The sequence below is a fragment of the Columba livia genome, chromosome 1 (assembly GCF_036013475.1).
Source record: "Columba livia isolate bColLiv1 breed racing homer chromosome 1, bColLiv1.pat.W.v2, whole genome shotgun sequence".
NCBI classification, from domain to species: Eukaryota; Metazoa; Chordata; class Aves; order Columbiformes; family Columbidae; genus Columba; species Columba livia.
Genome location: NC_088602.1, coordinates 153,442,889 through 153,678,378, shown reverse-complemented (window position 1 = coordinate 153,678,378; position 235,490 = coordinate 153,442,889). Strand labels below are relative to the sequence as shown.

Below are 235,490 nucleotides of genomic sequence, written 5' to 3'. Positions count from 1 at the left end.
GATCCAGATAACATCTTGTGTGAACATCTACTATGCAGGAAAAAAAAAGTCTAATTGACTGACCTGCTGTGTTTCTCCAACATTAGTGGCAGTTTAGACATTTTTCTAATTTGTTGCAGAAACTGTAGAGGCTTTAAAAGACCAAGCACACAGAAGGATTTACACCTCAGAGTCATAAAACAGCTTCCTACTGTGTTGATAACTAAAGCCAAAACTGTGCTCCCAGAGCATGCCAAAAGCTATCAACATGGAAGAGCACCTGACGTAGATATTTCAACAAAAGAACAAAAGGTTAACATGCACTGTCAAAATAAAAACTGCTGAAGTCTATGAACTGGGCACAGTTTCTGAACGGCATGCTAGAAAAGAAATACATTAATGTCACTTTGCCATGGAGAAGGCAACATCTTTGCCTACTTCTTCCTATGGTTTTCAGAGACAGAGCATCAGGAATGTTGTGGCACAGAATAGATTTGTCTTGCTGACAATATGCTGCAAAATAAAAGAAGCTTTGACATTAAATCACACCCCCCATCCCACCCCACCCAAACCCTGCATTGTAGATAACCTATACATTCTCAGGATACAGTGAGAAATCATTCTATAGTACATATTTAATTATAATTTTTAAAAGTCTAACTCAGACACAACCTCTGGCCAGTAGCAAAGTATCGACACATTACTGAAGATCTGTTATCGTCCCTTCACTGTAACAAACAGAAATCAGCATCTCAAGAAGGGTCTCTAGGGGTATCATATCACAACCAATCATACCAAATGAAAAAATATGTTAATTTCACAAATGAAGTTTTGACAAGAAGTAACATTGCATTTGTCTTGGCGAAACAGCACGAACGTAACATTTCACAGGTACGGTTACCATGCAAATGCATGTTGAGTTTGTCATTGCTTTTAACCCCAAATTACAAGTAGCATGCAGTTCTCCTGCCCCCCAACTACTGTATTAGAGATAGTCTGGGTAATGTACCTCTTTGGTGTAACCACAGCCGGTTAGGCAAGATTATACCACCCTAGGAAAGAATACAAGCAAAACTTGATCATATGTATGTTTACACAATGTACATTTTACCATTTAAAAAAACATGTTACATAGATTCTCAAACACAGCTCTGTCGAAAATGAAATTTTAAGCTTAAGAAATAGTTTGTAAACTACAAGGCCACCCCATTGATTTTTATGAACAATTTATAAAGTCCCCACCCCTAAAAATCTGCCAGTATATTTCCTCAGTTTTAACAGTCTTACCCACTCTCTAATACAGTCGATCTTTGCTTGACAGTAATAACAGTTCTTACATTTCTTGAATGCATGAGATAATGGACTCTGGGATAGATATAGTTCTTAAACGTGTAACATTGGAACAAATCCGCCTTAAATGATTAATTGGCCAATTCAGGTGTTCCCTGGTACCACCGCTCAGGCAGGAGTTTCTGCTGTTCACTGATGTGAGTCCTGGCTTTTGTTAGCATCAAGCTCCACGACCACACGTGTGTGTTCAGGATTTGAGTACAACAGCGATTCACTGGATGCTCTTGTACCTCGTTTGCTTATAAACATGGAGGAGCTTTTGTTTTTCTGTATTCCGTCATCCAAATGAGGCCACAGCCCCAGCACAGCACCTTTAGCCAACACAGAACTATTGGGATGTAAAGGAGAATTTTTGAATTATGTTTTTTGAATCGTTTAAGCAACTGCAATGGGTGTAAGCAACTGCAACAGCAGACTTAACTTGCAGGGTCTTTATTCAACGGTTACCATCTTCCTCAGATTTACACAATGGAGCCCTTTGAAGAAGACAAATGGATTGACTGAATCCTTGTGGCCAACGTCCTCTGTAAGTCCTCTAGTACATTTTGACCAGACGTTTCTCCGTTCTTGTCATACAACAGCTGTTTGAAAGCTTCATTTTCAATGAGGACCATCATATTTTTTAGAAAGTAGCCTTCACAATAGGAAGATAGTTCTGTGACTCCGAGAAACTACAAGAAGTGAAATTAGAGAAAGATATAACCATTCTGATAAAACCCACTCGGCATATACAGTGCATCAGAGCTGCACACAAACAAATACACAAGCTAAGCCTTTCAGACAGGCACAGTAAAGCTTACAGATATATGTGTGTGGAGGGGAAGGAGTTAAACAAACAGTGTTTTATGCTGGTGATTCTGGTAACAATTACATGTTACAAAGCTTTGGTTGTTAAGGAAGCAAACTTCCAGGGGCTGAAGCTTTGCTCCCTTGGCAACTGGTGGGAGTTTTACCACAGAGTTCACCAGACCCATGACTTCATGCCAGAAGTTACACCCTAAAACTGCCCATTTGGGAAAACATACTACAGACCACATTTCATTAATGCCATCCTTAGCACGGGTGGGACATATGACTGCAGAATCCTCTTATGCAAAGTTTCGTGCTTTGAGGAATCTTTGGAGGAGAAATGGAGGTTTGTAGAACACGTGGGCCAGAACTGCTAAGGCATTGCATAGGTTTGGGTCCAGACTGGAGCAACTACACAGCAGTGTTGCCCACTACCACCTTGTCACAGTCAGAACTAAGAATGGAAATTGCTAAAAATTTTTTAAAAAAACAGAAAAGAAAAAATTAATACAGATTAGGACTAGGTAGAACCAGAGGAAAATGAATTAATTTATCTTGATTTCAAACCATGCAAGTTTCCACCAAATTATTAGTGCATTATTTTGTACCTGGATGTGACAGCATGTACATGAATCTGTATTCTCTGAAACACGATTCATCCCTATTCATTACTTCAACATATTCACAAGATTGAGGGAATAATGTACTTTTCTTTTTCAGATTTGTTCTGAGGCCCAGATTGCTATCTATGCAAGTGCTGAGTGTTTTAGGCATGTATTTGAAACTCCAGATGATTTTTTGGGGTGTTTGGGGGCATATTCATGTAAAACACAACTGCTATCTACGGCTAACTAATCAATCACCATTACAAATCAAATTTGCCCAGTTACTTTATTTTATTTCTGGAAGTAAAGAACAGTGACAAAGACTTTGAAAAATGAAAACCATAAAGTGATGCTAATCAAATGACTGCCTTTGGGCTCAATGCTGTTTAATATCTTCATAAGTCATCTGGATGATGGGATCAAGTGTACCCTGATGAAATTTGCCAATGATACCAAACTGAGTGGGGAACTGGACATTTCAGAAGGGAGTCACTCTGCAAGATGACCTGGGTAGGCTGGAAGAGTGAGCTAACAAGAACCTTATGAACTTCAACAAGGCCAAGCATAAGGTCTTTCACCTGGGAAAACATAATCCAGGTGTGCAGCACAGGCTGGAGAGCAGCTCTGTGGAAAGGGACCTGGGAGTTCTGGTGGACAACAAGCTCAATCTGAGTGAGCAGTGTGCTACTGCTGTGGCAAAGAAAGGCAACAGGATGCTGGGCTGCATGAGCAAGGGCATCACCAGCAGAGACAAAGAAGTCATTATCCCACTCTACTCGGTGTTTGTCAGGCCACACCTGGAATATTGTGCTCAGTTTTGGTTGCCACTATACAAAAAAAGATGTGGACAGGCTAGAGAGGGTCCAGAGAAGGCTGGAATCAAAAGAGTGGGAAGCCACCATACGAGGAAAGGCTGAGAGAACTCGGCTCACTAAGCCTTGAGAAGGGTTAGGGAAGACCCCATCACCATGTTCCAGTATTTAAAGGGTGGCTACAAAGACAGAGACTCCCTTTTTACAAGGGGTAATGGGTACAAGTTAGTCCTGGGGAGATTCTGATTGGACACAAGAGGGAAATTTTTCACAGTGAGAACAATCAGCGATTGGAATAATGTCAAGTGGTAGATTCCCCAACACTAGACACTTTTAAGACTCAGCTGGAGAGGGTGCTGGGCCATCTTGTCTAGACTGTGCTTTTACCAAGAAAGGTTAATCCAGATGATCCTTGAGGTCACTTCCAACCTGATATTCTATGATTCTGTGTTGCACTTTTAAGAATGAAAAGCCCATAGGGATGCCATAGATTATTTTAATACTCTCAAATCAGCTTTTAAGTTGTAAATTTGACCAAATCCACACTGTCTCACCTCCCTAGCAGTACTTCACCTCTTTAACACAGGGACTCAATCTTTTGTTCCTACAGCTCCATTTGCACAGCTCATCACCCTGCTAAACACTCTTCTACAACCTAGGCCCTCAGCACAGACAGCCTTCCAAATCTGTGCTCAGTTTGTACTATGATTCCACCAAATCATATCTTTCTCTCGATCATGATGACAAAGACAGTGCTCCGTATGTCTCTGGGCCAACCTGCTCACACATCCCCAACTGGAAAGACAAGTCTCAGCACCATCTGAGTTCCTGAAGGTGCAGCTGAGCTTGCAAAGCAGCAAGGACTACAAATGGTACCTACAACAGGAGCAAGTTACTCATAACATGCTCCCGGCTGATGCGGTGGTTCCTGGCTTCAGTGCCTGCTCACCTTATTCCCGTTCTCACTGTGGTCTAACACTATTTTCTTTCACACTTCAAAGAGCAACACAGAAAGGCAGACGGTTGGCTGGCCAGCTGCGCTTGAACTGCTTGTGAGCTCCCTCGGCTCATCAGGACCATCTGGCCTCTTCCACCATTTTCTCATATTTATACAACAAACAAATGAAGCTGCTGTGCGACAGGAGCACTCTGGGGAGCACAGTCTGTGGTCAGGTTAATCACCTGCATATCACACAGACCACGAGCAAAAAGATGGAGTGTGTCCTCTGCTCTGCAGACATCATAATAGAGGGGTATCAGAACTAGTTTTAAATGTGTGAGTTCAGGTTCCAGAAGCCTTCCAGGTATAGCAATGTGAAGCTTAGCCCTGGTAAGTTAGCCCATGCAGAGTTCCAGGGTGATGTGGCTTAACTAATTCCAAAAGTCAAGTTTTCATTCACAGCTAGCTTGCCTGTCTCTGCAATGCACTACTCGTGTCAGCGCAAACATGACCATGGCTGGAAAAGCCTCTCAAGTACCATTCCCACTGCCTCCACTGGGAGATGCAGGCACAGAAAACTTGCAGGTCGGGGCCCTTGCAGGCAAACAAGGAGGTGGATTTAGCCAGTGGGTTTGTTCAGTCCCAGCACTTGTCATGTACAAGTTCCTCAGAGAGGTCTAAAGCTCCATGGAAGAACTTTCTTCAGTCAGGATGTAAATAACAGCCACATTTCACAATTCAAAGAAAACATGTGATGTCAAAACAAAATTATTCCTTTTACTTTTAGAAATAGTAATACAAATTAAGAAGCTCCCAAATGAGGTAGAAGATAAATCAAATATTTTTCAAAAGATTCCTGCACTGGTGACACTTTTTTGCCCTGTTACAATAAATGGATCTGCAGATACACCTCATTTCTTATTCCTTTTATACGTGGAACTTTATGCTCTTTTAAAACACTGATTGTGCGTTATCTGTACATCAAGACCTAGCATTATGACTCTGTAGGAAATACCTGATGATGGGAAGGGAGGTCAGATCGGCAGGGGCTTGGAGGAATCCGAGGATTACTCTGTTCAATCAAATCTCCAAATCATGCTTCACCACTTTATCTTTTGTATAGCCCATGTAAGTTATAGAAAAAATCATCTATGGAATGCTTTAAAAGTATTACATTGCAACTATCCGTGTATCATTTCCATCTTCCAAGTGAAAGTCTAGCTACTAAGCCAGGGAAAAACTAAAACTAATCAATGTGGCAACCACTTGACTGAAAATAGGTTTTCTGGGTCAAAAAATGCCATGCCTAATGACTTAGCCCCCCCACCTCCAGAAGCTAAGTAACTAATTTTATTCCAATAAGAGGCTACAAATATCTCCTCTCCGAGACACAAAATTGTCACTGCTGTCCTTGCACAGCTCTAAGATGTTGCACTTTGACAACCTGGCATTTTTATATATTGACAAGCTGTTACCAGCATTGAGTGTATCACCCCAGTGGGCTTCAGGCAGGAGGGAACAGGAGGCTGTGAGGGGAAACTGCAGCTTGGAAAGTGAAAGAGAGGTGTCATTCAGTTAGGTGATTCTTGGTGAATAACTCAGCATTTGGGGTTGCCTTGGTAAGGGATGGGTCTGCCACATGGTGGTACCCTCAAATTGAGTTTGAAGGACTCAGAGAAGGGAGTGAGCAGTTGTCACAGGTGTTTTCACACTACATCATTTAGGACTGTCACTATAGTAGGTACCTATTAGCCACTCAGTCCCAGTAAATAACAAATCTTAAACAAATAACAAGCTATCACTGCTTATCATAAAACTGACCTACACGTATGACGACAGACACATAACACACAAGCATATGTGGTTATTTTTACCTTGGCATGATTATAAATATCCACGCAGTTTTCTGTATTAATGCTTTTTGCGCAAATGATCTCACAGTGTCGTTGTAAAGCTTCAAGCTGGAAAAATTTAGCAGCAGAGAGAAGCTAAAAAGGAAAAGCAAGGAAAAAATAGTCAAAACCGCTGAGCGATACAGAATTGAGGCTTGCTTCTTTACTGTTTCATTATATTCTTTTTCTCTGTTTCAGTTTTCATGAAAGTACTGACAGAATAAGAAGGCTGCTTGGTTGCCTCAACCCTTTGCAGTCCCCTTAGATCGCACTGTGGGAAGCTGTACCTGGAGAGATCACCACAGGCTGTTCAGGTCCACATGCTGACTTTGGGATGGGGTGGGGGTGTGTGTGTGTGTACGAGAGAGAAAAGAAAAAGGAAACGGCAGCTTGGAGAGCCTTTGGTCACTCTGCGAACATGACTCTGCAAGGAGGGACCTACAATTACAATCATGGAAAAAAATGGTGTCTGGCTTAACTGTTCCCCAAGCTCTGGCTGAAACAGAGCACCTGGGCTGGATGTGGGGATGTCAGCAGAAGGGCCAGGACCAGGAGTATAGAAGAATTCAAACCAGATAACAATAACCACCCCGAGGCAGTCTTAAAAATCTAGAGAGGCAATAAACCTCATATTTGTCACCTAAGCAGGCTCAAGGAAATGGAGTCAGGTCTCCATATGCTCTGTGCTCTAGCTTGTGAGCAGCAGTAAGGCCACGTCTAGGCCACGGGCACTGAAACGCAGTCTGGCTCCACGTCACTCCAAGGAATGGGTGCACAGCAAGATCTAAAGCAAAGTGGGATCAAGCCTGGCATGGGGCACTGCCCAGAAACACTTGTGTTAGTGGCACATGTCTGGATCGCTGCACTACCATGGCTCTCATACCACCAGGACTCCAGCTGACCTCTCTCTTAGGCCCTGCATCCATCCTATGGATACACTACCTGGGCTGGCACCGCCTTGGGATCTCTGCGTGCCTCTTTACTCTGTGGGCATAACCTGAAGACTGTAGGGTCAAAACGGCTTAAATATTGAGTTCTCCAGCTGATTTCAGTAGCAGTAGGATTTCTTATAGCCCCCTTTCTCTCCTTTTACAGCAGGGAAAAGGAATTTCATTTTCTGTCTTTCCATGGTAGGTCATCTCCTCCGGTTCTCTGTTCTGGTTTAGGAAGCAGTTTGGGGTTCTTCACTGCTTGACACCTTGCTCTAACCCAGCCAGGTCTCTTAGGCCAAGCTGTTTAGGTGTTCATGCATTTATACGGCCCTTGCCATCTAGGACTGTGTGACAAAAAGCTATCCTGTGAATTCCAAAAGAGCTCTCGTGCCGCTGGTTAGGAGCACCAGGGAACAAAACCCTGCAACTGCCATGACATTATTCTGACTTCTTCTATGTAGCCCGCTCAAGTTCTGTTTTAATCCCATAAATAAATCCAAGTGCTGGAAATCTGCAGTGCTGATGTGATAGAAGCCAGCTGGCCCCAATTATGAATTGCAGCAAAGATTTCTGTGGAGTATTTCTGGTGCTTCTTGTTATCATATTTGTAATAAGGCAAGTTGCTAAATGCAGTTTTGAAAGATAAAGCCAAATCCTATTCCAGCTGCTTCTGTGGCTCAAGCAGTCACATGCTGGTTCATAATTACTTTAAACTGTGAGGAACCGTGGCCAGATCCGTTATCAACAGATCAATCAATCAGTCATACATTCTTGAGTCACAGAAGTTTTGAGATGTCACAAAAGTAGAGCAAGCTGCCAGCTGAACTGCGGCACAAGCTTTTTAACAGCCTAGGTGATAACATATGGATGTCTGTAAAGCTGCTTCACTGCCTAGTCTGAGACTCCTTATTTCAGATAGGGTTAGAAATTCAGGAGGTTCTTTCAAAACTACAAATGAAATATGGAATTGGTGACCTTTTCCTATAAAGCTCACAAAGTCAAAGTGGGTATACTTTGTATAATCTGTAGACTGGTGTTTACCAGCTGTTTAAGTAGCTCTGATTTTAGTATTTACTGTCCTGTATTCTTTTTTTGGCTGCCGTAATTTAGTGATTGTCAACAGGCAAAATCCCTGAATGACTAGTAAGAATTTGTTCATATATCTCTAAGTTCTACATAGTTGGGAGTCATTAGGCTGATCACAGCTGGTAATGACAGCACACAGTATTTGGAAGAGGATGACTTGACATCCATACAGGCTGTGGATGTGTGGCTACACTGAAGGCTCAGTCAGTTCCAGCTGGCTTGGTTTGGCTTTTACAAATAGGCACAACAGCACCGAATGTCTTACATCCAGTGAGAAAGGGGCAAAGAAGTCTCTATCAGGGAGCAGCTTAAGGTTTTATTCAGAAAATTTGACAGTCCCATGCTTGAAATGGAACTGAACTGTGACTCCAGTGGGATTTCTCCCATGGTTAAAGTCAGGTACGTGCTCAAGAATTTTCCTGAGTGCAGAACCAAATTAGACTGGGGACAGCCTGGGCACTCCAGGAGAGGCACTGCTGGCTCTTACAGGAGTGCTCACATCTTGCCCAGTGGCCACATGCCCTGGGGTGAATGGTACACAGATCACTCAGCATTGCTCCCACTGCAATGAAGATAAATGTTTCTTACCTCCATAATTTCATTATTTTTAATCAGGAGTGACTCTGCACCTCCACAATAAAGATACTGCATAACCAGCTGTAATAAAACAAAGGGAGCGTTTATAAAAAGAAATCCAAGAGATCAGGGAACAGGGAGTGATGTAAAGATTCCAGGCAATACCTGAAGCTCTTGAGCACCACCAAGGATTTCGAGATAAAACTGGCCCATACCTCCTATTTCAAGGTATATTTGGTTATCCTCTCTTTCTCCACAGTTCAGTGTTTCCTTCTCACAGGTAGTCTAATGTCTCAGCCCTCCCCAGCCACATTGTCTGGACTTGCTGGTGAGCTCCAAACAGTTTGCAGGAAGCTGATTCATTCATTCTGAATTTTATTTCCCCGAATGTTCAGTACATTTGTAATTCAGGAAAATATAGCATATGTAATGGGTGTTCCCTTATTCCTTCCCTGGCAATGGCACCCCCACCTTCACCCAGCTGTGTGTGGGCATGCATGAATGATGAGAAAGAATGAGGGAGGCTTTGCGCTGTAATATGAGCCAGCTAAGATCTCTCTGCAGTGAGCTTCCAGCAAGCCTGAAGTTACTGTAGGCAGCTGGGAATTACCTGCAGCGATAACAGTCAATACACAGAACTGTCTGAGCTCTGACTCTATAAATATAAGGGAAGCACATACATGTGTATGCTACATATACAGAAAGCAAGCTCTGTATTTTCATGGCCTGTCCCCATGAAGCCAACTACTCTGAGCTACGTGTTTATCAAATATGTATGTAATAACTTGGACAGGGCATGTACGATGTTCCTATTAAATGTTCCATTCAAATTCAATGTGAGAACTGACTTTACCTGAAAGATGGGGTACTTCACATAGTTGATCTCAATACAAGTACTATCAGATGAGGGCTTGCTAGACAGCAATGCTTTAAACCTAAATAAAAAGGAGCAAGAGTGAAATAGCAGCCCAATTATCTCTGTGAAAAAGTACGGCTAAGTGGAAGGACAGCATCAGCTCTTGCAAAAACGGTACACTGAAATGAAAGGATTTGTCACCAAAAGCATCAAGATTTAGACACTGACATAAAATAAAGTTCAAACCAAAAGGAATAAGCCTCTCTTTTAGGATATTTCAATTTGAAATTTTGGAAAAATACATCTAATATGAAAATAGAATAAAATGTACATAGGAAATGCAGACACTGTAATGATGCATATTACAACCCCCTTTTTTTTTTCTTCAAAACAACACGATCTTTTAGGAAGGCTTGCAACATTTAAAAAACGCACATCTTCATTTTTGAAGGAGATAAATTTTGGCCTATGTCCATTATGCTGCTCTAAAAATATTTTTTAGAACAAAACATTAAAACAACTACACTAAGACTTTTACTGCTTCTATGCAGGCTCAATACAAGTGTGTAAGAAGAGGCAGGGGAGAAAACTGCATACATTGCTGTTCTCTGATTATCAAAACCTGAAATTCAGACACAAGTCTCAGGAAAAAAACCACCACTTTTTAAGTTAATAATTGCAGATTTATGTGAGACATATACATACGTAGCAATTTACTTCTTAAAACTAGATATTCCCAATTGATCAGAAGGGAAAAATGGGAAATGTGCTGTCAGAAGCATCTGCCCTTGTACTTCCTCTTTTGGGTAATTCATCTGACCTTCCAGTGGTAGAGCAAAGCTTGGCTTATCTATAAAGACCAGCATTTGCTGTACGGTAACCTTTTCCATATCATGACTGCATCTTGTTAATTAAAATATGGATAACGATTGATTTGCTTTCACTAGTGTCAAACTCTACTATGAACACAATTTAGTAGCTTTGAAGCTGGAGTTTGGAATGTGTCTGTACCTCTACCAATATGCCCTAAACCAACCTACCCATTCTTTAATTGAAAGCAGGGTTGGATACTGCAGTTGCTTTATGCAAATCTTTTTACCCTGTGCTGTGGGTTGGCAGCAAGTCGAGCAGCAATTCCCACATTGCTCAAACTACCCAAACTCAGTGGCTTGTCCTTGCCGCATCTTGAAATAAACCCTTGTGGAGGGGCAGCTAAATTTGTTTAAAAGCACACCTTTAATTATAAAGCTGCAAAGAAATAAGGTTTGTTAGCAACTTTAATGCTGGGTTGAGCTGAGTAATCCACATCCAGCCTTCTGAGCAGAGGGAAGAGACTATAAATGCTGCCTTTGGATGCATTTTATAGTTATATAATTTTATTTTTTACAGTGTGATAGTAGCTTGTTTTTCCTGGAGACTGCCTACACTGATGCAAGGCAGGATTTAGCCACTCACAGGATAAATGACTTTTAAGAATCAAAATATTAAGACTCCTATGTGAGTAAGAGGTGGATGCAATGACGAGCTCCATGCAAATATGCCTCAGTGGAATGAAGTCAGACGCATGGCCAGAAGCATGGATCATTTACTTGGTGGGAATCTAGTGATGGAAACACTTGTTAAACATCCTGCAGATCGACCAGAAACAAGCTGTTGAGATGATCTGCGTAGGAAAAACTAAGACTGGGCCATTAGCCCTCAATGAATCCTAACATCAGGAAAAAAAAAAAAGGCAAAACGACAAAATCAAATTCTATTTTTGTTAAAAGCCAGAGATGTCTTTATATTTTACCTTGGTGATGCAGTAAATAGCAACACTCTATGTGCGTAAAATGGTCTTCCTTCCACCAGAAATGTAACATCTGACATCTCTTTGTTGTTAAGAAAATGGGGATCTAGAATCACAAGAAGAAGGGAAAAAAAAAAAAAAAGAAGCCAGTAAGTTTAGTTTGGAAGGGGTCATGAACGTACAAAATATTTTCCTGTTTTGACAAGAGAACAGTGTAAAAGGATATTGTTTTTAATGAGTAAAGCTCACAAAGCTATTTTGGACAGCCTACAACAGAAGCCCCCCAGCCAGACACGTGGAGTTCAGACAGAAGCTTTGTAGTCTGTGAGGACCTTTGCTGAGATGACAGCCAGCAGTCCCCGCCACGTGAAGCCAGCACAGCCTCCCAGGTCTGCTACCGAAAGCAAAATGCAGCTGAGCAGACGCTGGAGGGCCCTGCGCTCATGTATACCCTATCGCACTCCTCTCCCTGTGAGGGGAAGCCTTTGTGCCAGGGGCGAAAGGACCCTGGAAAACCACTGGGGTCTGTCTCGTCTCAGTGACATTCAAACAGTCCAGTTCTGGGCCCCTCAGTTCAAGAAGGACAGGGAACTGCTTGGGAGAGTCCAGCGCAGAGCAACAAAGATGATGAAGGGAGTGGAGCATCTCCCTTATGAGGGGTGACCTCATTATTGCTTATAAATGTGTAAAGGGTGAGTGTCACAAGGATGGAGCCAGGCTCTTCTCAGTGACAACCAATGATAAGACAAGGGACAATGGGTGCAAACTGGAACACAGGAGGTTGCGCTTAAATATGAGAAGAAACTTTTTTACAGTGAGGGTGACAGAGCACTGGAACAGGCTGCCCAGGGAGGTTGTGGAGTCTCCTTCTCTGGAGACATTCAAAACCCACCTGGACACGTTCCTGTGTAACCTCATCTAGGTGTTTCTGCTCTGACAGGGGGATTGGACTAGATGGTCTTTGGAGGTCCCTTCCAATTCCTAACATTCTGTGATTCTGTGAGCATGGGGTCTGTCAGCAGGGCAGGGAGGGCTGTGCCACCACAGACACAGCAGGCTGGGGTGTGGACAGACGTTTGGCTCCCGGCCCAGGGCTCGGATCCCAGCCTTATTAGCAACACAGACAAATCTCTGAGGATTTATGGTCCCACTCTAGAGCACCTGATGGACCTCCTGATTTCAGCAGTGGTTGCAGGTCAGGCTAGGATTTGGGCCCTTTTTGTATTTCTGCCTTTCAAATCCAGGTTTGTCTCTGACCTGTGTCCCTCTATGCACCCAGGTGGTGATACAGACTTCCCACTCCATAAACGAGCATCTTCAAATCACACTTACCTAGGCGAGAGGTCTGCTTGCGCTTAATTTCAACGAGCTTTGGAATAGGGTAGGGCCCATAGCAATGCGTGAAAATGACAGACAGTTGCTGGCTGATCACTTCATTCTAAGCAAAAGAAAACAAATACATGCAATATAAGATTAGTATGCAATGGAACATCAGTATGCAAAGGGAGACATTATGTTGCTCTCAAGAGTTGCTTGTTTTGAAGCTGAAAAATGTGATTGCTGAAGCTTTATTAAAATCAGAGCTGAGGATTATCAGTATTGGTTAGAAACTGCCATTCTGATTTACTCCATTGCTATGTCTCCTGTAGGAATCAGATAAAATGAGAAGTCCTCTCCTTGGATGAGAGGTTGACTTTCCCCAACAAACTCCATAACCTCTGTTCCCTCCCCAGAAACAAAGCTCCTGTACAGTACAATTTAATTTCATTTGCAAACTTACTGTACTGAAAAATGACTTTTTGTTGGTCATTGGTCATGTTTTAGAAACGCAGAGCTACAAAGAGCTGCAGCTGCACAGCCTGTCATACATTCCTAAGCACAAGAGTCTCACAAACAAACAGACCCTCCCTTGAAGTGTGACTGAAACATCACAAGCTGTCCCACAATCTCCTCATTCAATACCAAATGTTTCAATTATGTGCTATTACACTGCCGACACTGGCCTGGGCTCCATTGTCCTGAGGAAGCCACCAGACCTTCACAGAACCAGGTCTGGTCCCAGGCCTTATCCATTTCTGCCCTGACTTCTGGGGCAAGGCACTTGCAGGATGCTTTCCCAAGCGCCTAAGCAACTTGAGATTTTGTACAGCTAAGCTGCAAGGACAGTAAAATGGATTTAGTGCTTAAGTACCTACATCGCATTGAAAAACAGGATTTAAAAGCTTTGGCAAATTTTATCCCACTCTTTGCTGGTAACCGGAGCAGGTCTAGCCAAATTCAATGGTGCCAAGCAGCTAATTCATGATTACATCTTTTAACTAGCATGTTGGTTGAGGATTCCCTTCCACACCAGGAAAGAGCAAAGAGATGAGACACTTAGATATGAGAGGGTCCAAGATCAAGGAAATAAGCAGGTAAGGGAGAAAAATAACATTAATACAAAAATCTGAGTAGTGTAGATGTTATACTAAAAATATTTCCAGGCTTACAGAGCCGAAATAGAAGCTTTCCTTTCTCTGAGCACAGTGGTGCTCGATAAATCCATGAGGAATGAGGAGGAGTGGCAGAGATCCTGTAATGTCTCCCTTACTGCATCTAATCAAACCGGGTGGGAAAAGGGTAGAGCTGAACCCTCACAGGCACACACTGATGTCAAAGGAAATCACATGCGCTCGCCCGCAGGCAGGAGTTGGCTCCTATTTCTACGTCAGATGTAGCATTAAACGAAATGCTAAGATAAGATAAATACTGATACTAAGAGACACCATTTAGCATGGCCCCTCCACGAGGGGCTCACCGCTGTGCCTCTGAGATGAGGAGTATGTCCTGCACTGGGAGCATCTCTCTGCTCAGTGTCTTCCAGCCAGAGCTCTGCAAAGTGCTTCACAAAGGGAGTGAATCACAGGGCGAAGAGAAAAGGAAGATTTAAGGCCAGATTTAAAGAAGGAAGTGACTCAGCCACCGGGAGGACTGTGGGGGGAGAGCTCTAGACAGACAGGGCAGAAAGAGCAATTGCTTCTCTGCTCGGAAGGGCTGTGCCGAAGCGCCGTGGCCGGCTGAGTCAGCCAGGGAGGAACGCGTCCGGGGGGATGCTGATTACCAGCAGGGCAGCTCCCAGTTGGATCTGGCAAATGCTAAGGAGTCGGTAAATACAATGGAGGATGCGGATAATTCTGCCGTTCAGACTGGAGGGAAGCTTCTGCAGAGGAGAGGCATAATTGGAAGAGCAACACTCACCTTTACCCATAGTGAATAAAAGCAGAGTAACTGCACTAAAGAGGATAGCTACTGGCAGCTCCCTCTCGAATCCGCCGAGGTGCGCAGGTCCTGTCTATGCCACTGCAGTTTTAGTGGGTCTATGAACTCAACAGTCCGAACCACAGCTGTGTCTAGGCAACAGCTTTTTAAAAACACATATATACATCAATAAAGACAATGCATCTCCTTCTTCTAGGGCTCCTGTGGGAATATGGCGATGGAAAATCTGGGTATATACCAGCCACTGCCTCGTTAGGATCCGGAGATCTCACTGACCTGTCCAAGGCATGGCACCGCACACCGGGACGTCCAGGGGCACAGAGACTGGGGAAGAATGGGCCAACCTCAGTCACACAGGTGTGAGAAGAGGATCTCTGCTTGTAACTCCAATCAGCATGATGAAGGGGTCATGGACAACCCATGGGAGCCTGCCTACACAGGTGAGGCACTGCCAGCTCCCTGGGTCACCAACGGGGCACAAACCCTGCGGCGTGCAGATACAAGCCCATTAGAAAACCACCCTGCCACTGACCGCCCACAAGCCTGTGAATAAACCTGGTGTAAACTAAGCTCTAATCAGCTCAAGATATGATGAGAGACGCTAAAAAGCCTAAGACACAGAAGAGAGACGGGACAAAGTGAAAAGAGACAAAAAAGGAAAGACCTTGGGACTGGCGTGTCAAAGAAAGCAACACCATCAAACAGGCAGCGCCTGAATGCACTGCAGAGCTTCAGAGCTCCAACGCAGGACACTGCTCTCATTTGGCAGAGGAGGTTGGAGACCTTCGCCTTCTGTTGATAATGTTAAATACTTACAATGCATGCCACCAAAAGACCAAAAAAAAAATCTGCTTGGCTAGAAAGCTGAAACGGGTGCTCATTTAGAGCCGTCGCTAACGAACAGCAGCAAGTTTTCTTCCCGAGACACAGGGCAGGGTGTGAGGAGCAATCGCGGCAGAGCGAGCCTGCTGTCCACACCGCCCTGCAGGCAGCTGAACTCGCAGGGCTGCAGCCCCCGGTCTGCTCCCCACAGCGCTTCTGCTGACTTTTTCTGAGAAACCAGGCAGAAAGAGGCAACAGAGAGGAGAGAGAAAAGGGATGTTTTGTCAAAGGTACAGTCTTGCGACTGGATGGCTGGGGAAAATATAGGCTTTTTGAAGCCAAATCCTGTGAAGCAGGCCAGCAGGTCGAGGGAGGCGATTCTGCCCCTCTGCTCTGCTCTGGTGAGACCCCACCTGCAGTCCTGTGTCCAGCTCTGGAGCCCTCAGCACAGGAGAGACATGGACCTGTTGGAGAGGGGCCAGAGGAGCCACAGAAATGATCAGAGGGCTGGAACACCTCACCTATGAGGACAGGCTGAGAGTTGGGGTTGTTCAGCTTGGAGAAGAGAAGGCTCTGGGGAGACCTTATTGCAGCCTTTCAGTACTTAAAAGGGGCCTATAAGAAAGATGGGGACAGAAGAAATGTTTTACAGTGAGGGTGGTGAAACACTGGCCCAGGTTGCCCAGAGAGGTGGTAGATGCCCCATCCCTGGAGACATTCAAGGCCAGGCTGGACGGGGCTCTGAGCAACCTGATCTAGTTGAAGATGTCCCTGCTCATGGCGGGGGGTTGGACTGGATGACCTTTGAAGGTCCCTTCCAACCCAAACTGTTCTATGATTCTTTGATTCTTTGATTCTAACTAAGTGGAAGCAACTTCAAGAGTCCACAGCCTGGAGCATCAGCATTGCTTTGGCAGAGAGGAGGACATGTCCAGCATGTTCAGCCTTCCCACTTGCAAAGTGCCCGCAGCAGGAAGCTCAGAAGCTGCCGTGGTTACCACATCCATCCCACCTAAGCACCAACCTGGGTAATTCTTCTCTGTTTATCCTACCACCTGAAAGAACAGCTGTAAGAGCTCACTGCAGCAGCTGTGGGTGGCAATATTAACACTGGAGGAGCAAACCAAAGTTTGTTTTCTTGTTGCAGTTTGATGTTGGAAAACATTGTGCCAGGATGTGTGAGGCTGAGATGGGCACTCATTTGCAGTCAAAAGAGCTGACGTGCATCTTCTATTGTGGGAGGGGGAAGAAAGCTTGGCACAGGATATAATAAAAATATTTACTTAGCCATGGGGTAGTTTACAGATAGGCAAGAGGGAACAGAGAACAACAGCGAATCTTCTGAGGGAGACGGTGCTTCCAGCAGAGAGTTGCTCGGTGAGCAAGCAGCTTTGCTTTGTAGATACAAGCAGTCTCCAGACTTAAAAGCATTCTTCAGCAAAAGATCTAAAGGAATTCCCCACGCCTGGTGAATGCACTTGAACTGTGAGGGGAATTCATAAATTCTTTTGAAGCAAAGCTGAAGGTTTTCAAGTTGCTGGAGCAGAGATGACTAGTGGATTGATCTGAAAAGAAGTGAAGACCATGGTGGGGAGTGAAGGGGTATATTTTCCTGAATGTCCCTCTGGTGAAGGTCTGTGGCAGGACAGAGCAAAAGCTCCTCCAGACTTTGGCACATACCCTGGGAGAGCTTGCTCCATTTTCAGCTTACCCAGTTCAACCCAGCCCAGCCATTCGGGGATGTGGTTCTCCAAGGTACTGGACACAGCTGGGAAATACAGAGCCAGTTTTTTTCAGTACCTGTGTAAGATGTGTGTCATTCTGGTGGCTATGCTCCAATCTCTCAAGGGGAAAACTTGGTTCATCTCCAGCGGTTGGGCTAAGGTTTTCTTCTTCTCTTACCACACTTTGCTTCAGCTGCCTCTTCTTCGTGGGCTCCCCCAATCCCACACCACATCTCTCTGGACTGCTCAGTTCTCCTTACTGGCCTATAGATATCCCACCACCTCCACGTGGTAAAAAGTTAAGCTGGTTTTCTTTACCTTCTATTGATGTCACCCTCACCAGCTCAGCCTCATTAATGCCTTTTTAACCTAAGTGTGCCAGGCCCTCAAATTCCTCCACCACAAAGCCCCAAAATCAAAACCTCACCACGTTAGACAGAGAAGTAACACACTTAATCTTCTGGGCTCCGTGCCTGCCTGTTAATAACACACCTCCCCAGCAAGCAGAGAAACCACACTACTCAAGGAAGAAGGGTGCTGGTAAATGTATCTTTTCTCTCTCCAGTCCTGAGGATGCGGGGAGACCCAGCTCTCTGCTAAATGCAGGGTGGCAGAAGCGCTGCTTCCAGTCACCCATTTCACAGGTGGTCCCTGGCAGCTGTTCCAGCAGCAGAATCTCAGGATAACCCAAGTCCGTTGAGGACTCATCCATGAACTTCCTTCCATGACACACTGGGATACCCTTGAATTATTCTTGTTTATGCTCCCTTCTTCGCAGAAAGCGCAGATGAGGTTCTCAGGGACATGTTTTAGTGACAGTGTTGGGTTAACGGTTGGACTTGATGATCTCTTCCAACCAAAATGATTCTATGATTCTATGATAAAGAGTGAGGCAACAAAGAGGGCTTTTTGCAGCCCCTGAGCACTCAAACTCTGTGAGACTTTCTTTGCTGGCTCTCTGAACCTTTTCCATCCTTGCCTAGGTGTTTCCGCTATGGTCCTCTCACATAATTCACTTTTGCCCGCTGCCTCAAAACTGATTAAATGCCACTTCAGAGGGTCACTCCTAGATGACTAAGCAGCATACACATAATTAATATTAGTGAACAGTTGCAAAGGTAGGGAAGCCCCGGAGGTTGGAGAAACAGTTAGAGGCAGTGAACTGAGTAACAAAATGGGTTTTGTTAGTGCCGGGCTCAAGTCCTTCCACTGCAAACACAAGCGGAAAAGAATTAATCACAGGTAAGGCACAAATGGACCCTTCAGTTAGCTTCTGGGAAAGCTGCCAAGCCTCCCTTTCAAAAGACTCTTTATATCACAGCTGTGCATTGTATGTAAAAAGCTCAGATCCCCGGGCACAGTCTAATCCCTGGGTGAGAGCCCAGAAAAGGGCAGGTGTCACATCCATGGCATTTATTTATTGTAAATGAAGAAACGGCTCCTGCCTCTGGCAAGGAAACATTTTAGAAGGCAGACAGAGGGTAGGGAAAAAAAAAAAATCAAACCTGTGTTAGTACAAAGCTGAATCTGCATTACAAAACACGAGATGGGGTTAACAGTCTGTTAGGAACATGCCACTCGGTACCTGGCGTTTGCATCTCACATGGAGAATGCACGACGTACATGTGTAGATAACTCGCGTCCTGGTTACTCTGAACTGTTCAGACACAGAAGTACTCCAAATGACAACAGGCAACACTACAGATCACTGCAAGTACTTGAAAACAGAGAAACCTGCCTGAAGAAAGGACTCAAAGCCCCAGCCAAAAGATCAGTCACCTTGTGCGGGCTGGGCACTAGCTGACACACAGGAGGACATTAGCCATGCCATGAGACCCTTAAGCAGGCACTTCAGCATCCTGAAACTTCTTCAAGGATATTTTTAGTGCAAGTTTTGGTATTCACATTTTTCTTCAGTTCAAAGTATTTCAGTCGTCAGCCAAAATATTCCATTTTCAGGTGTTAATTTTTCCAAGAAGGACAAAATATTATGTGGAGAACAAACACTCTAATGAAACCTGTAATTATGGTAAAACATCAATTTTCTGTTGAAAACGAGTTTAACGAGGAAGTAAAATTTCACCCAGCAGAGAGGTTTTTCCTGATCCATCTCCAGGCAGGGGAAACAAGCACAGCACTCTCCCAATGGAGAGCTTTTCCCTAGGAGCTGAACATGACCCAGTGCCTGCCTGTGCGCCGTACAGGGTTCGCCGCTCCCCTCCAACCCAAGCCCTTCATGCAGAACAGGGTAGTCTGGCTTCACACAGCAAAACAGAACTTCACTCGAGCCCATCTGAACTATTCATTTCAGCCCATAGTGAAGCAAGGGATGAAAAGGGGAATATTTTAGTTCCTTCATCTTCCAGTGTCACCTTCTAGGTCACACGCAGACCCAGGGGGAAAGCTGATGTTTGCTGACCACCGTGCCTGGACTTCGCAGAACAGATGCATGAGGTGAGTCTCTTGACGTTCTCTGAGGAACCTTTCCCAACACTTGTTTTAGAGGAATTAAATCCAGAAAGACCATAGCAATAAAGGAACTGGACACTCATCTCAAGCTTCAGCTTCTGCACACTTTTCTGCAACAGAGCAGGCAAGTATTTCAGACCTTCCTGCTGCTTTCTGTTTGTTGGAGATACACATATTTTTTTTCAGTAGTTACTGCATCTGTGACAAAGGCTACATGCTGCTATTTTTGAAAAGATGTATTAGAAAAAACCCTCGAACTTTACTTTCTAGGAGATTTTGGATTTCAAGTGGCTAAGTCACTGCTAAAAAGGTATTTTAACTTTTGAATTATATAGGCTAGGTTTCTCAAGATACTCATGTGACTGAATCCTTTCAGAATTTTAAAAGCTGGTTATTGTTTTGAATTGTTATTTGTTCTCAACAACTGTCAACACCAGACTGATGGCTGTAATTCAAAGAGCTCAGCCTTCCAAAAGAGACTGTGCACTCCTGCAGGTTTCTTCAGATGCCTATAGGTGCATTTGCAGAGGATGGAAAACTCTGCAGGAATTTTAAATTCTGAGGAAACATCTTTGCAAAGTAGCTTCCTGCATCTTTCAACAAGCCTGGCTGCACAGTGTAATCAACACCTCGCTAATGGACTAAGTTTTAAAATAAATGACCTTGTCACCGACAGAAACTGATGGGAAGGATGAAGAGAAAGCTGCAGGACATAACCGAGGAATGGCGATGAAGGACCTCTCCCATGACTTTTCAAGCTGATTTTTTCTTGGACAATACACTAGCAGGAATACTTGTAGTCCTAAGCCAAATTTTCCTGGTGTAAAGCACCTCCAGTGCCACATGGAGCTTCAGACAACGCTTCACCATGTGAGCTCAACATACATCAGGATTAACACATGCACTTCAAAGATGCGTGTCCACAAAGAATCCAAAGTAATGGCAAATAGCTTCTCTTGCCTATACTACGGGAGGGAGAAAGTTGCAAGAGAGACTACTTGGAATTAAAAGATCGTAATTTTTCCTCAAAAAACTAGGCCAAGGACAATCTGATCTAAACTGTTGTACACAGAAAAAACAGTGGATGAAACTGGCTCATAACCTCATGCTACCAGCAACAGTGCTGGCTTGTCTGCGTGGATGGAGCTGAGTGATTTTAATGACAATTCAAGCTCATGCTGAGCTCCAGAGTGGAAATCTAAACCCAGCTTCCTCCAAAGGCCAGATGTGTTTAACTTCCAAGGTTGTGGTTTTGAGTCTCTCTCTTTTCAGGTTGTGGAAAGGTCAGGATCGAACTGAAACAGCTCCAGGATTTTTGTAGTCAGACGAAAAAGAAGCATCCTGCACATTCAGCATGCTGTCCTCAAGATAACCTCCCTGCAAAAACAGAAGAGCTGACCTGCGAGCCCCATTTCGGGTACTACAGGCCTGCAGATCTGGGTGCAGTCTCCAGGCAGCTCTTAAAACTCTCTGTTTGCGGGGAGGGGGAACAATCGGAGCCACAGCCAGCCCTCAAGCACATCCACTCAGGCAACTATGGCCCTCCGACACAGGGCAGGAAGACAAGCCAGCTCAGAGCTAAACTCAGACAAAGCAAATGTCAACCCTGGCAGGAGGCAAAGGAAAACTTCCAGTGAGGTTCAGGGGTTTCCCCAGGCCACAAAGAGCACAACACAGATAACGACAGGCAGGAATTTGGTTGCATCTTCCTATCCTTCTTCTATAACAAGATCTCCAGTGTCATCTTAGCTTCGAGGGACTCAAATCTGCTCTATGCAGCAGCTAAAGTTTAGCTCAGGGCTACCAACTCCCAGAAGTGTCTCTCCAGCTTTCATCTCATGCAACCCTGTCCAAACCACTTCTAGCAGGCTATGTTCGTGTGCTTGTCTGCCAAGAGATGCAATCCATCCCAAAATGGCAGCACTTTTGCTCCTTATCTGGCAGCCCAAATCCACCACCACCAAGTCACTAACGGTTTTAGTGTCAGAGCTTTCCCAGTTTGAGTTTTGCTTGCTCTTGGGAAAGTACTTTAAACCAAGCTCTCGGTGTCCTTTCCACTGATGCTGCTTTCTGCAGAATACATCGTCTCTGGTCTTTGGTTTGGTAATGACCCGAGCTCACTGCACGACAGCAGGAACCGTGCGGGGAGCGAGCACAGAGCGATTCTCTGCCTGTTCTAGCAGCTCAGCCTCACCAGCGTGGAAATACTGCCACTTCTTTGCTCTCCATCCAACTCTCAACGGTGCAGCTGATAAAGGCATTTAAAGGCATGAAAGGAAATGAAAGCGCTTCGTCCCACTGGAAGCCACCAGGAGCTGGGTATTGAACCTTCATTTGTGCTTTTGGAAGTCTTCCTCCAGGGCTTTAGTGCAGCAGCAAAAAAACGATGTGCAATCTATTCACTGTTCTTCCCCGCTTATTTCACAGCTGGAAGAGAGGCAATAAAACTAGGGACTTCAGCTCAGCCACTTTTGCCTGATTTGCCAATTTTTGTTGCCGTTCTGTGTTCCAGCATCAGGACTTCTGCAAACTTTATTTTTTATTTCTATTGTCAGCGTCCCAGCACATAAATGGGAGTGGAGTGCCAGCCTGCAGGACACCAGCATCAGTGCTGGCCAGTGGCAGAGGTCCCACATAAATCCTCACATCTGGACCCTTGAGGAACAGGCATTTTAAAAACATCTAAAAGAGAAAGGGGATTCCATATACCTGATAGTGTTCTTGTTGGTATTGGTTATTTTTAATTTAATCTTTTTATTTTTGTAGTATCTGGCCTTTTTGCATGGCCTGGGAACCTGCAAGAACATTTTGTCTGAGAGTGCAAAGTAGGAGGTGGGGGCAAAAGGTGTGCTTTCTACTCTGAGATCTGCCCTATGTTTCTACATGATTTTTGCAGAGTCTCTTCAGTCAAATCACTCAAATTACAAATTGCTGTCTGGTTTATCCAGGTTGTCACAGCTTCTGAGGCCAAGACTGTGACTGTATGAGGCACTGAAAATCTGCCTCAGATTTATTTAATTACCTCAGTTTCCCCTGTTTGTAAAGGGAGGATAAGATCTTCCATGTGTCAACTCATTAATATTTGTAAATTGTTCTGAGATTAAGGGATAGTTGCAACTATTTATAGGAATGCAAAACACAGTTTCTATTATGTGCAAGTTGCCATGCAATTAAAATATACTGAGCATCACAATATGTAGCAAATGGGACATCTTGTTTTACATCAGCCAAGAAATGCTAAGTGGCTCTGTGCTTCCTAAATGCTTATTTTATTCTTTTTGCCCTGAAAAACTCATTAAGGATATGTACTGGGCCAGACTGTGATGTTTAGCAGGAGTCGTAATCTCTCTCAAAGTTCCCAGCCCACAGGGAGAAGGATGTGCATGTGAGCAAATCAAACTCCTCTCTCCACAGCTACACAAAATGCAAAGCTTTACAATCTGCTGTTGAAAGAGAAGGATGTGAACCAAAGTTATGGCCCTTCTGCATCTCTTAAAGGAGATTTCCATTCTGTGGGTATATATAGAGAACAGTCTTTGCTCTCAGCCCTTCCAGAGAAGGAGAACAGAAGATCCTTTGAATCTCAGCTTTCTTCGGCTGCCTTTGACGAAGTGACCAGGGAGAACTTTTATTGGCTTGTTCTCCTACAAATGAATTTATTTTGATTCCTTCCAAAGGGTTGTGAAGATCTGTTCTCATTTCTGTCTGGGAGAGCTTTTTGAGAGGCTATTTGGACAAGACCGCTGCAATAATTCATGCCATTTGCAGACAATTTGTAAACCCTTACAATGTCCCAGAATGATTCATTATTTTTCTAAGACTATGAAGCAGTGTATGTGTGTGTGTTTGTGAATATGCATGCTCATGAAGATTCAAGACAGACAGCTCCCCTAGGCCCAAAGGCAGGAATAAAGATCAGCAGAGGTTTCTTCTTTGTTGTGCAGGGTTTTTTGTGGTATTTATTTCAGTTGTTTCACCCCTCCACATTTTGGGTTTTAAGTAAGGCCAAAGCTGAAGGTAGCAGTCTTATTTGTTTCCATGTCTCCTACAAGAGACCCCGGAAGACCCAACCTACCATGTCCCAAACGTATAATCCTTCGTAAATAAGTGATTCTAATGATGATCACTGACTTTAGCTTCAGGAGAAGAGCAATTAAAGCCATCCCTCATCCTAGATTACAAGGCCTAAACTTAACCTCCGTTAAATTTTCAATATGATTAGTTTTATATCAGCTTTCAAACCAAACAGCACCTTGCTGGTAGTTTCTGGCTGAACATAGCCTAGCCCAAGTGAGTTCAGAACAAGTAATCTACAAATCCTAGGATTTGGAATGATTTCCTAAAAGCTATCTGAAATATTCTCCATAAATACCCATCCAAGACAAACTAATCCCAGAGGGAAGGCTTGTGGGCACAAAAATCAGAACAATTGCTGGAACATATGTTCAGAACTTGCTTGGGACTTCAGTCCAAGCCCTCTTTTGCAGGAGGATACAAGAAATAAATCCATGTAGTCTTTCCCTAGCTGTACTAAGCCCTTTTAGTACTGAGCACCAGAACCTCCTCCCTTTTCACATTATTTAGGTTATTTATGCAGGTGCTAAAAATTATTTGCTCCTTTTCGTTACATGTAGAGTTGGGTGAGAAATGTTACTTACTTGCCAGTTAAATAATTAGAAGACCATACCAACATGCATCGTGGTGCATGAGAAAAACAACAGTAATCAAATCCTTTCGATGCTTTTCATCACTAAAATGGTTTTCTGATAACAGTAAAGCTAACTGGGCATTCCCTGGGAGTGAGTGACTGGCAGGGGGACCAGTAGAGAAGGGACTGTTGGTTATAACGAGTTTTAAAAGAAGTATCCAGCCTTCACTAAGTAAGACATTTTCCTCTCCTTGCCTGCCTCATGATCATCACCTTTGCTGTTATACTTGCATACCCAATGGTTCCTCCCTCGACAGGTCTGATTTGTCTAGCTGAAAGAAAAAATCTGGGGAGGCTACAAGTACAAACACTCACACAGAAGATTTTTTAAAAAATTATCCTATTGTGTGCTCGTAGAAACCAGTCTCCCCACAAGTTTAAGAGTCCAAATCCCACATGAAGGGGAGAGAAAGTCATGTGAGAGGTTAAAGAAATCCAAAGCAAACATGAATAACAGCTTTGTTGTACAGTCCTGTAAAACAGGCTAGGTAAAGCTACTCTTTGGGTTGGTTTAGTTATCAACATCTCTTGCATTACTGTAGTGACCCTTTTGACTTTAATTTCAGCACTATGCATCAGCTTTTGTTGTCTCTCCAACTTACAGCTAACATCAGTATTAAGCGGTTCTAGCAGGAGATGCGATTAGCTTCTGTGTTTTTAACCCATGCTTCCACAGTGAAAGAAATCTGAGATATGCAATACAAATAATAATAAGCCTATAGAGCCTAAACAAGCTTTGGGATAGCTGTGCAAAACCAACATCGCAAGCTTTGTGTCTTACGGGATGGGAATGAGGCTGATTCCATTAAAACACACAATTTATCCTACCTTGCTGGCTTTCAGTATCTCAAACATCAGGGGCAACCCTTGTGTGATGAGCTCCTCTGTGTACTCTTCTTCCTGAATGGACTTGAACTCCTTCAGCAAGCACTGGATGAGCGGTCGTCTGTGCTGCTGGAAGGACGTGCGCAAGGACTCCAGCCATGTGTGCAGCGTCCAGGGAACTCCTACGGACAGAGATCATTCCCAGCTTCAGAGAAGGTTTTTTGCTTTTTTACCTTTAGTTATGCTGATCTTAAGATTTTAAGTGAAGAGCCCTAGAAATTGGATTTCTATTTATCCCTGACTGAGAAGGCTGGTGGTTATGGGGACATCCCAGACCTAATGCACAGAGGCTCTCCTCCAAGTCCTAAGAGAAGACTGTGGTCTCTTTGCTCATCTAGCCTTCAGCTTCTCTGCTGAGACTGCCAATTTGTGGTAATTGCTGTGGTGCTCTGTGATGCAAAAGCCTTTTGGAAACTAGATTTACACTAGCTCATTTGTTTGAATGCAGCCCTGGGGAGCCATTAAGTGGTAAAATAAAACGATTTTGGTCACTACCCACCTGGATTCAAACTGGTGGTCTTCAGATTAGAACTTTCTTTAAGCGCTACTCCATGTCCTCTCCTGATCATTACTATTTTCCCTAAACAGCGCTGGGCAAGTTAAGCAGATCAGCCTTTTCCAGTCGTTTGCCGTGGCAGAACCACTCTCCAAGAACTTAAAGGGAACTGCTCCCATGCACTAAGTGAGAAAACACAGGGAGCTAATATATCTCTGCAGGCACAAGGCTGGAGGTGACCTAGTTCCTGCTGTTGCAGAACGGAGTGGGAGGAAACGCAAGCCTGGTGTTTGGCTAACAAAAGGTTTTTCCTTCCGCTTCAGCAAATGTCCAGCTCCTGGAGAGCAGCTCCATCACTCTCTTCTCCCTCACCGCCTGGTGCTTTGCCTGCTCAGCCCTCCTGCTGAGCCACCACATGCCCAGACCCACACCGGGATGTCCCCAGGGCTGAAGCCGGGCGCCAGGCAGAAGCATGCCAGCCATCCAGGTCTCCCTCTGAACACAGAATAGTGGGGACAGCAAATACACAGTCCAGATTAATTCCCCTCTGTGCTACCCAGCCACTCTCCCCATGGGTAGAAGCAACTCCCCAACAAGCTGGTGTGATGTTCAAGCCCTGAGTTGGCACAGTTAGCCCAACAAGAAGCCAGTTGCCCCTTCTTACTTTCTGAGGCTCAGAAACCTCAGAAAACAAATGTACTTCAACAGTGGAGTGCTTTATGGCAGAGTGCAAAAGAGGAGTTGTTGGAGATGGCGGGGGCTGAATGCTGGCCCAGAGCCTTAGCCAACGCTCTGCCAAGCAGCAGTGAAGATGGCTGGTGCTGGAAACCACTCCATCCTGCAGAAAAGTGCCACTGGCCACCGAGTGCGGTGTGCTGTGGAGCCAAAATAGGCGGGGAACCTGCCAGATCCCCTCATCACCTTCTGCTTCCACAGGAGTTGAAGAAGGTGCAAACTGTGGTCGGTTTAAGCAACAGCCTGTCAAGAGAGTTTCTTCCAGTGGTCCCTCCCTGGAGAGAGAGGAGAGGGGAGGATAGGAGAGGGCAGGACATCGGGACTGACCTATGCTGCGTATGTCAATGGTCACATCCACGTAGCCGTGCTCAGCGCTGTGGTACATGGCCTCCTTCAGGGCTTTCAGCTTGGCCTTGCTGTTGCGGCTGGCACAGAGCGGAGCTGCTGCTGCATCGGGCAAGTCCGTTCCCTCCGCCAGGATCTCCTCCAGTGACAGAATGTCGCTCTTCTCCTTCTCTGGCTGAGCAAGCAGCTTACGAAAGACATTCCTGTCAATCACAGCATGACAGAGAGAGAGAGAGAGAGGGAAAGAGAAGGTGGGAGGGCAGAATCAGCGGCTGAGCTTTCATTGTGCTGGGGGTACTTGCTGCAACACCTATCCAGGGAATTACTCCAACTAATGACAGGACTAGCAGAGAGCAGACCTGAGGCAGTCACCGCTCCTGCTAGTCCACCTGCACTGCCTGGGCCACATCTGCAAGACACTGTTGTCATGACAGACACCGAACAGACGTTGCATGAGTGGTGGGATTTCATGGGAACAGAGACCCATGAGCTAAACATGACTGGAGACTTCTTCCCGCCGTCAGGGAAGGCCAGTGTGCCTCTGGATAAGCTCTCAAGACTTTACCATGGAGGCCACCTGAGAAGGGAGCTGCCTGGAGCTACCAAAAGCACCAGCACTTGATTAACACTCAAAGCAGTCTGGGAAAGCTGGAGCAGCTAGACATTCAACGAGGCCAGTCAGGGCAGGTTAAAGCACATCTGGGACTATTCTGCAAAGCTACTGATCTGGCTGGGCCATCAAATAGTAAAGTTCATACTCAGAGACTTGGTTCCCTCAGGTTTGTACCAGCATAACCTCATCTTTCGCAACAGAGTTGCTCCTGGTTTCTGCAGCTGTGAGAAGAGAAACCAGGCTGGCTCCCATCCCACCTCCTCGTACTCTGACATCCTTCCTGCACCTGCTCAGACCCTGGCACGGGATGGCAGCAGGGTATGGCATGTTCCAAACAAATTTTGGACAGAGGGAGAAGGAGGGAGGATTGTGCATGAATGGTGTACAGGTAGGAACGTAAGAACCAGGGCCTGTGACATGCACAGCCAGCAGCCAAGCTGAGGAGAGCCCCAGGTCCTCTTTGGGCACATGGGTCCCACTCACACCAGTTGAATGTGAGACCTGAATAACCAAATTGTCCTCTCTGCCCCAGGGATCCCTCACAGGCTCCAGATAGGCAGCGGTGTGCAAACCCGCCCTGACATGCCATTAGCATGTTGTTAGACTGGCAGCTTGTCTCTAAGCAAACAGAGGGTAGGTACTGTCTCTAACCTGTATCTATGTTCCTCTGGATGGCTACAATCAGAAAAGTAGGAATGTGAAGATCATGATACCAATTCATTACACTGCAGTCAACTCCTGAGCGTTGCAAGACCATGCATGCCAGGTGCCTTTTTCTTTTTTTTTTTTTTTTTTAATTTGCAGCATACATACAACATTAAGGCACACGGGACTTTACAGTAAACACAGATGCAGAAACACTATTCAATGACAATTAAGGCTACAGCAGTACAGACACAACCTGTCCCAAACCTGAGAAATACGTCAACAAGAAATTCAGAAGGAATGTCTTTGGCATTCATTCCTTTCTGCTGTCACATCAGCTACAATTTAACAAACATCACATTGCAACACACCAAGGAGTCCCCTTCCCTTTTTTTTCTTTTTTTTAAATCAGCTATCAAAAAGCAGCTTGTACCACCAGCTGGTTAGAATCACATGCTAGCAAAAAGCCTTACATCTCTGCTCAGTTGGTGGCATGTTCGATTGTTCATGCAGAACCTTCACCCGTCTGCTCAAACCAGATGCCCAGGCAAAAAAATAAGCACTTGAAGGATGCCGCTAGACTCGTTCCCACTCTACCTGTGTCCATGTGCAGCAGCCTGACTGAAAGAGTTCATGTCACCTTGTGGAGTCATGGAAATGCCGTTCCTGTACATTGTTCCTATCATGGGGTCCGCTCCTCGCTCCAACAGCAAACTGACCAGTTCAAAATTTCCTGCAAGTCAAGATATGGCATTTTTACTTCTTTTAAAATCCACTTTTTACTAAGCTAAGCCACAGATCCCAACTGAAGCATTTATTACAGTGGGAGGAGAAAGTCCTTACCAGCAGCCGCTGCCAACTGTAAAGGAGTTTCAGAGTAATTTTCCTCTCCATGCTCCAAGGAACCTTCTACCTTTGCTCCAGCATCCAGCAACAGCTAGAAAGAAAATTCACTATTTAGAGCAACTGGGGGTATCACAGTCTTCAGAGTTCATGAACAGTGACAAATGAGAGTCTAATGCTTCTTGTTATCTGCAAACCAGATACGATGGAAACACGTGACATGCAAATTCAGCCCATTGTTTCACAGAGGAAAACTGATTCCTTTTTTCGCTCATTTTACACTGCCAGACACCAAGAGCACTAGTGTCCAACTTCAGAGCCAAAAAAGTGTAACCCAGTGTTTCTGAATGGGAAATGGGGTAGGTTCAGTGTTTGGAAGTAATGCGCTGAAGATGGAAGTACTGAAAATTAGCCCGACAAGCGTCCTTTCTTCACGAAGTCTTCTAGAAGCCCAGCGCCACCTTAAAATGGACCAGATTTCAATTGCCTCCATCTTTTATATAAAAGACATGGCCAAAAGAAAGGCAATTCTTAAGAACCAATCACACTCCAAAAGCTGTGATCTCCATCGGGGACACTTCCACGTAAGTAACAACAACACTGAAAACAAAAGTGGCCAAGGATAGCAGCATGGAGCCTGCGCTCCAGCGTCCTCTTGGCCATTTCTGTCTTGAGGCCTTCACAGTTTTGGCGCTTCATTAAGCGTGCCACAGACACAGCTGTTTTGAAGAATAAAACCTTTGAGATGCCAAAGCACAGAACCAGCATATCCCACGTGATGCCCCGCTAGGGGAAGGAGAGCAAGTGCCTCTCCCCCTCTGGAGCAGCACAGGGGCTGTTGTCCACCTCTCCCCCACCAAGGCAGAGGTTTTGTGTTTGCTAGAATATTATAGCGTAAGAAAGTGTAATGAATGAATTAACAAACACACAAAACAAGTGGTCAGGAAGGAGCACAAGGAGTTGTCAGACTTTCTTTGGTGCAACTTTGCTTTAAAATTGTCCTTTTTAAGCCTCATATTGGTTAAGGTTTGAACACCGTATTTATTATATAATAGGTCTATTATATATCAGTACACTCTAGAAGAAGCAGAAGTAACCAATATGAGTATGACAAGTGGATACTGGTTTGAGATGGATGTAATTAGAACTGAAGAGGAGAAACAAAAGAATGAGATGCAGGTAGGGAAATACAATAATACCTGAACTACAGGAATATGTCCATGCAACACAGCAAATGTCAGAGCTGTCCAATGGCGGGTCTCAGGGTGGACGGATGGGTATTTATGAGCAGTACTGACAACCTACAAACAAATTAAAGTTATTTTTTTTAAAGAGCTATACGTAATAAAATTCAACCTGCCTGAAAGCCAGGCATGTGAGGGAGGAAGTGAAATAGAAAACCTGGGAAAGGTGCTTTATAAAATTATTTGATTCATTTTTTTCCTGCAAAAATTTTCTCAATATTAAAACTGTTCGTGTTGATTTGACAGCTTGATTAGAGTTCATACCAAATGAAGTCTTTTTACCAACTACTGTAGCTCCACCTAAACCACTGGCCACCAGATACTTTTGCACAAGGTCAAAACATCCACAGCTGGTTACAGCAGCACACACTGGGGAAGCAGGGATGGATCAGGACGTTCACAGCTAAGGACCTCTCCCACTGGCTTCTCCAGACCGTGTGTCAACAGCCTTGGGTCTTGGGATTGCTCCAGGCCCAAAGAAGCTCTGTCCACATAAATAAGTATGACTTTTGTCACTGCCATCATGAAAGACACATCACAAGCCCTATGCTAGAGTTCATAGATGTGCTTCCAGGCTCCTCCTCTCCCACAGGAGGAAAAAATGACAGCTGAGAAGTGATGGGGCAGAGCGGCATTTCAGAGAGGTTTTAAGAAAACTCCTTATTACCGCTGTCTCCTGTCTGAGTTAAAAGAGCAGGGTGGTGACAGTTAAAAGAGATGCAAACTATATCCTTAGAAAACAAAATGGTATTTTTCACAATGCTCCTTCCATTTTCTAAGCCTAAGTGCCCAGTGCTTCTAATGTAGACATCAGGAAAGATGAATAACCACTCTTTCCTTCAGTTTCCCTGTCTTAAAGATGGGGGTATTAATATTGATAAGGTTCACAGAGATGGTAAAATCTAATGAACGTTTGCAATCCAAGACTGCACACTCAGATGGAGTGTGACACTAAAATTCAGAATCTTATTATCGATCTCCAGAGGACTAAAATCAGAGTAAAAGATGCATGATCTCTCTGTCTCATCAGTCAGCTATGCTTTCCATACCTTGTCTGAGGTACTTTTATCCAAGGGGGAGAGCAGGGCCAGTTACTAGATGCTCGGCTGCATTAGCAGCTCGCATTTCCAAGCACCACATGCAGTGTTTTGCTAGAAGCAGATGACCAGACCCTCAGTCCCAAGGACAGGGATGAGGGCAAGATCTGAAGAGCCCATGCAGATCCCACAGCTTGCCAGAGGAGCGGTTCTGCACCAGCACCAGGCTGTTATCACCCACATTTGCCAAATAAAAAGCTCAAAGTGACAAAAGGGGAAGCGTGCCGGTGTCTTGAGCACAGGCACGGGGCTTCTTTGGGTCTGGGATTGCTCAGAAGGAAGAGGATTGAGCAGTTTGAGCCTTGGGGGTCTAGGTTGGGGAGTAAGAACAGCAAAGGGTGAGGATGGGCAGGGTCACGGTTCAGGGAATACATCCAGCTTCTCCTCCAGCACTGATTCCCCCGCTGTTTGGGGCAGCCCACGGCAAGTGGCAAAAAAAGATTAAGTCATTTTAACTCCTTTGCTCCTTTTCTTTTAGTTAGAGTTCTCTCCAGTCACCACAGTGGTTGCAGAAGACCTGCCGCAGACCAGGCTTTTAAGGCCTCAATTGAGATTTGCTGAGCAGCTACAGGTCCCACTGACTCCATAGCGAATTGTAGCTTCTCAGCACATCTGGAAATTGGTCCATTTTTGCTAAAGATGGGCAATCAAAAAGGGAGGCACCCAGCATTTGAGGCTACTTTTGGAAACATATATATATAACTGATTTGCAAAGAGAAAGGGGGAAAATGATGCAGGCACCTGACAAGAGTACTTATTTTTGTTCATGGTTGATTTGCCTTTTTTTTGCTGTAATTGCCCAATTTGCACAGTTGGTTGTGGTGTGCACAAATCATCTTATAATTGCACACCATAATTATTCACAGTTCTTGTCCCAAAGTGTTTTCATTTGATTTTAGAGCAAACATTCTACTGAAATGAATCAGGGAGGTTCACATTCCTCACTGGAGCTGTTCTCCCAGATGTCAGCAATTTCAGGAAGACAAAACTGTTTAAATTTGCATCTGGTTCAAGTCTGGAAGATTACTGGAGCAACTGTGGGGACGGCTCCTAATGAAAACTTGTCCTAGGAACCAAATAATGGCATCTCACCTCTGAACCACAGGCAGGAATAGAATAAAGGGGAGATCAGTCTCCCTGCTCATGCAGTCTTTGGTCTGTCTATCAAGAGTGTTAACAAGGTTTCGAGTATTCAATTCTTGCCACTCTCGAGGGTTGTTTGCTTGAATTTGGGGAGGAAAGAGGTGAGAGTGGAACTGAAATCATCAGCTGATTTCACATAAGCCACCAAACAGCAATCAGATAGCAATGACTATCAGTCTCTTACAGGTGACATCCATTTCTACTTTTAAATTAGATTTTTTAAAAGTGCAAAATGTCTGGTTGAAAGCAGTGACTACAATTTATCAGCTTGCTCAAGTCCAAACAGAACAGATGGAACACAGATAAGTGAAGGAGACAGCTTAATTTACTCATGACCTCAACAAATTGAAGCTGGAATCATTAACAAATAATTCTGTTGCGGATTTTCAAACAGCTCTTTAAAAATGTACATACCTGCACTGCGCAGAGTCAGACCACAATCTGTTAGCTGGACAGATTGTATAAGTTTGTGATGTGCATTATCAAAGAGACATTTATATTCTGGAAGCTTCAACCTCCTTATCCAACAGTTTTTAGCCCACGGCACTTTGCAAAAGAAAACAGTGGAACCTACATTGCATTTGTGTGTTGGGGATGCGTAGCTGGAACATCCCAATGTACAGAAGTGCTCGAGCTTTGACAGGTTATCAGATGGGTATTTCTTTTACCTTCTTCATTTTAACTCAGCTGAGATTCAGGGAGTCCTTCCAATACCTTTAGAACTGTGCTCCATGATAGTGTTAATGCCTGTATGCATTTGCAGTGTGCAAGCACAACTAAATCAGTATTACCTGTGAGGTAAGTCCGATGACTTGACCCCTTCCTGTGCAGTGAATCCCAGTGTTAACCTAATGCAGTTTGATTTTACTACTTCATTTCAAGTGGTGCTGTCCAGGATAAGGCAAATTTATTTTCTCTTTAATTCTTGGCATTTTCCTCTCTGGTACAGTTTCAGGGGTTAATTTAAGATGTAAACAAATAACAGAACAAAGATACAACCAACAAAAAGTCCTCACCTCAGCATTCAGATCTGCTCCAGCATCTAGCAGCATCTGCACCATAGCCTCATCACCCCTGACACAAGCATACATCAGTGGAGTCATGCCCTAGTCATTTTTTGGAGTTAAAAAACAAAGGAATTGACAAATTTAACACAGAACTCTGATTTTTTTTTTTAACAATTATTTAAGTATATATCATCAAGACTAACAGTATGTATTTAATGAAATCCATTACCTCTGTTACAGCCATGCCCTTCAGACTAGCAAAAGTCAACCATTTTGTAAAATCTCAATTTTTATTGTCAGTTGGGTTGTTTATTTTGTTTTCACGTTACCCTCAGCATCCTCAGCCTGATGAGTCAAACTGGATTTGTCAGCCTCACCTCCATCTTCATACACTAAAACAAGCACCTTTGTCTTTGGGGCCCCAGCAGAGAAATGTTTTTATCAAAGCAACTGTATTTCCATGGTGCTTAAAAAGATAATAATTCTATTTTTCTAAGATCACAGTTCTATAAAATCTAACTTTTTAATTAACAAAAAATCCTGCAAAAACATCCCACACTCCTTTTAAGACAGGTTAGATTCAGGCACAGCTTTTTCAATGTGGATACCATAAGGGGCTGGAAAGGTAAAGGCTTTGTATAGCACTCCCTAGCAAACAAGGACTTAATTCTAAATGAAAAGCCAGACAGCATTGTTGCAAGTCTAGGAAAACATGGCCCTGTTTGGAGAAAAACTAGATTAAGTGACCCTTCACTACAGAACCACCACAATGCAACTTGTATTAATCTGAAATACCTGCTGTGGCTCATCACCATTCCCTTAAGATAAGTATTACTGTGGCTGTGGTAATAACCCCAGATGAAAACATGAAAAAAATCATTACATCTACCGTAAATGATAAGAGAAAAAGCTGCTTATTAAATACAGTAGGGGGTGTTGATCAACAGCCACCAGTGGTTTTGCAGTAAATCTGCCACAGCAAGCAGCTACCTCTGATGCATGTTTATAGGCCACCTTGAGGTCCCCTGGTAAATCTGCTATCAGATGATACCCATTTGCTGTTTAATCTGAGTGCTGCCACAAAGTGAAATGATTTTCAGAGAAACCAGAGGTGCCCAGCATGGCCAGACATAGAGCCACGACACCGCCCTTCCCAGCAAGAGCCCAGAACTACTGTTTTTGCTGAACTAGCCCATTTTTCACTATTGCACGCCTGGCTAGAGGTGGTGGGTGCTTACGTATGGAAGGGCTGCTCTTGTAGAGAAAATACAAGTTAAGGTTTGCCTCTGCAAGGTGCTTAGATTCCCCCTGAAACGCACCAAGCATTTCACAGGATAAAATCTGCAGTGTACTAATGGAGATACAGAGTAAGAGAACAGGCATTTGGGATCTCATGCCAGTATTAAGAAAAAACTAGTTCACCCCAGGCAAGGAGAGTTCTTGGGTGACTTGAAGTTACTTGCAAAGAGAATTTGAAACTACTTCAGCTACAGTCAGTGGCAAAACATTTCCTTTGGCAGTCAATAAACACTACACGAACAAACGGGACCATGAGAACTCAAAAAAAATTGCATTTGGGCCTTGAAACACGGGGACGGGGTGGCAGCTTAAAATTAAATACACATTCCTTCAACTATTACTTCAATTTCTGTAAGTGGCGTCACTCGGTAATTAAATCAAGTGTTTAGCACAAGGAGTCTAATCAGATCTGAAGAAAAGAATTTGCAAACCCCATGCTGGGGCTTTCCCCCTGCAAGACGGAGGACTTGGGCTGCAACAGTGAAGAACCCCACAGCAGCACAGGGTCTGCCTGGGGACCACACGGGATATTTTAGCACTGACTGAAAGGAGGCCAGAATATCATGCTGCAGTATCAGGGTTTTTAAGGAGTTAATGAGGTTGCTAACGTCCCCTTTCCTTGCACTGCTATCCCTCCTGCTTTTGCTGGTCCCTCAATCTTGTGCTGCAGCATCACTCAGCCCCCTCTCTTTGCATGTGGGAGGAATGGATTTTTAATGAGCTCATCATTAGTGTTTCAAACATACGCAGGAACGTGGTAAAAACATTGTACAATCAATGCAAAGGGCATTTGGATTCTGGCAAAATAAAAAAAAAAATTACTCTCTTTCAGCTTTGTATCACTTAGGGCTCTGTCCTGCAAGATGTGGGATCTTACAAGATGTGGGATGTTTGATCCAGCGAAGCATTTAAGCACAGGCTTAACTTTCACTCAAATAGGATGTAAGCATGTGTTCAGAGTTAAGCATATGATTAGGTACTTTGATGAATCAAGCCAGAGTGTTCCCAGGTTTCAGCCTGGAGGACAGAGGAAATATGCTGTGAAAAGTTTCCAGGGTCAAACTAACTTAGAATAATAATTTTTAAAAGTATAACATACGAACATTGGAATAATCAGACTGATGCTATTTTTTTTTCAGGGAGTACTGCCCTCTTCTAAAGCTTTTCTCAAACAAACCCACAATATTGACTCAGGCTGAAACTACTGAACTGCTGTACTGTGCTATACATAACTCGCATTCCTGGAGTAGCTTTCATTTCAAAAGACCTAAACCTACCAACAGTCCAGCTCCTGTCCCAGACGACCACCTCAGGGGTAGCAGCCACCTGCCTCCTGCCAAAGAGGATGCCACAGCTCTGGGAACATGCAGTGACAGTTTCATCAGGGGCACCAGAAAATTCAGGGGATTCTATTTCAAAAGGAAATGCTAGTACCCTTGGCCATTGTCTTCCTCTGGGAAAGGGAAACCACTTTGGTGAGCATCACAGTCCAAGAGACTGCTGCCAGTCAGTAGGTGCAGAGAAAAGGTTTATCCCCAGACACAACCACCAGCTTCATGGAGGTGTAACTCCAGGGAAATTTAGGCTCCTCAACTGGTGGATGTCGGCCACAATGACCAATGGAGGGGTAACACTGCACTTTCACATCTGGAAGGTCAGTTCAAACTGGGCTGAACTCAATTAAAGAGTGTCATTAACTAATTGTTCCCTGCTGGGGGTTTGGTGGTACAGGTGAAATGCATTGCAAATTCCAGGCAGCGTTCAGTGGGAGGATGTTCACCTCACAAAGCCCTGCTCCACGCCACTGTTCATGGCAGCAAAGCAGTTTTAAGTATTCAGATCAACGCTAAGCTCTCTTGGGATCTCCTTCTGGCTTAACTCACCTCACTGTTAAGATTTCAGGGGATGTATTTGCCCTCATGCTGAGCTACCTTAGTACTAATAAATCAATACAACTCAAAAAGACCAAGCTTAACACAAATATTCACCTACCAGTGCTTTAACTCAATGCAAAGTAAGGTAGGGAAAGCATTAAGGTCCTGTCTATGTTTATCTAAAAGCTGGGGCTCGTTTTCTGCGATAAGCAGACAAAACTCTCATGTTTCACAGTTGCTTCTTTACATTTCTATCTCGTTACCTGTTCACTCATGCTGTTAATCCCATCCGGCCCCAGCAAGGATATGGCTTGTTTAACCAGATCCGTTCGGCCACAGTTGAGCATTCGGAAGCCCAGATCCTGCTTGAACTTCGCTTCAGTGGCAACTGCATCCAGCTTCCGAGACGCACAAAAACAGTCGTCGATTCTGTGGACATGAGAAATAAACTCCCTCAGAGGGCAATCAGAGGACAGAGCTCACTGTCCCTAGGAAAATAACACTTTGTCCTGTCTTTGAAGGACGTAGATAATGCACACATTCATTCTCCTTTGACCTGTATGTTCAAGGGAAGCGCTGAGTGGAAAATGCTAATGCAAGCTAATGGAGATTGCCCTTGGTCTATCTTTCATGGGACACGGTATACATTTTATAAAGAGTTGGGCAAAAAAAGCACAGCTTTCACTTGATTTTGTTTCCCTGCTTAAGCAACACACATTCTCACCACACGTTGTCTCTCTGCATGGCGAGGTTATCCAGCAACCCTGATCTCTGAGAAGTTTCAGTAGCTTCAGTAAGCTTTGAACTTACATCAAGCAGATGTATTATCATTGACAACGCAACAAAGAGAAAATAATGTCACTCTGAATGCTTTCAAGGACCTTACCAGCTCAGGCCCAGTAATAGGGAAGCCTTTTTGGAGCAGAAAGTGCAAGACACAGAATTGCAGACTGGCTGAGGTTGGAAAGGACCTCTGGAGGTCATCTGGTCCAACCCCCTTGCTCAAGCAAGGCCACCTGCAGACATGCAGGGCACCACACGATCAGGGAGGAGAAGGCAATCTTGCCAGGTAATCGTGGCAAAGCACCACAAATCCTTGCTGGCTCTGTATAACAGATGGGATATCATTCTTTTAAGGTCTTATTCAAAAGATCCCCAAATTGTAAACTGCTCAAGATACCCATTTCAAACGGAAGAAGGGCTAGGAGTTATGTAGCCAAGATGTGAATCTACAGCTCCAGAGAGAGCCAGGCAATTCCAATCTGATGTTTATCCAACTCTGTTTCATCTTATTAAAAGACAGATTTGCTTTTCTTTCGTGCTGAGGAGTGTCTGGGGCAGAGGGTGGAGTCCAAATCCACAGTGCTTTTGGTGTGAACTTGGATAAAGGACTGTTTGGAAAAACATCACTTTCATTCTCCAAAAAAGCTAGGTCAGAAAACGAGGGGCTACTTACGAAAGAAAAACAAAGATCAAAAGTGAAAAAGTCAAACATACATCAAATATTTGTTTTCTATTTCATATGTAAAAAAATGCAGCAAACCGAAAGAAAAATACAAACAACACATCATTATCATTTAAATTTCTTCTTCAAAGTGCTTTATCAGAGCTTTATAAAATATATAACACTACTTAATATTTAACAGCAATGTGCAGTGAATATGCTGTTTACATAGAGGCAGTGGTATGTAGTAATAGCTACTGCTCTTCCTACTTCCACAGAGGAAGGAAAGTGAGACAGAAAATACAAAGTATTTTGATCAAAGCTTCTGCAGGACTTCGTACTGAAAATAGCATCTGAACTCAGGCTTGCTTTCTGTCATGCTGGGCCACAATCAGTCTGGAAGACAATAGATATTTTGGTGATGTTCATTCTACATACTCAGTTTGAGTTTTGACTGCTAAAAAGTTGATGACCTATAAATGCAAACAAAGTAAGCTTCACGTGTCATTACTTGGGGGAACAAGGATCATGCTTCATCACAGCACTTAGCTGCAAGATTAACGCATGACACCTGACCACAATAAATATACCGTAACAGCAATAACAGATTCCGCACCAGTAATATGCCTACAACAAAGACGAAGAAAACCAACGCATACCAGAGCTGGGTTTTCTGCATTAGTTTCTGAAAGAGTTTGAGGAGAAAGCAAAACGAACACAGATATGCAGGGCTGAGCTCAATGACACCCAGATCCGCGGGAGCAATTGCAGCTTTAACACGTTCACGCTGCATGGCACAGTTCTGACACAAGAGCTACAGCAACATTTGGTACTTGTTACCCCCACAGCATGAGATGCTTGGGATCATCTGTGCCCTCCTTTAATGTATGGCAAAGATAAAGCCTGCTCACAAGTTAGGTGATGGGAGTTTTGGTGCATGGAAAGAGAGTCTGGACCTCCCAGCTTCAGCTGGCCATTTCCAGATTACTCTGGGCTGATAACGGGGTGGTTTCTTGGCCAAGTACAGCCATGGAAAGATCTAGACATCCTCTGAGGACTGCAGAGATGTCTGCCACTATGAATCACTGCCTGCGTTAAGCCACTGCTTCATCATTTGTACTGAGGTATATAACATACAGTCTGAATAAAATGGGTCAAATTCAGTGCTGTCAGAAAACAGGCAGAACTTCACTGACGTCAGCCTGGCTTGGTGCATGTAAAATGCTAGTTGATGATCTCTCCTGTTCTTTAAAAAAAGCCAGATTTTGACCTGGGTTGCACACCCACACAAGGAAGGAGGGAGGAACAAGGACCTATCTTACCTATCCTGTACAGACTGCCTAGATCTCTACTCTGGCATGGGTTCAGAACTCACTTACTTCTCCATAAGTAACTCCTCCATGAGTTGGCTCTGGTCCCCTAAAAGCACATCAGTTCACCTGCTTATGGCCAAGGAAAGGGACGCATTAATTCCTGCTGACATTGGGTATGAACAAATTAGTACTCCTCAGTCAGCTGGGGGGATAGGGGTCTTGGTCCAACAGCTCTGGGATGCTACAGCCATATAAACTCTGCAACAATAAAAGGGATGCAGAGGAGTGCCCAAGCCACACAGCTGCTGGGCAGCATGGGTGAAATGCCATCTAGACCAAGTAGCACAAAGGAAAAAACCACAACATAGTACCATTATCAGTGGCCCACTGCCTTTTTATACCTCAAAAAGTATCCATTGCGAGTGAGTCACAGCACTGATTTATGGGACATTGCAAAGGAAACTATATGGCAAAATTTGACATACATCATTGCTGGTGCTACCATTGTCATATGTTGACTAATAAAATGGATAATGATCAGACTGGGGAGTTTAATAAAACAAGAGCATGACGCAAGGGAAAGGAACAAAGGAACAAAAGAAAGCATAGCAACATCTTGAAAAGCCAGAGAGATGAATGAGTTAAGGAGAAGGAGATTTAACACGTACAGATAAAAAGCAGTGAAGGGACAGATCAAAAATGATCAGGAACTGCAAGTACAGAATAGGAGAACACAGCACCACTTTTAACACTGGAGAAAGCCAACTGGGAAGACGGTACAGCAGACAGATCGAGTAGTCTCATTTCAAAATGAAATCTGAAAAATAATCTTAAAAAAAACCCAAATCCACCAGAAATCAACCCTGCACCACACCACTGCATATACTCCCAAGTCCTCTCTCATGCTATTAACTGCATAATGTTGATTTCAACAGGAGCAGTGGGTCTCTGCTCCATATTACAGTGTATGAGGGGCTGCTGCTCTATCACAGACACTATTCGGAATCACAAACATTAAACGATGCAACATAAAAAAATGAGGAAAGGAATAGACATCCAGGCTTGACTCACTTGAGACTTCTTAACTTTGTACTGCAAGAAATGCACAGAGAAGCTATAAAGAAGTAGGAAAGGGATGGGAAGAAGCTTGAAAAATAAGGTTGGCAAGGAACAGTTAAGTCAGCGCTAAATATATAGGGTCACTTTTTGGAGTTGTGAAACTGTGCCTGAAAGCAAGGGAAGCCAGCATAAGTGCTAAAAGAGCTGGAAGCCTCCCCAGCTGCACAGTCAGTTCATGGCCCTTTTGCCAAAAAGTCTTTGGGACCTTTCTGGTCACGCAGGAGGCTGACACTGGCCTGATGGTGGGATGTCCCCTCCAAGGCCACCTTGGTTTGTTGCCAGATTCTGATGGCTGCCAGTGCTCACATGGGTCATCCTTTCCTCAAGACCTCAACCTTCAGAAAAGGCACTTTTTCATCGAAGGGCAGGGAAGGCTGACAAGGAGAAGCAGAAGACCATGGCGGCCCAATCCTCCTCTCCCTCTCTTCTACCTATGGACAGTCTCAGGATGGCAGGACACTAGCTGGGTAAAGTGAACATCCAGGTTCCCAAGAGGTGATACAGTGACAAAGGTAGGACTGGCCATTATCCTTCAAGGGTGATATCCTCCCCTGAAAAGATGAAGCTCACTCTGGCTTCCCCTATGTATCAGTCTGTGGAGCTGGGCAGGTTCTTTGGCACCACCAACACATGCTCCTGCTCCCAGAACTGAGAAGTAATATGCTTGAATTAATAATGTGAACTGATCACAGTCCTCGTGCTCAACAGCAAATCCACCCCTCTAATTCAGGGGTTCAGTCACACAGCCTGTAAACTCCCTAACTGGTCACTCCCTACATTGAATCAAGAAAACAACTGCCTTTATAAGTAAAAGGAAAACTAGAAATGGGTGAAATCTCCTTGATTTTATATTTATAGCAAAGCTGTAATCACATTTTTTTAACTTACAATGCAATACAATATTCTCAGAGTCCTCTTTCAATTCCTCACAGATATTGCTTCTACAGCAGTTATCTTCAAGATCATTCCAGTGTGGCCACCGCACATAATTAACTTTACTGTGGCTTTATATGGGGAATGCCATGGTAACGTTAATTATTTGCAAATGGCCACTGTCAAATGCAGCATGGTGACCATGACAGTCTATCATGCTCCACAATACTCTAACCTCTCAAAGAAGCCAAAGATAATCTTCTTCATTTATAATGGGTCATAGCAGTACAGAAAATTATTTTTATCTTTTCCCAAACTCACATTATGAAAACATAATGCAGCATTTCTACAGCAATGGTTTAAATACAAGAGTGGGTTTTTTTCATTTTCACTTGGACTGGCTAAGATAGGGTCTGTACGGATATTTAATAAGTTACTCATGGATTGGTTACATTTGGGAAAATGGATGATTCAAAGGCAAAGTGTTTCCATCATAACTGGTAGACCCAGCAGCTCTCTTATTACATAGCTTTGTGATTAATTTGTTCTTTGGGAGGGCATTATTGCTACAGTCAGCAGTGGACAATTTTTTAAAAAATGCAATGCTCTGTAATTGTTATTAAAAATAAAGTAACAATATTCTTATCATGGTTTAAGCTCTATGTGCTGCCACAGCATGCTAGCAGTTAATTTAAAAGAAATGGAGTACCGACAAACTCCCCCTCTGCTGAAATGAACAGATCATTGTCCTGATAGCAAACCAGCAAAGGCTTGTTTGTCCACCTGGGACTCAGTTGCCAGCCCTTTCAATTAAAAGAATTATAATCTATTAATGAAGCCCATCTCCTTAGCTCTGTGGAGTTTATTCAGTCTGTCCCTGTCCTAAGTATGAATAAAGAGTCAGAAATTACAGTTCAGCTGGCTGGGAGTCTGGAAGGAGGCATATTTTAGCTAGCAATACACATGCATTTGCAATGCTGAATTTCTTGGGGTCAAGGATCACAGTTTTGATCTGGGTCTTCACAGCCTGTATCACAATAGGGTCCTGTTCCTTGCCTGGGGCTCTTCAGTGAGACAACAGACACAAACAGCAATAGCAGGAGCAGCAGACAATTCAATTTAAATTTGCAAGCACTCTGTTTTCCAAAGTGGTGCTTTAAAAGGGGCTATAATTCTGATATTAATAAAACTACAACATAAATACTATATTGAGACAATTATTTGCATTTTCAGTTTTGGAAAGAAGGAAACTTAAGTACAAACATGTTGATCAAAGTGACAAAGAGCACTGCTTTTTAACGCAGACATAAAATATCTCCATCTACTTTAATCAGGAGCCAAATTAAGACAAGAAAATAAAAATACTCCAGATATTTATTAGCCAACCTCTTGAGAATAAGGCTCTCAAAGGCCTGAGAATAAATTAGTTACAGATACTGGAAAATGCATTTAAAAAGTTATGTGACTGTCAAATCAAGACCCAAATCTATATTTCAAAACACTCTCAGTATTACAGTCCCATATATATATGCCAGGAAGCATGTTCAAAACTGAATCTGACTTCAGATTCTGAACAAGGTCAATATATCACAGGAAAATTTGGGTACAGATTCATCTTTTATATAAATAGATAGTACAAGTCTTTGCTAATGAATGGAAGCCCATACGTTATCTGTATCTTGATTATTGTATTCAGGAATGTATATAGAGACAGAATATATGAAACACTGATGAACGTGCTCACAATGGAAAAAACCCAAGAAGGCTGGATCCTAAAGCCTGTAAAAATACAAGTGTGTTCTGTCCTAAAGCAAAAGAGAACATAAGGGCAGGGTCCTCTCCTTCAGTATTTTTTTTTTATTAGGGTTGTCTTCAAGTAGCTGGTTGGCAGGAGAGGTTGAGATTCACCTCAGGAAACCTGTGCTCTACCTTTTAAGTAATAAAATCTCCTTCATCCACTGGCACCATCTGCCCCAAGGGACCGCTGGATTCTGTCAAGTAGCTTGTTTGTTACTGCTTGCTGGTTTGGCATTTTTGTGTCTAATTACAGCAAAAGCCACGGCTGGTGTTAAAGGATTAATGAAAATTTGTGGGAAGAACATGGACATTTGTGGAGCTAGGCAAACACCAACTGTCCCTACTTAAAAGTGGCTGTATCTAATTAAATAGCAGAATTTCTTAACAATTTTCTACTCTCCCACTCCAGAAACTCAGCCCCTTAACCAGCACATTTTAAGGGAGAGCAAAGAGCAGTGGAAATATTTTTCTGCCTTCATATCTCTTTTTATTAAGCCTATTTTTATTTTCATGCTCTAGTACAAAAACAATTTTCCATAAATAAAACATTAAATGCAACTCTTCCTCTTTCACTTTCAAGTTAGAACTGCTTATGTGTGGTATAGCATTAAGATGACACAGCAAATGGTATAGACTGCTTAGAAGGAACAAAATAGCACATCCTCCCTTTAAATTGCTTGTATTTTCCCCTTTCCACAGTCTTAAGAGTTTTCTTAACTCTCTAGAATGAGCCAGGGATGCTCCCATGTTAAATAAGCTCCACTCTTGAGGTCAATAATCCCATTTTCCTAGAGAGCCTTCATTAAGAGGGATGGTCCCAGACAGAAAAGCAGACTTAGGTATTCTCAGGCCAAGACTAATTGGCAATTAGGACTGATTTTCAATTAAAGACAGGTTTTCAAAGGCACTCAGGCACTGCATTTGCCCAGAGAACTTTCTGAATCGGAGCTGTGAATGCAACTCAGAGCCCCAGGTGAGGCTGCGATGGGTCAGAAGTGGCAGGAACGTATGGGACTGGAGGGTTAATAAAGCCAGACCTATGCTGCAGCAAGGCTTGGATCCATCTACGTTTTAAGTTTGGACTTACTCATGACCTACTAACATCCACATATTCCTGTGTCTGTGCTGCTCTTTAAATAAGAGTGTATTTTTCCTTCCATGGTGTTTACTCCTGATATTTCTGGAGAAGAGTCACATGTTCCCTCAGCACCCGCTTCACTCAGCTGAATGAGCCCCTTTCTTCTAGTTTTCCTCCATGAGAACATTTTGTCAAAACTCAGATCACACCAGCCCGTTTCTCTCTACCCGGTCCAATGTGAATATTTTCTTGACCCGGACACGGGATTTGCAATTCTACATCACTTCCTACCACTTCTATGTACAGAGGCACCAATATTTTCCTACTTCTACTGGAAATACCTCTTCTGATGCGTCTTCAAAATGCATTTACTCTTTTCACAGCTAAGGAAAAAGCCACTTCTGTGGTTCACAGTCATTCTGTGATGAAATACTGCACTACAGTCTTTACCACCACCTTTCCAATACTCAGCTCCCCACACAGTATATATTATACTGTATATATAGTGTATATGTTACATATGCACTGTAGTATGCATTTTTGTAATTAATCTCCACATGTTTGTAGAAAACTGCTTTTCATCCCTTTTCTTTTGTCCCAGCCCTCAAGGTCATCCACTTTTTCCCTGGATGATTTCCCAAGCTTCCTCTGTCAGGACAATGCCTCTCAGCATCGTGGCATCAGCAAATTTTAGCTTCATGAGCACACTGCTCAGATTTGTGCCAAAGCCCTTTCTGAAAATTAAAAGACCAGTTTTTAAGATGGAGAGCTGAAGATCTCTGCTTCTAACCCCACCGCAGCCAACCCAGCCCTTGCCACCTCTCTTGAAGCCAGACTCTACTCACTTTTCAACTCCTTTACTAATCCCCATCTTAACTAATAACTCACTGCATGGACTGCATCAAATTGTTCACTCAAGTCCAAATAGATGAAATCTACTGCATTTCCTTAGGGTAGAAAATCAGTTATCTTATCAAAAAGTTATTACATTAGTCTGGCAAGATCTATCTTTAGAAAATCTGTGTCACATTTTATCCCATTTTTCCCTCGACAACATGTCTTTAATCAGTCTTTGGCTGAGAAAAAACAGTTGAAGGCCTTGCACCAACAGCCTGGAATTTTCCTCGGATGATTTTTCATCCTTTTCAAATGTTGGGCATTACTATTATTAATCCTTAGAATTATGGCACCACTCCGGGCTTTGTTAAAAATATTTCCCTCTGACCCTCTGATTTCGGGAGGCAGCTCTTTCTCATCCCTGGGATAGAGGTTATCTGGTCACCCCAGTTTGAGTGCATTAAGCTGCATAATTTGATCTCCTTTTGATTAATGTTTTTCTATTTTCATAACCTTGTTGATTTTATTTATTTTTGCTTTTCACCTAATGATTTTTTTCCCCAAAACAGAGGCAAAGTATTCACTTAAGTTCTTGGGTAATGGCCTATGTTGACACTGATGCACAGCTCTCACAGGTGCCTCCTCAAGACCAGGACTTACAGACCCCAATTTCACCTTTGTACTGCTGGAAGACAGGAGAAAAATGTCTTATGTCCATGGTCAGGATCAGAGACAGGATGCAGATTCACAGCCAGTCAGAGAAGAAAACGGATATTTGCTGCCCAAAGGGTGAGCCCAGCACTGTCAGGGAACCCAGCCGTAACTCCAAAATGCTGACAAAGTGCCTGAGCAAGCAATTAAAGGGGATCAAGTTCTGGCTCTCCATCTGTGCACAGGCACAAACCCTGTCACGCTGGCTGCTGCTCTCACCAGCAGCGATGCTGCCACCTCTAGCTAAATTTGACTGAAACATAAGGGGGCTCTGACCACACCAGCAGGGTCAGCATGCGAACCCCACTGCCTAGCTCCATCCTTTGGAGTCCAAGCCCAACAACCAGGGACTGCAAACAAGGGGCCATAATGCACCCTGGTGCTACCAGAGCCTGAAGGGTCTCCACATGCTGCACATCAACATGGGATGGGCAAGACTAAAACAGAATCCTGTGGGACTCCACTCCTGAGGAGTCTGATGGCAAAAATGCCATTTACCATCGCTGCTCTTTGGGTACAACTGCCAAAAAGGACTTCAGATCTCTTCACAGAATTGTCCCGGGCTCCCCGTGCCTTTCACTGCCTTCAGTGAAACAGCTGTGGCCCATGGTGGACAGTAATGAAAGCCTCAGGGAGCAATCTCACTTCTCCAGTCTGTGAGAGAAAGGCACAAGCCTTTTCATCTATGGGTAAGAAGAAACCACTCCTCAACATGACCAAACTCTGGTTCTCAAAATCTCAGCCAGGAGCTTTGCAGCCTGCTGGGCAAGGGGACGGGGGTCTAATGAGCACGAGAGGGCTTGCAGACACTCCTGTGGCTGCAGAGAAATGACCAGCCTAATGAGCAGTGCTTCTTGGAGAATTTCAGTGCCATGAGGCCACCTTAGGTGTTCCTCTTCATTCAGATACCAGGAAGGTCCCTTGGATGTGATGTGCATGAGGTCAGCCAGCCTGCAGGCCATTCCTTTCCCGGGCAAGCTGGGGTTCAGATGTCCAGATGGGACCTTTGGGGTTGAGAAGCCAGAACCCCATTCTCAGACAGTGTAAGCTGGGATCTCCTGAAATGCCTCCTCCCACACCAGTAGAAGTACCAGAAGTGAAGACACTGCCCACCTGATTCCCTTCAGCAGAGGGCAGAGCCCTTCTGAGGGATGAGGGGGCTGCTTGCCAGGCCCAGAAACACCAAGGGAAAGCAGCTTTCCCCAGAGAGGAGAGACAGGAGATGACTTGGCATCTAAGAGGTCTGAGACAATGCTGAGGATAGAAAAGAATATTTCAAATAACCCACGAATTACATTCAGGTCTCCAAGACTGCACTGAATTAGATTTGTCTCCAATTTTTGCTGCTTCTCGATATCAGAATGAGCACGGGCACCTGCATGCACACCTGCAAGCACACTTCTTTTAACCTCTGACTGGCCAGAAAATAGCCCTTTACCCAGTCAGATACAGAACTGGCCATGTAACAGTCCCTAGTGTGACATTACCACGTCTCTCAGTTCAGTTTGTTCCAGCATTTTTACATCGTCCAGGATTGCCATGATATATTGCAACCAGAAAGGAAGCCACTGACCCTGACAAAATGTGTGGCAGCCTTTGTGCTGAGCAGCACACGATGCTCCTCCCTTGCTCTGTTTCTCTGCCACCAGTCTTTTCGGTCCCCAGATATAGTCATCCATTAGCAATCCTCCCCATCATGTCTAACACATTCGGTTTGGGTTTTTTTTGTTGTTTGTTTTAAACAAACATCCCACAGAATGGAGGAAGGGAAGACAAGCAAAGAACTTATTGCGGAGCAAGTGGAAAGGTACCACATGCAGACACAATGATGAGAAGCAGCCAAAACAAGGCATCTCTTTGCAGCCAGCCAGACCAAGTACAGACCGATGCTGCCTTATTGCAGCAGAAAGGCAGCTCAATACATTTCTTTTTACCACCATGCCCCTTTTTGGGCAATAAATTACTGTCATCCCTGATGCCTTCATTAATAAAAGTTCTAGAGCAGGAAGCAGAGTACCCACCTTAATCAGCTTTATGCCAGCGGAGAGCTACTTTGCACAGTTTTCTACCGACCACATCTAGCTCCTCTGGTGGCCCCACAGGGGTACAGGCAAGGCTTTATTTAAGTCTGGTCTCCCGCTATGAAAAAGACTATTCTGGACACAACTTGGGCTTCTGTCTCAGCTAGCTGTCGTGCATCCAGCAGTCAATCCATCTGTGAAACCTACCTCTTTGCAAAAGGTGGAGACAACCCATCTATTTAAAGCTTCCATTCCCAGGGAAAGGGGAACATTTATATCCCTGCACATCTCCCAGGGCTGGGGAAAGGGAAGAAACTTTTCTGAAATGTCTGCTGCTGTATAATGAAAAGAGATCAGGGGGGACACAGGCAGCTCCTGCCTGATTCCAGCTTCCCTCACTTCTCTATCCAGAGCAAGAGCAGCTCCTCTTTCAGGAGATGGAAACATCACAAGAAATTAAGGTGAAGAATTTTTAAAGAATGGATAAGGAGAGGGGAGAGAGAGAGGAAGCATTGGAATGAAAGGCAGGAAGAAAGCAGAGATGATTTACAAAGCCGCATATTGGGAACCTCACTGCTGGAGTATGTGATTGTGCTGAGAAGCATCACACAAATCTGCTGGGAGACCTCCACGCTGTAGTTCAGATAAGAAACCGAACATTTGGTTTTTATCTGAACTGATTCTGAACTTCACAGTCTTTGAGATCCTGCCAATCTCTCTCTCTCTCCCCGTATGCGTGTTTTTCCAGCGTGGAAGCTGACTTTGCTTTACGCATTTGCAATGACAGGTCGTGAATCAACACCGTGGAATGATGCAATATCACATGAGACCATAGGAAGTTTTGGGTTCAGGTTTTTATATTTTAGTGACTAAAGGAAACTGTTAAGAAAAGCCTAGAAATTGAACCAGTTTCAAGGTTCTACTTATTAAGCCATTTCTGTAAAAGTCACAAAATAGATCAAGCTAACTGCATTTAAAATCCTGCAGCTGTCATCCGTCACAGAGCTTATTTGAAAAGCCATCCCCTCCAAAGTTGTTGTGTTTTTTTCCTCTCTCCCAGTGTCTGCATTTATGGAATTGATGCTTTCCGAGGAGTTGATAGTTGCAAACCCTCCCTCTCTAATGGGGAGGCATGTAAGGTTAGTGCTTGGCTTAGTGGAAATGAGAGGTGCTCAGAGTCTGCACTGAATAAAAATAAAAAATCACTAGCTGCAAGGTTTCAAATTAATATCCTGATGCCTCGCATTATTCTTCAGAAAATCTTGATCCTTCCTTTGATTTTAGGATTACAGGCAGCCGGGGCTTGATTCTCAGCTACACAAAGAACCTGCGGCACTACGCTGACCATACGCACAGGCCTCAAAATAAACCCAAGGTACAAGGACACTCGTTTGCAGACCTCTGCCAGCACAGGGGAGTGAGACTGTCCTTTGGGGATATCAATGGGCAAATCAGGCCCCTGCAGGCACATATGGGCACACCACAAAGTCTGGTCTCTCTAAAAATCCAGAATTTGTCTCAGGAATTATTTTTCCTTTCATTCCCACCTAACCCTTCAGCTCTTCCACTGCTCTTCAGACTCACTCCCACTTGCAAGACAAACGGGACAACAGCTATCACTTCTGTTCTTTATGAAATTAATTCTTGAAGGCAACTAAGTGCTGATTTGTTCCTCATAATTAATAAATTATTCTGCAGCATAACACAACCCTCCCAACTTCAAATTATTTTGAAACTCCTGGAATATTGTCTAACAGGTGACAGCATCTTATATATTTACAGAGAGAGAGATACACACTGACAAAATACAACTTTAAGAAAGGTATATTGTGCTTTTTTAATCCACACATATTTAACTGTATCTACCTTAACTTTTAAGACAGAGGATGGAGAGTAGAAAAATTAATGCCTTACTTGCAATCCTACCTAAATACTGGAGGAAGTATTAAATGAATTGTGCCTTTTCAAAAACCAAGTCTTCATAAAGTGCGTAGCACCTCTAAGTCCTGACATTTCAGTAGGGAAACCAAACGCTGCACTGCTGAAAATTAGGGCCAAGACGATCACACCAAAGGAAAGCAATTACAGCCAAGATTTGAAATCTGAAATGCTCAAGACATTGCTTTCAAAATCCAACATATATCTGCAATTAAATATTGAACAGCTGTGACTATAAAAAGCCTGTGCAGATCTTGAAGTAAAGTATTATACCCTCTGGTGAAGGAGCATGTCAAGGCCAGAGTCAACAGAAGGCAGCTGCTCCGATGCAGGTTGTCCCACCTAATAATGTAGATCATCCCTCTGCTTTCTGTTTTGCAGGAAAGAATGCACTTACTGCTGTATGAAGACGCAAACTGCTGAAAATTGGGTTTTATGTACAAATTTGTGAAGCAATAGCAGTGAGTAATTTCTACTTGGGCAGACTTTTCATATGAAAATCAAAACCAAATATGTTACTGACTCTCAAACAGCCCTGGATCGTGCTTTTATATATGTACATAACTGTAAGGCAAAAGAGACACTAAAAACATATCCTGGCAATAAATACTTTTAGACTTCATTAGCAAACCAAAAGGTCACATCTCATACACGAAAAAGTCAAATTAGCTAGGCTGGCATTTACAACCGATTTGAACAGACATTAGTATGAAAAATACAACTTTACTGCAAGAGGCAGTCTTACCTATAAGTTTAAACGTGCCCTTTAAGCATTAACGCTGAAAACAAAGCACTGAAAAATATCTACAGCCCTGCCAATTACATCCCAGTATTTTACAGCAAAGCAACGCTACGCAGACAATTAGCAGAAGATTTCAGCCCCTCATTAGCAAGCAGAACCTAATAGTAAGAGAAAAAAACAAAACAAAACAGCCACCATATGAGCTCTGACAAGCAGATTACGGGCTCGATCCAGCTGTGAGATATTCAGGCGCCCATTACCATGCAACCGCCTTACCCACGGATGTGAGCAAATACCAGGAGCCGATTTCGCAACGCACAGAGCGACGAGCTCGAGCATCCATGCACCTCTCAAGGCGATAACAGAGCCCTCTGCCTGCCTGCTCGCTCGCCTGCTGTCACTAGGAAAGAAGAGACACGTTTTGCACAAAGCAGGCGATTTTTTAAATTCTTTTTTTACGTGGACTTACTTTAACTGTCGAGGTTCGCAGTCAACTCCCGGCAGCAGGAGCCTCGCCGCCTGCCGTACGTCATCGCTGTCCACCGAGAAACTGCGACGGTGCCCCGCGTGAGCCACGGCAACCCGTATCCACTCCATCAGGGGAGGCAGCACAATGAATGGCCTGGGAAAGCACACAGACATGAGGGCTACAGTACACTAGCAGCAAAATAACAGGTATATATAGAGAGAGAGGGTGGAGGGGGTGTGTGTGCATGTGCATATGTGTGTGACAATATATTATATATACAGAGAGAGAGAAGGGAACAGGCAAAACGAAAGCATGGGAGAGCAAACTGGCTCAGCTAATTTAAAGCACATCTAAATCAAGATGTCTCACCCTGTCTCAGGAGTAGGATTATTTGAAGAGTCAGATTTAAGAGCCATGCTCATTTATGGGGCTCCTGTGAGGTCAGTACACCCTCGCTGCCCCACTGTCCTTAACACGGTGTATCCCGAAAAGAGGGCAGAAGCCCGGCACCAGACCGCGTCCTGCTTCAGCTGATACACCAGAGTGGGCGCGCTACCCAGGCACTTTGCAACAGGGACAGGAGAATGAACCAGGGCAGAGAAAGGGGATGCCCCCGCCCCGAGATGCCAGGGGTGGAGAGGTGATGCACGAGGTAGTCTCCAGCATCTCCTCCTACTAACACCATGTGCACCTCGTGCTCAGTGCTGAAACTGGGGACCGTTGCAGCTGATCCCGCTGCATTATTGAGGTTACCTGTGAGCAGCATCAGAAATCAGACTGTTTCATTTCACTTTGAGCGGTATCAAACCGTGACAACTTTGGGCACCAGCTCTTCTGCCACTTGAGCAAAAATACACAAAACCGGCTCACAAAGTGGACGGTGGGACTCTAGGCCACAGCCCCCACTTGAACAAAGCAAGGACACGATCAGAGACATGGTCTTTCACTCCACAAGACCTGGACAGCCCCACATCCTAGCGAGAGCTGCGTAAGCCTCAGGTGAAGCACACAGCATGCAGTTTGCCTCATCTATGTTAAAAACTATTTGGGGACCAAGAGAAAAATACCAGACCTTAAATGAGAAACATAGCTTCAAGTCCCAGTTTGGAGATAAAAATAATAAAATATCTGCAGCTGATCATCTTGGAAGGTCATTGCCTCTTAGGTCAAGGTGGACAAAATCCCCAGAGCAATTCAGGCTGCAGCAACTGCCATCCCATCCCTAGTAAGTTTTGGTGCCCACTTGATCTCCTAGCTGGGATGTCCAAAATGGGTGCCTCCTCCACAGCTGTATGCAGGAGACAAAGTCTGTGCGGGGAAGGGATGAGGAAGGTAAGTAAATCCGTCTTTATAAAGAAATATATACTATAAAATTCTAAAAATTGCAAAATCACTACAATCACTCCCAAGAGCTACTTAAAAACTATACTGGAAGTTCTGTGTTTAGACAGAACTGCTGCAAACTGTTTAGACACAGTGAAACTATTTCATCCACACTGTGATGTAGATACTATGGCTAAGGGATGTTAACAGAGATTGCTGTAATATTAATAATAAAAAAAAAAAAAAAAAAAAAAAGGAGAGAGAGAGATGAAACTTGTAAATGACCACTGTCCTCAAAGAATGTCTGTAATTAATCTGCACATATCTTCTTCTTTGGAACCTTTTTCTTTTGTCTCATTTCCTATGGGGCTCCCTTTCCTCAGCTCTTTAACTGTATATTCCCATATTCCCTATGTTTATTAGCGCAGTATATCATCCTAATACTGGAAATGTTCCTTTTAGTGCAGTATCATCCCCTACTTTTTCTCCCTTCACTTCTCCTGCTCCTTTTCATTTGTTATTGCTTTGCCTTACTTGCCTTCCCTTACATGGTTCCTTTTAATAGATGGGGGAAAAAAAAATTAAAAGTGAAGTCTGGATTAGGCGCCCAGTAGGCAAATGCTTTACACTTTAAACACATAACTTTACCCCAAAAGGATCTACCCTGAGAAAAACTACTTAAGAGGATGTTGATTCTGGAATATCCTTTTCCTATTTATAGCTCTTATGCCATTTATTTCTCTTTTGAAGACTTAACTTTACATAGCTCTGATATTAATATCCTTAAGGAAGGATGATGCATTTCAAAAGTGCCGAAGGACAGAGAAACCCTGAGGCCACTAACTTTCCCTGGGATGCCGGGTTCCCAAATCTCAGGAGCGCTTCAATGAACCACCTCCTTTTGAAACACCACATCTTTGGCTGACTTGCCGCTTTCATCATGATTCTATTCAAACACATCGCTATCCCTCAACACCAGGCTACGTTTTTTTCCAAGGCTCTTTGCTTTCCCCAGCCCTGCCCATGGCCATGTAAGGAGGCAGATAAGGGCAGAACTTTTTGTCCCACAGCTCCCATGAATACGATTTCCATAACCCAGCCCATGTGTTCTGACAGTGGTGGGCAGAGGAGGGAGAGGGGAGAACCAGGGGTGTATCTGCTCCTGGAAGGTGACCTGATTCTCAGGTCACCCGCAACATGTGTCCTTGGAGCAGAAGGGACCCTCTCTCGTGGTGTTAAGTAGCTGGGGACAAGTGATCAGCGGGAGTTGCTTCCATCACTTGCTGAGCAAAGAGCAGAAAGGGAGCTGCAAATCACACTGGAAGCGTAAAAATGCATAGAGTTACCCACAAAACTTGATGCTAGGAAAACAATTAAAGGGAAAGTCAATTATAAGCTATGGTTTGCATGAGTGAATGTGGTCTGGATGAGAGAAACGAAGACATATTTGTACGGAGCCTTCGTGGAACATCTGCTGGGCGAATAGAAAAGCAGAGGGCCATGGCTGAACAGGGGACTAAGGGGTTCACGCTTTTGCCTCCTCTAGAGTAGGTCAGAAACACGCCCAGCAGAAAATCTGCCCCACCACAGTACATGGCAGAGCAAATAACATTATATTACAGGAACTGTGATAATTGCACAATAAAATTGCACTTTTTTTCCTTCTTGGCTTTGCAAACTTCAACATGGAAATAGAAATTAATGTAGCTATTTGGTGCAATAAATCCTGAAAGGGAAGAGAATCAATGTTATGTGGAAACGGGAGGATTTTCTCTAAAGGCCAATTTCAGTCCCTACATGAGGACGTGGAGTTTGCCCACAATATTTACATTTATTTTTCCAAGGAAAAAGAAATAAAAATCACTGCATATCTGAGCATTTCAGGGAATTTGCATTTTGAGAAGAGAACCAAATATGGCTGAGTGCAATAGGCTAAAAATACCCTTCAAGAATCTATGCACCACGTGAAGGGAAGTATTTTTTTTAAAATACTGTTTGTGTGCCAAAGAAGAAAGAGGAACACAAAGTTATAGGGGTGTGACAGCCCACAAGACAATGTGGCATCAGCAAGAAATATTTCACTTTTCAAATGACACCGTGCGCAAACACGTCAGGCAAATGCATCATCGTTGATGCATATATATGGATTTGTCTCTGGTACAGAGGCAGGTAACAACCCAGAGAGTACAGTACTTCTGTGTTCCAGAGTAGACACGTAACAGATAAGTCACCTAGTCATACGCTTTGGAAGCATACATCTTAATTAAATTAATCTGACCATGGTAGCAATGTGCTGGGCTTCACTCTGCCTGAGGATATGGAAGGTCAGGAGCAGCTCGACTGCTGCAGAAGCACCTTGGCAGGGTGCAGGTCAGTGAGTGCTCTGACCTCCTCCTCCAGCTCATCTCTGTACCTGTGCTTCACTTTAAACACGTGCTCCCATACTCTTCAATTCACTGTGGTTCAAAGTTAAGCATGAGCTTAAGTAATGTCCCCCCCAAAAAAAGATGTTGGTTTGGCACAGGCTCGTATTTTTCTGAACTGTCATCTTAACGGAAAAAGATGCCAGATCAGGATGCAGGGAGAGGTCTTTGCATAGAGCAAACCCCATCCCACGCAAAAGAACTGGGAGGTGTGGGAGGCCAATAAAAAGCAGATTCCAAAGGGCTGGACCCTCCCAGGCACTGTTCCTGCAGTTCTTGGCAAGGGGACAGCTGGCTCCTCTTGGAGCATGCCCTCCCTGGGTCCCTGTTTGAACAGAAAAGGGAATTATGAGCACCCCACAAACCCTCATGTCACCAATTCCTCCCTCCATGCAGCATTCCTCCCTGTTCCCTCTTGCATCCCAGTGCTCCTCTTCTATCTATTTTGGGATGGCTCAGGGACCCGTGAGCTCCTGTGCCTTGTAGACATCTGCAGGCAATACCCAACTGGCACCCCCTGACAAGGGATGACCGTTCTCCTTACTCTCCCATCCCAGATAGCACACGTCCTTCTCCACATCACCCTCAGATGTGGCAGCTCCCCCTCAGCACCTGACCTTCAGAGCACAGCCAACAACTCCTCTGCGTCAAATCAGTCACCAAACTTATCTTGGTTTTTGTAGGGCTGATGTCTCTGGGGCACTTTGAACTACAAAATCATCAGGAAGGAAAGCAGATGTTATGGGAGGGGAACCTAAGTATATGGTATAACCCACTCCAGTTGCCCCAACTTAACTGCATGGCAGATTGCCTGAAACCCATACTTCTCCCAAGCCACGTACAGCACACCTGGGCTGCCCACCATTTCCCTCCTTGGCTTGCTGGCACACAGAGATACTAAAAGTCCTGTCATGCATATGCAATAGCTCAGGCTTTTTCATTATTATTGTTGTTGTTGTTATCAGTGGCAGCATACCTGTACATAAAGAGGACAAATCATCAGATGGAAGAGCATGAGACATGGACACTGTAAAATGCAATAGGACGCTTCATTATTTTTGCGTAGGTCTGTGAGGAGACCAATAGGTCTGTGAGGAGACCAATAAAGCTCTTTTTGGATACCGCCTGCTGCCACACCAGAGTTGCAAAGCACTACAAAATCATAGAATGGTTGGGGATGGAAGCGACCTCTGAAGATCATCTAGTCTAACCCACCTGCTAAAGCAGGTTCACCCAGAGCAATCACACAGGAATCTGTCCAGGGGAGTTTTGAATGTTTCCAGAGAAGGAAACTCCACAGCCTCTCTGGGCAGCCTGATCCAGTGCTCTGACACCCTTAAAGTAAAGAAGTTTCTCCTCATGTTTAGATGGAACCTCCTGTGCTTCAGTCTGTACCCATTGCCCCTCATCCTGTCATTGGGCCCCACTGAAAGGAGTCTGGTCCCGTCCTCTTGACACCCACCCCCAAGATATTTATAAACACTGATGAGACCCCCTTTCAGCCTTCTCTTCTTCACAACCAGCTCCCCTACAAATCCCAGCCCCAAATAACCCCTGGCTCTGTTTTTTCTCAGTCCCTACCACCTCTGCAGGGTGCAGATTCTCCTGCTGTCCACTGACTCTGACTTCATGATCCACCTTGCTGCCCCATCCTCCAAGAGCAAGGCACCCCTTGCCCTCTTCTCCTTCATTTCCCAGCTGCTTAAGCGGTTCTTCCTCTTCCCAGTCGCTCCCTCTTCCTTGCAGAGAGTAATCCTCCTTTTTGGCAGTGTCCTGTCTCATTCCTGCCAGTTCCCACTATGGGGGTGACTCCTCCTGAGCTTCCCTCTTCTGCAGATGTGGAGCTCTTGACCCACCGCACACACACACTCACTGCTATGGAGAGGACTGGCTTGATGGTCTTCATCACAATGGGAATGGAGGAATTCCTGAGGGCTAATCGTATTTGGATGTGAATTCCAACAGCTGCCTTGTGCTGTCCCTTCCTCAGTTTCACCAGCTGTGAAGTGGACACAGCCGTATAGACCTGGCCTTGCTATAACTCAAACATCTTCTGTATGTTTCAATTATTACAATTGCTTTGGATGATTTCTGTTTGCAGGATCCTTTAGCTATTGAGGAGCACGCTGTTGTGGTAGCCGTTAAGTTTCCTCATTCACTCCAGCCAAGGATGGTGACTGCAAACTTTTGTGGCAGTTGCAGCCAAAGTGCTACACACAGGTCACAGCTGATTAAAATTGCAAAAGCAATCAAGTAAGAGTTAACAGTGCTTCCCAGAACCGTACTTCTACAAGAAAAAGCCTATCTAGACAAAGGTAGGGAGATGTTTCTGCTTGCAGATATGAGTCAGCAACTTCAACACTATGAAAAGATGTTTAAACCAATGTTTAGTTTGTTGTTTATGTTTTCATGGGTGTTTTTTAAAGAAAATCTCAATATACAAATTGAAAGGCATCCTCAGTTCTGAGAGTTTTCATTTAGAACATATGATGAAACCATATATGCAATACTAGTCCATTTTTAGTATTACTGGAAGACAGAAAAGCATGTTTTCCCAACATTTACCATATATTTCAGATGGGTTTCTGGGCTGCAAAACTCAGATTTTGTATTCACACCATAAGCTACTTGTCTTCAGAGAGATCGAATACCTTCTGATGCCTTCAGAAAGCTGCCAGTCCCAATCCTGCCCAGGGACTCAGCAGCACGGACTGATGCAACAGGTGAGTCCATGCAGTTATTCCCATGCTAGGCAGCTCCTCCACCACCCCAGAAGCCCAGCTAAGGGTGACCCAAGTAACCAGCCTCTGAAAAAGTGAATTCTGTATTTTGTTCAGGCTGAAGGATCAAATCTCCTTGCCCTCACAGAAGCTTCAGTGAGACCTACCTAAGTGTAGGGAGGGTTTAACCTTATGATTTTGTGTATCAAGACATTGCTGCTCCTGAGTCCTCACAAGGCTATCTGCAAGTCACAGTTTTTGAACTCACATACAGCATTCAAATGCACTGTCCCTGTTGCCTCTCCCTGCATTAAAAACAATGGCCGAGACTTGAAATGCAATCAAGTCGAAGTGATGACCTGGCCAGCAACCACAATGGGGAAATATTTCACAGGCAGCTTTGACATGAGATTTGACACAACTGGCTGTGGCATAAATCCCTGAAGATTTGCCAGTGTCGAGAGCACAGCGCAGAACGGCGCAGGTAACGTGCTGTTCTTGCAGTCCTGCATGTGATTTCCTCTACTTAAAAACAAAAAAATTCCTATAGCTATTGCATGGACAGCATAAGTCTAGCTTGATAAATGAGATGTAGATACCATCTGACAGCTGAGCTATGAATACTGCATGAACTATGTCTCGTAACATGTGCCATCTCACATGCTGCAGCCAGCTGCCAACCCCACTCCTGAAGGGATTTTTTAAAAGTGGGAAGTTTGTTACTAGGATACAAATCTAGAGGACTAAGGATGGATTTGGGTTTTACTTTCAGTGGTTCCCCATCAAATCAACCCTGGTGTTAACTTTGAGTTCAGCAACTCCATGGTTTTATCATGTGAAATTTTCAATTAAATAGTGGATATAAATATATAGGGTTACAGGGCGCTATGCCAAACTGGCACATAAAGCATGTGTAATCCCTTCTTCAAATACACATCGCAAGGTTCATTCAGGTTTCCTAGCAGGACTTCCACACTCCCTGTGCTAGTGCTTTACCTGTTCTTCATCAGCATTGCCCATCATTCCCTGCACTCCCTGCTGGCCTTTCCTGGAGACTGCTCTACCCCTGGAATTGGTAACACACAATAATTTAAATCAGGGACACATATCCCTAGTTATCTTCTTACTGAAATTGTTCTATGGGTATAATACGTACCACAGACAGAGCTGTACCAGTTATGAAGGTGCTTTGAAAGAGTTTGAGTTATTTTACAGCAGTGGAACACTCCTCTCATTAAAAGGGCTGCATCGCATTAATTCGCCAGGTATACTAATAACTATCTGAAGCACGAAATAAATTCAGATGATAACCCAAACCTTTCTCATTAATCACAAACTACTACAGGCTACAATTTGCACATGTGTGCATGTGCAGGGGGCACATATATTTTTGTGTGTGCACATGCACGCAAGGCAGGCAGAAAAACAAAAAGCAAGCAACAGCCCACGGGAGTTTCCTAAGGGATTGCTCCACATACAGAGAAAAGTAGTAAAGGGAAAGTGAAAAAAGGTTAAAACACAGACATGTATCCATCAACTCAATTAAGACCCAAGGGGAAAAGCTGAAGGCTGCCGGGCAGTACAGGGAGTTAAAGCTGCTCCAAGACAGAGCAGCAGAGGAAGCACTCGAGAAGGAACTTTGCTGCCATGTGAGCAGAATTAATGGGTGGTTCTGGACCAGCTGAGCTGCCACTTCTCAATGGGTTGTTAATGGGGAACATGGAGAGTTAGGAAGTAATGAGGACTTTGTCAATACAGCTGTGGGTAACAGTGGGTAAGGAACCACTTCAGGAAAAAAACATCGCACAAATCTGCAACTACAGATTCTGAGCTTTCCGGTGCTTAAGAGATTACTTGCTATAATTTTGTAAGTGTTATAGAGGCTGAGAAGCAAAACAGAACCACGGGACAGATCCTTTAATTAAACCAGAAGCAGCAAGCAAGCAAGAAATCTTGGTAACAGTGGCCCCTCATCTACAATTTATTTTCTTTTTTTTTTTTTCTTTTTTTTTTTTTTTTTTAAATTCCCAGGAAAGTAAAAGCATGAACAAACCTAAATAATCCACAGCCACTTGCAGGTGGAGGCACTGGAGGAGCACAGCTTTCACACGCAAGCACAAGACAAACATCTTCATCGCATCCTGGCTAGGTGCTTTAGGGAGATTCCATGAACAGGTCCACCCTGGACCTCCATGCCTGCAAAAACAGCCATCTACATGGTACCCAGGGCCATTAGATAACCTACCCTAGCAGCACTGGTTTGCGCTGGTGCCAACAACACATCCAAAAAATCAGAGGGTCTCTTCCAAAGTGAACAGATTGAAAAAAGAATATGGATTTGGGGTAGAAGGGTGTCACACATCCATCTTATGGCTGGATTTTCTGGCATTTAGGAAGTGGGGAATCTTTTCCAGGTTTTCTGAGCAATTCTGGCCACTTCCCACCTCTACACCCTCCCACGAAAGCCGTCCCACCAGCAAGAGCCTTCCTGCATAATCATTTTCCCCTTCTGTTTTATGCAAAGAAAAACACTATTAAAAACACACCGCATTCTCATTTCTTTACCTCCATGAAGAACAAACATCAAGAAACACTCCCTAGAAATGAAGCACCGGATTTACTCAAAAGTAAACATCCCATTTATGTGTCCCCCAAGACTCTGAGGGAGGTACCGCTTTCTGTGCTGGGAAGTGCTAAGCCAGGCAGGACCGCCACTGTATGGGCTTCCCTCCCATCTCCAGCCTCTGCAGAAGGACAAACAGAGCCTTTGCAGCTCTTTAATACTGTTCAGAGCTGAAATCCAGGTGGGAAGGACAGGAGCAGCTCTTATGGGGCCACCAAGCCCTGCAAGCACCAAGGGTGATCTCTGGCTGCATCCTGCAATCCCCTCAGCCCTGGGCATACATGGTCAGGGAAAAGGGGGCCAAAACAGTAGTCAAATTGGCTTAACATGAGCCAAGGACAACCCCTGTTTCACGGAAATACTGCCTATAGCCAGATCCATGCAGTCCTGGCTTCTCTGCACCAACAGGGATACAGAAAGGCCAAGGATAGGGAAAGATTCCTGGAGCTCCTTGCTTCCTTCTGGGCTTCTTCCAGCATAAAAGCAATTGCCGCAGCTGGAGAAGACGACAGGGAATACGTCACACAGATATGGCCCAAAGTTTCTGCATATAAAAATGCTGTGTTTAACAAACCAGCACCTCCACAGTGCACGAAAACCCACCACGGAAACCGAAACCACTAGAAGTAAGTCATGGACCACAAAGCATGCTTGCACGTAAACAAAAAGATGGATAATAGGTAAGGAAGGCTCCTCAGAGCACTAAGGACAAAGAAGTCAGCTTCACTGATCCTTTCTCCAGGCAGCACAGGATGGCTGCATCCAGCTGATGAAGCTCCAGAGCACAACCCATGGAAATATCTGGGCTCATGCTTAACCCTGCATCTCTCCCACTCCAGTGTTAAGTACTAACGCATGTTTGATTAGGCAACAGAAGGAGTATCTGTGCCTTCCAAAAATGACCACAAGCTCTTGGCAATAACACCGAGTACTTGCTCTGGCCCTAACCGCACACCGCAGTTGTTAAACTGCCCTGCCAAGGGAAGACGTCTTGCCAGATGGAGTGTTCAAAATAAAGCAAAGAAGAACTATCACTTTAAATAATCAGCGTTTCAAGTGCTCTATGAAGATAACGTGTATTAAGGCAACCTCAGAGAAAGTAAAACCTATTGAAGAAAATGCTTTAAGTGATTTTTTAAATATTCCTGCACTTTTCACTTTCCACAGGGAAGTCTGCAGAAATCTTACAAAATCAGAGTCTCAGCATTATTCACCTTTATATTCCCACCGGTTCCAGTGGCACTACTCCCACAGATGTGGACTACAGATCAGGTGAGGGTATTTTCTAATTTTTAATATTTTTTGTGCACACTAAACAGCTTTGGACATGAGTTAGACTTCTGTAATAAAAAGGCTGGATGACAAATCATGAAATTAAAACCAATTTAGAAAAAAGAGAAAATTCCAGATTCTTGTCATTTCCCTACTGTTTTTTTTTTTTTCACACTTTGGAAACAATAGAGTAAAAAGCGACAAGCATGCTCATGGAGCGACCCCAACTTGAAAAGAAACAAAATGCCATCCAAAGGCAAATGGCAAAATTCCCAGTAACATCATTAATGCCAGAGTTTCATCTTGTATGCTATTCTGTGAATCAATATAATATCATTTCCACAGAGATATCATATTATATACCATTTACAACTATGCATACAATGAGATTCTCAAATGCTGCTTTTGAGATGCAGACCTCACACTGAAACAAAAACCGAGACCCATATGCACAGCTCTTGGGGCACACGTGCAGACCAGAGCTGAGCTCACATGTACAGCTTGATATATACATTGCAATGCAAATGTGAAGCCCAGCTTAAAAAAGCAGTTTGTGTGTGCATCACCACAATACCATTCTAGAGATGAATTCCCAGCACTTTTCAAACACCAGTCACCTCTCTCGCCTGGTTTAGGGCTGGCGAGAAGCAAGGCAGGGAAATAGTACCACGTGCCTCAGCACACAAACGGAGGCTTGTGTTACTGGACAGTTTGATGGGCTTTTGACAGGAAATGGCTTTATTTTCTTGGTCAGCAAGCTGTCCTGGTTGCTTTCTGGGGTGCCCAGGTGCAGACCCGTCCAGTGCTAGGCATCCTGCCTGCCTGCTTGCTAGTATTTGGTGACCCCATCGCTGGCTTCAGTGGCATCTTGTTCTCACCTTACAACAGATCCTGAGTCGGGACAGGGCCTCAGGCGTGTCCCACCCTGCACCAGCCATCCCTGGGGCAGGGCCAACAGCAGCACAGCCTGAGCCTGCCACATCCCTGGCCAGGGCAGCCCCAAGGTTATTCCTGCACCCAGCTCCTCGTCACAGCATCTTTAACGACTTCTCCTTTCTACACACTACTCTATTCATTTTCCACTTCCCCAATCGCAGCTGTCAAGCCCTATTAAAGTGTAGAAAAAACACATTTAAACCCGAACCTGCTAGGCCAGAAATAGTAGTTCTCATTTTCTTTTCCAAAACACAGAATAGCTGAGCAACAACGAAAGGAAAAGGAAATCTCTCTTGAGTGCACATCTGGAACCAATTTGCTGTATGTAGCCACTGGGTGTCACTTTTGATATATATTGGGTCAGCCACGCAGCGTTTCGGCAAGAGAAACGGATTTCAAAGAGGTGATGCTAAACCAAACCAGACTGCTCCGCAGCCTCTCACGCACAAGCTATAATTAGCAATTAGCCATCCAGGCTGATTTATTAATGAAACGTCTTCACCACGACACTAACCGCCATACGGCAGCTCTTACCTCTCGGTCTGCAGTGTGACTTTTGACGGCTCCACGTTGGGGTTTTCCCACTCCATCTGCGGACAGTGCATGAAGTAGCAGAGGGTGTACAGAGCCTCCGGCTCCCAGTAGAGTGATCCCTGCTTCTGGTGCATCGGTGTCCCGTTCCCATGCTGCTTGGCATTGAGGGGCTGGAGGTGGTGCATCGCTCGAGACACCAGGTCACCTGGAAAAAAGCAAAAGCAGGGTGAATGCCAGGCTTTTTGGCTGCCTCTCCATGAAGTTTTCAACCCAAAAGGCATACCAGGGTTGTTTTTTCCTTCCATTTAAACTCACATATGCAAACAGTAAATGGTAGGATTGGATCCTGTGCACTGCTCATCACCATGTTGGACTTTGCCTAGTGGTTTATGTGGCATGGCACAACATACCTGGGCTACAGACAAGCCTCAGAGTCCTGGGGGAGATGGGTTTCTGCAAATATGGCATGTCAGCAGCACCAGCCTGGTCTCCCTCAGCAGTACCCGAGAGCCAGTACACCAGGGCTGGGGTCTCAGCTACCTACAGGCAGACCTTAGAGGCTGCCAAAACCCCACCATTCCAAAAAGGACCAGTGGGGACGATACAGAGTGGCACCAAAAGCTGCATGCTCCTGGGTAGGGGGTCGAATGGAAATGCAGCCCCTTGACACAAGGAAGGAGGCAGCTGGATGAGGCAGAGAGCACTGCAGGAGTGCACACAGGGACACGTGGGTGAGGAAAAGAAGGGGAAAAGAAACTGCTAAAAGACACTATCAGAAACGTGCAACTGAAATTACAGTTTTTAAGCCCAGGCTGGGCCTAGAAATCTTCACGTTAGCAGAAGAGCAAAACCTGTCAAGCAGGCTCACCCAGCCTCTCAGGTTTCCAGAGCACAGAAAATGGCCCAAGAGAAAGATGCTCGTCGTCTTCCATGCACCGACGTGGTTCTGGGCGCATCCTGGCAGGGTGGGTGTGGGAAACCAGCCGCAATATATGGACCAGGATCAGCAAAGCCAGCGAGATTAGCAGTCAAATATACAGGCAAGCACCAGTGAGTCTCTGAGCGCCGTACTGATTGTAACTAATTAACTACAGCATGTCCCTCCAAAGCAGTGAATTTTACGTTTATTGACTGGTGACCACTCTATCAAAAGCAGGGAAACAATTGTGGTTATAAAGTGCCTGTTTTCACATTTTCAAATCACTTTGAGAGTGCTTTGGGGGTAAATAATGATCTTGGATCAAATCAGATGGTTTGTTTTAAATGAAAATCTGAGCAAGAGCCCTTTGGGTCATTCTTAAGCTGTACAAAAACGAGTGATTGGAAAAGAGGACATAATTTCCCAGCATTAAGAAGAAGTCGCACACTTTCTGTTATCTACCTTTCCCAAGTGACCACTGAGCACTGAAACTTGGAAGGAAGAGTTGAAAATGTGCACCGAGGTAGGAATATAAAACCAAATCGGGGGGAAAAGAAAAGGTGAATAATGAACTCCTGGGCAAACTTAAAGGAGAACCATTTTAACTGTGTGCAAAGCAGAGCTACAGGTTTTTTTGCTAAGTCCCACCCCTGTGAACACATCACAGCACATCACCTCTCTCCAGGCTGACTTGCACAGAAAATGATGCTGCTGCTGTGATAATGTGCACCACGGAGAATAGAAACGTCTCGCTGAAAAATGCTCAGCCCAATCCTCCAAAATCACAGCCTTAAAACCATGAGAAGAAAACCGCTGGCATGAGAAAACTGCCGAGTACATGACTTCAGGGTTTTGACACGATTTTTTGCTGCACTCTGCAATATTCCTCTGATTCAAAGCTTTCATTTAAAAATAGTTTGTCTTTTCCCTCTGCCAGGAAATTGTCGTGACAGGACCAATCTTGCAGCCCTGCATGCTCAACGTTTCAGAGAGCAGCTGTGCATGTCGAAAGCCTGCAGGATCAGGTCCATGGCAGAAACAGATGTGCCCCTGAGATGATTCCCTAATCCTGCAGAAAATTATCTGCAGGCAACCCCAGCAGCAGGAAAGTTTGGGACCCCTTTCGCTTGGCCCACTCTGCCACAGCAGATGTGTACTGCCAAGCTTAGCACAGGCAAATTTAACTGCTAGCAACATTGCTGACAGCATGAGTAAATTCCTTTTTTGATTATTTTTTTTTTCTCCAAAAGGAAAACAAAAAAGTGTGGAAGTGCTGGCTGCAACGTTTGGATTTAACAATAATAGCAAAAGCAGACAAAAAGGAGTTATACTAAATTCAGCCTTTTCAGACCCAAGCCACTACAGCACTAAAGCATGTGGTTAAACTTGGACTGAGACAGAAAGCACCAGAGAACTCCTCTGACTTCTGCACCAAATGATGGATAAAAATCAGGACGCAATTTAGGCCCAGATTCAGGCAGCAGCATTACTTCATCCCCATCCCTCCCCGAGCACTGGGGCGATGTGACTTCGATGACACATCCTGCACGCGAGGAAGCTGCACGGTGAGTAAGGAGGGAAGGCGGCAGCAAGAATGACGTGGGCAGGACGGGCAGCTCAGCATCGCTGCTGATGCAAGGCTGGAGAAACTCCAACCTCGCCAAAATCAATGGCAGAGCTCCCATCTGTTTCAATATGACCAGGAGTTCACTCATTTATTCTGTTTCCTCAACTGCTTCTTAAGAAATCCAAACCGATCCATGCTATTAAAGCTGAATTAATGCTTTTTATGTTTAAGCCTCATTTAATTACGTTATACCAAAAATTGATTGGCTCAGATCTTGCTTTTGCCTTTGCTATATTATCTCTGGTTACATGTCAAGTAATTTCTATATGAACAATTATTATAACATTCCTCTATCAGAGACAACTCAAGGCTTAAATAATCAATACCTATAAAGCACTGAGCTTTACAGAGGGCAGTAAGTAAGCATAAAAATTGCATTAGGATCCTGGTACCCAACAGGCAGAGCACTGGAAGCACGACAGGAATCACCGCTCTCTTATTCTATTCCAAAGCGTAACTTTGGACAAACCACTGCATGCCCTGGTGCCCTTTTCCTCCTCCAGCAGCATCCAGTTACGGTGCAAATTCTTCAGGGCAGAGACCGCCAGAGCATATGTATGCACCAGGATCAGTGCCAAGAAGGGACATGGGAGCTGACAGGCGCACGCACACGGTGTATGGTAGTACTTACGCATACTCCGTAAAATGTAGCATAGTACAACATCTGGTTCAAGATGCACGTGTGGTGTTTCAATCCCTAGCATGTTTTGCTGCTTCTGTTCTTCCTTGCTAAACGGAGTTTTGCTTCTCTCATTTCTTCCAAAGAATATACTAAGAGTTGAAACTCTCTTTGATTCTGGCCAGGGCATGCCAAAGACCACGGACATGAAAACAGTTCCATGATGGTACTCACTGGTCTGGTCTCCAGCAGCTGACCAGCTGAAGTCTCATCTGGGAAACGCAACCTATATTTGGTCTCCTTGCCAGCTGTAAAAGCCACAGTATATCTGAACGCTGAGGGCAACCTTGAATTTGTGGCCAAGTATAGAGACATAAAGCCCCTTTATCACTTCATGTCAGCTGTCTCTGCCCTTCAGACTGCATTCGGATACAGCAATACTCTGCAAGGGGAGGTTACCTGCTCACACCACTGGTGGCGCTTCTGCATCTTTTTTGGCCCTGAAAACCTGTCTCAGATGTATCAGCTGAGAGTATCTGGAAGGCCAAGAAATTCCTAAGTGCATCATTTCCAAAAAAACCCCATAAAAAAAACAAAAATCCCAGCAGTTGAGTCAATCTTGTAACTCCAGGGATGCGTCTCCTGAAGACTGTGGCCTCACGGCACAAGGGGCAGGTGGGGATCCCCTGCGCTCACTCCCTTTCCTGTTCCACCACCTGCAACCCATCCGAGGAACAGACTGGGGAGCCACTCTGCCTGACAAAAGACCTTGCCAGTTTTATTTTGGTTTTAATTTAAAACAAATAAACACTTCCACAATGTACGCAATGTAAGCCAAGTGAGCCAACGCACAAATTTCTCTGCTAGCAGAGCCAGGGTGAGGACGACATCATCTTGCATGGGGTGGGGATATTTGAGGATATTTTTGTTGTCAAAGCTAGGAAGCCAGAACAGGAGGGCAGCAAAGGTGACGGGAAGCCCCAGGCCGGTACTGCCTTGCAGCCCCAGGTTAGGACGGAGAAGAGCTCCAGCAACGTAGCTCCACGCTGGATGGAGCTTGTCAGCCCGGAGGAGAAGCACTGTGCCTTGCATGGCAGCTAGCAAAGGACCCACAAAACCACCAAATGTACCGCAGCATGCGGAGAGCTGCTGCTGTAGCTGCCAGCATTTCACCCTCTACACAACGAAAGCAGGACTTGCCCATTGCTGCTGCTGTCAGTTCAGCACGGTTTATGAATGCAAGATCCACATACATTTGACTTAAAGATTGAAAATATTATGTAATGCGCATGTTGTGACATGGGCCTGGTTTAAGGCAATACTTCATATTTAAGGAACAGCTTCACTGACTTCAAGCCAAAGATGTGATGTGACAGGGAAAGTTAAGCTGCTCCAGCCTGTATGGGGGTAGTATACTCAACAACATACAGCACACAATTGGACTGCTCGAGCCCTCTCTACAGCAACGAGCTAAGCAGGTTTTTTTTTTACTATGTTTGGCTTCAGTAAAAGCTATTATCACTGCTCATACTATTTTAGAGCCCAAACTTAAAAAAAAAAAATAATACTTCTGTTTCCAATTTTGTAACATCGTTGGGGGTGTGGGGAGGAAGAAGGAAAGCAAAAAGAGAAGGAAGAAAGAGGAAATTATAGATGCCCAATGCCTATTTCTGAGGGATTTTATGGTCTGTCATGATGGACCCAACCTCACAAACATGCCTGCCCAGGAGCAGGCTCGCTGCTTTCAGAGGGAAAGACTTCCACAGCCTAAAACATTCAGCTGGGTGTGTGTTTGCACAACCATGACCCAGAGGTCAATGACGCTGGACCAATCCTTAAATGGCCGCTCCCTATGACACCTACCTCGAGATATTCTTTGTTCCAACAACATGTCCTAAAACCGCAAGAACAACTTAGCAACGATATTTTTGCACACGGAAAACAAGCCACACAGTTCTTTGGCTTGTGTTTTTCCTTCAAAGCCCAGGGGAAGGAGTAGGATCTGTTGTCTCCACAAACCTCTTGCCATGCAATGCCCCGTCAGGGCACCGTGAGAAGTAGGGCCAGGCCGTGCTTCTTGCACAACAGCATCCTGCAGGCAGCACCTATCAGTTCGACAATGCTGGTCTGATCATCCTTCTGGCCATCCGTGACTGCAATGCATGCAGCCTGGTCTCAGGAATCATGCCCTGCAGTGGGGCATGTTGACAGCAGCAGTGTTAACACTTTGCTGTGCTACCTGGGTGAACATTTTCTCCTGCAAAGAGGGGACCAGAGCCATAGAATGGAGTTGTATCTGTCCTTCAGAGCCTGTAACACCCTCCTGTGTCCCATCCAGAACATGAAAAGGAGGCATATCTACTAGGGACCTGCACTCCAACTGCCAGCTTCATGTCATGGCCAGTAGTTTCTGAAGTTCGTCCCCTTACAAGAGTGTGAGCCAGGTCCAAAACTAACTTTATTGACCTGGATCCGTTTCACACCTCAGTACAGAAGTCTTGGATCTATGGTTTTGCTCAGAACCAGCTCTGTATTGAAAACATGAATTATAACCCTGATAATAAACTATGGTCTATTCATCTGACTGCTGCCTAGTAGTCACGGCCACCCTGAATCCTTCCCACACTGTAGCTAAGTCTCTCTCCCATTCTACCTCCTTCTTGCCTCCAATTTCTGCACCAAAGTGATGCATTGCTAGAGCTCACCCCGGCATATGCCTGTAAGTGCATGAATGCAGGTGAACACAAGTAGTTGAACTGTGTCTCCTCTACCGTAGCAGACTGCCTCCAGCCATCCAGTCAGTCAGCTGCCCGAGCATAGCTACACTCTCAGTTTCAGCTGTGCTGTTCCTCCATGTTTGCTCTGCCTCTGGTCTTGCATCAATCTCTATGTTTCAAAAGTCAGCTGAGCAAAAGCAGCTCGAGCGAAACCTTTCCTCAAATGATTTATTGGAGGTCTTTCTACCGTTAACTCAAGACAACCCAGCTATACCAGGAAAGGAGTGTGCAGAGAGCTAGGATGAGTGCACGCTAGAAAGCATTTAGTATGCATTTCACTTAGTACAAAGTATCTTCAAACATAAAGCTATGCTATTCTTGGCACACAGTATACTCCAGATTGAAGAGCCAGCTGCCTCAGGGTGTGGGTGCGCTTGGGGTGCCACAACCCACCATCAGTGGAGCATCCCACATGCAAGAGATTCACCATTGAGCTCACCTTGCAGAAATCTCCCCATGTCTTCCATCTCGGCTTGCCCACGTTGTGCCCCTATGGAAATTTCCTACCCAGGCAATTTTTTCTTCTCCTAACACCCATTCATCATTCCCACAGAAGAGCCAATGAAGGAGCTGTGGACCCAAACTTGGAATTCAACGTCAATAGACACGACGGTGATATGAGCATCCCATTTACTGACACTGGCTTCCCTGCGGCCTCCCACAGATCGTTTAACCTTTTATCTCCACTTATCCTACCATCACAAAAAGATTCTATTTATATTACGGAGTAAGTGTTTGTGTCAGATTTGTTGTTTCCAAATCCTTTGAAGACTGAGAAATTAGGGATTGGATATATCCCATAAAAAAGCCACAGTAATAATTAAACCTTCTCAAGTTCACATACCTACTATAACAACACTATTACCTTCAAAATCTCCAATCCAACCTGGCAAGCATGATGTTTGTGTTTGATTCCCCTTAAACCACATCAACTCCAAACAAAACAAGCTTTGACTCGGATAGCTATTCATCTGCCAACCTAATACAGAGCCTTCCTTCTTCAGACTGCCACTGCCTTATGGACTTCATTTGGATTTTCTTTGGCCTGATGTAGACCCATGTCCTCAAACTGTGAATTTAAGAGCCCCCCCGTGGCTGAACAGGCCAGCTGAAGTGTGCTCATCCTGGCAACACTTTCCATGAAGAAAGTTTTCAAAAAATACAATCTAAACCTCCCCTGGCACAACTTGAGGCCACTTCCTCTCATCCTGTCACTTGCTACCTGGGAGAAAAGACCAACCCCCACCATGCTACAACCTCCTTTCAGGCCATTGTAGACAGTGATAAGGTTTCCCCTCAGCCTCCTCTTCTCCAGGCTAAACAACCCCAGCTCCTTCAGCCGCTCCTCATCAGACTTGTGCTCCAGACCCTTCATCAGCTTCATCACCCTCCTCTGCACTCTCTCCAGCACCTCAATGTCCTTCTTATGATGAGGGCCCAAAACTGAACACAGGATTCCAGGTGGGGCCTCACCAGTGCTGAATACAGTGGCACAATCACTTCTCTAGTCCTGCTGGCCACACTATTCCTGATACAAGCCATCAAAGCTTAGTGGGCTTCAATGCATGAGGTAGAAGCCCCAAGAGAACAAAATTATCTGCATGGGGACAGACCTAGGCTTGGCCCCCAGAAAGGTGAAGGAGGTTGAGCCTTACCCACGGGGGGAACTGGGGAGCCCCCAAAGGAGTGCTGACAGCACATGGGAACCCAGGCAAGTGACAGCAGCCTCTGTTCAGCCCCTGTAACCCATGATAGAAATCCATGATCCCTCTCAGCAGGTCAGAGAAAGGGAAGGTAAAGCCTTAGTAGGGTGTAAACTGGTACTTTCAAATTATCCTCCTATCTGCTTCATTTCCACTGATAAATAAAAGCATTGCTTTATGGTTTATAATGGTGGGTATCTCGGGGGGAAGGGAAAAAAAGCAGGGGGTGGTTTGGGGCTATTAAGTAACCCATTACCTTTCTTGCGCACAGATGCAGAGAGCGAATGGAGGCTCATGTCCAGCCCAGAGTGGGCTGCAAGGGGAACAGAGTAGCAGCTAAAGGAGCCTGCAACCGGCTAGCATTTAATGGAGACAAGAAACTACCTAGCATTTAAGCACTGTGTTAATCTGTCTTTTGTTCTCTGCGGGGGGGTCGAAGGGGCACCTCAACATACACAGAGTGGATGACATGTGGAATGCAGTGAGGAGGAACCACAAACAAGAGGGCCAGAAAACAATGGGGGAGTGTGGACATAGATATCTTGTGCAATAACCCAGCGGAGAGCCCTTGAAAACTAGAAGTATCACCACATCTGGAAAGTGGCCACATAGGCTGCCAGTCTGTGGCCAAACCCTACGCTGAAGGGAGCGCTGCCATCTGAATAGCAGGTTTTGGATAGTACCTCCACTTAGCTCAGCACTGTGCTGCATGAACCAAACTGTTGACAGGGAATAAGCTTTGGCCTTTCTCTACGGTGCTGCTTGGGTTGAGAAAAAATATCTGAACAAACAGGGCTTTTGTTCTGGCAGTAAATAAGCAGAGCACTTACAACAACACTCCTTCAAATGCCACCCTTCCAGCAAGCACCTTCACCCTGGCATTTGCTTCTAAGCCTAGATTTAACCTCTTATTTACAGGACACGAATCAATTTTTATGGCTCCTGCAGCGCTCCTTCCTGTTGGTTGCAGAGGTTTGACACTAGATGAAAAGGCAAGGGAGGGGATGCAGACTTTCAGCTGGGGCAATGAGGAGAAATGAAAAACAGTATTGGTATGCACAATCACATTCCTACTTACACTTAAGCAGTAACCCTTCCTTTCATCCCTAAAGTATGCCAGAATCTACTGGGATGCTGTTAGTTTGGAAATATATACATTCAGCACTGCGGAGGCAAAGAGAGGATGATGGGGAAGGGTGGCGTTTTTCCAGTGGCAAAAAGGAAAACCTTGCTAAGAGTGGTGATGTGGGGGGAAAACCTGCCTGAAGAGCATATCTGGGAGCTACTCTAAGTTAAACAACATCCAAAAGCCTAAAACCCTCTGAGATCAGTAGCCATATGTCGCATCTGCATCTTCAGATTATCCTAGTTTAAAATAAAAATGCCTAACTGTTGTGGTTAACACTCAGAGTAATACCACCACCGCCACCAGAAGCAGTCACCGTGGTTTGCACAAGACCAGGTGGCAAACTTCTCACCCAGGAAAGCCATAGCAGACTGGTCATTTTTAGACTCAAAGCAAGCCGCAAACTGTTTTCTACCTACTAACTATGCATGAAGACACAGTTTGGATGACATCGTAAGCCACAGTTTATTCCTCCATGTGGCTCAAGAGACACAACCCTTCTGCAGCCCTATGCATGCACCTCAGCATGGGGTGGTTCTCCCAGTTTGGCCTACATTAAGACCTTACGGTCTTCACTGGAAGGCAGCGAGGGGGGAATATTTCTTGGTGCCAGGATTGGTGCCCAGCATGCCCTAACGCTTCTGCTCTTCCTTGTCATCACCTTGTACATGTAAGAGAAAGAGGGGCCCCCTTCATTCAGCAAAAAAAAACAGCGACCTCCAGTTGTGAGCCTCATCCCTCCTGCATCTGGTCTCCAAGCTGGCAGTGGTATTTTTAGACGGGTGATGAATAGGTGTGTTGGAGTGTTATGCAGTTAAATATAGGGAAATGTTTGTGGATTGCAAACATGCGTATAAAGAAGTTAGGAAAAATATTCAAAGGTCAAAATGCAGTATCATGGGATCTCTCAACAGCCAAAGCTCTCCATAATATTCCTCTCTTTTTCTATCCAGTCTACTTATTTTTCCACATCTGAAGGGGGAGGAAATAAAAGAGAAGAATTAGAAATCTAGAAGAAACCCCAAAACTTTCTGAAAAAACTCCAAATGTATCTATTCCCATTCTAGGTCTGGTCTGGAAATATAGGAAACTTTAGGAAACATTGAGGAAAAGAAAAAATGCCTCGTGAAATATTTTCTCTAAGATTAAACAATAAAATACTGTCAGACTACTGTTTTAAATCCTATTATTTTTGCTGTGCTTCAGTTCTTCCCAATGTTCTCTATATAATAAGCATTTCAAATGAAATTGCATTATTTTAAAACACACTGTAGTAGGCAATTACAATTCATGAATACTAAATGCCAATATAACATAGGCCAGATTTATTGTTGTTCCTTAACTTTGTGCCATGTTCATTATATTTTAATGAATAAGGTTTCACATTAATTTTTCAAGCCTTCTCCTTGGAATCCCGCATTACCGCTGTAATTGCGTTGCAGAATTAGGTCTCTATTTACATTCCCCTCCTAAGTCCTGGAGACAAAACCTTCCTTTGATTTTTCCCCTAAGTCAGCAACATCGCCTCTTCTTCCAGTTTTTGGGAGAGCGCCCCAGGGCCAGCGGCGATACCTCGCCCCACTGCCGCCAGGCAGGGCTGGGCTGTCCCAGCGACGACCAGCGCCCGCTGCCTGCTAAGCCTGGGAGATGAGAGTACAAGAACCACCAAGCCCAGGCAAGCAGGATTTGGGGGCTACAGGAACAGTGTCTGGTTGCACCTGCCTGGCCATGAGGACCCCTCAAAGGCAGCTTGGGTGGACCTTCACCTCTACAGCATTCCCAGAGGGTGCTACCGTTCCTCTACAGTTGTGTCTACCATCCTACCTTTTCCCACTTTCTATCGCCTCCGTCACACTCCGGGGAGACACAGCTCAAACGGTCTTTTCTAACACGCTGACAGCACGTATGAACAAACAAAGGCAGCAGACAAACAAGGGCACCATGTGTAGGGCAGTGTGAAAATACGACAAGATGCAAGGCTTTTCACCTTGTGAATCTATTTTCCACCTGGGACAGACACAAAGACCGTGAAGAAGCTAAGAAGATTTGAGCTGAAATACAGGCGCCAGCCAGTAAATGGGCCCCGTTTGCCAGCTGTCATCTTCCAGGGGACAGATTTGATTTTCCGGCCTCAAAGCCTCCAGCAGCTCAGCAGCCGGCCACATCGCTGCGTGCGTGGATGCTGGGCAGAATCGAGAACAGAGGAAGCTTTTCTTCCACACACAGGCATTTGTTAATTGGAGTTACTCTTCATACTTGCAATCCTTTAATTATTAATGCTGATAAACTATAAGAAATCTCAATTAGAATTGCCTTTATTTTTTTTCATGAGATAAAATTAAATTGCTTTATTCCAAGATCACACTTTGCCCTTGTCTTTTGTGCTCTTTTGAAGAGAACAGAAATGAAGTCCTGGCTCCTGGGATATTGCAAGCTGGTGGGACATGGCAGACACCCACCTGGGTACTACCTACTCTGTTGGGACATCAGGACAAGCTTCTGTCTTTGCCACTCACACTTGGTTGCCATCTCCTCCTCTTCACAAGTGTTACCTTCTTAATTCCCTCCTATCCAGAGAGTCTCCCTCATCACCTTTATTCAGCCCTGCAAGAGCAAGGGCTTTTACACACCTAATCCTTCCCCTAATATCCCATTTTCTCCATACCAGAGCCTGCCATATCCTCTTCCCTCTCTGTAATGCCACTTCTAAAGCTCTCCAACCCCCTTGCCCCACCATGGCAACGATAAATCCTCTTTCGCCTACTCTCTCCCCGCCAACATGACCCAATCCCCAGGTGTTCCCTCCTGGCTTCTCCCCGCTGCTCGGCGTTTCAGCCCCCACACTGCAGTTCCCCAGCCTCCCTCTGCAGCAGAGGCTTTGCTCCAACCCCTGGGTCACAGCCTCTGCCTTTGCCAGAGACAGATACACAAGCACTGAGCAAAGAGCAAACCCCCTCAGCACCCTCCACCCCTTCCCTTTTCCTTACATTTTGGGATTTTTTCCCCCCAAATCCACAGGTTTCTGCCCACCACCACGCCGCGTTTCACAATTCGGTTTTGAACTCTGCGCCAGGCACTGCTCCACAGCAAAGATTTCCACCCCTAATGTTCATCAAGCCTTACAAGCTTTGCCAATTACCCCTCCTCTTACTGCTTCTTCCCTGACATGCATCTGCTTGCAGTGGCTGGGGAGGTGCCCACGCTGGTTGTCCAGAGGGCTTTCTGGAGGGCTACCAGCATGCTGGAGGCGTCAGCCTCTCTGACAGCTGCATCTTGCTCCCACTGATGCACCCTTTTCTTCCAGCTGGCCACCCCGAAGAGGGCTTTTACCCATGTATTTGCAGTCAACAGACATACAGAATGCAAACCTCAACAACCAAGCATTTGAAATTAAGGTAGGACTACCTAGAGATGACAGATTCCTGGAAATCAAATTTTAAAACAGCAAGGTAATTAAGGAGTCTGGCTTTTAGAGTTGCATAAAAAATTTTTTTAAAAATCCAGAATTAAAATAAAACAGCCCTGAAATATCCACAGATTACTTATCTATTAAAACACAACCATATGTACTTTAAGAAAGAGGGCTGTGTCATGCATAATTTAGATGGCATACAGACAGTACTGTTGTGTGTTTCATGTGCATGAAATAAATAAGCCTAAATTACTTCATTTGAATAACACCAAACACCTGATTCCAGAGACGAAGTAACACTTCACACTAAAGCATGTAAGTGCTCTTGGCTTGTTGACATTTCACCAGAGAAAAATTAGCAAGCTGAAAACAGAAATTCATACTGTGGCTTGTAGACAAACATTCATGGTACTTCCACAGGGCCCATGAACACCACATAAACTGAGTCCTAATGATATGATGGAGCTACAAGGAGACTCCCAGTGCTACAGAAAATTCCAGAAAAGCGAATATGAGATACCTGTGCATGTTCTTCACAATGTTGGTAACAAAGAATTCAGTTATAAGAACAACAGAAAGCTGTATCTTCATGGATTTCAGTCTTTTTGATTTCTCCCCCAAAATTTCATAAGAGACCTCAGGAAAAAAATAATTGACAGTATTTCTGACAGACCGCAGAAAGAAAACCCCAAACTTTTCTGTCTGAATAGTTCTTTTCGAACCCATAGTTTCCTATCTCTAACTACATGGCAAACATGTGATTGGAAGGAATCCATCTTAATTTTTTTTTAAAAAAAAACACCAATTAAAAACTAAAAAGGCACTTTTGGTAATTTTATCTCCATGTCACATGAAGATTCACATGGCATTTGCCTCCTACAATTTATTTCTGCTGAAACCAAAGCTTTCAGATTTTCACAGATATCATAGATTCTCATATTTCACAGAAAGTGTTTTGATTAACAGAAAATAATTTATCTTTAAGGCACAAATTTCTCCGGTTCAGGTTTGACTTCTGGCTCTCGCTTATGCTGGAAAAGCAGGGTGAAGGACACTCTGTAACACAGGTTGGACTAGCTCTGCTTTAAATTTGTTACAATATTTCTTTCACTTATTGCAACCTTCAGTTTTTTCCCTGCATATCCCAAAGCAGGCATCCTAGTGAAACGAGACAGGACACCAATGTGACAGGCATTTTGAAGTCTGGCCAACCTGTGAGGTGCTCTCAATGCAACACAGGGAGATGAAACAAAGCATCTTCCACCTTTAAAGACTAGGGCAGCATCTGCAAACAGGTCATAGGCACTGCTATGAGACTGCATGAGACTTCTTTCCTCCTATAGCTTCAGCTTTCAAATTGGCCATGGAGCATAAGCACGGCTAGATCTGACCCCACATCTCCTTCAACACGTGCCCCCTCGTCTCTCCTCTGCAAAACCAGGCAATGCATGTGGGTTTGCTTTACTCCAAGGAAAGACACCCAGACATTATCAGCAACCTTGTACTTACTGAGCTCAGCAATGCTCCCCACGCGTGTAGCAAGCAAAGACTGCTCGATGGTCCTCAGCTCTGACTGGCTGAACATCTGCACCTCTCCAGGCTTGTTTGACCTTTGCTGGTCTTTATGAAGATTCAAGCTGTCCGGCAGGCAGAGAACACCTACAGTGGAGAAAAAGAAAGGAGAAGTTCAATGTAATTTCAGCTGGTATGGATGACTTTGCTGCCATCGCCACATTGTTTTGGGGACACTTCAAGACAAAGCCTGTGTGTGCAGACCTCAAAGACAATAAGCATCTATAACTCTGTCACAGATGACTCATACTCTCAGAAGTGGCCCTTGTTAGCTCTTCTGACTATCCTCAAGTCACTTACAATGTCACCTAGAGATAATTATTGCAGAAAATCCTAGAGAATTGCCCAAGGAGGAGGTCAAGAGGGTTACAAAGAAGCCTCCTAGAAACTACTCCAAACCCATACAAATTTATTAGAAAATGGTATCTCTACAACAAAATCATAAAGATTTGCTTTAAAATGATATATGAGACAGATGACACATTTACAGGATCTTCCCGTAAGGGAAATTCCATGAACAATTCCCAAAATAACAGACAGCGTCAAGATGCTCACAATGTCATTGATGGGCTTATTGAATTTCTTTTGTAAATACGATTCCTGCTATTTGAACTGTGTGGGCTTCAAAAGCCCATTATGCAGAAGCCCTTACAGCTGTGAATTTTTGTGGGGCAGGACATAAGTAAAGCTACTGACATAAAATAATTTACAAACACATTCATTCAGGCACAAAAGTCACTTCCTGCCATGACATCTAAACCCTCTGGCGCAGATAAGAGGGCACACATTTATTAATCAAAATCACTGTCATGCTAAAAAATAGAACTTATTTACAAGAGCAAGCACTCCATTACCATCCTTGGGTAACAGATGCATGGAACTTCAGCTTGGAGAGAAGCACTCCTCCCTGCCTGTGGTCTATGAACAGCCACATATGACCCTACTCTCCACAGCATCACCTTCCCAGTCCCGCTGGGGCACACACAGGTGGAGACCTGCTGGAGGCAGTGGAATTGTACCTCTTTATGATGATTTAATGTCATCTTATCTCCAATTGTGTGATATGCAACAACGACCTTTAAAAAAAAAAGCCAGAGTAGGAAATAAATATACTTTTTTTTTCCCATTAGCTTTTACTATTCCTTCCTTTTAAGCACAGGGGAGAGGCTCTGCCCTTATGGGCCAAGCAGACCTTACAAAATACATTAAGGAAGAAGTACATATTTAGTGTTTTTCTTCAGGTGGAAGAACTCATGTAATTTCTCAGCTCAATAAATATATGGCATGTAACTCTGCTGATCAATAATTCTACCAACAGACATAACATTGGAGGTCCCAGGCAGAATGGCCACCTTAATCCCTGTTTACTTCAATTATGAAAACAGCTCCACAAACATGATTGCACTGGAGCATCACAAGTCCAGGTAACACACTTGAGACAAGATGCTTCTCAGCCACCTTGTTAGACGCACCAAACTGCTCTGGATTCCCTCCTCACATCCATCTCTTCCCTGCAAACAGTTTAGTCTAAAAGTTGCATTTGTAGCACAGATGTAAAATTACCCATCCTGGGAGGAGAAAGAAGACACAGGTTCAGTGAGCATGTTCAAAACAGAAAGCAGAGATGCACACTGGAAAAAAACAGGACTAAAGCTCCTTTCCATCATGGTTGGAAGACAACAAGCTAAATAAACCAGGATCACCCTCTGCATGCAATAGCAACACCAGAACAATCTCCCTAACAGCCTGTTTGAACGCTGAAGGCAGAGCAGGAGCAGCCTTAATCCCAGCCCCAGCTCTGGTCCTGGGGTCATAACAATCACAGTAAAACCATATGCATGTGCAGAAGGTCATGAGAGAGGAACACGAGTCACCAAATCGTAGAATCATCAAGCAGTTTGGGTTGGAAGGGACCTTCAAAGGTCATCTAGTCCAACCCTCTGCAATGAGCAGGGACATCTTCAACTAGATCAGGTTGCTCAGAGCCCTGTCCAGCCCGGCCTTGAATGTCTCCAGGGATGGGGCATCTACCACCTCTCTGGGCAACCTGGGCCAGTGTTTCACCACCATCAATGTAAAAAGCTCCCTCCTCATGTCTGGCCTAGTCATCAGGAAGCAAGCAGTCTGTAGAGAAAGAGCAGGACATCTGACACAGCAACAGGGATGAAATAATTAAAAGCAGAGAGGTAAGGGATCAGAAAATGACAACAGCTTATCAAACAAGCTCTCCAAATTCTCCTACCATCGCTCAGTGGCTGACTCGCATGAACACTTGGTGCACTGATCAACATTTATATTCTGGGGATGTACAGAGCTCGAGAAGTACAACACCTGGATTTAAAATGCAGACCTGCCTGCATATTTTAATAAGTATTCTGTCTTGGAAATCTTTTGCATTCATTTAGATTATTCTTTATGACTGTAATGGATAGAAATTAAGGCAAAAATTGGAAGAGTCTTCCCTGCAGAAAACAGATGTGTAACTGATCTAATACTCGATGAGATTTCTAAAAACAAGAAATAGAGCACCAATAGCATTATGATACCTTTTAAAAAATGAATATCCAACAAGAAAATATTTTTGAGTGAAAACACACCTTAATGTGGAACAAATACTGTCTTAAGATGAATAAGATTCAAATTGTTTAAAATCGTTATACATACAGGAGATATTTCTCTGAGTCATTAAAGCAGTGGGATACAGACATTTTATCCCCTGCTTTGCCTATGACTCCGTTCCCACAGCCAGGCCTTTTCCTCACAAACAGCCCTGATGATTAATTAGCAAGAGGAGCGTATTCTTAGGTTCTTGGATGAAAAGTGAAAATGAAATGCAAAACGCACCATTGTTCAAAAACTTAGCAAATTATAGGATGTGTGACGCCAAAGGGTTTGACTGGGGTTGGAGATTAGCGAAGGCATGCAATAGCCAAACATCTGATACTCATATGCCGGCTTCCAAACTATAATTGACCACAGCGGATGACCAGTGGGGTGATGGAAGATCCGTTTATAACTCTCATAATTTTGCTGGATCCGATCTGGTTTTTGCCAGTATGGAAAAAGGGAATTCTATGGCTCGGGCATACAACTCTGCCAATTTTCTAGCTTCAACTGTTTCCCCCAAAATGATCAAAGAAAAGAGAATAAAATGCTTTTTAGAAGAAAAATCTTATCTTTTTATCAGTGCTGGACTTAAAACTAAAACTTGCTGATGAAAGGCTATGGCAGAGAATTGCTCCCCAGCAAGGTAAGAGCACATCAAATCAAGGGAGGGGAAAAGAGGTAAAAACTTTGTGATTACAAATATCTTTTTAATAAATAGAAACATTTAAAGAGCCACCACCAGCTTCCGCTGGTTTGGCTACAGTTCGTCTTCCTTATTTTAATTCTCTGCTGATTGATACTATCCGCTTGCTTCTTCAGCCACGGCTTCAGCCACACCATGTTGAACTTGACAAACAGGTGAGGACTTCCAAGTTTCCAAGGGATTTTTCTCCCTTGCTTTTCTGGCTGTTCCTGCTGATGCTATTTGTCACTCCACAACAAAGATTTCTGTGCACTGCCTTCAGAAATGAACGTCAGTATCTGTCTTTTCTCTCGACTGGCACTGTTCAGTGTCCTTCCTTTCTGCACGGTTACTCAACCCTGTGCGCTTCTTTGCCCATTATTTTATCTCTCTCCTTCCCTCCGATTCACTAGAGTGGAAATTAAGCAGCCAGTTGTCGCCTGATGAGTACGGGGCCAGACTCCCTCCATATGGTTCTTATTGGTCTGTGCCACCCAGCAATGCACAGCAGCCATACATTGCACCTAGGACTGCTGCGAACCACTGGAGCAAGGCGAGACAACCAAAGTGCTCAAGTATATTTGGATTTTGTCACGTCTTTTGGTGCTTCCCCTTGTCTGTACCTTCCTTAGGGCACAGATCTGTCTAGGACTTGTCTGCAAGGAGACATATCCAGAGTGGGCCATACTCAGAACTACTTTATCCACTTTGCCCTTGGACTCAGGGTACCCTGCAGTATGTGGGTAAAAAGACTGAAGAGAAACAGAGAACACATTCCAAAATCAGCAGGATGGAAGGAAAAAGAAAAAAAATCACAGTGACAAGCTCCTAATGCTCCCCCTCCCAAATCTCTAGAGAAAAAACCAACATCATAGGAAAAATCTGATGTACAATTAATGCACTCCACATTTTTCCTTCCTTCTGGGCTCATCTGAGACACAAGCCAGAGCTCAATCCCCAAGGACTTAAAAATCCCAAACCAAGTAAGTATTTCACAAAAATACAAACTTTAGACTGAAGATGCCCAAACTAATAAAAGAAGCAGTTATTTCCAACCTTCAGCAAACTCATCCGAAGCCAAGGGTACCTGGAAACTCTCCTTCCAGTCTCCTCATACACATTCCCACATCTTGGGCTTGGTTGCTGCACCATCTTCTATTGCAAGGCAGATTTTAGCATAAATATACATACATTCCTGCATGCTCATTTCAGAGCTTCCCATGGAGCTGCCCATGCTGTCCTTTAGCGTGACAGGAGCAGTGTGCATGCACCACATCAACATCTCAAATTCAGCGCCCAGCAGCAGCCCCAGCAGAGCTGGTCCCTGCTCCCCAGTGGCCCCCAGCAAAACAGCCTGAAGGACATGATGGCCAAGAGCAACTCCAACACTGGACACAGCAAAGGCTGTGTGACCTCTTTGGCTGTCAGGGCAGGAGAAATACAGGGTTTGCAGCCAAAAATCTCACCTAAATACAGAGGATTAGTTAAAAAAATCTAAGCCCCCTCCACTGTTCCTCTATTTAGAAAGATATCTGCACTTATTTATATACCAGTTGTTGCAAACATTTAATTCCTGAGGCGCTGGCACCTATACAGTGCCCATGCTCCAGGACCAGCAGTCGAACGTTGCTTTCTCTCAGCCATAGGAAGCTGCTGGCTTTCCATGGACCATGTATTGCTCTTGGCACTGCACAGCTATTTGCATCGTGCAAAGGCAGATCAAAGAGCAAAACAGCAAAAGAAATAAGACAAGCAGTCTTTTGTATACTACCATGAATGACTACACAATCTGGAAAGCAATAAAATGGCAAGTCTGTTTATTGGAATGGGCAGTAAAGTTCTGGGAAAGGCTGTGTTGCATCCGCTAGGTTGGTCCCAAACCAGCTTTACCACCTAAAGCAGCATTTTTGATAGCAAGTTCATCTCAGAAAAAAAGCGAATGAGAGAGATAAAGAACCTAAATTTGCAGTTCCAGTTACTGAAGATCTCAAGTTTCTGCTCCAACCTTGCCCTCCTCACCTATTGTAAACATACTTCAGCACCATACACCTCTTTTATTTGTATTTAAAGGAATTTGAAGACATGCAATCAAGCTTGAGCATACAGCAAATTCACCAAGACCAAATGATATCTCGAGTATCGCTGACCTCAGATTATACCTATATATATATATATATATATATATATATATATATATATACACACACACACGCACAAAGTGACAGACCAAGGAAAGCAAAGCAAAGCAAAGCCTGCACTGCCCATTAATACCTACTGTCATTCATGTTTCTAATTGTTCGCCTCCTCCCTCTCCTTTAGTATTCAAATCCCACGGTCTAAACCGAAACAAATTTCCAATGGCACTAAGTTAATAAAATTGCTCACTGCACAATGTGATTTAAATGATCTCTGCTGAGGCATCTAGTAGAAACCCTATACGAATGTGTTTGTTTTGAATAAAAATATAAGCACCGTAAGGATGACAAAGCATTTTTTTGAACATTTCACCATTCCTTCCTTTGGAAAGATTGCCAGATTTCTCTACATGAATTCAGAGTCTGCAGAGAAGCATGAAGGTTTTGCTGCTCTATTGTTATTTTTCTTCAATTAAGTGCTCCTACCTTCAAGAGAAAATAATTCAAAGTATCTTTGACCTCCTTCTTTATCTATTCATTATATCTAAAGCAAATCTACATATCTGAAAAACAGCTTATACTCCCATTGCAGTGACAAACTGGATCCTACTAAGAGTTTATAGAAATGAAGTGCAGGTCAGATATCAGGCAAATTGCTGTACAAAATGAGCCTGAAAATGGTAGTTAACTCTGAACAGTCCCTAAAATGTGGTGTTGCACATTACATTGCTCAAGTCCTGACCTACCTAAGAGGACTACATTTAGGAGTATGAAATCCACTCAATTGTCATATTCTTTTTATATTTTTTTTTAACTCTGGAACATGAGACTAGAAGGTCTTTGAGTCCATTCTCCTGTTCTCATAAAGAATAATGGGAAGTTCAAGAGCTCATAAAACAGTCAATAAAAAAAATATATTTTTTTTTAAAAATCACTTTTCTTCCACAAGCTCATGTACCAAAATATTTCCCACCAGAAAGCATTCTTGAGATCTACAACATAAAGGCCCACGGGAAAGAAATAAAACTGACAATAGTACTGCCAGCTGCCTTTGCAATAGCAAAACACTTCCCTAGGTGCAAACCCCATGAGGTTGGTATTCCAACATGCAGAAAACCTCTCCTGAGCCCTCATTCTGCAATCGTAGCAACCACAAGCATGTGAGGATGATGCACCACCCAGGTACACACCAGATTTTGAAGCACAGCGTGGGAACACCAGCACCATGAGCTCAGCATCCTGACACCAACACACAGGAGCTGGTGAATACCAAGTGTCACAAACCATCACGTAGAAACTCCAAGTTGGAAAGAAACCCCTATGGTGTCTGTGGTTTGAAGCAACCTGCACCATGACTCCTCAGCTCAGCCTGTCAAGCCGCAAGGCAGATGGAAAACATCTTGACTTCTCCTTACAGAAAGGAGACTGTGGAGAAAGCCTGAAAGCTAATCATATCAGCCAGACCTGGAAAGTATTCAAGCAAGGAGTGCAAAGTGTCTTCTTTCCACACATTCCAGCCCGGTTAAATAACAGGGAGTGGCTTTACATGGAGAAAATGCAAAGCTCTTGGGAAAGCCAGGTGGTGAGATAAAGTTTCCAGAATCCCAGTCTTAAGAGTAGGCAGAGCAGCCCAAATGAGGAAGGGTGAAACAGGCACAGGAATCAGATGCAAGAGACCGACGGGACTTTGCGTATCTTTAACACCGACTACCCAAAGACATTAGTAAGTATTACCAGCTTCCCACTTTGCCTTAAGACCCTGGCATTGAGCAGGTAAGGCAATATTCACATCCAATTTATGAACAAAATGAAAGTAAAGCACTATAGAGCCTAGTAACTAATTCATGGTGAAATAAGAAATGTCAGAGAAAACCAGGAAAAGAGCACAAGGCCACTAGTTATCCAGTTTAACCACAAGGGATCACCCTTTCTCTCCTGGAGAAATCAGTAAAAGAACAAATCAATAAAGCTTTAAAATGAAAGAACTGAGAGCCTAATGAAATCTGCCAAAAAATTATCAACAGCAGCAACCACTGATAAAAGATAAGCAGAAGTTGTACAAACTCTACAGATTTTGGGTTCTTACCAGCTGAAACTTCACTTCCAGAACCACTGTGAAGAACGAGCCTCTGAGCTACAGCAACTTTTTTTTATTTCACCTGTCCAAGTTTGGACGTTTTGTCTGAATGGTTTTGTCTCTGGCTTCTTGCAACTGGAAATTTCAGTAACTGCATATCTGCAGAGCAGTTTTTTCCACAGACGTGTAATTATTTTCAAGGCAGTATCCCAGCTGAGTTGGATTTGATTTCATCAAAAGCCAGAATGGCTGATCATCATCCAAAGCAGAGAGTACCTCTGTGAGATATTAGAGCAGATGTTATAGAAAGATGAGATAATAGAATTATATTACAACATGCCACTGTGACATCTTTTCTTGTAAGGAGTTTCTTAGCACAACACATTCTACTTAATTGGGACATCCTCCTTATTAGGATCCTTCTAAGGCAATCATTTTAGCCTAACGATAATGAGTGGCAATCACTGCTGCTTAAAATGGCATAGAAGTAACAACAATTCAACTAAATTAGGATATATTCTGCTAGTACCGAGCAGTTAAGTGGTGCACAACCAAGTGGAACGCAGGATGGATTTGACTGCTTAGGCTATTTCTTACAAAACAAAGAAGAATCAGAAGATTAGATCCCACTAAACATAGAAACCAAGCTCCCAAATCACCAGCTACAGCTTTACATTTATTTTTATTAGGCTGTAGAAAAAACACAATCTTGGTCCTGCCAAAATCAACTGCAAAACTTCAAAGTGCTAAAAACCACCACAAAAAGAAGACAGCGACAAACCACACCCAAAACCAGTGAATGTGAACCAAGTTGGTCCACAACCAAGAGAAGAAATGGAGACCCATCTCCATCTACTTATCCCAAGGTTTCTCCCACTCTCCCAGTTGCCTTAAGTGGCCCTTGTGGCACTGCCATCAGGCAAGCAGCAGCAGATGCTGCTCAGCAGCATGCATCCATGGGCAGGACGGACAAAATGTGTGCTGACACTGCTGTGACGAGCCGCAGCTGAGGCAATGGCTGTGTCACCCTCCTTGTCCCTGGTGAGGGGACTGAGGTGCATCACACACCTTCACCCAACTGTGACTTCCACCACCTCTCTTCCTGGTGAGCGCAAAGGGGCATTTTACTGACTTAACAACAGGAAAATTGCTCAACAGCACACTGTGCTCTGCTACACTATTCCACTGTCACAGTGACCATAAATGTTTCAGTGCGAGTTCCGATTTTTTCAGCGGAGAGTTGTTATTGCTGACTGACGCAGTGCACTTATTTCACGACGAGTACCCATCAGCTTGAGATTACCCTGATCCAAGCTACACTGCCCTGGAACTAGCTATGTGGAGGAGAAAGGTTTTTTTATTGTACTCTTTAACAGAAGGAGGCATCCAGATACAGAAAATAAAATGAAAAAATGCCAGTATTATCTTCTTTCTCTACATGCAAATAAATAGAACACATGCAGCCCTCAACGTCTCAATACAAGCAAGAAGTTGATAAGTCATGGGGAATTTGATGGAAGAAAAGAGCATGACGAAGGTGTTGGCAGTGCCAGGTAGCAAGGAAGCTCAGAGAAATGTGGATTTGACGGCACCCAGTCAAACCGTGAGATGCCTTTTGCAGCTACTGGCAAGTAGAAAAGACAAGGGTTGAACTAGATGACCCTTGAAGGTTCCTTCCAACCCAACCTGTTCCCCCTCACTCAAGGGGAAAAGGATGTGCACTGGTATAAATGTGGACTCTGGGCATGCACAGGGGTACTAACCCATACTGGCTGAAGCCAGGCACATTCTGCTATTAGACCAAGAGTTCACAGAAGTTCTAAGCCTTTGAGTCACTGAAAATGACAACACCTTAACAGGATTTTATTTTATGGAAAAGGGCCTGTCAGCTGATAGCAGTAGAACAAGAGGATTCAGTGATTCATAGCTTAATATGCTTTCCCAGAGCCTGTAATTTCCTTCATTCATTACCATCAGCCCCCCAAAATGCTCAGCTGTGACAGACGACTTCCCCTTCGGCAACGGTGACGTGGGCACGCCTGAAAGCCCAACGATGCGGGCATGGCATCTCTCCTAACCCAGCCCGGTCTCCTCCGGCATTTGATAAACAAAACACCAGCAGGTAATTATGCATCACGGGATGAATGGATGGATGGATGGATGGATGGATGGATGGATGGATGGATGGATAGATAGATAGATAGATAGATAGATAGATAGATAGATAGATAACCCCATGCAAGCACATAATCCCCCATTTTTTAAGACTATCCAAACAGGCTCCTGTACCATGTACCACAGCTATAATAAAGCAGTACAAAATGCTTTGTCCAAAAGAGCTGCTTTCTCTGTGTGACACCGCTCCTTTGGCATAGGCACCATCCATTGAATGCTTTCAAGGGCTGGATCCATAATTTCAAAAACACTGTTGTGCTTACAATTTCTGAGCAAGTTGCACAGAATACTATACAATACACTTGGCAAGAATATTATGAACATCTTAAGAAACACCTCCTCCATTTGCTTCAATATTTGTAAAGATTAGTAGGCTTTTTACAGGAGAAGGAATTGTTTGCCAAAATTCATCCTCCTGCCTTGCAACATCACCAGCTTGTGCAAACCCCATGAATAATATACATAGTGGAGCAGACACTCGGTGCTCAGACTGAGCACGGGGCATTCCCATCACAGTTACTGACTGCACCCTTTGCATTTCACAGGCAGGCATGCTGTCAGCAGCTGGAAGTGGGATTGAGAAGAGCAGGACAAGGTGCTCATGGTCAACAGCAATCACCGCCTTGCATTTGGGAGCCAGTTATGTATGCAAAAGCCTGTGCAAACCATAGATACAGGAATAAGGATTGTTTGCAATTCAAACTGGTGAAACACCTGACCTTACAAGGGGGGGTAACTGGTTGATGAGACAGTAACATCCTTTTCTGCAGAGCTGGGTGCTTGCTGTTTGCTCTGTAAATCACCTTCCACAAACACTGAAACCTTGGGCTCTTCCCCAGGGTATGCTGCCCTAATATCAAACAGCAGCTAAACCCATCGCCATCCTTCAACTTTAAAGACTAAATAATCAGCCTCAAAGGCTTCTGGGAGGGCACTGGGGTATGTAATTGAATAAAATAAATAATAAGTACATAAAATGAATAAAACCTGCAGTTGGTAGGGCATAAAGCTGAAAACACAGGACATGTAGAGGCTTTGATGTAGCCCCCAGGACTATAGGACACAGGTGAACAAAACTGTCCTGGCACCCCATGTTACCATGCTTCAGCAGGGAGATGCAAGCAGCTCTGGCAGAACTCTTACTGACTTTGTAGGGGTCGGGATTTTACCCCCAAGCGATGAGTTTTGGGTGAACTGGAGTGTGCGGAGCTCACAGTAAAGGTTAAGTAATTAGAATTTCCTTTCAACTGCTTGGGCAGATGAATATCAGATCAGCCACTCCACCTTCAGCATGAAAGCCCCCACTTAATAAAAGTAAAGAATGATAAATTGTTTTAGAAGCACGAGCTGCTATAATATTTACTGGCTTTAGGGCAGTAACCCATCACCCACAGCATTTACTATGATCCCTCCCACCCTGCTAAGGATGGCACTGAGTAAACGGATTATTACAGCAGGATAAAAACCACCTACCCTTGAAGGCAAATGGTATAGGACTAGAGGGATCTCTCACCTGTCAAGAACCCCAGCACAGGACGTGTCCTACAGCCCCCTGCTGTAGGATGTCAGCCAGGTTTGCTGCATCGCTTGGGGTACACCTGGCAAGTGAGATGTTCTCACCTGCAAACACCTGAGTGCAGACCTGCGTGGGACCAACACACCCGATTCCCACCCTCAGTAAAGTTGTAACCCTCTGCCTTCAGCATGTGCTTCAATAGGTTTTTGCCACGTATTTAAAATCAAATATTCACCTAAAAATTTCACTGACTGGAAACCCTGGATGCCAGCCAGATGACAGTCCTTTCTAAAAGTAACTTTTCCGTTATTCAAAAATTCCACTTGGCTTACTAAATACAAATAGCTTGTTAATAGCATGTATTTCACCATCCAGACCTTTGATATAGACACCTACAACAATAAATCAGCTCTGACCAGTAAAGGTTAACATATATATGTATATATATGGTAAAATCATTACCGACAATGAAAAAAATTTACAAGAGACATTAGACTATGACGCTAGCATACTTTTATGACCGCTTGCCCTACAGACTGGCTGTCTGAACCCATTTCAAATCATTCAGGTTTTATAGAACTGATAGACACCCTCTTCCTCACCTAGCTATAATACAAACTAATTGTGTTCAGGTGCATGGGCTCATGACACGGCTACCAGTTTAACTGAAAAAGGCTTTTAAAATTTACTTTACAAAGGTTTCATACTTTTTTTTATTCCTGCAGAGTATCCATTTGTACATTCTGAATTTTATGACATCAAAATACACGGTTTTATTCCTCAAATACCTCATTCATTTTTTGAAAATGGTGTCCTCTATTACTTTTTCCAGACAGAAATGGCTGCACATTTATTCTCAGAGCGGTTAAAGGTTAAACCCTAGTTTTCATTTATGTGTAATCTTAAGGTTTGAACCTCTGCTTTATTACTCTCCTCCACTGTTTCACCTAGACATTCACACACAGATCAACAAGCACCAAAAACCCTATAGAAAAGGAGTATGATTATTTCTATGTCGGACTCTCCTTCAGTGTACCAGACAGGCTGTAGTTAACGAGTAAAAAGACACTTGCTATTTTATCTTTCTAGCTCAGTATGGTCTGTGGCATGACTGTGACATGACTGCATCTTCTCCATCCTCTGCTTCCAATAAAGCATGATGTGGGGACAGAAACACATCCCTGGCGATGCCTCGTCCACCCCACAGAGCTGCTTCACCTCCGAGCGCAGACACACCAGCCCTTCCCCAATACTCAAGCATCAAAACTGAGGCGAGGGACAAACCGCGGAGAAGTTTTTCCCTTGGTCTTAGAAATGGCTGAGTCAACTCAGCTGAAATATATTTTTTTTAAAGAAAAGGTGGTTTAAAATAATTTTCGTAGAAGTGACTGCCCTAGAAAAAGCTAAATGCTGTTGGAACACATCAGAAGCTGGGGACATATAATGATCATCAGCAGGTGGCTGTAGCAGTAGGCCATGCTAACTGTCTCACCAGCTACATCTCATCTGCTGATTTTATTTAGCCTTTTCTCTTTTTAAGCAGACTGAAAGAAAGCAAATGGTATTTGGAAACTTCCAGATACGGCTTCAGTGGGTCAGCATTATGTAACTGATAAGCTGACTAATCAGCGATATATGCTATGAAGGACATAGAAATCAAATATAAACCTTGGAAACTGATTCAAAAGCTCAGACAGAAAAGAACCCCCAAATAATAAACCAATATAAAGTAAACTCTTCATCATCCTCTATTTTCCCAACAGTCCAATAAACTCCATTTCTGTCACTCAGGTACAGTCCCTGTTCATGACGTCCTGTCTTCCCTCATCTCACTTACATACAGACCTCCAACCCCATTTTTCACTGGTGGTGCTCAAGACAGATACCTGCTCATAGCATCTCCGTGACCCACTCCTCAGAGTCTTCTCCTGGGCTACAACAGTTTTACTTTGAACATTACCTTATACTTGCAAAAAACCCCATGGTTCAGCCTGAAAGGCCTTGTTGGAGCTGGTTACAGCTCCTGCAGTAAGTTGTACTGTTTCCAATCACATTCTCTGTGGATACATGAAACAAAATGCTCCCTGTTTTAGATTGCTTTATATTAACAATTATAAGAACCATAGGGAATTATAAAAGAATTATGAACTTCATAATATTTGGAAAAGACGTGGAATCAATGAAAACTACTATTTTGTAGCATAAAAGCACACCATTAAATGTTAATTGCAATGCACAGCACTGCAAGGCCTACAGGAACTACGAGCAAGTTTTCATCATCTCAGTTAGACGTCAGGAGGAAAATGAACAAAAATAGACTTAATTTCTAGTTTGAAAGTAAAATAAATTTATAAGTAATTATTTTAATTCTCTTCTAGTGAAAAGGCATAACTCCGCAATTTAAATCATTTGTAGATTCATGGCCTGCAGCCATGAGTGGACAACACACTACCATTGACTCTAGCCACAGGGACTACTACAGCACACTGAGAATGATATATGAGCTTCATTAAGAAATTAATTAGAGTTCATATATATATATATACATATATATATATATATACACACACACACAATGTTGAATTAAAGTAGGCATTTGCATGCACCGGTCTTCCCAGAGAGTACCCTCTGCTGGGGAACTGCCTTATTTTGAGCTCGTTTGCGCAGAAATACGTAATCAAGAAAGTAATTCTTGCTGCTAAGAGTTTGAATACATGTTGGACTTGGCTGTGCAGAGAGGTGCCTGTGGGGCCACCTTCAAGTATACCCCTCTTAGTGGATGCTTGGTGGAGCCAGAAATCATGCAAAAAATGAGTTATGAAGCCTGTTCACTGTTTTATTTATGCATTCGTTTCACCTCAAGAGTTAACAGGTAACAGGATCCAACTTTTCTCCTAAAAGCACCCATTTTAGTGCAAGGGCTACGCCACAGCACTAAGGATGCCATCCAGGCATTTGACAGCTCCTGAACATAGTGCACAGAGAACCAACCCACTAGCAAGAAACCATTGTATTAAGTAAATCGATGCAACTTCTCTCATTGCTGTGGTCTTTTAAACTACGGGACAAAAATATACTGCCTAACTAGAGACTGTTCATAGCCAGAGTGAAACTGTTCATTTAAATGGGAAACAATATCATTTTCTTGTGCACCATTATTTATATGTTACACAAACACAACACTTGAAAGACACATTGCAGATGGGTCACCTTTTCTGACACGAGGTTTGCATAATGGAGACAGGCAGTTCTTCTGGATCAAATTCCTCACGTTAATCATGTCTCTTCATGATTAACAACAGATTTGGTGGACACGCAAAATGGCTTGTTAAGTAAGAAAGTTGCTTCTTAGCCTGGCAGAGGTGGAAGCAACCTCCTCCCTATCTCCTACAGTGGAAGGGTATGGTACTGTAACCCATGGTACTATAATAGCAATATTCCAAAATACGCAGGTCGCCATGAACACAGCTGAGGTGGGCAGAGCCTTCAGTATGAGAACTGAAAGATCACATTGAATGAAGAAAAATTTTGATAAAAGGGTGAACTGCTCTTTTTTTGCATGTGGGAATTGTTATTTTGGGTATTTCCAGAGCACAGAAAGCACTGACACTTTTTAATTTAATATATCTGTAAGTTCTTTCCTCAGACGGTTTCATCTTTGTTCAGCACTCAGGTGGTATTCTTTGTCCACTAAACATAGCTAGGGAGTTTAACACATTTTTATTTAGTTTCTGAAACCAATTTTGTGTCTAAATGTCACTGGTACTGATTTATCATATGACCATGGGCTCTTTACCCACTTCCGCTTAAACAGCCACTACTTGAAACTTTGAATTGACAATAAACTTTACTGTCAACTGACAAAAAAAATAAATTCTCCAACTCAACTGATTTAACAAGATGAGCATAACAGTCATGGCTAAAATAATGACAATGTGACAATCTGAAAGCCTTTGAGACCAGTTCTCAAAATTACAAGCACTTGGAATTTAGGTTTTACCCCATATTCACAGAATCACACAATGTTAGGGATAGGAAGGGACCTCGAAAATCATCTAGTCCAATCCCCCTGTCAGAGCAGGAACACCCAGCCCAGATGAGGTTACACAGGAAGGCGTTCAGGCGGGTTTTGAATGTCTCCAGAGAAGGAGACTCCACAACCTCCCTGGGCAGCCTGTTCCAGTGTTCTGTCACCCTCCCTGAGAAGAAGTTTCTTCTCAAATTTAAGTGGAACCTTTCGTGTTCCAGTTTGTACCCATTACCCCTTGTCCTATCATTGGTTGTCACCAAGAAGAGCCTGGCTCCATCCTCGTGACACTCACCCTTTATATATCTGTAAACATTAATGAGGTCACCCCTCAGTCTCCTCCAAACTAAAGAGACCCAGCTCCCTCAGCCTTTCTTCGTAAGGGAGATGTTCCACTCCCTTAATCATCTTTGTTGCCCTGCGCTGGACTCTCTCCAGCAGTTCCCTGTCCTTCTTGAACTGAGGGGCTTGACTTCATAAACAATAAAAATTCTACCAGTTCACATTTAAGGATCTGTAAGTAACCTTGACTTTGCCCTGATCATGAAACAAAGGAAGGGGACAACTGGAAATTTTGAGACAAGGTTTTCTTCTCCAGATAGAGCTAGAAGAGGAACTGGAAACTGTCCTTCAATTTTGATTATGGACTGATCATAAAGCTGTCACTTTCAAAGTTTACCCACTGGAGTTTTTAAGCAAAAAAAATGTTTCAGAAGGGATCTGATTCAGAAAGAGCAAGTTCAGCAGCATGGCTTTCCCCAGCACACTCTGAGACAGGGAAACAAGATGCAGATGCAGACACAGACTTCCCTGAAATGGTGTCTTGGGATCCATAGCCTTGATCTTCACATACTTTTGAAAAATTCAATCCGAATTGTTCATAAAGCAAAAAATACATCCTCGGGTCTGCACATCATGGTGGGGGGAAATAAAAATATGACTGCTAGAGACAGTGCTTGCAGCTTTAAGGAGAAAAAGAGTAAAATATTTTTGGGATGACTTCAGAATCATGGGAAATATGTAGGATGAAGCAATGGCTTTCATGTGCAAGTGGAAGTATGATTAAAATGTCCTTAGGCACATAACTCAAGAGTCAGCACAGAGCACTATGATGTAGACAAGAGAGATAAGAACCTCGTGAACCATGGTTTATTGATGGGACATACAAAATTAACCCATGCAGCTATAAAGAAGGAAAACAATAAAAACATAAATTATGGAAAATAATCCTCACACTAAGCTATTCTGTGTGGTTTTGGGGAATGAACTGACAGCTGAGAGTGCAATAGCATTCATGTGATCTACCAACCTCTTACTTTTTATGAGTTAATAGTAACTGACTGGTACGCATGGCAGCAAATCTTAATTTAGGTGCTTGAAAGGCAGATTGACCAAGAAATGACGCTGAAGCAAAGCTACGTAATGCTAACACAGAGAAAGATTACATATCTTGGGGACAGCTAGAACATGCAGGTCTTCATCCAAAGAATACACATCCAGGACAACAACCAGAACAATGTCTTGCCCAAAGACAATAAATATATCACTAGAGATGAACCTAGACTAGATGGAAACAAACACGTTTTTGTCACCTCTCAGCTGGATAAGGACAGGTCATCTACTGATCATGAAGCCTACAGGTGCCGGCAAGCCCATTGTCTCAGACATGCAGGCCCCTGCAAGTGCCTAAGCCACCACATTTCCCTCTGAACCAAGAGCCCCATGGTGTCCCACCACCTTGCAGTCCAAGTGCAAGGTACCTTGCTAATAATAACTACTTGTTTGCCCAATACCCTCTTTGGATATCAAATCCAGAGGCCTGTGGGACATGCTGGAAAGCTGCTGCTGAGCTGAGCAGGCCGGAGGTGTTTGGATGTGGAAGGTGACTCCCGCAGACATGCAAAATGCCTGCTGTGCCGGGGCTCTGCTGGTGGCAAACACCAACGAGCTGCCCGCCCATGGAAATCCTGCTCCAGCGACAGCTCCCCGCCGGTACGTCTGTGCATGTGCCAACACCTGCTCTTTTTACAGTTCCCTCCGTTGGTTTACTTTGGCCACTGACCAAATCTCCACACGCTGTAGCCTACAGCTGGGAACCTGTGGGGGAACAGCACGGGGGTTGATGGCACAGCCACGCTGCTGCGGGCCTGAAAGCGGGAAAACCACTGCCGTCACCAAGCTGGCTGGCTCCTCCTCGCTTTCAGGAGGGCTCTGCAGCAACTTCAGCCCGTGAGAATGGAGCGACCCCCTTCATGCCGCCAAGGGATGTACGTGACATCTGTAGGTGCTGTGGTTTGCAGGTTGCGGCTGCAGGCAGGCGGGCACGGAAACGTGCTCGGGTTTTTTGCTTACGTAGCTGTGCGTGCCAGTGAGCATCCTCTGGCTTTGAAGAGCCATCACCGCAAACCAGCCCTGCACCGGTGGAAGTTTGCACAGCACATTGCCTGGTTTGCTTCATCATTACAGACTAAATGCTACAGCAGATGACTCCCATAAAATGAGATACGTTGCTGTAATAAAGGAAACAATATTTATCAAGATACTTAGATCTTTATTTTCAATATATATCTTCAAAGCCATTAACTAATATTAGGGCATTAATTTTCCCCAGAACTCTGTGACTCAGGCGGGTATGCTTAGGCCTCTTGTAGTTTACACAATTAAGGTGTAATGCTTCAAATCTGCTGCCTTGAACAGGAGCAGTACCTGTGATGAAACCAGAGCTCAGAGGTCTTAATCCACCAGCTCAAAGCCCCTTGTGTATAAGAAATGAGAGAGTCAGTGGGCTATGAGATGCTCCCTGGGCAAAGCCAGCAGCACAAGACTCTCTGCCACAGCCACCCAGAGCAGGCAGCATGAACAATGCACTCGGTAAACATTTTAACACATAGATCCAATGAAGGTTCTGTAAAGAAGCAATGTTCTAGCTTGATGCCACACAAAGTGGCTTCACGGCAGTGTACGTATGCTGGCACTGGAGGCACTTCCCCTTATTTACACCACTGATGGTCCCAAAACAGCCCTATAAGCCCAAAACACCAATCACAATGAAGAATGAGAGATGTCCAGAGGGTCACACTGCACAGCAGTAGTGGGGTGGGAAGAGGAGCTTTGCTTCCACAGGGAACATACACCTTGTCCAGGACCAAGGACATTCTACAGCAAGCACAAGGACCCCATAACACACCTCCGGAATGAAGTGGGAGTCAGGACTCCCACCTTTAGCCATAATTTGGAGGCCACAGATGCCTCTGTGGCCTCCAGCAAGCGCACAGACCTACACACACCCCAGCTGATCCCTCTGTAAAACTGGTGACGCCACCACAGAGGCTTGCTTCTGTGGTGTTTGGAAAGCCCCTTGAGAAGCACTATGCTACATAAACAGCCCTCCCAGTAGGTTTATCAATAAACCAATTCTCAAAAGAAACAGTGAAAATGGAAAACGGCAGCTTCATGGTGGGTTATTTAAACACGGGTGGACAACTTGGCCTTGGCAGCAGAAGGGTGCAGGCTCTGCTCCTCGGGTGCATTTCAAAGACAAGTCCGCTATGCAGAGGTGAAAATGAAGTGCCCTTAGAAAAAAACTACTCCCCTCACCCAACGCTGTGGACTTTAATAAATCCAGATGTCTAATATTTCAATTCTTAGAAATATGCCCTGTAAAAAAAAAAAAAAAAAAAAAAAAAAAGAAAGTAAAAAGAAAAATGCAAGGAGGAAAGCATGCTTTATATTCATTAAAGAGCTCAGAGAACTGTACAGTCTACCTGGGAGAGACGAAGGAAGGGGAAAAGATATAAAAATACAAAGTACAGACGTTTCAAATCACAGAGAGCAAATATTCAAGGGCAGTGAAATGTTATGAAGTAGCTTAGTAAAACTGTTTAACAGTCTCAAAAATACTTTCAAACATTTCATTATCAGGAAATCCAAATGTCAAAAAATCCTGAAAATGGCTTAAAAATAAATACATTTTTATGAGTAAAACTGGAGTCCCTTCATTTGCTGCTTTATTTCCACAGCTTTCAGCTCACACTCTGCTCTAGTCATGTTGTCAAACTTATCTCTTCAAACAAGAGAAACAGAAATTACATTTTCCTGCATGCCGGAGGAAAAGTTCTCAAGAAAACACAGCATCCCGAAAGCTGGGGCTTTAGGAAAACCATCAAACAGGCAGAGACCTTTCCTGACCACATCAGCCATGGTTCTTAACTAGATCCCCACCGGTATTCAGCAATTCAGTCTGAGACTTTTAGTAGCACCTTTCATAGATTTACAGGCAATAAATCTATCAAAGCCTTCTGCTTTTCTTTCATCTTTTCTGGGGGAAAAAGAAAATTATAAAGAAGAATGCCAAAGAAAAGCTTGTGCTATTTGCCAGGGAAAGAGAAGACAGTAAAAATAATTCAGGCTAGTCAAAACAAACCATACTGATGGAGTTGATAAAAATATGAAATAATACAAATATAATTCATGCAACAGTCCCAGGACAAGAGATAAATTTTTTTGCAAGCTGTCCTTCTGACCTTATTATTATTATTTCTTAAATCACTCCAACACTTTGAGCTTTGCCGGTATTAACACGGAGAAACCCCTGCAGCTTTGGGGACAGAGGCACAGCCACTGGGGCTGCGGGCCAAGGACTGGAGCACGGTCCCACCAGCCCTCACTGCTGGAGATGGCTGGTGGGACTGGAGAGCCAAAGTGCTTTGCAGAATGAAGTAACCCCTATCAAGTTCATGCTTTTGAATGCAAACACGCTGGAAGGAACTTAATAGAAATTAACAACTGTGTAAAACATGGTGAATTTAAACTTAATACACAGCATTGTGATTTAAACACATGGCCTTGGATTTCACAGTATTTCTTTGGTTTCAGCTTTTTCTAAAGACAGAAAGTCTAAAGACTTTCTCCTTCTTAAGAGAAAGTTTAATGGAAACGCCAAGGGTCAGTGATAAATGACTTTAACCCGACCAATGATTTAGCAGAATATTCTTAACCAGATGAAGCACATAGGAAACAGGTTCCAGACAAGGCAAAACTCATACCGATTTTATCATCAGCACAATAAAGATCAAAGATGGCGGGACTCTCTCCTTTGCAAATTCATCAGCCTTTAAAAAATATATACTAATAATAATAATAATAACAACAACAACAACAACAACAACAACAACAATAATAATAATAATAAACAACATACCATGTCCAGCTCTCCATCACTGCAGTGAAAAATGAGAGTAGTGCCAAGAGTCACTGGGACTACCACTGAGCAAAACACTTCGAAAAAGCCAGTCCCCTCTACCTTTCTTTTTATTGGCTATAGCTAGGTCTCCTCGGCAGCTTGCTAATCACACACATCCAAAATCCCAATGGGAGGCATCCGGAAGACAGCAGCCCATCCAAACAAGGCCTCAGCCCATCCAAACAAGGCCTCTTGCTCTATGGCAGAACGCACTTATCTCCGCAAAAGCCTTTGTTTAACCATTCCAGCTGAAAACACAGGCGGATGACAAGCATTTACAAGTAATTTAACCTAAAACTCATCCTGGGGTTTGTTAGTCTTTGCTGGAAACAACATTTGGCAGCCATACCCAGCCTCTGCAGGCTCAGCGATGGGCACTCCCAGTAACACAAAACAGGCGCTGGCAACATTTTCCATGGCAAGCTTTCATCAAGTTTTCTGGTGATTTTTTCAGAGGTGCTTTGCTCTGACATTTTATGTAAACTTCACATCAAGTTCAGTAAACTTCTGTTTAGTGAACTCCAGGAACTCATTTTAGTAAAAAAACACATGAAAGGAAAATATCCATGAAAATCTGAAAGAGGGAGTGAATAATTTGACCTGAAATCTCATGTGTTGACCAGATTTTCACTGTAAGAGTAATCACTGAAGAAAGCACCGAATGGCAAAATTCACTCATCATAAACTTCAGAGATTTCAAGAAAGCACTTGACAGACTCCATCACTATTCACTCTGGAACATCTTGAAGCCTTAGGCTGGCCAACAAAAATAATTACATCATCAAGCCTTTATACCAAGCTGCAGCTTGAATACTTAAAGCAAATGCCGATTTAAGTGCAACGTTCAACATAAAGACTGGTGTCAGATCAGCAAGAATTCACTGACTTCTGCAGCTGAGCACCGCAACTGACTTCACTAGGAAAACAAACATAAATGTTACAATATACAGTTTAACAACAGTCCCCTCCAAAATCAAGCCATTGCTGATGTCCCCAAGTCTTCCAAGTGTATCCTACCCACGACACAAGACTGATAAACACCAAGAGTTGGATCCAGCACTGGAGTAAGATGAGGTTAGCAGCTTGCTACAGAGAAGAAAGTGTAATTAAAACACAACTTCCATCTTAGAAGAAGTGATGCAGTTTATACTGCAATTGGCCATCATTCACAGTCAACAGGGATAATTTCATCGACTAAAAAGAGGGTATTTGTGCTTAGCATCTTAAATAGGATTCACCCATTAAAAAAATTATCCACGGCTCAAACTCTTGAAGACTACAAGTCTTCAATTCAAAATGCTATTCCTGCCTTGACATACGGACATGAAAGCTGCAAATCCATGAAGGGTACAGACGGACAAACACTGTTAGAAACAAATGTATCAGAAAATTCTGGATATAGCATAAAATCAATTGATAAGAGATGCAAGGATTTACTCAAGGTTGTCTCTTATCTGTAGGGTTACTTGGAAAAGGGAGTGGAAACATTTGGCGAGCATGGCAGGGATGCAACTTGAACAGAACAAAGTAGAGGGGAGGAAAACTGGAAGAAAGGGAAACAACACTGGAAGGTTTGCAAGCATAGGTGGCTTTTTGGAGTAGTTCCTCCTTGGCTTCAGCTACACAGGCAGACAAAAAGCTGCATCATGGCAATACAGACACCAAAAAGCAGTAATTTTGCTCTTGTAATGGCCTTTAGACTCCAGGCTTTTTGCCGGTCGGGCTTTGCCAGCCAAATGTGATAACTCCTTGCTGACAGCCACACCAGCAGCACCAACACAGCTACTTCTACAGCAAAGGCGGGCTGCTGCTGTGCCCTTGCACGTGCAAAAATACAGCCCCATCTTGCACACTTGGAAATGATATTCACAGCAAAACTGCTCCAAGCAAGCACGTGGGCGAATAGCAATGAATCCATCTGCTCATATAATTGATCTTCGCTCAAATGAAGGTTTTATAGAGCTGCGCAGCAAAAGTGGGGGATACTTAAAAGTTGCTGCTTAAGAGACGAGGAGCCTACCAACTAGAAATGAGATGTGATGTGAAGGGATTCTTTCTGTCGTTACAATTTTAATGTTTCTATAAATGTTTTACATATACATACTGTCTTTATTGTAAGGTTATATGCTATGAAGGCTCATCTTAAAAAAGGAGTAGATGTTTAAAGCAATATAAATCCCCCTAAATGGCAAAGGCAGTCTATACCCTATAATATACTGAATCTACTAGCAATCCACTAACATTTAAGTGACCAGCATGACCTGGACTAAAATTGAACTCCATAGCCCAGTATTACATGACTGACAAAAATCGCACATATTTTAACATAAGCACTAAATAAAAACCAAAGAATCCTAAAAACTCAAAAAAAACCCACACATGCAGGAAAGTGATTGTACTCATCGATATATAGGTAACAAAATATAGAGACAAATTAATATTTCTGGGTTGATAATTCACTTAAGTTACAATATGGTCCACACACAATGTAATTTTTTGGAACATCTTTGTTAATTGCACACCCAAACCACACTAAAGGAAAGCTAAAGTCACACAGTCAAGTATTCCAAAATTAGCAATTGCCAGATTAAATTTACTACTCCAATCATCATTTTATTCTCTTGTGCACATGCACTGCCACACAGGGTTTTATTCCACAACTACATACCAGTTGTATTTTGGTTTGTTGGTGGTTTTTTTTTTTCACAGAACTGATAAGAGACCTGCAAAACTACTGGAAAGTTGGAATGAAAGCAGAAATAACAGAAGATTACAGTGATTAGTAGCTGATTCTAGAGAAAAGGAACAAAAGAAACCCAAACACCCGCTGTGTTTCCTTGTCCTCGTGTCACTGAGATGGATGGCTTCACATTGACGTGTTTCCAACAAACAGTTAGCTACTTTTTCTCTGGCTGAACATATAAAGAGCAAGTTCTCCTGGGAGGGAAAATATATGTTTTTCCATCTGTAACAGGTAATATTCCAGGGAATGCAGAAACACAGAACAAATCTGCTTTTGTGAAAATCTGCTCTGCAGTATCAGAGTTCCGGTAACCTTAAGTAGGACAGATGAACACCTGATAAAACCGCAAAAAATGAATCATCTGAAACTAAATTTCACCCTTTATTCTCTCAGCTTTAAAATTATAACCCCTCATTAGAGAAATATCTCATTAAAAAGCCCATCTGGGTCATCGTGCAGGTTCTCCGCTCTAACTGGCAGCACAAAACAACGGTGAACTTGGGGATGGGTTGATGTCCAAGAGCTTTTCCTTTTTTTCCTGCACTGAGCAAAGATTTGCCTGGTGTCTCTAAGGTCCCTGGTGGCAAGAAGATTGGGAGCCTTCAGTTTGTTCTCTCCATCATTAAATCTCCAAGGAAAGTGCTGTCTTTCATTATCACCATCATTAGCACTTCCTGCAACTATTAATTTGGTTCCTTGAATCACCTGTCCCAGCTCTACTGCTTAAATCTTCTGGAGGAGCTTGCTGACTCCCCCTAATTCCAGGCAAAAATGTTCACATTATTACAAGTTATTTAAGAAAAGCTTTACAAAGCACAAGGGGTATACATGTCAAGGATGAGGTTCACCACCAGCGTGGTATTTTTTTAACACCTAAAGAACAACATGCGGGCCCATACATCCCAAATCCTATGTTTATTTGAGATCAGAAACAGGAGTGCTTGAATCTACACCAGCACTTGTGCCTTCAGTGTCAATTCTTCAATTGTTTAATGATCCTCTCTGACCTTCCCACAGGACCAGTAGTGTCATCTTCACTTCTGTGGAGCAACAGGTGAACATGTCGAGAAAATCAAAGTGCAAAACAAGAAACAAAATGTCCCAATGGCATTTCCTTTCTTGAACGCCATTAAATCAGAAAATGGGGCCCCACTGGTAGTCCCAAAGGCAAAAGATACTGAACTACCCTTCTGGTCACCTTCCACGTATTTCTGTGTGTAGTCGTACACTCAGGCACTCAGCTAATACCAAAAATAGACCAAGTGCAAAGCTTAAGGCTTCATAACCTTAAGATGGTAAATGTTTCCAGACCCAAACCAGATAGATTCAGACTGCTTACAGCACAACAGACCCTGACAGATGTTTCTGGAGCGTGCATGTAGTAAACAAACAGCCTAAGTGTCAGAAAAGCTGTTGATTTAAGGCCCGGAGTAAAAAGAACGTGCAGTTTTCTGGCAGAACATCAGCCGAATGCTGCTGCAACACTGGCGCACTTGGATCAGGACATCAAAATAGCCAAACCTGACACCTGCAGCTTTGAAAGCTAGAACAAAACAACACCTTGCTTAAGTAGACAAGGAAGCATAACTTAAATTCCAGCTTGAGATTCAAAGCATCTTCATAAAGCAGTGCACACACATGAAAAAGCAAAATATTTTTTTTAAACCTTAGAAAATGCTGCTTCGAAAACTCTGTGTTGTTGAGAAGACAGATGCACTTTGACCCTCACATTATACATCACCTTAATTTCCTTTGCCACTTCATTCAGGGAGAACAACAAGGAACACAAGAGACTCAAACTTGGAGAGAATTACCCACATCGCTGGTCTTTTTGCACCTTTGAGAGTTTGCAAGAGCAAATACCCCAGATGTTTTCCATCCTCCCCTCCGGCTGAGACCAGCGAGACGTGCATCCTCTCCTGGCTCCAGCTGTGCCTCCAACAACATGACCATGCTGCCCTGCCTCCATCTGCTCATGGCAGCCCCCCGGATCGAGACGAGGCCTCCCCACAAGCTGCCAGCTGAACCCCACGGAGTCTCCCAGCCATGCAAATAAATATAAATGGCTGGGCTCTGCAACCAGAGTAGGCCGCAGAACGAGCAGATGAGCCACTTGATCCGTAGCTCAGCAGGGGGCTGTCACTTTTGGCAAGGTGTTGTGAAAGGAAAGGACCTCTGCCAATGTCTGGACCACCTCAGTAGGTAGCCACCACGCTGACCACCACTGCCTGCGTTCACAGGTCCAAGGCTGTTTGCTCCTGATTGCACACGCCATTACACCAGGGGTGCGGTTGGCCCACAGTACCTGTGCTTTAGTAACATCCAAATTGAGAACTATCCAGAAGCACAAAACACTGTGTCAGGCCAATCCTGACTCACGTGGTGTTTTTCTCAGCTCAGGGAAGACTGAGGAGGCCGTTCATTAGCTGCAGCCTTCACCCATTAACTTTGTGATCTGCAAAGGCAAAATACTGCTGAGTGCTCAAGTTAGCAGGAATTCTTAATGATGGCAAATGCTGGGAGTGTGACTCAAGAAAACCAATTTCCTCACTTAATTTGGACAAGGTGAACCTGACAAGAAGATACTGCAGTTATACTTACTCTGTTGTACAAACTCAGGGCAGATGGAGGCTGCAGGCTTCAAACCAGGGGCTACTTTTTCTACAAGGAGCCCAGGAGACCTCACCCTGTTTTCTGTGGATTAGGCTTATCCACCCCTCAGATGAAGGTGAGAGAAAGACAAGGTGTGCTGCAAGACACAATCCCACACCAGACACCCACCTAGAGCAGGTGTGCGATGGGAGCATCTTCCTAGCCCAGTTTACAGAAATGGGCTTTTCCTAACACTCAGGCAATCTCAATCAACTAATGAACAATTTTACAATCCAACTTCTCTTTTTTTTTTTTCCCTTGGCCACCTTAAGCAAAACAATTACCCTGGCAACAGACATAATTTGCCCTTATGTCCACATGCACAGGGCTTTTGCTGGCACAGATAACCCAGCCAGATGAAGGAGAAAGTTTAAGGATCTGGTCATTTCGGCATAAAAATGCAGCCAGTGCATGACAAGGTTATAGTGGTGCAGGGTGTTGAGGAATATGGTCCTGTATGTCCCAGCACTACCTCTCATCCATCATCCTTTGTTTCTCCTTCATGTACAGAAAAGCAACTTAAATTATCAGGAAACCTGTTTTCCATACAAACACAAGGGAGATTCAATTATTTAATGAAGAATGGCTTTCGGACTATTCTGGCTATGAAGAGATATGGAGTCTATTCTCAAATTTCGTAAACCCTAAACTTCCAAAATTACCTCAGGAGGAACACACAGCCTTCCACCCTGCAAACATATGCATATGTATATCTTTGCTTAATTGAACTGTTACTCATACGTATAGATGTTTGCAGAGCTGGGGCCCCTACCTCTTTGTACTCAAGTTGCTTGACAAGTAAAATGCAAATGAGGTAATATGCTGCAAATGCAAATTATGTATTATTGGTAAAAAGTTACAATTCAGCATGGAGAATTTAAAGAAAAAAAATACTAAGGCCTATGCTGAAAGAAAGTAGCAGGGAAATTATAGAATATTTTGTAATGTTTTACATTTTTCTATTCTATTTCCAACTACTAAACATTTTTCTATTTATTATCCCTCCAAATGGAGCACTCACATTATCTGCCAACTTCAGACTGCATACTGATACTGAGACACTATTCTGCCTATCAATATGTGGGTTTTGCTATATTAAATTAAAAAATTCCCACAGAAGGCACCGAAACGTGGTGATGGCGAGAAGGTGAGAGAGGCAGGACAGACCGCTGTGCTGTAAAGCTCTGTTGTGTTTGGCCACATATTTTTCTCATTTGTTTAGTCTGAAATTCCTCCTTCAGTGACTTTGGATTTGTTACCTTTTCGGAAGGCACCAGGAACATCTGGACTCCATATGGCTTGCACCTACTCCATGCCAAATGAAGCTATATACGGTTTTCTAAACCCTTTATTTCTCCCAGCAATGCCACCGACAAGGTTTTAAATATCTCCACAACAGACTACAACGTAACCTCAGAATCATTCAGTTTGTTGACAAAAATTCCATGGCAGTGCATTAACTGTGGCTGGGTTAGCTAGCATTTTTTGCCTTGTCTTTACTTTTTTTCCCAAGATTATGATAACACAAAGGCACATGTGCTGAGAAGGCAGTCCAGCATTTATGTCACCTGCACTCAAGGAAGCTGCCCCACCAAGATAAAGGAGGGAAACAGCTCATCCTGGTGGTCCTGGAATTACACTTCCAGATAGATAGTTAAAATTCTCCTTCAGTCTCCTTATTTCCCAGCTCTTGATGGAGCCACCTTGAGTCTTCTTCCAAGAGAGTAACAATTTTTGCAACTCAAATACTGAGGAGTGTGGCATAACCATGTAAAAATATTTCCTCCTCCCTTAGATATAAAAGAAAAAAATATATTAATGACTCTTGTTTGGCCTCTTCCCACTAGACATTTCTGCACCACAGCATCTCCCACGGATCTCTCTCACATCCACCACTGCTGGAGCTGCAGCTACTGCAGAGACAACAGACTGAACTGAGGTTTCTGCCAGCCAAATCCACCGATGCAGAGGTTTGTATGACTTTGAACCTCAACAGAGGGTTGTTTCCCTATTCCTCACTCTCCAGCTAGGATGCAGAGACCCAGAAACATTTCACGGATTATTTGGATACTGTTCCAAATCCAAATGGGATTTGAAGTATTGTCCCCATTCTAGAATAACTGGCAATCTGTGCATTTTTTCCTGCTGTACATCAGGTTGATCTCAGCAAGGAACTCACTCAGCTTCTTTATACTCAAGATCCCAACAACCACTACATTGCATCTGAGTTATTATGCTTTATATTGCTATTAACAAATTTCATATTCAGGCACTAGACTGAAATGGGGAAGACTGGGGTCCACTTCTACAAACTCCTCAAAATGCCCTCTACAAGGCACCTGTGTGAACTTCCAGTCTTCTCCTGCCCCTCATCTGCCCACAAGATACCAGGCTTACAGGGAAAGGAGTGAGTCTTTCTCAATGCAAAAAATGTGCCTACCATAATGCAACCAGCAGCAGCAGGACCTTCTGATTTAAATTATAATACAGTCAGCGACAATCACAGTAGCACCTAGGCTCAGCTGGTAGATGGGCTACTTTCAGTGTTATTCCCTAGGTACAAGTCAAAACCACAGCAGTTTATCCCAGCATCCCAAATGCTGATGGGTCACGTAAAACCCACCTGTGCTCCAGGTGTTAATTTGCTAAGGCAAATTTTCCTCTTCACAAATACCTCCTCTGTCACTGAGGACATATTTAAATTCTGCAGTAATCTTTGCATGAATTTACCGATGAAGACTGCACCTTCCTCTTCTTTCAGGCCAAGCACCTTCAGTGCTATTAACCTCATTGCCGATTAAGGATAACAGCACTAAAAGAGGTGTTTGCACACAAGACTATGCATTTACACCGAGCTGTCTGCAGACACGTGTAGCTGTTACATCATGCAGACAAAGTGCTCACATCACGCCAGGCACTGCACAGCCCTTCACACGGCAGCATGGCCAAGCGGGGAGGCGTCCAGGGACAGGGGCTGCGCTCCCCCTCAACTGCAGTCTCCTCCTGCCCTGGTCCCATCCAACAAGCAGCCCGACAGGCTCCAGCAGAGCTACCTGCAGCATTTAAACATTTAGAGGACAGAGCCTTTGCTCTGAGTGCCCACCAACCCTTTGCCGTGTTTACTGCTCGCTAGATGCTGCACACAAAAAGCTGCTTCACCTCCACTGCTTTCAGCACCCACAGATCTCACTTCCATTCCCACAGTTCAGATCTGAAAGGTACCCAGTAATCGGGCTCTCATCCAGGAAGACACTTGAAGTGCCTCTTTGAACCGTCCAACACTATTCGCACCTCATGAGCTTAAAGGCTTTGCTGGGTCAACGCTGAAATTCTGACACCAGGTACACTTCTTTAACATCACCCATGCAAACACAAGCAATGTGCACTTCTCTCTTGCTCACGTGCACACGCACATCCCTGTCCTTCCAAAGCACAAAGCCAAACAAAGAGCTGCTCACATGCAAACATCCCCGAGAGGAGGAACCGCATGTGGCAGATGCTACTGCATTGCTTAATGCATCATTTAAAGCCTTTCGGGGATTGTACCATAGTGATGAGTAATTTGGCCAGAATATTGTCCAGAGACCATACTGTGTGGATTAGGGCACCTTGAAGGTCACTAACTGGGTCAAAAGCAAGAAAGTCCTGCTAAAAACAGAGCTTAGCATCAGCATAGATCTTGCAACAAGGATGAGAGCAGAAGTGGGCTCTGCAATGCCAAAACATGTATTTCTTTCACTGCTGAGCCTCCTTGTGTATAGCCTGTACATAAAACATGCTGCAGATCTGTCTGTGGGAAAGCAGAAGCCGGCAGCACGCTGTCTGTTCTGTGTCCAACCCTGGCTCTGATGCAGGGCCGGGTACAAATTCAAAATGCCAGGAGGTCAGCAATCACAAACCATGTCTCCACCACGAGCACCTTTTCCCTGCCTGACGGTGACGCAAACGTCACATCTGAAAATTAGATGAGACAATCTTAACTTGTCTTTAACAGAAAAAGTCTCGGGTCAGCGGAGACAGTGACTGTTCAAGTGCCACCTTGATTTATGCAGCTGTAAACTCTGGCCACATATGAACCCAGGCAGAAAGGCAAGTTCATGAATTATGAACAAATAAGGCGTGCCAAAACACATCAATCATCATCAGTCACGGACAAGCCAAGCACCATCAATTCGTAATGTTGACATTTGCACAAAACTTATACAAACAATCAATGGAGTCGCATGGCTGACTGGAAAAGGAGATGTCGGGTTTATGTCATTTAACACTAGACTTTTCACTGAATGCAAAATGCTGAAAGACCTTAAGATAAAATCGACTGAAAGTCAGTGCTCTAGTCAAAAGTCGGATAAACTGCCTTTGCTCACTACAGAAAATAGATGAATTTACCCATTAATTCTTCTCTTTAGTGCTTCTGGTGAAAGCCAAGCCAGTAGCTGTCTCCCTAAACACATGAAAATTTGAGAACTTAATTTTACTCAGCAGAAAACCTGCACTCTTTTCCCAAGGAAGAGCCCGAGAGAAACATTTTTAACGAGGTAACGAATGTTTTAAATCGATACAACAAAGCTGTACCAAATAGACAGGATTTGCAGCCTGGCACTCACAAAAGCAGAAGGACAAACAATATTTTCATGAGAGGTTTTTTGATAAAAACTCGCTTATTGGCACGTCATCTTTAGATTACTATATTATCAGCTATTAGACATTATTTAGCCTCCTAATATCCTTTATGACTACTGATTGTTGTATTAGGACGGCTTGCAAAACAATACAGCGTCATGCTTTTTGTGTTGTGGCTATGAACTGTGGAGCTGCCAGCACTCTCCTTTCTCAGGCAGGAACAAGTATTTCCTGAAAGCGTGTTCTAGGCAGAGTGCATTGAAAGAAGAGGAAACTTCTGTGGTTTTCTTTCTTAACTGCCACACAAAAAAGGACTTCCTTGCATTTGAAATGAAAAGGGAAGACATACCTTCCAGATAGCAGAGCAGCCTCTGCTATAAACACAAGCTGAATGCAGCTCTTGTTTTAGAGGCTGTACAGTTACTGGTAACAGTTTTTTCTTGAAGGCTTTTAAAATAAAAAATGCTGCCGTTCAATTGCCAGAAGGCTTTTGCTCCACACCTCAGATTCGTCACTGCAGCACATGCCAAAGCAAAAGCAAACCATTTCTGCAAGCACAGAAGGTGCCCTCTGGGAATGGGCAACCACCTCCGCGAGGTGTGTGGTTCCCACCACCCAGCAGAGCATCCCAAAACCACCCCCCAAGCTTCAGCAGGGTGATCTGTTGCTGTCAGAGCCACCAGGCTGTGTGGGTGTAAGGCAGGTGTACCCAAGTCAGAGTGTAAAGATGTCAATGAGATAAGAGAGCATCTGTAATATTTGCTCTTCAGTCAGCACTCCTCTCCCCTTCCACAACATACACACAAAACTGGGCACTGATTCAGCCAAGCACAAAAGCACGCACTTAAATTTCAGATGGTAAACACTGATTATAGTCACACTATAAGTATTATTGTTGTTGCTACGTGGAGGCACAGCATTAAATGCAAGTGCTTTGCTGAATCGATGTCTTGATCTCTTTTTACTTTTATCTAATCCTGCAACTGAGACAGACCATAAGCCCTTGAGTGTGGAGAGAAAAAGAATCCTCATAGAAACAGGCGTGTGAGAAAAGGGTTAACTATTTAGGTAACATTGGATACAACTCAGGTTTCACTTCACACTTGAGTGAGATTCAGAGCAACTCTACCAACCAACCCCCAAAATGTAAGATATTCTCTCTCTCTGGGAAAAATCTTAAAAAGTGGCATTTGGGGGAAAGCGAGGGATGTATCTACACTGACTACTGGAGCTGCAAGATGGGGTAGTGTTTCTGAGGTCAGGATGATGACTTGGGAGCCTCCCAGCTTTCCAATGTCTCTTTGCAGGGGCCACAAGACCAGCTCAGCCCCACTTGCCAACCTCCAAACCAGGGCCTAGGCTCCCCCAGGACTCTCCTCTCTGTGGCTCCATCTTCCAGCATGCCCCGCCAGGTCCGCATGGCAAATCGAAGATGCCAACAGCATCCAGAGAAGTTATGGATGCCCCATACCTGGAAGTGTTCAAGGCCAGGGTGGACGGGTTTTTGAGCAACCTGGTCTAGTGGAATGGAACTAGATGACCTTTAATGAACCTTTGAACCGAAACCATTCTATGAGTCAACAATCTCCCAGACTCGCCTTTTACCTGGGATGCAGGACCTGGCCATGCCTGCAAAAGTGGAACCTGCTCTTCCTCTGCCACAAAGCTGAGTGCCAAAAGAAGGGCTCCAGGGTCAGGATCTTTCCAAAAAAATCTTATCTGAAGGGGCAGGAAAACTTTGCTGACTGTTTGAGCAGTTAAACCACAAGCATCCCCGGCTGCCATGGGGAGTAAAGGGAAGGAAGAGAGCTCTGCAGGACAGGGAGAACGGCCCTTTGCTGCACACAGCTCTGCACAGCAAGTAATTAGTGCATTTCGAGGTCGATATGCTGCAATTGATTTTCCTCTCACTTACCGATGTAAACTGGGAATAATTCCATCACAGTTGATGTAAACATAAGTATAAAATTGGTTTAAGTCGGAAAAGTGCTGGGTTGACTCTGTTACTGTATCGGAAAGCAGGTTTCAAGAGAACAGTCTTTATTTTCATGTGACTATGTCTACATCAATAAAATTGCCATGATTATTTTTATTTGTTCTAATGTTGTTGCTCAGGTTCATACTGTAACATAAAGTGCTGTCAAGTCAAAATCCAAAGGCCTGTGAACGTTCACAAGAATCCATCACATGTGCCACAAGCTTTATTTCTGCAGAATACCCAGGCTGAATGTGTCAACAGCTGTTAACACATCCAGCACCTTGAGCAATCCTCAGGCATGAACACCATCATCTTCCTCACCCGCATGTTCCCCCCTCAACAGAAGTGGAAATGCTTCTCCCGTTTTCTGTAAGGATAGTCAGAGAGACTCTCCTTTTGTGCAGGAAACAGGATTTCTTTCTGCTTAAGGCACAGCCTCGCCAGGACTGATATCCCAAAAAACAAGAGTTGATGTTTCCTGCTAACTGTAAGGAAAGTACAGATTCTTTGCCATAGCAAAAAGATAATAAAAAATTGGTGGCTCAAGTTTTATATATAAAAGGCAAGTCCCCACGCCAGAACCTGATGTTTCCCTTTTGCTGTGAGCTCACACAAGATAATGCCCCACGCTGCACTTGGATAAGCTCAGAGCTGTGCCAGGGTCCCACAGCCAGGGGCTGCAGCAGTGGGTCCACCCTGCAGAACTAACAGAAGATTTGACAAAGCCTGGGTTTAACAGCCAGTCCCCACCCCCAAAGCAGGGGAGGCATTTTCAAAAACACCCCGGAATAAAATAAGATAAACTTATTGCCATACTTCAAACAGGAGATGGCAGATTTTCCTGCCTGCTGCTGAACATCTCTGCTTCGTGGTGCCCAAAGCGAGGGGCTGCCTGCTCTCTGCAAACACCGTCCTGCCCCCCACGGCTCAGATTTATCCTCCTGCAAATTCACCCACAGGTGCTGCTGTCAAATGTTTAAGTCCACAATTGCCACCAGAAAGATATTTGTTCTCCAAAGGTTTCTAAAGCTAGCTGCTATTTTCTCCAAGATTATAGACAATAAATGCTAATCACACTGATTAGTAGTAATATTGTTATCATCATCATTATCATTATTGTTTAAGTAAACCTGCCTAATAACAGTCCTGAAGAAGACAGAACACAAAGCTTGAGCTCTCTATTTGGGTCAAGTTTTTCTCAGTTTTAAACAAAGTACATAAAAGCATAACAATGCTATCAAACACAAAGGTTAACAAAACATTAGATTCTCACATCAATTATTATTTCTCAGTAAGCCAACATCTGTGGGATCACTCCCGGGCCTTTTAATTTAGCATGTCTTCTAATTAAAGAAAGATTAAATATACTTCCAATAATTGCTCCTCCCTCACCTGTCAGGCTCAGGCTTTCTCCCAAGCCCTTAGAGAGGGGGTGCTAAACAAAACCACATCCACCACAGCCCCCCTCCCAACAAGGCCCCAAGGCACCAGCTCCACCACAGCCCTGGCTTCCCTGGAGAGCACCTTCTTCTGAGGAGAAGAGTTTCCCCATGTGCCTAAACAGCACAATGGCTGGAAGAGCATTCTGGTTTTCCACTGCTCCCTTGAAACCTAGGGGAAGAGATGGCCACCTCCAGAGATGGGCCTGAAACTCACTTCTCACAGAGGCAGCAGTAAAAAATTTGCTTACTCCTTCCAGAACTGTGGTCAAGTGCCTGAACTTAAATGCGGCAGATCTTGGCAGACAGACTTGGATGAGCCCAACTCAAGTCCAACCCTATCCCTTATCCAAAGGGACCTACTATCCGACTGTATTCATCCACAGTGCTTCCATGTGTTTTACCAAAAGCTTCCCCAGTGCCCCCCGACCCACAGATTGGTTTCCACACGGATATTTCAGGCACCAGCATCCCATTATGAATGCTGGGGAAGTTACGCACCTACATCAGTTCAGGACCTGAAGATCAGATCAGAAAAGCCTGCTTAAAAAATGGTCCTAGTACCCATGAAACCAGCTGTGCTGGCAGATGGTCTGCAAACCACATGCACATAAACGCATACCCATAGACGCTTGAGGATAATAATCAGGTCCCTATATGTAAAAAAAATAGACCTAGGAAAACTGCCTTTCTATCTCATTTATCTTGATGAGGGAAAACACCTGGATTTAAGTGAGTCTGAGGAGCAGTGAGGAAGAGTTTGGCTCTCCTATGGCCCTGGCACAAATCCCACCCCTGCTCATTTCCCATGGCAATTGGACTTCCCGTCACCTCTCCAGCACATTGTACCTTGAAGACAATTGCTGGAGGACAGGTGGAGCCAACAGCGACCTGTCATGAGAGGTTTGCTGAAATTTCCAGTTGTGGAAACACCATATAAAAGAGCAATCCCTTTGAAACGTACCTCGGGACACACACACAGACCCACAAACAGCCTCTCCCATAAAATGTAAATATTCGAGACTTATCCCTCATTACGATCACTTTCAGGTGGCACGTACAAAGAGAGAAGAACCGCTGCACTTGAGGGATAAGGCTTCATTGTCCGTCTGACTGTAGCACAGAGATGGAACACAGGCTACACAGACAACCCCCATGCACACCAGCCTCAGCGGCTGCAGATAACACCTGCCCACCTGCTCCTTCTGATAGAAGGAGAAGCTTTTTCCCTATAATGTCAAAGCGCTGGGAGAATATCTTCTGGGCTCAGCCTGCACTCATGCAGCTCTTTCGTTGCCCTCCATCCTGCTCGGCTCTACTATGAGTTTGCTCCCCAGCTCATCAGGAAGCACATAGAGCTGGGGAGGATCAGTCAAGGGAGGGTTGTTAAACTTCCTAGAAGGAAGGAGCTGAAGCCAAGACACTGGGAGCAGCTGTGTGCCCGGCCACGCATTTATGCTCACACGGTGCAAGTGCAGCATCTACAACGGCTGTGCAATGTGAGATTTCAGCAGGCTCGCTCCCACCCAAACCTGCTGCACCCCAACCCACAGCCCAATGAGAAGGCTGGGTTCAGCCTGTGGCAGTGCATGGCCCCAGCATGGGCACCCCCTCACTGTGGGGGTACCAGGGCTTCCATGCACCCAGGGTATGAGCTGGTCCTCAGCCACCTCCCCCATCAGCAGAGGTCTCCCAGGCTCATGGCCACCCTGCCTCTGCCACCGCCAAACTCTGCAGAGCTTCTGATGTACAGTTTTCTAATACAGGCAATAATCAGCCAAAATCAAGACATATTTAAAACTTTTTATTCATATGGCTAGCCCAGGAAAACTAGTTCTCCCACTAGATGGGACAAGAACAGCTCACTCCACCCATATCAAGTTTGAGATTAGTAATGATCACTAACTACACCAACTGCAACAAACCAAAGGCTTATTCTCATGAAAGGTCACCAAAATAAGCAATATGCCCATTCCACTCAAGATAATTTGATACTGTGATAATTTGATATTGGACAATTTTAAAATTTAACCCTAAAATAAACTCACTCTCATCCAAAATCAGGGAACCACTTTAAACACTGTTTCTCCTCTACAGACAAGTTTTGCAGAAAACAGAGAGGGCTCATGTTGGATCTACTGAAGATTTTGGGTGTGACACTGGTGTGCTAGCTAGACGTGGGTCTCACATTTGCAACTCCATGAAGTATCGCATTCTTCTTGCCACCCACTAGTTTCCTTCCCTTTCCTGATCTGAAGCTCTTTGACATAGAGTGACTTCATGTCTGCATGTGGCAAACCTAGTGTGACATACCTTCTGGGCAAGGCAAACACTATGTCACAGCAATAACAAAGGTGGGCTGTGAATCACCCCTGTCCCGTGTGAAACAAGACTTTATTTCTCCTCTTTTTCCTCCTCCACCCATCACTGCAACAAAAAACCAGAAACTTCCAGTGTAAGACATGAGGCTCGGTGTAGCTCTGTGACCGTCAGTGGGGCCAGTCCTCAAGCACAGATTACCTTTGCTCATGGATGATGCTCTGAAAAGAGAAGTTTCTCCATGACAATTCAAAATCCCTCTTTCTGGACAGTCTCCCTGCAAAGCTGAAGTACGAGTACGTGGGAAAACGGCACTGCTTGTAGGCAGACAGCTCCTAACTACAGCATTTTAATTAAGAGCTGAATCATGTTCCAACTCATGTAGTAACAGCATGTAAAATAATCCCTTTAAACACCCGCTTGCGCTACCTACCCCGGTGCAGCAGCAGGACAAGCAGAGGGACACTCCACACCCTGCGGCTTCTCAACAGCATCCCCTTCTCTTGCATTGCCCTGCCGAAAAGGAGGGGTGCACAGGGCAGGGCTGGGAGCAGGCAGGGGGACAGCGCTGTCCCCAAAGCACCCACAGCTGTATGTTTCACCCCAGGGAACACCCTGCACTGCCACAGCCTCCCTGGGTGGAGGGGAGACCCCAGGAACCTGCTCCTTCTGCTTCTCCTCTGCCACAACCCTCCCTGGGGCTTCAGCCCTGCTGTGTGCATGGGGGTGGGTGAGGAGAGCAACACCCCCCCAGAAAGCTGCTGCATAGAGTCACCTTGCCATCAGCAGGAAGGGGACCTGATCGGGATGCTCCCAGCCCCACCAGTAACATCTCAGCACTCCCATGCTCGTAACAGCCAGCTCAGCACCCCACTCTGCAGGGACTGAGAAACCTCTTTAAAACAAAAATCAATCAAACAAACAAACAAATAAAAAAAACCCAAACCAAACAAACAAACAAAAACAAACAAACAAACAAAACAAACAACACAATGCCCCCCCTCTTTTTTTTAAGGGGGGAAGAAGAGGAGGGGAAGGGGGAGGGAAGAGTATTACCAAGGAATGGAGCTGTTTCTCTCACTCTTAAAAAAAAAAAAAAAAAATATATGTATATATATATATATATACACACACACATATATAGTGCCTTCATTGTGCAATGTCAGATGTGAATATCATATTTAACATTTAAGAAATATGATACTGTTTTAAGGGAAGAGAGTCTGTTTTACCCTACAGGCACAGAATTCAGAAAGGCAGGCAAGTCAGCTCTAACCAACACCAAAGTAAGTGTGGTTGAGAACAGCATCACCTGCACCCAGGGCATCACCTGCACCCAGGGCATCACCTGCAGCGGTGCTGGCCAATACTGAGGTTAGTACCTCACTTATTTTTTATAAGAGGAGAAGGAACCAAAAAAAAAAGAAAAAAAAAGAAGGGCTCATCTTACCTTGTGACTACAGCCACAGAGCTTGGGGGCTTCATCAGAAACACATTAATGTTGATGAATTCATATTTACAGGGGGATTTTCGCCTTCTTACTCTGCTCAAAGCAAAATGACTCCTCGTTTCTATCTGTTAGCAACTCCTACTCCCCAAGACCTAAATCAACCTGTCTGACTTTTCTTTTTCTTTTCCCTAGTCTTGCAAGTTCCTACTAAAAGACAAAAGGAAACTGTTGACAGAAGAACTAAATATGGAAATACGCAACCTCATTAATTGACATGAAGAGCTCTCAGACATGAAGAAATTCTGACAAGGGAACTTGTACAGATTCCAGTATACTGCTTCAGACATGCTATGTATATGTACTTGTATATGTATCTATATATGTATGTGTGTATGTATATACCTCCCTGAGTCTCAGGGAGCGCAGAGACCTGGTCCAGGTTCCTGGGCCGCTGGACCACCCCACCAGCACATCCCTCCTGGCATTGCAGCAACAACCAGGAGAAAACATGCTGACCCCAAACACTGTCTGTTTCTCTACATGGCCTCTTTTTACCTATATGAACTTGCTATCCAGGGGAAAAGGACAAATTATAAAGCTTTACAGTGGAAATCCATCCCTGAACTGTGGTAATCTCCCTCTGCTCTGCTTTACTTGCTCTTACCCATAGCCAGGCCAAAACACAGCCACTTAAAGATCCAAAATTTTAAAACAGGACAAGGGCCATTACAAAGGCTTAGGTGAAGCTGAGCTAAAGACAACCTTTTATTCTGTGTTCTAACATTGCTTTGTCATTCACCAGCGGCCAGGAACGATGCTGCTGCTTTCCTCAGAAACTTGCCCCAGTCTGAAAACTGTAAAATTGCAAAATCCTTTCTGTTCTAACCCGTCTGAATAAAGCCAAGTTTCACTGTGAGGTTCAATCCATTAGCTGATTAAAAGCTATAGATCACGCTGTCTTGGACACATTCAGGCCATTATGAATAAGACCTGTCAGGAAAGCTTCCAGCACAACTGGTATCTTTGAAATTGCTACAGTTAATAAAACTTCACGTTCAATCGTTCTTCAAGCCCACAATACCAACAGGCAAAGAAATTTATGGTATTCTTTGAAACTACATATTTAGAAGTGAGTTACAGGTACAGCAGCTAATTCCCAAACAACAACAAAAAAATTATCCCAAAATTATACCAAAGGTGTTGCTACATGCCAGCAACAGACTGCTCGTAAGAATTGTACTAAAAAAAAAATCACTGATTAATTCCAGCTCCGATTTTGCAGATTTACTTCCTACAGAGTAAGCAAAACTTTGAATTTTCTCTCTAGACATCCTTCTTCATATCCATCTGTTTATTGCCATTACTCTTAAAAACAAAATAATAAATTACACCTCTAGCCAATGCATCTAACTATTATTGATATCAGTTTACCATGCTGCTGTCCCTCAGCATTGCTACAAGAGGTCTTTCCAAGTCACCTCCCCATATACCAGAACTCCCTGGTATCAGCAAAGCACTTCCCTCATGCTTAAAATTCAGAGGGGTGGGAACCTGCAGCCATCTAGGAGAACTCACAGCTCCCATGCTAGCACCAAAATACTACCAGCTGTAGCCAAGTTAGGCAAGTAAATGAGGAGAACGGAACTGGTTTTTGAACATTCCCAAACTTAACTCAACTGCTGCCTCCGACATCAGTTCTGTCTTGACAGGCAGAAGAAGAAAATGACAGGGTCTCCTCTGCCCAAGTAAATTCCCCCTCATTTCTGTCAACAGTGAACTCAGTCCTTATAAAAGCACTCCATAAACGCACCTGGGCATGTCACCGTCTTTTTATTAGTGTCACGGCAAGCCCCCTATTACAGGAGATTTATAAGACTTCTTAAAGGCTCAGCAAACCTTCCCACTCTTTCAAACTCCAACAATAAATAAGTCAAGATTTTTCTTCATCTGCACATTACAGAGATATTTAAGTACTTGCCTTTTAGAGCAGCAAAACCTAAATCTTGTCAAATTGCTAGCTGCACATTATTTACCTAAATAATTTATCCTTATATGCTTCAAACGATCTTCAAAGAGGCTGTAAATGTTCCCAGTGTATTCAGCATTCATGGCCATGAAACAAATAGTTTATGCAAATACTTTTAGCTCCGTTTTCATTTGCCAGCTAGTTGCCATGTCCTGATCTCAAGCTCACCAAAGGCAAAGAAAAGACTCCGTAAATTATTTATGACTCCTTCTTCACCTGCCATTCTACATGAATGGTACCCTGTGAGTATTTGCAAATGTTCTGTGACCTTGTGAATTATTTTATTGTAGGATGGAGAAAAGCAGCTTTTCAAAGTGACAGGGAGTAATTTACAACCTGCATAGTCTGGCAACTCCACATACATATTAGTGTTCTTCACGTAGTGTTATTTAAAAATGTATGCTTATTGTTAAAACATCCTCCACTTTCAGAAAAGCAAAAAAGTACCAGGGGAAAAAGATTATTTGTAATCATGGCTACAGTTCCTCTTTAAAAAAATATTATCCTAAAAATATTCTTGGTCTTACTATCCCATTTAATAAGCGGCTAACAATAAAGGTTACCAGATCTTGTCCATTTTGATCAAAGAACTTAAATAACAGTAATTATCCCACTTGACAGATCACAATCAAAATATCTAAAACTGTTTTTTTCTGCTGAAACTCTCAGGATGAAGAGACGTGTTTCGCCAGGAAAGGGGTTTAGAGCCAAGCTACAGAATATGAACAGCATTTATTTAGTTTAGAAAATTGAGGGACTTTGGGGGCAACGAAAAGGGTAGTTTTAACCCTTTTTCACTCTTCAGTTCCTAAAAGCTTTCTAGTGGCACCGCAGATGCGCAGTTCAGTGGAATGGCAACAAGCTTGCCTTTTTTAAGACTTATTTTTGCAAAGATCTCATAGGTAATCCCTTGTAAAGTGCCAACCAGAGGTTGAAAATCACAGCACAAAAGGACTGGGAACCAAAGCAGCCATACAAGCAAATCTAGTGGGGGACAGGTCAGATAATGCCTGACTACCATGGACATGAAAGGAGAATCCAGGGTTTACCAGCCCATGTGACTTTTTATACATTCAGATATTTTCCTCTCCATACACATGATTTCCATGTATGCATTCCATTATGCCCTTGCTGATCACCTGCTGTCATCTGGAACTGGAAAGAAAACACAGCATTTATCTCAAAAGAAAACAAGACAACTGATCACCACAACTCCTAGAAGCCTCAACTTCCAAAAATAAGAACTTGAATACTAAAGACACCAAGACTATGAAATGAGGGCATAAAACTAAAGTTTTCAAGACTCATGAGTTCCTTCAGTCAACCGAACACGCTCCTTAGTTGAACTCAAATATATCTACCAAACTAGCGTTATCAAAAAAACCCAAATGTGTGCGATCTGCACGTGGAACAAAAAAATTTGGATAACTGAAGGAAATACTTTGAAGAGGACAGGAACAATGAAAGGCCTGGACCTGTGAGAGAAGACTGAAGTGATCAGCTTTGCTCCGAGGTCAGCAAACACACCAAAGTTGGCTGCAAATAGAAATGAACTGATTTGTTCTCTGCAATGACAGTGCACAGAACAGGAACTTCTGGGCTCAAACTGCAGGAAAGAAGATCTAATTTAGGCATCATGGAATGCTTTTTTCCAATGGTAAAGATAACCCTGGGCATGTTTGCTGAGGGAGCTTGTGGAATTTCCCATGGCAAAGACTTTTACAAACTAAATAGGCAAACTCTGCCAAAAATGGTGAAGACATCCTATTGTGTGTTACGGGGTGGACTCCGGAAATAATTCCCAGAGCTATTCTTATGAGTGTATGATAGATTCATGGACTGAGAGATGGTAAACGACATTATCAAGAACAGAGATTAAGAGTTCCTCCTGTTTGTGGGTGAGAACAGGAGGAAGGACAATGCTGACTGAAGGACACTATTTGCTTTCAAAACTCCTGTTGCCTAGTGTTTCTCAGGCTCAAGACAGTAAACTAATGACTCTGATTACATAAATGGTTAGCCACGATACCCGTATTGCTAGTTTAGTGCTAAACACAGCCATATTAGAGGTGAAACAACGTGAGCACAGTTTTGACAAATACAAAGACAACAATGTACAGTGTTCAAGAAGAAACTGGGCAACACCCTCAGACACATGGTGTGAACTGTGGGGTTGTCATATGCAGGGACAGGAGTTGGAGTCAATGATCCTCGTGAGTCCCTTCCAACTCAGGACATTCTATGATTCTATAATTCTATGTGTAGATCCTTCTGTCTCAGGACGCCAAAGCACTTCAACCAGGCTCCCACTGTGTGTGCTGACATCTCTGCTTTACACAGAGAGGTGAGGCAGAGCTTGGTTTTCTGCCTGCAGCCAAGGTCCTGGTGAAAGAAGGTACAGACACCCCAGACAAAGTGCTCATGATCTTCCCATCCTCCTGGGATTTCCAGCTGATGTAAATCCACTGACTTCTCGATGACTATCTGAGGTTGCAGAGCATCTTCCCTAAACTAAACAATGACAGTGACTGTAGAGGACTGAGAAGTAACTCACTGGTGGAAAAGATAGGTCTGAAATAATCTGACAGAAGACCTGAGGTGGCTTCCAGGAGCTTGGCAGGCTTTGAAACTGCATTAGCTTCCAGATCCATTTGTCTGTGTCTTGTTTTTTTCCACTAAAAATTGGGGTTTAGAAAACTAGAAAACTACCGTTGATAAAACACGGGAACCCAGGACATGAACAATGTTTCAGCCACCTCTGTCTGGCCTCTGTTTTGTATTAGAGGACATTTTAAAAATAATAATAATAATTTGCCATGCAGGTGTATTTATAAATAAGTATCATTTCCACCCAAATCTAATCCTAAAATCACAAGTACTCTTCCAGCTTAAAGGAATGACAGTGCAATTACCTTTGCAGCAGCATCTGCTCCCAGCACTTGCTCCCGTGTTTGCTGTCCCTGGCAAACCAGACAATACTGCTCTGGTGCAAACAGAGGTTTGGGAAAAGAGATAACACCCCAAAACATAATTTCTCAGGCTCACTGAAGAGCTGGTACAGACTTGATAAACAAACTATTGAAAATCTCTGACAGCGGTCAGAAAGGAAATTTATTTCTTGAGTCTCATTTCCAAGTTTATGAAATAGGGTGGACCAAAAAAAAAATCACTCATTGCACACCAGCAACACTTTAGAAAAAGACCTTTTGAAAGCCAGTTGCTGTAAATAGCTGCGGTCACTCACTGCCAGCCATGGCTTCCTGCTCATGAGGACTTTTCAGATGACTCCAAGGCACGAGCCTTGTCACCAGAAGCTTTATTCATCCTGTCCTGAAGAAACACCGAACCCATGTATTGGGTTTGTCAAATGGACAAAGACTTTGCAGCGTGCTATGTGTGCCTTGTGCAACGATGCTCAGCTCCAGGCTTTTCCTGGAAGACATCAATTGCTCACACTGGGTACCACTTTCCTACATGGTTTTGAACACAGGTTGCAGCAGGACCCGGAGAACCGGGCTAACGAAGGCGCCCAATGCGCCCATTGGGCGCATTGGGCGCCTTCGTTAGCCCGGTTCTCCGGGTCCTGCTGCTTATCATTGAACACTCATCCAGCGACTCCATGCAGGTCCTTGCAGGCATCCAGCTTTCAGGTCCAGCACTCCTCAGCACCACCTTTCAGCAGTAGGAGAGATATCACAGCCTCATTTTTATCCCTGGAGGTTTAGCCCCTGATGTCTTACCTTATAAACATGCACCATACATCTTCACACTAGCCATCTGAAGTTTCAATAAGTTTCGATCACTAGATTACCTGTTATTTTCCTACCTTACTTTTTAGCTGCTGGAGTAACATGAAAACATGTTTTATCTAAAACGTCCTCCAACCTATTAAGATTTTCCCTCGCGCTGTATTCAATACAACATAGCCAGGAAACATGGGTTTCCCTTAGATATTAACATCAGCTCTTCCTACCCAAGGGATTGCTCCTGCCAATGTGATAAAAGACATTTTTACCTGTCAATCCACTGAATATGGAGACATCAACACTACCCCTTCAAGGCAGGCCTCGATCTTTCCAAGCTGCCAAAGAAGGAACAGCTGCTCATTAGAGAGTGTTTTGGTTTTTTTTCCTCAGGACAAAAAACTTATTCGAGCTGAGAATTAAATGTAGTTTACCTTTTCTGGATGTCCCTGTGCCTAATAAATTGGAAGCTATATAGGCACAACTAGTAGCAGGGAAACTCAAGATGGGGCATGACAGACTGAACAGGTCAGATTTTCTATTTCTCTCCCCTTTCCCTCCCTTCCTCACCCAAACACGCCTTTTACCACCTCCTTACAAGTGATGGAGTAGTAGATAATGAGGAGGGTCCGCCTTGAATTTCAGAATCTAATAAATGCTCCTGAAAACAAAACATCTCAGCAGAATGGCCCAGCTTCAGCAAAACAGCATTGTTAATTATTAAGAGGAAAAGTGCCAAAAATATTCTAGTTAGACGCAGTCCTATTATCCTCTTGCAGCTGTTTTCGCTGAGGAACTTCCAGAGCTCTTTACCTGAGATCTTAAAACTTTTTTAAAGGAAAATTAATTAAAAAAAAAAGCATTTGAGTGGCTGTGTGAAAGCTGCTGCTCTGAACCAGCTACAAAGATGTGGCACTTTGTGCCCTGTGGCCTAACGCTATCTCTCTGTTGCAAGTACACATAGAATCCAAGAAATTTATGTCCAAGTTTGTGTTTTGCATCATTCTTGTTCACCTTCTTAAGGATGTTACTGTTATATGTGCTGGGTTTGGACATCAACTCAATTTAAAAAAAAAAAAAATAAAAAGGTGATAGCTAAATTAGTTTAAGTTTTCATTGCCCACTCTGATGGATGGGATCACGTCTCCAAGACTGACTTTGCAGTACAGGTTGTGGTGCTTCCTGAACCTATTCCTGCAGCCATAAAGGCCATATTATAATCATGGCAACACTCATACTGAGCCTGCTGTTTATTTGTTGAAAAGTAAAGGCACTACTACTGAAGAAAGCATCTGTGAACTAAGAGATACAATATAATCATCTTGGTATTTTTCTGAATGATTACTCAATTGTCTCCATCCTGGAGATACGCGAGCTTTGCTCAGGCCAATCAATTTGTTATCAAACATAATGCAGCTATCTGGAGTTCCAATTAGCAATGAAGATTAGGTGAACATCAGTTTAGCTTTTTATGCACTTACATATAATTAATTTTCATGTGAATGTTACTGGATAAGAAGGTAGTCTATATGAACGCCTCTATTTGATTACCTTGCGTGGCACTGCATCTTTTCACTCACGTAGTATTGCTTTGCTGAGTGCTCATGCAACCACTTGCTTATTCTGAATGCAATGAAAATTATTTCTAACTATTCGTGTTAAATGTCCATTTGAAGACATCTCCTACCAAAGCTCTAGATATGAAGTAGGTCAATTAATGTACAGGTTAGAGCCACATGGCACCAATTTTTCAAGGGCTTTGCTTAGTGACTTGCTTGGCTACCCTCTCAAAACCAAAAATACCACCCAACATGGACAACAAGATTTCAGACCAAACCAAATCATGACTATGCAATGCATTTTATATTAAGTAGCTGCAGACCAAAAGAGAATCACTATTGTCATTTATTAAATCAAAAGCATAAACTGTTTGGAGAAGGTCTGTGTTTTGAATTACACCTGCCCTGGACCTCGGGGACCTGCGCCTCAACTTCAAAACGGTTTCTCTACAATGCTGCACACTGAACCACCACCACCACCACTAGCAAGAGACCAATAACATGAGCCACAGCACATCTTACTCTTGCTTCTGTGGTCTGGAGGATACGACCCATCCTCAAAAGCTTTGACTGCAAGAAGATATCGCCAGATACTTCAGCAGTAGGTAACTTCTTTGAAAGCACAGCTAACATCACCGTGCTCTAAAGCCCTTCCCTTCAGACATCATTTATTTATACATACTTAGGCATTGACTCTAGAAAGCAAATGACAAGCTTCAGCTTGCCATGGTGTTGTGTTGGGGGGGAAGATGAGTGGAAAGCATGCTCTGATTTGATATCCTGTATTTTCCTGTCTTAGCAAGGGAAATTGGAGGAGAAAGACATGTTTCTCCACTCATTCTCCCAGCCCCATGGGCATATCCATCCTGCCCATGTCCCCACATCTGGGACACCCCAGCTCCTGCCCCATGGGTTGTCCAGCCGGAGTGGCTCTGTCCCCTGCACCAGCCTGCAGGCAGGACCGTCCTGAGCCAAGCACCATCATTCCTGACCAGCTCTCTCTTTTTTGGTCCCGGGCTATCAACTGCCTCTTGCTGGAAAATGCCTTTCCAAGCTCTTCCAGCTGGGGTAATGCCTTTGGGACCAGTTCTTTGGCTAAGCACCACAGCAGCTCCCCTTTGTACCTCAGCCCTGCCACGTGTGCCAGAAAAGCTGTCCCCACAGACTCTTTAATAAGAACAAGCGATGACTCACCAAATTAAAGCACCCTTAGTCCTAGTGGCTACAAATTTAGCACAGAACTGCAGTTTTCTGCTGAGCTTCAGCCTGCCCTTGATTTCCACCCAGCCTGGCAGAGAAGCATCCCAACCTGACAGAAGAAGGATGCTTCACCTCACGTCACCCTTATAGGCAAGAGGTGGGTAGGACAACAGCAGGAGGCTCCACATGACCCCTGTAGCTTGGCATGGAGGCTGGCCAGGTCCCCAAAGGAAGGAATCAAAAATAAAACCCCAAACAACCCCCCCCTTGTCCACCTGCCAGGTCCCCAGGGTTGCTTGCAGCCATGAAAACCGCTGCTCTGACTGCTACAGCCTCAGCCCTGGCAGTGGGATGGGATCAACCCCCTTCAAAGCCCTTCACCACCACTGATGGAGAACCCATGGACAAAGGCACTATCCTCTGTCAGTCTCCTGCCCCCTTACCCCTGGGTCTCTGCCAGGGTTGCTCAGCTGCTCTTCTGCTCTAGGCAAACATTTCCATTTCCTCATCACACCCAAATCCCCTCCGCAGTCACCTCCGCAGTGAATTTGATTAGAGCTACACATTTTCTCACATCCTCTAAATGGAGTGACTTATTCACATCCACAGTTGCCCTGCTATACGTTTGTTTATCCAGCTATTTACATTGGCAAGCAGTCACCCTTGTAACCATCACAAACTTAATCGTTGGCGAGACCAAAACCAGCGTGTTGCCCTGCGAACAGCCACGGCCCGCTAGTCCCGCTGCAATCACCGGCGTTTTGCACATCCTCATTTAAGCTGACATTTCTCCCGAGCAGTTTCATTATCCCTGCCGTCAGCCAGCAAGTCCATCTCCCCTTGGGAAAACTCTGCCTTCTTCATTGCCTTGTTCCTCTGACCCGTGGCAGGGCTGGTCCTGTTTGTATTCAGCCTCCCCCAGGTCATGTAAAACCAAGGGGGGAGCTGGGGGAACCCTACCAGAGGTGAAGGCTTTATATGCTAATAAGTCCCACGTTAACCCTTGGGGACTGATGGGCAGCAAGGTGCAGGCAGCACCACTGCAGGGCAGGTTTTGGGTAGGAGCAGGTGCGAGGGGCATGTGTGCACCTCACTTCAGGCAGGACATTCCAGCACCTCTGACATGACCCATTAACAACTTTCAGGATGTGGTAATGAATATAGAGTAAATAAGTCAGTGCACGTCCGGCAAGGCAGACTTTGATGAGAAATCTCAGAAATTAGACCTTTGCTGTGTTAAAAGTGTTGTCAACAGTACGTACATGCGTTTTTATACGTTTCACCGCTACCACCCACTGTGCCTGTCTCCGAATTTCCCGGACTCAACGATAGAAACCACCACGAACAAGGCTGTTCGAAGCCTATGAGGAACCGATTGTGTTGTGGATTTTAAATAACACCCACTCCACACTATTTATCAAATTACTGGAGTGTTTTTCCAGAGATCAATTTTGCCAGTCTTTGCTTCAGCAGTGCTCCAATCAGTTGAGAAATCAAAAGAGTCAACTCTGGGATCAAGGAATTACTTAGGCAAATGGAAAACTGGAAAAGGACTTGAAAATCAACCAGAAAAAGGACCTGAAATTCTCCCTTATTCAGTCTTTTGATACTATGATGATAAGAGGCTTATTTGTACCTCGGAAGGCTGCATTTTTCTCATCCTTTTTGAGAAGCAAAGTAAAAGCATCAAAACAAAGAGTATCAAAACCAGCTATGAAATGTCACCATGAAAATACAGCACAGTTATGCACAGATAAGCAAAAAGAAAATACCAGTGATAACAGGTGTGTTTGGCAGGGACGGGTCTGTTTTCACACTGCAGAGGAAAGCAATTAAAACTATCTAATATGCCAACCACTTTCAAAGGGCTGGTCTGTTTGATATTTTTTTTGAAACGGTGGCAGGGCTGAGACAAATTCTGCTCATGTTCAAAACAAGTTTTTGCGATGCTCATAACACTTTCCCGCTGGAAAGGGAGTGCAGCTTGCTCTCCATCAGCACATACCCAGCAGGTCCCTACCGACGCACACAGCACCCGCGATGCAGCTCTCTCTCACACTCAGAAAAGAGGCGAGAGATTTTTTTTTCCCTAGATAATCTGAGGCTTCTTGGGGAAGCCCATGTATTATTCACTAAAATTTTCTAACATGCATTAAATTATTGCTAAAGGTCAACTTTTAATATTCCCCACAAGTACAGATGTGTTTTGTTGCCCTTTAGAATAAATGTTTGTGGTAACATCTCTCTTAGCACAGGTCATCCACCCCCAAGAGGAAGAGAGAGCCCGCTGGGGCAGGAACCTGCCCTTCCCACTATTTTCCACCATCAGCTTTAATTCTACTGTTTCCACTCAGTCCTCAGCGCCCGCGGTCATAAAGAAAGTCCGCGACACGCCATAGCAATACTGAGACCGGCTGAGACACTCTGAGTTTACTTTTCTCCAGAGGAGAAGGGGGACACCTCTTAAATGTCAAAGAAAGGCCGGGGAACACCAGTGTTCAGCTTGAATTACTAGATGGGGTGAGTCATCCCCCCAGTTTCACATCTGCCATCGCAGCCTTGAGGTCAGCAACACTGCAGATTTTACGCACAATGATGTGAAAATATCAGGGTTGGACTTTCCTGCCCCTACTATGTACCCTCTAGGGAGCCAGCACCTATGGCACCATGTGGAAGAGCAGCCTAGCCCTGGGCAGTTTTTGCTCCCCAGAGCTGTGGCTACAGGAGAAATATCCAGGCAGTTCTTGCACAGGTGGCCCTTCCACCTCTTTTTTTCAATCCTCAAGCTGCCAAGCTGCATGGTTCTTAGGATCCCTTATTTTCTTTTGTGGAGAGCACCTTTGCCCTAAGCACTCCTGCCAAAGGAGCAGCAGAAGAAATATCTGTATTTCCCAGGGGAAAGAATTAAGCGAGTATCTCACTGCAAGCATCCTTCAAGGTGATGCCGACAATAGCATCTGCTGTTAACATGGCTGCAAAAGCTTATATATATCAGCATGGGTATCCAGCTGGAAACAGGCAGAAGCATCAATCCCAAACTCCCCAACACTGGCACTAAAATTTATGGCCAGACTACCTCCCCATCATCAGCGTGCACACGTTGCCCACCTGAGATATGAGTATTTGCCATCACCCCCCATCAACTACACTTGCTACTGCAAAAGTAGTCCATTTAGAGTCAGTGGGATCTATGCAGCAAATGTTCAGTATCTATTCCACCCTGTTGATAATGTCTATAAATTACTTGGAGAAACCAGCTGTAAAATTGTTAAACTGCTGATGACATGAAACTGAAGGGAGTAGTAAATATAAAGAAAGCAACCACAAGAGAGATCCAGAGGGATTCGGATCGCTTATGTAACTAGGCCAGTACACTGAAAATTAAATTTACTGCGGAGCAAACGTAAACTATTGCTCAGTTATTGGAAGACTGCAGAAGCCAAAAAAAAAGAAAAAAGCACTTCTGAACTGATGCGCAAGAGAACGGGGCGGCAAAATAGCAGCAGATACCTATCAAAAATCTCTCTTGAAGGCAGAAAATTAATCCAACAGAGCTGCTGCTGTGATGGGATTTGTGGCAGCTGGGAACGGCATGGCCTTGGCAGGGGGCTGAGCAATTTGTTGATCACACTCTGCTCAGAGACTATAGTGCAGGTACAAGAGCTGCTGCATGAGGAGGCTGCAAACAGAAAACACACTTTCTTAGCAGGCAGAATTGCTGTTTGATTGCAAGCCTGGCCAAAGGCAAAGTTTGTTGCTCAGGGACAGGATGAGAAGCTCCTGGGCCTGCTGGCCGTGTCTGCAGCAGCCAGAGGGGAAACCCAGGCACCTGAGCCCAATGCAAGCTCTGAACTGAGAAATGCACTAAGGCAAGGAAAGGCATGAAGGGGTTGTGGATATAAATAACAGCTTCCCAGATTACCTGAGCAAGGACTAATTTGTCTCAAAAAGGCGTGCAAAATCACCTGTGCATTACTTCAAACACCTGTTAAACCCACAAGAGCCCAGAGGCTGGAGTTTGGAAAAAACAGGAGCATAACGCAGCAGCCTGCTAATCCCATCTGGGGCAGCTCCACCACAGACGTGACACTGCCCTGGCAACGCTGTGACACCGATACTTGGAGCCGAGGGAGCAAGGCGAGGACACCCACCTGCCCAGGGCACCAGGAGCCCGGCAGTGACGGCCGCCCCGGCGGGGATGGCCACCACGCAGCAGGGGAAAGGAAAGGGGGATGCTGATGGGGGGAAAAGCCAGTGGCCTAATCTGGGGTGGTTTTTGGTTTTATTTTCTGAACATGAAATTTTTCCAAAGCTTTGCACTTCACCTAATTTGCGCAGATCCTCGCAAGGCCAGGGAGTGGTCACAGCTGCCACTGGGCAGGTTCTCTGCCAGTCCTCAAATCTCTGCTTCCAAAATACCTCACCTGGGCCACACAAAATCTTTCCCCTAATCTCACTCTTGGAAATATTTGAGCTGTTTTGGCTGAGATTCCTTCCCACTCCAAAACTAAAGTAAAATCTGCAAAAGTCTAGATTTGCTGATCTTGGGAAGTTTCAGCACAGGGATTTACAGTTTGGCAGCACAACAAACAGCCGGTAAAGTCTCAAAGTGCAAGAAGTCCATCGTGGGACTTGATTTGCAGAGATTGTTACCTGTATTGCATGTCACACAGACATTTTAAAACTACAGAAGAAGAGATAGGATGCCCACTGTGAACTGCCTAGCAGCTACAGTAAATACTTTGCCTCAACATAACAAATCACCGGGTTGATGCTCCTGCCTCTGGCTGCGAGCAATAGCCGACGCTACAGCAAAAGGTGGAAGTCTTCAAGCTTCAGTGCTGCCAGCTCCAGAGCAATCCTGAAAGGTGATGGGTGCCCCACACCTCCCCCAGTCTTCACAGGGTGCCCAAAGATGCTTCAACACTTCCTTGGCCACTTGAGGGACCCAATGCACCCAGGCGACTGTGCAGTGCAGCAAACCATCTCTCCTCATCTCTGGAGAAGCACTCAAATCCTGAAGCACGAAATTTGGTTAGCTTTATTTTCATATGCATAACAGAGTATCTAACAAAAAATTATATAATCCCCTCAAAAAAAAAATCGTTTTGATACTTGACTCAATGGCAGCCAACAAGCATGAGGGAAGAAAGAAAATTTAAGGAAAAGATTAGTTTTTAAGTGGAAAACACAGAATGGCCTCAAAAACTAAAACCATTATGATAAAGAACAATATTGAAAAGGTAATTAAAAGAGTTATTAGACGTAATTTCAGAAGAATAGAAAATGAAAAAATAATCAGCGTTGATAAGCCAAATCTCTCTCAGATGTTCTTTCACACATGAAATTTCATTGTCTATAAGTCTGAACCATGTTTTGCAACACATAACAGAAAAGCTCAGTTGTGGGTTTTTTTTTTTCATTTTCTTTTCAGAAATGTAACATGGTTAACTGACTGCGTTACCTCAATCATTGCCCCTTGACCTGAACAGGAATTTCCCAAATGCCTTTCCCCTTTTCACCCTGGCTGCACCCCTCCACAGCAGTCTGTTCTCCCAGGTCCCTTTTGAACCCATGGCCACCCTCAGCCCCATTTGAGGGAAGCAGCGACGTTTCCAAAATGTTGACTCTCTCCAAAATGAATGAAAATTGACAACAGGACACAGGCTCAGAAGGAGCCAGCGGGATGTGCTGCCTCTCACTGGCCCACAGCACAGAAGACAGGAGGGGGCTGGAAGGAACCTGAGGACACAGGGACAAACAGCGGACATGGGGGGCTTGGCAAAGAGCGCTTTGGGATTTCTGTGTTTGGGCAACGGAGGCATACACAAACCCATTGAGAAAGCCGCTTTTAACAGATAACCAGGAATCACTTTCCATCTGAGGCTCTGCTGGTTTTTCTCCCTCTGCCTGATTTTAGCTCCCTACTCCACACCACGCACCAAGGCTTCTGCTCTAGGAACCTGCTAAACCACGGTAATAAATTGGGATGTCTCCTGAAATGTGTTTCGCCTTGCAGTACCTATTGCAGGATTTCTACCAGCAGCACCCAGTGGAAATAAACAACCCAGCAAGCAAATAAAGAAGTTGATGGGTTTGTTTTGTTTTGTTTTCTCTTCCCCCTCCCATCCTGATGAGATTTCAAAACAGGCATCAGTTCATGAATAAAGAAAAGGTTGTTTTGGTTTTATTTCTAAGATAATGAAATTTTATGTATTTTTAGTGCCAAGGAAAATAGATACAGGAGAAAAGGAATGAAAGCAGCATGGATGCTAGAATTTCAGTTTTCCTGAGCTTCACTGCCTGTAGGCTATGGCTGCATCTTCCCACGTCTTCAAAGGGAACGACTGGGTTTTCCCTGGGTGCCAACGCATGTGATTTTAAGTCATGCTGAAGTCAGTTGGGCAAAGGCACATGCTTAAATCCTGAGTTTGAATAGCTCAGACTCTGAAGGACCTTCACTCAGCCCAAGGCCTCCTTTCAGAGAAAAAAAGAAATAGGGAAAAATCTATCATAGGACCATGAGATTCCCCACACTGCCAAAGTAGCTGATGGGGATTTAAAGGCTCTGCAGAGGAGGAATAAGTAGACAGTAGGAGAGGGCTAACATCCGTAGAAAGGATTGAAATGTGGCAATCAGAATAACTGCAGTTGGATGAGGAAATGTGAAAAGATTACCAGCTTCAACTTCTACAGCAGCAGTGCTTGCATTGCATTCAACATGTAGGTAATTTGAGTCTTGGTTCTTTGCAGTTTACAATGAAACTGAAGAGAAAGGCGAGATGGATGGTAATTGCCACAGGCAAGAATTCTGGGTGTAGCTGTGAATATACTGGGTCAATACTGATAAACACACCAATCTATCCAGTTTCTGACACGAGGCGCTCTACTCTCATGTTTGCTGAAGCTGAATTCCTACCATCTCCCACCATCCACTCTCTCCCCAGAAGGAGCAACACGCAGGACACCTTTCTCTGAGCAGGGCTGGTTTGTTCAGGCACATGTGGCTACACGTTCATGTGGGGCACCTAAGACACTCCTCATGAAAGCTCGAAACTGACCCCACAGCACATAACAATTCCACAAGCATCACGGCACAGAACAATTCTCAACAATTCCACAAGCAGACCCAGCTTTTACCTGGCAGGTACCAACAAAATAAAAAGCCTTTCCCAACAAGCAAATTCATGTTCAGGATGACAGCCAAGACCTTTTCAAGTTGGATGTCTGCTCAAAAACTGTCCTTACCGAAGGCCTGACCTTACCAAAGGTGAGTGCATCCAGCTTCAAGTGAAGTTAACACCTACCTTGTTGACAACTTTAGCTTAGCAGCATTAAAGGTGCTTGAATTTCCTCAACGAAGAGGCAAGAGCCCTGCAGGAAGAGTCAGTGGACAGGTTTCTGAGGGAGTAACATTCATTTCTATAAGTAGACTGCACTTCCAGAAAAGTAACACCAAGAAAAAAAAGCTGTGTGTGTTTGTATGGAACACGGTTCCTATCTCTGGCCTCTAGCCCATAAAGACCTCTTTAGCTCTTTCAGATGATGGCATGTCTGTGGGAGCCACGCTTACAGAAGAAAAAGAAATGCTCAAAAAGTATAAATGGAACCATTAATTCCTCTCTGTCACTAGCATTTTCCCCACTACTGACCAAGTCAACATTTCAATAACTATTTATTTATACCCACAGCACCCAAGGATTCATTCCAGAGACATCAGAAATAACTTCCAACCCCTTGCAAACAACTCACACTCCTCCACTGACTACCATGTCACTCCAACTTGAGGGTCTTTAAAGTCACAGCTCCTGACTTGGAACTAAGGTCTGAAGCTCCAGCTTCAGCTGCCACTACAAACACATCCTTCAGTGCTCTGGGTTTACTTTGTCATTAAAAACTTCATGTGAAAGTATCTAAACTTACAAAAGTTGAAGAGTTACACTTTTGGAGGAATGATATTTGGGCTGCAACTCAAAAAGGAGGTACCGAGGTCCTGCTGACACCACCAGCGCTCCAACTCGCACCTCAAACCCAGCAGGTGCTCAAGTGTTTCCTCAATACTAGGACCTGGATTTAAAACCATTTCTGGCCGCTGAGCCACCCATGGTGCATGATCACCCTGCAAAAGGCAGTCCCTGCCACCAGAAGCCTGCAGCATCTACAATGGAGGCCATGCAGCCCTTCCCACAAAGATCTCCATCTTTTTCCCATTAATTCCACATATTTTTCCCCCTGCTGCTGCATTCATCAGTATTTATGTCCCAACTGACTACAAATAATTGATCCCTGCCCACTCTGAAACTGTTCTTTTTGTATTTGTAGATATTGTGTCTCTCCTCAGTCATCTGTCTCTCTGCACAGAGCTCATCCTCAGGCTTTTCTATCATAAGCATTCTGCTTCCAAACCTTTTATTTCTTTGTTAATTTCTCTTGCTCCCATCTGATTATTTTTTAGTATATCCATTTAGATTAACAATGGTACCCAAAAGTAAATACAGCACAGGAGGCAATAATGGCAGCAGAGTGTAATAATTTACTCTGCTTTGCATGTGGTGTGCCTGCTACTCACTAGTGACCAGGAACTTTGGATGCTAGCTCCAAGGGAACTGGGAGAGGCTTGGCTTCCAAAAACATCACCTCTTTGAAGTACATGTTTTTTTTTTCCCACAAACAGTACCCAGTATAAAGGATCACTTCTGAAATTAAAAAATAATAATAATAAAACAAAGCAAACAACAAAAAACCCCACCACCTCAGCTGATTATTTTAAGTGGACTTTCCCCAGCTGGAGATGGAAGTTCAAACCTCAGTCTTCTCTAAGGAACACACCACAGGAACACTCAGGTAACCCATCCTGAGACCCTGACTCTTCTCCGGGCCACTAACTCTGTACTTAACATGCCCTCTATATAAATAGTTTTTATTATAGATTTTATATTTATTTATATTTACTTATATTTATTATTGTAACTATAATATTTATAGTTATATAAATATAACTATATATTTAAATATTCCTTCCTGCCTCAATCATGCTGTTCCTTCACTCACTTTCACCAGCTTTGAGCTATTTGTCCAATCACTCCATAACAGATGTCATTTTAAATAAAATCAATTAGCATCTCCTAATTCATAAAACACGTTTAGTAGTATATGGGCCCCTTCCAGGGCTGCCCATGTAACCCAAAGACGACTCATAATTTTGCATGGACCCAAGTCCATCCCTATTCAATTAAGTTTTTCTCCAGTTTGAAGTCCAAGGACTCCCTATACCCTCACTGAACATGGTGTGGACAAATCAGCAGGCCAACCTGCTGCCCAATAAATAGAGAGAGGAAATCCATCCCTTTGCTCTTTGACTTAATAACCAGAGCTCCTAACTGCCAGCAAAGTTAAAGAAAAACTGAAGCAAAAATAACCTGTTATGTTCCCACCCTCCCAGGTCAACCTCTTTAATAGGAAATGAAATATTGCCATCTCCATCGCTTACTTTAGCCAAATTGTGCATCCCTGTGTAAGCAGTACTACACTGCACAAGCACAGTGAGTCCCACACTCCTGGGAAGCTCTGAGCATCCTGAATGGCCCACACTTGAGGTGAACATCCAGCATCCACAGACATGCAGTAAACACACATGCACTGCATATTGTACATATCCACTGTTAACTTTTCCGTATGCACTACAGAGATGGTCTCAGCATGCACATAAGACATTTCCAAGCATCAAGACATGCCCAGGAGTGTCCAGAACAAGGACAAATTTACAGTTCTCAAATCCAGTATGAATCCAGATTTAAAAAAAAAAAAAAATACATCTGGGAAAACCTGAATTTAAAGTGACCCCTCACTAGTGTTTATAGAAGAAGAATATCACAGTGGAAGGGGCAAATAGCTCTCCAGAAAGAGAGAAAGGCCAAAAATAGTACCTCTCCTTTGTAGCCATGAGACAAAGAAACAGGCCAATGGGCCTACTAAGAAGCACCAGCACATCTTCAAAATCACAACACAGACCATGGATAATATGGACTTCCAAACCAGAAAGCACCATGCTAAGGACCAAGTTCTCTTGGAGTAAATCAATGGGTGCTGTACGTAGGCACCACACAGACCTACTACTGCAGTGAGATTCTGGAGGACCTCAACACTAGGCAAAACCTTGACGCACAAGTACTACGGAGCCCCTCCATGTGCCAACAGGAGGTAGAACCTCTTTGTCCACTCAAATGAGACCCTACCAATGGATATGGCACACAGCCAAAAAGTCACATTCACATGCCTCCCCCAAACCAATGCCACGGTATCAACCTTCAATCAACAAATCCTTTGAAGCTGGCTAATCCTGCCAGCTGAGCTCAAAAGCCGCAGCACTTGAGGCTGTGGCATCACAAGGCTGTCATGACATTATGCTCAGACATAACATGGCAAACAGCCTGACCCAGACAGGCAATGCCAACACCACCTCAGAGCAATCCTGTGACTTGCAAACTCAAAGTGTCAAAGTTCGCTCTGAATATTCAAGATGCTTAAAGGAACTGCAGTCCAGAAAGGCTTAGAGTACATTTTCCATCACCGAGTCTCCCCCTTAAATTAAACCTGTAGATAAACTACAGTTTTCTACAGAACCTTTATTGCCTGAAAGGCACTTTTCCCACAACTTACTTTGTATATTTTTAGCAATCCAGACAGGTAGAAAATGCTCACCTCCTTTGGCAGACTCATCTCTGCGATTTTTACCACCAAGATTTTTACCACCAACGGTCTTGTTTGCTTTGAATAAGGACAGGCCCCAGGCAAAAGCACTTAATTATAGTGCTGTAAGGTATCCTGGCATCTCGTAAGATCCTGTATTTGCAGACTTGACATCAGTTTGTATAGCAGGTTGTTAGTCTCCACATTATAAATGTATTTCTGGTCTTTGATTACTAACTACGGCTGCTTCTTACTTAATAAGGGTTTCTGAGAAAAAGGGAGCCTGTGACAAATGCACCCATATACACCAAGAACATCAGGCTGTGTTTTCATGTTTCAAATAAGAGTTTAAATGGCACAAGAATCCTTCTGTCAGCTGTCTCCACAAGCATGAATTTATCACTGGCATATGAGAGGGTAATGGGGACCCACATCTTTGCATGATGTGGTGAAAGAAAGCTTCTGCACAAGTCTGGTCCTGAGCCTGCCCAAGTCAGCCTCTACAGGCTGAGACCAACCTAAAACCCACTCAGCAGTCACAGCACGAGCAGAAAAGCCCTGCCATATCCCTTCATATATTTTCTCCATGACCTGGAGGACCCACTTGAATAAACTAGATGATACTCCAGCACATCTTTGATCAGTTAATCCTCAGGCAAAGCTTATGTCTTAGAGGCAACTGTGGCAACAGCATTGGGATGCTAAGGCTAATCATTTAAATAAAAGACTGTTTGAACTGCATTTATAGCAAAATGTGAAGTTCATGTTTAATATGTTCTCCAACACCTTTCTCAACACTTCTCTGGCCAAAACTCCTTTGATATGCATAACCAGTACCTGGGGTCAGGAGCTTCGATCAGCCGACCACAAAGGCTCAAACTCCATCTGCCAGACACCCTCTTCCCCCTTAACTTATGACTGGCTGAAAAAAAACACAATGTATGTATTTTCAAACCATAATTCTTTTTATTTGCTGTCAGGTTTCTGAGCCTCTGGAGCACACATGCTTCTTATTTTTGAGCTCTTTTCTATAGCCATGGCATATAAAAACTGACATGTGTGGTGGGGGTAGATTTTGAGGGAAGAAGGAAAAATTAAATGAATGCAGCAATTCTTCTGAAATCCCACTGTAGTAGCTGAGGCTTTACAGGGAGTAAGGAAACAGTCCCTGAAATACTAACAATAAAATCACAGAGGCTGGCAATAGTGCCACTATTCGAGATTCACAAAAGCACCAGCATCCGGACCTTAGCAAGCTGGAGGTCTACGGCCAACATCACCAAATAGCACCGGGAAAGAATAATAAAGTGTAGGTTATATACCAACGGCAGTACGCTTTGAGTGCTGCTTCCTCTGCCAAAAAGGAAAGCAGGTTTAAAATCTACAGTCAAAGATGGACTTTGTGGTCACGTTTTCAATCATACCGATTCTGTCCCCAACACCGTCTGAGGTGATGTGAACCAGAACAATATCAAACTCTGCCATTTGTCTTGCTGTTTCTTACTCTAAATTTCCTAACTCTCCCTCGAGAGGCCAGGAATAACTGGTTAATCAAAAACACCCTGTGGTTTGGGATAAAAAAAAATGCTAACAGCAATTTTTTAAATGAATCTAGCATTGCTGTTTGCAATCCACAATAACCCCACTTTAGTTACACGATGGTATCGTTCTGCTTTGGGTGGATGAAGAACTCGTATTTTCCTGTTTACATTCAAGTCACCAGCTGATATTATTGATATTTTTTAAAGTATGTAAATCCTTCCTACCCAGTTCTTTTGAAGCTCCACTGTATTAAAAGTTACATCATTAAATAAACAGTTCCCATGCCCCAAATTAACCAGTGCTTTGCAGGGAAAAATTCTGCTTTTTTGGTTTTGTTTCTAAAAGCAAGTATTTAACTATTAGTTTCTTGGTTTATCCTTGCTTTTGAGAAAAGTTTTTTTGAGTAATCATATTAATAATGTTGCAACTCTAGCTTTAATTTTCATGGGAAAATGATTTACATGCTTCCACTGTTGAAGACTGACACAAGATAAGAACCCACCTCTCTTTCAGAGCTGTTGAATATGCAGAACCTCAACAGAACTTCTCTACTCAATTATATATCAATTTATGTTTATGCAAAACTTAATATGAACATCTCTTTGCCTTAAAGGCAATAATCCGTTCCCCACATACATGCTTCATTCTGCTACTGAATGCCTCCCTTAGAGATTAATTGCAATAATTAATTTTTATAAAAATGTTCTGGAAAACTCTCAGGCCATTTTTAAACAGAGAATTTTGTCATTACACTTGCCACATACAAATGCTGCAAAGAAAAATACTGTTTGGCTTTCCAAATTGATTAAAATGCTTTGTAAAGCAATGAAGTGGTTAACACCTTGCCCACCACTTTGGGTAATGTTTTTCTGTAATTTCCACAGCCTTTGCACAAAAGAAAGCAAATTAATCCTGCAGTAGGAAAAACAGAATTTTATGTAGGATTCTCCATGCCTTGAGTGTCTTCATCCTTTCAACACCCATTAAAACCTTATTTATATTTTCTCCTTCAAGGAAGGACGTTTCTGAAAATGTAAGATTGTCTTAAAGTACTATTTTAAAGGAAAAACAACAACTAGAATATTTGAGATCAGTAAAGTAGCTTTACGGACAAAGCTCACATGGATTTTATTAGGTTGCAACCCAAGGAAATTCCTGTGTTCGGGAAGAACCCAACAATGACACAAGTACTACCGACAGACAGATGTGTAATAGCTACTTTTCGGAAAAGAACGGATCCTCCACAAGTCGCAGCAAGGAAAAGTAAAGTATGTGAAATCCCTTAATGGAATATAAAAAATAAAGAATTGACAGACAGATGTAAAGCTGAATCGAACTGATTTTCATAATGTATGGTTACAAGTTTTTTTTTCAGAATGTGAAGAAAACACACATAGTAGAAAACATTGATTGACTTGAATTTACATTTTTCAAGGTAGCAAAAGACAACTATTACACTTTTTTTAAAAAAAGTTAGATGTTCACATTAAAATTTGTGTTGCAAACTTTCAAGATGCCTCAGTGAGATTTTTTTGGTGTTTTGTTTAGGTTTTTTTTTTCTTTCTGACAAATTTTCTTATTCTTTCTCCTCCTCAGGCCATGGTTTTCCTTCTACCTCTTTCCTTGAGACACATCTCACTGAGCTAATGTGTAAGAGACCGCCAATATTCTTCCACATGGATTTATAGGGGTCACTTGACATAAATGAGCGACACATACTGTCCTGCACCATCATTCCCTCTTCCTTTTCGCCTTCCTTTGGCCTGCCTTCTCATCCCTTCTCTCTGTGCTGAAAACTTCTTCAATCTGTTCTCAATGTACCATCAGCCACTTGTTGCAACTCCATCATCGTACAAGGGACAGGACAGACTTAAACTATCACTCAGTTTTCTGCCTCTCAACGAAGCCTGAAGGCAAAGGGACAAATGAAGACAAGCCCAGCAGGCAGCCACATGGGATTTTAGCTTCAAGAGCTGCCCACTTCCAAGTTTTCCCAAGCAATACCAGAGAGATTGCTGAGAGCCCGAGCTCCGCGTCTGTACAGCACATCCTAACAACAGCTCTCTCCTCCCAACGATTGTTTTGCAGCTGAGAGTAACACCTTTCATGACGAAAAGCACCAACTGCTTGATAAAAGTCAGCACTGCTGTGCCTGTGGTGGAACGAGCTATTTGCATGACTTTCCTCCAAAGCATCAACATGATGACTTCTTGGGATTTTACAGGCACAAAGCCATCTTAAACATTGTACGTTGAACTCTGACACTGCCACACCAGCATTACCTTTCCTGAGCTCCACAAACGAGATACAGCACACATTTGGTGCATGCACCTCTGAACACATTCCTGGTGCCTGCAACCCAGCAGAAGGCCACCGCAGGCAGAGAACCTACTTGTGCCAGCAGAACTGTGTTTGCATTTGCAAGGCTGGGAATAGATGTGGAAAACAGGCCACATGGTTATTTTGAGGCGGCACAGACTTTTCTGTACATGCTACAAATGTTGGCAGGGCTGCAGTTTTGGCCAGAGGTGGCTCAAGACATCCTACTCTCTGCACGTACAAACTCCAGCTGCCACCCTGCAACAACACCACTACTCACATGTTCCTCTTCAAAGCTGTTCCCAAACACTCAACCCATTAATTCTGCCAACACTTCTGAGAAGCAGACACCTCTGTTATCCCCAGATTACTGACTGGAAAGCCAAGGGAGGGAGCTGAAAGCTTGAATATTCAAGGGGACCACGAGGCATTAAGGGCAGCACTGAGCCGCCCTAATTTTCCACGTCCCTGTACCCAGACACCAATGGCCTCGGATGTTTCTGGAGAGCAGCTGAGAACAGGTGAATAAAGGCCAGTGCGGCTGCAGGCATCTCAGCAAAACTGAGCATCAACATGGTCCTCAGTGTCCGGTTCTCCCCCTACTTTTGGCCTTCCCTTAAGCTCCTTTGAAAACCCCAGTGCTGGAGATGTCCTCACAGGGATGCAGGGACTAAACTTCTGAGTGAGAAGCTCCCAGTCTCGGCCTTGAGCTCGGGACCATGCAGCCGTCCCCTCTCCGCAGAACCATACTGCAAAAAAATAACAGAAACCCAGGCCTCCACGGGACAGACGAAATAATGCACCAAGATCAAACAACCAGGTGAGCAGACACCTGTATGAACTCATACCAGTAAATACAGGTTGCACATCTTTAGAATTTTAACCAAAGCAAGAATATGAAAGCTCTTCCCATGGCCTGAACAATTTACCTACAGTGGCCAAAACAGGTGAATTATGCACTTATTTGTGGAGCAGAAACACAGGTTCTTTTTCTTGCTCTTTCTGTTTAACACCCTTGACTGGACCGCCCTTGAGCAAAGTGACCTAAATTTGAAGTTAGTCTTGCCTTTCCAGCCAGGTGCTGAACTAGTTGCTCTCCAGCAGTCTGCTCCAACCCCAATTCTTCTCTGACTCTCTACCACAGCACTGGTGTTTCACAAGGCTCAGAATGTGTTGCTACAAACCATGCACACATCCATAGTCCACTCCTCCCTTCAAGCTTCTTTCTGTTCTGGAGGTGCTGAGCCCATGTTCCCCTTAGAACTGCTATAGGAAACTGCTTGTTTAGGTGACTCTGCACCGAGGGAACCACATCTGAAGGCAATCCAGTGCCTTTCTGAGGAGTGTCTTTAAACCACTGTTAGGTGAAAAGCTAGTAAAATAATGTATTTGGGGAAAAGAAAAAAACGTATGTGCAACAAACCTAGGGAGCAGGAGTAGTTTTAGACACCATGGGCACACAAGTGGGCAGCAGACTGAAGAACATACAGGTGGGAAAAAGGCAAAAGGAGCCAGTGCAGAGAAGTGGGGACAACAAGGAGACAAAAAGAGAGAGAAGAGAATGAAGGAAGCCGCAGAGAAGAGTGAGGGTTTTGCTTGGTCACTAAAGAGAATAAGCCAGATTGTCAACCTGTGCAAACTGGTCAGACTTGTCTCCATCTGGGCAGCTGGATGAAGCAGAGCCATCGGTGATGTGTCTCTAGGAAGGATAGCACACACACCCAGATGCTGACAAAGCTGACTATGGAACATTGAGTATCCTTTTTTTCCCCTCTCTCATCCGAAGTGCTTCCACAAATATTTAAGCTCCAGAAGTCCCAGTGATGAGCACGATACACAAGTTTTAACAGCAAAGAAAGAAAAACCCAACAAGATCAATGATCTTTTCTGGTCCAGCCTTTCCCTCAGGCTGCGCTCATCACTGCTGAAAGATATGAATCTATCACACGTGAGACAGAAGACATACTGCAACAAGTTTTCTGTAGTCCTGCACTAGTTCAGTATTTCCAGGCTGCCTCTGTGCCTAGTGACACGTAGAGTACTTGTCTTCTCGTATCGCACATAACACGGCAGGCAGCCGCTCCTTAAAACAGCGTACTTAAATACAGCTGATGTGGAACAATTACTATCCTGTAAAATATTATAATGGAAGAACTACCAGGGCCTTTTAGTACAACTCCAGAAACGATACAGCTCCTTCTGCCTTAATATACTAATTGCACTGAAAGTGCATCCAATGAGCCCATGCATATTTAATCAGGTCTGGGGCTGCTGAATACATTGCTATTGCATAGGGTGCTATCAGCCAGAACCATAAATTATTAACTTCACCAACTTAACTTCTGCTGAATAATTTTAGGCTGGCAGTGCGTTGTTTGACTGACGCAAAGCTTGCTTTGTGTATCCCTTTATCATTAATATTCTTCCTGGGTTTCCTACAGCATCGAAGTGCTGGGAAGGGTCACTGCTCTGTTCGAGATGAGGCCTCCAGGGAGGATGCGGTGCCTCAGGCAGACTGTATTATGTGCCATCGCTGAATATTTTCCTAAGCAAAGCACCTCCTCCTGGGTCATGTCTAATCTCATCACTAATTATACCTCTTTGTTAAGGCCAAAGAACATATCTGGTAGTCATCTTTATTAGGCAAAGATTAATAAATAGACATGATCCTGCTTTTCAGTCTTCCAAGTTAGCATGTAAAGCACAGCTACGTGCTAAGGAAAAACAAAGGGAACAGATCCAATAAACGAATCTGCACCTTCGCAAAGCCCTGGTCATTAAGTAAAACGAGTCTGTGACAGCTCCGCTTTGCTCTGAGTACTCTCCACTGAGCTCACAGCCCGTGGCAGACACATGGCTGTGCACACCAGCTTTGTCCCCGTTGTGGCAGGCAGTGCCAGGCTTGATTTCCACTTCTGCCACCAGCTTCCCAAAGCTGTCCCCGCCATCACACCCCATTTGCTTCCATCGCTCTCACTGCCATCCCACTGAACAGCACCCGAATTCTGCAGGCAGGGCCTGCTCAGTGCTGCTATCGCCTCCCATTTACGCTTTGCTCTGAGGGGAGCGTAATGGACCCGTGCTGATGCTCACAAGAGCTATTATAAAACATACATATAAAATAAGCTACACAACAAGCAGCCCCGTGTGGGTATGAGGGATGTTACCCAGAAGCTGCTGCTCAAGTGATGCGGAGTAGTCAGGCTCTTATTTCCAGCTTTCCCACACTTTTCATTAGGGGACAACGAGGTTAAAGCCGTCAACCCCAACTGCATCAAGATTTATTCCAGGCTGCTTGCCCACAACTATGTGCATTTTTGAGATTCATTGGTGAGGTACAAACTATCTCTATCCAAAAGTAATTATTATTAGGGCTAATTACTCACTAACATGAAACACTCCCCAAGGAAGATGCGAAACATTTATCTTGAGCTGTCGGCCTGTGTAACAGCTGGTGGAGCTGAGTGCAGCAGGCATCTGTTTACCAGGGTTTTTTCCTGACAGGGAGGCAGCATTACAGCGAGGGTCTCGCACCTAGCGTTACAAATCAGCAGACCTTGGGGAGGAAAATGGAAATTTCAAACCAAGGAACAAAGCACAGATCGTATGCAGACCAGTATTTGCTATTTATCAAGCAAAGCTATATGTATCAGCTCATAGTTGCCGTACCTCCCTCTAAACCAGCACTCCTGAACAAAAATGGAAGGCGATCAATGCTATCAGGACTGCTAAGTACCACACAAAAGTAATGCCCGGCCTACTGCTCAGTGAACTGAACTCGGTGGAAGTCCCATGGAAAGCGGCACCCTGGACCATAATCCCCCACGTGCATTCCCATTACAAGGTTTACACATAATTTGCGTCTAAATTCAAGGAAACCAGTAAAAGGAACCACCCAATCTTGGCTGATGAAAATATCCTGGCCTGGGCAGCCCTCCGTTGGCCCAGAAACATTTGCATGCAGATTTAACTGGTTAGAAGTGGCTTTTGGTTAAACAGGCATGACTTGGGGCAGGAGTAGCTCCCACCCCTGCAACCAGGTGATTCCACCGACCTTGGTGGAAATCCCACTCGGAAGCCCCACCAGCCCAACCTTGGCTCTGGAAAAGTCCCATGTACCGGGCTGCTTCCAGTCAAGCTACTGCTACACGCCCCTCGCCTCCCCCCCGGCATGTACTCAGAGACTGAGTACACAAGAAAAGCATAAAACCACATTTCTGGCGCCTGGCAGCCTATGAGTTCTTGCTCATGTTCTTCCCCGTATGTGGCACCAAGAGCAGCACATCACTTGATCACCCCTGCGCTGCGACACCAGAGCATGCTCAGGTGCTGCTGCACCATACATCAGATCTCATGAAGTCATCGCTAAACACAGAGTAGAAAATTTGCACCACTAGCTAATGGCATATTTTGCATGCAGATAAAATATGTTTGCAAATTCCCAGCCAAACAAAAAAAAAAAAACCAACATCTCCATTTAGGGAAGAAGAAAGTGAGGAGGAGACTGAAGGCTCCAGGGAAGGCAGGAGCTCCCAAGGAGGTGAGTAATGGGAAGGTGTTTCACTGGAAGCACAGGGAGGACAGACAAAGGGCTCAAGAAGGAAGCCAAGAGGGGCCATCATGGCAGAAAATGCTACGCCAAGAGGAGACCTTAGCTGAAGATCCATGCTGTATGTGTTTGGCTCCTGATGCTGAAACACAGCACACGTTCAAGTCACTCTTGGATGGAAGAAGAGGAGGGTTTGAGACAACCACCAGTAAGGAGAAGTGCGAAAATTGAGCTGAAACGATTGAAGTACAAGTGGTTTAAATTTCAAATACTACCATGCAATCGAAGCACCTCCCATCTGAGGCATGTGGTGAGAAGCCACCCCAAGCCTGCTGATGTGGTTCATGAGGTCACCAGAAGCCCCGGCACAATTACATCCTTCTGTCGGAGCTACTTATTACTGTAATACACCAAATCTTCTTTTCTCTTGGCTCATGAGTACCAGTATTTTTAAAAATGCTACAACCACACTGCTACTTTGACGACTTTTGAGAACAAAAAGGAAACAGCAGAGAGGGACAATTGTCCACCTAACAAGCCTGTCTCCAAAATGTACTTTTACAACACAGAGTCCAGTTTCTTCCCTGACATGCAGCTGTGCTCTTACACAGATTTCTTTGGAGTACTGTAGCGTGAAAGCAGAGATTGCTTACCTCACAGCATTAAGCTCTACACAGAGACTATCCTCTTTCCATTTTTAAAGACAAGGGTCTGCTGCTTCAGTAGTCAAAGGCTAAGCAGTCAGGTAAGTGCAATGTCTTAAGTCCTGAATTAAAGACATTGGACAGAGAAGATACTAGATACCCAGGGGAGGCACCAAGAAAGACCCTCATGGTCGTGCATGGGAGCAGCAGTCGGGATCCAACCAAAAGCCTCTGCAAGAGAAAAAAGAAAGCACTAGGAGGCAAGGATGAACTCTCAGTTCAAAGCATGACCACTGTCTTAAAGGGAGGAGTTAAATACACATGTACATAATGAGTTGACCATGCAAAAACCTTACCCTGAGGTTTCTATTCAGGCAAATGCCTATTGATTTCATCTTCAGTGCAAACTTCATGGTCTGGCCAAAAGACAGCTTACAAAGAGATTACAAGGTTTGATTTGAGAGCGTATCAATGACAGCATGGGTTGAGACTATCTTATTTAGGAGAACAGAAGCAAGCCTGCCCCTCACAAGACTAAAAGGCTGAAAACCAAGAATTTATACAGAAGAAGGTGCAACTGGAAAGGACATGAAAAAAAGTGGAGAAATTATTTATGGCTGCTTGGGATGTGTGTAACTATTTCTCGCTACTGCCGAAGGGCTGAGAAACCACAGGAGGGGGAAGCCAGCTGGATAGGTGGGGCAAAACCATGCTCAGAAGAGCATGCAAGCATGTTGTACAAACTGTAGCAGAACAACGTGTCCCCTAACTTGCTGCTTAATTTTTCAATAGATATTCACCTCTACTTAGCACAATACAACGATAGGTGGGTTCCCCAAAAGGAGTAAGGGGGAGGATGGGAGAGCAGAGAGGTGGATTTCTTTATTAGGGCTGAGAAAGAGGACAGAGGGCAGCTAGACTGGCAGTGACAACGTAAAACACTGCACAAACACACACAAATAGCTCCTTTTTAAAAAAAATAAAATATGTGCTTTGCTCATGGCCATGAAAAGCACTGCACTCAGCATATTTATGGTCTTTGTGTTAGTTTTCCACATTAAGATGACTGCCAGTGCCTTCCAGGGCTCTGAAAACTTAAACTCTCACTGGAACCCAGCTTCTGCAGATTTATGTTTGCATCATCTAACCTCTGTGAACCTACACTGGTATAAATGACTAAACTGCTCTGAAATAGGATTATATCATTTTTAGCACGAGCACTGTGTGTAAATACTGGACTTAAGTTTCCAGAGCAGTCCAGCCAGAAAAACTAACCCTATATTAGAATGGTTGGAAATGGAAAGAACATGTAATTCTTTTTCTTAATAATGCAATTTACTGTCACAATTTGGTAAGTTTACACAAATATATGTGTTATATACACATTTGTATGCATGCATGTTTATTTACTTTGTCTTTACATAAGAACATTAGGGATGCTTATATCTACCCCTACCTGCATTTTCAGAACCCTTGGAATTCCCCCTGTCACCTCATACAAAACCAAATTTGTGCCAAATACAAAAAGAATTAAAAAAATCAAATCAAATCACAACAGCCTCATCTTTGAGTGCAATAAAACTTGATTTGCAATCAGATTTCAAGCATATCGGCCTGTTGAATGTAAACATGTATAAAAATATTTTTTTAAAATAAAAGTATTATCTAGCTCCTGCAATAGTTCTCAATCTAACAGTTGTCTTTAGTTCTGCAAGGAGAGAGAGTTTGCCAATGGCCAGAGCACACTCATGGGAGACAAGACCTCTGGGATTCATCTTATTCACTGCCTGACTTATGCCAAGTTGTGTCTTCTCTGTGTGCCCATCAAAAAAAGCTTCACTGGCCCAGAGGACCAGCCTGCAGAGCTGCAGTATGAAATATACTCTCAATTTTTCATACCTGGATCCTTCTCTGTTGACCTCTAATTGACTTTTCCAGTGGGGCATGGCTGCACTCGTCTCCAAAGCCATCACGTTTCACATCGGGATGGAGAGAACAGTTGGTTGGGTTGCGTACCTTCCGCTCTTGTGCTATTTTGGTAACCTTGCTGAGACGCTTGTCTATCAGGAGGAGAGGGCACTATATATGGGAGCATCTACCAATGCATTCAAGTCTTCCAAGCCCATAAGAAGCAATCTGATCCCCACCCCATGGCACCAGCAGCCAGTAAATGTAATTCCTGTTACAACAGCTGCCAGACTAAAGCAGGAGTAACAGCACACCAAGCAACAGGATCCTCGGCAGGTGCTTTCCTTCGCCAGTTGCTGCACGAAGGGCAGGAATGTTTCCCCATCCCCGTTCCACTGCCGGTGAGAAAATACTTCCCATCACCCTCAAGAATGAAGAGTGCAGCACGGCTTTGGATGTCAAGCTGAAATAGTTCATTTCAGCATGGAGTATTAGGTCCCATCCCTCTCCACATGCAAGCGGCCCTGTGGCATCTTGAAGTGTGAGGCCCAAGGCAGCTCCAAATGAAGCCAACAAGAGCTTTTCCAGTGACATACTCAGGAGCTGGCTCAGACCACAAGTGACCACAAACACTGTCCTGAGAGGCTGGAGGAGTAGGTGGACATTTGCTGGTCAGTCATGACCATCCAGGACCAAGCACTAACTCAATATATGCAGACACCCTTCTACATGCATGCAAAATGTGCTCCACCTATTTGGACAACTGTGGTTCAGTTTCAGTTACTGATAACAAGCAAGTAAATGTAATATAGCATATTAAGTAAAGATAAAACAATCTTCCCTTCAGATCCCCTCTTGGTAGATTTTCTCCTGCAAAGTAGAAGGAGGCTAATTTTCTCTTCATGTGGGAATTAGAAAGGCATGCAGATTAACACTTTTACTCTATTTTCTTGCAAAAGCTGCCATTTCTCATAAGCTGTATTAAACCCTAGGCTCTGAGTTTGAGAAGATGGTGCTGCTCAGTGCTGTGAAAACAATAGGAGTGCGTGTATGGCTGTGCAGCATCCCCTGGCCGGCTGGAGCTAAGTAAATTATAACCTTCGCTTCTTTCAGAGGAACAGTCCCAGCTGCAGAGAAATGATTCTTTCAAATGACAATATAAAATGATACAGTCAAGCTGCCCGACTTCATTCCTGAAGAGATTTTTCTCTCGGGATGCAATCTGGTTTGAGTGGAGGGAGTTATCTGAACACTGCATCAGAATACAGAGAATAGAGCTGTCAGCAGCGGTTTCAACCTCTTGCAGAGAGCATTCCTCAATATACGTGGAAACCCTCACGCACAATTATTGAAAAGGAAGAGAAGTCCCCCTAAATGTTTTTCTATGTCCCTGAAGGGCCCCCTGAATGAATAAATATCCATTCATTACGTTTCAGCTGTTGCCACTGCAGCAGGCTCTGAGGGCAGGATTTAAACTCAGGGCTGGGGAAGGAAGGGAGCACCCCACCAGGAGGAAAATAAAATTTAATTTCCAGTAGACAATATTTGGGCCCTCAGGAACTCAAGGTGGTTGCTCCGTTACTGCAATGTCCTACACAATGTGGTCCCCAAGCCTGGTGTCTATGGCTCAAGGGACTAAGAGTGCTCTGTGACTAAGTCAGGCCTTGGTATCATAGAAAAGTCACCATGTTTGGGTGTTACAAAAACCTTCAGTCTAGCTGGGATGCCACATCCTGGCCTTGGCTTGAAGATAAGATCAAGGTGCTCAGGAAGGTGATAACAGATAGACATATTCATTGAAACTGGAGAAAATGCACAGGAACCAATATAATGTGGAGACTGCGGCTGAAGAAGCACAAACCCCAGCACTACGCTCACCTGAAAGTTTCAAGGTGCTGAACAAAAGCTGCCCAGCAAAAAATCCATCTTGCAATTAAAAAACAAAACAAAATGCACGCGCGCACACACACAAACCACCACACCAAACAACCAACCAAAAAAGAAAGAAAAAAAAACTACAAAAAACTAAACACACATGGTTTGAAGAAATAAGTTCTGCTGCTGCTGCTGTTGTTGGGGTTTGTTTGGTTTGTTCCGTGTTTTTTGTTTTGTTTGGGGATTATTTTGTGTTTGTTTTTGGTTTTAGTTTTTTGGTGGAGGGCCAAAGGAGATCAAGCAAAAAGACATTCTCGGTAGCTGGTTGAAGGGGAGAAAAGACAGACAAAAATAAAAGTTACATCTTAGGATTTCTATGCCCACATGTTTTTATCCTCAGTGTAGACTACCTCTCACCAGAAGGATGACGCTCCCTCTTTCTACAAACAGATACCACTCACTTAGGGACATGGCTTAGTGCTAGAGTTAGGTTAGATTATGGTTGTACTCAATGATCCTGAGAGTCTCCTCCAACCAAAATGATTCTGTGATTCTATGATTCACCACTCTCCCCCACATGCAGGTTTGCCCTGACTCTTCTGCACCACCACAAATATCACATCTATCCATGTCCACCAGTGAACCATCACCCGTTCCGCCAGCAGCAGCCACCCTTCACCAGGCAGCGCAGCACACAGGAGGCATTTTGGCCATCCTGAGGACACAAGAACTACGGGTAGATACTGCATAGGTTGCTTTGAGCACGTCCCAGTTGGGTTTTGCAGTTTAGGAGGCACAAGGAAAGGGATGCAACAATAGCTGCCTCCAACAGTTGAAGGCGATGCTGTACCCAGTGGCCCTACCAGGGAGGCAGCAGTGGTCCCCTCTGCCCCCATGCACCAGCAAATTCCCCAGTGTCACAGCCCACAGGCTGGCCAGAGCTCACAGCAGGCAATGCTGGCAAGACAGGCTGATCACAGAAAATACAAGTCAAATAGCTGATCATGTCTCACTCTCTACTCATTTTTATACATTCATCAAACCGCTTTTTGAGTCAAGAACCTCCTTCCAGTCAGTGAGCTTGCTCTTGCAAAAACATGAGGATAATTGCAAAACAACAAAGCAGCAGTGTTACAGGTATTTGCTAATACCCTCGCTGACATTCACACAAACCATTTTGCAATATCACAGAAAAATGAGGAAAAAAACCTGCACATAGTCTGTATTAATGGGAGCCTCTTTGAAGCATGGCTAGTTTCTAGTTTCCGGTGTAAGACATGAACCAGCACCCCAGGGACTGGGATTCTGTATAGTGTGAATAAAGCCAGGATAAACCTACCTATTCAGCACACATGAGAAGGCAGATGTGACCAGGTCCAAATCAGAAACCTACAAACTCTGTTAATCCATGCTTATCTTGAGTTACCCTGCTGGAAGTGATTAACTGGGCTTCGGCTAACTCTTTTCCAAGAATTCACTCATCACAACCTTCACCAGCTGTGAATTCCCAGAAACAGAGGATGTGCTCATTCCAGGGTGCAAGCACACAGGAATGACTGAAGCAGCCAGAGGGCACATACTATCAGCAAATGCACCTGAAACGTAAAGGTAGTTTGAAAAGAGAATATCAAGTCTTCGCTGGCACCCTGGCCACAACCCTCAAAAGCCCTACCTTCTGTGCTTAGTACTTGCTTCTCAGTGCTGTTGATGGGTAGACAGAGGACCTTATAGGTTTTTTGCCATGTGAACATAGTATGGAAAAAAAGCAGCCAAACTTCCCTTGCCAGGCCATTCATTCAAAAAGCAATGCAGGCAGCAAGAATTAACCCATAGCAGCGGTGCAAAGGGGTTGAGAAGGGCCTGCTAAAGCTGGGAGCCAAAGCGATGGATCAGCGGGGTGCCCCCTCAGCCAAGAAACAAGACATCTAACATTATTTCCTTTTCCACTTTCCCAGAACCTTTGAAAAATGGCATAAAATGAAGAAAAAGACCATTGCCAAAGTGATTTCAGTTTTAAGCTGCTTGCATGACAGAAGAACATACAATAAGTTTAAGTGTGACTTCCAGCCAGAGCCAGTTCCCACTGGCATAACCAACATCAAGAAAGAAATCCAGGTCCTTTCTCATGCTGCCTCAAGTACAAACCAGCTTATTTTACCCCAGCGCAGAGGAATGCTAAGCAGGTCCACTTAAGAATGCATTATTTGCTCTTGGACATATTCTCTTGTAGTCCTGGAAGGCAAATAACATTTGCTTTCTGCAACACATCAAACTGAATACTCGCATTTGATTAGCTAGTTATGTGAGGTATCCTCAGGCTTCCTCTGCTCCTCTGCATTTTAATAATCTCTTTTTAATTTCTGGCTGATAGTATTTTCACCCCAAGTGTATTAGTATTTCCACACACCTATGCTAATTCCAACACTGCAAGAAGCTGCCCATTCTTCTTCACTCCCCTGGTCTTCCTACATTTTCTGCCTTGCAGCTGCTGCGGCCATGTGCAAAGCATGCCCAATTTGCCATCTTTAGATAACTGGGTATTATACACCTTATTCCTACTTTGTCCAGGCCACTTGCTAATGCATAGAAAACTTCACACAGACAGCATCAATATTCTTTCACACCATACGGCCACATCTCTTGATTTTTCACAGCTTGAGCGTAGATCTGCTCAAACTATGTAACCAATCCATTAGTGTCATATGAAAACCAATTTTTTAATCTTATTTTTCTGCAGAATGAAAAATACCATAATGCTAAGCTTGAAATAAAATTATCATTTGTGCTTTAATTTTTTAAGTATGTGAGTATTTTTCCAGATTTTGCTTTAAGCCCCTGCTGATGCCTGCAATTCCTTGAAGCATTCTTACACTACACCACATGAAAATAAACGGCATTTATCCCCTGCCGAGTCAATCTGCGCACCAACAATAAACACCCTAAGCCTGCCTCTTTTAATATGCGAAACTCTGACCTCAGATGTATATGCAAGGTTGCTGCTGACTTTAATGAAGACAGGAAAGTATATTTAAGGGCAAAATTGAGAATACAGTCTGGCTTTCCTCAATATTTCATATAATCACTCTATCGGATTCCTAAGGGACTTTTTAGTCAGGCCTCTGTAATGAGCTTTTGTGAGCTACACCTCCCTTTCTCCCTTGCCTCCAAATTTCAGAAACCTTAATTTAACCTGGAATATAAACAGCAACTCCAGAGGCCATTTCTAATCGCACGTATTATTGCGATGCCACTTTGTAGCAGGTTGCTCTTTCATAGCCCCTGCCCATCCATTTGCAACAGCTCACTGAAAACAACCCCAGCCTGGCATCCAGATCCCCCAGGGTCAGGCACATAGGGAAGCTTTAGGGCACACAGCAAAATCACAGGTAAAGCAGGGATTTAGAGCAGCAGCACATGATACTTCTCCTAGAAGGTGACTAAAAAGCTCGGCTCAGGTGATGCATCCAGACGGATGCATCTGCAAGCCCAGCTCACCGGATGGCGCTCACCTGGACAGGTAACATGGTTGCAGGACCTCGCCAGCTGGTACAGTTCCTAACATATGGAAATAACTTCACAGATGCTGGATTTTTGAGAAAGAATAAAGCAAACAAACTAAACCATTCAACCTGATGGAGTGAAGTCACTTTACAAAAAAGGCTCCTCCGAAAAGGGCACTGCTAGATCTACACTCACCAAATCCACGCTAGGCCTTAGCAAGTCCAATTCTACCCCTGTGCTGAATATCCCATTTAAACAATAATGCCCAGCGCAAACCAAGGATCATTAACACAATGCAGAGATTCCTCTTGAAGGTGTTAAGCCTGGGGACGATGAAGGCAGAGATCGCTGCGGTGGGACAGCAGCCCTCTCGGTGGGGTCCACCTCCCTACCAGCACCCATCGGGGGATGAGGATACAGTTACTCAGGGGAAACTGGGGTGCATCCCCGCCTGTCAAAGGTCTGGTCTGTGACACAAACCCTTAAATTTAACCAGCTATCCACCTTCTGTCCCTTCCCCTACTTGCTGCAGCCACCATGGGGCTGGGCAGAGCTTAGGGCAATTCTCCTGGGCAGAAGCTTCAGCCCTCATCCCTCTTCCAAGTTCATGTAGAGGACAGTCTCCCAGGGCATCCACGTATGTCTTACTCCTCCCCTGGCCCCCCAAGAACATTCCCTTTCTTCCTTAACACAGGAATAACAAAGCTTCACTGGGTGACAGCAAGGAGGCAAGATAGCTTACCCCAGGCAAGCCCTTGGACTTGTCCCAGGCACGGGTGGCCACACACAGGTTCAGCTCTCAGGTGCAGGGGCAGCACTTGCTTTAGGAAGAACTTCAGGTTTTGCAGATGCCTGGCTGCTGAGAAAGTATTTCTGTTGTGCAGAGGGGTGGGACAGTGAGTAAGAGCCCTTCATCACCCAGCGTGGCTTTGCGCTGCTTCCCTGGTTTCTGGGTGGAAGGCCAGCTAGAGATAAACTGGGCTTCACTACATTATAAGTCATGATAGTGACACTGCAGAAAAAAAGAAACAGTTTTTGTATCCTCCAGCTCCCTGCTATAGTTTCCATTAGGCATGGAAAAATTCAGATAGCATAACCATTTTCAATCCAAATGCTCCTGCTGTGCCCTCACCAGGACAACTCCCAAGGGAGAAGTTTTGCTATTGTCAGTGACTGACAATTAAAGAGTAAACACTATACTAACCCACTTTCAGGTGTTCGGCCAGATGGTTACCTGAAAATAAATAGCAAACAACATCCAAAACTCCACCGTCTTTTTCCAAAATGCTTGCAGGATTTTGCACGTGCTCTTTGAGCTGAAGGTTATTTAAAAGACTTACATTCCAGGAATGTTTGCTAAGTGTACAGGTTATCTACAGTGCTGTTTGCACAGGTTAAAAATAGCAGCTGATAACATGATACAACACTTCTGCCCAGTTCTCAAAAAAGAGAAGTGACAGGCAAGGTGAGAAAATATCAGGAAAGCGCAACTGGGTTTCACATTTTAGTTCATTAGGAAGACCAAATCCAAACCTTACATTCAAATTCTAGGAACCACCATCACAGCCTCAGGTCATTGCCCACTTGAAGGTGACACAGACATTGTCTCAAACTCGCCTTGCATAAAGGGGCTTCCACAAAAAGCCGCAAGGCTGCTGCCCTGTTAAGCTGTGGGTGAGGTAAGGCACAGACAGGGCTGGTAACTGGTAGGTGTTAAATGAGTGGAGCCCGTTGTTCATGTGGTGCTGAGAGCAGGTGAACAGGTAGAGCCCCCCCACAGTGCTATGGGGTGAGTACTGTGCCCACTAAAGCACAACTTCCATTCGGAGACCGGGACACACACACAAACCCCACAGTGGATGAAGTGGGTGAGATGACCAAAAAAATAAAAGTCACTTCAGCTAAATAACAATTCACTACTCTACTATTCATGCATTTTTTTCAGCAGGTCAGAGCCTCTGACAAGAGCCTCAGTGATTGTATTTCAACATGTAGCCATGTGCAGAAAATGGTGTTGGAGCTCCCTGCATTGAAACTAAGTGGATGTCCTTGGTGCAGCAACAACACAAACCCGCTTGTTTTCAACAAACGTGGATAGAAAATAAACTTCTGGCTTCAGGGTAGTGACAAAAGCAAGCCATGAAAAGAAGAACGAGCTATGAAAATAACAATTTAAGTCAGAAATAAATGAGCATACCAGGGACAATTCGAAACCATTCAAAAGGTGTAAACCAGACGGATTTCAGGAAAGATCTCAGCTGGCATTCCACAGCCTGCTGGACTGAACAGCGGCTGTGCCAGGATGGTTCTTGGTCCTCAAATCTCATCCCACCCCTCAATAATGACATCTTGTGCTGGCCTCCAGCATGTCACATAGTCTGCTTTCCTGAGCTTTTCCATCTATAAAACAGGAATAATCATATTTAATTTCCTTGCAGAGCTGTTATTAGGGTTAATTAGCTAATGTTTGTACACTGCTTTGAAAAATGTAGGAGTGTTCTCTCTCCTTCTCTCTCACTTTCTATATATATAAATATATGATGTCCTATTATCATAACCATCTGTGCCAGTAGGAAATTTTAATTGCTGAGCTAGCTCTTGGGAAAGACCTGCCATTCTGTAACATATAGGTCAGAGGACTTTGTGAACTTTAAAGGTAACGATAACATGTTTCGATGGGGAACACAATGAGACATGAAGTAATGCTAAATTTGGTGGTAGCAGGGAGCTGTTTACTAAAAACCTAGATGAAAAATCTTGGTGGGCCTCCTGCATGAATCGTGGACTAAGGAAGTGACTTACAGTCTCTCTTCAGGAAAACAAATTTATCTTCAATTAAAAAAATTGAGAAATCAGTGACTTGTGTTTCAAAATGCAAAGGATAGGCTACCCTAAAGGCTAATCTGGAAGAAATACATGTGAAAGCAAAAATTCCATTGCTAGAGAGAAACAAGTGGGTCAAAATATAATAAATGGCTCCTCTGGCTCTCGGCATGAAGCAAGCTCATTTCTTAATTCAGAAAAGAAGAGAGGAAATAGGAAAGAAGTTATAAAGTCTGAATATACGCTGAAGATAAAATATTATAAGACATAAAGTTACGGGGACAAACAGTAGAGTTTTTGTTTTGCTTTCAGCTTGAAAGAGTAATGGGAAACAAGCTATGTTTTTTTATAAATATAACCAGGGAAAATACAGGGGACAGAATGGGTCTATTGTTGAACGACGCAGGGGATCACATAACAATAATCCAGATGGATGAAGCACTCAATAGTTATTTCCCTATGTGTTCTGTACAGAGGACACAGAAGTACTAAGCAGGAGATAAAATTCATGATCTAGATAAGCCTGCGGAAAAAAAAAATGAAGAAGAAATGTGAAAGTATATACATTTAATCAATGTGCCAAGTTCTTTCTATAGCAAACATCTACTGAAGTCAACGGAGTTAAACAAGGGATAAATTTAGCCTACATTTTACAACTCAGTAAGACCAAATGACATGCACAGAAGGGATTTCAAGAAACCAAATATACACTGAGACCATAAAACTGCTGTTGAGCAGTCTTGGAGCTCATATGGAACTAGCAAGATACGAGCAGTCTGAAGATAAACAGTTTGTAGAAAAGAGGCACAACATGGGGATGGGGTAAGACACAGAGTTAAGAAATTCCAATCAACTGCTTTATTACAAGAAGTAAAATACATGACATAAAACGGCATGATAGGTAGAAGAAAAGCTCAGTAATGAATGATTGTGCCCAGAGAAATCTGAATGTCTTCAAACATGCAAGTGTCTTGGATGGAATGAATCCTATATTAATTAAGCAATCATTACTACTTATTACTATGGGATTACAAACATACATGGAAGCATATGATTTCAACACTAACCCCACGAAAATAGAGAGAATGCAAAAGTTCTAGGTCACAGTCTACGCTCATCTACGCTGGTGTAAATCCCTTCACAGTGTGAACTAATGCTCTTAGGAAAGGCGCTAACTTAGCACAGAGGGATAACAACGTTCTTGGCTTGTCCTGGAAAGCAAACCACTGCTCACACCAGAGAAATCACCAATAAATCACCGAGTGTGGTCAGACATCAAGCTGCCAGACAGAGAAGCCAGTTATGAAGACTGATTTGGATGAACTCAGAACTAAACTCAGATCATTGACTCTCTCCAGAGACCTGCATTACAACTGGGAACGTGCCTGGAGATTTTCAGTCACCTACACAAATCACAGATCCACATAACTTGTTAGTGTGCTTACTGTGAGCCTAAATAACCCAGATGTATCAGAAATGTATGTAAACTAGCCAACGGGCAATTTAGAACACCTATATATGTATTCTCACAATATTTTAATGCAAAATTTTGCCTACTTACAATATTGGTAGAAGAGGAAGAAGTTCCTATAGCACCCAAACGCTATCATGTGAAGAACAGTGATACAGAGTGTTTTTACAAAAAATTACTGAAAGACTGGAAGTGTCAACCAAATTTCATTATCAAATCACATTTACGAAAGGTACTGATCAGCATCTGATAACAAGAAGAGGGCTGATGCACATCTGCCCCAGCCCTCTTCTTACAGCCTAATAAGAAAAGCCAGTTCGCTTTGATAAGCACCAAGGAGGTCGCCAGGTGATGGAGAACCACCAACTCAGGGGAAGACCAAGTGAAACCGTATGGCAAAGCCAGCAGGCCAGAAGAGTCATGCACACTCAGGAAGGGTAAGTCCTCGTTCAAGCAAAATGCAGAGTTAAGATGGACAAGCCAAGGCTGGGGGAGAGATGCACAACTGGGGAGATGCCACCAGGAGGATCGACAGGTTTAGGAGGCACGGGGGCTTTGAGGAAATTTGTTCAGGGAGAGAAGAGGAAGTTGAGACAATTTACGCATAATTGAAAAATAGCAATATAGAGCAGCAAGGGGATGGATAATGTACAATAGATAAAAAGTCATAAGCAGCTTGAAGGAAAGACTGCTATAGGCTACAGTAAAACAGTATCAGACCAAGCTGCCGCGGTGCGGGCTTCCTGGCGTCTATCCAAACAGCTCTTTCACTGGCACTGCACCTCAAAATTACTTTTACTCGACATTATCTGCCCTGCCACCAGCAAGCAACAGCCCTTCACAGCATTACGGGTTGTTCCCCTCAGGGGACTCATCATCACCCTCAACTCATCCCTCTGCCTCCCAACCAGCACCTAACGCACACAGAAGGGGACCACAACCTCCACACAAATGTGTCCTTGGCTTCGAAGGGATGCACTGACTGGAAGTCAAATACCTGATGTTTGCCACAGCTTCTGCACAACCCGCTTGGTGGCTCCAGCAAGTTAAAGGGGATTTCAAAGCCAGGCCAGGGCTGCTGCAGCAGCTGTCAATCAAAAAGCCCATAACACAGTCATTTCTGTTTCTTGAAGGAATAACTACAACTGCCTGTTGTACACTTTGTGTTTTTTAAACGCAGCTTCCCTTGTTGAGACAGGAATAGGAAAACAGGTTTATTCAGGCTCACCCATTCTTTATGGAGTTCATGGCCCTCATGAAAATGCCTTTTTTTTTTTTTCCTTCCCCCTCTCGTTGCTCAGAGATGACAGACATTTCCAGAGCAAACGCTGAGCGGGTGGATTTTCAGCACACCTACCCCTAACCTGACTTCTCGGGAAGTCCTGGGCCTTGTGGAGAGGCTATTTCCAACTGATGTATCAGCAACTCAGGGGATAAGCCTGGTGCCAGGTGGCTTAGTTGGGGATTATTAAAAGCTTTGCTGCTACCCATGTCTCTTTTTAGTTGCCTTTCTCCACTTTCGGTGAAGTTCCTGGGATTCCTTCTGCTGCTCTGAAAGCAAACACCAAGCATCCTTCCCAGAAAGCCAGGCGATGTGAGCTTAGAGACAATGCCAAGAGACACCAGCCACATGCTCTTAAGAAATCACTGCATGATGGTACTGAAAGCCCAGCCCTTTGGTGGCAACAAGCCTCAGCACCAGGTGTCCCACCAGCAGCATCACCAAACGAGCTGCGGGCAGAGGGCAGCCCCTTCACTGCAAGGAAGTGAAAGTCTTTGGAAATATAAATGGAATAACTTTGGCCCTGTATCAGCATGTATCTTGCAGTGACGGTACATGGACTTACTCACGATGGCCACTGTGCATTTCCCTCAGCATCCTCTTAACCAGCTGCACAGTGCGATGATGTTTGAAAGTAGCTTGCTCCATGATTTGGCAACCATTCATAAAGCAGAAAACTGAGGAGACAAAACCATGCATCCTAGATTGTTTGTATCTCCTCCATTGGCAATGTGGTGGTGACTTGCTCTATCCCTTAACCTCCCAAGCTTGTTGCACATTATACATGTTAAACATTTACATCTAACCCACATGAGCATGCTCAGCAGATCCAGCTTACCACAATAAAATTTGTGGCCCCTGGTAAGAAAGAATTTTTGTAGCTCTTCCACTGTCCCCGCACAACACAAGTTTCGGCCCAGCTGAAGGATAAGATAGAAGAGAGACTGCGAGAAAATGGAGGCAACTCAACCATCGGAAACCAAACTGTAAAAGCTAAAAGCTGCAAAATTATACAGACACATTTCAAGTCATCCCAAACCAGCAAAACAAAGAGCAAACTATTTTCAGCATCACTGATAGAAACTTGGAAATTAAAATATGAGACTATGAGTGCATCCACTTGGTTTGCCAGTCCATATGGCCAAGGCAATTATCTCCACTCGTTTCACCTCTCCACTCACTGGGAAAAGGACTGGTTTGGAAAGAAGGATGGAAAAACAGTGCTTAAAAAGAGCAACAGTTTCTCACAATCTCTTAAACCATTTAGGTACATATTATCTCAAAAGGATATAAAATAGTATGATCATGGGCCATGCTAAACTGTGCCATCTCATAATATGCAATCACTACCGCACAGAATCTGTATGGGGTCGATCAATTGCCCAGCAGGGTACCAGGGACATCAGAGCATTCTGGGGTACCGCAGCACAGCGGGGACAGCCTGCTGCAGTGATTTTGGAGAACTTCAGAGGGTTTGTTTTTGTTTTTTTTTTTTTAAAAAAAAAGTATGTGACTAAATGTTCCCTTTCCTGTTGCTGTTTGCATATTGTTAAAGTGACAACTCCATTTTTAAAGCACTTTAGAGGTCACCTTCAAGAATTCACCATAGATATCCATGCTTGCTTTTCATTTCCTAACCATCCTTTAACTTTCAGTAGCATTGCACTGCACAGCCTGGTGTTCGCAACCTTCCTTGGCATCAGGTTATGATGCACAACAGAAGTGTCTACCTGCAATTATCCACAGCTATGCTTGTAGGTATTTCATATTTTCAAAGCCAGGGAAGCCTGAAACTTTGGGGCAACAGCAGGATGGAGGAAATGGCTGTTCAGCTCTCATTTGAAGTAAACACCACCTTCTCACAGATTCCTACCCAATGGACAATATGTGGGGAGCACAGAGACCACCAGCAGAATGATAACTCCTAATTAGTTAAAAATGGAAACAAGAATGTGTAGAATGGGGCTGCCTACACCCATGCACAATAATTAGTAACACACTGCACCATGCAACGTACGTGACACCGTCGCTCCAGCAACCTCCTGTTCCATGAAAGAGGAACAAGGTTAGACCTCACTACCCAACATGCGGTTTTAGTTTTAGCAATTTATTCGAAGGATGCATCACAGTGACAGTTGAGGAATATCCAAACTGGACGTTACAACTCAAGCTAAAACCCCAAATCAGCCCCACTACTTCTGGCAGCCTGCGGATTTCAAATGAAACCTCAGGACCCAAACTTAGAAGTAAAGCAGAGAGCTTGTGAAGAAGCTGCTGCCTGGGAGCGCTGGTTTGGAAATCATCGGGAAGATGTCTAGCACCAAAGGCCATGTCACAGCGTGCCTCAGAGCAATGATGGCAGAAGGGACATTGCGACGGGTGCGCGAGTAGAGGCAGCTGCTGCTGTCGCCTCCGGTCAAAAGCACTGCAGTTCCCATCATCATCAAGTAGCGGAGAGCACTTTTACATGTCATCTTCACCCACCGCTAGCTTTGACGCTGCTTTCACCTCCACTGATCTACGTGTTGAGGAAAGAGAAGGGCGCTGGGAAGACAACTCACTCAGAAATGCCCGCTTTTTAAGAAACCACCCTTCTTATTTTCCTGCACCACACACATGGGTAAAAATAGGCAACTGGCCTCGATAGCTGGTGAAGCTCTCAAACACTGAACAGATTTGCTGCAACCTTCCCGAGCACTGCACAAAGCTCATCCTTCCCTCCAGACACCCCTGAAAGGAGCACGAGGAGAGCCACGCTGTGGATACACTGTGGTTTCTAACCACACTGCTGTCAGGATATTGCATTAGATAAAGGCAGAAGCCTTCTCCTCCCTGCCCAGTTCTGTGTTTCAGCTCAAAATCAAGATAGCCGTGAGTTTATGGATGAGGACAAGGGAGGAGTGAAGGTGGCAGAGGGCAGCACTTAATAGCTTATCACCTGCTGTAACTGCAGCTGCAGAGGCTTCTAGTTGGCCCAGCACCACCCAAACAAGAAACATGGGGTTATCAGACTCAAGATACAGCCGCTACTTGGGGAGGAACAAGACAGAAGGGAACTTGAATTCCCATGGAGCTCAGTCGGTGCAGAGTCACAGAAGAGGACTGGAAGGAGCCTCCAGAGCTCACTCCACACATGAATTCAGACAGTGCTTTTGTCACAGGAACGTTATTCACTCCTTCCTGCTTCCCTTTTATTTTCTTACAGATCACAAACCCAACAGACATCTACGATGACTAAAGCAGCAATTACAGGCATGTCACTGAAATACTGCAAGGACAGAATTACTCTGGATTCATGATACACCCTCGCCGCTTGCTGACAACTGTATTTGCTACAGGTCTGACTCTGTTGCCACTGAAGATGGACCAGCACACACTCCACAAGGCAGTGGAGCAGTACCGTGCCCCCGGTACCATCAACACCTTACAAACTATGGAGGCGGATGCTGAACCACGTTTTCAAACATGGGCAGCACAATATCATTAGCCAGACCCGTGCAACTAATAACTAAGTGCGCTTTGCTTCAAGGTATATCAACAGCTGGCCCCAATGAAGACATGATCTAAGACACCTGCTGCACACATTTTGAGGGGGGTCCTGGGCTGAGTGAGTATGAAAACTACACATGGCAGTATTCCCGAGCCATCAAAACTGAAATTCAATTGAGTTGGTCAATCAGATCTTTCAAGTTTCACAATGCCCCTGGCTAGATGCATTTTCTCTTTCACATGCACTTCTAGCTGCTTGGCCTCTCAGTAGATGGCTATCAATCAAATACAGACCTTGACATTTAAATCTCAGGCAAATTCAGATCCATGCAATGCAAACATATGTACCCTCCTAGAGGTACACGTGCTTTCCAACAGCTTAATGATTCATTGCAAGGGAAGAGTCTGTTTGTTTTGCTTCAGAAACAGGTATTGATCCTGACACCCAAAAGGCATCTTCTCATGAAAGCAAAGTTATTCCCCCTTGTCTATGTCTTTTTTCCTGGATAGATCTCTTGGCCTGAAGTATTATACTGATTCCAGGTGTCTTTGGAGGTTCAGTGCATGTATGCAAGAACAGAAGGGGCAATGTCCCATGTTCCCACAGCACATTAATTGCTGCTCCTGTGGGGATCTGCCCTTCTATTCCACTTTCCTTAACCCTTACTTTCTCTCAAGGAACTACTGCAGGTATGTGCAGGACAGCAGACGATGCATAAATCTCCTCCCCTCAGTTTCCACCAAACATTCACTTTGCACAAGTCAGAAAAACATTATTTGGCTTTTTATTATTTTTATTTAAAGGCCTAAAGAACAACATAAATCCCTCTTTCCTTTTCTGGAGGAGCCAACAACACTCGTTAAGCCTTCTGGTTCCCTCTGCTGCCATAAAAAGGTGCAGAGTTTCTGAATGCAACCAGCTGCTGCACAAAGGCCCTGCTGCGGTCTTGGAAAAAATTCAGAGTTCACACACCTCCCAATGGAGCCTCCGGTGGGATCACTCCAGCCTTCCAGCACTGCCGAGTCAAGGTGAGAACCGCTGCCAGTCACCTCAGAGCAGAAGAGCTTTCAAATACCCGCTTCTAGGGTAGAAAGGCTTCCAGAGACCCTCTTCTTTGGCTCCAAGTTTTTGGAAACAACTGGAATTCAGAAGTGACTGTCTACACAGTGCATGAGACTGAAAGGAGCAGTCTCTCTGCAAGGAAGACCAAGGAACCAAAGCACTTAAGGCTTCTGCTTTCTACTGGGCTTCAAAGATACTGTCCTTGAAGTCATTAAAGCCAAGTGTTCTGCTGATGAAGACAGAGACTGAGCAGAGCTACACATCAACCAGAGCATCTCTTTACAGGCCCATCAGCTTCCCCAGACAGCCTCACAACTAAGAAGAAGGGGAGCACAGAGACCCCAGCTTCCCAGAAGCTCTGCACAGTTTCCACCTGGCAGAGCCCAGGCCTGGAGGAGGGCGCGGAGCCAGGCTGGGCATGCCAGGAGATGCGTCATTTCCATATGTAAAGACAGTACCCACCCCTGCTTTACATCCCTCCCAGTTTCCCAGGAGTCAGGGAAAAGAGCTCCCACAGTCAGGCAGCTGATGCTAGGCTGAAATGAGAGGCATCGCATTGACTACCACCATAACTAGCTACCACTGAGCCTGCCTGCAGGTGATCTCCTGCATGCACAGCGAGGTGACAGCAAACCTCAGCGTCCCCAAACTAAAATACATACACAAGTATGAGCTTGGTTAGTGCATGCTCAAAGGACGTGATGCTTCCCAAAGCTGCATTTACACACGTAAAACAGACGTAAATTGTTCACTAGCTGACAACTTATCCAGCACCTCAAGGCAGCAAGACAACAAGACTCCCTATTGTAGAACCACTCCTGTTCACCAGAAGGCATCAGGCAACCTGATGGCAATGGGCTATGGCATGTTGGCTATATATGGATAGCATCCCTTAAGTTGCCCTCATCAACTGCTGGCATGCCAAAGCTGTGACATACTATGCACTGTCCCCATAACTCATTCATTTTGAGGTAGTTCCAAGCATGTTTGTTGTAAGGACAGGTTCCATCAACAGCGGTGCTTGAAACACAAAGGCCGGTAGCACTCAAAATTGTCTAAGGAGGGAAGTGCTATATGAAAGTTCAAATATAAGAGATGTATTTCTCTGACAAGCATGCTCCAGGAATAGAAACGACAGTAAAACACGGTGATTAACAGAAGGATGTGTCTACCTTTTCTAGGTCAACTCTCAATAACTCGAGAAGATACCAGGTCACAGACTCATTTGGTGGGTTGTTTTTTTCCTTTTTATTTCTTTAAAAAGACGGCTATACTGACTTCAATAGAACTTTTCCATTCTTCAACCATTAGATCTGCCTGGTAATATATTTGACCTAAATGGAACTGAAGTTGCTTTCCCTCACAATAATGATAAGCCTAAGGAAGATCATTGCAGCATGTCCTCATCAGATATTAGCAAGCAGAAATTTAAGAAAAGTTTAAATCATGACTTAAAGCCATGAAGCTAAATTCTGCTTTCATTACCAGCTGCTGAGTTTTAAGCTTGGACCTGCAGCTCGGAGTCTATGGACTGGGTAAGGGAAAAATCAGCCAGTCTTTCCATTCTTCTCTGTAATTTGAAACCACTGAGACATATCTCTGGGTATAAATCACATAGCTCTATAAATAAAATAAATTATCATTTTCTACTCTTTGGAAGAAAGCTGACACCAAATTTACACAGCAAATGTAAGAAAAAATAAGCCTGGCTTGTAGCCCAAGCACATACGATCTCCCTTGTTCCCTGGGAGGAAGCTCCACCACCACCATTACTTGGCTTTGCCCTTGGGGGCTTCTGGCTACAGGTAGCCTACAACACGCTAAACGTCTATCTGTATGTAGCATCTTCAGGTCATGAAGTAAATGTTTGTTAACAAAAAGGGCCATGTGCAAAATTCCAGCAAACTCCCATGGAAGGATGAGCTCCTATTCTCAGGTAACTAAATGGTGAATCTGCCCCGTAAGTCCCAGTCCCAAGTTCACATCACATGGATACTTATGACTGCTTCTCCATACTGCATAAAAAGTGTCCCACTTTTTAAATGCACACTGTCACTTCTGTGAACTGAAGCATGACCTCTCCCCGGCACAGTCTTTTTAAAACAAGCTGCTACATACATGTGAAAAAGCAAGTAACCCACTACCAGCAAATACTTAGTTTTGTATAAACCAATTATCCTCTGCAGTAAAAAGATCAGATAAATACAGTTTTGAAAGAGTGTGGTTATAAAATGACTGAGTGTATCATTCTGGCTCTTTTATAACAAATTAGAAGATAAAACTGAATAATTCTTTCATTTCATAACAAGAAAGAAATCTTCTAACAGACAACTGTCACTTAAAATCCCTTCAGAAACACCTCGTTCAGTTTCAAAGTGGGGACAAAGGTACATTATAAAGTGCTTTAAGAAATGTATTCCCTCCTATTCTAGACCCCACTTCTCAATAATACATAGCAAAGAAAGCAGGACACATCTTGGAGCCCACCAATACAAATCCAGTGAGAGCTCTGCCTGCCAAAGACAGCAGGATCCTTGGGGGTGCCTACAAACCACTGTGTTTGGAGTGCGAGCTGAAGTTCCTTTAAGTCTCTGTCTTCTGTACGTGACACGAGCATGACTGTTAAGTGAGTTTACCAGAAATATGAATGAGCATATGAAGATAATTTCTCAAAATCCTTGCAAAATGGGAAGTTGCATTTCTTACCTAATTTCTAAGAAAAGATTTACATGGTTTCATGTGCATTACAGTCCCTCCAGCATCCCCAGCAACCTTCCAGCTCATGGGTAAATTTCAACTAACTGGCCAAAGGACTACATCAAAAGGGATGGCCACTTGCAGCTGTGTTTCTGCCAGTGTTATGGAAGCAAAAGATCTAGGAGAGATTATGCCATTTTCCCCAGTGGAGGGGAAGGCTGGTGGCAAGTTGAACCCTTGCTGGGTATTAGAGAAGTGACACAGGAATGTGCTCAATGATGCACAGATGGAAAAAGCTTTCATCAACCTAACCCAAGCATGAAGCCCTTCTCATCCCTCCCCACTCGGGTTTTGGCCACAATAACAAATAACCCAACAATTGAATAAAACGTGGAGTCTGCTCACTGTTTTGGCAGCCCATCCTGCCTCACGGCTTGCCCAGCCCTCCCCAGGGCTTCCCCCCCACACCGTGCTTGGGTACCACACAAGGGGCTGCCATGAGCCAGCTGCTTTTTTCAGTGAGATCAAACCCTTCCCGGAGGGTACAGCACTCAGGCAAGCACCGCCAGCCTCTCGGAAAAATTCAGTGCTTTTAGAAAGATGACAGACCTCGGTCTTGTTACTCACAGTCCCACAGGGAAAGACATGGGGGTAAAGCATGGAAGTCCACAGCCCCTCGATGAAAATTCTGCCCTCAAGTCGGTCCCAGCAGTTATCGGGGAGGCACAAAAGGCAGGCCTGAGAAAGCAGAGCACTGGCCTCTCACACACCACTAGATGATCAACAGAGAAACCCACTCCCATCATTCTCAATTAAGGAGCCTCATTTTTATTTTTCTGTGGAGTGTCCCAAGGGAATGGGGTAAGGCTACTGGCCTCCTTGCAGGAAGGAGGTTACACTCAAATGCCGTGCATCCACTTTTTAAACACAAATAGTTTGCAGCACTTAATTCCAAGAAAGCCGCAATTAATTGTGCTATGGTATCAATAAGCACACGGGTTACACCATTAGAGGCCATTATTTTCCCTCCAAGACATCACATTACTACATTATTGATGCGACAGTATTATGAAGCGGTGCTCTGCATTCTTCTTCCTACTGAACGCCAAGTTCATGGCACTATACCATCAATGCCAGATTTAGTGAGGATCCTTTTTCCAGTAGGTCAAAAATTCCAGTTAACAACCTAAAAAACAGCTGCACAAAAAGTTAAACACCTGTCCTTAATCAAATGCAAATGCTTGGGTTTCTATTTCATACAACTCAAAATTACATCTATTTCTAAATACTCTGCTTCGACAGTGAATATTTTTACCTCATCTGGACAGACTATTTTCAGAAAGGCATTTGAGAGAGATTAAGCCAGAATGCAGTAAATTAAGCGAGCCATTTACGTAAATACTGAACTTCTTTGAAGTTAAGGGGGAAAAAAAAGCCGCTATATCTAGAGGGTTGCCACTCCTAATACAGGGAGCACACATGAAAGCCAGGAAAGAAAGATTTGCCCATGTCAAGATTGTAGAAGAAAACCTACAGAAGTTATCACGGAAGGAGCTCAAAACAGTTGATCATTCAGCCCTGTGACTCTTACTCATTCACAGCACTATTGAAACAAACTATGTTTATTTGTGTGAACAATACTGCAGGAAGGAGCCTCTGTTTGCAGAGCATCTAGTCAGCAGTGAATGGTTCTGCAGCACAGAGGAAGGCCAGCAACACCCGTCACATCTTGTGCAATGCCTGAAAGGGCTATCCAAGCAAAGCCTGGGCTAAAACATGAAGCAATACTTCCTCTGCAATTATTAACATAAGACAGACTATCAATATAATCTTTAGAAATGTTCTCCTTCACGTGCATCACCCAGCAAATTGCTTCCCAGTCAGTCCCTGCAGTATTCAGCTCCACAAACCCCCAACACATTCCGAAAAGGAGAGGGCTCTTCAGAGTTATTTTAAATTTACTCTCAGTTTCACTTAATCTCGCACCCCAGCTCTCTGCAAAGAATTAGGTGGCTGATCAGTTGCTGCTTTGTCACTCACTCTCTTGAGCGGTACAATCACAGCTTCTCCTGGGTGCCTTCTTCATGGACCAAATAACACCACCCCGGTTGACTGTCGCTATACAGAAACATTCCCCTTGGGCTCCCCAACTTTCATTATCTCTTCTGCTGTTTGCTATTCTTTCTCTTTCTGGAAATGAGGCTACTTAAACTGAACTAATTACTCCGGGCTCAGAGGATGCTTTATGGGGGTGCTGAATTGTTCTCATTCTTCTCTCTGCCATAGACAATACCCATACGCTTGTTTAAATAATGACAACTATTCTAGCCTATCAGTGCGATGTCAGCAGCACTGGTGAACCTTCACAAGATCAGAACTTGTCCCTGTGATGCTCCTCAGGCCACGGTCAAGGGGAAAAGTAAACTAAGAAGTTCTCATTTTCTCAACTCTCCTTAAATGCTGTCCTTACTCCCAAAATGCATGTTTTCCCAGTGACTCATCCAACTCAGACCCTACTGGACCACATAAAGTGTGAATCCCAACCCTAAAGACCCCAGTGTGTCCACAGCACCTTCTTACTCCAGCCAGGGATGTCTCGGCAGTGCAGTGGGGAGTATACAACATGGATTGCACAAGCTGCCCATGGGCCTTGCAGCTCTTTTCAATAGTACAGGTCTAACTCTGCTCAGCAACCAGCTTTGTAGCCAGTTTTGTAGTTTGGGTGTGTTTGCACTGTTTGCATGAGAAGCAGCTATTAAGCAGGCAGCCACGTTCCAGGTGAATTCCCAGCGAGTCCCAAAGCATAGTCCTAGGTTGGGCAAATCAAGAGCCATCTAATCTCAAAGTAACAAAAGTGGGGGTGAGGATGGCAGGGTCCCTTCCAAAGGAAAATGTCACCATGGCTGCACCTCCTCGCTCTGAAAGAAAGAGAAGTCACCTGCGATAGTGGCCAGCCCAAAACCTTAGAAAATACTTTGTGACTCAGCCAGCTCCTGCCTCACACCAACAGTCTGTAATTAAAGGTCTCTCGATAGCAACTCGCCAGCCCTGATAAGGTGGTGTCTTCCCATCTGTCTGATAACTGCTGAGTCTCTCCACAACCTCAAGCTCTGTCTCAAGCCCTTTTTTCCATATGACATCCCTGGTCAGCAGAGACGCAGAGCTGGCAGACATCAGCATCCCCATCTGCTCTGGCAGTTTGATGGTTCTCATCACCACAGGTCTCCTTATAAAACTCACCAATTATCCCACGCATACACAGTTTTTGTGTGCCTAAGAGAGCTGACAGCCCATATCCTCCCTAAAAATCAATTTGACTACATGTATGCTTAAGGGGGAATAAGCTTGAGCTAGGGTATTCTCCTCTTGTTGTATTTAATCCTGCCTTAGAAGCATTCAGCCACCACAGTTTAACTGCTGAGGTATGTCAGACAACTTCACCGACTTATCTACCTTGGCTCCCAGTTTTTGGCTGCAAGAACATTGCTCCATAAGTTCAGCATCCTTCGCATTAGATGGGTGTTTATCTCATTCCTACATTTAAACCTATAAGATAGCTGAAATTACTCCTGATTGTCCTACCTCTGGTTCACCAAACATGCCCTTTAAGATTGACAGCAAGACATCATAGGCATTCACACAAATGGAAATTTTTCGTTACAAACAGTCTGCAAATTGCTGGTGTCTGCCCCTGCATTTACTTGATTTGCAAAACTGTTTTCACTATCCAAAACCATTTGACGCACAAGGTAATTTTTTTGTGAGCACAGTGGTCTAATGAAAAACTAGCTAATGGGTAAAGTACAACAGCAGGTCCTAACTACTGAGGGGTGACTTTTTGGGGGCTGGGTTGTTGGGTTTTTTCCATATTAAAGGAACTGTGTATTTTGAAAGCCTTCTTCCTTACTGAGAACATTGAGATAATTAAACTGAAGCTCTTATTTTTAAAATCTAATTTAGTTTTGAAAACATACGCTGCTGGACTATTTTTAGTATTTTTCTTATTTGGGCCAGTGGAAATAGGCTAGCCAGTTAGGGCTCACAGGCTGCACCAAGCAGAGTTCACTTTGCAGTCTTTAAGCTGAACACTATGCATCAGTAAAGCAAGTTTAAAAAAAAAATCCATTCAAATTATAAATAAATATCTGTAGTGAGGTACTGGTACTGAAAAAGCTTATTTTTAGCTAAACTAAATCAGGGCCTACTGCTTTGACTCAGGAGCTTAATTTGTTACAAACACAGAGTAAAATAATCTACCTACCCAGACTTACAGTGAATGATTCAGTGAAACTAATTTATGTGACACGCTGGCATGCAAAAAAAATGCTCCTGTATCACAAAAAAAATCTCCTTACCTCTCAGTGGGTACCCAAAATGACTCCAACCTCTGACATCTCTGTCCTTCCTGGTGGCAGCACTTCCCGCCAAAGTCCAGCATCAGGCCCTGGGCACCTGGCCCACCTCGGTGGTGGCAGCTTGCCTTGCTACCAGCCATGTCCTCTGTTTTGAGGTGATGCAGAAATGAAGATGCTCCACCTGGGGCAAAGGACCTGCAGCCTGGGGAGTGGATACGGCCCACAGCACCCTAACCTGTTTTTCCAAATCCCTGCCGGATAACATCCCGGAGCGGGGTTTGCAAGGCTTGCTCAGCCCTCTGCAAGGAAAAGCCGACCTTCTTCAACTTTAGTACCTTGTTCACAGCCAAACACAATATATTAACAAAGGCACTACAGCCCAGCAGTGTTTATCCAAGACTACCACGGGGCTAGAGAATCTGTGAAACACTGTGGGATGCAAAGTTTCCACCAATTATTTGACTGCCTTGAAAATGCAAATGCATTCAACCATACCTCTGCTGCAACCCTGGCCCTGTTCACTTCCCCCACCTGGGAGCAATATTTCATAGCACAGTGCAATTTAAAACCAGAATGTTTTTATTAATTTTAACGCCTCAGACTCTCATAGGTCCAGGTGCTGCTCCACAGCACTCGAGGACAGAAATCCAGTCCTTGAAGAGGCCTCTTCTCTAATCTTCTCAGGGGTTCCTGTTTTCCTGCTCGCTCATGAGCTGGTCCCAAGACCTTTATGTCTGTGTGAAGTCCATGGGCTGCTCACACAAGTGAGATCTATCCACTTCAGGGCTCTGGAAGCAGCCTGTGAATCTGCTGACCCAAAGGTATCACCCATGCTGCAACGCCTCTGTGAGCTCCTATCTCCTGGCGAGCATCCCGCCTCCCACTCATCCTGCAGCACTCACCCCTCCCTGCACTTTTGCTTTCAGCTGCCTTACAACACCAGGAGAAAAGAGCTTAAACCTGTCTTCTGTGCTTCCATGTATCTTTTGAAAGATCCTGGTATCAACATCCACGATCGCCTTAAGCACAACAGTAGGAAAAGCCCAGTCCTGATGTGTCACGCCAGCAAAGTTCCCACCAAGCAGATCTGTTCTGTTCACTGACGACAGACAAAGCAACCACCACAGATTTACACTAAGTCTGCGTGAGAGCCGCCAGTCCCAGAATCCAGCCCAAAATATTTGAACGAGTAGGATGCCATCTATAATACAGTGCTTATAAATGGTCCGGAACTGACTGAGATGAACAAGTCCTTCCTCCCTCACCTGTCTCTGCCAGCTCGGTTCAGCAGGGTCACGATCACCTGTCCTGAGGCCTGTTGGTACAAGTGGTGTCATTTTCTTCCTGTTCCTCACCACCAATCCCATAGCATTTAACTCTAAACCAAACCAAAGCTGATTTATTTTCCTTATCAGTGATGAGCCAAGAGAATCCCTGTGGGAAACTGCAAGTGTCCCAAGCACCTTCTCAGCCCCCAACCTGGTCCATATATTTACTGAAAGACGACAACAGTCCTCTTACAATAAGTACCATATTAAAAAACCTCCTGGGTTGTTTCCCAGTACAATTACAACAACAACAAAAAGGGTACTGCTCACTATGAACTGAGCATAAGAATCAAGGAAGAGAATTAAATACCACGAAGATGACAGGCACTGCTTGAATAGAGCCCAAGAAAATAGTCATATCACTTAAGCCACACTATGCAACTTCCTCCTCACCCACAAACTGCCATGGTAAGGGAGTGTGATGATTTGAAAGCATTAGCTTAGTATAACAGGTTAAACTAATTAAAATAACCAAGACAAGCCTTGGTAGCCTCAGCAAGGTATCAGCATAAGTGCCTGTAACCCACCCATGCTGCTGAACTGATCCAAAGGCAGATCCTTGTTCTTCAGCTGCTCTCAAAAAAACACACTCCTCATTCCTGCTACAAAAACGAGCCCAGAGCTGCCTTCTCACTGACTCATTTAGCTTGATCAGTGGCCTCCTCGCTTCTGTTTTTTACAGGAGAGAAATGTAGCTTTATGGAAAGCAAAACAAGTGACTGACCACCAGATTGTATCTCCTCACAGCCTACAACAGCAGGACTGCTGTATTACCTTCTGGGAAAATGGGAAGCTTACGTGCTGACAGACAAACGTGGCCATGCTGAGCCCACTGACAGGAACTCTTTGTTGTAAGAAATCCCTGAAAACAAGGACAGACTGAGAGCTGCATTTGAGGCTTCAGCTGGCATAGTCCTCTAACATCTGTGGGTTTTTTTCAGGCTGTCACCATTGAACACCTCTGGCAAAGTAACTACAGGTGAAGCTGACTGCACAGTCTCTGGGGTAATTTTGACTCCATCTGTACGACTTTTAAAACCTTTAAAATACTTGTCATGTGCATAACAATTATAATTACAGACTTATATGGAGATGGTGAGGAAGAAAACACGGAGAAGAGCAAAGGGGAAAAAAGGTCCCATTTTTTTCCTTTATGCCCTGCTGAAACATCCTATGCCCAGGGCAAAGGCAAACACCCTGCAGACAGAGCCACAGGCAGGAGTGCTGGGACAGAGGGACAGGCAAGATGCTACCACAGCCATGGTTGGACATGACAGCCCAGCCTGACAAGCTGAGAGAGGCAGCAGCAAAGCAGTGACAGTGGGAGGAGGCTGGGAATGTGAGCAAGCACTGATGCACACTGTGAAGGTCACACGGGAGATTTGGGGGGCAACAGCATGGGAAAAATCATCCCACAACACCAAGCAGCTGCTCATTTTGCTGCTCCGCAGTTAATTCAAACACTTGGTGTTAAAGGAACAGTCTGCTGGGCCCCAAGCAGCCGTCTCAGGCCAACCTGCTCAGGGACGCAAATGGTGGCAGTGCTGCTGCTTGTGATCCACGCAGCAAGAGAGCACATCCTGGTGACAAATCCCTCATCCATCCCCTCCTTGCTTCTTCTGTACAGCCTCTGCTGGGCCAGCAACAGAGCTATTTTGGGTGGAAGCCGCTAGTTTCAGTGAAGCATCTGAAAGGAGCCCCCACTCCTTTAGCAGTACACATTGGCCAGAAGAAATTACTCTGGACAGAGGATTTAATTCCCAGTGCCCACGCTCTCCAGCAAACAGCTTTCTCCTCCTCTGGTGTCATCTAACTGAATGCGGCTTTCTCCTTTCACACCTTCACTGGGGTTAAGGCAGGGGGAAGACCATAAAGCTTTTCTCTGGCTTCTGAGACAGGAGAACTCAGTCCCTATCCCAGATACAGGAGAAAAGGCTCAGGATTTACAAGTCCCCAGCTGGTGCACCCCTGAGTATTTACTCTGGACAACGTGGAAGATCTCTCATAACAAGACACTTTGGTTCAATATACACTGCACAAAGACCAAGACATGAACCATGGTGTCTTTTTCATTCAAATTAACTTTGAGCAGCTACAGAAGAGAGAGCATTTGCAGCAGCATTAGGCAAAGGTGCAAAGTTGTTCCTAATGCTCACTTGCTCCTTGTGGCACCCACTCACAGGAGGGTTGAAAGATGAGGTGAAGCCTTGAAGCCTGTTATCATTCAAGGGGTGGGGGGAGAACCCAATATAATGCTAAAATTACACTGTAATTCCCCTAGCATGCTCCTTGTATATACAGTTGTATTTCCCAATCATACTTCTAAAACCTCTTTTACATCAGAAACTAAGTGGTATAGCTGCAGCCCTAAAAATCCCTAGTGCTGCCACAGTTATAACTGCTATTAAGGTACTTTCCAACATGATAAAGGGAATAATCATTTTAGTATACATCATCTTTATGATTATTCTGGGTGTTTCTGATATAACCATTTCTGGGATTTCTTTTTTTTTTTTTTTACATTAAACTCATAACTAAAACAAATTATATGAATAAAAATTTCCAGAGGGAAACAAACCTTCATCAGCCAGTCAGTCGAACAGCAACCTCCCACTGGGTCTCAGCTTCCCAGTCCCACCATTGTTCCTCAACCCTCACAAGGCAATGAAGGTCTGCAATGAGCACGCACACTCTAAGTGTCTGTCTGTCTGTCCCACTCCTGCCAACACGGGGTGTTCAGGCAACCCACCCCATTCCAGGGAAGGAGCACGAGTTCCTCACTGCCATCCAACCTCCCACCAGCATCGGTGGCCACAAGCCATGACTAAGCACAACCTTCTGCCCCTTGGGCAGGTGACTGTCCCTCCCATCCAGAGAGGGTACAAATGCACAACTTGTCTGGACAGGCTGTGGAAATTTGTTTGGGAGGCTGTCAGGTAAGAAAAATCAAGAAAAAATTACACGGCATTTGTTGCACCACTGCTGATGTCAACCTATAGGCAAGGGACTCGAGTGCCTAGAAGCAGATGGGAAAAATATAACAACAAAGACCCCTAAGTATAACATACAGGCACATATAAAGAACTTCAAACTGTATTCCAGATTTTTTTTTTACCAGTGAAAAATAAGATTAAAATATAATGGGAAAAAACGGATGTTCTTGAAACTGTAGTTAAAAAAAAAAGCCCAGGAAAAAGGCATGAAATTCCATTTTGTGCCCAAATATTCCTCTATCATCCTAGCTGAAATAAGTTTTAGATTGATTTTTACGTTGCCCCTGAAGGCATCATAGCATCTTGAATGGTTCAATTACAATAGAAAGCAGAGAAGTAAGAAACAGATAACAGTATGCTCACCAGTAAAGGAAGGGAATGGTCCCTGTATACACACATGTATGCATACATGTGTCAGAACTTAAAACCATTAACTGATCTGGTTAAGCTGTGCTATTATATTGATATTGCTCATTTGCTTGGTGTCCCTCTAGGTCGCCTGGGTTAGGAAGGAGGCTGAGGTTAAACTGAGGTTAGCTGACACGTGCTGGCCAAGCCTGACCTAATCCTGGGTTTCTTCCTCGTTGTTCTGTCTTCCTCTCTAAATAATATTAAGAATAGGAAGAAACCACAGGCACACAGTTGGGTTCCAAATAACTATTTTTAGTAGCTGTACATAAACAGACAAGGCCAAGTTGTGCACGCCGGCTGCTCTGCAAAAACCTCCTCCTCATGATCCTTGGCTCCCTCTGACCATGGGTCCTGCAATACAAGATAAGGAGACCTCCAAAACTGAAATGAAAACAATCTGTTTTCTAAACTCTATTGTAATACAAGTGTTGTCTAACACCTTTCCTCTGTCTAGTAAAAGAAGACCTTTATAATTCAGTGTAGGTGACTGAGCTACTTGAACCTGCCATCCAAGCATCCCCTGTGAAAATGAAACTCCTTCAATTGTTGCTGGGTCCAAGACCTGGGGAAACGTCCCAGTCATCTCAAAGCAGCTCTCAGATCTGGTCTAAAAGTAGCGGTTTGATGAGCAATAAAGAAGCAAAAATAATATAGCTTAAACCACAGAGGTGCCAGCTTTTACTGCCTTTCATTGAGTACACAATATTTTGCTCCCACTATTTCAAGGGAAATAACACTCCACACAACTGTTCCAGGATGTAAAATGTGTACTGTGCTGTTCAGAAAGAGCTCGTAATTGAAACATTTGAGTGCCAATGAAATCCCAAACGTAAAGTTTTTAATTTTCATTCAACCATGACATTAAAATTCTGGTTGTGCAGAAGGAAAAAAAAATTTACTACTTCAGAGTGCTTTTAAGGTCTATTCTTTCTAATATAGTAACTAGGATAAACTGAGCCAAGATGCCAGCAGCTGCTGGCGTACTCACAGTATCACAGTATGTTTGGGATTGGAAGGGACCTCAGAAGATCTTCTAGTTCAATCCCCCTGCTGGAGCAGGAACGCGTAGGTGAGGTCACACAGGAACATGTCCAGGTGGGTTTTGAATGTCTCCAGAGAAGGAGACTCCACAACCTCCCTGGGCAGCCTGTTCCAGTGTTCTGTCACCCTCACTGAGAAGAAGTTTCTTCTCAAATTTAAGTGGAACCTCTTGTGTTCCAGTTTGCACCCACTACCATTGGTTGTCACCGAGAAGAGTCTGGCTCCATCCTCATGACAGTCACCCTTTATACATTTACAAACATTAATTAGGTCACCCCTCAGTCTCCTCCAACCTAAAGAGACTCAGTTCCCTCAGCCTTTCTTCATAAGGGTGATGCTCCACTCCCTTAATCATCTTTGTTGCCCTGTGCTGGACTCTCTCCAGCAGTTCCCTGTCCTTCTTGAACTGAGGGGCCCAGAAATGGACACAATATTCCAGATGTGGTCTCACCAGGGCGGAGTAGAGGGGAAGGAGAACCTCTCTCGATCTACTAACCACCCCCCTTCTAATACACCTCAGGATGCCATTGGCCTTCCTGGACACAAGGGCACAGTGCTGGCTCATGGTCATCCTGTTGTCCACCAGGACCCCCAGGTCCCTTTCCCCTACACTGCTTTCTAATACCTCATTCCCCAGCCTACACTGGAACCTGGGGTTGTTCCTGCCCAGATGCAGGACTCTACACTTTCCCTTGTTAAATTTCATCAGGTTATTCCCCACCCAGCTCTCCAGCCTGTCCAGATCCCGCTGGATGGCAGTACTCCATGGTACTCCAGTGGCTTATTCCTCACACCGCTGTCTGTTTCTCCTTTGCCATCCCTACTCCCATACCACACCAAGAGGTTGTCCAGAAGCTTATCAAGGAGATGTGTCCTGCTGCCTGCACGCACGGAGTGCCACCACCTTCACCCACGTGCCCTCAACCCCACACAAGGAACGAGCAGGCGCCTGTTGGAGAGTGAGGCTCCTGCTGAGGCAGCTGTCTGAGCTTGGGCCAGATGCACCGCATACAAACCCAGCAGGCTGAAGCACCCACCGAAAGAACTACCTCAGGTATCTTCTTTGTCCAAAGGCACATGACCATCATTTGTAGAAAGCAGAAGGTTATCTTACAATGCTGATCTTATTCAGCAGCATCCAAGATGACTGGGTATGACACCAGGCTAAAAAGCTCAGCTGAAACCACTAAACACTCTACACAGCTGACAGGGAAGCCCTGAAAGGCTGGTTTGTGTCTTGAAGATCCTCAGACCATCTTCCCCAACACTCATGTTCACAATCTATATCAGAGCAATCTCACACTACATCATGCACAAACTCATGTCCCATGATCTTCACAGGTTGCCTGTTTCGCCGTCTGGATGGAATTTAAGGCGTTGAATTTAGCCTAGTAAAGTTTTGAAAGTCTGACATTTACCTACAAGAGAGACAGCACCTCTCTCTTCAAAAAAAATGCCTTCGGATAAGGTACTGCTAGGGGCCCTGCTTTTGCACAGCTTTCCTTTCCTTCTCTTCATTCAAATAATTTTGGCTATGGTACCTCCAGAATGGATGCTGCCTTTGCTTCTCATTTACGTCTGATTGACCAAATTCACTGATTTTAGTGCTTCTGTATCCATGTGCCACCCAGCTGGGGAATGGCACCCAGCTTTATCCAACCTCCAGAGTAGCAGACCTGTCTCTACTCCTGGAGTAGCACAGAAAGATGTGAGAAGTAGTCTTCTAACTATTAAGTTGCTTTATCGCAGTTTTCAAGTACTGAGTATAGAGGAAAGAACTTGTGGTTATGCCACTATATACAGATGTAGCTTCCAGCAGTCTTAGCCTCCTACCACAGATTGCCCAAATAGTTTTAAGCAGGTCAAATAATTGCTCACATCAGATCTCCCCACCTTTTAAGTGCCTGAGAAGGAAAGATTTGCAAGCAACCATAGAGCACTCAGACATCAAAATGGTGAAGACTATATAAGCAGATACATATCTCACTGGAAAGAAACAGACTGATGTGTTTAATGGTTTATAATGGCTGTTTTAGTTGCCATGAAAGTACTTATGAGGATGCAACGCGCCCTTGGATTAAATCTAAATAAATGTAAACAGCAATAAAAAATGGCTTTTTTTACAAGAAAGCCTGACTCCTGTTCGCACCTGTAACTTTAAATATATATAACAGGATGCCAAGCTACGTATTTTAAGATTCTAAAAACCAAAAAACATCACAGTCATTTGTATAGAAAATATAATGACACAGGGAGAGAGGTAAAACAAAATGGACAACTTGCTTGGGTCTGGTTCGAACATCTTAGCAAAATGCCATTTGCTCAAGTCAGGACTGCGCTAGCAAGGAGATTTGTGCCAGGTAAAGCTACAACAAAATGGAGACGAAAACTCTGAACCCTGTCCCTGGCAGGGAGATAAATGAGGGTCAGAATGAAGTTCATTTAAATCCACTGAGCTGATACAGAGGGAGTTAGAGAGATCCGCAAAACAAAATGAAAGGCTTGGTAGGAGCCTGCACAGCCAGTGCTGCAATGTCAGAAACGCAACACAGTGCCATCTGAAACCTACAGGCACAGCACCAGGATTCGAGGAAAAACAACCGTGGCACTCCTGGGGAAGACGTGCCTGCCTGCAACAGCGGTTGAATAAAGCACAAGGGTCCTGCAAACACGTTTCTGACAGCAGATGCATTTCGAGGGAAGGTTCAGCAGAGCCTCTGGGGAGGACATCCATGGCTGGAGTAAAACTGACAAGAGGAATATAATAGAGCTGCATCTGTTTACACCGGGGAGGAGGATTTGCCCCTTTCTTTTGCTCCTGCTTGGCATCCTCCTTTGGGTCTCTTATGGGAGAAAAGGTGTCTTGACACAATAGATTATTACCTGTAATGCACCCTCTGTGGCTATAACAACTTAACAGGGCTTATCTGTAGACCTGATCTAGACTTCCAGTTATCCCTGTTCTCCCAGTTCCATTTTCCCCCCAGTATTTGCATCTGAGCTTGACAGGTATTTTGTATATAAGCTGAATAGAAGCGTTTGCATGTGCCTGTGCACGCTCAGGAGACAGCAGGAGAAAACCACCCAATTTTAACTCGGATTCCCTGAGAGGAAGCCCGTTCCATTTTCCCTTCCCTGACAGAGAGAGCTGAAATGAGAAACATCAACTTTGGGATCGTGCTCTACCAAACTGTAACACATTAAAAATATTTGACTCTCTGTTTAAAAGGAGAAAAAAAAAATCTCCAGGAAGTTGATGCATCACCGTGTTGCATCTGTATCAAGCTCTGGGTAAACAAGCAGCAACATGAATGAAATCTGTCCAGAAAAACTGCATTTCAGCGCCAGCCACGCAATCTCTGGCCAAGCCACTGCATATGCAACAAAGTTTGATCTCGCTTGCGAGCACTCAGCTGCGCTTCTGCCATTTCCTGTGGAAAACTGAAGCTCTGAACGATGTCTATCACCCAGCGCCGGCCGACACCCCTGCCAGCTGCCCCTAAATACACCCCCTCCCCCGCAGGCAGGCAGCCCCGGCACAGCCAGGCAGGGATGCTCGGCAGCTCCGGGCCGAGCACCGCCGGGAAGGGGCAAACCCGCCGCTCTGTCCCCTTCTCCCCACCACGGGCACCCCGGCGGCGCGGCCCCGCCGCAGCCCAGCACCTCCCCGGTGACAGATGCCGCGGCCGCCCCAGGCCCGGAGGGACGGACAGGCTCCCGTCCCGGGGGTCCCGCCCCGGTGCAACAGGTGGTCGGCGGCGCCCGGTCCCGCCCCGCGGCCGCACTCACCGCTGGCGTTCTTGCCGCAGATGAGGTGCTGGTAGGGCTGCAGCAAACCCCAGAGCTCGGGGTCATTGTTGACCGTCTGCTCCAGCGTCTCCAGGGTGAAGCGGGGCGCCTCGCCGCCGTCCTTCTCCTTCTCGGCCGGGGCGGCGGCCGCGGCCGGGGGGCGGCCGGGGAGCGGGGCGGCGGGGCCGGCCAGCACCCGGGCGTGGATGTCGCGGAAGAGGCACTCGGTGCCGGCGGTGAGGTAGATGGCGGCGTGCTCGTGGATACGCAGGGCCACGCGGCTGTCCACCATCCAGCGGTAGAACTTGCCCACGGAGAAGGACAGCCCGCACCGCGCCGACTTGCCGCGGCTGAAGCGGTCGCCGCCGCTGCTGCTCATGTTGTAGAGGGAGAGGGCGCCGAGGGCGGCCGCCGTGCAGCGGGCCGCCAGCGTCCAGCCCAGCACGATCTCCATCGCGCTCCGCACTTCGTGCTTGGTGCACTTGGCGAAGCGGAGACTCAGCCGCTGCGCCTCCCGGGCGATGCGCACCAGTGCCCGGCTCACCAGCGTCGAGAGCCGCGCCGCCGCATCCCGGCTCCCGGGGCTGGCAGCGGCGGCGCCCGGTGCCCGCGGCTCCCGGCGCGGCGGCGGCAGCAGCAGCGCCTCCACCTCCTCCAGGCTCCAGGGGACCTCCTCAAGGTCGGGCAGGAGCCGGGAGCACTGCTGCCCCGCGCAGTCCAGCACCTCGGAGTCTTCCGCTAGGACGGTGTTGACGGTGTCGAAGCTGTTGTGCCGACTGTGCATGGAGTCAGTTAGGTGCGGCCAGCAGCTTCCTCCATAGGGGTACGCGGGGTGCGAATCCGAGCAGCACAGCGACAAGTTGGAGGAGCGCACCGAGTCCGCCGCGCCACCATACCCGGAGTCCAGCGTCAGGTCTTCCAGCGTCCTCACCGCCGTCTTACCTCTCCGGGCCATCGCTGCACTTCATGCTGCACCCGCGGGACCCGGGCGGGGAGCGGTTCACAGGAAAGGGGGAGAAAGAGAACAACGGGAGGGCGCGGAGAGACCCTCCAGCCGCTTCGCTTCGCCCTGCCGGCCACAGCCTGCTGCTGCCACCCCGCTCCGCTCCACCAGACGCCAGCGAAGCGGCGGTGCTGCCCGCAGCCTGCTGCTAGCCACGGCCCGACTCCGGCTCCTGCACTGCGCCGCGCCGCGCCGCCGGCCCGACACCGCAGCGCCGCGCCGGCCGGGGGGGTGGGGCGGGGCCATGCAAAGCGCCCCGGGCTCACGGCCAATGGGACCACGCGGGGGCGGAGACATGCAAAGCGCCGCTCCCTGCGTCCAATGGGGCGGCGGCCTGCGTCTGGTGGCACCGCCCCTCGCCTCCGCGGGGTGCGGAACCGCCGCACCGCACAGCGAGGTGCGGGAGCGGATCCTTAAAGTGCGAATCCGCCGCTGTCCCCGGCGTGTCCCGGTCGTGCGGGAGCTGCAGCCTGCGCGCAGGCGGGACCCCGCCGTCCAGTCCCGAAGGCGCGGATTTTGCGCACTGCAAAATGAAGACGCGTTAGTCCGGCGCTGCCCCAGTGGCATCGCTCGCAACCGGGTGCGTGGCGAGGCCTGGGGAAGCAGCGCAGCTGCGTAGCTCACATCGCGTCCTCTGCCCCTCCCGGCTGGGAAGAGCAAGGTGTGAAGCCCATCTCTGTCAACATCCACCACTGCAGTTCCTCAGGCTCATAAACCCGGGTCCTGCTCCAGCCCTCACTGTTTTTTCACACCAACAGTTTCTTGACGTTACTCTAAAGAAATTAAAGGGCAGCACAGGCGCACACACACAAATAGCATGAGATAGTCAAGATGTTTTGAAACTGAGCAGAAGCTGCCACATAAGAATACCAGGCATCATTCGACTCAGGAAGAACAATTTCCAAATAATAAGCACAATAAAGCCCTTAGACATTCTTGAAATTAACCCCCTAAGTATCATGAACATTTTGACAAGTAAGATTTGTATTTAGCTTAGGGTGCATTTCCTATGCACATTAATATTTCTTTCGCAATATACAGACATTTTCTCCCCAACTAATGTATTTTAATCTTAAATCTAGGCTTTAGCGTTATTAGGAGTTGCTTGGCTAATATCCCAGGCAACAGACTGAGAATGTATATGCTTGTGTACTCTGGTTTTGAAGAAATATTGTATCCTTTTAAGTGTAAAATACCAGCGAAATTCTATCCCTTTAAGGATAAAAGCCTAGCAAACACATTTCTCTATCATGCCAACAGAGGCGGCCAAAATTCTTGAGCAGACAAGGCGAGTCATGTAAGAGATTCCCCTGTCCGAGTGAGCGAAGCCTGGCGATCCTTCAACATAAACTTCCTACAGGAAAGGCATGAATGCAACTACAGGTAGGCTCATTTGTCAAACTGGTTGGGGAAAATTATGACACCACCGAAAACACTGAGAGAGGGGTGTCTTCCAAATGAAGTCAAGCACTGTCAGAAACTGGTTTCTCAGTGTAGCCTGGGACCTTCCACAAGAAACACTGTTCCCAGTAGGTTTCCACAAAAATCCTAAACACTGCCGCATCCTGATAACAAATAGCAGAGCTGAGGGCAGGAGCAGCCTGAACTGAAGCCACTGTCATACTGCAAGTAAGAAGTTGAGGCCCGCGCTGCCAGCAGCAGCTGGAGAGGGGGATCATCAGAAAGGAGAGTGTGCCTTGAGAGCAAAATCCTGTGGACTTTGTGGCCAGCAAGCTGTACATCTCACAGTAGAGCCCTCTGGTGTCTTCAGCACTTCAGTGCAGTGGCTGTTCAAAATCCACATTTCCACTTGGTAGGAGAAGGAAAGCACCACCGGGACCAAACCCCTCAGGATAGATATTTTTCTAGCAGACTCCATTCACTTGATTCTGTCCCTACACTTCCACAAAAGTACTGCCACTGCTTGCTCTGAGCACATGTGACAGCAGGTCAAGCTCAGGGAAAGTCCAGGTTTTGAAGGTTTAGTAGCAAACCGTTTGTTGGGCTTCACCAAGACAAAAGACGGGTGTCCAGGAAGGGTGGAAGAAGTGAGCTGGGTGGGTTGTTCACCAGCCTTTCTAAAAAATGATGCTTCAGGGCTAGGCGTTGACCTTTGAAGCATTAACCACACATTGAGATGAACAGGAGAAATGAGAAGTGGACAGTTGACTCAGGATGCATTCACACTCAGGCATTCATAATACTGACTCAGAGCTAGTTTGTACTTCAAAAGAAGTTGTTGGGTTTTTTTGTTGTTTTAATTCAGAAAGCAAAATATGGGGCTTTACTAGAGGTTTTGTAGTTGCAGTGAGGTGTGCATCACCTTGCACATGGTGATTTGATTCCCAGTTATGCTCACAGTTCGGAAGATGTTGCAACACTTGGACATGGCAAAGGCATGTCAGCAGCGCCAGGCTGGTTGAAACTTTCAAAAGGAGCAGTGAGAGCTTCTGACTCATTTCTTCAGGAGACTAATTACCTTCTAATAGAAAGGGCTGCAAGCTCGGATCAGTGTAGAGTGGCCATTCTGGTTCTCTGGTGATTTTCAGCGCCTGATGGATCTCGCCTGCCTGGGTGCAGGTATGCCAGCTGCTGTGTCCTGGAGTGAGCTTCAGTGTGATTCGGAAGAATATCTGAAGGTGCTCCTGAGACAGGGTGACTTTGTTCTTGAATCTGCCCTGGGAAAAGACAGGATCAAATTGTTTGGAGCCCTGCAACAAGTCTGGTGCCTGCATGGGGTAAGCTCCAGACACAGTCCTCAGCTTTAATCCAGAAAGTGCACCACACCTCTCCTGCCCTGGGGTGAAAGTCAGGTGCTGTCCCTCACCCCGCAAGCAATACAGCCGAAGTCATTTACCTATTAGACAAAAACATCCACTGAAGAAAGCAAAGTCCCTTTATATGTCAAAGGCTGGGGAAAGAACAATTTTCAGGTTGTTGGAGACATGGACATCAATTATCCTCATAGAGAATTTAGACAACGACTGATTAAGTGCCATTCCAGCATGATAAGTGCCAGCAAAAACTCTGAAAGAGGGAAATTGAACCACGTTTTAAAAAGGCGCTCAAGGCAAATCGAAGTGAATGGGAAGCTGCAGTTTGTATGGGCAGAGCAGTTAAGTGCACAATTCTTTCTTTCCCCACCCAGTGAATTGCCCACAACTGGCATCTTCTTCAGAGATGTAAAGAAAAACATGACAGCCAACGGGCTGCTGGACAGAACAGGAATGTACCTAGGATCAGCCCACTCCATGCAATTTCTGTGTTTAAAATTCAGTGAGCTGCAGTGCAATAACAGCTCAGATCAAAAGCAGCATTTGTAGGATCTCCCAGTGCTATCTCCAACTGCTAGGAACAAGCGTCGAGCCTTCTGAGGGCCTTGCTTAGATTGCTGCAGAAGTTGGGGTGCTAATGCTTCTAATCACAGAGGGTTAATTTGCAGAGCGAGGCTATAATCATGTTCCTGTAAAGCAGGTGTGAAATGCACATCCCTGGTAGAGGAGCCTTTGGGGCTGCAGCGTGTATAGCAGTCTGCTGGGAAGAAGACACCCATCAAAGAAGGACCTGAGCACTGGCATGAGGTAGCATCATCCCTGAAGGGTCACTGGGCGACTGCTGCTGACTGTTTAGACAAGCAGGCTCACTGAGATTACTCTGGTGTTGCTACTTGAATGCATTCAACAGGGAAAGGAGTGAGAATGAGTGACACAATGAGGCCACTGGCTCACTAGCTGGAAGGAAGGCACTGTTGGTGTCTCCAGAGTGAGTGAGAGGGAAGGACATGTGGCGGCTGGATGCCACACCACTGGCTTTTTCCCTGATCAGCTCTATACTGCTGCTTTCAGCAATCAGCTGCATTAGGACCCACAGCAGGAGCTCTTGCTCCATGGAGAGGCAACCTGATCTAGTTGAAGATGCCCCTGCTTATTGCAGGGGGGTTGGACTAGATGACCTTTGAAGGTCTCTTCCAACCCAAACTATTCAAACAAAATATTCAGCCAATCATCTGCTCCTCTTGCAGACACTAAGAAAAAGGGCTGTCCCTGAATTTCAGCAGACTATTCCTTACCCAGGGGCAGCTGCTCAGCTGTACTCCTCTGCTACACAGAATCCTGCTTCTGCTTCCCACACAGCTCAAAACCTTACCAGACTTTCTTCCTGCACTCCCCATGCCCCTGTGTGCTGAGGGCAGAGGTATGTTAGAGATGTGTAGACTCATGTCTGGTGTGGAGAGGAGCGATTACTTGGGATTTCCCAGAAGCCACTAACTGGGAACGCTCAGAGAAACTGTCAGCCAGAACTAAATCTCTCTGCATATAGCAAAGCTGTGGAGTCCATGGCACATTGTGGAAGCCAAGATCATAAATGGTTTCAGAAAGAGATCTGACAAATTCCTGGAGGCTAAGGCCACTGGTGACTGTTAAACACAACTATGCGTGTGCAGTCTTTATCTCAGAAAATTTCTCAACAGCTGTTTGCCAGAAATGAAGAGGTTATGCCAGGAGAAGGAGCACTTCATAGTCACTCAATTCCTCATGGGTCCGTTGTTGGCAGCTGTGCAAGATGAGACACTGTGCTGCAGAGACAGGACCAGAGCCCCCAAGGCAGTCCTTTGGTTTACACCCTTACTCCCACACCAGCCAAGGACATGAACACCAGTTTGTAAATAAAGCTTGGTTCAGAGGTCTTGCAGACCAATGCAGTATTATTTATGTCTTGCCAGGGATTGACTGCAACCTCTACATGAATCCTGACAGGACTTAATATCTTCTTTTCTTAAAACCATCCATAGTGAAGACTCTACAACTTCCCTGGATGGTCTATTTCCCAGTCCAAATAATCTTACTGCCTTCCTAACATCTAACCTAGCCTTTTATTTGCTGCAAATGTAAAGAATAAAAAGATGTTCCCAAACTTTTTTAGTGGACTGGCATCTCCACCTTGTTTTATCTTACGCAGTACTAAAAGCATGTACAGAACCAAACAGAATACATATGCAGTTAGCCCCCAGCCAGCACATGTAGATGCTTCTCACAATTCACTGTACTACCCCAAAAAACATAACAGCGTTTGCATGCTTTCTGTGCAGTAAGATTATACACACATACTACGTTTTGATCAGAACTGAAAGAAACAGGAATAACAGGCTTCCCCACGGACAAAGAAAGATTCTTTTCAGCCAGTGGTAATTTCCGTTCCTACCCAAGACACAACAAACCTGTGTAAGCGATATATGCATGGGTATGTAAGAAAACAATTTAAAGGTGAAATCTAAAGTGACCAATGTGCTTGAGATCAGCAGTGGCTGTCAAGTTAGCCAGTCTTTTACTCTTTGCTTGGGAGGATGTCCAGCATAAAAATGGTTTAAGCTACTCTACCATTTTAAGCAATTGCTTCTGTCTATCACCACGGAAATCCTTTTCCTACTTGGTAGTGCAGGAATGGCAGTTTTGACTCCTCAAGGAGCAGAGTGCTCAAACACTTGTTGGCTGTTTGCAGGGGCTCAGCCCCACAGGCAGCTGCGCTTGCTGCATCCTGATGCTGTGAGGAAGTGACAAACTGGGTCTGGCCATCACTGGGACCCCAGTGTGCCACTCAGTGCGTCTGCTCCCTCCTCGGGGGGTTGTATTCATTAGCCCTTGTTTGCAATTTAGGAGTCAGCCCTGATTTTAAAGGGCCTATTTTGGGGGCTTTAAGTATGGTTCTTCGTGGCAACACAGTCCACATATAGTTTTACGTGCAATTTTAGGAGGTACAGGTCCTACAATATGACCTTTCCCTCTGGTGAACATGCAAAGGGAGAGGTGGGAGAAGGACATGTGTTGTGTTCTCAACTTTCTTTTAAGACAGAGAGGGGGAAAAAAGGACTACAGAAGGTTATTTTTAAATCCATTCACACCTCTGCCTCTTGCCGTACTTAGGGCTTACCTAAATTTCTGCTATTGAAAAAGCTTGATGTCAGTTAAGTCTATTCCCAGACAGTGCTATCTAACAAAGGGAAGTCCCAGGTATAGACTTTCTGTATTTCCCCATCTAATGCTTTCTATTTTTTAAGAGGTTATTTAGAGGTTATTTTGCAGATAGACAAATGATCTTGCCATTCATGTAGGAGATCTGTTCTGCACCACAAGTTCCCATCCTCACCACACCACGGGTGAGGTCCTGCTCCCTGCATCTCCCATGGCCTCCCTTGCTTTGCAGAGCTCCCTTAGTACCACACTGACTCGTGGGTGGGAGGGCAGCAAAATGTGGGTCTGCCAGCATTGCCTCAGTGGGGAGCAGCTCTTCCACCACCACCTTCCAGCCCAGTTCCAGGAGAAGAGGCTTTGCGCCACATTCCCAGCCTCACTCCTTTTTCATTTGAGCAGGCAAGGATTTTTTCCCCTTCCCCCCCACAATAACTGGGGAAGGCATTAGTGGGCCACTCGCCTACACAATTACAAAGCATAATTAAGATAAGAGACTAATTCAATTCCCTGATATTAAGTAAGAACTTTCTATTTGTAGGCTAACCACAAGAAAAGCACACAAAAGAAGTAATTTTAATATGGTGGGTTTTTTTCTTCCAATAATTCATCCTTTAAAAATAAGAAAACAAAAACTAGATGTTTCTGCACAAGATAACGTTTAAGGAACTGAGCAGTATTGTGCCATTCCCTTTCCTTTGTCCTAGCACTTGCAACTTCTTTTGCATGTTTTCCTTGCAGTTCCCTTCAAAAACTGATCAAAGCTCCATTTTTTTTAATATTACAGCATTCCGTGACTGACCAAAAGTATTGCTGAAATGCCCATAAATAAATTAGCAAAAAAAAAAAAAAGACTAACTTGTCTCAAACCTGATAAGAACCAACTCCAGAAAAACTCATGTTGCTGTCAGCGCTTATCCTTGCAGAGACATATTACATCACTGCAGTCTGCCAGGTTCAACAACAAACTATCTTGATAGAGAGACAAGGGAGCATTCGTGCTAGAGGCTTACATTAAACAAACAAACAAACAAACAAACAAAAACCCAAACAAAACAAAACCAAACAAATAAAGGTAAATATAGCAACATATAGGAAAGACACTGAGGTGCTGGAGAGAATTCAGAGAAGGGTGATGGAGATGGTGAGGGGTCTGGAGCACAAGTCTGATGAGGAGCAGCTGAGGGAACTGGGGCTGTTTAGCCTGGAGAAAAGGAGGCTGAGGGGAGACCTTATTGCTGTCTACAACTACTTGGAAGAAGGTTGTAGCATGGAGGGTGTTGGTCTCTTCTCCCAAGTAGCAAGTGATAGGACAAGAGGAAATGGCCTCAAGTTGCACCAGAGGAGGTTCAGATTGGATGTTAGGAAAAATTTCTTAATGGAAAGAATGTTGGGCATTGGAACAGGCTGCCTAGGGAAATGGTTGAGTCACCATCCCTCGAGGTGTTTAAAAGACACATATATGAGGCTCTTGAGGATATGGTTTAGTGCTGGAGTTAGGTTATAGTTGGATTTGATGATCCTGATGATCTCTTCCAACCATAATGATTCTATGATACTGTATAATACAAACCTCTCTCTTCTTTTTTTTTTTTTTTTTTTTAAGTTTAATCGTAATGTTTTTATGATTAACTGTAGAGAGCACTGGGCAATGAGAACGGACATTTCCCGATGCCATCACAAGGTGAGTTTCATCACCGTTTTCATCATCCTGTGGGTCCCCAACATGGTGCAGTGTGGTCCAGCATAGGTATCCTGGTGACTTGGAAATGGAGGGTACAGCAAGATGGGAAGGGAAAGGCCAGCTATCCGCTTTGGGGAATGCAGTTGCATGAGGTTACAATCGATTTAATAAAACTGAGGACTCACCCCACAAGGACAGTGGGCTCTATGCAGGAGCAAACATCTCCTGCCAACCCACTGCGGCTTCTGAATTGAGTAATTGTGTTTTCAGGAACTGGAAAGTTACAATAGACCCCTGATTTCACATATGGTGAAGGTGTGAGCAAATCATAAAATATTTGTGGGAATTCTCTCCCCCTGATCGACCCATAATCCCCACTTTCTCCACCTTCTCCCTCTCTTTCCCTCCCATTGCTGGGAGTAGACAAGCTATTTATGGTCTGCACAGGGATTATGCTTTATCCACTTTATCCAGCAAGCGACCTAATGGAGTTTCATGTACTTTAAGAAATATGAGCTACCAAACTGCCTCTTCCAATTTTTTTGTGATTTCATGTATTTCTTGCATTTGCAGATGCCTGAAGGCTCAGGAAGCAAGCACTGCAGAAACAGGGGGAAGGGCTGGGAGCCGTTTCTGCTTCACATTACAAGCTCTCAAATGACCCATATCTCATTTAGAAACTTGCCAAAACACCTTTCCAAACAGAAAACTTTTCCTCCTTTCAGAGTTCCCCACTGGATATCTCGATATACCTTGATGCCATGCATTTGCTGATGTCAGCCGCAAAGGGAAAATAATATTGCCAGTACCCAAAGCAGGGGCTGGGAAAGGCTCACACTTGACAGCTGCTGGATGCTGAATTGGGAGACTGTAAATACAGGACAGGAGTCCACCTCAGGCCTGCGAGGAGGTGTGGGTTGAGCACACATACAGTTTTATCCTGTAGTTACAAGGACTGTGGAAGGGAAAAGCTAATGACACACTTAGCCCATGCTCCTGTCCCCTTCAGGCAGGGCTTGCATGCAGCAAAGTGCCCATAAGTAGCTGTTAAACGTATACTACAAACACAACACAAGTTAGGTGGGGCTCAGTTTGTAAGCATGGATGGATTAGGGCCTATGAAGGACTAATTTTCTGATTTTTTTTTTTTTTAAACTGGTTTTAATGCAGTCAGATAAACTCTCCACAGACTCTGAATGTGCAAAGTCTGTTAAATCCAAGCACAGAAGCTTTTGGTGATGGTGGCAGCCCCCCACATTCATCTGGGTTCAAATCTTAATTTCAAGTTAATGTTAAGAAGGGCCTTTATTCTCACACCTCGCCAGGGAGCTGCGGGTGGGCTGTGCTGGGCTCTCAAACGCCTTTGGACATGATGAGAGAGGGAGTGGGGAAGGTTGAGACCTGTTTTCTTGGGCCACCAGAGGATGTGGCTGCAGGAGAGGTGAAGATGCAGTGAGCCAGTAGAGAGAGGAGATGCCGGGGCAGATATCCCAGACACCAGTAAAACTCCACTCAGATCTCAGTGACAGGATTTCCCAAAGAGAAAAGACGCCTGGGGGAGGGAAGGCACAGATGCTTCCCTTTTGTACCCACCTCCATGCAGCTGTTGCAGTGACCAAAGGAAAAGAGTATTTTTTATTATTATTATTTTAAAAAATATTTACATGAAGTGTATCCTCCAGCAGCCATGTGCTCTTGGGGACATACTCCCTCCCAGGGCATGGGTCTCCAGGGTGGGCGCAAATCCCGGAGCCGCAGGGAGCTGACACTGCGCAGTCCTACCTGAGTGGGAAAGAGAGGGATCGTTTTAGCAGCATGGCCAAGATGCACCAGTCAGAGCCCTGCTTTAGGCCTCCAGGAACTCAGAGCATCTCCACTGCTGTGGTGCTCATGGATCTGGACAGATCACTTCGTGTCTCTTTGCTTTTATTTCCTAGCTGTAAAACAGAGATAATTATATTGACCTTCTTCATAAAATGCCTTGCAAATGCTAGACAACAGCCAAGTACTATCACGATTATTATATAAAATAATCCATTATAGCCTCTGTATGCTGGAGAAGAAATGAATGATGGCTGGAGTCCACATAAATACTGTGTTTAGATCAATACAGGCACTATTACAATGTTGCTCTGGTCTCCTGGTGCATCCCACAAATCCACATGGGGATGAAAAATCCAAACATATCTCTTGGCTGATAACTGACTGAAGCTATGTTACAAGGAGGAAGAAAAATCTAATCCCGTTGCACAAACCAAACTACATAGTTCCTGCTTTGATCAGAGAAGGAAGAAAGTTTTTTTGGCTGACTTTTCTGCATATGTAGAGAATTGTTTTCAGTTTGTTTGGGGAGTTATTTTTGCAGATGAGCCATCTGAGTTTGATATGAAGAAGGCACCCTACCAGTGCATTTAAATGTTTAACACTCTGTCAAAGTGAAGCACTCATCAGCTTTAAAAATTAAAAACTGTCGGGGAAAAAAAGCACTGTCCCATTTGCTGACGATGGGAAAGAAAACTCCCAAACTAACATCTGTGCAAACTCACATGAACACCTTATGTGCTCCATCTAGCAAACTGGAGAACAAATTCAAGGTTTTTCTAGGAAAGCTTCAGAAAAAAACAGCTCAATGCTATGCTGTGCTAAAAGCCAGCCCAAAGCCACTTGCTACTTCGTGGCTGAGAAATCGTCTGCTTCCAGCTCTCCCTCTACACCCCGGTTATCACCAGGCAATGTCAATTAAAGCCTTAGAGGAACTACCCACAAAAGCAAAATACACTTACCATCCTCCAACAGAAATGCGTAATTTCATTCTTATAATGCCACAACCCATGCATTTTTAACAAGGGTACGTGACAGGGGTGCTGTACCCACTGGCGAGCAGAGAGTGGTTGTGTGCCACAGGCTTGTCCCAGGTGGTAGGTACCAACCTCTGCTGTGGGTACCAGCATCTGCAGTGGTCCCACAGCACCCAGCTCCCATCCCAGCAGGCGTGGAGCTGCAGGATGGTGGGTGCTATTCTGCTTTTTCCAAAGTCCTAGGGCAAGGAAGGAGAGAAATAGGTTTATACAGATATTTTCTTCTAGAAGGAGACCAGTGGAGAAGCTGTCTCCACAGACTCCACTGTCTCAGGACATGGTGTTCCCTGCACAGCACAGCTGGCTTGGGCATACAGACAGTCATCTAGGAGATGGACTCCCTTGAGTCACAATCTGTACAGCAAACCTGTGGTAGTCTCACCGAGGACAGCAAGGTCGGCATGGTAGCGCTTTTCGAGGATGAGCTGAACAGGGTCTATGTGACATTTCACTTCAGGAAACACAGACAGCTTGCCACAGGCTGGTTTCTAAGTATTAAGGTGGCTATTACAGTTCTTCACTGGGTATTTCAGCTGCTGTGTATGACTTTTCCAGAGCTGCAGAGCACACATCTAATTTATCTCTTAATTAGAAACAGAAGGCTTCATTTTAATGTGATACTTTCCTTCATTGTACACTAAGTTTTAAACCTCACGATGCATTTCTTGAGGAGTCCTGTGGCTTCCTGATACATTCTCATCCTGCAAAGGAAAAATACCCTAATGACATAGCAGCAGATAGACTTTGTATCTCAGTGAGACTTTTGACTGCAGTAACCCACCTCCTTATACAAACAGCACATAGCCCAATCACACCCCAGAACAGGGTAGCAGGAGTAAAAGTCCAGGATTCGCATATTCAATCACATGGCCCAAAATCAGAGTCCCAGCGTGAGATCTTGTTAAAGATTTCTTTTTTCACCTCAGGCCTCACATATTCCCTTTCCTGTCAGCTGCTGCTTTAAAAAGCCAGTTCCTCCAAAGGAGATAAAAAAACCCATATGCAATTTGGACAGTTAAAATCTGCAAAATAAATAAAAATATTGGCGTGCTTTGTCTGCATATATCTGAGCATCCCTGCCTGGTGAAGGCACTGAATTCCTGCTCAGGATATGTAGAACTTATTTATTCATTAAAATACTTCTTCTTCCATAGTCAAAGTTTCTTATTTGAAAAAGAGATGACATTTGTCCAGTTGGTAAAATAATCCGGCAGCATATATTGTTGCTTCTCTCACAGCTTCTGGGAGAAAGCCCAATCTACTCATTCTTACTGATATAAAAGCTTTTCTGTAGTCACTGGCGAAAGTGTTTGGAAATGGTTTCAAAATACCCGTATCAGCAAGATGCCTGTGGCTGATTTCTACTTGCATGGCTCAGACTGGAGAAAGCATCCACCATGTAAAGGAGTGGTAAAAAGGCCTTTAGTTACATGCTAGAAAACAAAGCGACCACTACAAGCTAATGGGAACCAAGAGGCCTAATGTCAGTCCTTTCACTTGTTTGACAATACCTAAACTAAGAAAGTTAGATCTAAAGGCAAATAAAATAAACAGCCTGTGCTTCACACATCCACCCACAGGCACAGAAAATCTTCTGTTCCCTTGGGAGAGTCCCTGCTCCAGCCTGGTTATCCCCAGCCACACTGGGCACCATCTGCACTGCAAATGGGACCAGGGAGCTGAGCTGGTGGGAAAAATAATGTGGAAAATGAAAAAAAGGGGAAGGGGGAAGGTGTGGGCTCTGCTGTGTGATGCAGTTCGGTGCTGGGACAGCCCTATGAGTGGACAAGGCCAGCCTAGGAGAAGGGTGGAGAAGCAGTGAAGGCATAAACCTGTGTGGTCAGGAAGAACATTCAAAGCCACTTCTTGCAAAGCCATCGTCTCAGTACAGCCACTTTTTGTCCCTCCTGTGATTTCTCAGGGTCAGGCTGGATCACAGTTGGAGGCTGGCAAAAGGCTCCCATGGGCAACATCATGGGCAACATCAGACATGCACCAAGATTTGTGGCCATCCTCTTCATATCCTACCGCTACGTACATGCAAGAGACCATGTTGCTGGTGTAAAAATGCGCTCTCCATTATCACTTAATCCCAGCTATTCACACAGCAGCATTTTTTTTCATGAAGAGGTACCCTTGCCATACTGGCTTGAAGCATGAGAGCATTTAATTGAATATCTGATTTCTGGCAGTGGCTGATCTTGGCTTCTTTCGAAGAAATCTTAAATATGCTCTGTGACACATGCTACTGGGCAGCAATATGTTGTGGAGGAAGATTTTATTTCAAAGGTGACTGGGGCTCAACCTGTTTGTGAGTAGATAGGATAAACAGTGTAATTGCGCATCTGTTTTTTCTATGCGAGTGCCTCAACCTGACATTTCAAAATTTAAGTGCTCTAAGCACTGACCTTGAGGCAGCTAGGAAGAGATAGTTTTCTCACAATTTTCTCAGCATCAAACATCTTTTGGCTGGCACATCTGAAAATAGATGCACATGGAAACCTAGAGGCAAATAGTTCAACAAATACAAAAACAGATTGAAAGCCCGAATTAAGAGGGAAATCAGCAGCCCACTTGGAGTGCATGTACACTAATGCACGCAGTATGGGCAACAAACAAGAGGAGCTGGAAGCCTTTGTGCAGCAGGAAAGCTATGACATAGTTGCCATCACAGAAACATGGTGGGATGACTCATATGACTGGAGTGCTGCTATGTGTGGCTACAAGCTCTTCAGAAAAGATAGGCAGGGTAGGAGAGGTGGAGGGGTGGCTTTATATGTTAGTCACTTGACTCTGTTAAACTTGAGGTCAGCAGTGACAAGGTTGAGTGCCTGTGGACCAGAATCAGGGGGAAGTCCAACAAGGCTGACATCCTCTTGGGTGTCTGTTATAGACCGCCCAACCAGGATGATGAAGGAGATGAATTATTCTACAAGCAGCTGGCAGATGTCTCAAAATCAACGGTCCTTGTTCTTGTGGGTGACTTTAACCTGCCGGATATCTGCTGGGAGCTCAATACTGCACAGAAGAGGCAGTCTAGGAAGTTCCTAGAGTGTATAGAGGACAATTTCCTTCATCAGCTGGTAAATGAGCCCACCAGGGGCAAGACCCCGCTAGACCTACTGTTTACAAACAGAGAAGGGCTGGTGGGAGATGTAGTGGTTGGAGGCCGCCTGGGGCATAGCGACCATGAAATAACAGAATTTAGGAGAGAATTGAGGAGAAAGCTGAGGTACTTAATACCTACTTTGCCTCAGTTTTTACCAGTAAGACAGGTGGCCCTCAGGACAACTCATCTCTGGAGGTGGTTGACAGAGATAGGAAGCCAAACAGGCCCCTTGTATTCCAGGAGGAAATAGTTGGTGATTTACTGAGCCATCTGGATCCTCACAAGTCTATGGGACCAGATGAGATCCATCCTAGGGTGATGAGGGAGCTAGCAGAAGAACTTGCCAAGCCGCTCTCCATCATCTTCCAACAGTCCTGGCTCACTGGGGAGGTCCCATATGATTGGAAATTGGCCAATGTTACCCCACTCCACAAAAAGGGCTGCAGAGCTGACCCTGGCAACTACAGGCCTGTCAGCCTGGCCTCGGTGCCTGGCAGGGTTATGGAGCAGTTCATCCTGAATGGAATCACACAGCACCTCCAGGATGGACAAGGGATCAGACCCAGCCAGCATGGGTTTAGGAGGGGCAGGTCCTGTCTGACCAACCTGATCTCCTTTTATGATCAGGTGACTCACCTGGTGGATGAGGGGAAAGCCGTGGATGTGGTCTATCTGGACTTCAGCAAGGCCTTTGACACTGTCTCCCATAATATACTCTTGCAAAAGCTGGTAACCCATGGCTTGGACAAGTGTACTCTACGCTGGGTTAAGAACTGTCTGGAGGGCCGGGCCCAGAGAGTGCTGGTGAATGGGGCTGCATCCAGCTGGTGACCAGTCACTAGTGGTGTTCCCCAGGGGTCAGTGTTGGGTCCAGTCCTGTTTAACATCTTTATTGATGATTTAGATGAGGGGATTGAGACCATCATCAGCAAATTTGCTGATGACACCAAGTTGGGAGGGAGTGTCGACCTGCTGGAAGGCAGGAGGGCTCTGCAGAGGGATCTGGATAGACTGGAAAAATGGGCTGAAGTTCAATGGGATCTAATGGGATGAAGTTCAATAAGGCCAAGTGCCGGGTGCTGCACTTTGGTCACAACAACCCCCTGCAGGGCTACAGGCTGGGCGCAGAGTGGCTGGAGAGCAGTCAGACAGAAAGGGACCGGGGGGTACTAATTGACAGGAAGTCAATTAGTCAATTAGTGTGCCCAGGTGGCCAAGAAGGCCAACGGTATCCTGTCCTGTATCAAAAATAGCGTGGTCAGCAGGACAAGGGAAGTGATCCTTCCCCTGTACTCTGCATCGGTGAGGCCACACCTGGAGTATTGTGTTCAGTTCTAGGCCTCTCAGTTCAGGAAAGACATTGAAGTGCTGGAGCGGGTCCAGAGAAGAGCAACACGACTGGTGAAGGGACTTGAACATAAGACCTATGGGGAGAGGCTGAGGGAGCTGGGGTTGTTTAGTCTAGAGAAGAGGAGGCTTAGAGGTGACCTCATCACTCTCTATAACTACCTGAAGGGAAGTTATAGCCAGGTGGGGATTGGTCTCTTCTCCCAGGCAGTTAGCAATAGGACAAGGGGGCATGGGCTTAAACTCTACCAGGGGAAATTTAGGCTGGATATTAGAAAGAAATTCTTTACAGAGAGAGTGGTCAGGCATTGGAATGGCCTGCCCAGGGAGGTAGTGGACTCGCCGTCCCTGGAGGTTTTTAAACTGAGATTGGACATGGCACTTAGTGCCATGATCTAGTAAACGGACTAGAGTTGGACCAAGGGTTGGACTCGATGATCTCTGAGGTCTTTTCCAACCCAGTTGATTCTGTGATTCTGTAATAGCTGAGTAACCCCAACCCGCCCTGATAATGCTGCAGAATTATCTCTATTTTTGTGAGGTGAACTGGAATATTTTTAAGTCTCATTCTTCACTGAGGCTTTGCCCCTCCTTGATTTTGCATTAAGGCAGAAAGTACTCAGTAAGTCTTTCCTCATTGCCCACTGTTTGATATGTTCCTGCCCTGATTCTAGATTTCACAGACTCTGATTTTCATCTACCAAATTCTACAACACATTTTGTCTGATATACAAATAAACACACACATATATATACATATCTTATTTTTGCATTATCCTTCTCATAAGGAAACCAACATAAATGCTGTATTCAAATAAGTGCTGAATTTCAAAGCAGTATTAGGTTTCTCCTCCCATACCAAGGGATTTGTTTGCTTTTTGCTTCAACACGTCTGCACACTGCATTTCCACCACTGACATACCTGTGTTCTTCCTGGGAGGCTGCCACTAATTCCATGACAGCCAGATGAGAAAGCAGTGAATATTATTCCTGACAGGGATATTACTTTGTGTTCAGGATGCCGAAACTTTTAGAAAAATTATTCCAATTTCAGGGTTTATTCGCATGGTATGATATTACTCTTCACCTTTACTTACTTTGCTTCCATAAGCGACACCACACTCTGCCATTAATCCTGTGTGACAGGGCTGCTCTGCTGCCCACATTGATAGCATCTGTATGAAAGGAGGAACAGATGATCAAAACACATATAATCTGACTCCAGGGCTGAAATTAAGAATAGTCCTTCCAATGAAAGAATAAGGGCTTAGAAAGAGTTGACATTTTTATAATGTACTGCTGATAAGACAAAAATCCCACAAAAGCTTCTCAGTTCAGGAATATACGGAAGAATGCTGAAAGTTGTAATATACCTCTCTTTTAGAGGATCCGTAAAGGATCAAGCTGCTGCGAGATGAGGTACAAATGAAGAACTTTTTTCTGCATAAACGCTTTTCACTTTAGCAAGTTCAGCCTCCAACTTACCCAGATGCTGTAGGCAACCAGAACAGGGTGAGTAGTAGAATTTTAATTTTGTGCCCATTCTGGAAAAAAAAAAGTTTGTGGGTGAGGCAAACATTTTGTTCAGTCTGAACATTTTGACTCTGAGCCTTTAAAACTTGCAAACTGAACCTGAAGGATTTTGAAATATATTTGTGGCACACCAGAAGATGTTGAAAGGAATGGTTCAGCTGCTTTGAAGTTTGGGTGCTTGTTTCTTCCTCCTTTTGTGCATATGAACAATTTGACTAAACTGACATTTCAGTCTCCAAACTGACATTTTCTTTCCAAGAAAACTTTTGGCCAACAAAATGTCATCTTTCTGTGTAGCAAGTAGATACAAAGAGAAAGCTCTCCAATTTGTATTCCTTTGAGTGGCTCCAACACATCCTCAAAGGTAAAAATGAGATGTGAAACCCCAAACCCATCACTTCAGTAGAAGTACATGTAGCCAAAGTGATGAAGACAGCATTATACTTAGAGTAAATTCAAACTACTGGTGTCTACTTGCTAAGCTGGGGTGGAAAACAACCACGCTCCAGAAGGTAAATTCAATATAAAGCTCTTTAAAAAATAATTCATATAGATCCTTCCTCCCAGGGAATAAGCTTTGTGTTGTGAAATCGTCAATGAAGATATATGCTGAAATGGGCGGAACAACTCCTGTTGCGAACACCGTCCCGACCCTGTCCCATCCTCCTCCTTGCACAGCACCCTGCACCCAGGAGAGCTTGACGTGGAGGGACAGGCTAGTGCAGCCACCCCCCTTACTGAGGAATGAGAAAATCAGGGAAGTCCTTGGATGGAGAGAGCCCCCTGAGACCCACGTACCTGTAGGGACAATGTCCTTCCTGGCTAGATGTGGTCAGAGGCGAGATGCAGCCCTGAGTGGGGACACTGCTGCTCAGTGCACCCCAAATAACTCTTCAACCACTGCTGTGCTTCACTGGTGACATCCACTGCAGCACCCGTCTCACATGTAACAGGCCCAAAAGCAGCCAAGTGGCTCTATTTAAAACTAAAGAGGAAAGTGCAAAGCTTTGAAGTCAGAAGGCATATAATGAATTCAGTAAAACTTTGTATTTCAAAGCCGGTTCTATTTGCAGAAGCCATCTGCCCAGAGAAAAGCTTGAACATGCACCTCTGACAGGAGTCAAAAGAGTTGAGGGAAACAGATCGTGTTGAGGATGTTTCACATCATCCATTGCCACAATATCTGAAATGTCACTGTGTAGTGGAGCAGATTCCATCCTTATATCAATTACAACACTTACATCCAGCTCCCCTGGGGGTGCTGGCATTTGAAGTGACTGTCCAGTCCAGTAGCTCCCAGCAATTTCTAATGAGATATGCCAATAAGACATCACTGCTTGTCCCTCCTAATGATAACTATGAACTCTCTGGAACTTTCCCTTAAGCCACTGTCTTACTTATTCCCTTATTGAGGATTATTGATCTTCCTCTCTCCCCTTGCCAGCACTGAGCTTTTAAGCCACAAATCCAGAGATGGCTCCATCCAGGAGGACAAGGGGTTGTGTGACGAGCAGCCCTTTCACAGGAAAGGAGCGCAGCCCATGAGCCAGGTTATCATAACTGGCAGCAAATGCAAACCCACCCCTCAGGCAGAACCAGCAATCAGCGGTTTCTCCCAAGAACCAGCTCCCCAGGACACCCATCAGCTGTACTGGTTTGCAGCACGCAAACTAGGGCTTACATTTCTGCAACAAGGGGGAAAAAAAAAGACATCATGCAAAGCTATGAACAAGTCTGTTTAAGAATTCCCTCTGATATCACTAGTTTTTCATACAGCCTGTAAAAGCCATTAAAATTCTCTCAGATAACTGGCTTCCTGAGAGCAGGAGAGCCAGGCAAGACCACACCAGCCACAAACTCTACCAATATTTCTCCTGGCTTAAAACAGACCCTAAAATAAGCCTGGAAGTCATCTGTGAAACCAGCCTATGTCATAGACTTTGAAGATTAGTCTCTGCATCACAAGGAAGTGGAAAAAAGCAGAGGTCATTTCCCTGGGAAAAGGGTGAAAACCATCACTGGCCGCACAGGCTGAGGCAACAGGAGGGAGGCTGGCCATGGCCACTGGCCCCAGCAGAGCCTGGAGCTGTGTCAATGCTGACTGTCCACGGGCAGCATTTCTCCAGGTCCCTCCCCAGCCATGTTGCTGGTGTTTGCAGACCTGGTAGGATCATTGCTGCCTTTGATAGTGGACAGTGTACCTAATGGAGGCAAAAGTTATTGAGCAGAAGAGAGAGGGTATAAGCCAGCAGAGAGAGAGAGAATGCGTAAGCCTTGTTTTATTAGAAATCAGCTTAAAAACAGTTTTCTCTTACTCCTGAAGTCCCGGCTTTCTTGTAACATTCACTGGACACAGCCCACTGCAAATATGTACAGTACCCACTGCTATAGCATTTCACCTCATCACAATCTTTAATGTATTTTGCTCTGAGTCATTCCCACCAAATAGTTCTGCATATGTGCTGGTTTGGTTAAGAAGGCCCAGCCTTTCCTCACATGTATGCCTGGAAAACCAGCCCCAGCACCCTGCTGCAATACATCAGAGAGCCCTTCTAGGAAAGACTCTGTAGCACACAGGAAGGAAAGTGCAATATATTTTACTGATGGTCTGAAACAGAAGCTTTTCACTGTGACAGCAATCCAGAGGGGTGCTTCAGAGCTCCTGGGACACACAGAGACATGCAGAGGTCAAAGACACATTTATAATCCTGCAACTGAAATTAGGTTGCAGGCACTGGCACACGGTCCCACCTCTGATCCTACTGTGACTCCAGGAGAGGAAGAAACTCTGTGACTTCACACAACTGCTCTGACTTCAGCTGGGCTCTGTCTGCACAAAGCTTTTCTTGGGTATGGTCCTTGTTAGTGCCTGCACACTCAGAAGAGTGCATCTTTCAAGTCAACTTTCTGGTAGTCTTAGAGTAGCTGCTGTAAAGGAAAGAGCAGAATCACTCTGTGATAACTCTAAAAAACCCAAAACAAGCAACAACAACAGCCAAACAAAACAAAACAACCCAAAACCTGTTGATATTCACAGAAATACATTCAAGCTGGATCCTTACATTAATACTGCCTGAATTAATGTAGCATCCTAACAGCATCCCACACCCCACCTGGCATCTTCTCCAGGTGGTGTCTGCCAGCAGAAGCCCACACAGGCACAATGCCCTCTAAAATGCTGAGGCTCAGCTGCTTCTCACTACCATGCAGTCTCCACATCCATCCTGCTGGAGCATGTCACAGAAGCTGGTAGAAGATGTGTCCTATTGCTACTGATGCCTAGTGCTAATCGCAAGCAGAAGAGGCTGCTCAACGTGGTGTAATCTTGTCCCTTTTAACTTCTACTTTTTGGACAGTGCGATTTATTTCTTGTTGTTTTTAGTTTTCCAGGGGCTAATTTATTATCTGGACACCTTCTCGCAGCAGGTCACCTCCTTCTCACTTGCAGTCCAGCTGCCATCTCCAGAGGCACCAGGCAGCCAGATGGACCGAGGGATGCACATGTCCATTCATCAGCACTGCTTTTTGTGAAGGGTAAGAGAAGGATATGGCCAATACTCATGGTTGGTTTTTTTTCTACCTTTTCTTTTTAAAATGGCAATATATCACATGTTACGGGGTTATTCCAAACCGAGCATTTTTTGCTTTTTCTTTCTCAGATACAAAGTGAGTTGGCCGGTGGAACAACTTACTGCCTAAGTGGTCATTACTCGTGGTTAGTGCACTGCTGGGTTTTACTGCATAGAGGTAGAAATAGATGCTTTTTGGCCGCCAAAGGCTACATGGCAGGAAGGGAAAGGGAACAGAAGCATCAAAAGTTGAAAAAAATTTCCAAAGGTGGACAACAGCAGCAACCCCTGGTGCAATACTCTTGACTGCAGGGATGGAGGACACCCTCTTCCCAGGGCAAAGCTGCCTCATGATGGAGCCCAAAATGTTGGATTTGGAATCCAGGGCACTTGCACCTAAGACTTTTTAAGCATATATACCAAGGAGTCAAGCAAGTAAAACAACAGTGACAAAATTGTTTGCACTCCAGCAATATACAACCGAAGTGCTAATACCTATCAGCTGTGTCTACATCAGCTTTTTGAAACTGATCATTTCTTTGTTGTACCAAGAAGAGAAGAAGAAGGTTGTCAAAAACACCTTTAGTTCAGGCTCTGCACTGATAGGAGAGTTAGTGCAGGCTCTTAGTTCTTCCCTGCTTCAGGACGTCTGAGAAAGCAAGAACTGGGCTTTGCTTTAGCACAGTATGGCATTAAAATGGCATTCTTCAAAAAGTGCTTGCAATAAAATAGCATCTTCTTACTGAGAAGATGTACTCCCAGCAAAGATCAGGGTCATAGCTGCCGATTTTCATGATAGAAAATGAACTTGTGACATATTACTTGTGCTATCGTTGCAGAGTTAACTTGTCCAAGAGATAATTAATGGAAGATGTGTGGTTGAGTCCCCTGTGATGCTCTGAAAGTCTCAGGCTGTAATTGGTACCATTGGCTCTTGTAAAATAAACTTTACTCCTGATCCAGCTCAGAAATTAGAACACAAAGCTTTGAAAGAAACATTTACTTTAGGAAGTGGCCTTCTGATAAAGTGATTTTAAATCTCTTCTGGGCAAGTTTCTGGCTTCCAGGGCTGTTACTCTCCTCAATGTTGTGCTATATACTCTCTGATTTCCCTAGCATGGTTCTGTTCTTTATGTAGCTGGTGACTCTTGATGACGCATTTTGATGCATTCAGCACAACCACACACCAGCATGAACCAGAGATCACCATATTTCTGGCTGTGGAGCTAGAGTAAACATGGACCTGTGCCCAGACAGTGTTGGCGGTGGCTGAAAAACTAAGACTAAGAGTCTAGCAAGAGAACTGGGAAAAAATCTGCTCCGCTGAAAACATGGCGCTGGAGCAAATCTGTCAATGTTCAGTGTACTGAGGGGTTCAGGCAACTGAGTTTTGGTGTCAGGAGCAGGCACCGCTCTTCCTATTTCCCTGGCTCTTTGTCACTCTTCAGGGTCCCTCAGGAGCCATTTCCCCATATCCTTATGCACACGTATCAGGCAGAGGCGGTAAGGAAGGAGCAAAGGGTCTGATAGCCGAGCGGCTCTGTCGTGGGCTCCCTGTGTGGCCTCATCACGCCATGGCTCAGTTTCTCCCCGTAAAATGACTAACAGCCCTTCCTTACCTCCCGGGGCAGGGGGCGGGTTGGGAGGACAAAAACAGCGACAGCCACAAAGTGCAAAGTTATTACAACCATCCGTCCAGAGAGACTGTCAGCTTTAGCACGTAGGCTGCTACCAGACACTGTGCTGAGAGCATTCCCAGTGGCTGCCCTGTCGGATGGAGCACACAGTGTGCTCCTCTGGCGTAGGTGCCTCTGGGCTTGGAGGGTTGAACAAATTTTCTGCCTTAGAGAGAGAAGGTAAACCTCATCTACCAGGTTTCTCCTTTTCTTCCAGGAGAAGGTGGCAAAGGTGGCACACTGAGGCAAATGGAGCAGGGGCTCATGTCCTGTCCTGAAACAATCCCCTGATGGGAAGGAGCTCAGAAGCCATACTGGGAGTCTCTGCTCCTCCTTCCTCCGCAAAAGCAACAACTAAGTGTGGAAAGATGCTGTCAAACCCTGCACCACATTAGTTCTTGCCACAAGTGCTCGCCTCGCCTCTAGCCACCCTGAAAGGAAACACAGTGTAAACAGCCTAGTAAGATCTATTCCAGATGCCTTCTGTGGTGCATCAGCAGATAAACATATTAACTCTGAAAATCCCACTAATTTTAAGGAGAACTCTGTACTGAAACTGAAAGAAGTTTTGAAGAGATCAACAGAGTTCGTGTAATGCTGGTGAACCAGGGAAACCTGTTAACAGCAGACTCTGTATAATTGAGAAAATTATTCAACACTGCTTTTACAGGACTTTGGATTACAATATTGCATGGGTTGGTAATACTTTGCTCCTAATCTTTTCAAATACACATTTGCAATCGTTTGTTTATCATCACTAGCTTTTGCCTTGCCATCAGACAAACACAAGCTCTGCTCCTCCTGGAGCTCCAGCTCGGCAGAGTAAGCCAAATCAGACAGTGCAAGAAAGATTATGGACAAATACATCGATCTAATGCAGGAGGTTTGTTTTGTTGGGTTGGTTTGCTTTGTTGGGGTTGGTTTGCTGGCGTGGGTTTTTTTGGACATAATGTATTACATGTAGTCAGGCATTGAAGTATTACTTGATAAAAAATGGGAGAAGAAATTGAACAGCTCAGAATTATACAAGCTAAACTACAGGACCTGAGATGGAGACCAAGGCAGCCCACAGGGCAGGGAGGAGCAACAGTGGGGATGCAAGTGCATGAGGGAGCTCAGCGCAGTGGGCACGAGGGATAAACCTGCCGAAAGAAACGGGACTGGCACTGCGCCTGACATACACATCCCAGAGCCTGGCAAACTTCCCCTAAGAACCAGTTTCACCAGTGAAGCTCCATCAGTCAGACCATCCTGCCGCCGCAGCTGATTGATGAGAGCAGCCTGGCTACGGCCAGCCGCATCTTCTAGGCAAAGGGGGGGCAGAGGCATGTGTTAAGCGTCTTACACTGTCACTTACTTGTTTACATGGATTCAGTCCCACTACGTGCATATGCTTCCTGAGCCCAACAGAAATCAGCAGCGACGATAAATACAGTCTCACAGTAGGCTGCTCCCATACCTCCTTCACTCGGCCACATAAACAGACAACTTATAATTCTTTTTTACTATCAAAGAGCAGTCAACAAACAAACACCATGAAAGTCTGGCCCTGAAACAGTACGCAGGGCAAAAATTAGGCCTGGAGCAATTGGATGTTTGGGAACACTTCCCACTTTTTCATCCAGACATAATATGCAGCAAGAAAGCTGGTGAAACTGGAGAGCTGGGAACTCCCCTGGTGGATCAGAGACCCAGCTGCTGGGGGTCTGTGGTGGTGGTTCTGGAGCAGCCTCTCCATGCTCCAGGGCAGGCAGCATGGCTGGGGAAAAGTGGGACACATCTGGGGCATGTGAGGCTGCCAGGGAACCACAGCAGGGGTAGCATGATGGGGCTTGCAGACACCAGAGTCTCAGCTCACCCGAGAAAACGCATCCTCAACCCTGGTGTGCATCTGCCCTCTCCTCATTCCTGAGCAGCATCACATACAGTGCCCACCTGGGGTAACCACCATGATTGAAAACACCAAAAAACAAACCAACCAACAATTCAGGAGCCCAGAGCTCCTGTCTTTCCTCAGGGTAGAATTCTTTTGAAACCAGCTATTCTTAGGGCCTCCCAATCTTGTCAGCAATGGTCCAGGCACAAGATGTTGGGTTAAGGTGAGCTATTGCCCCAGTCTTGTCCCATCTTTTTCACTTTTACTTTACATGAGGAAGATGCATATTCCATTTCACATAAACCCAGGCATATGCGAGTGATTATGTGTGACCAGCTACACATAATTATCTCAGATGTAGGCCTATAAATGATTCATTAAGATCTGTATCAGCTGGTTATTTAATGTGTCCTGCTAATTAAAACTTTGTGATAAAGAGAACTACAGCTTTCTGTAATTATGCCTCTGGACAGTGCGATGTGCTTCCAACTAGTATTTGCAATCCTGGGTGTATGTTGACACCTAAGGTAGGGTAGAGAAATATAGGTTAACTGCTGCTTTTAATTGCTCTTTGTTACTAAGATTATTGTAGAATTTCATTGTACAACACCCTGGGACTCTTTTGCATAATGCATGTTACAGGCACCGTTAGGTGATGATGCTGTATGCTGCATTATCCTTTTGTATACCTGAGAGGCTTGTGAAAAACAACAGAAGAATGACTTTTTCATCTAGAAGGAATATGTCTGGCTTGGCTCATCATGGGGGTGGGGTAAGTGAACCAAAGACATTTTGGAGGAAATGCAGTGTGTTTTACCCTATAGGATCAAATTTGGTATTTCTTGCTTGAGCCAGAGATCCTGCTAAGCTCACTGTAAGCTTGTCTTATGTAAGGTCCACAGACCTGTGGTCACCATACACAGCTTCCATCAGTGCCAGTGGGAAGAAACCCAACAACTCAGAAAGCACATTAGGCCCTTTTTCATTGACCTAAAAGGGACCTACCCCGAGTTTACATCAGTGCAACTAAGTAGGTCTAAGCCAGTTTGTCTCCAGTCTTGTTCTCTTGAAATGTTTGGCATCTAAGGGAATATGCCTATGCGTGCAACAGGTAGGTACTTCAAAACATTTGACTGGGATGGCTATCAATGTAATAAAACATCAGTAACAAGTGATAAATGCTAAGTAAAAGGAGCTTTTCCTAAGCAGCTTATGCTAAGAATGTAAATCTTGCCCCACTACCAAAAGACTACATTAAGTGTCTCCCTTCTAATCTCATTGACGGTCTGGTATCGCTGCAAGGATAATTGTATGATCAATCACTTTGGTGGCTCTTCCACTGCAAGTTCTGCTTGGTGTATCGTGATGGGAGATGACTATCCTTGGTGTCAACACTTGATGTCTCCTGGGAGGATGCTCAGCTTGCTTCTGTTGCCATCGAAGCAGGAGATGTTTCAGCCAGGGGAATGACTCAGGTATAACTTGTTGGCTCTTGTTAGCATTGCCTAAACCCTAAAGTTTGCATCCCACTGGAGCAATGCACTAATCTAATCTGTGGTTAGCTTCTGCAAACAATAATTTGTGAAGACACAATGAAAACTATAGAAGATATGTGTATCAAATGCATGAGTCTCCAAAGGTGACCTGGTTTAGTCAGTACCACTGTGGCTGGCACCAGCAACACACCAAGGCAGAAGCAGCATGAAGTAAACTCCATGCCAACCTTAAATACTTTATTTTCCCCATTGTCTCTTTCCAGCTTCTCATACCAGCTTCATTCACATGGTATCGCATTCTAGAAACCTACTGCAGGACAGAGCTAGAATGCAATAGATAAAGAAAGCCTTTAAATATGACTGTACATGTTAATAACACTTACTGACTCACTGACCTTGTGCCTATAATAGCATAAAAGTAGTAGTTGAAAACCTTGGCTATATCAAACAGGCCGTCTCTTGCACAAAAAGTTAATGAAGCCCAGTTTCCTACATACCTATGCCTTATACCATCTTATGGTGGCTCATCTATTACTTTTCAGTTACTCTCACGATACAGTGGATGTGATTAGTCCTTAGTCACTCTTGTCTTGAGTGTTTTTTGGCATGTGGTGAGGTCTGAGTTTCAAGTTAAGCTGTTCAGTGTGATAACAGCCTCTGATGATTACTCAGGGGAGCACTCATGGTGTAGTTCTCATCTCTATGGGAGCATTTCACAGGGTATCTCTATCCAGTGATCTACTTTAATTAAAGTCATAGGATGTTTGAGACTAGTACTGATAGTTTATCAAAAGTGATTCAAACTGGTCAGTCTCAAATAAGGAGGTACAGACCAAATAAGTGTCTTAAAACTCTCATGAGATGAAAAAGTTCACAAAACAGGATAGCCCTGTGTCTGCCAGCTCCAGCTTGGGATGGCTGTGACGATGCCAGCACATTTTTATTACCTTGTAAAGAAGGGATCTGGGCTTAGAAAAGGAGACAAAACTGAAGCTATTTATCAGTTCCTCAGCAAGCATCACATCGCTCCTGCCGTTGAGGGATACATTCAGATGACCAGACTTTGAAACTGAATTTAAGCTCTGCTCCACTTCCCCTCAGCATAAAAACAAGCATATAAGTATCCCAATGGACTTTTGGCCATGACGAGCATGGTCTTTCTTGTGCTTGTCACCTTTACATCTCATACATCTTTGTTCTTCTTTAGAAGCATCTTGCAGAGTGGCCCCACTGAGCAGCAGTTCCTCAGTAACAAGGGAAATGGGGCAGCAGGCAACCCACAAAGGGCTCATCTGTATGTGATTCTGCTCCACTTTTCCAAGCTATTGGTATGGCCACCTCAATAAAGCACCCAGGACAGACAAGAAGAAAAGGTACCATTTCTGTAGGGAGATAAAATCCAGTCAAGCTCACCCTGACTTGAAACTGTATGGGAAGACAGCTGTCTTGTCCCTGTCAAGGTTCACACTCCAGCAATATCATAGAGCAGTAGCTGCCAGCAAGTGAACTCAGGTGTAGACAGGGCTCGGAGTTAACTGCAGATATGAATGTGAGGCCATGGCAGCATAGAGATGGAGTATAAATATGGTGTCATGGTAGCTGGACCCAGCAAGATTTCTTCTGTCTTGAAACTGGAATAACAGCAGCAGGAATGCTCTAAAAATAAGACTCTAAAGCCACTTACTGTGTCCCTGGAAGCGAGTGACTCCATGGCTGCAAACAGCACTGGTGCAACTCAAGACTTGCTGTGTTTTTTACTTTGCACATTCTTTGGGTGCAGCAGCTAAATAGCAGAGGCACTTGAGCAGAGGAAACGCTGTTTCCCACTTGCGCTGCAATATTTCCCTGTGGGCTTTGGGTGACGTCATCCTGGCATTCTCCTCCAAAAGCAGGTGGTTCCAGGCATTGACTGATGCGAGGAAGCGAATTATCAACTCCCCTGAAAAGATATGGAGACAGAACAGGATTAGACATCTTACCCAAGGGCCAAGAGGAAAAATGGGGTCGAATCCAGAATTAGAGTGAAGGTGCTCTTACAATAGGCTACAAGCTGTAGGTTTGCACACTGTCTAGCACAATGTGGCTGTAATCCTGCTGAGGCCTTCAGGCAGCGCTGCAATATGCATCATCACAATAATGAGTTTCTAATCCCAATCAAATGCCCAACCCAGTAGGCACTGCCTGACTCACAGAAAGGATTAGCTGACAGATTGTAAACAATAGTTGCGGGAGGCTCTGGGCCCATTATGCAATCCTTTTATGCTGAATATACAGAAATAGCTGAGAAAATTAGGAGGTTTTGCTGAGAACGTAAATAACTCAGATTTTCAAGCATAAGTAATGAGTATTCTTATTCTTCAGCCCTAGGGTTAATCCATCGGTATCATTGCACACCGTTCCTAATTCTTGAATCAACCAGATTTACAAAGACAGGGACTTATATTCGTACTGTGAGTCAATAAAGACAAGATGATTCTCCGAAGCATCCAGACCGTGCCTAACTCTTCCCATGAATAGATCCTACTTTCTTTCATCACAAAAGTGCCTCTGTCACAAGCCAGAACGTGTGGGTGTAGCAGGGGGTGCATGGGAAAAATAATCAGAAATTGGAGAAATTAACATTTCTTTATGAGAATGAAAAAATTGGAGATCAAATAGATGTTTTTCTATTAAAATGCATGCTACTAGCCTAGAATTTGATTCTAGGAATAGCTGAGAGCTGGCATCTAGGAGACAGAATTGCTTGAGTTACTGAAACCCAAGAGGAACTCATCTGAGGACAGACAGCTTGGCTCAGCCACTGACAGCCATATTACAGACCACACTCAGTCTAATCATCGAGCTTGGGCTTCGTCATTCACCTTGCAATGGAGCTGCTGAAGCCATCCCCCAACTCAAGTTAGAGGGGGGATGTAATAAATAGGAGTCAGGGACAATCTTCAGATTATACTATAAGGTAATGATGAATGGAAAAAAAATTATCATGTTTTAATGTAATTTATTTCTAATTTCACCACCCTTTCTATAAGAAAAACAAGATATACAATAATAAATCAGATTTAACACTTGCCAATCCAGATTCTTTGGTAGAGGAGACAAAGCAGCTCTCAGAAAGCAGGGTTGCTGCTAACCTTGTCGGCAGGCATCAAGAAAATCAAGGGGAATTATGCCTGCTAAATTTGTTATCTTTCTGAGGCTTGCGATCTCAAAAGTCCTCAGGGATGTTTTGAGATGCTCTATCTCTGTCAGTTCCAACCAGAAGTGTGCCCCATGCACGTTTCTCAGATGAAGAGCAATTATCAGTGAAGCAATAAGTATGATAAAGGATGAGCAATAGTAAAATAACAAGACAAGGAGCAGGAGCTCCTGTCTCTCCACCTGCCTTTTATGCACCATCACAGCTGACCCCTCTTTCTTCGGCCAGGCAGGACCACCAACTCCAGCACAGCTGGAGGCAAAGTACTTTTGCTATTGACTTCAGCAGCAGCAGGACAGGGGCAAAGCAGAGCTAAATTAAAGGGATTTCAGTACGAGCGGCCAAGGCCTATCCAAGAGCCCTTTAAGCTTTGCATGCTGGGTGGTGGTGGAGCTGATGGCAGCAACAAACATTTTGTTGGTCACCTAGTTGGGGCCACGCCTGCCAGATGCGTGCAGGAGCTATTGCCTTACGTGAGCATCCATGGCAGCCTCTGATCCTGGGGGCAGCCCATGAACAAGGAGGAAGATATTAAATGAAATGTGTACTGCCAAGCTGATAGAGGGAGGGAGGACAGCAGTGCTCTATCTGGGAAAACTGCCTCAGCCCCCCACATGGTAGACCAATTTAACTCTAATGGAATTATGTATTAAACTGCAAACATTGCTTACAGTTTCAGCATTCTGAAGTGAATATCCCTTTTGGAGGAATGATTCGATTTACCTTCTATCCGACCTCCAATTTTCAATTTGCTCATGTGCTCACAAGACAACTTTCATGTAGCTATCCAGTCTTGGTGAGTTTCTCATCACAGGGGTTGAACGTGAGAGAGCTGTATACTAAGCCAGGGATTACTTCTTAAAATAAGCTTACCTTTTGCAGAACAGAGAAAACAGCTAAAGAAACATCAGATGAAGTAGTTGTTGTTGGATCTAGTTGTTAGCTCTACTTGACCCAAGTCACAACCTGCTCTCTGGGAATCCATTGCAAAGTCTCCTGTTGGCTCCAAGCAAGGCTGTAATTAAACACAGGTTACCAAGAGAATCAAAAGAAAGCACTGGGGCTGTTCATAAAGATCTGAAATAGTAAGAGTAATAGCATGTGCTGCAAGTACCTATCAGATCTTCAGACCATTGTCGTAAGCATAACAACAAGAGAAAAATAAAGGAATTTTGTCATTAATTGTGAGGTTTAGCAATTACTTCCTTTGTTTCATACAAAGCCTGAGGGTGATCTAGTCACACACGAAAGCACAGAGGTTGTTCCTTACATGTAGCGTTGGCTCAACACAATGCATGCTTTGACCACACTTCTGCACGCTGGACCATCCTGCAATCCATTTGTTTTCTAGAGAGTGGAGTTGAAGGCTATAACTGACTGAGCAGCTTATTATTCCCTTTGCCCTTTTCCTTTCCCTGCATTTTATTTCCAGGTGGGAAATGATGTGGATCATTTTTGCAATTACTGAAGTATTAATATCTTTGCAATGTAGAGAAATCAGATCTATCCATATCTGTTCAGTAAAGCAGAGGAAAACTTTAGAAACAAAATAGGGCCTGATGATGGGAAAATGCTCTGATCACAAGGCTACAGAAAGTCAAAGAATGTGAAATAAGACTCCAAAAAATGGTCCTTGAGCAATGCACGAGAATGAGACAAATGCCAAGGCTTTGCCAAGTCACAACATGAGGAAATTCCTTCCTATCCCAAACATACCCAGAGATTCAGCAGTGTGCCTGGGAGCAAATCTCATTGTTAGTTTTTATCCAGATGTGACACTGGCACTCAAAAGATGATGTTGGGTTTTGATCTTGCCTTTCAATATTACACAAGGAATCTCCCATGGCAAAAAATTCCAAATAGTGATTAACCTTTTAGGGCAAAATCCAGACTTTCCAAGTGTTTGATCTAACCTCAGTTATTTTTAATTTCCAGGAGCAGCGTTTTATCTTCCTGTTAGTGCTGATTTCACATAGATTCCTGTGCAGGTCCTGAAGATCTCCTGAAGACACATCAAATCCCATATAGAGACCTGACATCCACTAGGGGTTAATGCATTTAAGCTGTGAAAACATGTTTCTGTAAGTGGTAGCACAGCTATGTAGAAATCTTGAATATGAAGTAATTTCACACACAAGGAATGTCTTGCGGTTCTTGATGGAGTCAGGTTGCTCTTTTAATTTCCATCCTTGAGGTGGTGGTGGCTGCTCACTGGGAGGGAGGGCAGCATGGGGCCATTACCAGATTCACCTCCTGGGAAGTCACTAAGCACACTGGATTTCCAGGGGTGCAACTGGAGCTGAGGATATTCAGCACTACAAAGGATCTGGCCTTTCCAATGCTTCTCACTGTTGCAGGCCAGAATAATTAAGAATTCAGGGGATATCTTGTTTATGTACTTATGTCTTCCCTGTCCAGGCACTTCATGATAAACCCTTACAATGGTCATATAAACAGCTCCTAATCTGATTTGGCAAGCTGGCCCAACGATTCCTGCTGCTGATTAAAAGTGTTTCTTTCTTCACTTGCTGAACCCTCTCTCCAGTTCAGCCATGGCACTGACGCAGTGAACGGCAGACCCAACAGATCATTTATAGATACCAAACCCCGTCATTTAGTGGTACATGGCACAAACAGACTTCACTGGCAGGAGCCATCTGCTGCCTACCTCTCTGGATCCACCTTTGAAGACAGATGAAGAGAGATTTTTCTGGAAGCACCAGGTGTCCCAGGAGTGTGAGAGCAGTGAGCCGGGTCAGAAATTCAGCCTTCGTAATCACGAGGTGAAAAACTGGGCTCAGCGCTACTAAATTAAGCAACAAAGCAGCAACCCCAGAGAAGAACAAGCAGCATTTTTCAGTCCTCTTGCAGTTCACTACACAGTCTGGCAGTGATGTTCTGTGTAACATACTAATAGCTTTTCCAAACCAAAGCTGTGCCAGGGTGTAGTTAAAGGGAGGCAGTCCAAACCAGCATTTTGGGGTAAAACACTACAGTCATTGCAATAATCCAAAAGCTAAGCATTACATGTTCAGAATGAAAGATGAACTGAGAAATAACACAAGCCCGGTTGAGCATGGAAATAGTTACTGCAGTCAAACTGCTTTGCCTCTGCTTTAAGGTGATTCAATATCATGACCATGAAACTAAACTAAAACTATAGGCATGTAAGTGTGATCAGAGTGTTACAGTCTGGATACCTTAAAAATTAGAGTTTAATGTGTAAAAATTATTAGAGTCTTAAGAATAGCCAATAGGACAAAATAACATTATCCTACAATATATTTGCAACGTGTTTTGACAAGCTGCATCCCCCTTCCTCTGTTCTACTGCGTGAGCTAGTGTATAAATATTTTTCTGACTGAAGAATATCTTGGTGCGGTAGGGAGAGACTGGATTCTGATTAAGTCCTTAGGAAACAAAAAGGATGTTGAAAGAGCAAATCTGCTTCCCTGTATCTTTTATTCTATTCTTTACCACAAATCTAAGATCACAAACTTTATATAAGTAGCCGATCCCTCTTTACATGAGCTATCTAAACAACACAATAGGTGGAAAGCAGAGAGCAAGACCGAGCCTCTACACCTTAGTTTAGGAGTGACTCCCCTCCAGGGAGTTGTCTGGAAGCTGGTAGCAAAGAGGTGTCCATGGGAAAACACTTCCCCTGGTGACGGCACTAGGGCCGTGGCTGCAGCAGTGCAGAGAGGGAAAAGAAAAGGAAATATCAGTACCTGAATTGCAAGAGCACGTGTAATGCTGCTGCTTCTCAAGTTCTCAGTGCATCCTGCAGCAGCAACTCCTCAAAGCCAGACGTGCTGGAAGAGCCGCAGCTTCCTTGCGATTTCTGGGGCCTTGCCTTCTAGCCAGACTATTGCACACACCGAGCTTCTGTCCTTCCTCATGTGTTCACTGGTCACCAAACCTGCCAGAGCTGGGAACAAGAAGAAATTCAATGGCAAAAAAGCAATGATCACACAGCTGTAACAACATGGCTGATATTGGTGATGCTGAATCTGTGTACTGTGTACCCACTGAGCATCCTGTGAGACCTCCGTGTTATGTTTAGGATATTGTACAATTCCGCTTAACTTCTTTGTTTTCATTGTGTGGAGCAGTGAAATTTAAGATCTGGGAATACTGCAAACATAGCACACAGCAAACAATATCCAGCATATTTCTACATCAGTATACCCCTGGAGTTCAGATAGAGGACAAATCCTTCCCAACCTATGGATTTCTCCAATCATTTTACCCTCTTCAGACAGAGAAACATGCAGAGCTGAGTGTTTCATTATATGCTAAGGCACAAAGTACAATAAATTATGTTTACTTAATCTCTGCTCAAGTGTTCCTGCATTCCTCTTTACTCCCATGCTGTCCTTAGGAGTCAGCCTGCCTTGTTCTTTCCTAAACTACGAGCATCATTCAGACCCTGTATGCAATCCCGCTCTCTTGTACAGGTTTCCTGCCTGGCATCATCTAATGCAGGACTTTCAGCCTCTCCAAGGTACAAAGTACTTAGGTGTTTGTATGCAGTTTAACTATCCAGAAAACAACCAGAGAGGATTGCAGGGACTTTTAAAAACCTCTTCCTAAACAAAACCAAATCAGTTATATATTGCAGCAAGGAGGTATGCAGCCATAAAAAAAGTAGAGAGCTGAGCACATCTTCTACCCCCCGACTCAGGTATCCATGCTGCCAACAGGTCCCTGGTATTTGCAGGTAACTCAAGGACTCCAGGTCTCTTACATCTACCTCTTGGTTCAGAGACTGCCGTTCCTTGACAGAGGGCATTTCTCTTTAAAGCAGCCAACCCGTGGCACTTCTGCCCGTTCCCCCTGCACTTGGATTTTCCATGCACCAGTCCTCAAGTGGAAATGCTGACAGAGCTATTTTGAGTCAATGACTACCAGTTGCTGCCAGGGCTTTGCCAGGGTGGGGTTTCTCAAGGTTGACATGCCTTGCTTCAGCCTCTGAGACTGAGCTGGTTTCCTGCTGCTGAAAACCTCACACTATTCAACAGAACAAAAACGAATTCATAGGCTGCCATTGATGCTCTCAAAACCCTTGCTTTCTTTCCAGCTTCTTAGGAAATGGAAAATAGAGGGGTTCTCAGAATCTGCCTTCCCTATGTAGGGTAGGCATCATACAAATTGTACCTTACTGGTCTGGGCTTTAAAAACTTTATTCTTCTAAGTTGAAACCACAGCACAGTTTTCCACATGTACCAGATGAGAGCAGTTCCTGATCAAAGACGCATTCCCACTAGACTCCCCCCACTCTTGCTGTGGATACCCAGGGTGGGATGCATCTGCAGAGCGTGCGCCCTACAAGCACAAAACAGTGGAAAATCCCTGTGAAAACAAATTCAGTCTCCTGTTTATATTTAGAGCTAGCGTTTCATGTAAGCTGTGATGTTACAAAGTCAGGCGTGCACAGTATTTTAAAGATATTTCTCCTTGCCCCTTTGCATGTAGCTTGACAGAAGCAAGAGAAAGTCTCTGACAGATGCTGATGAAATGAGCTATCTGGTTACAGAGCTGAAATATTTGGAAAGGACATAAGCAAGAGCAGAATCTATTGCCTCTGTGAAAAGGGGATTTAATTTCCAAACTACCCACACGTGGCAACAAACAACCTTGTCTCTGCCCTCTGGTGACAGCCTGCAGACACCATGCAATTATGATTAAAGCCTTTTATTGTTTTTGTCCCAGATTAGATTAAGTTGGTATTTAAGGATACAATTTTCTCATTGCGTTGTCATGCCAGGACAGAGGCATGGTTGTCTGTGCACTTTTACTGGGGATCAAAAAAGAAATCTAAATGCTTTGAGGCAAACATGTCTGGTAAGACACCTGACTTCCAGGAAGAGCAGGAGAAGCAATAATGATGCTTCTAGAATATTATTATTATTGATATTAATTCTTGCTGTTCAGTTTAACTGGAAAAACAATTTGAATGAGTTCGCACAGCCACTAAAGACAAGGCAGGGAAGAAAAGGCCACTGTGCTGTATTCCTAGCTCTGTCTATGGCAGAAATCCTCTCCCTCCCTGCCCACAGCAAGGTCAGAATCCCTGCTCTCAAAGTCAAGGCCACCTCTGCACACATCCATGCCAGGCACCTCCTCACAGTGCAGCATTAGGAGGTTTCTCAAGAATACATCTTAGCTTGCAGCACCTAAAGCTCTGAGACTTATGGATCAATTTACACAGCAAGACCTATTGCTGGATCAGATTATGACCTATGCAAAGTCCATTGAGTTATGCACCCTTCATCACATAAAACAATATCCCACCTACTGCTGTTAACATTATTACAATTTTATACAAACAGTATCTCACTTGATGGTTACAATGACAACATGCATAGACACACAAACCAGGGTGGCTCCGTGACACAGCAAGTGACCCATTGATACAGAGCCACCACATTACCGGACAGCAGTATCTCCACATGACAATATAATCTTTGGCCCAGGCATAGGTTTCTTCATTTATCTTGTGATGGTTTTATCAAATCGACTTCGGTCTCTGGCAAGCCTTGCCGCTTTGCTGCTGATTGCAACCCACCATTTTAAAGGTCAACATTTGTCTTAAGAACCAACTTCACTAATCTTTTTACATTTCACACCAATCACCTTAGAGCAACAGTTTGCACATTCATCTCTGGCAGCCCTGAGGCGTCAGGGGAAGGCCATAGGGACTCCACTGCAAGAGCAGTGATGCTGTTCCCTTTTCACCTGACACTGCTGTCCTTCAGAGGACACCCTTGCTGGCTGGGGCTGCTCTCAGTGCACAAGTCTGATGAGGAGCAGCTGAGGGAACTGGGGCTGTTTAGCCTGGAGAAAAGGAGGCTGAGGGGAGACCTTATCGCTGTCTACAACTACCTGAAAGGAGGTTGTAGCATGGAGGGTGTTGGTCTCTTCTCCCAAGTAACAAGTGTTAGGATGAGAGGAAATGGCCTCAAGTTGTGCCAGGGGAGGTTTAGACTGGCTATCAGGAAAAATGTGTTCACAGAAAGGGTTGTCAGGCATTGGAACAGGCTGCCCGGGGAAGTGGTTGAGTCACCATCCCTGGAGGTGTTTAGAAGAAGTGTAGATGAGGTTTTCAGGAACACGGTTTAAGTGACAGCGTTAATGTTAACAGTTGGACTTGATCTTGAGGGTCTCTTCCAACCAAAATGATTATATGATTCTATGAAATATGTAGCCATCTGCATGAACAGAGGCTGAAACCAACAACCCCACCCCTCTTTGCCTTGGATGGAAGAGCATCTTAATCCTCAGACTAGGAAATTCTTGGGTTTTTTTCCTGTGGGTGACAGGAAATAGAGCAGTATTTGTATGAAGCAAGACAGGTTTGGCTGGAGGTCTAACCTTCAGCAGGACAAGGAAGAGTCCCATCTTGAAAGGGGCAGACGGGAATTCAGCTGCTCAGAGGCAGAAGGAGAAAACAGCCCAAGCCTTACAAGCTCTGGGAAAGTGTCTTCAGGAATGGCCATTAAGAAAAGCTTTGGGGCACCCCTCCTCAAGCACCTAGTGCATTGTTCAGCCCCTGCTTCAGTGTCCCTGGCCAGAGGGTACCAATGCACACACAGGGCTTGGGGCAAGTCCCCATGCCAGTGTGCAGCCACAAATCTTCCTGGAGCAACAGGGCTGCCCCACATAATCTGCCACCCAGCCCTGGGTACACGGATCCCTGCTCACTCATATATTTTCCTAGTTATAGATGTTTGAATCATGTCACACCAATTAGCTGTACAGGTGGGACAGTGGAAGGTGACTTTAATTTTGACATCTTAGACGGCCTCACCTAAGACTTATCTAAGCTGGTGACTTGGCCTTATTTAACCTTCTACAATTACAGTAATTAAATGCAATTGTTGATAATTAGGATATTTATAGCCTAATATTTTTGTGTTACCTGGGCCCAAGATTTAATTTTTATTATATGGAGAGTGTGAGGTATCTGTGCTACTCTGATATCAAGAGTACCCATGGTGAAAGATTCAACGCAAGTACTAATTTTCTTAAAGGGGCAAACCTATAATTTTAACTCCAAGCTAATTAAAGGAATTATGTGCAAATTCTCAAAAAAAAAAAGGGGGGGCGGGGGAGGAAGACTGTTTCTATTCAGTGAGTGAATGCTGCAAAATTTGTAGAGGACAAATTGTATTTTTCATACAACAAAGATGATGAACTCCAGCCTTATGTACAAAATATAGCTCAATTATAACTATAGCATGACAACTATTAATCAAAAATTATAGTAGGAGAGGTAAAAATAAATAATAATGGCTTACCATAGTTTGGATAAAAATCATACTGCTTATTATTGGTACTCCACTGTTACAAAGCAGACGGGTCTGAGTGTGAGACGGACCTAAGGAATGCCATCAGAGCAAGGAAAGGATGAGAAGCAGCAATGCACAAGTACTTGCCATTATCTAACAAGGACCAAAAGTGACAACAAATAGCTAATTGCCCAAACAATTTCAGAGATATGAGTATGAAGAAAATGAGTAGGCAAGAAGGCTGAGATGGCATGGGAAACAGCACCAGCTTGGAACTGAAAGTGCAAAGACGACATTTTCAGGAGTCCTATTTAAATCCCCCTTCCAATTCTGAATAGCAGTAGGTGGCTCAGAGGGGTTTCTCCAGCTCATCACCTACCAAGTAAGGCCCAAGCGACTGTGACTGTATTCTGGTTTACAGCACTTCTAGTATGGGAGTTTCCTATACTTTATACAGGTAGAAGACTCCTGATTTTTTTCAGGACTTGTGAACAACCAGCTCCCAGATTTTTTTCTTCCTATGTGGATACAGAAAGATGCCCAAGAATTGAAAATCACACCTTTTTAACATGAACACGCATGGAAGAATGGCAGCTAGGTTTCAGTACGTTATTTATCAAAGCCAATGAGATCTCTGTCAGCAGTCACAATGGTGCCACATAATGAGGCCAGCACATCCTCATTCAGCAAACGAGAGACCAGAGAAGCCACAGGCTTGCTGCATATGGGATCAGAAGCACCAAAGGGTCTTATATCAAAAGGGATTTTTCCAACATGACAGGTTTGCTCTGCTTTGCATGTGCTGTTGCTTTCAATCCCTTGGGACTGACTGCGATGCTTCCTACACAAATTACTTTCACTCATAGAAACACACTCAGAGTCTCGCATGAGGCGTTATGGCAAGATATCCAATCCAGTGCAGCGCAGGCAGCACCTACACCACCGACTGGCTTCCCTGCCTGCTTGCCCAGCCCCTGCAGCTATGTCATTGCATGGACAACCTCACACTCAAGGGTTAACTTCAGCTGTACTGGCAGTGCAGCCGTGCCCTGAATGTGGACCTGGCCTGGATGCCACTGTTTTCTGCAGTACGCTGTGCTGCAGGCAGCAAAACCCCTCCAGGGCCTTATTACTTCTAATTATAACACCTTGCAGACATGCAATGTTTTGGGTGAGTTTGGCACAGTATTTTATGTTGCTTTGGATTGACTGAGGCAAGCGCCATCAGCTGAGCAGCTCCTGAGGCATGTTCATCAGCAAAAGTGGAGCTCCCCAATTAGTAAAATTCGGCCTCTCCTGCATGAGCACCAAAGTGCTGCAGAAAGAACAACTTTCCACCAGCAAGAGGCTGATAAAGTGCTGCTGCTGCCTCTGCCAGCACTGGCTGAACCACAGGGAGACAGGGCTCTGTGGGTGGGCAACATCAATGGTGACATTGGGCTGGGAATTGGGAGATCGTAGAACAGTTTGGGTTGGAAGGGACCTTCAAAGATCATCTAGTCCAACTCCCTGCCATGAGCAGGGATATCTTCAACTAGATCAGGTTGCCCAGAGACCCGTCCAGCTCGGCCTTGAATGTCTCCAGGAATGGGGCATCTACCACCCCTCTGGGCAACCTGGGCCAGTATTCTGCCACCAAGATCCCTGCTGCTGTCCCTGTCTCCAGCACCTGGGATCACCAGCTACATGACAGGACCTCCTTCCCCTGCCTCATCTCTTGCCTCATATATTTCTGGCAGGAGTTTCTCAAGGCAGAGTGCGCCTTTAATATGACGCTGTGCAACAATGTACTCAAAGGAATCCAGTTTCAAACAGAGCCTCCATGTGCTGCTACACCAGTGCTTATGAATGATCTGGACTTAATGTGATTTGTGAAAAGACCGGTATGCTTGGTGAAAAATTACAGCTCAGATCTCTCCTCCTTTTTAAAGCCACTATGTGTCTGATAGTCCACACTGCAGCTCACAGCTGTGAATGAGCTAACTGCAGCACCAGTAACAGCCTTCCCACGGGAGCAGAGCGCCCAGCAGCCACTCATTCATCCTGCTGGGACCATCACTCTCTTGTGACCGGGCACTTCAATACCCATCTCAAAAAGCCAAATGGGTTCCTTATCCTGTTCTGCAGCCTACAGTCTAGGCATAGCTGAATGGCCTGCATTTGCAGGAGCAGGACACATTTACTTGTTTAAAAAAAATAAAGACCAAACATTTTATTGACCCCTCCAATGGCATGTCTCAAACTCTGATTTAGGAAGTAGGTTTGCATCATTTTTAAATAGAAAATACTTGAGTTGCTCATGAGGTGCTGGGTGTTGTATAACATATGCAGAAAATCTATTGGGTCCCCATAGAAAAAATGGCTAAATGTGGCTCTATATTTTTTTTAAATGCACTTGAGAACAAGACTTCATAACAAGCATCACTGAGAATCTGCAACTGTCACCAGAGCGAGTGGAAACGTAAGTACTATCTTAGAAGAGCTCTTCTCTGACATACTTAAGAAATAAAGTCACAACAGCTCCTTCACAGTAATCCCTCTGAAAAATCTAGCTGGAGAGATATATTTCATATACAGGCAGAACACTCAGCTTCTCTTCCTTCCTGGGCTCTGGAAATGCTTTCTTTCGACCTGAGATTTTCCTTCTTCTTCTTCAGCTTTTACCTGATGAGTTCCTGCTCATGTACAGCCTTGTTCACGTGATTGACCACCCTGAGCTCCAGCTGGGCTCCTCTATTTTTTTGACAATCTAGCAAAAGATCTGAGAGTAAAAAAGGTGACTTCTGAATAAGAACATCCAGAGACTTAGCACACTTAATCATATTAATTTTATAGCTTTAGTGAATTTGTCCAAATAATCGCAAGCAACCTAGTAATGACTGCTCTTCTCCCTTCTCCCTCAGCCACATTTAGGAAGCAGTACAGCTAATGGAAGCTGTGTTTCTACATATTTGCATCTTCTGCTCCCCAATAAAACCTGACAGTCCCAGCCATAACCAACTCCTGCCCTCTGCTTCTAGTGCCATACGCATGGACAAGATGTTGGACCAGCACTGGCTGGACTGAGCTATAAGCCTTGTTGCCTTGGTGGACCCTTGTCTGGGCCCACCGCCTTGAATTAATGAGCCTTTACATACATCCACTGAGAATATCTAATCAACTTTAAGACTCCTGAGTTTCTCTCAAAGTTTGCTGGATTTGGCTCGTGGGATCAAAGCGTAATGGTAGTGACAAACAGATAAGTCCCCCTGCCCTGATACAGGGGGCTGGAAAAGGTGTCCATTCCATGAAGCAGGGGGCAAACTCCTCCACTCTTCTGTGGTGCCCACCACTCTTCATCTCCTTCCTCTACCTGTGCAGTGGGTTAAAATACCACTGCAATGGTACATTTCTGTGAGGTGAGGAAGACTCTGGGCAAGGCTGAGAGTTACATCCCTGTATCCCACAGCCTCTCCAAGGGGACAGCTGCCCATGAGCAGGGTGGTAGTGGGGATCTTTTCTGAGGTGCTATTTCCAGCCAGCGCATCCTCCCATCTCACGCTTTCTGAAAGCCTCTCAGTCAATTTTTTAGTCTCCTGACTTCACTGGATGTGCTCCAGATGGCCCACACCTGCACACAACCCCACTAATTACACTGAATGAATAAATGCTTCATCTAGAGAAAATAAAGGAGAAATAAATTAACTCATCACCTTCCCTGGCTGTATTATCAGGGTGTTTTACAAAGACAGCATCACTGGAAATGCCCCCAAGCTTTGGGAGAGTCACCCAATAAAGTCACCTGTGTATGACCTGGAGGATGGACAGCTGCTGGCAGCAGGTCCCAGGCAGCTCCTTGGGATGCTCCAAGCTTTCTAAGTGGAAAGCTGTCCTCAGCTTCAGCTGGGGAAGCTTCCTCCATGGGAAGAAAATCCCCCTGTTATCCAGGGTGAGGAGGGGCTGTGAACAATTGGCATTGGAGCTGGCCCTCCAGGATGACCTCCATGCTCCCAAGGTTGTCTGACTGATACCCTCACACCTTGATATTTGAGAGACAGCTCCCAGGATTGCGAGTAGCTTGCTTTACTCTTGAATAAGAAAATTCAGCTGCTCTTACCAGAGCTAGTGCACAAAGCTGCCAGCATTTGAAAAGCATTTCAGGAGAGAGTCCACCTCAGAAGCCTGGGTGGCCCCAGTGCCATCCTGCTTTGTGTCCACCCTGGGGGAATGTGGCCTCTTTCTCTGCCATCTTCTCTAGCCACTGAGCTTCCAAATCCAGTACAGAGAGCAATATAAATATAATGAGTCCTTTGAAGAGCTACAGAGAAAGAGGCTTTTCGAGGAGAAAGAAAAATATGGGGGAAATGCGAAACAATGAATCAAGTTTTGCTGTACAAAAATTCTTGCTTTGTTTCTCCAATTTACCCTGTTTCTTTGAAAAAATAAAGAAATAAACCTTTGCTTTCTGATGAGGGAAAATAAATGTGTAGTTTCAGACATTGCCCATCCCTGCCCAGGATGTGGTCAGGCCTATCCAAAGTTCTTGAGGCATTTGGGAGAACGAGCAAAAGCCTTACGTGGGCATGGGGTTTGGAGGGTGAAATCATGATCTGCATGATAGAGGTCAGGACTGAGCACTTTCACCACAGGTCACTCAGGAAGCAAACCGTTACAGGAACAGGCAAATGTCTGCACAGGGTTTCAGTGAATCAGTATTTCACAGCAATACAGGTTACAGAGGGGAGATGAATTCCAGGCTGCTAGAGCTCACTAGTGGTCACGGCCCCCAGTTGCTGTCCTCACCCCACACCTCACAGTCCTCAAAGGGCTCCCAGGAGCACCCCCACATCTCAAATCTCAAAACAAAGCCCCAAAACTGCTGCACAAGCTGCTGCCTGTGCCAGCTGTCCTCAACAAGCAGGTCCAGGGACCTTGAGCTCCTCAGAGCTGCAAAGGGGTGGGCTGGGACCAGGACTGCAGAGCCTATTAAAGCGACCTTCAGTCACCCAGGGATGCTCAGATGTCCGAGAGGCACCTGAACACGCACTGCGTGTTTCTGCAGAAACCTGCTTGAATGCACAAACCCGGTTGCTTTCTCCTAACAACAAGTGAAGAAAATTTGAAACAGCCACATCAGCTACAGGGAAGGATGGAATCAAAACCCCAGAGAGCAACACACACCCTTGCTGGATAAAAGCCTTGAGATAAGTCACCTGCCTGGGCAGAGCATGTGCTACACATGGCACATGTCGGAAACCTGGTTTTACCAAAGAACTGGGACAGTGATTCTGGCATAAGCTCGGGTATTTCTCCTTTCCAAGGGCACCTGCTTGGGAAACAGGGCCTGACTAGTAATACAAAAGAGATAAAATAGGAGCAAAAGTGAGAAAAAACCCACACACAATACTTACAGGTATAGAAACAAAACATAATTATGCACACACACACTTTCATTATTTCATACTCTTAAAATAGGAAAGGGCTTCACTCGAAAAGATAACATATTTTAAAACATCGAAGCATTATTTCTTGTGTGTGGGGTTTTTTTAATTTGGTTTTGGTTTTGTTTGGTTTGTTGTGGTTGTTCTATATTTCAAGGGTTCTCTATAAAGGTTCCAGTATTGTAAAAGAGTCTGACTTTCTGTCTCTCTCTGTCTCTGCCTTCCACAGCTGGGAGAAAAATCTAAGTTTAAATATGAAAGCCCCAAAAAAAAGGCTTTGAAAATAAGCTGTGAAGGAACACTCTGTATTTGAACTCCACAGAGAAAATTAAAATCAAGGGAGACCATAGAGCTGAAACTGTAATACATCGAATTTTTATATGTATTTATATATATATTTCAATCAGAGGACTCAATGCCTTACTGCTTTCAATGGGACTTTTGTTTATGTAAAGATGGAAGAACAGAGCTCTGTTTGACCATGGCTCTGTGCTTTGTCTGCTATCTCCAGTCTCCAGATTTTTCCTCCAAACTTACTCCCCGGCTCCAACAGAGCTGGCTTTCCACAGCCAAGCATGTGTGGTGGCCTGGCTGCCTCCCTCAGCACCCTACCGCCCTATGGGGCGCTGTCATGTAAAGCCAGCCGTGCTTGTGCCCACAGGGACATTGCCTTGGTGGCTTTCTCACCTAGGGATGAGACCGCTCTTGCCACAGCCTGAGCTGCCATCGGGCTGGTCCCCATCACCTGCAGCATCCAGAATGGAGGGAGGCAGAGACAAAGGCTGTGGAGATACTAACCCGTGGCTTGCCTGATGATGGTTGCATGAAGGCCTCTTTGGCAGCTTCATCAGCCGTTCATGGCCAGGCACACCAAGTTGAGTCTTTCCTAACAAAATCTGACGAATGACCACCCCCCGCAATGCCCTGTGTCCTTCTGCACTATGTGCATCATCCCACAGCCACGAAGCACTGCGCTGCGAATGGCCCTAGCTCTGCTAGGAACAGCAGACATATGCTGCAGGTTTTCTTACACATTGATATATATACGCAGCCTGCTGCTTCTATCCATCAAGTCTTAAAACATGGCCCATTACTACAACATTTGAGCACGAGACTATACGTGGTGCACGCTACAGCCCCAGTGAAGTGTCTCCCATTGCTGTCAAGGAAAATAATTTCTAGGCAACAGAACACTGGATAGTAATTCAAGGGAACAGATAAAGTTTCCTAATAAGTCAAAGGAGAAGGAAGGCAATTCCTGCCACTTTTGCTATTATGGTTTGTAGGAGCAATCAGGAGGATGACAGGAAAGAGTCTGTTTTAACAACAGTGCTCACTCACCAGCCAGAGAGGGGAGAAAATTGTTGGAGCTTCTATCAGTGTCTCTCAGCTTCCTCAGTACCACACGTGGGGTTTCCAGGGGACAGAGCCGTGAGCGTCGGATCACAAAATGCTCTTTCTCCACAATATCTCCAGTTTTGAAGAAACCTATTGCCTTCATTCCATGACTTCCCACCCAGGAACAAACACAGTACCCACCATCACGAGCCACTGTGGGCTTCTCTGACCACGAGCGCTGCATGGATGCTAAATGCTTAATCACAGTATTTTCTGTCCTCTCCTGTGAAGGCAATTCTGGTTCTACCCTGGTTAACTTCCAGAGGGAGTGGGAGACCTGCTTTCCATCCTCACCCATGTGTGTTCTAGTCACAGAGACACGACAGCAGTGCCTTTGCTTTTGATTAAAAGAGCTTTTGGTGTCAATTAAAGTGCACAGACCCAGCTTTTATCTTCTGCTCCCACTGGTACAGCTCTCTTTTGAGATGCAGAATCCCTCAGTGGAGCGATTACAGCAGCCTCACATCACCGGAGACAATAATTCTCCAGAATAAAAGCTAAACTATGGAGGGAGATAGAGTGGGTGACTGTGTACATAAACATTAGACTTTGTTTGCTAATGCAAACAGCTCTCAGGGTAAAAATGGAATAGCAGAAATATTCAGTTAAATATTTAGCTCACTGGGTTTACATATGGTGACATATACAGAGGTGGTGTTTGCATGGCTGACACTATTGGTAGTGTTGGATTTTTTAAGGATCCTTTCCCAGAGCATTTTTCTTGCCAGGAGAGTCTTCAGTGAAAGTGTTCAAGCATTAACAGATCCATCATTCACATACAGAGCTGTTTTTCTTCATTCTAAAGAACAGTTTGCTCCTTTTTTTACAAGGTATTAATATAGGAGGACCTATTCCTGACGCTCAGATACAGCTCCTCAGGTTTCCCACATGGGTTCAGATCTCAGCTGATGTAAGTCAGCATATTAATACAAAGGGAAAAGCAAGTCTGTGGTGGTTTTGCAGTGTTCATTTTTGTGCCTTTGTGGCTGAGCTTTTTTTGTGATAACAAAATGTAAATGCAGGAAGCCTTTTCTGCTCTTGGGTTAAAAATGCACAATCACAGAAAGATAGGATCTCCGAGCACTCATCTTTTATATAACATCCATGGTTATCAAGCAGTTTATACAGAATGCCAAAAGAGTCTGATCAGCTCCTGAAAGCTAGGAGGTTCATCACTTGAGATTAGGCAGTAGTGTAAATCCAACACAGTAATGTCAGCAGGTTAAGATCTAGTTCTTTAAGTAATAAATATGTTTCATTTATGTGTATATTCCCCCTGAAAAATAAACCCCAAAGCCAAGGACTCCCTCAGAGCACTTGCTGCTGCTAGCATTGCTGTGCTAAAGGATACAGATGGGAATCTTAAATTAACCAGAAGCTCTGCAGAAGAAAGTGAAACTTGAATTTGACTTTTCTCAACCCAACCAAGATGTAAAACAAATAAATAATGCCATTACCAAAAGGCAGAGTAGGATCCCTGAAGTAGCCTCGGGTTTGCAACTTAGGTCTCACATTAAGACTTTCTGGTAAACACGACGCTTTGCCCAAACAGACCCTGAGGTAGGAAGGAAGTTAAGTCCCACCTCAGCCACATGCTTGAGGATGATAGATTTCAGGTGCACATCTAACTCCTGATCACCTGTGATAAGTCACCTGCCACCTGTGTAATTTACCTTATGGCTCTGAACAACAGAGCCGGATCCTGCTGCAGCATAACCAGCCTCTGGTCTCTCAAAATCATGAGGCAGGGACTCAAAAAATGCACTCACAAGGTGAGTTTACTATGCCAACCTGAGACGCCTTTACTTACCTTCTCATGTGTGAGTCCTAGGGGTCCCCTTTTTCCATCTTTCCATCTCATCCACACACAATTAGAGGTAAAACTCTTCCTCCTTTTTTTTTTTTTTAATCTGAAAAGAACAACTGAAGTGGGAAAGGAATCTCAAGACTCCAGGTGCTGGGAAAGAAAAGCACAAACACTTGAGTGCACACATTGAATCTGTGAGGACACTGTGAGAAGTGCCATTTTTTCTGGTCCATCTGCAATTAATTTGAGAGCAGCTACTACTTCCAGGGCCAGCAGGATTGCCTTTTCCTGCCTGCTGAGCTCTGCAGCAGGTGAGTTTCAGAGGGATGAATTCCAATTTAATTACCAGAACACAATTTTCCTTTAAAGAAAAAAAAGCCCAGCCAACAAACTGTTCTTACATTTCTCTCAAAATGAACACATACACCATATAAAAACGAAAAAGGTAAAGCAAAGAAACTTGACTGCCTTTCACTTCTAGGAGAAGCCGGAAACCCATTTGATACTATGTTTTAAAATACAATTTTCACCAGCATTGGATACCTTAGTTGGAGGACACCATGATGGATGGATTTTATTTTTTCCTCTGTGAAAAGCTTCCTTTTCCTCTCTTAGGCCACAAATGTAAATATAGAAATAGATCATTCTGAATTGGTCTGCTTGCAATGATTTATTTAATGGCTAACCACAGTGTCTTGGGCTACTGGTACATAATTTAAATATGTCACACAAATACAGCACTTTGTTTTCAATTCATTCTCTTGCACATATTCAATACACTGAGCATGTGAAAATAATAAATAAAGCGAGGCTTTGGTTATCAATTCTGACAGGGTTCATGGTCCTTCTAAATGTGTCTTTAAGTCATTTTAACTTGCGTTTGAACATAATGCTCGTGACAGGCATGGCTTGAACAGAGCTCTAAAATAAATACTGGAAGCCGCTTGCTGAAAGTTGATGTAAGGTTTAGGTCCCAGAGCAGCAAACATCCCTGTTTCCCTCAGCAGCCCCAGTTCTGGCACAGCCCCAGCAGGCTGAGGATTCCCAGAACCTCTTTACTAGCTGGGGTGGTGACCACCAGAGACCACTGCAGGAAAGAAACCCCCAGCCCTGAAATTCAGCTTTTGGCATCCCCCAGTTCTTCTTCCAAAGATGATCTGGATTTGGGTCTATTGGCTCTTTGCACAGAGGTGAAAGTCCCCACTGTGCCCCCCACCCAGAGGTGTGGAGGAAAACTCAGGGATGGTGAAACAATGCTGGGCAGGCTGCTCTTTGCTGATGTTCTGCACGCTTTCAGTACTCTTATTAAAGCTCTTTGCATGCGAAAGCATTGCAGCCCACATTTCACACATAATCATTTAGGCTTTACCATTGGATTAATTTTCAGATTGCAATTAAAAGCTACTCAAGCATGCATCATTTTAAGAAAGAATGCACCTTTAAGATTTAAGGATACCGCATCTTGCTGCGGGAAGTTAGATCTTCACTGAAATCTAGTCTGCTTTGATTAATAATTGATGACGTTTTTGCATAGGAAAGTCAAAAAAAAAGAGGCACTTTTTCTATTGATCTGAGAGATTCAAGTAAATGAAACAGATGAACATTTTTGCCTACATTTGTTAACTATTGATATAATGGCAATACCGAGCAGAAGTTATTTCACGATATATAGAAATTTAAGGCTGGAAATAGAGAAAGTCTCAAACTGCATCATGTTCAATTTTTTTTTAAAACTTAATTTGATGTTGAACAGATGGAGAACTTGTGTATACTGACAGTTCAAGGTAATGCATCTATTACCCAAGTATTGCAATATTGTTAACATACAAGAAGTAGTGGAGATTGTGCAGGCACTTAAATGACTGAAGGAGTTTTAAAAACGTGGGGGTAGATCTTGAGCTGGGGGAAGAAAAAATCATTTAGAAAGTGCAGTTCATTAGTCCGACCTCATGTACAACTTTTAAAAACAGACATTGAGAGAAATAATAATAAAGATGCAGAAACAAATGGAGGCAAAAATGCAGTGTGATATTAGAAAAGACAGATTGCATCAGACTCAACTTGTTTGGGTATCTACTTATCTTGATTAGGGAAAATGGTAGATCTAATCTACGTGGGCTTTGGTTCCATTTGAGCTAGGCCCACATGGGAAGCTATCAGTAGAGCTGAAGAAGCCATGTGGGTTGTGTTTTGTTTTTAATTAAATGCCCTTGTTCCAGTTCACACCAACAGAACATTAGTCTTCTTCCAATTCCAGCAGCTTTCACTGAGTGTGTAGGTTGATTCTGAGGGCTGATGAAGACAGAGGTTCTTCTCCAAGCAGAAGCTGCCATGGCTTCCACGCGACTGACAGCAGACTCAGCAGATCTGGTGGAAGATTTGCCCGGGTAAGGAGCAGCAGTCTGTTGCACTTGATCTGTAGGAGAGGTTTCAGAGCTAAGGTGAGGAGATTATAATTAACTAGCAAGGACACACCGGGAGGGCATTTCCAAGCAATGAATATTTAATTAGAAGAGCTGGGAGGCAGAGGCAGTCCATAAAGGAAAACTGATGAGTCACTGACTGTCAGTTTGTGCCTTCTCAACACAAAGTTATTTCCATTGGAAGGTCAAAAAATTAAAAATATTACTGGGTCAAATTTAGCCCCAGAAGTTTTGAAAAAAAAGAGCAAGAACAATGGAATTATTTCCATGAGATCATTTTCTCTTCCCAGCTACATTTAGCTAGTGGCAAGTACTGCTGTTCTTCAGTGTTTGTGGTCCTGTCATTTATTCCCAAGCTCAAATTGCCCTTTCAGACCGAATGCCCTGTGTTTCAGAAAGGCTGATTTAGTGTACGTGAACATTTATAAACGTGTCTTCCTAAAAAACAAAACCCACCAAACAGAAAAACAAAAAAAAAAGCCATTGCACACAGTTCTCCCTAACAGGAATACAAAAAGGAACAAGTGTCATGTGAGAAATGTTGGGTACTGCCGGGGCAGGGCACATCAATACCATCAAGATGATGAACAATGACAACAAATCAAACTAGCCAGAAGCACCAACCCCTTTGAGGCTTTTGCTTCTTGTATTTCATATCATTCTCATACCTACTGCAACACACCAATGCTAGAAAGCAGGTTTAAATATATAAAATTAGTTTGGTGTATGAAAACAATTAAAGTTGACATTGCTCAAATGAGAAGTGAACACATTCAGACAGCTTATATTTACCTTTGACTACAGCACTGCACGGGCCAGAGCTGGGGAAAAAAAGCAGTAGACTTCTTTCCCTTGAGAGATTAGTGGACAGCGTGAGTATCCACCCCAGTAACAGATAAGTTAGACGTCCAAAGATTGTCATGGTTTGATACACAGTGTTTTCTGTTGGATGGTTTTAGCCTGCAGTTTTATACTTAAGAAATTGTTCTGGGCAGAGACACCTGGGTGTGCATGGGTCACTCCTAGAAAGACCAATATCATGAGAGCTGTCGGGCTGTGCTCTGGTTTCACCTAGTTGGTAAATCAGTATCTGGTGATTTCCCACACGATTAAGGTTAAGGATGTGAAACTGGATTCTGTGTCTATGCCTATGCAACTAATGAGCTAACCCAGTGCCCCCAAAATCCACGAGCATTGTGTATTGACTTCAGTACAGACAGGGTCAGACTCTACGTCACCTTACTGCCTGTAATCTACCTCACAAGATAAAGAGTTTAAGAAAATAAAAATCAAATCAATGACAAAACCTTTGTTGACTCTGGAGGCATGGGAACAAGCCTGCGGTGTGAAAAGCCAGCAGGATGCTTTTGGGCTAGGAGGAGCTGAGCAGAATTACTTTTCACACAGAAAGCAGTAGAAAAGCAGGACTCCACTGTGGCTACTAGACAACCTCTTCCCAGCTGAATGTACAATTGAATCAATACTTACAGTTTTACACTCTGAGACGTGCAGTGGGGAAAAAAGGTTGTATTCTGATCATGATAACTGACAGCTCAACAGCAAAGACCATTGAAACAAAAGGAAATAAAGATATTTAAATATTCATTGGGTGACAGTAATTACCTTGCCTTTAGGTAGGAAATGCTTCCACTAAAGTGACTTTAGCAAAATTAATTAGATCATTATAAAGGTTTGCAAGGTACATTCATTGAGGTTGTAATTTGCATGAAGCACTCTCTTGAAGTATCTAGCAAAACTTTATAAAGAAAAATAATTCGCTGCCCTGCAGATTAAATAGCCTTGGTAGAAGGAGAAGCATTTCTAAAATTTAACTCCGTCTTCTTGCAAGCAGTGAATGAGGAAAAATCCTCCCTAGCCACATTCCCAAGTTTAAGCATGTGCAAAAGCTCTGTTTGAGTTGCAGAGAAGCAAATCTGACCCAAGTCCTGCCCTTTGAGCAGTTCAGGCCATTCAAAGGACAAGGCTTCCAGTGACACCAGGGTTTGCCCTCTGGAGGGAGGTAACCGTGGTGTCCCCAGATTGTAGGACTGAAGGAGCCTGTGGCACACTTGGACTGTTGCAGACTGCAAGAAGCGGTATGGGACTCCAAACTTACAGCCAGTCCACCGCTAGTGAGCCAAAAATGAGGGGGGTGTGTGTAATCTTTTTTATCCTATATTCCTATATTCCTATCCTATATTGCACAATTTAGACTGGTGCCTCTCTAGCTGCATTTCTGCTGGTGACTGAGAGGTTGCAGTGGGGACTCAGCAGTGCACTCCAGCGCACGCTTAGATTTCTCTCTAGTAAATCCTGCCCTCGAGCGTGCTGCTGACCCAACGTGCCGTTTTGCATTTCTCCACAGATTTCGCCAGCAGGTGAATGAAACCCTTTCTGTTAGGAGTGCTGGATTCAGAAGCAATGGTTTGGACTTGGCTGCTACTCCTGTGGGGTCTGAGAGAAGGACTGGGAGCGGTGACCTCAGAGGAGCTGAGAGCGTAGCAGAAAGTAAGCACCACATGCAAGAGCAACAGAAATGGTGCACCTTCTTCAAGGAGAGTGACAACAGGGCATCTCAGGGACCTGTGTGGCACCGCTCTGTGACATCTTACAAGGCACAAATACACTTTCCTTATTTTCTAAGGCATATTCAATTTTCAAAACTGACTTTCAGTGAAAGACTTCTACAGTAACTATGTATTTTTTGAGGATGTGGTCTGAGGCTTCTTCATTTCTGAAAGTTTTTTGTGAAGTGACTTGTTTCGAGTATGTGAACGTGGGAAACTGGACGCAGCTCCTCTGAGATGCAAGTTAGCACCTTACATGGGCACAAGCACAGGGATCCCACTCCACACTCAGGTGTTGCCCACCCTGAAGGTGAACATTTGCAGTTTGAAGGGTGTCTGGCTTGGCTATAAGAAGACAAACGTGCAGGTCTTCACTGTCTGAAGCTGTTTGCAGCGTAGCCAGCAGACCCCAGCATTTCATAGCAGCCAAGAGATCGTCTCAGGGAGCAAACGACGCCAGTGATACCAATGAGTTATTTCTAGGAAAAACTATTTTTTAAAACACTGATTGAAAGCAGATTTACATTCCTAAAACTAGCTCAGCCTAAAGATCAGGAAAAAATCAACTGCCATAGATAGAAAACTCTGACAATGCTGTTGCACAACAAAGCAAGAGCGTAGGAGCAATTAAACGATCATTATTTCAGTTACTGGCTTTCCTCCCTGATAAGCGTGGGAAGCAGCAGTAAAACATTTGCCTTGTACAGTGCTGTGCTGCACAACGTTGAAATCCCTTCAGCAGAAGTGCACAGTGACTTGTGCTGAGCGGGTACCCACGTACAACAGTAAAATAAGTACTGAGTGGTAGAAAGGGAAAGCTAATGTGTTTCGTTTCCACGTTTCTAATTAATTCTCTGCCCTGTACATATTCTTCCCATTTGAAAGTGATATTCCTGGTCACGACCAGCTCAAAGAGCCCATGTTGCATGAAGTACATTTTCTTCATTGATTTCATAAGCAAGACAGCATGTGGCTTTGCAGCCCCTGCCTCAGGTTTGTGTGTATGTCTTGAGTCTGTCTGCAACACATGCAATTGTGAGCTAGATGTGCTCTGAACTGCCAGCAGAGATCTTTGTAGTTTTGGTGGGGAGGAAGGCAGCCTTCTGCACCCCATTCTCCTCTCCTGCAACTCTCTGAAGGAGAACTTGCAGCCACCGTGCACATCAGCCTCCCATGGCTCCCCAGGCAATGACTTTGACTCCAACCAAAATGATGCTATGATTCTATGACATACCTGTGAGCCCTGAGAGCAAGGATCTTCACAGAAGCTCCTCCAAGACAGGATACCAGGACCCGTGCTGGTTGTGGCAGGTGGAGAGGAGTTGTAAGAGCAACACGTCCTCTGGAGAGCTGCCCTGTGTTCAGGAGACACACAGAGCTGTGGATCCTCCAAAGTCCACACTTAGGAAAAGTCCACACTTAGGAAAGCTTAGGAAGGGCTGCAATCTGCAGACTAACCCCAGGCATCCACTTTACTTCCAGGCCCATGGGTCCCCAAAAACCCTCCTACCATGCAACTTCTTTCCAGATGGCATCCCCTAGCTTTCCCAAAATACCAGAAAAGCTCCTTCAATGAGTCATTACATGGTCAGAAAATTGTTGCTTCAGTGCTGAAATTCGTCACACACAAGGTGCCACCACTTCTTCCCTCCATGTGGTTCACCTGTGGCAGAACCTAAGGACATTTAACACCAGTGGTGACAACTTAATCCCTGGCTAAGGTGGTGTGTATAAGTGCCCTCCGTAGCAGTTGCTCCCAGTAATAGCGACAATACCCTTAGGAACTTGGTCCTGTCCATACCCAATGCCTTGGTTGGTTGTTATCAGCAGCAGCACACACAAGCTGTCCCAGAAAACCAGGGATGCTGGGCTGCCCGGAGCAAGTGCCCTTCCCCAGCTGCTCTGTCTTAGGCTGGAACATGTGATTTTCAGTTTGCCTGGCACTTGGGAAGTTTTTCTTCATGTGCCACAGAGCCTTACACTGCAGCAGAAAGAAAAAAAAAAAGTAAAAATAGAAAAAAAAAAACGATTTTATAGCAGCTGTGGGGAAGAGGCTGGTTTATTCTCCTCCACTGTGTCCCTCTCTGGCACTGACTCCAAGAGATGGAAGAAGAAAAGGCAGGAGAGCAGACGGGATTCAGTACTGTGTAGTGGATACAACTAATGGAGGGAAAACGACTTTCTGCAAGAGAAAGGCTGAGACAATTATAGGACTTGCAGTGCGCAAAGAAAGGTGGTAACAAGAGGGGATAGTGGGATGGAAGAGAAAAAAGAGGCAGTAACCATGAGATGAAATGTTGTGGGATCGGACCAACCTTTTAATTATAGGAGTAGAGAGAAAAGGTGATGCATCAGGGCTGTCCTGGAAGAAACCATAAGCCTCAGAGACAGACTGGTGGTGCTGCACTGCTAGGTGCTCCACAAACTCATCCTAAGGCAAGGTCTGCCCCAAAGACCACCTACTGCTCCAAGGGGGACAGCAAGTTTTCTTTGGTTCCTTCTTGATATCACTTGTTCCACAGCTTGGCATCTATCCCTGTGCTGCAGTGCAGAGAGGTGCTCACCCTCCAGCCCAGGCAGAGATGACTTTCGAGAAGAACCAACATTTCCCTCCACAGCAAAGAGAAAAGAGCATTGTGCCAGTGGATACCAGTGTTGTGATTCCCCAAGAAGACAAAACCTCTTGGTACTGCATGATGGGGTTGCTGGAGGAGTTTGACTGAAGAGATGAGACCAATTTTGTTGTAAGGCCCTGGGCAACAGGTCACTTTGGAGAGACAGCAGCAGCCTCCAGCATTGAGGTGCCAAACAATCAGTGCTGCTCTTTCCAGATGCTGGGGGGTAAAAAAGCCTTTGAGTGATGAGTTAATTATAGGGATTGTATTCCATTTCCTACAATTAAGGGAACCCATCTGCAGAGATTTTAATTAATGGAGATCTTATGGGGAGTTTCAGTTTGACTAGAGGGTCTTACTGGGTGTATTCTGTCTCCTCGGTATTTTCTGTAGTTGTGCAGTCATTAGCACTTGCCATTAAAGACAGTGTTAGATGGCAATAAATAAGGAATGGACAATACAATGATTTTCATATGAAGCAGATGTATGTGTTTGTCTCTTCGCCTGATTCCCACCATCTTTCCCAAATTAATACATTTTCTAGCTACACATTCTTTTCTTTCATTTTCTTTCCTTTCTTTTTTTTTTTTTTTTATAAGTGTGGATGGTACAATTCATATGCACGAATCCATTTTAAAAAAAAATTGAATGAGGACATTCCACCCTGTATAATATATCAAATATAAACAGGCATAAGGGGGATATTAATAAGAATGATCCAAATAAACCCATTTTCTATCTAAAGCATTTTAATTCCATTGTTTCTCTGTGTGTTACAGTTAACACTTACCAATATTGCTGTTGAACTGGTGTTTCCCAGCTCCCTTTAGACATTGCTCCTCTTCTGAGATAGGCTATTTTTTTTCTCAGTTCAATCTACTGAGTTTCTCCTAGAAGCACATCAAAAACAGCTGTCCCAGGAGAAGAAGGAAAAAAAAGTCACGTTTAATATGTTCTTAAGAGACCCCAATGCACCGACATTTGTGCAACCACGAGGACTGCATAGCATAGCCAAACCCAAATCACTGGGCATCTTCTCCTACCATCAGAGCACTTTGGATCTGACCTGCACTCATTCCTTCACTCACAAACTGACTGAGAGGCCCCACATGCTGGCTCCTGCTGTAGACTACTTAGGTTTTTCTTGGTCTGGAGTAATTGTCCTTCATGCTGTAGTTCCCCACAGATAGCTGAGTGTCCTTGCAGCTGGTTGGGAGCTGCCAGGCTTGCTGGCCAGGCAGGGCCGGTAAAGCCCTGGTGTGAAGTTGTGGGGACTGAGCCCTCCTGGCTCACCCTGCCTGTAAAATGAAGCCCTAACATAAAGCCCAAGAAAGGTGATTGACTTATCGGGTCAGGTAGGCATGACTGACTACCCTCCGCAAGACTCCAAGAGGCTCGACCATCCATCAGGCCAAGAAAGCAATGAGGGTCCAGGAGTGAAACCCCTGGAAAGCAATGGATCCAGCAGCTCTGTGGTTTCCAGACCCTGCCTGTGGAATGCCATGGCGTGTGTTTATTGTGGTACAGCCCAATCCAGACATCCCTCCTGGGCACAGGCCTCGGTGGTGCGGATGGGGCTGTTGTTGCAGGGAGGGTCATGGAGTCGGAGGAGGCCACTGCCCGGTCCTGTGAGCTGAAGGCAGCTGCCCAAGTCTCTGTGAGGCCATGAGATGGTCTCACAGATGCAGCTGGGGTAGTGTCTTCACTTAGGTGTAGGTGCCTTGAATTTCCTGCTGCCTAGATTTCACTTCAGTTTCTTGTATCTTTTTTTCACATTTTCAGAGACTATTTTTCATTCACTGTCTTTAACGAGACATTCAGTTCCACAGCAATATCCAGCTCATCAATCTTTTCCCTTCAAGAGCACTGCTGCTTTTATTGATCCTCTGTTCCTTTTATTATATACAAGGCTTTAAACACACACTCATGTATACGTGTGTATACACCAGATTCCTTTCCTCCTGTCTTTTTGTTCTTTGCTGTGTTTAACTTGTTTGTAACATCCTTGTAATTACATGGCTGTTGATTACCTTATTGATTTATTAGGCTTTGAATAATCTCTCCTCTTCTTTTGCAGTTGCTTGAATTGTCCTGGTTGCTTCTAACACCCTCTCTTCTCCTAGATGTCTCTCAGGAAGAGTATTAACCAACTTTTCTGTCATTCTCTTTCTTGTGCTGTTCATGCTCGCTAACTATCTGGTGGGATCTACCCACCCATGCATAGTTTTCTGCTGACACGTGCTCTGCAGCAGTGAAGTATATCCATCCTGACCTTCAGAGAGTCAGCCTGAGTCAAACTTGAATTCTTACTAACCTCAGATTACTGTTTAAGAGGCTTTATAACTACTATCTACCCTCCTAACGAGGTCTGCCATGTTGCTTGGAGCCCCAGCAGACAGCTCTTCTTCCTCTCCTCCCTGTGCTCATTCAGGTCCCAGTGCAACTGTTCCCAAATTTTCAAAGCCAAAAAGCTTTACATATTGTCTATTCTTCATCTCAATGCCTTGGACAAGCCACAGTCGCCTTTACTACTTAGTCAAGTGTTACTGAAAACGCGGTGTATAGACAATACACTATGCAAACCAGCAGGCCTGTGGGGGTTTGAGGCATGGAGTAATGCAACTTCTCCTGTGGGAGCGGTGCATAAAACCAAACCAGCTGTCTGGATTGAAATCATGAGCAATTAACAGCAGTTTCAATTACCCAGAACAGAACTTTACAAATATTTGCAAACTACGCCTTACCTACTTTCACATGAAGACTCACAACCCATGACAGAGCTCTCCCTAGATGAGAGGGACATCATCTGAGGGAATTACGAAGGTCAAGGGTGCAAGAGATATTTCAAAATGATCACTTTAATTAGAAGCAGCACAGCCTACTCTGCTGTGTGCAGACGGGCACAAGAACTACAGACAGAAATTAGGGAGAGAGATTGGAGGGAAACTCTACCAACGGGTTCTCCTCACATGGCATGGCAGGGATATTATCCAGAAGAGATCCTACCCCTGCCCGCCTCCAGTGGAGACACCACACTCATTAGACTACAGTTATCAGCAGAGAAAAAAGGACCCATTCATCTATACTCATCCTGGGAAAAGGGACTGGTTTGGAAATGAGTGCCTTTGTATACAAGGAAGATTTCTTTGGGTGGAGGGAGGGATCTGGGTTTGCTTTTTGGGGCACTGCAGGCCAAAAGAAACTTACAGATCATAATCATTACCACATTAAAATGCATCATGTCACGATAGCTGTAGAGATAGAAACTCACCCCAGATCATCTGATAAAAATAGCTGAGATACGCAGGAATGGAATCCATCACCACCTCGGTGAAGCCGCAGGAATCTTTTTCCATTGTCAACACACTCCATACAATGATGCCAGCCCTCGCAGGAGCGATAGTAAAACATAAATCACACTAACTAGTAACAGGACCCGCCAAACAATGCAAAATGTGTAGAAATGGAGGCTTGGCTCTACACACAGACAACTGTGCCTAAAGCGGGAGCATTTGCCAGGGTGGCTGGAGGTGAGACTCAAGGCTCTGCTCAGATCACAGGGAGGAGAACCTAAGCCTGGGACACAGTCTACACAGATAAACCCACACACCTCTATATTTTGTTGCCAGCTCATTTCTGGGTAGATTATAGGTACTCAGCGTGTCTAACAGCTGAGGCCCAAGAGAGTACTAGTTTGAATTCGGGCATGAGCTGGGGACCCATGGTACCTGTAGGAAAGAGGTTACTGTATCAGTTTCAGATGAGAAATAATTTGGTCAAATCTAATACTTCGACTACATTTTGCTGTCATTAATTATTTAGAAACCGTCTTAATCTGGGTTTAGATCTTCAGGATAGGTATGCAAATTTGAAAGTCTTAGTATACTAAACATCTCCCAGGGCTTCATTTGTGTCACAATTTTCCACAAACGTTAAGGAGAGCAGAAAGAGGAGAGTGACTTCTTTCACCAGTGCATGCTCTACCTGCCCACCAATTCCAAGGGACATGCACTTGCAGCCTGAAAATCAACGCAGGATTTTCTGTCAGTGGTAGTAAACTGCAAATCAGATGATGGTTCATCAAGCAGTCCTGTTGCAGTTTCAAAACTGCATTATTCTTTATCTGGATCCACAAATACACATTTGATTAGGCCTGTAAGCACATGAAAAATGCCTTGCAGTGCAAATGCTACACAGTCATAAAGATAACTTTTCAATTATTTTTCTTCTGTCTACAGACTTCATTACTTTGGGTGTCATTTTATGGTATGGAGCATAAAACTGTAATAAATCTTTCAGATACTACCTTCAAACACACACTAAGGTAATTTTTCCTTCACCAATTGTGAGCTGATTTTTTTTTTTTTTACATGTCTACTCAACACTTTTGTCCTTAAACTGAAGAATTAAACCAGTGCTTCCCCAAGTGTGAACATTTACAAGTTTTAAGTCTTGTCCGGAGCCCACAAAGAGCCCTGTTAGCGGCAGTTGTCTCCCCAGCCAGCCAGCTGTTTGCAGCTACAAGGAATTAGGGAACAGTCCTTACTTAGCTCTGCAGTGACTTGGACCACAGTGGGGCAAGATGAGCTATTCTGCTCGACTGCAAGGTGTGTGCTGCCCTGAAAATGGCTTTTCCTATGCAGCCCCTCAGCTCAACACTCCCCTTGCTACCCATGAGCTGAGTTGGATGATGTAGCTATTGAACTTTGCCATTGGATGATGTAGCTATTGAACTTTGCCAAAACACACAGTGAGCACCCAACAGCAGCCTCAATAACCACCAAAATCACAGCCTGTTCAGCCTCAACATACATGCAGCACAGAGAAAAAGCCTCTCATGAGCTCCAGCTTTTCAGGCAGAAGGCTGGCAGCAGAAGCTGTGGCAGGGGAGAGGTCCCCTCATCAGTAAGTGCTGTAATTAGTAGCATTTTATGCCACAAATAAAATCAA

General features: G+C 44.5%; 1 protein-coding gene and 2 long non-coding RNA genes across 7 annotated transcripts; all 3 read right to left on the bottom strand.

The window, feature by feature from the left end:
- Positions 1–596: 596 nt before the first annotated feature.
- Positions 597–177,864, bottom strand: ABTB3 (ankyrin repeat and BTB domain containing 3). Of its 5 annotated transcripts, XM_065039361.1 has the most exons (18): positions 176,704–177,864; positions 76,679–76,828; positions 62,987–63,191; positions 51,156–51,308; positions 37,077–37,242; positions 33,650–33,739; positions 30,349–30,450; positions 29,150–29,243; positions 28,904–29,039; positions 27,031–27,251; positions 25,416–25,594; positions 18,996–19,067; positions 12,939–13,044; positions 11,610–11,712; positions 9,815–9,896; positions 8,974–9,042; positions 6,350–6,463; positions 597–2,000 (listed from the first exon to the last, which is right to left on the bottom strand). In XM_065039361.1, exons 1-18 carry the CDS (start codon positions 177,656–177,658, stop codon positions 1,791–1,793), a joined length of 3,207 nt encoding a protein of 1,068 aa, XP_064895433.1. In that variant the 5' UTR covers positions 177,659–177,864; the 3' UTR covers positions 597–1,790. The 5 variants fall into 5 exon arrangements, with proteins under 5 accessions (XP_064895433.1, XP_064895444.1, XP_013224152.2 ...); XM_065039372.1 differs by lacking the exon at positions 8,974–9,042; XM_013368698.3 differs by lacking the exon at positions 18,996–19,067.
- A 10,914-nt stretch (positions 177,865–188,778) lies between these two features.
- On the bottom strand, positions 188,779–195,141 carry LOC110362705 (uncharacterized). The gene is made up of 4 exons (XR_002420296.2): positions 195,002–195,141; positions 194,156–194,214; positions 193,768–193,845; positions 188,779–188,915 (listed from the first exon to the last, which is right to left on the bottom strand). It is a non-coding gene; the product is annotated as an uncharacterized LOC110362705 (long non-coding RNA).
- A 5,787-nt stretch (positions 195,142–200,928) lies between these two features.
- On the bottom strand, positions 200,929–210,025 carry LOC135576082 (uncharacterized). Its single transcript, XR_010467691.1, has 3 exons — positions 209,748–210,025; positions 206,890–207,031; positions 200,929–204,759 (listed from the first exon to the last, which is right to left on the bottom strand). It is a non-coding gene; the product is annotated as an uncharacterized LOC135576082 (long non-coding RNA).
- Positions 210,026–235,490: the final 25,465 nt, after the last annotated feature.

Excerpts from the sequence above, each read along its gene's own strand:
- ABTB3 (XM_065039361.1), bottom strand. The coding sequence starts at position 177,658 with ATGGCCCGGAGAGGTAAGACGGCGGTGAGGACGCTGGAAGACCTGACG. Across the intron at positions 29,040-29,149 it reads ACAGTTGGCAGCGGCTGCTG|GAAATTTTGAACTGGTCAGT; the intron begins GTAAGGACTTTC and ends CTTGACTTGCAG. Across the intron at positions 27,252-28,903 it reads GCTGCTGCACATGGACACAG|GAATGTCTTTCGTAAGCTGC; the intron begins GTAGAGTGGGAA and ends TGTGATTGACAG.